This window comes from Myotis yumanensis, unplaced genomic scaffold (genome assembly GCF_028538775.1).
Source record: "Myotis yumanensis isolate MYYU_CA2020_CCGP unplaced genomic scaffold, mMyoYum1.0.hap1 SCAF_2, whole genome shotgun sequence".
NCBI lineage: Eukaryota > Metazoa > Chordata > Mammalia > Chiroptera > Vespertilionidae > Myotis > Myotis yumanensis.
In genome coordinates this window covers 28,381,722-28,635,288 of record NW_027223753.1, presented here as the reverse complement: position 1 = coordinate 28,635,288, position 253,567 = coordinate 28,381,722, and the positions used below count along the sequence as shown (strand labels likewise).

General features: G+C 46.4%; 3 protein-coding genes and 1 pseudogene across 14 annotated transcripts; 2 read left to right on the top strand and 2 right to left on the bottom strand.

The window, feature by feature from the left end:
* Positions 1–36,116: 36,116 nt before the first annotated feature.
* KLF17 (KLF transcription factor 17) lies at positions 36,117–45,833 on the top strand. The gene is made up of 3 exons (XM_070403265.1): positions 36,117–36,155; positions 44,416–45,256; positions 45,589–45,833. Exons 1-3 carry the CDS (start codon positions 36,117–36,119, stop codon positions 45,831–45,833), a joined length of 1,125 nt encoding a protein of 374 aa, XP_070259366.1.
* Positions 45,834–103,330: 57,497 nt separating this feature from the next.
* LOC139002380 (transcription initiation factor TFIID subunit 9-like) lies at positions 103,331–104,211 on the bottom strand (annotated as a pseudogene).
* Positions 104,212–112,163: 7,952 nt separating this feature from the next.
* DMAP1 (DNA methyltransferase 1 associated protein 1) lies at positions 112,164–120,585 on the top strand. 2 transcript variants are annotated; one of them, XM_070403263.1, is made up of 11 exons: positions 112,164–112,230; positions 112,384–112,532; positions 113,008–113,099; positions 113,333–113,528; positions 118,328–118,486; positions 118,615–118,782; positions 119,071–119,256; positions 119,408–119,479; positions 119,737–119,809; positions 119,944–120,239; positions 120,467–120,585. In XM_070403263.1, the coding sequence occupies exons 2-11, from the start codon at positions 112,428–112,430 to the stop codon at positions 120,524–120,526; spliced, it is 1,407 nt and encodes a 468-aa protein (XP_070259364.1). In that variant the 5' UTR covers positions 112,164–112,230; positions 112,384–112,427; the 3' UTR covers positions 120,527–120,585. The 2 variants fall into 2 exon arrangements, with proteins under 2 accessions (XP_070259364.1, XP_070259365.1); XM_070403264.1 differs by having other exon boundaries at positions 112,176–112,230; positions 112,423–112,532.
* A 431-nt stretch (positions 120,586–121,016) lies between these two features.
* On the bottom strand, positions 121,017–253,272 carry ERI3 (ERI1 exoribonuclease family member 3). Of its 11 annotated transcripts, none has more exons than XM_070404909.1 (9): positions 252,884–253,215; positions 250,754–250,829; positions 238,613–238,890; positions 220,403–220,519; positions 213,955–214,014; positions 209,726–209,817; positions 180,203–180,275; positions 145,930–146,029; positions 121,017–121,532 (listed from the first exon to the last, which is right to left on the bottom strand). In XM_070404909.1, the coding sequence occupies exons 1-9, from the start codon at positions 253,016–253,018 to the stop codon at positions 121,450–121,452; spliced, it is 1,014 nt and encodes a 337-aa protein (XP_070261010.1). In that variant the 5' UTR covers positions 253,019–253,215; the 3' UTR covers positions 121,017–121,449. The 11 variants fall into 11 exon arrangements, with proteins under 11 accessions (XP_070261010.1, XP_070261011.1, XP_070261014.1 ...); XM_070404910.1 differs by having other exon boundaries at positions 238,613–238,884; XM_070404913.1 differs by lacking the exon at positions 252,884–253,215 and adding an exon at positions 241,388–241,498.
* Between the last annotated feature and the right edge of the window lie 295 nt (positions 253,273–253,567).

The window sequence follows — 253,567 nt, the reverse complement described above, 5'->3', positions numbered from 1 at the left end:
GTAACAGGTTACACAGATCTCAACCATAGGACAGTGGGTGACAGGAAGTTTAGGACACAGACTGGTAGGCGACATGGGATTTTAGACAACAGGTTCTAAGTGGCATTGCATTGTAGGTGACCCAGGGTTTGAGGGACACTGGGTGTTTGAGCGACATCTGTGTTTGTATTTGACACACAGATTCGGTGACCCTGAGTTGGGCCAACACAGGATCTGGGTGACTTGATAGCAATTCAGAAAGGATTTGGGAGGCAGGAGAGTGGCAGCAGTGGTTTTCAATGGGGGGCAATCCTCCCTCCACGGGGACATTTGGCTGTGCCTGCACACATGTTTGGTTGTCACAACTAGGGGGAAGGTGTGCGACCAGCAAGTACTGGGGAGAGGCCTGGGTCCCGCTCAACATCCCACAAAGCACAAGACAGTCCCTCACAACAGGGAGTTATCGGACTCTCAGCTCTTACGCTCTGAGACCTGGGGAAACCTCATCTCTAACAGGGAGTACCGGAGCAGCACCCTCCCAAGGTGATGGGCGTGACTGAGTTGATACTTGCACAGTGTTGAGAATAGTGCCCTGCAATAATAAATGTGTTGACTCCTTTGGAGAGAAGAACAATAGATCCAGGTTCAGGGAGTCAAACATTCTTTCCCTTTCTACTTACAGTTTCTATTTCAGACAGGCTTCTTCCATTCCAGGAAACCACATGGCCGAAAGTCTTACATCATGCTGGCTTAGTGATGTCAGAAGACAAGGCACATGCTCCCCGCCCCCCCCCCCCCCCCCCACTTCAGTACTGCACTTTGAAATCCGGAGACCAGCTCTGATTGGCTAGCATGGCCCTGTGATTGCCAGTGTTTTGCAGGGCACTCTAATTGAGACCAGAACCACTGATTGGGAGGGAAAGTTGTTTTTCACAGGGAGGGGATGCTGCTACCCAGGAAAGAAGGGCACTTGAGCAGGCCAAGATGACAGATGCCCCTTGTGCAGGGGTTGTGGGTGAACCTGGGTTGATGCAGGATCTGATTCATGAGGGCTATGGGTGGCACAATGCCTTCTGTGAGTGAATCTGTCTTAACTTCTCAGAAACATTCAACTCTGTTGACCACTCTCCTTCTTATAACACTTTTCTTCTCTAGCTTTTTTGATAATATAATTGCTTGATTGTCCTCCTTCCTTTCTGGTGGCAACTTCTTGGCCTCCTTTCTGTTTCCTTCTGCCAATCCTGAAATGGTGGAGGTGCTCAAAGCTCAATCCCAGAGACTCTCCTCTTTCTCAGCCCTTTCGAAGTGGCTCATTGTGCTATCTCAGTGGGGGCTTGAGATAGCCATGGTGGGAGTATTTACACCACAGAATATGAAAAGGCTACAACTCAGAGTTTCTTGTTTTTGTTGGACAGACAATAGTTAAATAGTTATTACTGCCCATTGACATGAAAACTTGCTTTTATCTAGATCTCGTCTTACCCACAACCCCATGTCACTCAAATCCTTTCTCAACTATAACCCAGTTTCACACACAACCCAGTGTTACACTAAAACTATTTTAACCCCATTTAATTAATCCTAAACCCATTTTCATCCAGGGTATGTATCTTCCATGGTCATTTACCGTTCAATATTCTCCAGACACTGTCATCAGCATACGGAATCGCTCTTACTCGGGTGCGCATCATCCAATGTCATCACTAGCTAATGTGACACAGATTTGTGCCACCCAGACATAATTCATCATCACCCAGTCTTGTTGTATTAGAAAACTTATTGATATTCCATTTAGGATGAGCTTACTTGGAAATACAAATAAAGAAAAATGAAACAGATGTCAGCCTGTATCTGAGGAATTTTCCACAAGATTTGGTGAAGGATAATAATAATAATAGCGAACACTTATTGAGTACTTACTAGTATCGGGTCACATACATATATATGAACTCTTCTAACCTTTACCACAATCTGGTGGAGTACATACTCTTACTTTCTTCTTCTTCTTTTTTTTAAAATTTAAATTCTTTATTGTTTAAAGCAGCGGTTCTCAACCTGTGGATAGAGACCCTTTTGGCGGTCGAACGACCCTTTCACAGGGGTCGCCTAAGACCATCCTGCATATCAGATATTTACATTATGATTCATAACAGTAGCAACATTACAGTTATGAAGTAGCAACGAAAATAATTTTATGGGAGAAACCAAGATGGCGGCATAGGTAAACACGGGAAATTGCTGCCTCCCACAACAACTTCAAAATTACGACGAAAAGACAAAACAGACATCATCCAGAACCACAGGAAGGCTGGCTGAGTGGAAATTCTACAACTAGAAGGAAAGAGAAAAGCACACTGAGACTCAGAGGAGCTGTGGAAGTAAAGTACAGAGGTACGGAGGCTCGAGCACGCACACGGAAAGGGGCGGGCACCTGAGGACACGGCTGTCTTTTTGAATAGGGAGGGAGTCACATGCTCCCAACTGCTCTGAACTCCGGTTCCGGGAAGTCTCTAGGGACCCAGGACTCATTCCGGGAGAAACTGGACTGTCTGGCAGCAGGCAGAACTCGGAACTTGAGGGCAGCTTTCCCTCAGAGGTGCTTGCAGCAATTACCAGGACACTGAGACGCAGGGCCCCTTAGGGCAGGGCTGAGTATCAGCCTTAGCTGCTTGCTCCGCCCTGTTGATTCCCTGAGACCCCGCCCCACCCAGGCTGCTGCAGAGGCTTTTGCATATGAATGCCCTGGCCCTTTGCAACCTGAAAATTACGTAACAAATTGCAGCTAAGCCAGACAGACCCAGAACTTCCAAGAGAAGGCCCAAGGCCCCACAGCAGCTTGCATTGCTTCACAGCTGGGCCTCATCTGGGCACCTCCAAACCTCAAAAAAGGAAGGGGAATCTGCAGATCTCTTCGTAGCTCCTGCTGGGTAACCTCAGGAAGAGGCTAAATTAGCACCTCTTTAGAGATCCAAGAGCCAGTGTACACAGTGGTCAGAGTGGGACCATCCAGATTACAACTCCTCAGATCCATAAGGGACACACTCAGGGGGCAGACTCTGAGCACCAAAGCCCCACTGAAGCAAGTCTTGCCCCAAAAGGGTGTCTTCAGCACAGAAGTTCTCCCACTGCAGACACTGCTGATTCTCACTGCCAATTGGCCTGGAGGTCAATTCCTCCCAGTGATACCTACAACAATCAAGGCTTAACTACAACAAGATTGTGCACAAAGCCCACAAAGGGGCGCACCAAGAGTGTCCACCTCAGGTAACTGGGGAGGCTGAGCCACTGGGCCCTATAGGACACCTAGCACACAAAACCACTCTATCAACACAGGGAAGCATAAAAAATGCGGAGACAAAGAAACAGGTCACAAATGACAGAAATGGAGGAAAGCAAACTACTGGATATAGAGTTCAAAACCACGTTTATAAGGTTTTTCAAGAATTTTCTGGAAACCGCAGATAAATTTAGTGAGACCCTGGAGGATATGAAAAAAGACCAACTAGAAATTAAGCATACACTGACTGAAATAAAGAATAATATACAGAGATCCAACAGCAGACTAGAGGATTCCAAGAATCAAGTCAAAGAGTTGAAATACGAAGAAACAAAAAATACCCAATTGGAAAAGCAAAAAGAAAAAAGAATCCAAAAATATCAAGATAGTGTAAGGAGCCTCTGGGACAACTTCAAGCGTACCAACATCCGAATTATAGGGGTACCAGAAGAAGAGAGAGGGCAAGATATTGAAAACCTATTTGAAGAAATAATGACAGAAAACTTCCCCTACCTGGTGAAAGAAATAGACTTCCAAGTCCAGGAAGTGCATAGAACCCCAAACAAAAGGAATCCAAAGAGGACCACACCAAGACACATCATCATTAAAATGCCAAGAGCAAAAGACAAAGAGAGAATCTTAAAAGCAGCAAGAGAAAAAAAGTCAGTTACCTACAAGGGAGTACCCATACGACTGTCAGCTGATTTCTCAACAGAAACCATGCAGGCCAGAAGAGAGTGGCAAGAAATATTCAAAGTGATGAATAGCAAGAACCTACAGCCAAGATTACTTTATCCAGCAAAGCTATCATTCAGAATTGAAGGTCAGATAAAGAGCTTCACAGATAAGGAAAAGCTAAAGGAGTTCATCACCACCAAACCAGCATTATATGAAATGCTGAAAGGTATTCTTTAAGAAAAGGAAGAAGAAAAAGGAACTCTTACCATTTGCCACAGCATGGATGGAACTGGAGAGCATTATGCTAAGTGAAATAAGCCAGTCAGAGAAGGATAAATACCACATGATTTCACTCATTTGTGGAATATAATGAACAACATAAACTGATGAACAAGGACTGATCCAGAGACGGAGAGGCATTAATTGGACTGTCGGGCCTTGGAGGGAAGGTAGGGGAGGGTGGGGGTAAGGGGGAAAGATCAACCAAAGGACTTATATGCAAGCATATAGGCCTAACCAATGGACACGGACAACGGGGGGGGGGGGGGGGGGGGGGGAGGGGGGTAACGTGGGAATAAGGACACATATGTAGTATCTTAATCAATAAAAAAATATTAAAAAAAAGAAAATAATTTTATGATTGGGTCACAACATGAGGAACTGTATTTAAAGGGCCAGAAGTTTGAGAACCACTGGTTTAAAGTATTACATATGTCTCCTCTCCCCCCCCCCCCCCCCATTGATCTCTCCCCAGCTGCTGATATTCTTAACTTTTCTCTTTCTTTCTTTCTTTTTCTTTCTTTCTTTCTTTCTTTCTTTCTTTCTTTCTTTCTTTCTTTCTTTCTTTCTTCAAAAGAAAGTTTATTTAGAGAGTCACAGAGGTAGTAGAGGTGAGCCAGCTGGGCTGCGTAGGCCCAGGAAGCAAGTAACAGAAGCAAAAGAAGGGCCCTTGGAGTCTAGAAGAGAGAAGGGCAAAGGTCACACCCTTGGGTCGGGGTGGAAGAGAGGGCAAGGGGAGGGGGGAAAGAGAACATATGTAATACTTTCAACAATAAACACTTATTTTTTAAAAATGTTATAGCAGAAAAAACTTAAAAAAATAAAAACCAGCGGAGGCAGCCAATGCACAGAGGTTAAGTAACTTGCCCAAGGCGGCATCGCTAGTAAATAGCAAATCCAGGATTTGCTCCAAGGCAGTCTGGCTTTAAAACATACACTCCCAACAGCCACCATCTAGAATATACTTATGTTTAGATATGTTGGTTTTGATTTTTAAATGTTCAATAAGAAGTGATGTACAGTTAGCAAGGTTTGGTCATAGAAATGTTTCCATTATGAAAGTTTGCTCATTCTTGTTTTTCTAAGATAAAGCAGTGTGCTGATAGCAGTAAGCCACCCCTTCCTCCGAGTGGGCTAATGAGAGATTAATCATGACGTCTGATGTAAAACCCTTGGGGATTTCGGGCGGAGGACCCCTTGAGCACTCCCTCCCGGGGCACACCCATGCCTTTGTTTCCCTTTCCCTTTCTGTTTCCCTTTCTCTTTCTCTACACCTTCCCCTTTCCCATCCCCCCCAGGGAGTTTCCATTAGCTTCCTCACTCCCAAGCTCCAAGGGCCCTTCTGCTACTTCTATAACTTGTTTTCTAATCCCATTTCTGCTAGGAATTACTTTTTCTATCTCTTTGATTTATCAAGTAAATATTCTCTCTCTCTCTCTCTCTCTCTCTCTCTCTCTATATATATATATATATATATATCGGGGAGATAAAACTATAAGAGCTGGTCCTGGGGTGAAGGGTGGGAAGAGGAGGGCGAAGGAGAAGAAGGAGGAGGAAAGAGTGGTGACGACCAGGAGAACTAGCCTAGATAGGACCCAGCCTGGCCAGGAGATGGGACTGCCATGGTTGACAAATCCTTTATGTTTGGATGATACCCAAGACCAACTCCACCGTTGACTTTCCCTGGAGCATTGACAAAGATCCAGCACAGTCACATCAACCTCACTAATGACGCACCTGCCATCAGTCACGTCATGAGGGGAAGAATGCCTGGATTGTGAGAGTATCTTGTCCTGGGGCCAGGGCACAAGAATAGGGGCATGGATGGGGTGCTACTTCCTCTTTGCTTCCTGTCACCTATTTCCTTCTTAGGTGCTTAGGGATAATCAGAAAACTGTGGGTGAGTTAGATAGGAAGAGGAAGATGCCCCTGGGAATTCCCAGAAACCATTCTGCAACAACTTAGTCAGAGGCAGGGTTATAGTGCCCTCTAATGGATACTTTAGGAATTTACGCAATATCGGATTTGGGACGTGGCAAAGGAAGGTAGGCTAAAGCCACCAAGGGGAACTGGGGGACATCTGTAATACTGTCAACAATAAAATAAAATAAAGCAAGCAAGCAGGCCCATAGGAGATCATAGCGGGTGTGTGTGTGTGTGTGTGTGTGTGTGTGTGTGGCTTCTCCTAACTTCACCAGCAAAAGTCAGGAAAATGGTTAAAGAGGCAAAATGTGGGAGTAGCTGATGGCAATGACAAAAAAAAAAAAAAAAAAAAAAAAAGTGAGAAAACCAAAGACTGTGGAGGTAGGTACTTTCCCTCTCTTGAAGCAGACGGAGTGAGGTGGTTTTAATAAGAAGGTACAGTCAGGAACTTTCCAAGTGGAATTGGATGCATGCCTGGTGATTGTGGATTCCAGTTAAATTGAGGAATACTCTGATTCTACCGATTCCCTTGACTCACCCGAAGCAGAAGGAGGACTAAGAGATATCATACCCATAGTGAAATGAAGTGGTGTTTGTCAGAATGGGATAAAAGAAGGGCTTGGTCAGGGAAGGAAAGATAAAAGCAAATGAGTTAGAGGTTTCTCCTTCTCCTTCTCCTTCTCCTTCTCCTTCCCTTCTCCTTCTCCTTCTCCTTCTCCTTCTCCTTCTCCTTCTCCTTCTCCTTCTCCTTCTCCTTCTCCTTCTTCTTCTCCTTCTTCTTCTGTGTGTGTTATAAATATTTTTATTTTTATTTATTTATTTATTTATTAAATAAATCTTTATTGTTCAGGTTATTATAGTTGTTCCTCTTTTTTTCTCATCCACAGGTGTTCGATTTTTGTCCAGTCTCTTCCCACACCCCCCACACCTCCTTCCCCCTGAGAATAGTCAGTCCACTCCCTTTCTATGCCCCTGATTCTATTATATTCACCAGTTTATTCTGTTCATGATATTTTTTATTCACTTGATTTTTAGATTCACTTGTTGATAGATATGTATTTGTTGTCACTTTGTTGTTCATAATTTTTTTTAAAATATATTTTATTGATTTTTTACAGAGAAGAAGGAAGAGGGACAGAGAGTTAGAAACATCAATGAAAGAGATCGATCAGCTGCCTCCTGCACGCCCCCTACTGGGGATGTGCCCGCAACCAAGGTACATGCCCTTGACCGGAATCGAACCTGGGACCCTTGAGTCCGCAGGCCGACGCTCTATCCACTGAGCCAAACCGGTTCGGCTGTTGTTCATAATTTTTATCTTTACCTTTTTCTTCTTCTTTTTTATATATACATAATATTTTTATTGCTTAAAATATTACAAAGAGTAGTACATTTGTCTCCTCCCTGCCCCCTCCCCTTGACCTTCTTTGTCTTTTGTCCTTGGCATTTTAATTATGATGTGTCTTGGTGTGGTCCTCTTTGGATTCCTTTGTTTGGGGTTCTCTGCGCTTCCTGGTCTTGGTAAGTCTATTTCTTTCACCAGGTAGGGGAAGTTTTCTATCATTATTTCTTCAAATAGGTTTTCAATATCTTGCTCTCTCTCTTCTTCTGGCATCCCATAATTCAGATGTTGGTATGCTTGAAGTTGTCCCAGAGACTCCTTACACTATATTTTTGGATTCTTTTTTCTTTTCCTGTTGGGTGTTCTTTTTGCTTCTTCATATTTCAAATCTTTGACTTGATTCTTGGGATCCTCTAAGTGTGCTGTTGAATCTCTGTATATTATTCTTTATTTCAGTCAGTGTATGCTTAATTTCTAATTGATCCTTTTTCATATCCTTGAAGGTCTCACTAAATTTCTTAGAGATTTCTAGAAGATTCTTGAGTAACCTTATAACTGTGTTTTTGAACTCTATATCCAGTAGTTTGTTTTCCTCCATTTCTTTCATTTGTGACCTATTTCTTTATCTCCACATTTTGGCTGCTTTCCTGTGTTGATAGAGTGGCTTTGTGTGCTAGGTGTCCTATAGGGCCCAGTGGCTCAGCCTTCCCAGTCACCTGAGGTGGACGCTCTTGGTGCACCCCTTTGTGGGCTGTGTGCACAGTCTTGTAGTTAAGCCTTGATTGTTGTAGGTATCACTGGGAGGATTTGACCTCCAGACCAATTGGCTGTGAGGACCAGTTGTGTCTACAGTAGGAGAACTGCTGTGCTGGAAATACCATTATGGGGCAGGACTTGCTTCAGTGGGGTTTTGGTACTCACTGAGTCTGCCCCCTAAGTGTGTCTCCTATGGATCTGAAGAGTTGTAATCTGGTATGGTCTCACTCTGACCACTGGGTACACTGGCTCTTGGATCTCCAAGGAGGTGCAAAGTCAGCCACTGCCTGAGGCCACCCAGCAGGAGCTACAGAGAGATCTGCAGATTCCTCCTCTTTGTTTGGGGTTTGGAGGTGCCCAGATGAGGCGCAGCTATGAAGCAATGCAGGCTGCTGACGAGCCTTAGGCCTTCTTTTGGAAGCTCTGGGGTTCTTTGACCCAGCTTCAGTTTGTTAGGTTTTAGATTGCAAAAGGCCAGGCCACTCATATGCAAAAGCTTGGGTGGGGTTGTACATTTGGTGGGTCAGGGTCTCAGGGAATCACAGGGCGGTGCACACAGCAACGGTTGCCTGTCGGCCCTGCCCGGGAAAGGTCCCTGGGTCTCTGTGTCCTGTGGCCCCGTGCAGGAACAATGATCGCTGCGAGTACCTCTGAGAGAAAGCTGCCCTCGTGTTCTGGCCCGATGCCAGACAGTCCAGTTTCTCCCTGTATGAGTCTGGGTCCCCAGAGTCTTGCCCGGAACTGGAGTTCAGAGCAGTCAGGAGCTTGTATTTCCCTCCCAATTGAAAAAAACCACAGCGTACCCAGTTGCCAGCCCATTTTGCGGGCCTCTGTATCTCTGCTCTTCCGTATCTCTGCACCTCCTACCAGTCTAAATGCGCTTTTCTTTTTTCCTCTAGTTGTCAGACTTCCACTCAGCCAGCCTTCCCATGGTTCTGGATGATATCTGTTTTGTCTTTTAGTTGTAGTTTTGATGTGGTTGTGCTAGGCAACAAGTTCAGGTGTTTACCTATGCCGCCATCTTGGGTCCTCTGAGGTTTCTTCTTTTTAAAAAGTATTTTTTATCCCCACTGAGGAAATATTTTTATTGATTTTAGAGAGAGAAGGGAGAGAGAGAGGGAGGAAGGGAGAGAGAGCGAGGGAAACATTGATGTGAGAGAGAAACATCCATCAGTTGCCTCCCAGACTTGCCCTGACCGGGGATCAAACCCACAACCTTTTGGTGTACGGGAGGACGCTTCAACCAACGAGCCACCCAGTCAGTGCAGAGTTTTCTTAACGGTAACTATTTTTTAAAAAATATATTTTATTGATTTTTTACAGAGAGGAGGGGAGAGGGATAGAGAGTTAGAAACATTGATGAGAGAGAAACATCAATCAGCTGCCTCTTGCACGCCCCCTACTGGGGATGTGCCCGCAACCAAGGTACATGCCCTTGACAGGAATCGAACCTGGGACCCTTGAGTCCGTAGGTCGGCGCTCTATTCTAGATCATTATGCTTGTCATTTCCAACTTGGGCCTGCCACAAAAATTCTCATCAATGGCTTTTTCAAAAACAAATAAAGTGTATTCTTACCTGTTTTCAACATGCCTGTAAGTAATAACCCAGGTATGGTGAGAAAACATCTAAGCCTTGTTTACATATTGTCAGCATATAAATATTTATCTACAGAAAGGCTCTTCTGTAGATGTTTATTTGTAAAATGTGTTATTTGAAGAGACATATATTTTCTATTTTCTATTCTAATATATGTAAAACTAAATTAAATTATGAGATGTTATGGATTTAACTTATGTCTTACCCTCTAGTTTTTAGATTTTTAAAAAAACCGGTTAGGGTGGTAACTATTTTTGTCTTTAAACTGTTTTCTCCTTCTAAGAAGGTACCATGCTCTTTGTGTTTTGAACCTGAAACTTTCCTATGTAATAAAAGGCTAATATGCAAATTGTTCCCTCAACCCAGAGTTCCACCAGGAGTTTGAGGGGGGGGTGAGGAGGGGGGCAGTTGGCAGGACCCCACCCATGCATGAATTCATGCACTGGGCCTCTAGTTCTGATATGATTGAATTTAAAGCTAATTGGTTACAAATTAGTGTTCGGGAATTTAGAAAACATTCTTTTTGCTTGAACGGCTTCTATTAAGTATGTAAATGAATTGCTTCATTGTGAGCCTATCCGGTAAATTTCTCCTGGTGGCAAATTTCTCCTGGTGAAATTGTCTTTGGCCACGGTATAATTTAATAACACTTTAATCTATGAACACAGTAAGATTCATCTATAAATTAGAAAGGTTGAAAAGTTGACTTATTTTGATAATGATGTTAAGTTTTTTAGCTTTGTGTGTGCAAATAATACATAAACATATTAGTTTAATGAACTTAATTGAAATCATTACACAGAAAAGTTCATAAATCATAAAGTGTAGCTTAATGCATTACAACTTGAACACATCAGTGCAAACATAACTATGTTAGTCTGCTCAGGCTGCTATAACAAAGACTCATAGGTACAGAAAATAAATAGACGGTCACCAGATGGGAGGAGGTTTAAAGGGCTGGGTGAAAAAGGTGAAGGGATTAAGAAGTACAAATTGGTAGTTACAAAACATGAGGATGTAAAGTACAGCATAGGGAATATAGTCAATAATATTGTAATAACTATGTATAATGTCAGATGTGTACTAGATATACCAGGGGTTCATGTTGCAAGTTATGTAAATGTCTAATCACTATCTGTACACCTGAGACAAATGTAATATTGCATGTCAACTGTAACTGAAAAAAAAATGAAGTCTTTAAAAAAGAGAATAATATCAAAATCAATGCCAAAAAGGAACTGTGTCTAACCCTTTAAATAATACAAATCTGAACAAGTGATCAAATGTTATTATAATTCCAATGTTAGAGAATTGTTTGGTGTAACAGCACTTATGACATTAATCAAAATACTCTTTAATAGCTCTTTAATATTACTTCTGTTTATTAAAAGACACCCTGGAAAAAAATAAAAATTCAAGCCACAAATAAGGGGAAGATATTTATAACTCAGGTAATCAACAAGAGATTAATATTTGGTATGTAGAGGGGTAGTGAAGGCCTGGGCTGGGGGCAGGGACAACCTGGGAGAGGTCAATGGGGGGGGGGGGAAGGGGACATATGTAATACTTTCAACAATAAAGAATAATGATAATAATAATAATAATAAAATATTTGGTATTTATAAATAACTCCTCTAAAACAATACGAAAAAGGGAAGCAATTTAGTAAAAAAATTGACAAAGGCATTCTCAGAAAATGAATCACGTATGGTCAATACATTGATGAAAATGATTAACTGTATTAATAATCAGGGAAATGTAAATCAAGACCAGAATGAGATACCATTTTACATGCATCCAATTGGCAAAAACTAAGTATGACAATACCTTCTGAAGAGAACTTTGAGCAATGAGATCTCTTATACATTAATAGTGGGTTTGCAAATTGAACAGCTACAGTGGAAAACAATTTGGCCTTATCTTATGCTATTGCACAGTCACATGCCAAGAAATTCAACTCTTAGATATATACCCAAGGGAAAATTTTGTCTTGCACATCAGAAGGCATGTGATAAGGATGTTGCCAATAGCACTATCCGTGAGATCCAAAAAATGGAACACTTCAAATATCCGTTCACCACAGAATATTCCTGGTAGCATAATTGTGAGTGAAAAAGCACATCTCAAAAGACTACTCTTTTTTTTTTTTTTTAATCCTCACCCGAGCATATTTTTTCCACTGATTTCTAGAGAGAGTGGAAAATTAGGGAAGAGGGGGAGAGAGAGAGAGAAACATTGAGTAGTTGCCTCCTGCATGCACCCCCACCAGGGCCAGGGAACCTGCAATCAAGGTACGTGCCCTTGACTGGGAATCAAATCTGAGACCCTCTGATCCGAGAGCTGATGCTCTAATCACTGAGAAAACTAGCCAGGGCTCAAAAGACTACTGTTTTCATAAGGATGGAAAACAAAGATAACCAAACAATATCTTCCTTACGCATCTACTTATGTAATAAAACCCTCAGATAGTGGTGACCTCTTGGGGACGCATGTGTACTGGATAGGAGAGAAGCACATGGGTAGACCCAAGGTACTGATATTTTAGCTGTTGGAATAAGGGTCAGACTCATGGGGGTTCATTAGGTTATTAAAAAAAAACAAAAACCCAACATCTCATCCTCTGATATTAATAGGGTCTTCATTGCCTTCAAACACAACCAGGTCAGATGACCAACTCACTCCTAGGCCAGACTGCCACTCCTTTGAGGGTTAGTTAGCAACTGTTTCTACTGTGAATCTTTGCTGCAGACCACAGAATCTGCAATACACAGTTTAAACAGAAAGGGATTTATTATAAGGCGTTACACACTGGGTAAAGCCGAATTTTGAGAGACAGGTTGTGGCTGAGAAAGGGTCTTGATGCTGGTTATGGACACAAGGCTGGGGGCCCTAGAACAGAGCCTGCCATGGAGATTCTGGTTTAAGTGCTTTGCCCCAGGAGTTCTCAGGAGAACGTGAGTGAGGGGAGCCGGCGAGGACAGCGGAAGAAAGCTAAGCAAGGATGTGGGTGTGCTTTCACCTAGAGACTGTCCTCAGCCTGGTTCTGCAGGGAGCCTTGGAGCACGAATTGTACCACAGAATTGACTCCTGTGTTAGGCAAGTGGGATAGGACAGCCCTTTGTCCCCAGGGAGGGTGTGTAACGCCCTGGGAGTTGATCCTCAAGTGGCTGCGGCATGATATTCAGAGAAGGAGCCACCAGCTCGGGTTGGCACCTACCAGGGCGGAGCACCAGCAGCGACCCAACACCAGACTGACCTCCCTGGGAAAGAGGGGGAGATCTGGGACCCGATCAGGATTAGGTTTGGGGGGTGGGGAGGGGCTGGGAGAGGGCAGCAGAGGCTGTGCTCATGGCCCTGGGGCTGTCCATGTACCTTGGAAGCATAAGCCTGGGGTCCTGCCGTAGCCGGTTTGGCTCAGTGGATTGAGCGTTGGCCTGTGGACTGAAGGGTCCCGGGTTCGATTCCAGTCAAGGGCATGTACCTTGGTTGCTGGCACATCCCCAGTAGGGGGCGTGCAGGAGACAGCTGGTCGATGTTTCTCTCTCATCGATGTTTCTAACTCTCTATCCCTCTCCCTTCCTCTCTGTAAAAAATCAATAAAATATATTAAAAAAAAATAAGCCTGGGGTCCTTGAGACACACAGCCGTGACCTCTCTTCCCTGTCTGGACACGGGAAGGACAGGCCCCGCCCCCCCTCCCCCTGGCCTTGACCTCAGGCTCTAAGAGTGCTCCATTCAATGTGATATCTGATTCATTGGGTGATGGGCAGTTTTTTCCCAAGCTGCCTGCCTCATTCTGGAGTGGAACATTCTGGCCTTGCAGGAGCGGCGAGGGGGGTGGGGGTGGGGCGGGGGGGGGGGGGGGGGATTGACCCCTGCTCTGCCAGCATGATTCTCCAGGGCCGGAACCCTGGGTTCTGAAATTGTTTTCTCTGGTGGCACCAAAGGGAGCCTTGTGGAGGGCTTTAGACATGCCATACACCTCCTCATTCTCACCCTGCCATCTGAGAAACAGTTCATCTGAGTAAAAACAGTGTGTCCCCTGGGCCACTTCTCTTTTCAACACAATAGCCACCCTCTGCCATTTTACTTAGACTTTCTGGGGTCACCCCTGTGACATCACCAACAGCGGCCTGGCCTGTGCCTTCTGCACACATCGCCCCTTCCCCAGCAGCATGCCCTCCTCCCGGCCAGCGCCCCCTCCAGCACTATCTCAATGAGCTCTCCCGCAGCAAGTCTGAGCCGGCACACCCTAGTGGCCAGGGCTGAGACAGGCCTGGGAGGGAGACATTTCAGGACGTTCCAGTTCCTCCTTCCTTCCAGCTGATGGATAGGACCCCTCAGCAGGGAGTGGGCGCTTCCCAGGAGGGGCCTTGGCCAGAGGAGGCTCAGCAGGCTCTGTCTGGGCTGGTGGTCTCTCCTTCTCCCCTGAGCCCTTGTCTTGGGGGCAAAGGCTGTGTCTGTTTTTTGTTTTTGTTTTTTAAATATATTTTTATTGACTTCAGAGAGGAAGGGAGAGGGGGAGAGATAGAAACATCAATGATGAGAGAGAATCAGGGCGTCAGGCTGTGTCTGTTTTTGCCACTGGCAGCTTGGGTGAGTCACGACACCATGTTCCAAGGCCAAAGGTACCAATTGCCCCCTTTTTCTTTTCCTGGCCTTGCCCAGTCTTTGCTCCTGCCCTGGCTGCAGTCAATGCCCATCCCTTCCTTCATACCCAGTGCCCCATCGTCCCTCACAGCTATGGCCCCTGTGGTCAGGGGGTGCCTCTGCCTCCTTAGCACATCCCTCCTGTGCTCGGGACACTCCACCCTCAACCCTCTTGTTTTGTTGATTAGTCCTTCTCACTTGCATTTTTAGCTTCCACGTCTACGGGTTTCTATCTACAGCCTGCAAAGCGCAAAACCTCCTTCATTAAGAAAATAAATAAATAATGCCCATTGCTCAGTGGTTGAGCGTCAACCTATGAATCAGGAGGTTCTGGTTGGGCACATGCCCAGGTTGCAGGCTCAATCTCCAGTGGGGGGCGTGCAGGAGGCAGCCAATCAATGATTCTCGCATCATTGATGTTTCTCTCTCTCCCTCTCGCTTCCTCCCTAAAATCAATAAAAATATATTAAAAATAAAAGTTCCCAAATCTCCCTCCACCGAGTATCCTGCCCCATGCTCTCCCTCTCTCCCTTCTCCCTTCTCCCGGGCCTCCAGCAGAGCCAGGCCCTGCTGCGTCAGCACATGGGCAAACCAAGCCTATGCACAGAGGAGCCGCTCAACGAATAACACGAGAAAAGCAGGAATCATTTTCAATGAAAAGGGGCAATAAACTACTTTGCATTTAAAATAATGTAGAAAGAGCTTCTTGGAATTTTAGCATACATGTAAGTTTGATGTTATTTTGAAAATAAAAAATGTATCTTGCATCATATATAGCAGCGGTTCTCAACCTGTGGGTCGTGACCCCTTTGGTCACGACCCTTTCACAGGGGTTGCCTAAGACCATCCTGCATATCAGATATTTACATTACGATTCATAACAGTAGCAACATTACAGTTATGAAGTAGCAACCAAAATAATTTTATGGTTGGTTCACAACATGAGGAACTGTATTTAAAGGGCCAGAAGGTTGAGAACCACTGATATATAGGAACCATGAGAACCCAAACCTTTTAAAGGTGTTAATCAGCCCTGTAGCCAGACCTCTTCCTCCCCCCTCACTCTTCAACCTGTGTGGCTTCATTCACCATTGAGTTACTAACTGCTTCTGCCAAAGCCACCAAGGACCTTCCCAGTGATAACCCTGACGGGCATGTCAGAGAAGTCACCTCCAGCCTGAACAGCTCTCCCGTGGGTTCTGTGACCCTGCTCTCCTGGTTTCTCTCTACTTCTTAACCCCTCCCTTTCTGACTCGTTCTGGGTCCTTCTTCCCTCCTGAAATGTACGTATTCTCAGGGTTCTGAGCTAGGCCTTCTCCTCTGTCCCTCTACTTCTCTCCTGGGCTAGCTCTTCCACCTCTATGGTTTCAGGTACCATTTGTACTTAGATTACACCCTGAAATCTCTCCCTAACTCAGCCACAGCTCCTTAGCCATCTGGGACCAGGTCAGGATTGAGGGAGGGTGTATGGAGGACGGCACAGGCTGGGGAGCATACATGGGCTTTTCCGCGCACCTTGGAAGCGCAAGCCTGTGCTCCCCGAGACCCTTAGCTAAAGTCACTGAGTCTGGACTCGATTTCCCATCTCCTCTGCAAAACCTTCCTTCCTAGCATTCCCCGTCCCCGTGAGTAACATCATCATCCAATCAGCCCCCAAGCTCAAAACCTTTCTCTCCCACATCCCATCAACTACCAGATCCTGCTGACTCTATCTCCTAAATATTTTTAATTTGCCTATTTCTTCTCTTTATTTTCATGGTCAGCACCCTCCCTAGTCCAATTCGCCATCATCCATCACTTACTCAACTGCAGTTGCCTCTGAATTGGCCCCCCCTGTCAGTTTTGGAGTTCAGTTTTGGATGTGCTCATGGAAATGCCTGTTAGGAATCCAGTTGGGTGTATGAGTCTTGCTCAATCCACTTTCCATGCTGAAGCCAGTCTTTGCAGGTTTCAATGACTCCTCATTGGCTCAGGATAAACCCAGCTCCTTAAGGTGGCATTTCAGGCTTTCCACACTCTGGCTCCTGACACCTCCTCAGCATTAGTTCTCCCCACTGTTTGCCAACCACTCTCAGCTCCAATCCTGTGTAACTGCCCGGAACTGGTCCTCTGCCCCATCACAGCTTCCTCCCCTCTGCTGCTTGGACTGTCCTTTCCCTCTCCTCCTCCTTCTCTGGGACAATAAGAGCCAGGCCAGAGATACGGTGACTTGGATTTAGGTGATGATGATGGATGTGGTAAGAACTGGAGACATTCTGACCATACTTTTGAAGGCAGATACAACAGGACTTGATAGACTTGGAAGTGGGGAGCCCAAGATTACTCCCACTGTGTGGGTGTTGTTATTTTTTTGTTTGTTTGTTTTTGCCTGAGTAACTAGAAAGAATGAGTTCTGCTAACAGAGTTGGGAAGACAGTGGGTTTGGGTGGGACGGTAAGGAGTTCAGTTTTGGATGTGCTCATGGAAATGCCTGTTAGGAATCCAGTTGGGTGTATGAGTCTGGATTCAGGGGACTGACGTGAGCTGTGAATGATCAGTTTGAAGGTGGAATTTAAAGCCAGAAGACTGGATGAGACCACCAAGGATATAAGGGTAGATAGAAAACAGAAGAGGCCCACGACCTTCCCATATGAAGGAGCAGGAGAGATGAGCCACAGAAGCAAAAGACAGTGATGTAGGAGGAAAAGCAGAATAAATGCAGGAAAATGCAGCATCCTGGAAGCTTCGTGGAAGAGAGATTTGATGGAGGAGGAAGTGGTCAACTGTGTCAAAGGCCAAGTAAACTGAGGTCTGAGAATTGGCCACTGGATTTAATAACAGGAAGGTCATTGGTGATGTTGACCAGAGCAGTTTAGAAAATGGGATGAGCAAAAGCTCATGGGAGTATCCCAAAGAGAACGGACAGAGAGGCGTTGGAGTTAGGTGGCTAGACAATTCTTCTGAGGAATTTTTCTGTAAAAAGGTGCAGTAAAGTAGATGCTAGCTGGAGGAGGAGTTAGAGCCATGAAAGGTTTGTTTGTTTATAAGATGGGAAAAAGAACAGCAGACTATTTCTGTATGTTTATGGGATTAATCCAGTAGAGAGGAAAAGACTGATGAGGCAAGAGAAGAAATATTCGAAGACCAGAATCTTTGAGGGGTTAGGAGAGGAAGGGACCTATTCCCCGAGCAGAGAGGTTGCCTGAGACAGAAGCTCTTCTAAGCGATTCGGGTGACCTCCTCTCTCCCTTCACTCCCTCCTGTGTCTGCTCTTTGGAGAGACCTTTCCTGACCACCCTTCTAGAATGGAGCAACCCATCACTCTCTGCCATTTTCTCCTGTAGCCTTTCTTATGGCAACATTATATAACAGATTTGCTTATTTTCTGCCTTCATCATTAGAATATAAATTCTATGCAAGGAGAGACTTGCTCTTGTTCACCCCTGTGTCTGCTCAGTAAATATTTGGGAATGAAGGAACAAGTGAATCTTTCCCCCTGCCCATTATAACACACTCCATCTCATTCCATTCTTATTTTTATCACATTCTTCTATAGCCCATTCTACTTCCCTTTTCATTCAAGAAAATATTCAGTCTTATCTCCATTGGTATTCTCATGATCCCACACCATCCCCCATATACTATCCTTATCTTATGTGCATCTACCCCATCTTATCTATGTCTTATCTCCTTTGTCCCTCATCTTAACCCCCTGCCCCCCCACATTCTATCTCCTTATCTTGATCCCATCATTATGGCTAGACTCATCCCTTTTTCAAATACTGTCTCTGTTCTACTCTCTCCCATTCCATTCTCTTGCCATCAACATGCAGTGTTTTGCCTGTGGCTCTGGGATTGAATGTTGACCCATGAACCAGGAGGTCATGGTTTGATTCCCCATCCAGGCATATGCCTGAGTTTTGGGTTTAATTCCCAGTAGGGGGCATGCAGGAGGCAGCCAGTCGATGATTCTCATTATTGATGTTTCTATTCTTTCTCTCCCTCTCCCTTCCTCTCTCTCTAAAAGCAATAAAAACACATGTTTTTAAAAAGTGGAGGGCTTAGCCCATTTAAAAAAATGCAGTGTCCCTCTCCATCCACATCACTTCCTCATTCCCTGTTGGGGTCCAACCCCAGCAGGTCCAGGGGTTCCCAAAGGTGTGGATGGAGTCAGCGAAGGAGTGACACTAAGACAGTGTTCAGTTGATCAGCAGCCTAGCCAGGTTCTCTAGCCAGGTTCTCCAGCGAGGTTCTGTCTTTATTGTCCTGTTACATCTGTATTTATACCAGTTGATTTTAATCCTATCCATTCTATTCCAAAGGTTAGAGCGTTTGTTAATCTAGTTCTGTTGAGTTTTTTTAAAAAATATATTTTATTGATTTTTTACAGAGAAGAAGGGAGAGGGATAGAGAGCTAGAAACATCGATGAGAGAGAAACATCGATCAGCTGCCTCCTGCACACTTCCCACTGGGGATGTGCCCGCAACCAAGGTACATGCCCTTGACCAGAATCGAACCTGGGACCCTTGAGTCCGCAGGCCGACGCTCTATCCACCGAGCCAAACCGGTTTGGCAGTTGAGTTTAATCCTGTCTAGGTTAATCTCTGTGTTCCATTATAAGGGCTATTCCAAGGTCACTGCTCTACTGATACTACAAGGAAGTGACTGAAGGAGATTATCCTACCCAGTAAAGGTTATGTCCTCCCAGCCTTGCTGCTTGCCTTCCCTGGGACTGCCCTGTGTCGGTGGGTCTCCAGTGGTATAGGCTTTGGTGCTTTCCCTGGTGGGCAAACCCCTGGGGATGTGGGCCTAACAAGTCCCAAATTTATTGCCAACAGTCTTAGTCCAAGTTCTTCATAAGTAGTACATGGTATTTCTGTAACACTAGGGGGTTTCACTGATTTATTCTCTTCCTTAGTCCTGTTAATCCCTGACTCCAGGGAAAAAAATCCTCACCTGGGGAAACAACCTTTCTCGGGGAGGTGGTCTTTTTTAAAACACATAGTGCTAAGAAGGGGAGCAAACATATTAAGAACAGTATGCCTTATACGCCAGGTCCCTTGAAACATATGCTGTGCAGATGTTTCTTCCCTGCAGCAACTGTGTCAAGCAGCAAGGATGGACCAGCTTCTGGCAATAATGTACGTATACTTCAGGAATTAGCTTTTTAAAAAAATATAATTTTATTGATTTCAGAGAGAAAGGGAGAGGGAGAGACAGAAACATCAATGATGAGAGAGAATCTTTGATCAGCTGCCTCCTGCACGCCCCCTACTGGGGATTAAGCCTGCAACCCAGGCATGTGCCCTTGACCGGAATCGAACCTGGGACCCTTCAGTCCGCAGGCCGATGCTCTGTCCACTGAGTCAGTTAGTAATTCTTTGTGTTAAATTTTCCCAGTTCAAATTACTGGCATGGTTTCTTTTGCCTGACAGCACCCAAGCATGTAATCTACCTGGAAATGATTTTGTAGATGGTATGAGATATACATAGGAGTCCAAGCTCACTTTTCCCATACAGATAGCCAATCGTCTCAGCACCACTTACCCCATTGCTCTCATAACAGCTCTGTCATATATCAACAGTCCACATGGGCTTGAGTTTGTTTCTGGATTAATATTTTATCTCATTTTTCTGTGGCTGCACTAATGCCTTCAGGTCTTAATTATTATATTTTATAATAAACCTTTGTAAAGCATATCCTTCCACCATTTAATTTTTTTCACAGTAATGTTGGATTTTTATCTAATGCCTTTTTTCTTCTTTTAATGAGATTATTTTGTATTTTCTTCTTTAATCTATGATGGATCACACTGATTGCTTTTTAAAGGTTAAACTCTAAATCTTTTTTGTTGTTTCTGCTGAATCCATCTTATGGCAGTCTATTTCCTCATATTTTCTTTTTTTTATTGTTTGTTAATATTTGGCTAAACAATCTGTAAGGTTAAGATTATATAAGATTATATAAACTTGAACCCCAGACTCCTAAGAGGGCAGGTTCATGGTTAAAACTTCTCTGGGGAGCCTATTATTATTATTATTATTATTATTATTATTTTCACTCAGACTCAAAACCAAGACAGATAGGATGTGGATTTTCTTATCACTCTAATTTGTATAGGCCCAAGACTTGCCTCCATTTCCCATAATGTCTATTTAACCCCAAAACTTCAAGTTTCTGGTTTTGGCAATTTCCCCAGGATAGCCGAGCTTCCATGTTGATATATCACTAATTTCACCTCTTTGAATCTGTTTTAGGCTCCTGGAGATGTTCCATAGTGTCTTGAAGTTCCAGCAAAGTGTATGAGTATGTATTTATTGAAATTTATTCAGTGTAAGTATGTTTTAAAAAAATATTTTATTTTCTTTAGAGAGGAAGGAAGAGGGAGAGAGATAGAAACATCAATGATGAGAAAGAATCATTGATTGGCTGCCTCCTGCACGCCCCCTATTGGGGATCAAGCCATAACCCTGCATGTGCCCTCACCGGGAATTGAACAGGTGATCTCTTGGTGTGTGGACGATGCAACCACTGAGGCACACCGGCTAGGCAGTATTAGTATGTTCTTAAGTAGAAGGGCTTTTTAAAATACTCGAGTGAGCCATACTAGAAGTCTTTTTGTTGTAATATCTTCTAGTGTGTTACTATATGTGACATTACCAACTTATTCTAAAATGTTAGGTAATTTTTCTTAATGGACCTGGTGATGCCATATATTGGGAAAGTTAATGTCCAAAGCCTTTCCGTTTCAGTTATTTCTCCGAGATTCTATAATTTTGCTTGGGGGAGAGACTGGAAGTGGTGCAGAACCAGATAATACCCCCATAATTACATACGCCAGACCGATTCCTTGGTGCCAAAAGTAAGCTCATGTACCACAGATGAAATAAGTCCCCATAAATGATCACCAACAGTCTAATTGGGCAATTGAGCAACTGAATAGCGGAAGATTAAGATAGAGTGATGTATTGAATTCAGGGAAATATCGTAAGAATTAATACAACATTCATTATAATTACATTGGCTACTGGCCACAGGAACTAATCCATTTTGAATGAAACATTAAAACCCTTTAATGGTGATAGCTATTTGTGGAAAGAGTATGGGAGCATTGGAAATTACACTGGAGACGGGACGCATTCGGAAGGTTTTATTGGTCCTATTCCAGGAGCTATCAGGAAGAACTTTTTCGTGTCCTCCGGCTCCGAATGCCTTTCTCGAGGGGGACACTGGGACCATGGGTGTCCCATGGGAACCGATTCCACATTGGCGATGCCGTGGTGACTGCCTGGTGGAGCTGATTGCAACATCTGGTCTCTTCGCAGGGGAGAGGGGACCAGCACACTCACTGTGTCTATAAATTTTTGAGATAAGAACTGAGCAAGGACTTCTTTTATGTTCAGTGGGTGGAAAATCGCTAGTTTTTTGTTTTGTCTCTCTTGCAGAAGAGCGGTTAGTGCTGGAATTATTCTTGTTGAAGTTGTAACCTCCTATATTGCTCACACACTGGCTTACTTCCAGTCCCTTTGTTAGGATACGTATCAGTTGGCATCCAGAGAGCGAATAATGAGCCAATATAAACTATCCACCAAGTTGTTCTTAAGGTTAAACGTCCATGAAATAGGTATAAGAAGCTGCCATGCCCATGGCGCAGACGTCTTCTTGAGGTGGGAAGCCTGGGCCAGGACACGTGATGGTAAGACCAGCTGGGACGGTCCCTTCCAGTGAGGCTCCAGGGCTGCTGCTTTCCTCTGATGAATCTTCATGTTTTTCAATCTTCAGTTTGTAGATTTTAGCTCAGTTTTTCCAAGGGGATTGTCTAGGCTTCTTGTTCCCGTGAATAGAAAGTTTTGACACACTTCAGTAATGATTTTTAAAAAATATTTGTTTTTTATTTTTTTAGATGGCATTTAAAAAATATATTTTTATTGATTTCAGAGAGGAAGGGAGAGGGAGAGAGAGATGGAAACATCAATGATGACAGAGTATCATTGATTGGCTGCCTCCTGCCCACCCCCCACTGGGGATTGAGCCCATAACCCAGGCATGTGCCCTTGATTGGAATCGAACCCGGGATCCTTCAGTCCACAGGCTGACGCTCTATCCACTGAGCCAAACCAACTAAGGGAAAAATATTTTTTTAAAAATTGATTTTAGAGAGAGAGGAAGGGAGGGGGGAGCGAGACAGACAGAGAGAGAGAGAGAGAGAGAGAGAGAGAGAAACATCGATGTGAGAAACATCAATTGGCTGCCTCCTGCATGGTCCCCTACTGAGAGTTAAGCCCCAAACCTGGGCATGTGCCCTGACTAGGAATCGAATGAGCAACCTCTCAGTGCATGGGATATGACACTCAAACACTGAGCCACACTGGCCAGGGCACTTCAGTAACGATTTGTAATAATGTAGCAAAATGCCATTTAATAAATAAACTAGAGGCCCGATGCATGAAAATTCATGCACTGGAGTGGGGGTCCCTCAGCCTGGCCTGCCCTCTTTCACAGTCCGGGAGCCCTCAGGGGCAGGAGGTGACCTGGCAATCGGGGAAAGGTGACGCCCCTATCACACCTCTGCTGCTGCCACTGCCAGCAGCACAAGCCTTGGCCGGCCCTGGTTACCTGAGCCTCGGGCGGCCCTGGGCAGCTGGGGGACTGAGAGGACTGGGGGACTCCGGAGGCAGGTGCATGGAGCAGCTGGGCCTGGCTTTGCTGTGTGCCTGCCGTTCCAGCAGGGCTGAGGGGACTGGGCACCGACATCTTGTGGCTGTGGGTGCTGCCATTTCGAGGGCGTGGCAGTCAATTAGCATATTCCATCTTTATTGTCTGTGGGCTCCGCCATCTTTGCAAGCTGCTGTTCAGTCGTTTGGTCGTCCCTCACTAACACCCCTGCCGGCCTGGTTGTCCCAAGCAGCCTGTTCGATTGTCTGTTCGGTTGTGATGGTCGCTTAGGCTTTTATATAGATAGACTAGAGGCCCGGTGCACGAAATGCATGCGTGGATGGGGTGCCTAGGCCTGGCCGGCGATCAGGGCCTATTGGGGCCTTCTTGCCCAGGCCTGATAGGGAAGGACAGGGGAGGGACGGCGGGAGGTTGGCTGGCCAGGGGAGGGACTAGGGAAGGTTGGCTGGCCATGGGAGCACACGGACCACCAGGGGGCAGCTCCTGTGTTGAGTGTCTGCCCCCTGGAGGTCAGTGCATGTCATAGCGATTGGTCAACCGGTTTTTCTGGTTGTTTGGTTGTAACAGTCGCTTCGACTTTTATATATATACTAGAGGCCTGTTGCATGAAGAGATTCGTGCAATAGGCCTTCCTTTTCCCTGGCTGCTGGCACTGGTTTTCCTCTGGCACCCGGGACCCAGGCCTTTGCTCTGGCTGGGCTCTGGCCGGAGCCGTCCCTGGGCCGTGAGGCTTTCACTGCTCCATTGGCCCTGGGGCCTTTGCTGCTCCAGTTCCTGGGCCATCAGGCTTTGCTCCACTGCTTGGAGCCTATGTATGCAAATTAACCACCATCTTTGTTGGCGGTTAATTTGCATATTGCTCTGATTAGCCAATGGTGGGCATAGCGAAGGTATGGTCAATTTACATCTTTGTCTATTATTAGGTAAGATAGATGTTTTCCAAGTTGATGGCCGCTGGAAGTATAGCAGAAAGTTCCATGAGTCTGCCAGTATTTCTTTTGGCTATATATCTCATGCTCTTGAGAATTATGAGCAAGATGCCTGGCCATTTTGGTCTCCACATTTGGCCAATTTAGTCTTTGAAATATCATTTTGGCTCTACTGAGCTAATTGTGGGTGATGTGAGAGTGAAAGCATTAGTGTTAGTAAGGCTTTACACTCTTTCTTTACAATTTTACCTGAAAACTGAGGGCCCTGATCATTGCAGAAGAATAAAGTTGCCTAAACCTGGCAGTGAAGTTCTTTAGAAGTCTTCAATTAATCGTGATTGTGTAAACCTTTGCTAAGTTTGTCTGTTCTAAAAACATACATGAATTACCAAGTCTAATAAAATGAATGACACTTCTTTGTGTGGCAGAAGTAACCAAAAATATTTACAAATTTCCTTGTGGTAGAAGATGAACTACTTGTATTTTTGGGCAAGTTGGTATTACTATTCACTTATTCTGTAAATATTTACTGAGCACCTGCTAGATACCAGGCACTGTTTCAGATGCTGGAGATAAAGCAGTGACTAAAGAAGCAAACATTCCTTTCCACATGAAGCTCACATCTTCTGGTGAAGACAGACAACAAACAAGGTACAGAAATTATATACATAAAATGTAAGGTAGTACTTATAGCTAATGAGAAAAATAAAACCATGGAAAGGGATAGAAAGTGTGTATGTGGTAGAAGGATTACAATTTTAGATACTGTGGCCAAGGCAAGGTTTCACTGGGAAGGAGACCTTTGAATAAAGCCATGTGGATATGTGTGGGAAGATTATTATTAAGTTCTATACAGCTAAGTTCCATGAAAAAAGAGAGCAATGGTCTTGTGTGTTCCTGTTATTAAATGTATGGGAGTGTGGCCCTGGCCGGGTGGCTCAGCTGGTTAGAACATTGTCCTGATACACCAAGGTTGTGGGTTGGAATCAACTAAAATAAGTGGAACAACAAATCTACATTTTTGTCTCTCTTCTTCTCCCTTGCTAAAATCAAAGAACAAAATAAAACAAAAAAGAAGTATGAGAGATAAGAAGAAACCAGTAAAACCTTTGGTTCTGAGGTGGAAAGATAACCAGGAAATCAAGTGAAGAAAATGTGTTCAAGGAGAAGAGGGTGACCAACTGTGTCTAGTGCTGCTGCTGAGTAAATTGAGCAAGATGAGGGCAGAGAGCGGCCAGCTCTGGGTGGGGGGAGGGTGAAAACCTGGTTGAAGTGGCTTCCAGGAAGAAAGAAGAGAGAGAAACTGGAGATGGTGAGCAACAACTTTTATTGTGATGGATTTTGCTTTAAAACAGAGAAATAGCATGCCCCAGCCAGTTTGGCTTAGTGGATAGAGCATTGGCCTGTGAACCAAATGTCCCAGGTTTGATTCCAGTCAATGGCTCGTACCTCGGTTGCAGGCTCTGGTCTGAGCCCTCTCTTTTCCACTCTCCCTAAAAATCAATGGGAAAATATCCTCAGGTAAAGATTAACAACAACAACAACAACAACAAAATCTATACTAATAATAGACAAATATGTAAATTTACTGTCCCTCCATGACACCCACAGCCAATCAGGAGTGAGTATGCAAATTAACCCAACAAAGATGGTGGGCCTGTGGGCAGCACACACGCACACAGGTGCCGAGCAGCCAGGGGTGGGATGGGAGAACTGGTGGCTTGGCAGAGCAGGAGAGTGGACAGGGAGCGAGTGGCTTGGGGGGCTTGGCAGAGCGGAAGAGCGGGCGGCTTGGGGGGTGGAAGCCCAGTGTGTGGGGAGCGCCAGGAATTCTGGGAATTGTAGTTCTGGTGGCAACCCCTGGACAGGAGCAGAAGCCCAGAGTGCGGGGAGCACCAGGAATGCTGTGAATCATAGTTCTGGTGGCAGACGCATTGTGGGATCTCCTAGACCAGTGATGGCGAACTTATGACACTCATTTTTTTGGTTGATTTTTCTTTGTTAAATGGCATTTAAATATATAAAATAAATATCAAAAATATAAGTCTTTGTTTTACTATGGTTGCAAATATCAAAAAATTTCTATATGTGACACCAGAGTTAAGTTAGGGTTTTTCAAAATGCTGACATGCTGAGCTCAAAAGGTTCGCCATCACTGTCCTAGACACTAGAGCAAAGTGAGCCTGGAGCAAGTTACTATTGCAGGTGGGGGATGGAGGGAAAGCAAAGGTGAGAGACATAAGTAAAGTCAGAGTGTCAACGAAAAATTAAAAGGAAGATATCCTGCAACTTCTAGGAAATCTCCACCAATGGAGCAAAGAAAAAAAAATGCCTCTATTATTCTGTGAGCACCAAACCAAACTGGGTTGGGGTCTCAGACAATTCGCTCATATGATTGCAAAAACAGACAGAAACTCCCGGTTTGGAGAGGGGTCCCCTGAGGGCTCCCAGATTGGAGAGGGTGCAGGTTGGGCTGAGGGACCCACTCCCCCTCCCCCCGTGCACAGATTTCATTCACTGGGCCCCTAGTCTATATAATAAAAGACTAATATGCAAATTGTCCCCATGGGAGGGAGTTTGATCGACCAGGAGTTAGACATGCACTGACCACCAGGGGGCAGTGCAAAACATAACGGGCATTGGCAATGTGGTGCTGCCAGTGGGTGGCAGTGGAGGTGCTGCCAGCCCTGATGGGCCCTGACAAGAGCAGGACCAATGAGAGCAGGGCCGCAGCGGGATGGTGGAGCAGGTGAGCAGGCAGTGTCAGGCCAAGGTGGATGTGAGCAGAGGCCCCGATCGCCCTGCTGGTCACCCCACAGACAGTGACCAGTGGCAGTTGCGGGGGGCGGGGCCAGTGAACAGGCAGCACCAGGCCAAGGTGGGTGCGAGCAGGAGCCCCACAGATCGGCCCTGATCACCAGCCAGGCCTCTAGTAATAAATAAAGCAGCTAGAAGGGGAAATAGGGTAAAGGGAACTCTTTGCCTTATTGTTTTCTATTTTTTTTCTTGGGTGGGAGCGGTGTTCAGAGATAATACAGCATTTCTTAATGCTGGTGGCAACTATCCATTAGAGAGTTAGAGAAATTGCTGGAGCGAAATGAGGGCACAGACAGCCCAGGAGAGAAGGCAGAGGGCTGGTGGGTAAATGCTGGTAGATTGGTGGAATTGATAGCGGGAGCTATGGGAACTCTCTCCTTGTGGCATCTATTAGAGGAATAAGAAGCAAGGTCAGCAGCAGGGAGTTAGGATGGAACCTGTATGAAAAGGGAGGAGATGTGAAGCAATTAACTAAGCGAGTTAATGGACTAGAAGAATGCAGAATAATTGCTAGGAAGCTAAGTGCCCACTGGAGATAAGTGGTCATGCATTTAAAGTAGTCCAGCCAACATGGTCACTTTTCTTCAGCCATATTTGCCAGCACTGATGCAGGCATGGAGTAGCTGGGAGAATTGGATTTCAACAAGGTTTGGGTTTTGCCAAGCAAGTAATACAAGTTGAGATCTGGCCAAGGGAGTTGAAAGTGTTTGCAATGGTTGGTTATGATAGAACTGGGTAAGAAAATGTATTAGTCAGCTTGGATTGCCAGAAAAAAATACCACAGTTTGGGTGACTTGAACAACATATATTTATTTTCTCAGAGTTCTGGAGGCTGGAAGTCCAAGATCAAAGTGCCAGCAGGGTTGATTTCTGGTCAAGCTTCTTTTCCTGGCTTGCCCACGATTGCCTTCTTTCTGTGTCCTCACATGGCCTCGCCTACGTGCATGGACAGAGAAAGAGGAAGAGGGAAAGGGAGAGAGAAAGATCTGGTATCTCTTCCTGTTGTTGTTGTTTTTTTTTTAAATGTATTTTTATTGATTTCAGAGAGAGGAAGGGAGAGGGAGAGAGAGATAGAAACATCAATGATGAGAGAGAATCATTGATCGGCTGCCTCCTGCACGCCCCCCACTGGGGATGGAGCCCATAACCTAGGCATGTTCCCTGACCCAGAATCAAACCATGACCTCCTGGTTCATGGGTCGATGGTATATCACTGAGCCACACCAGCCAGGTGTTTTTTTTCTTTGTTTGTTTTTTAGGAATAAGTGACATATAACATTATAATTAGTTTCAGGTATACAACATAGTGATTCCATGTTTGCATATATTGCAAAATGATCACCACAATAAGCCTTAGTTAACATCCTTCACCATACATAGTTACCAAGTTTTTTTTTCTTATGATGAGAACTGACAAATGCTTGAGGAAGGAAAATTATAGGCCAATCTCACCCCTAAACGTAGATACAGAAATCTTAAACATATTAATATGCCATGTCATTGTTTTCAATTGTTTGTTGCCCCATCCTATGAGAGGACTATACTTCTACTCTCCCTGGCCATCAGGCTTGATCAAAAGACTTGCTGCAGCCAATAAAATGTGAGTAAAAGTGACCGAAGCTTTAGGAGTCGTTCTGTGGTTCTGCCTCCTCGACATGAGTAGGATGTCCTAGATACGGGCTGCTTTACCTGCCTAGGCTCCAGAATGAAGAAAGTGTGGGCCCTGGCCGGGTAGCTCAGTTGGTTAGAGCATCATTCTGATACACCAAAGTTACAGGTTCGTCCCCGGTCAGGTGTTTGGGGTTTTTGTTTGTTTTTTAGTTTCCTTTGTGGCGTCATCAGTATTTTTTTTATTTTTATTTTTTTTTCATTTTTTTTTTTCATCAGTATTTTTTTTAAAAGGCACTAACCCATTTTTAAATAATGACAGCTGCACTCACAGCGTAATAGCACTTAGCGGTATCACACAAAAAATCCTTTAGTGTAGGAGTTTCACTACTAAAGGTGAGGATTTGAGCTCTGAGCTGAGTGCACACTTGACCAATGGGTTCACTGCTTGGGGTGCTCTATTCCAGAACAGATCCATGGTTATCACAAAGCACTTTTATTTCCTACAGCAAGGAAAGGAGACAGGGGACGCATATCCAAAGCTCTGTCTCCCAGAAGGGAGGCTTAGCCAGTGCTTATAACACTATTTGGTCAATTACACATTGATTTCTTCTTTGCAGTTGGCTGCATTTATCAGGTTGAGTCATTGTCAAACTCATCCTGTTTACAACTGCTCTGTAAAAGACTGGGCTACAAGTTAACATTTAGCAAGAATAGCGTTTAGTAAGGATGGCCTAGACCAGCAGTTCTTAACCTGTGGGTCATGACCCCTTTGGGGGTCGGACAACCCTTTCACAGGGGTCGCCTAAGACCATTAGAAAACACATATATAATTACATATTGTTTTTGTGATTAATCACCATGCTTTAATTATGTTCAATTTGTAACAATGAAAATACATCTTGCATATCAGATATTTACATTATGATTCATAACAGTAGCAAAATTACAGTTATGAAGTAGCAACGAAAATAATTTTATGGTTGAGGGGTCACCACAACATGAGGAACTGTATTAAAGGGTCGCGGCATTAGGAAGGTTGAGAACCACTGGCCTAGACCTTGAGACCCTTGTCCTATCTAACGGACCGACACTGCCAGGAAGCAGTATTTATTACAAACCCATTGTAATTAAGACAATGCGGTATAGTGTAGGGACTGGCCAATGGAAGAGTGTGGGTTTAGATAAAGGAAGTCCATACCTACCCACTGTCCAAGAGGTCCAGCCGGCTCTGGGCACCTTCTCACCTTAGACCTCTACTTTCCTTTATTCTCGAAATTCTGGAGCCAGTCTCCTTCAAGAAGTGTAGCAAGAACTGGAAGGAGTGCCCTTAATGAGTTGGGAAACTGCCTAAGGCTACAAGCATTTGGGAACATTCTCCTAGAAGATTTTATAATTCAGTTTATACAAGGAACACACTCCAACAGAGTCAATAAAGACACCCCCCCCCCCCCCACCACCACCACCACTCATGATGTTCCTCGGAGAGCATACCTTGTTCTGACTCTCAGTTCATACTGAGAAAAACTACTCACATCTATACCTGGAGGAGAGAGCAATTCAATGGCAATGTTTATAAAAGGATGTTGAAAGGGACTTTTCTCTTATTCCAGAGTGCCCAGTAGGACCAAAGTTGAGAACAAAGCATCAAGTACTCCAGATTCTAAAAAGCCCCTGCAATAATTAAAAGCTAGTCACCCCTTTAAGGGTTTGAGTTAACCCACTAGCTCTGCTGTCCCTAACCATCATCCCAAACTCCCCATCTCCACATAATCAGAAGAAAAGAAAGGAGAGAAGGAAACATGCTTCTGTAGCAGGTAAGTCAGACGCATGTGAGTCTTCCACACGTCTTTGAGGAAGGGAGGAGAACCCTGGCTCTTCTTTCACCTTCCCGTGATGGAGGAGGAGGAGATTTCATAGTCCTGCCCGAGAGCAGGTGTAAGAGAATCACTTGTAGTGATGTTGTAGGTAATCATAAGGAGACTGGCATGTCATCCACGCTCCTTTTTTTTTTTAAAAAGACACTAACCAATTTTTAAATAATGACAGCTGCACTCACAGCATAATAGCACTTAGCGGTATCACACAAAAAATGTAGTGGGTTTGGTCTGCTTTCTGTGACTGGTTGAGCAGGAAGAGAGGATATTGGAGAGATGGAGGGTAACAAGAGGCTGCAATGGAGCAGCCCATACTCGATGATTTGGAGTTGCCTGTAGGCCAGTGGCCACCAGGAATAATAGTTGAGCTTAAGTTACTTTGCCAGTGCCCTATTGTGATGTTATGATTTATAATAAGAAATATATATATATATATATATATATATATATATATATGCCTAAGTGACCAACTGGTAGACTGGTCGTTATGATGGGCACTGACGACCAGGGGGCCTGGTGGTCAGTGTGCTCCCACAGCTTAGCTGACCGACTGTAGTGGCCCACCAGCTGGGCAGCAGCCACTCACTCCCTCAGTAGGCCTGCAGGTCCAATCTCTGGAGAATGGGCCAGGCACCAATGGACCGGTGCAGCCGGCAAGATCCCAACAGCACCACGGGCCTCCTGGAAGTCGGCCTGCTTCCCCTCCCTATACGCTCCACAAGGAAGAAACGATATAAAAGCGGCCATCAGGCGGCTTCCGACAACCGACAACCAGTGTGAATGTTAGCAGAATGGATCCAGATCCTGGGCCGACAAGGGCGTTCTACCACCCGCCCAGAGGGCCGACACTCCCCTCAGGACAGGCTGCGGAGCCTCTCCCGATCAGGACTGACTGGGCGCAAGCTCACTGCAGGCTCAGCGGGCCAGGATGAGTGGGAGCAGCAGGCAGGAGTGGCAGGCAGCATTGGACTGCCAGTTTCAGCCCAATCCCCACAGGCCACACCAAGGGACCCCACTCATGCACGAATTTGTGCACTGGGCCTCTAGTTTATATATAAAATCTTTGTCCAGGTTTCTGGCACAGAGCTCTGAAAACACTTGGAATTTCCTAAGTGATGGAAATAGAAAGTGTCTATTGTGTTAATGAGGTGATTTGTGATTCCTGGGTCTGTGCTCAGAGAACTGACCATGTGATTAGGGTTGAAACTTTCAGTCCCATACCCCTGACATCCAGACAGAGGAGAGGGGCAGGAGGTTGAATCAATCTCCGATGGCCAATGATTTAGTCAATCATACCTGTGTGATGAAGCTCCATAAAAACTGAAAAGGACAGGGTTCAGAGAGCTCCCAGGTTGGTGGACATGTGGAGATTCAGGGCGAGTGGTGCACTTGGAGAGTGTAGAAGCTCCGCCCCCTTACCCATACCTTAACCTGTGAATGTTTTACATCCTGCTGTTTCTAAGTTGTACCCATTTATAATAAACCAGTGATCTAGTAAGTAAAATGTTTCCCTGAGTTCTGTGAGCCACTCTAGTAAATAACCAGACCCAAGGAAGGGGTTGTTGGAACCTCCCACTATAGCAGGTAGGACAGAAGCACTGGTGACAACTGGGCTTGCAACTGGAGTCTGAAGTGGGGGGCAGTCTTGTAAGGTGGAGTCCTCCACCTGCAGAATCTGATGCTGTGTAGACCAGGGGTGGGCAAACTTTTTGACTCGAGGGCCACAATGGGTTCTTAAACTGGACCGGAGGGCCGGAACAAAAGCATGGATGGAGTGTTTGTGTGAACTCATATAAATTCAAAGTAAACATCATTACATAAAAGGGTACGGTCCTTTTTTTTTTTTTTTTTTAGTTTTATTCATTTCAAACGGGCCGGATCCGGCCTGCGGGCCGTAGTTTGCCCACGGCTGTTGTAGACAGTGTCAGAATTGAGCTAAATTGTAGGACACCCAGCTAGCATTGGAGATTGCTTGGTGGGAAAGTGAAGTGTTCTGTGTGAAAGTAAAGGAGACACAGGGAATAAAGACATACTAGGGAAGAACTGGGGTTTGCCCTTTCAGGAGGTGGAAAATCCTCCTTTACAAGAGGGTGTGAGACCAGGTGGCCAGCCTAGACTGACTGCTAAGAGGGCAGTCTGTGTATACAGGGTCTAATTTATGCAGGTCAATGCGTTTTCTCCCTGGGAAGCAGCAATGGTCAGGAGCTGGTGTTATGGTTTGATCATTGCTGATCTCTGCTGGGTGGAGGGTGAGGTCTTTCTGTAGGGTGAGAGGTGACAGATAATCTGGTTTGTTAGTTCTTTTTGTTCCTCTGATCATTGATTTAAGAGATCGAATCACTAAAATATTTTGTGCCCGGTGGAAAGGAGAAGAGCCCCTTGAGATCTGTACTGGTTCTGTGTCCAGAGTGTTTGTGGTTCTGCGTCTACTCTGAGTAGTGACTGAAGTTGTAAAGCTGAAGCTGTGAATTCTGGGCATCTGTAAGCCTATAAATGAGTAAAGCCTTAAATTTCACTGTGCAAATGTGGAATCTACCTCCTAAGGGTACTGACAAATTAGATTATGGCTGTAGCTGGTTTGGTTCAGTGGATAGAACTTCAGCCTGCGGACACAAAGGGTCCCAGGTTGGATTTGGTCAAGGGCACGTACCTGGTCAAGGGCACGTACCTCCATTGCAGGCTCCTCCTTCCCGGTGGCCCTGGCCCGGCTCAGGCTGGAGGCAACCAATTGATGTGTTTCTCTCATATCGATATTTCTCTCTGTGTTTCCCTCTTTCTAAAAATCAATGGAAAAATATCCTCAGGGGAGGATTAAAAACAAACAAAAAACCCCTCAAATTAGATTATGAAAACTCAAATGAAAGTAGATTTGTTCTGATTGGTTTATAGATACTAACTAGAGCTTACATAAATCCAGTATTGTCCAAACTCCCAGCAAACAAAGCAGCAGAACTTCTAACATTTTAAATGGTTAAGCAAAACAAAACAAAACAAAACAAAACCCCTTTCTCATAGACACTACTAGCACAAAAGCAATTTTACACAAAATCCAAGTCCATGTAATCAAACCAGGTTTAATCCTTAGACTGACCTGAAAAGTTGCCTTCATAATGAACATGTCTCTTTTCCTGATTTCACTGTGTGCGTATAATACAACCATACATTTTAGTTTGATTTTTAAGATTGGCTTTTGTTTTCTCATGAAGAGAATAGTTGATGTGAACGTTCCGATACACAATGTACTCCTCTACCACAATTGCTCCTGGTCCAGCCTCAGTCACCTCATTAAAATTTTTACCGAAGTAACTAGTTTCCCCTTCAGAGAGAGAATGGGGAGGTAAGACATTAAGAACCATCTATCATGAGCAAACATTTTATCGAACTCTTTTAGGTTCTTGGACCCAATTCCAATGTGTCTGAATGTGTATGTTGGGGAGGGGGAAGTCTTCCCCACACCAACAAGCACTTCATGGACACAAGCATGGTGTCCTACAATGTAACTCAATTCAGACACTGTCTACCTGGAAACAGCATCGGAGTCCACAGGTTAAGAGATCAGTCTACAAGACGCCCCTGCTCCCACTTCAGAGGCCAGTAGCAAGCCCAGGTTGTTACCTGTGCTTCTGACTGGCTACAGATTGGAGTTTCTCGAGACCCCCCTCCTTCCTTGGGAGCAGTAGGTGGATGGGCAGCTCACTGACCCAGGACTAGAGTCCAGAATGACCGAGGTTCTGGGAGGGTGACAGGGAGAACAAGGGGACATGTCCGTCCCCGAGTCATTGAGTCATTCCCAGGCCCCAGAATGCTTCTGTAGGAGGGTCAGCAGATAATGGGGAATAGTTTTAGGTTGGGGCAGGAGACAGGAGCCCTGGGGTTCCAGATGTCCACCATAAAAATAGGCTCTAGATAAAAAAGCTGAAGGTGCCCTAGCTGCTTTGGTGCAGTATGTAGAGTGCCGGCCTGTGAACTGAAAGGTTGTGGGCTCAATCCCCAACAGGGGGCATGCAGGAGGCACCGATCAATGATTCTCTCTCATTGATGTTTCCATCTCTCTCCCCCTCTCCCTTCCTTCCTGAAATCAATAAAATTATATTAAAAAAAAAAAAAAAGCTGAAGGGTGAGGCTGGCTATATCTGGTCCTGCCTGGGGTGAGGGGGTTTAATGGAATACATGGATTATCTATGTATAGAATTAATAGATAATAAATCACAAGGCTAATACTTGGCCACACAGGCCCAGGCATATTTTTGATAAAAATGGCAAAAAAAAAAAAAAAAAAAAAAATTTACAACAAAAGAATAAGAACAATACAAAAAAAAATAATAGTAGATAGGAGAAATGGAAGAGCAGCAGTCTGTCCCAGATGCAGGCTGAAAGGGAGTGCATATCTGTTGAGAGCTTAAAAATAATACCCAACTAAAAGTTGATCTGCTTTTTACTATTCCTGTGGGCCGGAAGTGTTAAATAATGCCTGTGGTAGCTCCTCCTCTCTAAAATAATCTTGTTAGTGTCAATTCTAAACAATTGCTCTGCTTCCCGTTTTTCCATATCATCAAGTGGTGCAGTCACCACTCAATTGCTCAAGCCAAAAACCTATGAATCCTCTTTGATTCCTCTTTCCTCCCAGCCCTTTCCCACTCGAATCCATTACGTCTGTCCCATTTAATCCTGAGACATTCTCTGATCGCCATCATCCGCACCCACTAAGCAACGCCATCTTTTTCTTGGAGAGCTACTTTATTTTTATTTATTTATTTTTTTAAAATATATTTTATTGATTTTTTACAGAGAGGAAAGGAGAGTGATAGAGAGTTAGAAACATCGATGAGAGAGAAACATCGATCAGCTGCCTCCTGCACACCTCCCACCGGGGATGTGCCCGCAACCCAGGTACATGCCCTTGACCGGAATCGAACCTGGGACCTTTCAGTCCGCAGGCCGACGCTCTATCCACTGAGCCAAACCGGCTTCGGCTTGGAGAGCTACTTTAGCTCGTTCTCAGCTCACATTGCTCTACTATCTTTTCTCCGTAGCACTCGCCACCATCGAACAATTATATTATTGACTTTGTTATATTCATTTCTTGTTTGCACATTGAGGATGAAACTTCCTTGAGAGCAAGAACTTTCCTTCCGTCTTGTTGGCCCCTGTGTCCCTAGTTCCCAAACACAGTGCCGGACACGTGGTAGGTACTGCATGCCTCTGGCAGACCAAAGGCATTCCCTGCAGCCTGGAGTTCCCAGCTTTGGTTTGTGCGCAGCGGGGACAGCAGTGCCTGGCGGAGAAGAGCCAGGAGCTTATGTCAAGAGCCCTAACCTGGGTGGGTGGTGGGGGCTCTCCTGTCTGCAGAAGCCCCACAGCCCCACCTGCCACTGTCTCCAGCCTCCTGCCCGTCCCGAGGCCAAGAAGGCCGGGCCGGGGTCTGAAACCTCAGTGCCCTCGACCCCACTTGGGCCAAGCAGAGAGGCTCAGACTGAAGGGTGGGTGGGGAATGTGTGGGGCAGGGTGTGGTGGCCGCAGCCGCCCGCGCGGGCGGCCCGGAGGGGTGGGGCGGGCCCGCAGGTGGGTGGGTGGGTGGGTGCGGCCCCGGCCCCGCCCCGCGCGGCGGGGAGTAGAAATGGAGCGCGGCGATTGTGGCGTGAAGGTGCGCGACACGCGACCTGCGACGCCGAGCAGCGCGGCTCAGCTCGGCCCCGACGTGGCCCGGACTCGCACACAGCCCCCGGCGCGCGGATCCCAGGCGGAGATGGAGCGAGCGAACCCGTGGCCGGCGGCCCCGCACCAGGTGGCAGGGGTGAGGCAGGCGTCGGCCCCGGGGCTGGGCGGGCGAAGCTGGGGCTTTGGGAGTTGGAGGGAGGGGGTTGGGTGGGATGCTAGATCCTGTGTCGCGATATCGGATGTAAACTGTAGTTGAAAAACAGTGCAGAGTTCCTGCAACATGGAAATTGCCGTCTACAGCTACCAAAAAAGTAAAAATAAAAATCACGTTTATTCAGTGAAGAGTCACTGAGCCTTCGCGCCTATCCTTTAACCAGTAGCTTAGGTTCCAGGTAGCTTCCAGGAGAGGGACTTGCCTACCGAGGAAAGAAGACCACGTTAGGAAGTCGGTGGGATGTATTCAGGGAGCAAAAAGCATTTATTGGAGGCCTACTAGGTGTCAGGCCTTTGCCAGAGCATGGGAATACATGGGGAGTTTTCCGTAAGACGGTATACCATTTTATTGAAAAATCCCCGAATGACTCGAAGTGCACAGATTGTGCCGGAGAAGTGGGGGGGCCGCGGGAGCGATAGCAGAGGTGTGTGGTCTGGTGTAGGACGGGAGAGATAGCTGTGGATTTGGTCTGGGTCTGGAGACCTGAGGCCAGACTGCATGCCTCCACCCTGGCGGAAGGGAAAATGGACTGTGACTGAGACCACAGAGAGTGACAGGAGCGTGGCCCAAGGGAAGGGGAGGCAGGGATCCCCGAACCACCCAGGTCATGCAGGCCTTGAGTTGGTTATTGCAAAACCAGTAGGAAGCCATTGATGAGTTGAAGCACCGTAAGACTTGCGTTCTTTAAAAGAGTGCCCTGGCAATTGTAGGTAGAATTCAAGGTAATAAGTGAGGAAGCGATTGTGATAATCCAGGTGCAAGTGCAAATGGCGGCCTCGCTGGAGAAGAGACCGTGGAGACGGAGGTCCCCGCGAGGTTTTGCAAGTGAACATTGGTAATTACTCGGATCTAGGTGGTGAGGGGGGCATCCAGGACAGCTTCACAGATTTCTGGCTTGCACAGGTAGGTGCGGATATTGGTGACATTCTCTTAAGGGAGGAAAGGATGAGAAGAAAACAGGATTAAGTTTTTTGTTGTTTTGTTTTTTCTCCCTGGGGGTGGCTTGGGGGTGGGTGAGGTTAATCAGGAGTTTTGCACACAGTCCAAAGGGCCTGTGAGTCATCCGAACGGCCAGAGCAGTAGGCAGCTGGAGGATTCAGGGGAGATCTGCCCTGGAGCTACTGTTAAAGAATAATTGGAATAGAACCCGAAATGGATCATTAGCATGAGAAAGATTGCCCAGAGAGTAGCACTGGGGAAGCCTGCAAAGGAGACTGGAGGAGGAGGGCCAGGCAGAAGGGAAGGAGGAAGCCAGGCACGTGTGTCCAGGTCTTCCTGCCTGCTGTTCCGAGGCCCAGGGAAGGAAACACGCCTGGGAGTGTGGGCCCAGTAACCTCTGCAACTCCTGAGAGGTCAAGCGAGGAGGAGCCCCACGCGGTTTTGGACTCGGTGACATGCAGGTCATCAGTGACCTTTTTGCAAGTTGGTTCTGTGGAGCGATGTAGTAAATTTGGGGGAATAGTAAGTGAGGCAGTGGTAAAGGTGAGTTTAGACACTTCCCAAGAAGTTTGCCTGAGCAGGATAACGAAAATAAAAGAGGGCCACTCCTGAGAGTGGGGGAAAAGGGGGTGAGCATCCCCCCAAAAAACCATCCAATAGACATTTATCTGGGGCCTATTATGTATGTGTTTACTTATGCTAGTTGCTGAGCATAGAGTGGAGAGTAAAACAGGATCTCCCTAACACTCGAGGGGTTTAAAAATCCCCACCCTCCATAGTCAAAACACGATTAAATCTATAAAAATGAATGACAATCTCTTAATAACATCTTAGTGCAAGTCTTATTCAGATTCCCCTAGTTGTCTCTAAAATGCCCTTAAGCTGACTTGTCCCAACCAGGAACCAGTTTAAGACCACACACTGTGCCTGGTTATTCTGTCCTTTGGCTATCTTTGAAATTAGAATAGTTTTCTTTTTTTCTAATTAACTTTCCTTTTTTTCATGATCCTGATTTTTGTCTTATAGACTGTTCCTTTTTTTGGATTTTCCAGGTTGCTCTCTCATGATATCGTCTAGCTTGTATTCTATCTCTTGTATTACCTCTAAATTAGAGTTAGGTCTTAAAGCTTAACTGGATTCTTGATTTTTGGTAAGAATGTCTCATGGGTACAGTAAGCTTCATCTTGCATTGCCTCTGGCTCTCCACACTCGGTGACACGAGGCTTGGCCTTGAACGGAGGTAGGGAAAAGCCTGATCTCTATTCAAGCTTATCTTCAGCCTTGCAGTCAGAAAGGAATCTGTGTATGTTACCTTTGATGCATCCACATGTCCCACTTCCCCACCAAGTATTTATTTACCTAGTGGCTTCAACCAAATACTAATTTTTCCTCAACCAAAGGTTGCATTAGGGGTTGTAAAATAATGATTTTGCAGTTCCACCATTCCTTCTACATTTATTAGTTTGTGTTCTTCTGCAAAGTAGGATTTTTCTTAAACAACTGGAATCATTTGGTGATTTCAAAATAACAGTTTCCTACCAGAAAGACAGAATAAATACTTCATTGCTTCACTTCAATTCACAAGTCTGAAGCCAGGATAGGAGCTGATCCTTAGTCACTTTTGGCTCATGAATTTTCACAGAGTTCTTTTTTCCTGACTAACTCCTTTTTTCATGATACTGACTTTTGTCTTATAGAATGTTCCTTTTTCTAGATTTATCAGATTGCTTTCTCATGGTATCATTTAGCTTGATACCATTTTAATTTCTATTAAAATTAACAATTTTTATTTTTGATTCTCCAATTTTCACAAATTTGGCCAGTGTCTTTTTTAAAAAACATTTTTTGGAATTGTGGTAAAATCTACATAATACAAAAATATCATCATAGTCATGGTTTTTTTTAAAAAAAAAATATATTTTATTGATTTTCTATAGAGAGGAAGGGAGAGAGATAGAGAGTTAGAAACATCGATGAGAGAGGAACATCGATCAGCTGCCTCCTGCACATCTCCTACTGGGGGTGTGCCCGAAACCCAGGTACATGCCCTTGACCGGAATCGAACCTGGGACCTTTCAGTCTGCAGGCCGATGCTCTATCCACTGAGCCAAACCGGTTTCGGCCATCATAGTCATGTTTAAGTGTATACAGTTCAGTAGCATTAAGCACATTTAACATTTTATTGGGCAAGCATCACCACCATCTATCTCTAGAACTTTTTTCATCTTCCCAAACTGAAAATCACTAACCATTGAACAGTGACTTCCCAATCCCCCTCACCCCCCAGTCTCTGGCAACCACCATTCTACTTTCTGCCTCTTTGGATTTGACTTAAGTACTTCATGTAAATGGAATCATACATTATTTGTCCTTTTGTGACTGGTGTATTCTATTTAGCATAATATCTTCACAGTTCATTCAAGTTGAAGCTTGTGTTAATTTCCTTCCATTTTAAGGCTGAATAATACTCTATTGTATGGATATACTACATTTGTTTATCCATTTGATGGACACTTGGGTTGCTTCCACATTTTAGCTATTGTGAAAAATGCTGCTCTGAACATGGGAGTATGAATTTCTGTTCCAGTTGCTGCTTTCAATTCTTATAGGTATATTAGAGACCCAATGCACGAAATTTGTGCAAGAGTAGGCCCACCCCCCGACTGCTGCCAGCACCAGCTTCCCTCTAGCTGGGCTTCCCTGGGACCGGGCTTCCCTCACTGCTCCGGCTTCATCCAGAAGTTTATCTGGAAGGACGTCTGGTCTAATTAGCATATTACACTTTTATTACTATAGATACCCAGAAGAGAATTACTGGAGCGCATGATAATTCTGTTTTTTAATTTGTTGAGGAACCAGCATACTGTTTTCCATAGTGTTTGCATATTTTTACATTTTCAACAGCAATGCACAAGGATTCCAGTTTCTTCACATCTTGCTCACACTTTTGTTTTCTTGATAATCATTTTAAATGGTTGTGAAGCAGTATCTCTTTGTGGTTTTCATTTGCATTTTCCTAATGATTACTGATGTTGAACATCTTTTCATGTTTACTGGCCATTTGTATGTTTTTGGAGAAATGTCTAGTCAAGTCCTTTGCCCATTTTTGAATTGGGTTGTTTGTATTTTATCTTTTGTTGCTTATGCCTTTGGTGTCCTATTTGAGAAGTCATTGCCAAATCCTGTATTATGAAGCTCCCCCTCCTGTTTTCTTCTAATAGTTTTATAGCTTTAGCTCTTGTGTTTAGGTCTGGATCCATTTTGAATTATATATGGTGTTAAGTAAGGTTCCAACTTTATTATTTTCCACGTGGATATCCACTTATACCAGCATTATTTATCAAAAAGACTGTCGTTTCCCCCATTGAATGGTCTTAAAAACCTTGCTAAAAATCATTTGACCATAAATATGAAGCTTAATTTTGGGACTCTGTTTCTTTCTGTTTGTCTATAGGTCTACCCTATTGCCAATACCATACTGTTTTGATTATTTACTTTGTAGTGAGTTTTGAATCAGGAAGTGTAAATTGTCTAATTTTTGTTCTTTTTAAAGGTGTTTTTTTTGTTTGTTTGTTTGTGTGTGTGTGTGTGTGGCTATTTTGGGGTCCCTTGTGATTTCACATGAATTTTAGGGTGGATTTTTCTATTTTTGCCAAAAATGGATTTTGATAGGCATTGTATTGAGTCTATAGATTGCTTTGGGTAACATTGACATCATAACTTTTAAGTCCTCCATGGACATGTCTTTTCATTAATTTAAGTTTTATTTAATTTCTTTAAGCAATGTTTTATAGTTTTTCAGGGATTACGCTAACCTCTTTGGTTAATTATAAGTATTTAATTCTTTTTGATGCTATCATGAATTGAATAGTTTTCCTCGTTTCCTTTTCAGATTGTTCATTGACAGGGTATAGCAGCAACTGATTTTTGTGTGTTGAATTTGTATCCTGCTACTTTGTTGAATTTTATTATTTCTAACAGGTTATGTTAGTGTGTATGTAGTTTTTTCTGGTTTTCTACATATAAGATTGTATTATCTGAGAACACAGATAGTTTTACTTTTTTCCGTTTGGATGCCTTTTATTTCTTTTCTTGTTTAATTGCTCTGGCTAGAACTGCCAATACAGTGTTGACTAGAAGTGGTGAAAGTGGGCATCCTGGCCTAGCTGGTTTAGCTCAGTGGTAGAGCATTGACCTGCGGACTAAAGGGTCCCAAGTTCGATTCCCGTGAAGGGCACATGCTCAGGTTGCGGGCTTGATCCCCAGTGGGGAGCATGTAGGGGGCAGACAATCAATGATTCTCTCTCATCATTGATGATTCTATCTCTCTCTCCCTCTTTCTTCATCTCTGAAATTAATAAAAATATATTTTAAAAAAAGGAAGAAAGTGGCCCTAACCGGTTTGGCTCAGTGGATAGAGCGTCAGCCTGCGGACTCAAGGATCCTGGGTTCGATTCCGGTCAAGGGCATGTACCTTGGTTGCGGGCGCATACCCAGTGGGGAGTGTGCAGGAGGCAGCTGGTCAATGCTTCTCTCTCATTGATGTTTCTAATTTTTTTTTTCTTTTTTTTTTTTTTTTTAATATATTTTTACAGAGAGAAAGGGAGAGGGATAGAGAGTTAGAAACATCGATCAGCTGCCTCCTACACACCTCCCACTGGAGACGTGCTGGCAACCAAGGTACATGCCCTTGGCCGGAATCGAACCTGGGACCCTTCAGTCCGCAGGCCGACGCTCTATCCACTGAGCCAAACCGGCCAGGGCGATGTTTCTAACTCTTTATCCCTCTCCCTTCCTCTCTGTAAAGAATCAATAAAATATATTAAAAAAAAAAAAAGGAAGAAAGTGAGCATCCTGACCTTAGAAGAAAGACTGTTAGTCTTTCACTTGAGTATGATGTTAGCAGTGGGTTTTTCATGAATGCCTTTTATTGTGTTGGAAATTTCCATTTCTAGTTTTTGAGTGTCTTTTAATCATGAAAAGGGTTGAATTATTTCAAATGCTTTTTTTGGTATTAATTGAGATAATCTCTCTCCCCCCCCCCCCCCCCCCCCGCCCTTATTTTACATACGTAGTACACTCCATTGATTGATTTTTCATATGTTGAATCACCCTTGCATTTCTGGGATCAATTTCACTTGGTCATGTTTTATAATCCTCTAATGGATTTGGTTTGCTAGTTTTATTGTTGAAGATTTTGCATCTATATTCTTAAAATATTTGATCTATTATTTTCTTTGTGTGGGGGGTTGCATTATATGTGTGGCTTAATTTATTTTTTATTATATACTAGAGCAGCGGTTCTCAACCTGTGGGTCGTGACCCCTTTGTGGGTCGAACAACCCTTTCACAGGGGTCGCCTAAGACCATCGGAAAACACATACATAATTACATGTTGTTTTTGTGATTAATCACTATGCTTTAATTATGTTCAATCTGTAACAATGAAATTGGGGGTCACCACAACATGAGTAACTGTATTAAAGGGTTGCGGCATAAGGAAGGTTGAGAACCACTGTACTAGAGGCCTGGTACACAAAAATTTGTCCACTCGGGGGGCCTCAGCCCGGCCTGTGCCCTCTCCCAGTCTGGAACCCCTCAGGGGATGTCCACCTACTGGCTTAGGTCTGCTCCCTGGGGGATTGGGCTTAAGCTGGCAGTTGGACATCCCTCTGGCAGCCCAGGAGTCCTCAGGGGATGTCCACTTGCCAGCAGGGAGCAGGCCTAAGCTGCAGTCGGACATCCTTAGCGCTGCTGAGGAGGTGGGAGAGGCTCCCACCACCACCGCTGTGCTGGCAGCCATCAGCCTGCCTTGTGGCTGAGCAGAGCTCCCTGTGAGGGAGCGCACTGACCACCAGGGGGCAGCTCCTGCCTTGAGTGTCTGCCCCCTGGTGGTCAGTGTGTGTCATAGTGACCAGTCATTCCCAGTCTTTCTGCTGTTAGGGTCAGTTTGCATATTACCCTTTTACTATATAGGATAGAGGCCTTATGCACAGGTAGGGGCCAGCTGGTTTGCTCTGAAGGTTCTCCTGGATCAGGGTGGGGGTCCTGCTGGGGTGTCTGGCCAGCCTGGGTGAGGGGCTGATGGCTGTTTGCAGGCTGGCGGTCCCTACTGAGGTGACTGACCAGCCTGGGTGACGGGCTGAAAGCCATTTTCAGGCTGGCCACGCCCGCGGGCTGGAAGCAGGTATCTGGGATTTATTTATCTTCTATAATTTAAACTTTGTAGCCTTGAGCAGAGCTCAGGTCTGGCCAGGGCAGGCGGGAAGCTTGACTTCCTCCATCGCCTGGGCAACCCAAGCCTCCTGTTCGCTCCAGCTCCGTGGCCGCTGCCATCTTTGTGACAGAGTGATGGTTAATTTGCATATTACTATTTCATTAGATAGGCTATGTTTAAAATATATTTTTATTGATTTCAGAGAGGAAGGGAGAGGGAGAGAGAGCTAGAAACATCAATGATGAGAAAGAATCACTGACCGGCTGCCTCTTGCATGCCCCCTACTAGGAATTGAGCCTGCATGTGCCTTTGCCCGGAATTGAATTCAGGACCCTTCAGTCCGCAGGCTGAATCTCTATCCACTGAGTCAAACTGGCTAGGGCTGAAGCCTCTATTCTTACCTTTGTGGCTTTCTGCACCCATCCTGCTGGTTTGGTATGTTCTTTCATCCTCACACTTACACGTAATCTGGAGCTTGAGGGTTTTCTCGGAGTTCTGTTGAAGGTGTAGTTTGTGGAATATTTTATTTGCTGTCTTTGTTATTTTTTACGAAATAATAAACAAAAGCATGCCAAGGAGGAGAAGTGGCATAAGTCACACCTAAGCTTCCACCATCCTATCAACCAGACCTGAATCTTAGAAAAGCCCAAGCTGGAGCCCTGGCCAGGTGTCTGTTAGTTAGCGTGTCCGCCTGTGCACCAAAAGGTTGAGGATTTGATCCCCGTTCCGGCAACCCATCAATGTTTCTTTCTCACATCGATGTTCTGTCTGTCTGTCTCTCTCTCTCCCTTCCTCTCTCTCTGAAGTCAATAAAAAAACAAAACAAATAACATAACATAGGAGAGGATTAGAAAAAATAAAAGAAAAGCCCAGACTGGAGAATGGCCTGGAGGTAGGATAATCCTGACTAGAGATGATGGGAGCCTGGATCTGGGTGTGGTCTAGAGATGGGAGGGACGTGTGGAACTGGAATGGAAGCTAGGATTCCCCTCATCTGACTCTCCTTCTCTCTCCAAGGATACTGAGAAGTCGAAGTGCGTCTCAAATATGTCTCCATCACCCGAAAGCAGTGGAGTGCACACCTCTTGGAACCATGACTCATCAGGCATTCAACACGTCCTTCAGAGTCCACAGCTGGAGACGATGCCCTTGGCTTCTGCTCAGGAGCCCAGGCAGAATGCAGATGAAATGGGGCCACAGTTCAGTGTGTTGCTGCCTGAGAGTAGTGCGAACTATTGCCCCCAAGTGACTCTCCCTCCTTCCCAAATGATTTACTGTCAGAGAATGTCTCCCTATCAACCAGGAATGATGATTTTCAACAGGTCCCAGATGATGTCCTTTGGAGAGCCCAATATTCCAGGGATGGCCATGAACTTCAGTGGGAATCTGAGCATGCCCCCCAATGGGCCACCAGTCACAATGTCCCACATTAGGACACCAGCAATGCATTATTCTGACCACCCTACAGTACCTTCTAATAGAGACTCTTTAACACCTAAAATGTTATTGCCTGCCACTGTGCCTTCTGCTGGGGGCCAGGCTGGGTTCCCCTCTTTGGCTCAGATGTTACCCCCTAGAGATCCCCACAACTGTGGAATGCCCCCAGATGGCTCCCCATCATTGCTGTCTTTAGAATCCCAGGATTCTTTTGTTAGCCAGCCAGCCTCCCAGGAAGACCCCTTCCTACCCGAGCAGCCTATACCTGCGCCACAAAGAGCAGAGCAGAATTGTGAGGCCTCAGAAAGGGCTTACAGGAGCAGATCCCAGATTGCAAGGCCTTACTGCTGCCAGTATGAGAACTGTGGGAAAGCTTACACCAAGCGCTCCCACCTCCTGAGTCACCAACGCAAACACACAGGTGAGTGAGGTCAGACAGGTGGGGTGGGAGGGAGGAGTCTCTGGGCTTTGCTGGACCACTGGTTTGTAATGGTTGGTGATTAGCCTGTCATCCTTCACTTTTGGGACCAAGCTATACTGTCCTCACCAACTTGCTTTCCCACAGTCCAGTATGACTGTATCAAGATGATGGGACTGCTGACTGTGTTGCCTCTTCACTGTTTTCCTGTTTTTTCCTATTGATTCCTCAACCATGACTGCTCTGCCTCATAGAGTCAGACCCCTTCCTTCCCACCCGCTGGCCTAAATTCCTCTACTTAATTCCTTCTCTCCCTTGTCACTTTCCCTTCCCAGGTGAGAGGCCCTATAAATGTCAGTGGGAAGGTTGTGCGTGGTCTTTCTTCCGTTCCGATGAGCTTGGACGACATACGCGGATACACACCAGATACCGGCCACATAGATGTGATCAGTGCGGCCGAGAGTTCATGAGATCTGACCATCTCAGGCAACACCAAAGGACTCATCTGCGGGTGCCAGAATCCCCCAATCCACAGGCCAACGATGAAGAGAGAGCTGGTCCTCCTGCTTCTGATCTTTAGGTCAACCTCCTCTTCCCTTCGTTTTGGCTTCTCCACTCAGATCCTGCTTGCCTCTGACCAGCTAGCCTCCTTAGTAGGTACAGGCTTATTTGCAGACTGAGAAAGATTGTGAGGCAGTGTTGAGTGAAGCCCATATGAGCTGGACCCCGTGAGGGACTCTTCAAAAACTGTCTTGGATGCCCTTACCTCTTTGGGGCCACCTACTGTTGCTGAGTTTAGCTACATGGGAAGATGGAGCAAAGTAGAGATTGGGAGCTTTATTAAAAAGCTCTTTATGTCACTCCCCAACTTGAAACTCTTCAGTGACTCTCCTTTGCCTGCTATAAAAAAAAAAAACCCCAAGGCTCTTATCTTGGTCTTCCACAGTTTCCAGAGCCAGGCTATGTTCAAATCTTGAATATGCTGCTTACTAGCCATGAGACCTTGGCCAAGGTCTTCTGGTAAGTGAAAAAAATACTAGTGGACCGTTTGGGACACATCTTATGTCTTGACTCAGATTCTGTGCAGAACTCACCAGCCACATGCCCAGAGTTTGCCTTCTCCCACTACTTCCAGACTTGGATGGAATGCTCCACCACAGGGCATGGGATCTGGCATCTCAAGTGGCCACTAGTAACACAGAAGCCTGGGGGAGTTCATCCTCCTCTTGGGTAACATTTGACTAATGGGAGTTGGGAGAGACCAAGGCAGAGAAATTCCCTCTTCTTTCCTCCCTTCCCCGAATTGCTGCAAGACACTGTTTCTCCGGACAGTACAGCCAGTGGGGAGATGTCCCAAGCAGCCAGCGAGCACACCCGCTGTGCTTCAAGGCTTGTCGTGAAGCAGGACCCACCTGCTAGCGCCTTGCCTTGCCTCCCTTCTCCCCCGCCTTGCTTTTCTCCCTCTCAGTGCCTTGGGTTTACACCATCCAAATAAAGTATTAGTACTTCATTCTTGTTTTAGGCTCTTTTCTAGGTGACTTGGAGGGTAGAGGACATTAGATTGGTGCAGAGAAGAACAAACCCACTGTAACTTCGCCTCCTCCTTACAGAGCTCAGGTGCCAGATACCTTTTATTAAAAGGCCTGTCCTGCTCCTCCCCCTGGGGTTGAGTGTATAATGGCTATCCTGACAACCAGGTAATTCGAACCTCATTTCTGGACTTCTCAGCCAGCCATTTTTCTGACCAGCAAACTAATTGAGAGGAATTTACTCAAGGTCTCAAGTGAGCTCTCAAGTGACAGAGCTGGGATCCCAACCAGGATCTGTCTACTCCAGAGGTACTCCTCTTAACCATGATGCCTTCTACAGATGTTGCCTGTGCTTAGTCGGATGCCAAGCCCTGCTAGGTGATGCCACGGTGAGATGGATCAGGACTGGTTCCTTTGGTCCTGGAACCATTTGGTCTAGGGGCTGAGAGGTCCACCTAGGTGCAGTGACCATGGAGAGGAGGAGCACCTAAAGGGAAGGTCAGAAAGGCATATGTGCCCTGACAAGGCATTGGTGAACCCACAGGACCATGCTCGGCCAACTGAGCCACACTGGCCAGGCTCAGCAAATATTTTTAAGTCTGCAATTCAGAGCTGTGGGGATTCATGGTGGATGGCATGGAAACAACTGTGTCAGGGAAGAAGACTTCTCGAGGAGGTGCCGGAGCCAGACCTGAAGAGCTCCTGGGGCTTAGCCAGACTTGCCATATCCTGGATGTCCACCCTGGTCATGCTTAGTGCCGGACACTAAGAACTCAGAACATGATGGTGCCCGCTGTAGGGCAGAAAGATAACGGACAGCAATTCTGAAATGCTGCCAAGGCAAAGAGCTGAATCTCTGTAGGCTCGAACTTATTCTGGGCAGCTGGGGAAGTCTTGAGCCTTAGCTATGCCTGCCCTCTCTCCCCACCTTAACTATTCTGCATGGCCACCTTGGTCTGTTCTAATGGCCCCAGTGTACCTGGGCCTGGCCTCCAGGTGTCCTCCACCCAAATTCCAAGTGGATATGATATTTTTTTAAAAGTAGGGACAAGAGGGTGCTCATTTGTGACCCAATTACTGGCCACAAGGACTTGGGTTTCCAGTAACTTTTATTCCCACCTGGGCACTAGGTCCTTTCCATGGTGAGGGGGTGATTGGAAGAGGAGAAATCAATCTATCCTTTAACCAGTGATTACCCTATCTATGCCAGGTTGGGCTAAGCCTTTCCCAGTATTCTCTTGTTCAACATAAGGGTGAGAAAGGTGCATAGACTTTGAATCCTGCCATTTCCTGGCTGTGCGGTCTGGGGCAATTATCTGTTGTTGCTGATAGCAAGTGGGCAAGATTGGAGTCAAACGAAAACGATGATCACATTTAAAAAATGGTTTCTTTGACTGCCTTAAGGGAAAGGAAGGGTTTCAGTGTTCCAGGTGGCAGTTGAAGGAGGCCTGGATGAGGGTGTGGAAGTGGAAGATTAGAAAGATTTAGGAGTGATTATGGGATTTGGTTGAGGGCATGGTCAAGGATGACTCCTGGGTTTTTGGCTTGTGTTATAGGTAGCACAGAAGAATGGACAAACTTTATTAATTCATTCCTATTTTTTTGATGTTATATATGCAAAAAGTATTTTGTAAATATGCAATTTAAAGAATAATATTAAAACTTATCTACCCTTTTATGTCACTTGAGAAAAAGTAGATACTAAATACGTTTGAAGCCTTTGAGCATCCCCTCTCTAATCACATCCCCCCCATCCTCCATAGAGATAACCTCTATCCTGAATTTTGGTTAATTTTGCCTTTGCTTTTTTTTTTTTTTTAAATCTTTTTTATTGAAAGTATTACATATGTTTGGTTTTGCTTTTACCATATATGTATCGAACCTTAAACAATATAGTGATTAGTTTAATGTGGTTTGAACTCTGTTTATTCTGTTTGGGATTCATTGATCTTCAATCCAAAGGCTTAGCGTCTTAATAAAATTTGTAAAACGTTTGGCTTTTGTTTTATCAGTTGTTGTTTTTTTGTCCCTCCCTTTCTCCTGATACATAGTCTGTTCATACAATAGACTGCTTGATATTGTTCCACAGGTTACTGATGCTCTGTCCAGCTTTTCAGTCTTTTTTTGTTTCATTCTAGCTATCTGTAAGCTAACTGGTCTTTTCTTCTGCAGTGTCTCATCAGTTCCAAAACTTGTGTTTTTCATTTCAGATACTGTATTTTTTATCTCTAGCAAAAGGTCTGGACCTTTTTATATTTTCCACTTCTATCATTATCACAGTCATACTTTCCTCTATATTCTTGAACATATGAAACATAACGTTACAATAGCTATTTTAATGCCCCCAAATGCTAAGGCATGTTTGTTATTTCTGGGTCTGTATCAGTTGATTGATTTTTATCCTGGTAATTGTCCTTATTTTCCTGCTTCTTTGAATGGTAGATACATTTTTGCTGGATGCCAGACAATTGTGAATTTGCATGGTTGGTTTTTTTGTTTTGTTTGTTTTAAAATATATTTTTATTGATTTCAGAGAGGAAGGAAGAGGGGGAGATAGAAACACCCATGATGAGAGAAAATCATGGATCGGCTGCCTCCTGCAAGTCCCCCACTGTGCCCTTGACCAGAATTGAACCTGGGACACTTCAGTTTCCAGGCCGACGCTCTATCCACTGAGCCAAACTGGCTAGGGCAAGGGTTTTGTTTTATTCCTTTAAATAGTGTTAGCTTTTACTTCTGGCATGCCTTTTCTTAAGAGTTTGTTGGATCACTTTGAAGCTTACTTTTTTTCCCTTAGGACATTTTTATTTATATGCGCCTTTTAATCGTTTTTTATTTATTTGTTTATTTATTTTTAGGACAGGATCCAAACCTCCTTTTTTTTCTAGGGCTAATTTAACCCACTACTAAGGTAAAACTCTGAGGATTTCTGCCTGATCTGTATATTTACATTCTGGCTAGTGGAAACGAACTTTTCCCACCCTATGTGAACTCCAGAAATTGAACTGCCTACTTCTTTTCAGAGATCTTTCTCTTAGTCTTGGGTAATTCTCAGGCTTTGTCAGGACTCAAAGACTCACAGGGAGACCTCTCAAGATCTTGAGCGTACTCTCTTTGCAAAACTCTATCCCTTCAAGTGTTCTGCCTCATAAATTCTAGCCACCTTAGTCTTCTCAACTTCTGTCTCTGTCTCCTGAACTCAGATTTTCATGCTCTGTTTCTGGAAATGGAGCATTACAGGAACTCCAATCCTGCTCTGCATCCAGTAGCTGCTGGGCTGCTAGTTTCGCTGTGACTGCAGACTGGTGGTTTCCAAAGCTACTATGGAGCTAGAGTAGATGGGAATAGGACAAGATGAAATATAAAACTCATTGTTCTTGATATTCAAACATTTTTCTTGAATAAATGCAGAGAGTGCCTGAGAAGGCACATGGGTATTTCTTTATTGTCAGCTGAATCCAGTAGCATTGGCGAAGCCATGTCCTGGAAACACGCTTTGCCAAAAGGCAGGAGTGTTGTCAGCTTGACCTTCAGCCCAGGTGCCAGGGGGTGGGTTTTATTATTCAAATCCATCCAAGCACCAGGAATGAATATGACTCAGGCCCACCCAAGAATGCACATAATCTCCTTTGTCTTGACTTTTAGTAAAACGTCCTGTTTTTTGCTGTATAAAATAAACACGCTGTATTGGCTCTGGGTCCCTGTCCCTGTCTCTCCATCAGAGGACAGTGGTCCCACCCGGCCTCAGCTTTTTCCTTCCAACTCTGTCTGTCTCTTTCATTTTCACAATCCCCAGCAGCCCCTACTCAGGAACCAGATCGCACTCTAGCCATGCTGGATGCGGAAAAGAGAGAAATATTCACAAATAAATGCTCCCTCGATTGCTGTGAGCCTTTGATTAATTTCCTGAGTTCTAAAAAAGATGATTCTAACAATTTTGCCAGTATTCTCATTGCTCATATGGAGGAGAAAAAATTTGGAGGTCCCTACTCCACCACTTTCACTTTCATTGTAGGTTTAATTTACACTTTTCAAAATATGAATGATAATTAGATTTCTTTTCATATATTTATGGACTATTAAGTTATTTTTTATGATTGTCCATTTTTTAAAAAATTAAATCTTTATTGTTCAGATTATTAGTTGTTCCCCCCCCCACCCTCCCCCCTCCCCACACTGTCCTCATCCATAGGTGCACGATTTTTGTCCAGTCTCTCCCATCCCCCACACCCCTTTCCCCCCCAAGAATAGTCAGTCCACTCCCTTTCTATGCCCCGATTCTATTATAATCACTGGTTTATTTTGTTCATCAGATTATTTATTCACTTGATTTTTAGATTCACTTGTTGATAAATGTGTATCTTTACCTTTTTCTTCTTCTTCCTCTTCTTAAAGGATTCCTTTTAGCATTTCATATAATACTGGTTTGGTGGTGATGAACTCCTTTAGCTTTTCCTTATCTGTGAAGCTCTTTATCTGACCTTCAATTCTGAATGGTAGCTTTGCTAGGTAAAGTAATCTTGGTTGTAGGTTCTTGCTATTCATCACTTTGAATATTTCTTGCCACTCCCTTCTGGTCTGCAAAGTTTCTGTTGAGAAATCAGCTGTAGGGAACTGACTGTTTTTTCTTTTGCTGCTTTTAATATTCTCTTTGTCTTTTGCTCTTGGCATTTTAATTATGATGTATCTTGGTGTGGTCCTATTTGGATTCCTTTTGTTTGGGGTTCTCTGTGCTTCCTGGACTTGGAAGTCTATTTCTTTCACCAGGTGGGGGAAGTTTTCTGTCATTATATCTTCAAATAGGTTTTCAATATCTTGCTCTCTCTCTTCTTCTGCACCCCTATAATTCGGATGTTGGTACGCTTGAAGTTATCCCAGAGGCTCCTTACACTATCTTCATATTTTTGGAATCTTTTTTCTTTTTGTTTTTCCGGTTAGGTGTTTTTTGCTTCTTCATACTTCAAATCTTTGACTTGATTCTTGCAATCCTCTAGACTGCTGTTGGAACTCTGCATAGTATTCTTTATTTCAGTCAGTGTATGCTTAATTTCTAGTTGGTCCTTTTTCATAACCTCAAGGGTCTCACTAGATTTCTTGAGGGTCTCACTACATTTATCGGTGGTCTCACCAGACTTTTTGAGGGTCTTACTAAATTTATGGGAGATTTCTAGAAAGTTCTTGAAAAACCTTATAAGTGTGGTTTTCAACTCTATATCCAGTAGTTTGCTTTCCTCCATTTCTGTCATTTGTGATCTGTTTCTTTGTCTCCGCATTTTTTATGCTTCCCTGTGTTAGTAGAGTGGCTTTGTGTGCTAGGTGTCCTATAGGGCCCAGTGGCTCAGCCTCCCCAATTACCTGAGGTGGACACTCTCGGTGCATCCTTTGTGGGCTTTGTGCACAGTCTTGTTGTAGTTAAGCCTTGATTGTTGTAGGTATCACTGGGAGGAATTGACCTCCAGGCCAATTGGTTGTGAGAATCAGCTGTGCCTATGGTGGGAGAACTTCTGTGCTGAAGACACCCTTCTGGGGCAAGACTTGCTTCAGTGGGGCTTTGGTGCTCACTGAGTCTGCCCCCTGAGTGTGTCCCTTATGGATCTGAGGAGTTGTAATCTGGATGGTCCCACTCTGACCACTGGGTACACTGGCTCTTGGATCTAAGGTGGTGCTGATTTAGCCCCCGCCTGAGGCTACCCAGCAGGAGCTACGAAGAGATCTGCAGATTCCCCTTCCTTGTTTGGGGTTTGGAGGTGCCCTAATGAGGCCCAGCTGTGAAGCAATGCAAGCTGCTGTGGGGCCTTGGGCCTTCTTTTGGAAGTTCTGGGTCTGTCTGGCCCAGCTGCAGTTTGTTAGGTAATTTTCAGATTGCAAAGGGCCAGAGCATTCCTATGCAAAAGCCTCTGCTGCAGCCTGGGTGGGGCGGGGTCTCAGGGAATCAACAGGGCAGAGCAAGCAGCTATGGCTGATCCTCAGCCCTGCCCTAAGGGGCTCCGAGTCTCAGTGTTCCGGTAATCGCTGCAAGCACCTTTGAGAGAAAGCCGCCCTTGAGTTCTGAGTTCTGCCTGTTGCCAGACAATCCAGTTTCTCCCTGTATGAGTCTAGGTCCCCAGAGACTCACCCGAAACTGGAGTTCAGAGCAGTCGGGGGCTTGTGACTCCCTCCTGATTCAAAAAGACAGCCGCGTCCTCAGTTGCCAGGCCTTGCTGCATGCGCCTCTGTACTTCTGCACTTCCGCACCTCCTCTGAGTCTCAGTGTGCTTTTCTCTTTCCTTCTAGTTGTAGAATTCCCACTCAGTCAGCCTTCCTGTAGTTCTGGATGATGTCCGTTTTGTCTTTTAGTTGTATATTTGAAGTTGTTGTGAGAGGCAGCAATTTCCAGTGTTTACCTATGCCGCCATCTTGGTTTCCCCAGATTGTCCGTTTTTTTCCATCTGGGTTTTGATGTATTTTTCTCTCAGTTTTTAAGAATTTGCCAGTTGTCTTGATGTTATCTACCATCTATATTTTAAATCCTCACCTGAGGATATGTTTTTATTGATTCTTAGAGAGAGAGAAAGGGAGAAACATTGATCCTTTGTTTCCTACATGTGCCTGGACTGGGGATCAAACCTACAATCTAGGTGTGTGCCCTGACCTGGAATCAAACCCTCCACCTTTCTGGTGTATAGGATGGCACTCCAACCAGTCGAGCCACCCAGCCAGGGCTAGCTAGCTATATTTTTTCCCATGTGACAGATGTATATTTATATTTATAATTTTACCAGTCCTCTTTTATCGCACCTGGATGTGGTGGGCTGTTTCTGTTTCCCGCGACCCGCACGGGAAAACGACAGGTTCTTGAGCGGAGGAGCTGGGGACTAAGAAATTAAAGAAAGACCAAGGTGCAGAAATAGATTTTAAGCTGGGGCCAGGTGGGCACCATCCTCTCTGATGGAGAGGTGGCAAAGCGGCTGAGCCACACAGCAGGTTTATTTTAAAGGCCTAGATTTACATATCTAGTTCCGCCCCTGCCTGATTAACATGTCCAGCCTTATTGGGGAAGCATGTTCCTAGGGTGTGGCTCTACCTAAGCTCTGAGTTCAGCTGACAATAATTATAAGAAAATGCCTAGGTGCCTCCCAGGTGGCCCTCTACATCTCCCCTGTTTTTGTTTTTTAAGCTACTATAATAAAAGTAAAATTTTAAACATTAATAGTAGGGCTCTAGAATTAAAACAATTGCAAACAATGCAAATGCAAAAACTAAACTACATACATGTTATCATTTTCACAATTTGAATGTCAAGAACAAAACTGGCAATTAAATAATAACAAAACAATGCCAAGGCAAAACAACAACATGAGAAATCAGAACTATGGACCTATTAACATTTTTGCTACTAAATGAAAAAAAGTGTCTCTTTTGCTGCTGGTGTATATTTACTCAGAGTCCTTGGACTTGGCTGCGCAAGACTTTGCAGAAGACTGGCAGCTAACAGAAGCTAGCATGAGTCTTTTCCACAATCTGTTGCGCTTCAGTCATTAATTTCTTCAGATGACTCCATATTGGCACAACAGTCCCTTGCGTCTTTCAGTTTTCTTCTTCTTCCCCTTTGCTGTCATTAGGGCAGTACTTAGTCCTTTTGAGTGAATGGACACAGGAGCTTGTCTGAGTCCATTGTGGTGACGGATGTAACGCTCTGGCACCCGAATTGGCTGCATTGCTCCTTCTTCCTTGCTCTTGGTCCTGGGGAACCAGCTGCAATGCACAGGTGCTGACTGCTATCATGACAAGGCGTCTTCACCATCTCCATCTTTGAACTGTCTCTCCTGTCTTTGTGGCTGGAGCAATCTGGTCAGTTGGGATCTGTTGTTGCAGGAATCCACATGGTCTTGAAGCTGTTCTCTGAAAGTATACAAACATATTCTTGACCAAAGGTTAAAGGGAAAACCTTACTTGGGGTTTTTTCTTTGAAATGATCTTCTCCTGGCTTTCCCTGACATCATGTGTTTTTTCTGGGTGTCTCACTGTTAGCATTAAATAAAAAATTTTATCTAAACGTAATATAGTTATAGGATATTTTTCTTTACATGGTATTTTTCCACTATCCCCCCTTTTTGATTTAATTATTAGGAGGCCTTTTGGAAAGCTTACAATGCAGTCTAGATGACTTTAAATTCCAACCTTTTGCACAAAAATATGACTGCTTTAGGTTCATAGCATGTTAAGCAATTTTATCATGAAATGAAAATTTTGGTTAATACCTTTTGAATAATTACTTATTTCAAATTAGCCAAATTTAATTTGAAAACTTGACAACTATTTTACTGTCAAATTTAATATTTTAACAATAATCTTAATTTGCACTGTGAATATTAATTGAAAGGATCACTTTACGTCCTTGAGGAGGCTTAAGAATTCCTGTTGTTAGGTAGATTTAAATTTAGGTTCTGTTAGCTAAGCCTTCATTTTTCTGGGTACCATTTTCAGCTGGACCAAGTCTCTTCTGTTATTTGGTTCCTGATCTGGGCTGGGCATGGGAAGCAAGAAGTAGCCATGGGGACAGGAGACCTTCCTCAGAAGGGGCGAGTGTTCAAGTCCCTGCACCATTGGGGGAGGTGAGGATCTGTGCCCCACCTCTGTTGAACCCCAAGTTTTCTCCTACTGGCGCCCGGCTGTGCCTGTCTCAGGTCGCCCCACCCTGTGGGGTCTTACCCATCATTGACTACCAGCCATACTCTCTGGGTCAAGTAGGGTGATGTGAGATTCAGTTCTGTCTCCTTGGTAGTCTATGTCCCGCTGGCCTCCATGCCCAGCAATTGCCTTTGGATCCCCCCGCCCCCCCCCCCGCACCCCACCTGCTGGCGGGCTCGGCATGGATCATAGGGAATCCAGGAGAGGGCCCAGCTTACGCCATTGGGCAAGAGACAGATCCATGGTACCAGCTTTTCATGATCTCAGTTTGAACGGAGAGCTCAGATAACAGCTGTAGACAATTGGAATCCTCTTGGCAAAAAAGATCAAGAGAGGTCAATACAGAATGCTTAAGTGCCTTCCCAGGGGGGAATAAATCCTTTTATGTCCTTAAACATTAAATTGTTGCCAAACATTTAAAGAATTAATTTGTAAGTTTGTTTGGGATAAATGCACAATGTACTGTTTTAAAGTGTCAAAATTATTAATGAAACTTGTAGAATAATACCATGTAAGAATATTCTTTGCTCTAGGTCATGACAACTTAATTTTAAACTCAAGGTTTGGAATGAGGAACCTAGTTTGAAAAAAAAGGTAATTTACAGCCAAATTACAGTTTTGGGTAAACACATTATCTAGAGTCCTTGGGTAACTTAGGTTAAACTTAGGCATGTTATCTAAATTACAGTTTTGGGTCTAGAACCCTTGGGTGACCTGGGTTAAACTTAGGCACTTTATCTAAATTACAGTTTTGGGTATCCAGAACACTGAGTTGACACATTAACTGGAGCTCTCTAACCTTGGGATAGCTGTGCTGTCCTTCCCAGGTAAAGAAAAAATGTGCCTTTTACTAGGATTCAATTGCTTACAAGGACAGTAATTTAAGTAAGTATTTTTTTTTTTTTTAAAAAAAGGCAAAGCAAGTAAATCTAGTATTTAGTATACTTCTGATTCACAAGGGGCAAATGCTGCCCCACCTCCAGCCTAATTTTAAAATGTAGTAGCAAGGAGCTTTTGTTATTTCAAATTATATCTTAAAATTCCACTGCTGTATTTTAAGAAATATTAAACAAAATAACTTGTTTTGCCCTTTCTAGAGGCAAAAACTTAAAATATACACTTATTAATTTTTATTTGATAAAGCTTTCCATGTGATTTCAAGTATATTAAATTTGGTTAAATTAAAAAAATCCTTTAAAAAGAGAGAATAAACGTCTATTTTTTATTTTATTTTTTTAAAATATATTTTATTGATTTTTTACAGAGAGGAAGGGAGAGAGATAGAGAGTCAGAAACATTGATGAGAAACATTGATCAGCTGCCTCCTGCACATCTCCTACTGGGGATGTGCCTGCAACCCAAGTACATGCCCTTGACCAGAATCGAACCTGGGACCCCTCAGTCCGCAGGCCGACGCTCTATCCACTGAGCCAAACTGGTTTCGGCGAGAATAAACTTTTAAAAACATTTCAGGGCCCGTGAAATTTCTCAAAGTCATTTCTTGGTTATAGTTTTGAAATCCAACTTGAAAGACCATCAAATATATATATATAATTTAGAAATTATATACTTCTTATAATTATCAAGAGATATCAATTAAATTTAAACTGGGTTTTAAAATTTCAGTTGGGATCACAAAAATTGGATTACTGCTATCAGTTCCTTTTAAATACTTTGACATAAGCTATTTAACTTTTGTTTAGGGAGGGAACATATAACCTTTAATTGTCCTTAGTTTAAGGAAAGTAGGGTTTTCTAGATTTAAGAGTTTAGAAAAATGACTTAGCCTTTTAAAGGAATACAAGCTCTATTGTCGGCCCTTATAAAGCCAACTGCTCAAAACATTGGTCTATCATATCACTTAAATTATATTAAGACTGTGATTGCTAACTTTATTAAGCATTAAAAATATCTTCTTAAAAATAGTATTAAATAAATCCTTGAAGCAAGCACACTTTCTGCCCCCATTCACATTTCCATAATAAAACTCCGCCTTAAAGCTCCACCCCTGAAATTCCATCCTGCCTCAGTGAGAAGACATTCCTTTTTGGCTAAATCAGAGGGAGGGGCCTTTGCTGTTTCTAGATGGCGGCCCCCAGGGGAGCGGCAGGCCATGTGGCTGACATGGCGGTTGCCAAGTCACGGAGCCCAAAATTGTGGCTGTCTACACTGTTCTTTGACAGAGCAAACCAAAATCCCTAAAAGATAGATGACCAACATTATATTGTAGACAAACAGAAATCTCATTAGCTGTTTATACCCTTTATAATTATCTTAAAGAATATCAATCAAATTTAAACTGGTTTTTGAATTAAAAAATTTTCAGTTGAGATCATAAAATTAATCCTACCTTTTAAATCAGTCCAAGAAGTAACATATTTTGAATTTCTAATTATTTAAGAGAAAACACATTTTATTTTTTCAAAAACAAGTTATACTTTAGATATTTAATTAATTTCTCCCGATTCAATTTGCACTTTAAACTTTTAGAGCTTACAAGTCAAATATTAGCAGTTCTTTGATTAACTACATTTTTATATTTTTAAGAATAAATTTTAAAATCTAATAGTTAACTTTAAACCATGTTTTTACTGCCCTGGGAAACTGAGAAGCACACTTGTAGGTATTAAAAAATGACTACTGGCGGAAAGCTGATTTCAAAGGGGCCACCTTTTGGCCGCTTGACCTTTTCTGGGAAGGTCGGCCAGCAAAAGGTGTAGCCATTGAAATGCAAATTTAGCATTCCTAAAGATGGCTGCTGGCGGGAATTGGATTACCTGAATCGCCTTGGGAAACCAGCCTGTATTTCTTTCTCAGGTTCATCTCCGCCATTTTTAAGGCCAAAACAGTCTCGGGTTTTTATTCTGTACACAGCAAAAGGTCAAGTTCAGCTCAAAACTATGCACACTCGTTTTTAAACTGGCCTTTTCCCTTTACATGTGCACAGAAATCCCGGATACATTTATGAATTTGTAAAAGCTTTAAGTCATTAGCTGGAAAAAAGGATAAAGATGGCGAAGATGAAGCGAAGAAGTGGCTTTCTTGGGGAGTGGCGTCCATATTGGATGGCCATGTGAGCTTCCCCCACCTCCTTGTTTCTTAGGGGGAAGATTCAGTAATGGTCTGGCATTTACTCCTTTTATTTTATTTATTTTTCAATTTTTATTTATTTATATTTTTTTTAAGGAAAGAAAAGATTTTTTTAGGTAAAGAATCATTGGCAGTTGCTGAGAAATTCCTTTATTCCTTTTCTACTTGGTTACAAGTAGTTTACACGTGGAGGCAGAGGAAGTGTGGATGGTATTCTTAGAGACTCGCACCCTTCCACTCCAGGCTGTAAGGCCATGGCTGCACCCCACTTAGACATTTTTAAGCTCTCCTGTGCTGAATCAAGGCCATCGCCAATTAAAATAGGAATTTTCTCTGGACTTTTTGCTGATTATTGGTCACACAACTGCTTTCTAACCTTTCCCCAGGTTTCATCAACAAAGCTTAAGAAAGAAATCAAGAATTTGACTACAATTAACAGAACATCCTCGTGCTTTAAGCATACTTTTAAGTATTTGAGAGTAGAGATCTCTTTCCCGAGACCCTGAATTACCCATATTTTACACCCGGTTGATTCAATTCACACAATACACTCCTTACCTTCAATCTGTCGTGTGCACACTTCCAGGAGCGACCCCCTCGCTTTCTTCTCTTGCCTCCTTACTCAATCCCTGTTCTGCGCGCCAAATGTGGTGGGCTGTTTCTGTTTCCCGCGACCCGCACGGAAAACGACAGGTTCTTGAGCGGAGGGGCTGGGGATTAAGAAATTAAAGAAAGACCAAGATGCAGAAATAGATCTTAAGCTGGGGCCAGGTGGGCACCATCCTCTCTGATGGAGAGGCGGCAAAGCAGCTGAGCCACACAGCAGGTTTATTTTAAAGGCCTAGATTTACATATCTAGTTCCGCCCCTGCCTGATTAACATGTCCAGCCTTATTGGGGAAGCATGTTCCTAGGGTGTGGCTCTGCCTAAGCTCTGAGTTCAGCTGACAATAATTATAAGAAAATGCCTAGGTGCCTCCCAGGTGGCCCTCTACACCTGGATTCTTTTTCCTTCCTCTCAACAAATTGATGAAGTGAGCAGGGTGGCCAATTGAGCACAAAGCTGTTCTGGAAGAATAAAAAGCCTGAGGTCCCAAGGACACTCTCAGTCATGCCAGTGGGCCTTTGTGAGTGCGGGTGAGTTGCAGACATTTTTTATTCCAAGGGGAACCATTGGTCCTCTTTATCCTCAGATTCCTGTCTGGGTTCACCCAGTGGGTCAAGTTAGAAATCCAACATAGGGACTCAAGGAAAACTACAGAAGCAGTTCTCTGGCTGCTGTTCATGGTCCTACAGCAGTGGGACCAGAAACTGTCAGAAGCCTCACATGCTGAATTGCATCTAATAACTACTGGCTCTAAGCAGGTCCCTGGGACCCAGGGCATCCTGCGACGCTGCGTGGTGGTATGACTCATGCCTTCAGTGAGAGTGTAGTCTCTTGGAATCATTAAGAGATCTTTAGTGACTTGGATAGTTTGCTTCCATAATGAAAAATATCATTTTGTTAAACTCAGTGATGGAGAGCAGTGCCTTATGGAGTACATTACTACAGAAACCTGCTTTCGAAGGAGCCCTGGCAGTGGCCACTTTGCCCCAGGAGGAAGAGGAAGAGGTGGATGAGAGAGTGTGAATATCTAAAACCTTCTTTCTCAGTAGGTACTATTTGACTCTGAAGGTTTGGCTCATCCGTGACAAGTTTCTTGTTTGGACCACACTTGCAGAGGCTCTAGCATTCCTGCAAACCATCCTTGTGGTCCCTTCGGTCCACAGCAGTGGTTCTCAACCTGTGGGTCACAACCCCTTTGGGGGTCAAGCGAACCTTTCACAGGGGTAGCCTAAGACCATCCTGCATATCAGATATTTACATTACGATTCATAACAATAGCAACATTACAGTTATGAAGTAGCAAAAATAATTTTATGGGGAGAAACCAAGATGGCGGCATAGGTAAACACCGGAAATTGCTGCCTCACACAACAAATTCAAAAATACAAAACGGACATCACCCAGAACCACAGGAAGGCTGGATGAGTGGAAATTCTACAACTAGAAGGAAAGAGAAAAGCACACTGAGACTCAGAGGAGGTGCAGAAGTAAAGTGAAGAGGTACAAAGGTGATGGTGGAAAGGGCTGGCAACTGAGGACATGGTTGTCTTTTTCAATCGGGAGGGAGACACAACCTCCTGACTGCTCTGAACTCCAGTTCCGGGCGAGTCTCTGGGGATCCAGACTCATATGGGGAGAAACTGGACTGTCTGGCATCGGTCGGAACTCCAGGGCAGCTTCCTCTTTTTGATTGATTTATTTATTTTTATATTGCTTAAAGTATTACAAAGAGTATTACATATGTCTCCTTTTTCCCCCCACCCTTGACAATCCCCTGGCCTCCCCTACCCCCCAGTGTCTTTTGTCCATTGGTTATGCTTATATGCATGCATATAAGTCCTTCAGTTGATTTCTTATCCCCCTCCCCTTCTGCCCCCCTACCCTTCCTGGCCTTCCCACTGCAGTTTGACAATCTGTTTGAGGAAGCTCTGCCTCTGTACCTATTTTTGTTCATAAGTTTATAATGGTCTTTATTATCCATGAATGAGTGAGATCATGTGGTATTTTTCCTTCATTGACTGGCTTGTTTCACTTAGCATAATGCTCTCCAGTTCCATCCATGCTGTTGCAAATGGTAAGAGTTCCTTCTTTTTTACAGCAGCATAGTATTCCATCGTGTAGATGTACCACAGCTTTCTAATCCATTCATCTACTGATGGGCACTTAGGCTGTTTCCAGATCTTAGCTATGGTGAATTGTGCTGCTATGAACATAGGGGTGCATAGATCCTTTCTGATTGGTGTTTCTGGTTTCTTGGGATATATTCCTAGAAGTGGGATCACAGGATCAAATGGGAGTTCCATTTTTAGTTTTTTGAGGAAACTCCATACTGTCTTCTAGAGTGGCTGCACCAGTCTGCATTCCCACCAGCAGTGCACGAGTGTTCCTTTTTCTCCACATCCTCTCCAGCACTTGTCATTTGTTGATTTGTTGATGATAGCCATTCTGACAGGTGTGAGATGGTACCTCGTTGTTTTGATTTGCATCTCTCGGATGATTAGTGACTTGAGCATGTCTTCATATGTCTCTTGGCTTTCTGAATGTCCTCTTTTAAAAGGTGTCTATTTAGGTCCTTTGCCCATTTTTTTTATTGGATTGTTTATCTTCCTTTTATCGAGTTGTATGAGTTCCCTATAAATTTTGGAGATTAGGCCCTTATCAGATATGACATTGGCAAATATGTTCTCCCTTGTAGTGGGCTTTCTTGTTGTTTTGTTGATGGTTTCTTTTGCTGTGCAGAAGCTTTTTATTTTGATGTAGTCCCATTTGTTCATTTTCTCTTTAGTTTCTAGTGCCCTAGGAGCTGTATCAGTGAAGAAATTGCTTCGGCATGTGTCTGAGATTTTGTTGCCTTTGGATTCTTCTAGAATTTTTATGGTTTCCCGTCCTATATTTAAGTCCTTTATCCATTTTGAGTTTATTTTTGTGTATGGTGTAAGTTGGTGGTCTAGTTTCATTTTCTTGCATGTATCTGTCCAACTTTCCCAACACCATTTATTGAAGAGACTATCTTGACTCCATTGTATGTTCTTGCCTCCTTTATCAAATATTAATTGAGCATATTGGTTCGGGCTGATTTCTGGGTTCTCTATTCTATTCCATTGATCTATATATCTGTTCTTGTGCCAGTACCAGGCAGTTTTGAGAACAGTGGCTTTGTAATACAGCTTGATATCTGGTATTGAGATCCCACCTACTTTGTTCTTTCTCAGGATCACTGCAGCTATTCGGGGTCATTTTTTATTTCAGATGAATTTTTGGAGCGTTCGTTCTAGATCTGTAAAATATGCCATTGGTATTTTAATGGGAAGTGCATTGAATTTATAGATTGCTTTGGGTAGTATGGACATTTTAATGATGTTGATTCTACTAATCCATGAACACGGTATGTTCTTCCATCTGTTTATGTCTTCCTCTATCTCTTTTTTCAACGTCCTGTAGTTTTCTGAGTAGAGGTCTTTTACCTCTTTAGTTAAGTTTATTCTTAGGTAGCTTAATTTTTTTGGTGCGATGGTAAATGGGATTGTTTTTTTTAGTCTCTCTTTCTGCAAGTTCACTATTGGTGTATAGAAATGCCTTAGATTTCTTGGGGTTAATTTTGTATTCTGCTACATTGCCAAATTCATGTATTAAGTCTAGTAGTTTTTTGATGGAGTCCTTAGGGTTTTGTATGTATAATATCATGTCATCTGCAAATAAGGACAGTTTTACTTCCTCTTTTCCAATTTGGATGACTTTTATTTCTTCTTCTTGTCTAATTGCAATGGCTAATACTTCCAGTACTATGTTGAACAGAAGTAGTGAGAGTGGGCATCCCTGTCTTGTTCCTGTCCTTAGAGGAAATGGTGTTAGTTTTTGTCCATTGAGTATGATATTGGTTGTAGGCTTGTCATATATGGCTTTTATTATGTTGTGGTATGATCCTTCTATTCCCACCTTGCTGAGAGTTTTTACCAAAAATGGGTGTTGGATTTTGTCAAACGCTTTTCTGCATCAATTGATATGAGCATGTGGTTTTTTTTCTTTCAGTTTGTTTATGTGATGTATCACGTTTATTGATTTGCGGATATTGTACCATCCTTGCATCCCTGGAATAAATCCTACTTGGGCATGGTGTATGATCTTTCTGATGTACTGCTGGATCCGATTTGCTAAGATTTTGTTGAGGATTTTGGCATCTATGTTCATGAGGGATATTGGCCTGTGATTCTCTTTCATTGTGTTGTCTTTACCTGGTTTTGGTATTAGGGTGATGCTGGCTTCATAGAATGAGCTTGGAAGTGTTCCTTCCTCTTGGATTTTTTGTAGTAGTCTGAGGAGGATAGGTTTTAGTTCTTCCTTGAATGTTTGGTAAAACTCCCCTGTGAAGCCATCTGGCCCTGGGCTTTTGTTTGCTGGAAGCTTTTTGATGACTGCTTCAATTTCTTCCATAGTTATTGGCCTATTGAGATTTTTAGATTCTTCCTGATTGAGTTTTGGAATGTTGTATTTTTCTAGGAATTCTTCCATTTCCTGCAGGTTGTCTAGTTTGTTGGAGTAGCGCTGTCCATAGTATTGTTTAACAATCATTTGTATTTCTGTGGGGTCTGTTGTTAGTTCGCCTCTATCATTTCTGATTTTGTTTATTTGGGTCCTCTCTCTTTGCTTCTTGGTGAGCCTGGCTAGAGGTTTGTCAATCTTGTTTATCCTTTCAAAGAACCAGCTCTTGGTTTCATTGATTTTCTGTATTGTCTTTTTGGTCTCTATGTCATTTATTTCTGCTCTAATCTTTATTATCTCCTTCCTTCTGCTCACTCTGGGGTTTTCTTGTTGCTTTCTTTCTAATTCTTTGAGATGTAGAGTTAGATGATTTACTACCATTTTTTCTTGTTTTTTTTTTGAGATAGGCCTGTAGAGCTATAAATTTCCCTCTCAGGACTGCTTTCATTGTGTCCCATAGGTTTTGGATTGTTGTGTTTTCATTGTCATTAGTTTCCAGGATGTTTTTAATTTCTTCTTTGATCTCATTGGTAACCTAATCAATATTTAATAACTTGCTATTCAGCTTCCAAGTGTTTGAGTATTTTGGGTTGTTTTTATTGTAGTTTATTTCTAATATTATGCCATCATGGTCTGAGAAGATGCTTGGTATGATTTCAATCCTCTTGAATTTGGGGAGACTTTGTTTGTGACCCAGTATGTGGTCGATTTTTGAATATGTCCCATGAGCACCTGAGAGAAATGTATATTCCATGGCTTTGGAGTGGAGTGTTCTGAAGATGTCAATTAAGTCCATCTGATCTAGTGAGTCATTTAGGATTGCTGTTTCTTTGCTGATTGTCTAGAGCAGCCGTGGGCAAACTACAGCCCAGGGGCCGGATCCGGCCGTGTGAAATGAATAAAACTAAAAAAAAAAAAGACCGTACCCTTTTATGTAATGGTGTTTACTTTGAATTTATATTAGTTCACACAAACACTCCATCCATGCTTTTGTTCTGGCCCTCCGGTCCAGTTTAAGAACCCATTGTGGCCCTCGAGTCAAAAAGTTTGCCCACCCCTGGTCTAGAGGATTTATCCAGTGATGTCAGTGGTGTATTAAAGTCCCCTACTATGATTGTATTGTTGTAGATCTCTCCTTTGATATCTTCCAGAAGTTTTTTTTTTTATGTATTTGGGTGCTCCTGCGTTGGGTGCATATATATTTATCAGGGTTATATCTTCTTGTTGTATTGATCCCTTTAGTATTATGAAGTGGCCTTCCTTATCTCTTGTTATGGCCTTCACTTTGAGGTCTATTTTGTCTGATATAAGTATTGCTACCCCAGCTTTCTTTTCCTTTCCATTTGCCTGAAAGATATTTTTGCATTCCTTCACTTTCAGTCTGTGTGAGTCCCTTCTTCTGAGGTGGGTCTCTTGTAGACAGCAAATGTATGGGTCATGTTTTTATCCATTCAGCCACTCGATGTCTTTTGGTTGGACCATTTAGTCCGTTTACGTTTAAAGTTATTATTGAAAGGTACTTGTTTGTAGCCATTTCTTTTTTTGTGTGGCTGTTTTCTTTCTGAGCTTTTTATTTTATTTTATTTTTTTATTTTATTTTTTTTATTAAATTTTGATTGTTCAGATTACATTTGTTCCTCTTCCCCCCCCCCCCCCCATAACTCCCCTCCTTCCAGTTCCCGCCCCACCCTCCGCCCTCACTCCCCACCCACTGTCCTCATCCATAGGTGCATGATTTTTGTCCAGTCTCTTCCCGAATCTCCCATTCCCCTTACCCCCCCAAAAATAGTCAGTCCATTCCCTTTCTATGTCCCTGATTCATTATAATCACCAGTTCATTCTGTACATCAGATTATTTATTCACTTGATTCTTAGATTCACTTGTTGATAGATGCATGTTTGTTGTTCACAATTTGTATCTTTACCTTTTTCTTCTTCCTCTTCTTAAAGGATACCTTTCAGTATTTCGTATAATACTGGTTTAGTGGTGATGAACTCCTTTAGCTTTTCCTTATCTGTGAAGCTCTTTATCTGACCTTCAATTCTGAATGATAGCTTTGCTGGATAAAGTAATCTTGGTTGTAGGTTCTTGGTATTCAGCACTTTGAATATTTCTTGCCATTCCCTTCTGGCCTGCAAAGTTTCTGTTGAGAAATCAGCTGACAGTCGTATGGGTATTCCCTTGTAGGTAATTGAGTCTCTTTCTCTTGCTGCTTTTAAGATTCTCTCTTTGTCTTTTGCTCTTGGCATTTTAATGATGATGTGTCTTGGTGTGGTCCTCTTTGGATTCCTTTTGTTTGGGGTTCTCTGCGCTTCTTGGACCTGTAAGTCCATTTCTTTCACCAGGTGGGGGAAGTTTTATGCCTTTATTTCTTGAAATAGGTTTTCAATATCTTGCTGTCTTTCATCTTCTGGCACCCCTATTATTCTGATGTTGGTACACTTGAAACTGTCCCAGAGGCTCCTTACACTATCTTCACACTTTCGGATTCTTTTTTCATTTTGCTTTTTCAGTTGGGTGTTTTTTGTCAAATCTTTGGTTTGATTCTTGTGCTCCTCTGGTCTGCTATTGGGTATAATATTCTTTATTTCAGTCCGTGTATGCTTACTTTCTAATTTCTTTATCGTAGCATCGAGGGTCTCATTATTTTTCGTGAGGCTCTGCACAAATTTATGGCAAGCCCTCAAAATTGCGATTCTTAGCTCCATATCCTCCATTTCTGTCATGTTTTTTTGTCTCCGCATCTTTTATGCTTTCTTGGTGCACCCCCTTGTGGTCTTTGTGCGCAGTCTTGTTCTAGCCAAGCCTTAATTGTTGTAGTTAACACTAGAGGGATTTGACCACCAGGCCGACTGGCTGCAGGAAACAGCTGTGTGGAAAACGTCTGCCTTCTGGGGAGGCGCTAATCCAGCCTTTGCCTGAGGCGATCGGCAAATGGCTGTGCGCAGGGTTTGGGCGGGGCGGGATCAACAGGGCGGGCGGAGGGAGCAGTTATGGCCACTCTCAGTCCCGTTCCCAGAGGCTCTGCTTCTCAGAACCCCGGCAGCCGCTGCAAACCTCGGAGAGAAAGCTGCCCTCAGGTTCCAACTGATGCCGGATAATCCCGCTTCTCCCGTTTGAGTCTGAGTCCCTAGAGACTCGCCCGGATCTGGAGCCCAGAGTCTGAGACTCACTCCGACCGAAAACGACAACCACGCCCTCAGCCACCAGCCCGCTTTGCGCGCGCACCTCGGTACCTTTGTATTTTCCACACTGCGCCGCCTCTGAGCCTCGGTTTGCTGTTCTCTTTCCTTCTAGTTGTAGAGTCTCTCTTCAGCCAGCTTTCCTGTGGTTCTGGGTGATGTCCGTTCCGTCTTTTAGTTGTATTTTTGAACTGGTTGTTAGTGGCAGTGGTCTCCGGTGTTTACCTACGCCGCCATCTTGGTCTCCTCTCCTGAGCTTTTTATTTCTTCTTTTTACACCAGTCCCTTTAGCATTTCTTGCATTGCTGGTTTGGTGGTGATAAACTCCCTTAGCCTTTTTTTGTCTGTGAAGCTTCTTATTTCCCCTTCAATTTTGAATGATAGCCTTGCTGGATAGAGTATTCTTGCATTCAGTCCTTTGCTTTGCATCACTTTGTAAATTTCTGTCCATTCTTTTCTGGCCTGATGTGTTTCTGTTGGGAAATCATTTGATAATCTAATGGGAGATCTATTGTATGTAACTTTCCATCTCTCTCTTGCAGCCTGTAAGATCCTCTCTTTGTCCTGAACATTTGCCAGGCAGCTTCCTCTTAGAGGTGCTTGAGGTGATTACCAGGACACAGACCCGGGGCCCCTTGGGGCAGGGCTAAGGATCAGCCATAGCTGTTTGCTCCGCCCTGTTGATTCCCTGAGACCCTGCCCCACCCAAGCTGCTTGCAGAGGCTTTTGCATATGAATGGCCTGGCCCTTTGCAATATAAAATTACCTAACAAAATGCAGCTGGGTCAGACAGACCCAGAACTTCCAAAAGAAGGCCCAAGGCCCCACAGCAGCTTGCATTGCTTCACAGCTGGGCCTCACCTTGGCAACTCGAAACCCCAAACAAAGAAGAGGAATCTGCAGATCTCTTCATAGCTCCTGCTGGGTAGCCTCAGGAAGAGGCTAAATTAGCACCTCCTTAGAGATCCAAGAGCCAGTGTACCCAGTGGTGAGAGTGGGACCATCCAGATTACAACTCCTCAGATCCATAAGGGACACACTCAGGGGGCAGACTCAGTAAGCACCAAAGCCCCACTGAAGCAAGTCTTGCCCCAGAAGGGTGTCTTCAGCACAGAAGTTCTCCCACCATAGACACAGCTGATTCTCACAGCCAATTGGCCTGGAGGTCATTTCCTCCCAGTGATACCTACAACAATCAAGGCTTAACTACAACAAGACTGTGCACAAAGCCCACAAAGGGGTGCACCAAGAGTGTCCACCTCAGGTAACTGGGGAGGCTGAGCCACTGGGCCCTATAGGACACCTAGCACAGAAAGCTACTCTATCACACAGGGAAGCAGCCAAAATGCGGAGACAAAGAAACAGATCACAAATGACTGAAATGGAGGAGAGCAAACTACAGGATGTAGAGTTCAAAACCACAGTTATAAGGTTACTCAAGAATCTTCTAGAAACCACCGATAAATTTAGTGAGACCCTCAATAAATGTAGTGAGACCCTCTAGGATATGAAAAAAGACAAACTAGAAATTAAGCATACACTGACTGAAATAAAGAATATTATACAGAGTTCCGACAGCAGACTAGAGGATCGCACGAATCAAGTCAAAGATTTGAAATACGAAGAAGCAAAAAACACCCAGCTGGAAAAACAAAAAGAAAAAAGATTCCAAAAATCTGAAGATAGTGTAAGGAGCCTCTGGGACAACTTCAAGTGTACCAACATCCGAATTATAGGGGTGCCAGAAGAAGAGAGAGAGCAAGATATTGAAAACCTATTTGAAGATATAATGACAGAAAACTTCCCCCACCTGGTGAAAGAAATAGACTTCCAAGTCCAGGAAGCACAGAGAACCCCAAACAAAAGGAATCCAAAGAGGACCACACCAAGACACACCATAATTAAAATGCCAAGAGCAAAAGACAGAGAGAATCTTAAAAGCAGCAAGAGAAAAACAATCAATTACTTAAAAGGGAGTACCCATACGACTGTCAGCTGATTTCTCAACAGAAACTTTCCAGGCTAGAAGGGAGTGGCAAGAAATATTCAAAGTGATGAATAGCAAGAACCTACAACCAAGATTACTTTACCCAGCAAAGCTATCATTCAGAATTGAAGGTCAGATAAAGAGCTTCACAGATAAGAAAAAGCTAAAGGAGTTCATTACCACCAAACCAGTATTATATGAAATGCTGAAAGGTACCCTTTAAGAAGAGGAAGAAGAAGAAAAAGGTAATGATACAAATTATGAACAACAAATACACATCTATCAACAAGTGAATCTAAAAATCAAGTGAATAAATAATCTGATAAACAGAATAAACTGGTGAATATAATAGATTCAGGAGCATAGAAAGGGAGTGGACTGACTATTCTTGGGGGGTAAAGGGGTGTGGGGGTGCAGGAAGAGACTGGACAAAAATCATACACCTATGGATGAGGACAATGGGGTGGGGGGGTTAAGGGAAGGGGGTGGGGTAGTAACCAATTGGAGGGACGCTATGGGGGAAAAAAGAGAACAACTGTAATAATCTGAACAATAAAGGTTTAATAAAAATTTTTAAATATTTTATTGATTTTTTACAGAGAGGAAGGGAAAGGGATAGAGAGTTAGAAACATCGATGAGAGAGAAACATTGATCTGCTGCCTCCTGCACACTCCCTACTGGGGATGTGCCCGCAACCAAGGTACATGCCCTTGACCGGAATCGAACCCGGGACCTTCCGGTCCCCAGGCTGATGCTCTTATCCACTGAGCCAAACCAGCCAGGGCAAAATTTTTTTTTTTAAATTAATTTTATCATTGAGTAACAACATGAGGAACTGTATTTAAAGGGCCAGAAGGTTGAGAACCACTGGTCTACAGTGTGGGACTAAGAACAGCAGATGTAAGACTGCTAGCCAGACTCAAATTTCCAAATTTGTTCCTGCTGGTGCTGGTCAACGGGGCCCTTTAAACCTCTTCTCGAGGTCAGATAAATTGGTTCAAAACACAGCCCAGGCCTTAACTGACAAATGCCCGGAGATGAAAACAATGGCAACTGGCAAAATAGCCAAGACTGACCAGGAGAAAGAGCAGCTAAGAGTAATAACTTAGTGCCCTCTCCTGGACAACCTGGGCAAAGGCCTTCCCCAAAGATCTGAATTTGATTACTGGCAGACAGTCTCAAAGGAGGAGATTAATAGACCGAGGGATTCAGGGCCAAGTACCAGGCCATGGGACACTTGATGGAGCTCTGTGTGGCCCGGGAGATGAATCAGAGAGTACTGCCAATCTTGCCTGGACCTCTCGGCATTCGAACATAGATAAGATTAGGGGTTAGGCCAAGGTCCCTCTGTCCCCATGGGGAACTGGAGACCCTATGCCAAGGTCAAGGGTCAATGAGGGTATGAGGGACAAACACACTTCCTGGGCTTTGGCTGCTTGTGCACAGGCGACTGTGATTCCTGAAACCCTGGCTCCAGGATGCGGGGGAAGCAGAGAAAGCTCTTTGGTCCTGGGGTTGAGGCCGACACCACTGGTACCCTCCTTGCTCAGGTCCAGTGGGTCATTTCCAGACTTTACACACCTATTTGCTGTGTATGGCTCCCTCATTGAATGTATTATTGGTATATATGTATTAGCTATGTGTACTGCTACTTGCCTTTGCCCCAAATCTCTGATAAGAACTGCTGCATTTTAGTGGGCCACATGGATGACCCATGAACCTACCCAATTACTTACCAATGGCTAATGCTATTATCTACCCAAAACTATACTGGCTGCGTGGGGGAGAAAAAGAAATAACTGCCCACCCTGCTGGTTTAAAATGCTGTCTGGGTCCTTCAAAGACTCAGGGATCTAGCTTCTAGGGCCTTTGTAAGGTGCGTGGGTAGGTCAGGAAGAACCCGGAATGGTGCAGGGGAAATTGAAGCCTTAGGTATATGTGGTTCATTTCTCTTTTAGGGCTCTGAGTGAAAGAGTTTTCAAAGTGTCCCCCTTGGAAATAAGAAGTAGGATAAATGACATCCATGACTTTAGAGCTGTTTTTTGTTGTTGTTGTTGTTTATTTGCCAGCGGGGATACTATACAAGCTGGGGGTTGCATGGGGGTCAAAGCCAGACCTAAGAGGCCAGGCCTGCAAGAGATGGAAGAAGGACTTAGTCAGAGGGAAGATGGCTGAACCGCTCCGAAGCAGTTGACAAGCCATGTCCATGCAAAGAAAACCAGGCTGCAGGTCATCCCCGCTGCAGTCATGTCAGCAGAAGCAATGAAGAAAAGGGCCCAGGCCCAATGGAAAAGATAGCTCCTTCCCCTCTTAGCCAGCACTCGACCATCCTCCTCCAATGTCTCCCTCCCCACCCCAGTATTCTGACAGTATATTGAGCAGATGGAGGGGAATAGGAGACACTTTGTTTGTGAGAAGAAATAGCTATGACACGAGGTTCAACTTTTTTTTTTTTTAAATCTTTATTGTTCAGATTATTACATTTGTTGCTCTTTTTTCCCCCCATAATTCCCCTCCTTCCAGCTCCCACCCCACCCTCCACCCTCACTCCCCACCCACTGTGTTCATCCATAGGTGCATGATTTTAGTCCAGTCACTTCCCGCATCTCCCACACCCCTTTTCTCCCCAAGAATAGTCAGTCTATTCCCTTTCTATGTCCCTGATTCTATTATAATCACCAGTTCATTCTGTATATCAGGTTATTTATTCACTTGATTCTTAGATTCATTTATTGATAGATGCATGTTTGTTGTTCATAATTTGTATCTTTACCTTTTTCTTCTTCTTCCTCTTCTTAAAGGATACCTTTCAGCATTTCATATAATACTGGTTTGGCGGTGATGAACTCCTTTAGCTTTTCCTTATCTGTGAAGCTCTTTATCTGACCTTCAATTCTGAATGATAGCTTTGCTGGATAAAGTAATCTTGGTTGTAGGTTCTTGGTATTCAGCACTTTGAATATTTCTTGCCATTCCCTTCTGGCCTGCAAAGTTTCTGTTGAGAAATCAGCTGACAGTCGTATGGGTATTCCCTTGTAGGTAATTGAGTCTCTTTCTCTTGCTGCTTTTAAGATTCTCTCTTTGTCTTTTGCTCTTGGCATTTTAATGATGATGTGTCTTGGTGTGGTCCTCTTTGGATTCCTTTTGTTTGGGGTTCTCTGCGCTTCTTGGACCTGTAAGTCCATTTCTTTCACCAGGTGGGGGAAGTTTTATGCCATTATTTCTTGAAATAGGTTTTCAATATCTTGCTGTCTCTCATCTTCTGGCACTCCAATAATTCTGATATTAGTCCGCTTAAAGCTGTCCCAGAGGCTCCTTACACTATCTTCACACTTTCGGATTCTTTTTTCATTTTGCTTTTCCAATTGGGTGTTTTTTGTCGAATCTTTGGTTTGATTCTTGTGCTCCTCTGGTCTGCTATTGGGTATAATATTCTTTATTTCAGTCCGTGTATGCTTACTTTCTAATTTCTTTATCGTAGCATCGAGGGTCTCATTATTTTTCGTGAGGCTCTGCACAAATTTATGGCAAGCCCTCAAAATTGCGATTCTTAGCTCCATATCCTCCATTTCTGTCATGTTTTTTTGTCTCCGCATCTTTTATGCTTTCTTGGTGCACCCCCTTGTGGTCTCTGTGCGCAGTCTTGTTCTAGCCAAGCCTTAATTGTTGTAGTTAACACTAGAGGGATTTGACCACCAGGCCGACTGGCTGTAGGAATCAGCTGTTTGGAAAGCGTCTGTCTTCTGGGGAGGCGCTAGTCCAGCCCTTGCCTGAGGCGATCGGCAAATGGCTGTGCGCAGAGCTTGGGCGGGGCGGGATCCACAGGGCGGGGGGAGGGAGCAGTTATGGCCGCTCTCAGTCCGTCCCCAGGGGCTCTGCCTCTCTGTCCCGGCAACCCGGCAACCGCTGCAAACCTCGGAGGGGCCGTAGCCAGACAGTCCCGCTTCTCCCGTTTGAGTCTGGGTCCCTAGAGACTCGCCCGGATCTGTAGCCCAGAGTCTGAGATTCACTCCTGATTGAAAACGACAACCGCGCCCTCAGCCACCAGCTCGCTTTGCGCGCGCACCACCTCACCACCACACCACCGTACCTTTAAATTTTCCACACTGCGCCTCCTCTGTGCGTCGGAATGCTGGAATGCTGTTGTTTTTGCTTCTAGTTGAAGAGTCTCTCCTCAGCCAGCCTTCCTGTGGTTCTGGTTGATGTCCGTTCCGACTTTTAGTTGTATTTTTGAAGTGGTTGTTTACGGCGGCAGTCTCCGGTGTTTACCTATGCCGCCATCTTCGATTCCTCCCCAAGGTTCAACTTTTAAAAAAATGTTTTTATTGATTTTAGAGGGAGAGAGATAAACATTGATCGGTTGCCTTCCATACACACCTAGACTGGGACTGAACCCATAACCTGGGCATGTGCCCTTAATGGGAATCGAACCAGCAACCTTTTGGTGCACAGGACGACACTCAACCGAGCAACAACAGCCAGGACAGGAGGCTCAACTTTTGAATAAATTAAATGCTTCTGTTTCTATTGAAATGCATACATGTATTTCTTCTATGCTTTAAAATTTCTAATTGATCTTTGAAGAGAGAGGAAGGGAGAGGGATAGCGACATCTTTAAAAAAATTTTTTTAAATATATTTTTATTGATTTCAGCAAGAAAGGGAGAGGCAGAGAGAGATAGAAACATCAATGATAAGAGAGGATCATTGATTGGCTGCCTCCTGAACACACCCCACTGGGATCCAGCCCTGAACCCAGGCATGTGCCCTGACCAGGAATCAAGCTAGTGACCTCTTGGTTCATGGATCGACAATCAACCACTGAGCCACACCAGCTGGGCTATTTCTTCTATGTTTTAGAAAATAAAATATAAAAACCTTAAAAGTTTACAAGTAATATGAAGCACCTACAATGTGGTGGCACAATGCTAGGTGCTAAGCAAACAAAGGCTTAGTAGGGAGAACCTTGTTTCTTCATGGGCTGATGGATTCAGGTTCATAGTCACTGGTGGACTTTCTGGTGCTGCTTCAAGTGATCAGATCGTGCAAAACGCCTGTCGCACAGAGTACACAGGTAGGGTCGCTCCCCACTGTGCTTTTTGTTGTGTCTCTTGAGCTCATCTGAACGGGCGAATTCCCATGTGCATCCCTTCACATTGCATTTGTAGGGCCTCTCTCCTGGAACCAGAGAGGAAGAGACTTGTTATGCTTCAGGTAGCATGGTACAAGGAAGTTGAAAGTGAATGGAGAAGAGAAAGGTTTTGAGTATGCTAGTGTGCAAGAGGGAGAGCCACAGAGGAGACTGCACAGGGTGAGTGAAACACACACACACATGGCCTGCCTGGGGTGGCTCAGTGGTTGAGCAGCAACCTATGAACCAGGAGGTTACGGTTCAATTCCTGATCAGGACACATGCCTGGGTTGGAAGCTCGATCCCCAGTGTGATGCCTTTAAGAGGCAGCTAATCAGTAATTCTCTCTCATCATTGATGTTTCTATCTCTCCCTCTCCCTTCCTCTTTGAAATCAAAATATTATTTAAAACAACAACAAGAAAGGGACATAGCTTGAGAAAATGGTGATCGGCAGGAAGGTAGGGAAGGAGAGAGTGTGAGAGCGCAAGGAAGTGATAGAGGAGTATGTGGACGTGTGTGGTGTGTGTGTGTATGAGCTAGGGACAGTTAGATTCTGCAGGTCTTCTAAGGGGCTGCTAAACCCGGCAGTCTTAGGCGGCGGAGTCCCGCTCCCTGCTAGGACACTCCTGGGCGGCCAGCACAGGCACAGTGGCCACATCATCTTGGGAAACAGAGCTGCTTGAGACTAGGATCCTGGCCTCAGCACCACCCAGTCTGATCTCAGACACATACCAGGACCCTGCAGCCACTGGGGACAGAGACCTGTGACCACAGCATTAGACCTGCAGACACCAAAAGTTCAGAAATCCCCGTGGCAGATCCGTGAGTAACAGAGCCCATCCCCCCTTCCTGCAGGCTCAAGGGCAGCACCATAGTAACTGATAGACCCCCCCTTGCCGGGGCCTCAGCACTGCCACAGGAACATTAGCCTGGAAGTGCTTGAGCACCTTGGAACTGATCCCACTTAGGGCCCGGTTCAGGAGTCCTGGGCTGGGAGCGATCACGAGAACACTGGGAACTGATCCTATGAGCACTGCTGGCTTCGGAGCCCTGGGCTGGGAGCAATTGTGCGAACACCGGGAATTTGGCCCATGGAGCACAGGCCCAGGGACCCTGATTCTCTGGGCTGGAGGCGGCTCCAAGCACCAGGGGCTTGACTGTGTTTCTTATCACCTGCGCCTGAGATCCTGATTCCCTGCATTCACACTAAGAGCCAGTGACTCCAATTCCTGGTGCGGGGGCACACAGGGACCCTGATTCTCAAGGCGAGGTCGCGAGAAGCAACTGAGACTCTGATACTAGATTCCTGGGGAACTCTGACTCCTGGCGCACGCTAGGGGGCGGAGATTTGCAACACGCTCCAGGGGGTCTCTGTTTCAGCACTGTGCAGGCAGGGTCCCTGATTCTAAGGGCATGAACGAGGCCACATTGAGCGCTGGCAACACTGACTCTGAGTGAGCCTGGTTCAAACCAACCCACAACAACCACACATCTTAGAGTCAGAGCTCTTCAGTGACTCTAGGGTGGTGGGAGGCTCCCACTGCACACGGCCCAGGCCCACACAACTCGACGTTTGAATCATCGGGAGATAATCAGAATGAACACTTGGAGTGCGGGAAACGAGTTAAGTCGGCTCGCGTGAATTGCGCGTACTTCGCGGGAGCCGTCTTTAACTCGGTTCATATAGATTTGCGGTGGAGTGCGGGAAACGTGTAAACTTGGGCCGATTGTAACTGCGTATTACCAAATATTTGTTTGTAATCCACCCTTTTGGTGGATGGAACAAAACCAAAAGACAGAGCCATCTTATATTTTGGCGGGAAATTCACCCGCACTCCAAGTGTGAAGAGACAACAAAACACCCAGAGGAAAGACAATGAGGAGTCCCCAAGAAAGGAAATTAATGAAGTTAAAGCATGCAACATGACAGAAAAAGAATTCAGAATAATGGTTATACAATTCATTTACTGGATGGATGAGAAAATCAACAACCTATGCAAGAGTCAGGAAGAAATGAAAAGTGATATAGCTACAATCAAAAACACCATGGAAAGTTTCAACAGCAGACTAAAAGAAGCAGAGTTAGAAGATAAGGCAGAGAAACAAGCTCAATCTGAACAGCAACTGGAGAAAAAAATTAAAAAGCAGGAGAGCCTAAGGGAGCTTTGGGACAACATGAAACGAAGTAACATACGCATAATAGGGCTGCAAGAAGGACAAGAGCAGCAAGGATTAGAAAATCTATTTGAAGAAATAATGACAGAAAACTTCCCAGATATGGGGAAGAAAAAAGTTACACAACTACAGAGAGTCCCAAGCAAGATGAACCCCAAAAGACCCACACCAAGACACGTCATAATAACGGTGGCAAATGTACAAGACAAAGAGAGAATCTTAAAGGCTGCAAGAGAGAAACAGAGAGTTACCAACAAAGGATCCCCCATCAGATTATCAAATAATTTCTCAACAGAAACAAATCAGGCCAGAAAAGAATGGACAGAAATTTACAAAGTGATGCAAAGCAACGGATTGAATCCAAGAATAGTCTATCCAGCAAGGCTATCATTCAAAATTGAAGGGGAAATAAGAAGCTTCACAGACAAAAAAAGGCTAAGGGAGTTTATCACCACCAAACCAGCAATGCAAGAAATGCTAAAGGGACTGGTGTAAAAAGAAGAAATAAAAAGCTTAGACAGAAAACAGCCAAGCCACACACACAAAAAAGAAATGGCTACAAACAAGTACCTTCCAATAATAACTTTAAATGTAAATGGACTAAATCCTCCAACCAAAAGACATCGAGTGGCTGAATGGATAAAAACATGACCCATACATTTGCTGTCTACAAGAGACCCACCTCAGAAGAAGGGACTCACACAGACTGAAAATGAAGGGATGGAAATATGTCTTTCAGGCAAATGGAAAGGAAAAGAAAGCTGGGGTAGCAATACTTATATTGGACAAAATAGACCTCAAAGTGAAGGCCATAACAAGAGGTAAGGAAGGCCACCTCATACTACTAAAGGGATCATTACAACAAGAATATATAACGCTGGTAAACATATATGCACCCAATGCAGGAGCACCCACATACATAAAAAAACTCCTGGAAGATATCAAAGGAGAGATCGACAACAATACAATCATAGTAGGGGACTTTAATACACCACTGACATCACTGGATAAATCCTCTAGACAAACAATCAGCAAAGAAACAGCAATCCTAAATGACTCACTCGATCAGATGGACTTAATTGACATCTTCAGAACGCTTCACCCCAAAGCCACGGAATATCCATTCTACTCAAGTTCTCATAGGACACATTCAAAAATCGACCACATACTGGGTCACAAACAAAGTCTCCCAAAATTCAAGAGGATTGAAATCATACCAAGCATCTTCTCAGACCATGATGGCATAATATTAGAAATAAACTACAATAAAAACAACCCAAAATACTCAAACACTTGGAAACTGAATAGCATGTTATTCAATATTGATTGGGTTACCAATGAGATCAAAGAAGAAATTAAAAACATCCTGGAAACTAATGACAATGAAAACACAACAATCCAAAACCTATGGGACACAATGAAAGCAGTCCTGAGAGGGAAGTTTATAGTTCTACAGGCCTATCTCAAAAAACAAGAAAAAATGATAGTAAATCATCTAACTCTACATCTCAAAGAATTAGAAAGAGAGCAACAAGAAAACCCCAGAGTGCGCAGAAGGATGGAGATCATAAAGATTAGAGCAGAAATAAATGACATAGAGACCAAAAAAACAATACAGAAAATCAATGAAACCAAGAGCTGGTTCTTTGAAAGGATAAACAAGATTGACAAACCTCTAGCCAGGCTCACCAAGAAGCAAAGAGAGAGGACCCAAATAAACAAAATCAGAAATGATAGAGGCAAACTAACAACAGACCCACAGAAATACAAATGATTGTTAAACAATACTATGGACAGCGCTACTCCAACAAACTAGACAACCTGCAGGAAATGGAAGAATTCCTAGAAAAATACAACATTCCAAAACTCAATCAGGAAGAATCTAAAAATCTCAATAGGCCAATAACTATGGAAGAAATTGAAGCAGTCATCAAAAAGCTTCCAGCAAACAAAAGCCCAGGGCCAGATGGCTTCACAGGGGAGTTTTACCAAACATTCAAGGAAGAACTAAAACTTATCCTCCTCAGACTACTACAAAAAATCCAAGAGGAAGGAACACTTCCAAGCTCATTCTATGAAGCCAGCATCACCCTAATATCAAAACCAGGTAAAGACAACACAATGAAAGAGAATCACAGGCCAATATCCCTCATGAACATAGATGCCAAAATCCTCAACAAAATCTTAGCAAATCGGATCCAGCAGTACATCAGAAAGATCATACACCATGCCCAAGTAGGATTTATCCCAGGGATGCAAGGATGGTACAATATCTGCAAATCAATAAACGTGATACATCACATAAACAAATTGAAAGAAAAAAACCACATGCTCATATCAATTGATGCAGAAAAAGCGTTTGACAAAATCCAACACCCATTTTTGGTAAAAACTCTCAGCAAGGTGGGAATAGAAGGATCATACCACAACATAATAAAAGCCATATATGACAAACCCACAGCCAACATCATCCTCAATGGACAAAAACTAACACCATTTCCCCTAAGGACAGGAACAAGACAGGGATGCCCACTCTCACCACTCCTGTTCGACATAGTACTAGAAGTATTAGCCATTGCAATTAGACAAGAAGAAGAAATAAAAGTCATCCAAATTGGAAAAGAGGAAGTAAAACTGTCCTTATTTGCAGATGACATGATATTATACATACAAAACCCTAAAGACTCCATCAAAAAACTATTAGACTTAATAAAAGAATTCGGCAATGTAGCAGGATACAAAATTAATGCCAAGAAATCTATGGCATTTCTATACACCAATAGTGAACTTGCAGAAAGAGAGATTATAAAAACAATCCCATTTACCATCGCACCAAAAAAATTAAGCTACCTAAGAATAAACTTAACTAAAGAGGTAAAAGACCTCTACTCAGAAAACTACAGGACATTGAAAAAAGAGATAGAGGAAGACATAAACAGATGGAAGAACATTTTATGTTCTTGGATTGGCAGAATCAACATCATTAAAATGTCCATACTACCCAAAGCAATCTATAAACTCAACGCACTTCCCATTAAAATACCAATGGCATATTTTACAGACCTAGAACGAACTCTCCAAAAATTAATCTGGAATAAAAAAAAGACCCCGAATAGCTGCAGCGATCCTGAGAAAGAACAAAGTAGGTGGGATCTCAATACCAGATATCAAGCCGTATTACAAAGCCACTGTTCTCAAAACTGCCTGGTACTGGCACAAGAACAGATATATAGATCAATGGAATAGAATAGAGAACCCAGAAATCAACCGGAATCAATATGCTCAATTAATATTTGACAAAGGAGGCAAGAACATACATTGGAGTCAAGATAGTCTCTTCAATAAATGGTGTTGGGAAAATTGGACAGATACATGCAAGAAAATGAAACTAGAGCACCAACTTACACCATACACAAAAATAAACTCAAAATGGATAAAGGACTTAAATATAGGACGGGAAACCATAAAAATACTAGAAGAATCCAAAGGCAACAAAATCTCAGACATATGCCGAAGCAACTTCTCCACCGATACAGATCCTAGGGCATTGGAAACTAAAGAGAAAATAAACAAACGGGACTACATTAAAATAAAAAGCTTCTGCACAGCAAAAGAAACCATCAACAAAACAACAAGAAAGCCCACTACAAGGGAGAACATATTTTCCAATGTTATTACTGATAAGGGTTTAATCTCCAACATTTATAGGGAACTCATACAACTCGATAAAAGGAAGATAAACAATCCAATCAAAAAATGGGCAAAGGACCTAAATAGACACCTTTTAAAAGAGGACATTCAGAAAGCCAAGAGACATATGAAAACATCCTCAAAGTCAGTAATCATCCGAGAGACGCAAATCAAAACAACAATGAGGTACCATCTCACACCTGTCAGAATGGCTATCATCAACAAATCAACAAATGACAAGTGTTGGAGAGGATGTGGAGAAAAAGGAACACTCTTGCACTGCTGGTGGGAATGCAGACTGGTGCAGCCACTCTGGAAGACAGTATGGAGTTTCCTCAAAAAACTAAAAATGGAACTCCCATTTGACCCTGTGATCCCACTTCTAGGAATATATCCCAAGAAACCAGAAACACCAATCAGAAAGGATCTATGCACCCCTATGTTCATAGCAGCACAATTCACCATAGCTAAGATCTGGAAACAGCCTAAGTGCCCATCAGTAGATGAATGGATTAGAAAGCTGTGGTACATCTACACGATGGAATACTATGCTGCTGTAAAAAAGAAGGAACTCTTACCATTTGCAACAGCATGGATGGAACTGGAGAGCATTGTGCTAAGTGAAACAAGCAAGTCAATGAAGGAAAAATACCACATGACACTGGGGGGTAGGGGAGGCCGGGGGATTGTCAAGGGCAGGGGGAAAAAAAAGGAGACATATGCAATACTCTTTGTAATACTTTAAGCAATAAAAAAAAAAAGAAAGAAAGAAAAAAAAGAAAAGTAAAACAACAACAAAACACACACACACACAAACGGAGGGTGAGTGAACGAGGAAGAGAAGGAGGGCAGCATGAGCTGGAAGGACGGAAGAAAGGTGTGAAAGAAAGAGAAAAGGGAAAATAGGAGAAGTAGGGTCAGGAGGGTAAGGAGAAATGGGGAAGTTGACGGAGGGGGTCTGTTGGATTTAAGAAGAGGCCCGTGAAGTGACAGTCCCAGTAGAGGCAGTGTTAAAACCATTCCTAAGTGGTCAAACAAATCCCTCCACTTGTTCTCATCATCCCAGCACAGGCAACAACACGAAAGGCTGCAGCCAGGTTGGCTCTATTCAGGACTAGAGGTTATCCCTTAGACTGCTTTATCCACCCTTTCAAATTTGCCAACCTTTCCTATGATCTACTAGGGCCCCAGTCTTTCTTAATTAAAAAGTTTTTAATTGATTTTAGAGAGATGGAGGGACAAAGAGCTAGAATCAATAATGAGAGAGAAACATGGATCTGCTGCCTCCTGCACACCCCTACTGGGGATGGAGCCCGTAACCCTGGCATGTGCCCTGACCAGGAATCAAACTGGTACATGGGTCAACACTCAACTAACTGAGCCACACTGGCTAGGCTAGGGTTCCAGTCTTAAAGGGACAACAATTTCAAATGACCCCAAAGCTTTGTAAAGGTACAAATCTTTAGATTTACCTGTCACCTTTAACCCTTAACCCTTACTCACCTGTGTGTTTGCGATCATGGATTTGGAGACAGGACTTCTTTGAATATGATTTCTGACAGTCCTGGTGTGTGCAAATGTAGGGCTTTAAAATATCAAGATTCTTCTTGAACTGACATCTCTGGGTTATGACTGTTGACTGCTGCTCTTCTAGAGATTGTCCTTGGGTCAAATGGGAACTTGAACAGCACAGGAATCCTGGGTACGGCAATGATGGCGATTGACATGGCATCATATGGCTTCCATAGAGAGTGTGGTCATCAGTGGAGGCTCTCATCTGGTCTCCCTTAAGGGTCCCCATCTGACCCCCATAGAGAGTCTTGTCACTGCTGCATGTTGTCACCTGGTCCCCAGTGAAGGTATGGTTCCCAATGAAGGTCACTGGATAGCCCCCTTTAAGAGCTGTCATCTGGTCTTTATAACGGGTCTGGTCCCCACTGAAGGTCATCTGGCCTCCATAACGGGTCTGGTCCCCACTGAAGGTCATCTGGCCTCCATAACGGGTCTGGTCCCCACCAAAAGTCATCTGGCCTCCATAACGGTTCTGATCCCCACCAAAAGTCATCTGGCCTCCATAACGGGTCTGGTCCCCACCAAAAGTCATCTGGCCTCCATAACGGGCCTGGTCCCCACCAAAAGTCATCTGGCCTCCATAACGGGTCTGGTCCCCACCAAAAGTCATCTGGCCTCCATAACGGGCCTGGTCCCCACCGAAGGTCATCTGGCCTCCATAACGGGCCTGGTCCCCACCAAAAGTCATCTGGCCTCCATAACGGGTCTGTTCATCACTGAGGGTCTTCATCTGGCCTCCATAACGGGTCTGGTCCCCACTGAAGGTCATCTGGCCTCCATAACGGGTCTGTTCATCACTGAGGGTCTTCATCTGGCCTCCATAACGGGTCTGGTCCCCACTGAAGGTCATCTGGCCTCCATAACGGGTATGGTCCCCACCAAAAGTCATCTGGTCTCCATAACGGGTCTGGTCCTCACCAAAAGTCATCTGGTCTCCATAACGGGTCTGGTCTCCACCAAAAGTCATCTGGCCTCCATAACGGGCCTGGTCCCCACCAAAAGTCATCTGGCCTCCATAACGGGTCTGTTCATCACTGAGGGTCTTCATCTGGCTACCTTCTCTGGAGATTGTCATGTTGTTTGCAGTGATGGTTGTCTTTTGGCAATCAGTTGTCTTTGGGCTGTCAGTAACACCTGTCATCCAGGAGGTTGCTGTGGGTTTTCTCTGGTCAAAGGAGGTCACCTTCTGGTCCATAGAGACAGTCTCATTTAGTTCTCCAGGGGGCTTATCCAAGGCATTAACAGGGAGAGTTATTGAGTTCTGGTCAAGGACTGTCCCAGGGATATTAGAACATCCTGAAACCATCATTGTGGGCCTCAAAGGAGCGATCACCTGGTTCTGACTACTCTCGTCACCATGGGCAGTCAGAGGCATATAGATCTGTGGCTCTGGTGCAGCTGGAGTTCTTGACTCATGTGTCTCAGAGAATTCCAGGACGAACTCCTCAATTTCCTGAGGTAAAGGGTGAGTCTCTTGGCAGTTGCCAGATAACTGAACTAGATCTTCAGCTGTGGGATCCTGCAAAAAAGTTAGAAGTTCAGGGATCCTACTTAACTCAAATCCCAATCCCACATAACCCTTCCTTTCCATCCCTGCTGACCCTATGCTAGTCTAGCCACCATCATCTTTTGCCTAAAAGCCTGCACTTGCCTGTTAATCAGCCCCCACTCTCAACCCCCTCCACAGTCAGAATAACATTTCCGAAATGTAAACACCTATTGTGCTTCTCCTGTTTATCAGTGGCGATGGGAATCAAGATGAACGCACGAATACCCCATCACCCCCTGCAAGAGATTTTGCCCCAGAGACTTTTCCAAAGATGCCCTGCCTCCCAGGAATGGTACTGGAAATTTGGTTAAGTTGGTGAACTTTCAAACGTGTAATCTCACTTCATTCCCACCATGACCCTAGAAGATAGGAGCCACGATGAATCCCATTTCCAAGAAGAGAAAACAGAGACCCAGGGAAGGGAAGTTACTTGACCCTCGTGGAAGACTCTTAACTAGAATTGGACCTGCCTGGCTCAGGCCCTCACAGACTTGCATCCACTGTGGACATTTCCCTGAGAGTCCTCCCTGAGTATTCCCAGGGATTCTAGGAAGGATGTAGAAAGGGAGCCCTTGTCCACTGTTGGAAATGTAAGTGGGTACACATAGGATGGGAGTTCCTAGAGAATAAATAATAGAACTACCATATGATCCAGTCATTCCACCTCTGGGTATTTATCCAAAGAAAATGAAGTCAGTAGACTGTAGAGATAGCTAAACACCCATGTTCACTGCAGCATTATTTACAGTAGCTAAGATATGAAAACAGCCTGTCTGTCAATGATGAATGGATGTTAAAAATGTGGTATACATACAACGGAATGTTATTCAGCCATAAACAGAAAGGAAACCCTGTCATTTGAAAAACAACGTGGATGAACCTGGGGGGCATTATAATATGTGAAATAAGTCAGACAGAGAGAGTCAAATACTGCAGCGCATATGTGGAATATAGAAAAAAAGTTGAGGAGGAAATAAAGGGAACATCTGTAATACTTTCAACAATAAAGGTAAATTTTAAAGAAGTTGAACTCAGAATCAAAGAGTAGAATGGGGGGAGGGGGGAGAAATGGGAAATGTTGGTAAAACATCAAAGGGTATAAACTTCAGTTATGAGATGAATACGTTCTGAGCATCAATATACAGCATGGTGATTATAGTTAATAATTCTGTATTATATACTTGAAATTTGCTAAGAGTAGATCTTAAGCATTCTCACCAAAACAAAAAAGGTACATGCAGGGTGTCCTCAAAAATGTATACACACTTTGAATAATTATTAATTCCAGTGGGTTACATCAGAAAAGAAACATCAATTGAGCTATTAGCTATTAGTATGTATACATTATTGGAGCAACCCTGTATAGCTACACTTTAAATATATGTGAGTTTGTCAATTATACCTCAGTAAAGCTGGGGAAAATAAAAAGAAAAGGATTTTTTTGCGGAGGGAGGAGAGGAGGAAAGGAAAAGAGGATGAGTCCCACCTTCCTGATCTGTATTTAGATATTTTTTAAAAATATGTTTTTATTGATTTCAGAGAGGAAGGGAGAGAGAAACATCAATGAGAGAGAATCATTGATTGGCTGCCTCCTGCACACCCCCTACTGGGGATGGAGCCCACAACCCAGCATGTGCCCTGACCAGGAATCTAACGATGATCTCCAGGTTCATAGGTCTACACTCAACCACTGAGCCTCACCGGCTGGGCCTGATCTTTTTATTTTTTTTAAATCTTTATTGTTGAAAGTATTACATAAGTTCCCCATTCTCCCCGCTACTGACCCTTTCTAGCCTGTCCCCACCCCCATTCCAGGCCTTCACCACACTATTGTCTATGTCCATGGGTTATGCGTATATGCATACAAATTCTTTGGTTGCTCTCTACCCACCCACCCACTCTCCCCTGCCTTCCCTCTGAAATTCCAGTCTATTCTATGCTTCCATGTCTCTGGATCTATTTTGTTCATCAGTTTATTTTGTTCATTAGATTCCATATGAGTGAGTTCATGTTATACTCCCCTTTATCTGACTGGCTTATTTGTCTTAGCATAACACTCCCCAGGTCCCTCCACGCTGTCTCCAAGGGTAAGAGTTCCTTCCTTTTGAAGGCTGTATAGTATTCCATGGTGTAAAGGCACCACAGCCTTTTCATCCACTTGGGCTGTTTCCAGATCTATTGCTATTGCAAATTAGCTTTCTAAGTGGTGTTTCTAGTTTCTTAGGCTATATTCCCAAAGCGGGGTCACTGGGTCAAATGGCAGTTTTACATTTAAATATATATATAGTCGATTTCAGAGAGGAAGGGAGCGGGAGAGAGAGAAACATCAGTGACGAGAACGAATCATTGATTGGTTGCCTCCTGCACGCCCCACCCCTGGCATGTGCCCTGACTAGTATCAAAGCGTGACCTTGTGCCCTAACCGGTTTGGCTCAGTGGATAGAGTGTCGGCCTGCGGACTGAAGGGTCCCAGGTTCGATTCCGGTCAAAGGCATGTACCTTGGTTGCGGGCACAACCCCAGGAGGGGGTGTGCAGGAGGCAGCTGATCGATGTTTCAAACTCTCTATCCTTCTCCCTTCCTCTCTGTAAAAAATCAATAAAAATATATATATATATTAAAAAAAAAGCGTGACCTCGTGGTTCACATGTCCACGCTCAACCACCGAACCACGCCAGCCAGGCCACCTATGCGTTTCTGACCTCCCACCCCAAGACCCGGACTTTTGACCCGTTTGGAAGGCAGACTCACCATCTTTTCGTCGAGCGCGGTCAGGAGCCACCGTGTCTGGAGGTGAGGTCGGCTGGCATATAGCCGCTGGATGCAGGGCCTGGCACTTATGGAGCCGCAGCCAGATGCGCTGCGTGCCTATTGGCGCCGTCGCTTGCCACGCCCTCCAGGCGGAGCCCAGGGCATCGCTGTAATCCGCTCTCGGAACACGGATGCAGGCATGGCCTGAGGTCGCATTTGCAGGCCTTCCCTGTGTTCCCGCCGTCGCGGGAAGCATTTGACAGGGATCAGCCCACCTCCTCCTCCGCTCCGGTCTACCTGGCGGACTCTGTGTCACCAGACGATGCAGAAACAGGCCCAGGGAGGGCCATCGGCCCGAGTTAAACACACGCGAGACCTCAACAGCCAATCAACCGGCCATGCTACAGCTGCGAGTTTAACGAATCATTCCATGCCGAAGTCTTATCAGGTCGCCTAGAAATGGTAATCCCATTTTTTTTAATCCTCACCCGAGGCTATGTTTAGAGAGAGGGAGGGAAAGAGAGACACATCAATGGGTTGCCTTCCGTAGGCGCTTCTGCCGGGAACTGAACCCAAAACCCAGGCATTTACCCTGAATAGGAGGCAAACCAACCCCTGGGTGCACAGGGTGACGCTCGACCCACGGAGCGGTGATGCCCATCTCCCCACGCCGCACCCCAGCAGGTGGCACACGCCTGGGCCGCGTGAGTGACCTTTGACCCCCTTCCCCTCCCTCTGGTCTGGGGTGGGTCCCATCACCTCTGGCCTGTCCATCACCAACAAGCCTGGGGCGTTAGCGGTTCGGAGGAAGACCCGCCCTCTTTAGGGCCCCCTGCCCGCCTCTGTTCTCTGCATTTTGTTTGTTTTGTGTTTTTTGTTTTGTTTTGTTTTGTTAGCCGAGGACCGTGCGGACAGAGTTTGAATTTATGGGAGCACAGGAGCCTTTGGGGGTGAGAGTGGCGTCATTGGAGCCGCGTTCACACACTTCGGGCGCAGAAAAGCGGGAGAGCCCGGCGCTGGTGTAATTGCCCGCGGCAGGACTGCTGAGCGAGGCGGAGGCTGAGACTCCGAATACTCCACGACTAAAGGAATCCCGTGTTTATTTCTACCTGAAACATTTCCCTTCTGGTCACTGAAGCCATTTTCATAATGAACACCTGTACCTGGCCATTCCCATATTTTAGTTTTGAATCGATCTGTGTTGTTGTTAACAGCAAGAGTAGAATAAACATATACTGGTGGCAGTGTTCAAGTAAGTTTCTACAATTTGTGTGTTTGTGTTTATTTTCCTTTTCTTTGGTGTGTGTGTTTATTTTAATGCCCACGCGCCTTTGCCTTGGGCCGGGGATGGTTGTTAGGTGAGGCCAGCGGGCGCCCAGACCCTGGCTGCTGCTGGGAGGCCTGTCCTTGTCCGCGTCTCCAGTAGCCTTGTTCTCCGCGCACTCAGAGACAGCTGTTAACCTGAGATAAATGTATCATCCAGACTGTTTTCTCACCACCTCTTCTCCCTCCATCCCCGGGCAACCACTGATCTACAGTCTTTCACTATTCCATGTATAGACATGACAAAGCATAGTGTTTTATAGGATTTTGAATTTGTGTAAATGGCATCATTCGGCACTTACTCTGAAACTTGCCTTTTTTCATTGGATGACTGCCTGGAGAATTCTCCAGGTGGAGAGAGAAGTGTGCTCCTTGTAGTTATTGCTTTCGCCTTGTGTGAGTGTAGGGAATGATGTGGGGCCATCAAGAGAACTTCGGGTCCCAGAAGAGACTGGCTTTTTAGGTTCTGAAACAAGGCAAGGAAGCCTTGGTGTGAGCAACCACCGGGGCAAAGGAAATGGTTCCTTTCCAGCTTACCTTCGGGTAAACTGGGAAATTACCTTTCAATAAGGCAGGCTGGTTGATCTTAGCAGCGTTGAAAATAAAGGGCATAAGCCTCTCAAATCCAGTGTCTCTGACTGAATTTGCCTTGATGGGTGAAAGAAATGTAGTAAATTGATTGAAGAAATTAGTCATTAGTGGTCTGAATCTTGTAGTGGTTTTCTATTTGAAAAACAAACACATGCTTGCCAAGTGAAAAAAATTGGATTGGAATGAATGGTAAAACTTTGGTTACAAGGTAAATATTACAATGTATTAAAATTTAGAACTTTATCTAAATAACTATGTAAACAGCCAAGTTACTGGGAAATGTTAAATAGTATTCCTCTAAACAGAATTCTTTTGCCTAAAGCATTTGTTACATAACAAAGAGAAGCGCTACCTTTGGCTCTAGTATCCTTGCTGAGTTGAAGATAAAGAATGAAGACATGCCTTGGTGGCTCCAGTGCACCAAAAGGTTGCTGGTTCGATTCCCAGTCAGGGCACGTACCCAGGTCGTGGGTTCGATACCCCAATTGGGGCTCATACATTGATGTTTCTCTCTCTTTCCCTCTCCCTTCCTCTCTCTCTAAAATCAATGAAAAGAACATATTTTTAAAAAAGAATGAAGACATGAAAGTTGACATCAAGTCAACAATTGATAGTCCTAAAAAAAAGGCTTTAAGAAATCCTTTTGCATTAAGCCTTTTAACTGAGACTTAGAAAGTAAGCTAATCACCAGAGAAATGCAAATTAAAACCACAATGGGATAAGGACACATATGTAAGAACTTCATCAATAAAGAAATTTAAAAAATACATAAAAATATTTTTTAAAAAACCACAGTGAGATATCACCTCACACCTGCCAGAATGGCTATCATCAAAAAAAATCAACAAACAACAAGTGCTGGCGAGGTTGTGGAGAAAAGGGAACCCTAGTCACTGCTGGGGGGAATGCAGATTGGCGCAGCCACTATGGAAAACAGTATAAGTTTCCTCAAAAAATTAAAAATGAAACGTTCATTTGACCCAGCAATCCCACTTCTGGGAATATATCCTAAAACCTCCCAAAAAACAATCAGAAAGAATATATGCACCCCTATGTTCATAGCAGCGTTATTTACAACAGCTGAGATTTGGAAACAGCTGAAGAGCCGATCAATAGATGACTGGATAAAAAAGCTGTGGGTCATTTACACTATGGAATACTGAGCAGCTTTTGTAAAAAAAAAAAAAAAAAGAGGGATCTCTAACCTTTTGGGACAGCATGGATGGACCTGGAAAATATTGTGCTAAGTGAAATAAGCCAAACTAGGAAAGACAAATATCATATGATCTCACTTACTTGTGGAATCTAAAGAACAAAATGAATTGACCAACAAAATAAGACCTGAAGCAGGGAGGCATGGAACAGACTGACATACCTCGATGTGGGATTCGGGGGACGAGAAGAGATAAACCAAAGAATTTATCTACTTGTATGCATAGCCCAAGGACATGGCAATAGGGTAGTGAAGACCTGGGTGGGGGTTAAGGGCTGTGAGGAGGAAGAGAAAGGGGGGCGGGGATGGGAGATATCTGTAATATTACCAACAAGAAAAAATATATCTTTTTCAAAATGTAAGCTAAATCAAGGAAATTAAAATTTCATCAAAATTAATTTAATACACTTAAGGTAAACCCTTTGATAAATCAAATTGTTGGGGGAGTCAGGGCTTTAAAAGACGGCTATAAGACTTCTTGATTTTACCACAGTGAGAAATAAACATGCAAATATGTCACTTTAATTTATGTAAGACTCTGGATTTGATTTAAATAAAAAGGCTAAATTAAAAGGATCACCTAAATTCTTTAAAATTGCCTTGAGTCATATAGTTTATTATTTACACTAACATTTAAGAATTCTAAATGTAAACATGGGTGTACAATTAAGTTGAGTTATAATTCAAATAACTAGTATCTTTATAAATTTTGTCCTTGTAAATCTCAGACAAAAATAAAAATTATGTGAGCCTATGGTGTTACGCTAACTATACTAACTGGGTGAAGGTTTAAAGGATCATATTTCTCTGTCAGATTTTTTAAAAAAAATACGTTTTTATTGACTTTAGTGAGAAAGGAAGGTGAAAAGAGAAACATCCATGTGAGAGAGAAACACACATCAGCTGCCTCCCATACACGTCCCAACTGGGGATCAAACCCACAATTGGTTATGTGCCCTGACCAGGAATCAAACCAGCAACCCCTTGGTGCACGGGACAATGCTCGACCAACTGAGCCTTCTCAGCCAGGGCACTGTCAGATTCTTATTAGCAGTGACTATATTATTCTTTAATGATTAATTATGTCATCTAAAACTGCTGACTGATTTTAGGATTTTGGACTAATGCAATATTGAGACAATTAGTAGTCATTGTTTACCTGGGAGCATCCAAATAAATTAAAATTCAGAGAAGGGGAGAAAATAAAATTCTTTTAAAAAACATTTATTTATTGGAGAGAGATGGATTTGTTGTTCCACTCATTTATGCATTTGTTGGTTGATTCTTGTACGTGCTCTGACCTAGGATCAAACCTGCAACCTTGGCATATCGGGACCATGCTCTAACCAACTGAGCTACCCAGTCAGGGCCGAAAATAAAATTCTTAATTGCCATTCAATCTTCAAATGAATTGTTTTTTCAAGTGAATTTTCAACCAATGTATTCTTGACTACACGTTCCTTCTTCATAATGTGCATGTTAAGATGTAAGGTCAGAAAAAAAAAAAGAAAAAAAAAAAAGATGTAAGATCAGCTCTAGCTGATTTGGCTCAGTGGATAGAGCGTCGGCCTGTGGACAGAAGGGTCTTGGGTTCAATTCCGGTCAAGGGCACATGCTCCGGTTGCAGGCTTGATCCCTGGTCTGGGCAACTAATCAATGTGTTGATATTTCTGTCTCTCCAACTCCTTTCCACTCTCTCTAAAAATCAATGGAAAAATATCTTTGGGTGAGGATTAACAACAACAAAAAAGATGTAAGGTCAATCCTTGTCTTAAAATCATTGTCCCAAGATAGTGCATTTTTGCATTAGTTTAGTTCATAAGAATCACCTGGAGAACTTATTAAAATACAGACTTCTAGCCCAGCTGGCATGACTCAGTGGTTGGCGTCAACCTATGAACCAGGAGGTCACGGTTTGATTCCAGGTCGGGCCCATGCCAGGGTTGCGGGCTCCATCCCCAGTGTGGGGCGTATAGGTGGCAGCCGATCAAGAATACTTTCTCATCATTGATGTTTCTATCTCTCTCTCTCTCCCTTCCTCTCTGCAATCAATAAAAATGTATTTTAAAAAATAGGGACTGGTAGGTCCTACCTCTGGGGACTCTGATTCTGTAGGGCTGGAAAAAGCGAGCTTAGAGCTGAGAAAGGGGAAACTGAGAGCCTGTGGGTGGGGCCCTGCAGTGATCACTTCCTGCAGGTAAATCTCTTTGAGATGAATCCTGTCATCTCAAATTCATATACTGAATTCCTAATCCTCAAAACGTGACTGTATTTGGAGACAGGGTCTTAAAGAGGCAATTAGATTAAAAGGAGGTCAGTAGAAAAGTCAATCTGTCTGGTGTTTTATAGGAAGAGAACATTTAGACACGGACAGGTCCCGAAGGAAGACCTGATGAAGACACAGAAGAACCTAACCCTGCCAGCACCTTGATCTTGAACATCTAGCCCCCAGAACTATGAGAAAATAAATTTCTGTTGTTTAAGCCATCCAGTCTGTGATATTTAATTATGGCAGTTGGAGCAAATGAACAGTATCCTTTGCATCTGGAAGCAGGTCTCCTTGTAATTATATCACTTGTATAAAACAAACTACTTTTTAAACAAAAGCTTTCTGTACCTGGATACCTTGTAGGGAGGCCACAAAGTTAGTAAAAAAATATCTTTTTTTTTTTTAAAAAAAAAAGATTTTTATTGATTTCAGAGAGGAAGAGAGAGGGAGAGAGAAACATCAATGATGAGAGTCATTGATCGGCTGCCTCCTGCACACCCCCTACCGGGGGTCAAGCTGGCAACCCAGGCATGTGACCTGACCTGGACCTCCACCTGGTTTGCTCAATAGATTTATTGAGCAATAAATGGTCAATGCTCAACCACTGAGCCACACCGGCCTGGCTACCTAGTCTCTTGATTGTATCGTTTTCTCTTGTGCTTGATTTAATCTCATGTTTTTGTTTTGTCTTTAATCTCATGTTGTTTTATGCAGTAACATGCTCTACAGGTTTGTAGCCTAGCAGCACCAGGGATGGCGAACCTATGACACGCGTGTCAGAGGTGACACGTGAACTCATTTTTTTGGTTGATTTTTCTTTGTTAAATGGCATTTAAATATATAAAATAAACATAAAAAATGTAAGTCTTTGTTTTACTATGGTTGCAAATATCAAAAAATTTCTATATGTGACACGGCACCAGAGTTAAGTTAGGGTTTTTCAAAATGCTGACACGCCGAGCTCAAAAGTTTCTCCATCACTGCAATAGGCTATACCAGTGGTCGGCAAACTGCGGCCCCTTGAGTGTGGCTCTTCCACAAAATACCACGTGCGCGCACGCACACGTACAGTGCGATTGAAACTTCGTGCCCACACTCAAGGGGCCAAAGAGCCGCATGTGGCTCGCGAGCCACAGTTTGCCGACCACTGGGCTATACCATCTGGCCGCGGTGTGTAGTGAGTGGGCTATGTCACCTAGGTTTATGTAAGTGCACCCTGTGGTGTTCACACAATGACAAAACCACCTAATGATGCATTTCTCAGAAGGTAGCCCCTCTGTCAAGTGGGGCCTGGCTGTATTTTACTAAATTATTTAAAAGAGCTGACATAATATTGTTTTCTGGTTGTGTCGTCTTATTCAACATAGTGATGATCTATTGCTGTTCTTTCCTTCAGTAGGTGCCTGAAAATAAAACATCTTTCCTGGATAGCCTAGAAGAGCCACATGCTTTTTGGGGGGGGGGGGGGGGAGGGGGGAAAAATATAGTTGGTGACCTGAGTTCACTACCTAGAACATAATCTCTACAGGAGAATAGCATCTCCCAACAATCAAGAAAAATATATTTTCAACTTCATGCTATAATTTCACAGATGTACTCTTTATTGGGCATGATTGGAAATTTTCTCTTTTCCTTTCATGCATAAGAATAAATCTATGACTAATGGGATTCCATATTCAAAAAATGAGTGTGGGTGTCTTTTTGCATTTAAATGAACACTATTCATGAGTGTGAGAGCCCATAACTGTGCATGAGGCACCTAACCAGCCTTGGGCGGAGGTGCTGCCAGGGATGCCGAGCAGGGGGAGTAACTCCAAGTCAGAAGCAGTGCCTCTCCTATCGGGGGCCAAGTCACCACCACGTTATGACGTGCTCATGTTGCCTCCTGGTGTCTGGCTATCCCCAAGGGCAAGGGCTAAGGATTAGTTACTGTTTATTACAAGTTGGGCATCAATAATGGCAATAAGTATGTCAACCTTGTAAGGGGAGGTCCATCTTATTTATAAGTCCATTGACCCAACCAGGATGACTAGAGAATGAGCCTAACACCCAGAACAGGTCATCGTGTCTATCAGATTATGAGAGTGTCCTGCATTTTGAGGATCCATAAGGTGAATAAATATTCTCATAGTCTGGACCCATTTCAAGAAGGTCTTGCCCTGGCCTGTGTTGCTAATTGGTTAGAGCATCGGCCCACCAAAGAGTCAAGGGCATGTACCTGAGTTGCAGGTTCATTCCTGGCCCCAATTGGGGCTCATGTGGGAAGCAACCAATTGATGTCTCTCTGTCTCTCTCTCTCTGTTTCTCTTCCTTTCTCTAAAATCAATGAAAAGATAACCTCGGCTGAGGATTAAAAAACAAACAAACAAAAAAATACAAAAAGGAAAGGAAAGATGGAGAGTTAGAGAGCCCTTTGGGAAATTTTTCTATATTGCGCCTGGATCCCATAAAACTGCCATATAACTATTTATCCTTCTCATGGGAAGCATATGGGATTAACAGACTGTGACAATGGTCTTTTATTTTTCCATAATATTTTAACTTCTATCTGTTAAAAGGCTTTTGAGACCAAAGAAAGCAACTTAAAGAAAGTAATTTATATTATACAATTTTTATTTGATCTAATACTTGATCTTTCTCTTTTGAGTTCAATGGCTTCACATGAGGAGACACGGGTGAGGGTATTCATACCTTTTTATTATGAAAAATTTCAAACCTGCAGACAGTAGAGAGTACTACAATGAGTCTCCATGCACCTATCACCCAGCTTCAACAATTACTACCATTCTGTTGCTCTTATTTATACTCTATCTTCCCCACCACCTTTTGTTCCTTCTTCCTTTATATATTTTTATTGATATCAGAGAGGAAGGGAGAAGGAGAGATGGAAACATCAATGATGAGAGAGAATCTTTGATTGGCTGTCTCTTGCACGCCCCGGGGGATGGAGCCCACAACCACAACCAGGGCATGTGCCTTGACTGGGAATCAAACCATGACCTCCTGGTTCACAGGTTGATGTTCAGCCACTGAGCCATACCAGCGGGCTCCTTTTTTTCTTTTGCTGGAATATTTTAAAACATTCCAAGACATATTTTTTACTTGTAAATTCTTCAGTAAAAATCTCCATCACATGTAGACTAATATTATAATCATAATATAACCACAATTTCGTGATCATATCCAGAAAAAATGATAATAATTCCTTAATATTATCTAATAATCAGTTCATGTTCAGTTTTTCCCAATTGTCTCAAAGTATCTTTCTACAGTTGGTCTATTTAAATCAGGATCTAAACAAGATCTACATGTTGCGTTTGGTTGGTAGGTTTCTTTTTTATTTTTTTGGATTTAGGTTTTTTTTATTGTTGAAAGTCTTACAGATATCCCCTTTGTTTGTTTTTTCTTCCCACGGACCCCTTCCACCCGCACCCGCCCTTGGGGGCCTTCACCACCCTATGGTCTGCCTGGTTGGTAGGTTCCTTACGTCTCTATCTCTCTCCCTTCAAAGTTAAATATAGTTTTTTCTTTGGAGATAATTTATATTTTTTCTAGCTCCTAAAATAGGCACCATGTTTCTAAACAGAAGGAAAAAGCCTAGCCAAAGAACTACATATTAGATATTCAGACATTTATTCAATGTACTGGTCTAAAGAAAGCCAATAGATTGAATAAATTAACAGTGCACATTTGGAACAGAATTGCAGCTTTTAGTCAGAAACATGGACCAAAGGCAAAAATCTGCCAAGATTAAGCTTTGTTCTTTTTAAAATTTATACAGCAAAATCTATTTTCTTCTCCAACTTCACTTAGTGCTCATCCCAACATTAAAATGCATTGCAAAGCTAGAACACAGCTTCCTAAATTAAAAAAAGAAGATGGCGTGAAAAGTTCCTTTTGTTTCCTTAAACCTGTTATTAGTATTTTGTGTTTGCCTTCATTCTGGTAAGAGATTCTGCAACAATCATATGACTTGAAGGCAAAAGCTTGGGCACAGAGCACCACTACTGTCCAGTGACGGCCCTTGCAAGGAATTACTTTCTGCCTCTGTTGGAGTCACCTTGAGTGTCGGCCTTTTCCAAGTGTTTAGAAACTGGGGAATTCCCTGGGGAATTCAAAACTGCCCACTTCCACTCCCACCTCGTGAGGGCAAGGGGAAACTGACGAGAGGCGGGGCACTCCAGGTTGGTAGGCGGCAGTTTAAGGGGTGAGAGAACTGACACAGGAGCTTGCCTTGGGCAGCTGAAGGCAGCTAGATCTCTACCACACGCTAGGATCTTAGGGATTCGTATAGAGGCCTTCATAGGGTGCCGTCAGGAATCCAGTCCATATTGCTTTTCTCACCTTCGTTGTGGAAATAATTGAAGAGTATATGCATTTAAACATTTTTCCAAGTGGAAAGGCTTTATAATGACCAATTTCCAGCAGTGTAGTCAGAGAGCACTGTTTGTGTTGTTTGTATTTGATTGCAGTTTTTCTTTAGGGCCTCAGATATCCATTTTTATGAACATTCCATGTGTACTGCCAAAGGAGTTCTATTCTGTAATATTGTGCTTCAGAATTTGATACATATTTGTAAGTTACCATTGATTATGTTGTCTGGGTCACTGCTACTCAAAGTGGCCAGTTTGCTAAGGACACTATTTAGTTCAGCTGATTTTTTGTTTTGTTTTGTTTTTTTGGTAGCAAATCTTTCTCAATGAAGGGGGTGGTACATTGATTTACATTCAGAGTGAGCTTCTTCTCGAATTGCATCTAGTAACCACAGTGCATGCACTGGCATCAGCCTGTAAACACATTTCAGCAGCACTGGATTAGGTTTCCTATCCTTAGTCATTTTTGTCCACTTGCTTTGCCTTGGAATTGCTGGAAGCCGGTCCATCCTTGCTGCTTGACACAGTCGCTGCAGGGAAGAAACATCTGCAAAGCTTATGTTTCAAGGGACCTGGTATATATGGCATATGTTTGCTCCCCCTCTTAACACGATGTGTTGTAAACAGGACCACCTCCCAGATAAAGGTTATTTCCCCAGGTGAGGATTTCCCCCTGGAGTTAGGGAGGGTAAAAAACCCCTTAACTAAGTGCCAGGCGGGTAGTTAATCACTTTAACTACGAACAATCACGCTTACGCTGCATAAACTTTACTCCCTGGAATGGAGATAAGAAACGCCTAACCTTTGGAATAGAAATTGACAGGATTACAATCAACTGGTATAGCTGAAACCGGTTTGGCTCAGTGGATAGAGCATCGGCCTGTGGACTGAAAGGTCCCAGGTTCGATTCCAATCAAGGGCATGTACCTGGGTTGCAGGTACATCCCCAGTAGGAGATGTGCAGGAGGCAGCTGATCAATGTTTCTAACTCTCTATCTCTCTCCCTTCCTCTCTGTAAAAAATCAATAAAATATATTTAAAATAAATAAATAAATAAATAAAAAAAATAAAAATATATTTTATTGAATTTTTACAGAGAGGAAGGGAGAGAGATAGAGAGTTAGAAACATCGATGAGAGAGAAACATCGATCAGCTGCCTCCTGCACATCTCCTACTGGGGATGTGCCTGCAACCCAGGTACATGCCCTTGACCGGAATCGAACCTGGGACCCCTCAGTCTGCAGGCCGACGCTCTATCCACTGAGCCAAACCGGTTTTGGCAATAAAATAAAATATATTTTTAAAAAAATCAACTGGTATAAATACAGATGTAACAAGAGAATAAAACACAGAACTTGGCTGGAGATCCTGGCTAGGCTGCTGATCAACTGAACGCTGTCTCCGTGTCATTCCTTCTTCGCCGACTCCGTCCACACCTTTGGGGACCCCTGGACCTGCTGGGGCTGGACCCCAACATTGGAATGAGAGTAGTGTGTGAAACTTCTCTCTTGTTAATATGTTTGGTTTCTTTTACTTACATCTGCATTTCGTTTTTACCTTATGAAAGTTGGTTGCTGTATTATTGACAGATACATATTTCCATTGCTATTTTAACCATTAGCATTATAAAAAGTCCTCCTTTCTCTTTTTAGTGCTCCTTAAAAAAATTTTTTTTTATTGATTTCAGAGAGGAAGGAAGATGGAGAGAGAGATAGAAACATCAGTGAGAGAGAATCATTGATCAGTTGCCTCCTGAATACCCCCTACTGGGAATTGAGCCCCCACCCGGGCATGTGCACAGGCCAAACCAGCTAGTGCTCTTTTTAACCGTTTGAGTCCCAAGCAGCGCGATTGCGCTGCTGAGATTTTATGTCGAGAAAACATACGATTTGTTTGAGTCCCAGGGGGTATTGAAAAAACACTGTCGAAGAATCCCACACAGCGCAACCGCGCTTTCTCTAAATGAGTACGAAAAGACCCAAATAGCGTGATCGCGCTTGTTTTATTTTATGTCGAGAAATACCAAGCAGCGCGATCGGACTCAAACGGTTAAATGCTTCTTGATGAAAATTCTCCCTTGACAGATATTAACGTCATGACCCTTGAGATCTTCGTTTTACATTTTACCTTGTATTTATTTTACATTTTGCCTTGTATTTATTTGTCCATCCTTTTGTTTTGTAGCATTTTTTTAGGTGTGTCTTATATGTACCATATGGTTAAACTTTGCTTTGCTCGACGCTTTGAAAGTACTTTAAAAACATGTTTTTGTTTATTTTAGAGAAAAACATCAATCAGCTGTCTCCTGCACGCCCCCTACTGGGGATTGAGCCTACAACTCAGGCATGTGCGATGCTCAACCTCCGAGCCACACCAGCTAGGCTTGAAAATACTTTTGTTTAATATGTGAGCTAGCCTCATTTATATTATTGATAAACACCAACTTTTTTCAATTATAAAATGATTTAACAGAGGATATGTGTTTTTTTTAAATTAAATCTTTATTGTTCAGATTATTACAGTTGTTCCTCTTTTTTTCCCCCCATAGCTCCCCTCCACCCGTTTCCCACCCCACCCTCCGCCCTCACTCCCCACCCACTGTCCTCATCCATAGGTGCACGATTTTTGTCCAGTCTCTTCCTGCATCTCCCACACCCCTTTCCCCCCGCAAGAATAGTCAGTCCATTCCCTTTCTATGTCCCTGATTCTATTATAATCACCAGTTCATTCTGTTCATCAGATTATTTATTCACTTGATTCTTAGATTCACTTGTTGATAGATGCATATTTGTTGTTCATAATTTTTATCTTTACCTTTTTCTTCTTCCTCCTCTTCTTAAAGGATACCTTTCAGCATTTCATATAATACTGGTTTGATGGTAATGAACTCCTTTAGCTTTTTCTTATCTGTAAAGCTCTGTATCTGACCTTCAATTCTGAATGATAGCTTTGCTAGATAAAGTAATCTTGGTTGTAGGTTCTTGGTATTCATCACTTTGAATATTTCTTGCCACTCCCTTCTGGCCTGCAAAGTTTCTGTTGAGAAATCAGCTGACAGTCGTATGGGTATTCCCTTGTAGGTAATTGAGTCTCTTTCTCTTGCTGCTTTTAAGATTCTCTCTTTGTCTTTTGCTCTTGGCATTTTAATTATGATGTGTCTTGGTGTGGTCCTCTTTGGGTTCCTTTTGTTTGGGGTTCTATGCGCTTCCTGGACTTGGAAGTCTATTTCTTTCACAGGTAGGGGAAGTTTTCTGTCATTATGTCTTCAAATAGGTTTTCAATATCTTGCTCTCTCTCTTCTTCTGGTACCCCTATAATTCTGATGTTGGTACGCTTGAAGCTGTCCCAGAGGCTCCTTACACTATCTTCATATTTTTGGATTCTTTTTTCTTTTTGTTTTTCCGGTTGGATGATTTTGCTTCTTCGTATTTCAAATCTTTGACTTGATTCTTGCAATCCTCTAGTCTGCTGTTGGGAGTCTGCATAATATCCTTTATTTCAGTCAGTGTATGCTTAATTTCTAGTTGGTCCTTTATCACAACCTCGAGGGTCTCATTAGATTTCTTGAGGGTCTCATTAAGTTTATTGGCGGTTTCTAGAAAATTCTTTTTTTAATACACTTTATTGATTTTTCACAGAGAAGAGGAAGAGGGATAGAGAGTCAGAAACATGGATGAGAGAGATCGATCAGCTGCCTCCTGCACGCCCCCTACTGGGATGTGCCCGCAACCAAGGTACATGCCCTTGACCGGAATCGAACCTGGGACCCTTCAGTCCACAGGCGGACACTCTATCCACTGAGCCAAACCGGTTCGGCTAGAAAATTCTTGAAAAACCTTAAAAGTGTGGTTTTGAACTCTATATCCAGTAGTTTGCTTTCCTCCATTTCTGTCATTTGTGTCCTGTTTCTTTGTCTCCGCATTTTTTTTATGCTTCGCTGTGTAGATAGAGTGGCTTTCTGTGCTAGGTGTGCTATAGGGCCCAGTGGCTCAGCCTCCCCAATTACCTGAGGTGTACACTCTTGGTGCGCCCCCTTGTGGGCTTTGTGCACAGTCTTGTTGTAGTTAAGCCTTGGTTGTTGTAGGTAACACTGGGAGGGATTGACCTCTAGGCCAATTGTCTGTGAGAATCAGCTGTGTCTACGGTGGGAGAACTTCTGTGCTGGAGACACCCCTCCGGGGCAAGACTTGCTTCAATGGGGCTTTGGTGGTCACTGAGTCTGCACCCTGAGTGTGTCCTTTATGGATCCGAGGAGCTGCAAACTGGATGGTCCCACTCTGACCAACAGGCACAGTGGCTCCTGGATCTCTAAGGAGGTGCTAATCTAGCCTCCGCCTGAGGCTACCCAGCAGGAGCCAGCTGTGATGCAATGCAAGTTGCCACCTTGGGCAGCTGCAGTTTGTTAGGTAATTATCAGGTTGCAGAAGGCCAGGTCTTTCATATGCAAAAGCCTTGGGTGGGGAGGGGTCCCAGGGGATCAACAGGGCGGAGCGAGCAGTTATGGCTGCCCTCAGCCCTGCCCTCAGAGGCCCTGCTTCTCAGTGTCCCGGCAATCGCTGCGAGCGCCTCCGAGAGAATGCTGCCCTCGAGTTCCAACCGATGCCAGACAGTCCAGTTTCTCCCGTATGAGTCTGGGTCCCCAGAGACTCGCCGGGAACTGGAGCTCAGAGCTTGAGACTCCCTCCCGATTGAAAAAGACAACCGTGTCTTCAGCCGCCAGCCCTCTCCGCATGCGCCTCTGTACCTCTGTATTTTATTCCTGCACCGCACCTCCTCTGAGTCTTGGTATGCTTTTCTCTTTCCTTCTAGTTGTAGAATTTCCACTCAGCCAGCCTTCCTGTGGTTCTGGATGATGTCTGTTCCATCTTTTAGTTGTATTTTTGAAGTTGTTGTGGGAGGCAGCAATTTCCAGTGTTTACCTATGCTGCCATCTTGGTTTTCCCTCAGGATATGTGTTTTATTGATTTTAGAGAGAGAGGAAGAGAGAGAGAGAGAGAGAGAGAGAGAGAGAGAGACATTGATTGGTTGCCTCCCGCATCCACCCTGATCAGGGATCAACCTGCAACCTGGGTATGTGCCCTGACTGGGAATGAAACCCACAGCCTTTTGATGTACACAGACAACTTTCCAACTAACTGAGCCACACTGGCCAGGTCTTCTTCTCTCTCTCTTACTCTCTGGATCTTTTAAAAAAAATATTCCTCTTGGAATTTATGGAGTTTTATATTTTGTTTTGTTGCCTTTATAATAATACTAGAGGCCCAGTGCACAAATTTGTGCATAGGTGGGGTCCCTTGGTCTGGCCCGTGATTGGGGCCGATGGGAGCTGATGGGGGCCTGCTGGCCAGGGAGGAACCTCGGGAGGGCTCCAGGGCATGTCTGGCCCTCTCACCCAGTCTCAATTGGCCAGGCCCCAGCAGCAAGCTAACCTACCAGTCAGAGCGTCTGCCCCCTGGTGGTCAGTGTGCGTCATAGTTACTGGTTGAGCAGTTGACCACATGGTCGGACACATAGCATTTACACTTTTATTATATAGGATATTTGCAAATTACTACGTTCTATCTATTTAGCTACCTCTTTTTAAAAAAGATAATATTCCAACTTTTCCTTCTGACTGATAGAATAATGTTAATGATAGAAAAGCCCAAACCTGCTTTCCCCTTTCCTTCTACAGGTGTTGGTACCAAAAGTACTCCTTAAACAGAGATCAGAGTGTCTGTGTTTCACAGCATGCTTTTCAAGATCTTTAACTGGCCTTGGCCGGGTGGCTCAGTTGGCTGGAGCATCATCCTGTACACCAAAATGTTGTGGGTTCCATCCCAGATTTGGGCATGTATGGGAGACAACTGATTGATGTTTCTCTCACATCAATGCCTCTCTGTCTCTCTCTCTCTCCCTCCCCCTTCCGCTGTCTCTGGAATCAATTTTTTTTAAAGCATATCCTTGGGTGAGGATTAAAAAAAAATTGCCCTAGCCTGTGTTGCACAACAGTTATAGTATTGGCCTGCTCATGGGAGGTCTTAGGTTCAGTGCCTGGTCAAGGGTGAGTACCTGGATTGTAGGTTCGATCCCCATCCTCAGTTAGGGCGTGTGTGGGAGGCAACCCATCAATGGGTCTCTCGCTCTCTCTCCCTCCTCCCCCTTCCACTCTCCCCCCAAAAAATAAAATAAAATAAAAATCATCCTCACTCCTCAAGTGAGGATTAAAAAAAAATCTTTCCTTCAAGCAGAGGACAGAACAGTATGAATAGTGTTTGGCCATGGCTTTGATACAGAAAAAGGAAATTAAGACGCTTTTGATAAGCCTCTGTATGTGGGTGAGATTTCAATTTCCATGCTATTGTGTAATATGAAATCAAAGTAGTCTTGTTTATAAAGGTGGTCATTCCCCTCTATATTTTGGCAGGCTCTGGAATGGAGTCTGCTATATGTTGTTACTCCCATTTTCAAATCCTCTATTTCATTTTTACACAAAACAATTTTGAGGGAAAGCAATACTCCCTGCCTTGTTCCTGACTTTAATGGCAGTGCATTTAATATTTAGACATTTATTATGATGTTTGCTCTTAGTTTCTCAGGAAAAGAAAACAAACCAATTCTTTATCATACTCAGGAAATGTCCTTTGTCTCTTGTTTTACTTAAAGTTTTTACCAAAAATGGTTCTTGAATTTTCTCAGCTGTTATATAATTTATAGTTTTTAATTTGACTTGATCAATGTGATTAATTAGGTTGATGGATTTCCTAATTTTGAACTATCCTTATGGGCCCAAAATAAATTCTGTTTTTAGGTTTATTCTTAGGTGGTTAATAGATTTTGTTGCTATTGTGAATGGAGTCTTATTTTCTATTACCTTTTCTAATTGGTTATTGCTGGTATATAGGAAAGCTATTGATTTTTGTATGTTGACCTTATATGTGGCCATTCTGCTGAATTCTCTTATTAGTTCTAATGGTTTGTCAATTGATTTTCTTATGTTTTCCTATGTTAACAATAGTGTCATCTGCAAATAATCACAATTTGCCTCTTATTTTCTAAAGCTTATACCTCTTATTGCTTTCCTTCTCATCTTGAATTAGAACATCTGATACCATTTGGAATAGTAGTAATGATAAAAGTCATTTTTGTCTTGTTTCTGACTTCGATTGGACTGTGTCTATTGTTTCACCATTAAGTATGACTTTGCAGGAGGTTTTTATCATTGTTTTAATAAAAACAAACAATATGGCCTGGCTGGTGTGGCTCAGTGGTTGAGCATCGACCTAGGAACCAGGAGATCACTGTTCGATTCCCAGTCAGGGCACACACTCAGGTTGCGGGCTTGCTCCCCAGTAGGGGGCATGCAGGAGGCAGCTGATCAATGATTCTCATCATTGATGTTTCCATCTCTCTCCCTCACCCTTCCTCTCTGAAATAAATAAAAATATATTTTAAAAAACAATATGTAAAATTAAGGCTGTTCTTTTCCTACTTTGGTAGGGGAGTTTTTTCTTTTATATCATTAATAAGTATTGAATTTAAGGTAATATTTTTATTTTTAATATGTTAATATAATAAGTTAAATTTATAACTATTCTAACGCTAAACCATCTTAGCAATGCTGGAATAAATCCTCTTTGACTTGATGAAGTATTCTTTTAATAAACTGTTGAATTTAATTTGTTAACATTTTATTTAGGATTTGTGCTTTGTTTTTCAGACATGAAATTATGTATATATTTTTTCTCTTACTGCTCTTGTCTGTCTGTGGTTTCAGGACTTGCTGGTCAGGAAAATGTGTTGGGTGATTAATTTTTTTATACTTATAGGCTAATGAAAAATTATTAAAGAAAATCCAACACCTGAATTGAAAAGTATGATAACTATATTTACTCGTTAAATACTATTAAACTTTCTAAAACAAGTTGAAACTTCCACCAAGCATGTTCAATTTCAGAACAATGGACTCAAGAACAAGCATACATGTTATATGCATCAAGTCTAGATTACAAATGATCTTAGTCATCATCACATCATCACTGTCATCTTTATGTTTCATTTGAATGCATTTCATGATTCATTGGAGGTATTTTGTGATGATACTATGTTAATGATAATAAGAATGTTTTGGGGTCTTACTCATGATGGATTAATTAGAACATTCTGAACTGCGGATGTTGCAGGAAGTGATGCTTTTACGGCTGGGGACTGAAGTGGGCATCCGTATTGAGAACTTTTGCCCTATGGGGACATTGGAGTCCTTAGTTGAATCAGATGTGGCTTGTGGTGTCAGTGGGCCTAGAGTGGCCTTGGTCTGCTAGTAACTAAACCAACACTTAACCATGGAACTGCTATTCTTCCCTCAGAAGTAGAAAGAAAAAAATCAATTGACAAACTATTAGAACGAATACGATTTTGTAAAGACTTCAGTCTATAGTTTGGAGCAGTCGAGCAATATCTATCAAATGGCAATCTAGGCCTTGAATAGGGCTTTATCAATGGCAAAGAGGTTTGATTCTTTTGCCTTGCTAAATCAAATTTAAAAATGTTTTTTGGGGGAGGAGAGGTTAAAAGCTGGTCAGTGCAACACTGGGTTGCCAGTAGAACATCACCTGCATCAACAGTAGCTTTCTTAGCGTGGCTTGAATAAGTTTTTGCATCATTTAGAATTGGAAGGCGAACTCCGATATCTGATTTATAGCTCGTAGTCTGCAATCCTCATATCCTCTAGGATTTGTGTTGTCATCTGTGCATCTTTCACATGCTCTTGGGAGAATCCATCTTGCCAGACTCCATGGTTTCCGGTGATCAGGCTCCTGGAGCTAAATCACCCACGTGAATGTATTTCAGTTCTGGTCTTCATGCAAATTCTTTGCCCAGCACAGCTTTTCCATCCCCTGGTGTACCTTTCCTATCTCACCCTTCAGCCCCACCCTGTTATGCACCCTGATCTGTGAGCTGGATGCTCCAGCCTTTTCTTATTTTCTCAAGACCTTTTATAAGGTGAGAAGTGTGCATTATGGAGGGCAGAGGGGACTTGCAAACTGCAATGAAGAGGAGAATCTCTCTGAACAGAATCAAAAAGGAAAAAAGAATTTCAAGCTCAAAACCCTAAAATTTTGGCTCAAGGTAAGTCCCAAATCATTGACTTTTTATGTCTATGCTAAAAATAATCAATCTTTTGCAGCCATGGGGCTGATTATAACTGAAAATCAAATCCACAGTGTGAAACTGAGATACTGCAGTACAATATTGGTTACGTTCACAGCCTTGCCAGATCTCATGTGCATGTTGGAGCGGTGACCAGAAAGGAAAGCATTTGGATGACTCAGGACTCGGAGGGTACAAAATCCTACCCCTTGACCCTCCCTTGCCTACAGAAGTGGCCCTTCTTCCTCTGCTGAGACTAATGAGTGACTTCTGACAACCCTTGTCAGCAGGAGGAAATAGCGACAGAGAGCTGGGAAAGCCTCCGTTGACACCTGTTGGTAAATCAAGAATGTGCCAAGATCAAAGCATCTTAGGTTCAATGAAATAAGGTAAACCCATGAAATGCACCTCGGTGATGTTTCTGGAGATCTGGTGTCCAAGGGAGTGTTACAGTGTCCCCTCCCAAGTACAAGTTGCTCCACCTTCCACCTTCCTATCATATGAAAGAGACAGAATACCACATTTCATTGTTTCACTTAAAAATAATTAATTGAGCCCAGCCAGTGTGGCTCAGTGACTGAGCATCGACCTATGAACCAGGAGGTCATGGTTAATTCCTAGTCAGGGCACAAGCCCGTGTTGTAGGCTGGATCCCCAGTGTGGGGCATGCAGGAGGCAGTCAATTGGTGATTCTCTCTCAGCATTGACATTTCTATCTCTCTCTACCTCTCCATTCCTCGCTCTGAAATAAGTAAAAACATATTACAAAATAATAATTTATTGAGGCAAAATTCACACAAAAAAATTAACCATTATAAAGTGAACAATTTGGTGGCATTTAGTACATTCATAACGTTGCCCCCAAGACACACACACATTTTAACATCTCTGAAATGGGAAGCCATCTAATAATCAATGGTATATTGTGGTATAATTGATAGAGTTTTAAAACATTCTTCATAGTGGAATATACATGAAGATATACCTTTCAGTTGATTAGATTAGTTAAAATATGGCGGTCTTCTTGAATTGTCTATTTCATCCATATCCTTGTCACCATACAGATCACGACTATTTTAAAGTTTCCCCTGGTATCTAATGATAGTTTTCAATTTTTCATTTCTTTGAATTATCTGTTTTGTTTATATGCTCAATGTTTCTATTCCTCCACTAAATATAAGTCCCACCAGGAGATATTTGTTTGTCATTCACCCACAGCATCCTCAGAGCCTTGAACTAGGCCTGACAATCCATACATTTATGTACCATGATCACTGTCTTCACAAAAATGAGTCTAGTAGGGAAATATATATTAAACAGATAATTACACAATGATTTAACTATAAGTAGAGTCAACTGTTTGAGGCAGAGGTGCAGGACCCTCTACCCTGCTCTGTCCGCTTCTGGCTCCAAGGACCATTCCCTCACCCTGTGGGCAATTTCTGCTGTAAGACCTGGTTTCCCCCTGGAAACTGTTTAGAGTTCAGAAGATGCACCCAGAAATCAGGCTCAGGAACAAGGCAAGGTTTGTGCCTCAGGCTCAGTTCTCCAAAGTTTGGGGGTCTGGCTAGGCTTGTGGATGCAGCTGCTGTGTCCTGTATCCTCCAAGCCAGAACAGGCTACACTGACAGCCAACCTGAGTGGGCTGTCTGCTCCTCAGCCCCTGCTTGGGTCTTTAGCAAAAGCCTCGGCTGGGGCCTGTCTCCTGAATGCCCTTACAAGCCCCTCTTCATCCCCAGTTCTCAATGCCCACCGTATATCCTTGTTTGCAGGCTGACTTGCAGAAGCTGAAGTTGGGAGCTGCTTCTGTCATCCCTTCTACTCTTCTTCCGGACATCCTGTTCCAGAAGTTTCTCTCCAGGGCGATCAGTAAGTTTCTTCCCTTGAGAGAGATTTCTTTCAGCTGCTCCCTGTGAAAGGGCCGGCGGGGCACGTGGCCCCGCAGGCATCCGGCAGGGAGGATGACGGGCAGCCATGGCAGAGGCAGCGCCTGACCAGATAGGCGCAGGCCCGCGGACGCCCAGAAGGACCTGGGCCGCCCTCCTCGGCCTCCGAGTCACTTTCGGGCTGAGCAGCGGGCGACCCAAGGGCCAGGTGGGGTGGTGGGCGGCCCGCCTCCCGGTGACGCCCACGGCGGCAGGCCTTGCATGGGAGCCGAGTGGCTGGCTTCCCATCCATTAAGGGACCTCCATTTTGTATGGAACCATGTGCTCAGCGAAGGCTCCTTCCCCCTCGGAAGGAGCCTCTGCTAGCCACACCCACCATTTCTCTGGACTAACCAATGGTAATCAAGGGAAGTGCACGCCATCGCTATGACCACATCCTGTGTAATGGGTCACCAGCTCGCACCTGGCCAATCGGCGGGGGGCACAGCCCCCTCTCCCGCCCCTACTCCAACCCTCTATGAAACCCCTGGTTCGAGCAGACTGCTTTCTCTTTGCCACCTGCTGCTGCGTCAGTAAGGAAGGTCGAGGAGCTAAGCCCGGGCTTAAAATAAAAGACTCTTTGCTTTTGCATCGGATTGGATGGCTCCCTGGTGGCTTCTTGGGAATCTTGAAATCTGGGCATAACATTTGGGGGCTCGTCCGGGATTCCCAAGACCATGCAGGGATCCTCAATCCGTAGAGTCTGCTTGGCCGCGGTAAGTGTCTGTATGTTGTGTATTCTGTTCTGTGTGAGCTCACTTCTGGAATTGGTGCCTGAGGGGGTCTAGGGCGGACGCGCCCGTGAACGACCACAGGCGGGGGAGAGTTAGAAGACGTTCTGCTCCCCACGAGGGATGTGTATCCCCCTCATGAGAGATGTGTATTCCTCTCGCGGATTTGAGACGAGGCGGTTAGCTCCCGCCGGGTTTGGCGTAATGCCATCGTCTAGTTACTTCCATGGAGTTGAAAGGCTGTTCTTTGGGGCCCTGTTTGTCTGTCTGTGTTTTTGTTTTCTGTAGACTTACTGGACGGATGTTGTGGGACGGAATCAGATTGCTCCTTTGGATATTGTGATTGATCAGTTCAAGGAGATTGCGGGAGGCTTTAGAGCTCCCTCAGGAATTGGGAAGTTGTTAGGAATTGAATGGATTGTTTAAACTCTGAATGAATGTCTGGTGAAAATATGTGAGTGTAAAGACAGGGGAGGGCTCCCCGCCCGCGCGCCTCCCAGGCAGGGAAGGTGAGCTGGGAATCACTGTGCCTGGGGCCGCAGGAGCCGCTTGCTCTGCAGTCGGGGGCAGGCGTGCAGGAGCGCCGCTGGCCCGGGTGGCTCGGCTGCGGCGGCGGCCCTGGGGGCTCGGCCTCCGGCCTGGTCGGCGGCGGGCGCTGGGCCGGAGCCGGAGCCCGAGCGGCAGTGCCTGGAAGAGGCCGGAGGCCGGGAGAGGCGGCGGCAGCCCGGGCAGCCCGAGCCCCGCAGCTTGGGCCTGCGCTCGGCTCCATGAGCGGCGGCGAACCTTCGGGGGGCGGCCCTGGGGGCTCGGGCCGGGCGCGGACTCGTTCGCGGAGCCTGGCGGCGGCCGGCCGGCGTTGGCCCCGGGCTTGTGGCGAGTGAGTGGAGCCAGGTGGAGCTCGGGGGGGCGGGGCCGGCGCGTCGCTCACGGGAGGCGGGAGCAGCGAGGCCCCCGTCGGCGTCGGGTCCGGGGGGGAAGGTCCCCTGCGGAGCCTGAGGGCCGGACACCCGGGAGGCCGGGGGCGGCGGCGGCTCTGGATGCGAGCCGGCCTCTTCCCATGGAGATCGCCCCAGCTAGAAATGTAAAAGTTTTACATGTGGATAGCTATGGGGTTTGCCCCAGCAGAAAAATTGTGACCATTTTGAAATTTAGCAGCTATGCCAGGCTTATTGGCTGGAAACTTAACACTTTTATTTTTAAGCTAATCTCTTAAATCTAGAAAACCCTGCTTTCCTTAAACTAAGGACAATCAAAGGTTATGTCAAAGTCTTTAAGAGGGACTGATAGCAGTAATCTAATTTCTAAAGTCTTAAACATGTATCCTTGTTGTTAAATTTGAATGTACTGTAAATTGATCTGTCCTTATTGTTGTTAATCTGAGGAATGTTAATTATTTACATGTCACCTAAAAATTAAGGCTAAAAGTTTTAACTGGAAAGCATGGCTTTGGTATGATGGGAGGAAAGAAATGTTAAATGGATGATAGGCCAGTAAGCTGGAACTGGTCACTGGTGGTGGATTGTGAGAAGGGCTGGACACTGCCTAACTTCTCCTTCCTTGGTACCCCTAAAACATCAGAGGGTACTTCTGGCCTCGATTTTCTTGGTTTTGGATTTGTTTGTTTGTTTGTGATAAAAACCGTTTCTATCTAAATAAGACATAGGTCAAGAATCCTGTCCTGGGATGTGGGAAAGGCCCCCACATCTGTTCCTGTCAGGCCCCCATCAGGGGACTTGGATGATGTTCCTGTTATCTGCTCAAGAGCCCAAGGCTGTAAAAATACTTGTTCACTGAAAAGGTGTAAGTACTGGGAACTTTGATTTTCTATGTGATATTCGGTGCTGGGTTGGGATTTTGGAATTCTGGGGTAATTTAAAAGGTATTTTGTGGCTTTTCTAGTAACATTTAAGGATGGGGCTCACAGTTCCTCAAGGCAAAGACTTAATGGGCCCTTCCCCCTGCCTGTGAAGGAAGACAATGGGCCTTGAAATCTGTAAAGATAGGCGAGAATGAAGCTGGTCAGGCCCCACCCCCTATCACTCCTGACTTTCTTGCAGCAAGAATTGTCTCTTTTTCTTGAGAGGGCTCCAGAGGGCGCACGAGGACATTTGGCTGCGCCTCGGCGCCATCCAGGAGACTGGCCCAACCCCAACTCCTCATCAGCACAGACCAGGAGATTGGGTCTACCTCAAAAGGCATCACCTGGAGCCGTGATGGAAAGGTCCCTACACCCAACTCCGTGGTGCTGACGACCCCCACCGCTCTCAAGATAGACGGCGTCTCGACCTGGGTCCATCACATCCACGTCTGGTCAGCAGCAAGCTATGGCGTGATCGACCTGCCTGATGCTGGTAACATTGAATAGACTTAGATAATGTCTGCATCTTCATGGACATGGCTCCAAAGAGACAAGGACAATTTATAGGATCACATGTTTAGTAGCAGAAGATGTGGCTGCCTAAAGCGGCCATGATGCCTATATTATGTTTCATTGTGTTGATATGTCACATTAACCTTTAATTCTCTTGCAGGTTTGAATGTATGTTGGCTGTCCTGGAAGGGTACTATGTGGGGTGAACCCCAAAAAGTAAAGGGTGCCTAGCTGCCAAGAGGGCAGGTGCCCACCTGGGCAGGGAACAGTGCCCATCAGGTTTTGGCCTCTGTTGAGAGACAGCTAACAGTTGGCAGCCTGTGTACTGCTTGCAGGCCTTTGTGACCATGCCCATGTCAGGGGTAGTCTGAAAAAAGCCTGTTTAGAGTAGAAGGTCTGAGGCATGGTTATGCATAGAAAGAAAGTTTAATGCCAACAATTAAAAGGAATTGGCAAGGAAAGTCAGAAAATCTTAGAGTAGATCAGTATGTCTTTCTTCTTATGTAATTCCTCCGAAATTTGGCAATGCTAACATGGCAATACATTTCTTTGCATAGATTCAATAAGACCGGTTCCTAATAGTGGTTTTATTAACGGAAAACTTTGACTGGAGTATCATGTTTTAAAGAGCCCTGTCTGAGCTCTAAAGACTTGAAGCCAGTAAGAATGCCACGAAGAAAGCCTGGTATCCTGCTTGGAAGCCCTGAAGATGGCTGGCGCTGGAGTGTCAGGCCGATGCCCTACCATCACTGGCGGTTGGTAAGAGTAGAAGGGGAGCAGTAGGGATGCCTCTACGTTCCTGCGGGACCCCCACACACTCTGGACCGCAATGGGTAGGAGGGCTACTGAGATGGGCCTTAAAGCCTGGAGCGTGGGCTCAGGTGGAGTTGCTACAGGTGAGGGGTTCACCTAACTCAGCAGATACTGCAGGCGGGCCTGATGGCAGCTGGGTGGCGTGGCTTCCTGGCCCTACGGGGCACATTAAGATTCAACCATGAGATTCCAGCAAAGGTAGTCAGTCACCATTCTTGTTGTGTTTATGCAAACATCAGGATTAATCTTGATTTGGCTTTTTGATAGCCATGGAGGAATTTTAAGAAGAAAAATCCTATTTCAATAGAATTTGTTAAATCTGAAATGGTTTCTTTCCCTTCCACTGAACCATTTGTTAAGCTTATAGGGATAGTTCAGTTGATAGTTCTGGTAGAATAGAAATGCAGTCCGTCTCATGATTGAGCCGGAAGTTCCAAGACAAGGGGGGAATGAAAGGGCCGGCGGGGCACGTGGCCCCACAGGCATCCGGCAGGGAGGATGACGGGCAGCCATGGCAGAGGCAGCGCCTGACCAGATAGGCGCAGGCCCGCGGACGCCCAGAAGGACCTGGGCCGCCCTCCTCGGCCTCCGAGTCACTTTCGGGCCGAGCAGCGGGCGACCCAAGGGCCAGGTGGGGTGGTGGGCGGCCCGCCTCCCGGTGACGCCCACGGCGGCAGGCCTTGCATGGGAGCCGAGTGGCTGGCTTCCCATCCATTAAGGGACCTCCATTTTGTATGGAACCATGTGCTCAGCGAAGGCTCCTTCCCCCTCGGAAGGAGCCTCTGCTAGCCACACCCACCATTTCTCTGGACTAACCAATGGTAATCAAGGGAAGTGCACGCCATCGCTATGACCACATCCTGTGTAATGGGTCACCAGCTCGCACCTGGCCAATCGGCGGGGGGCACAGCCCCCTCTCCCGCCCCTACTCCAACCCTCTATGAAACCCCTGGTTCGAGCAGACTGCTTTCTCTTTGCCACCTGCTGCTGCGTCAGTAAGGAAGGTCGAGGAGCTAAGCCCGGGCTTAAAATAAAAGACTCTTTGCTTTTGCATCGGATTGGATGGCTCCCTGGTGGCTTCTTGGGAATCTTGAAATCTGGGCATAACACCTGCTAGGGGCCGTGTTCTTGGTCCTCTTTGTAGTTCACACGAATACAGTTAGTTCCTGGACTGGTGAAGTTTCAGGAAGCTGGGCTCCAGGAGAGCCCCAGGAGGCCCCCACCCACAGACACCTCCATCAAATGGGTGCAGGTGAGGGGCCAGACCTCACTCCATCTTGGCAGCCCGCCTTGTCTGGTTTCTCTCTTCCTCTCCAATGGCTTAGCAAAGTGCCTGGTACATACTCAGCGCTTAATGAACAGGGGACATAACACCAGTAACTCAAGTAATAATAATAAAAATAATTAAATGTGCTAGGCGCGGTGTTAATGTTTTGCATGGATTAGCTGTACTTCATTTAAGCAGGTACCATTACAATTTCCACTTTACAAATGAAGAAATGGGTTCAGAAAAATTAAGCGATTTCCAAGGTCACAAAGTTCTGGGAACTCTTTTCATTGCCTCAAATGCAGCGGAAATGCAACGTAGAGAGAGAATGCCAGAACGCAAGTAGTGCAGGACCGCCGGCGGGCCGGGAAGCCAAGGACCGGGCACGCTCCCGGCGATCAGTAGCTTTCCTACGGCGCTGCCTAAGGGCTCCATTACGCCGAAGCACAGACCGGAAGTGTTCCTGCCGGGCGCGTATCTGCTGCGCACGACCGGAAGTTTCTGTCCGCGGCTTTGCAGAGATCGGGGAGTGGTGGCGGCGGCTGCTGGGCATTACAGGTGCGGAGGCGCTGGGGCTTAGGAGGCAGATGGGGCCGTTAGGGAGACCCCAGCGGCGGGACACAGGCGGAATCCCGACCTGACCCGGGCCACCCCGCCCCGACCTGGGCAGAAGTGGCTCTGCCCCCGGATCTGAGCCTGCTCCCTCCTCAGGCGCTGACCCTTGACCTCGGGGCGCTCCCCCCATTGCAGGCGCGATGGCTACTGGCGCGGATGTGCGGGACATTCTAGAACTCGGGGGTCCGGAGGGGGATGCAGCCTCCGGGACCATCAGCAAGAAGGACATTATCAACCCAGACAAGGTAGCAGGGGCTCCCGAGAGCGTTGGGTAGCGGCAGTGAAGTGGGGAGGGGTGGCAGCGGAAGAGATGGGCGAGGGGATGGGGTGCTACACTTTAGTGAGATGGGAGGTAAATGTGTGCCTTAACGGGGCAGGGAATATGTGCTGCCTCGATGAGATGGGGCGGAGGGGGCGGGGCACCTGTAGGAAATGGGGACTTAGGGGGTGTGACACTTGGAAGAGATGAGAGGACCAAGCGAGTGTGCCATTCTGAGGGGTGGTGGGGAGGTATCTTTACTCCGACAGGTTGGACTCTACCCAGTGAGGTGAGGCCGGGAGGGGGTGCCCTTGTCAGTGGGTGTCTGTGCCTCCATTCTCTGTCATACTATGATGGGTGTCATTGTAGCTGCGGGTTTGTGCAGGGATTGAGCTGGGGTCAAGAATTCTCAGGAAAGGGAGTCTAGGCTGTGGTTCCTCTCCTGTGGGTTCCCTTCTCAGAAAAAGTCCAAGAAGTCCTCCGAGACGCTGACTTTCAAGAGGCCGGAGGGCATGCACCGGGAGGTCTATGCACTGCTGTACTCCGACAAGAAGCAAGTATCAGAGCCCCAAGCCCCAGGCCCTGATCTTCGACCCACTGCATGTCCCTGACGTTTAGTTCTCTGCCAATTCTCCTGGGTCTCTGCCCCGGCCAGGGCTGCTGCTCACTTAGAGACGGCGGGAGGAGCTCAGATCTCTCTCTCCCAGACCTGACTTCCCAGGTAGACCAAAGGCTTTCTCCACACCTCAGACGCTAACCTCTCACCTCCCTACACCTTGCTGTCAGGGATGCACCCCCACTGCTACCCAGTGACACTGGTCAAGGCTACCGCACAGTGAAGGCCAAGCTGGGCTCCAAGAAGGTACGGCCCTGGAAGTGGATGCCATTCACTAACCCAGCCCGCAAGGATGGAGCGATGTTCTTCCACTGGCGACGAGCAGCTGAGGAGGGCAAAGACTACCCCTTCGCCAGGTTCAATAAGGTGAGCCACCACCATTTGGACGTAGGCCACAGTTGTCCACACACTGTGAGCCACTTGTGTGGGCTCTAGAGCCTTTGTTTCAACAGTGGTTACCCACTCAGTCCTGAGGCAAATACCTGCGGGGTGGGCCTCTCTGGGTCTTGTCTGCCATGGGACCTTGTCCTTCCCTGGACCTGCGATGATTTTTGGTGGCTTCACTTGACCCTTCAAATGTGCTCTTCCTTAGAGCTGTGTCCTAGGTATTCTACTCTTCCCACTCTATACTTTTCCCTATTTGTGTCTCATTTGCCCTGTGGTTCGGTTACCCTCTGTATGCCACTGACCCCAACTGAACGTCTCCAGTCCAAATCATCAGTACCTACATATCCCATCTTTTACTTAACATCTCTCCCTGAAGGTCCCACAGGGCTTCAGTTCAAGTAAGTGCTCTCTCTTACCTACCCCCAAACCTGTTCCCCATATCAGTAAATGGTACCACTACCCATGCAATTGCCCAAACCAGAAACTTGGGAATCATTCTTGACTTAGTTTCTCCCTTAGCTCTCACATTATTTTAATCAACAACAGGACAGAGAAGGTAAGGGAAGACAGATCAGAAACATATAAGCAAAGAAATGGGATTCTTTCAGATAAGAGTCATCAACAATATGAAATAGGCTATTAATGGGATATGAAATGAGATAGGGTGAACTTGTAAGTGTAAGGATGACCTCATTAGATAGGGTGGCCAGAGCAGGCCTCTCTGAGAAGGTGGCATTTGAGCTAGAACTGAGTGATATTCATTGAGTCCTACTGATTCTGTTTCCATAATACATCACGTCTTCCTGTTTTTAATCCCCTATGTCAGCACCCTAGTCCAACCTGAATTACCTCTGGTTTAGATTATTAAGGCTCAGATGGAGCAGGGCCTTAGCCAGACTCAGCCAGCCAGAGAGAGGCAGGGCTGGACGAGGGTTTTCCAGGCCTCTGCTTAAGCCACTATACAATATGACCTTGCATTCCCTGCAGCCTGGAGCAGCCGAGGCTTTGAGCCTGAAAGCATTAGGGGCTTAAACCCAGGCCTCCCAAGTCCTGACTTCTTTCCCCTCAGCCTGATATATCCCACTGCTCTGGATACTTCCCCATGATGGCTTCTCAGGCACAGCACATCCAGGTGTGACCCACCATTCTCCCCTGTGCTCCAAACCTGGTTTCTTCTATCTTACCGCCATCTTGCCCCCTCCCAGGTCCAGTGGAGGGAGAGGCTGAAGATGTCAGATTGAGAAGGGACAATCAGAAGTGAGGCATTGAGGCAATGGAGGAAAGGTTGGATGAGACAATTCGAAGTGAAGACAGAAGAATGTCCATGTTGCATTTAATAAATACCACTCCATGCCAAGCCAGGCCCTAGGCACTGGGGACACAAAAATGAATCAGACACAATGTCTACCCTCCAGAAACTGTCTGTGTTGTTAGGGAGGGGTTGGGAGAGGAATAGGCGATTATGATTTGGTAGGATGCATGCTATAGTCGGATGCATGCTATAGTCGGAAGCTTCATGGAAGCTTCCTGAAGTTAGAGCTTGAGTTGAGTCTTGAAAGATGTCACCAGATGATAATAGGAAAGTAGTGCAGTGATTTTTTTCAGGCAGAGGGGATAGCATGAGGAAAAGGCACAAATTTAAAAGCAGTCATGCCCTAGCCAGTTTGGCTCAGTGGATAGAGCATCGGCCTGTGGACCAAAGGTCCCAGGTTGCAGACTCCTCCCCAACCCTGGCCCTGGTTGGGGCTTATGCAGGAGGCAACCAATAAACGTGTTTCTCTCACATCGATGTTTCTGTCCTTCCCTCTCTCTTCCACTCTCCCTAAAAAATCAATGGAAAAATATCCTTGGGTGAGGATTAACAAACAACAACAAAAAGCAGTCACAGGTATGGCGTGCTCTGGGCATTTCCCTGTAGATGAAGCCTAAAGCCCAAGGTAGAACATGGTGGGAGATGAAGGGCCAGGTCAGGCAGCCAGGCCCAGGAGTTTGGGCTTTGCCCTGATGTCTTTGGATAGCCAGACAGATTTTAAATTTCAGTTTTAGAAAGATCATGATGACCACAGGTGGCGAATGAAGTCAGAGGTAAGTGAACAAATGATCTTCCCTCCAATACTGCTGATTCCTGGAGTCCTGCTTATTAGTCCATGGCTCCTTGCTGCCCTCTTGCTCAAGCCAGAAACACAGGAGTCACCAGCGACAGCACTTCCCTCCCCCCTGCACGTCCAGTTGCCAAGTCCTCTGGTTTTTAAAGCCTCAAGCCTGTGCCCTTTTCTCTACCTTCCACTTGTGCTGATTTAGTTCAGGCCTCACTTCTTACCTGCATTCTTTCTAAAACCTGCCAGCTAGTCTCCTAGGCGCTCATTTCACCTCATCTGTCCTCACTGCTGCCAGGGTGCTCTTTGCAAAAGAGAATCATGACCATTTCACTCTTTTCTTTAAAACTAACCTGTTGGCTCCAGTCACCCTCAGGGCACACAAGGCCTGCAGCAGCTGGTCTCTGCTGACTCTTTTCATGCCTTTCCCTGTGTCGCCCTTTACTTGTGTCCCTAACTGCCAAGCTCGCACACATGAGGCTGTTTCTCGCTCATCACTGTATTTATGTTGCTCCCTCTGCCTCGGATTTTCTCCGCCATCTTCCCTCACCAGTTCACTTCTGCTTGACCTTAAGACTGAACCAGGCCTCATTTACCTCCACCCTGACCAACCCTGTTCCCAGGCTGGATCGGGTGTCACTCATTACACCCCAGGCATACCTTTGTCATTAGATGACTGTGTTGTTTCTTCAGCTGGACTGTCATCCCTGTCCCCAGCAGAGGTCTAGCAGGCCCATGATGAATGTTTGTTGAATGAATGGATGGCTCCCTCACTTGACTGTGAGCTCCTTGAGAGCAGGACTGGCTACACAGTTCCTGAGTACTTTATTAAAATACATGGCATTGAAATGCACAGGAGGGATACTTAACCAAACCTGGGAAACCAGACTTCCCAGAGGCGATAAGAAGTTATCTAGGAAGAAGGAATGGGGAAATGTGAAGACAGTTCAGGCAAGAACAACGAAAGCGGAGGGAGACATCACTGCTAGTCATTTGGTTGGAACTTAAGGTCCAGGAGGGACAATGGCAGCAGAGAGGGGTCTTTCACCCCTGGGTTCACTGATTGATTCAGTAAATATTCATTGAAACCTGCAGAGTGCTTGGCCCTGGGCTGGACCCGGGAGGTGGGAAATGAACGAGACGACCCTTACTCTCGAGTTTAGGGTACTTTTGGACTAGTGGGAGCCTTTGAGGGGCTTAAAAATGGATGGCTGGGTGGCCTGCTCAGATATATATTCTAGAATGCTTCTCAAGGTATCCATGGTAAAGGATATTTAAAAAAAGATTAGACAAAATACAAGTCCGCGTTTCTGTCAGGTTCAGCAGTGTGTGATTACTGTAAAATTGTTACAAAGGTTTCTAAGTGCCTACTCTGCTTTCTTACCATACACCAGGGATAACAGTGCAGACAGCACTGGCCTGTAGGCTGTGCTTTGAGTAGCACTGCGCAGAGATCCATGTTGGCTGCAGATGGAGAATTGCCTGGGGGAGGACTGAATGGAGGCAGAGAGAGCGTGGGAGGGCTGTTTCTCTGATCCAGGAAGATGGTAGTGGTGATCTCAACTGGGATGTCGCAGTGGATAGTTTCCAGAGGATAGAGAACGCAGAGGCAGGCTGCCCGGGCCTCTGATCAAGCAGTTTCTTCCCTCACTCTGTGTGTGCGGAGGGTGTGGGGTGAGGGGGAGTCAAGGGTAAAGGTAGGAATTAAGATGCCTCCCCGGTTTCTGGCTTGGGCACCTGGGTTGAGTGATGGGACTGTGACTGACATCTGGACTGGAGGAGATTGATGTGCTCAGTACTGAACGTATTAAGTTTTTATTTTTTTAAATTGAGGTGTAATTGACATAACGGTTAGTTTAAGGCGTACAACGTAATGATTCAATATTTGTATGTACTGCAAAATGATCACCACAATGAGTCTTGTTAATATCCGTCACTTGAACATCTTAAGTTGTATGTGGAACCTCACAGATGTTCAAGAGGCAGCTGGAATTAAGGGTCTTGAGAGCAGGTTCTGAGCCCTGTGGTTTTTGATAGAGAAACTTCCCTGGTCCAACCTGGCATTGACTCTTTCATGGGGTCTCTGACTGGCAGACTCAGCTGGTGGTGGTGCTGCTTGTCCCTGAGGGAGGTCTAGGGGACCGGCATGGGCTGGGGTGCATATGTTGGAAGTAGGATTCAGGTGCCTTTTCTATAGAGCTGTGACCTTAGCCAGCTCTGGGGGAGCTGCAAGTCTCACTGCCACCACTGGATGGCAGGCGTGCTTCAGACAAGTGTCCATGGACTAGAGGAGTCGGCCTTTTTCCAGTATTTAGCCACCTGCCCCCCCCTCCATATTTGACCTTTGGACTCCACAGAAGTGCTTACCTGTGGGCCTGTCACCTTAACCATGGGGGCAGGAGCATGTGTGCGGTTACTGGGGCTGTGGAGCCGAAGGCAGGGTGAAGTGGCTCCTGGAGTGAACGCAGAGGCAGGCTGCCCGGGCCTCTGATCAAGCAGTTCCTTCCCTCCCTCTGGGAATACCATCTCCAGGCTGCCCGTGCAAGGCCCAGGCAGAGGATTTGCTTTTGTCTAGCCCAGGGATTGGCAATAAACAAGAGGGGCTGTGGTCGAAGCAGACTGGAGTCCACTGGACGTGACACCACGTGGGCATGTCCCAACTCTGCCCCTCTGTGCCTGTAGACGGTGCAGGTGCCGGTGTACTCAGAGCAGGAGTACCAGCTCTATCTTCATGACGACGCTTGGACGAAAGCAGAAACTGACCACCTCTTCGATCTCAGCCGCCGCTTTGATCTTCGTTTTGTGGTTATCCATGACCGGTATGACCACCAGCAGTTCAAGGTGAGCTGGTGTTCATTTGCATGTGTGCCTAACCCCAGGCCTAGCAGGCCCACTGCTCTCAGGCCACCCCTTGCACATGCCTCTGAGTGTCCCCCCCCCCAGCCCATCCCCCATGTCTTTATCCTCAGAAGCGTTCTGTGGAGGACTTGAAGGAACGGTACTACCACATCTGTGCTAAGCTTGCCAATGTGCGGGCTGTGCCAGGCACAGACCTTAAGATACCAGTATTTGATGCTGGGCATGAGCGACGGCGGAAGGAACAGCTGGAGCGCCTCTATAACCGGACCCCAGAGCAGGTTAGCCCTGAGCCCCCAAACTCTCCTCCATGCCCCCAAATCCATTGCTTCCATCCTCAAAACCCTCAATTCTCTTCCCCAAGTCCCCCTACCTCCCACTGGTTGGTACCTGTGTGCACCCCCATCCCAGTCCTACCCCTCACTAGCCACCCTCCCTGCTCTGATAGTCCTTCACCTCCCTCATGACCTCTTCTCAGATTCCCCCAGACAGCCCAGCACCCCTTCATCTCCATCTACCCTCCCTCCCCCATGGACCTGCATGTGTCTTAGCATCTCTCACTTTCCCAGGTGGCAGAGGAGGAGTACTTGCTACAGGAGCTGCGCAAGATCGAGGCCCGGAAGAAGGAGCGGGAGAAGCGCAGTCAGGACCTGCAGAAGCTGATAACGGCGGCCGACACCACTGCAGAGCAACGGCGCACTGAACGCAAGGCCCCCAAGAAGAAGCTACCCCAGAAAAAGGAGGCCGAGAAGCCGGTGTGGAGACTAAATCAGCCCAGCTCAGGGTGGAGGGGTCGCCTGGCACAGGGGACCTAGTGGGAAGCTATGAGAGCACCCAGAGCCGGCAGGTGCTGGGACTAACACTAGGTCTACTCCCTGTGACACTTCCTAACTCCTCTTCCCCCAGGCTGTTCCTGAGACTGCAGGCATCAAGTTTCCAGACTTCAAGTCTGCAGGTGTCACGCTGAGGAGCCAGCGGGTATGTGTGTCACTTCCTTCAATGTGTTTGGACCCTGGGCTGGAGCAGGAGGAGAGGGTGTGCCATGTGCTGCAGGTAGAGGGGGCCTCGGGGATGTGGCCAGGCTGAGGTCATAGCTTCCACTGGCTGGCTATTTCCTTTTCTGACCCAGAGCTGCCTCCAGGGGTTAACTTCTCTTCCACTCCCCCCACTGCCGTTAGTCCCCTTCATTCTAAGGTGCTTGTGGGGGAGAGGGCTGAGCTGCTGGGTCATTGCAGATGAAGCTGCCAAGCTCTGTGGGGCAGAAGAAGATCAAGGCCTTGGAACAGATGCTGTTGGAGCTGGGTGTGGGTGAGTGTGGAGGCTGGGACCCCCAGGACGGACCCTCCCGAGGCCGTGGATAAAGGCAGGGGGAGGGCGGTCCCTGTTGCCAGCCTTCCCGCACACCCTGGCTCTGCCCTGAGCCTTCCACCCACCACCTGCAGAACTGAGCCCCACACCCACGGAGGAGTTGGTGCACATGTTCAATGAGCTGCGGAGTGACCTGGTGCTGCTCTACGAGCTCAAGCAGGCCTGTGCCAACTGCGAGTATGAGCTGCAGATGCTGCGGCACCGTCACGAGGCACTGGCCCGGGCTGGCGTGCTGGGGGCCCCTGCCACACCAGCATCAGGCCCGGCCCCGGCCTCTGCTGAGTCAGCGGTACCTGAATCTGGTCTCACCCCTGACCTCACCAAGGACACCATCATTGATGTGGTGGGTGCACCTCTCACGCCCAATTCGGTAAGAGCCTGGACAAGCTGGAAGAGTATGAACTGGCCCTGCATGTGAGCATGCTCACATGTGCGCACAGGCTTGCTCCCTCTAGTGCCTGCAATGGGAATTGTCACTCTGAGGGGTGGAGACTCAGGGCGGGAGTGGGTGGGTGGCCAGTGTGAGACACAGGCACCAAGCCTGAATCGGGCCTCAGGGGCTGGCCATAGATCTCATTATCTTCTATGTATCCTCAGAGGAAGCGACGGGAATCGGCCTCCAGCTCCTCTTCTGTGAAGAAAGCCAAGAAGCCATGAGGGACCACACTGGGTGTGGATGCTGCTGCTGTGTAAATAGAGCTGCTGAGTGGACTGGGCTACTTCCGTTTCTTTCCCACCATTTCTGCCGCCCCTGGCTGGGAGGGTGAGCAGGAGGGAGTCATCACACCTACTTTATGGGTGGCATTGGGGCCTACTGGCATGGAGGCCCTTAGTAGCCCTCTACCCATTAAGCACTGCCCATGTTGCCCAAACACCTGTGCCTAGGAACACCTGTGGTTCTACATTCAAGGTGGCTCTCATGCAGCCATGGCCTCAGATACCAGCAGCTTCAAGCAGCCTCATGCTCTCAGTGGCTGTGGCCCTGTGCATATTCATTGGGGGAGGGGGGGGGGGGCGGCTCGGAGGTACGTCAGTGACAACTAGCTGCACTGGTGGCCTTGAGCACAGAGTAGCCTGGAACACACTAGCTCCTCCCCTTCCTGACAGCATCAGGCACAGCATTGCCGGTGCACACATTACCCAGGGCCTCATTTCCCCGACTTTATTCAGTGGCACGTTCACAGCGGGGATGGGGTGGACATAAGATCTGTCCTGGAGCCCTGGGGGCACCACACACCATGCACTACAGATGGGAGGGGGCACAGGGGGCTTGGTGGCCCCAGCAGAAGCCTGTGTACCAGGGAGAGGCAGTAAGTGCCTGGGTCCCCCTAGCCCAGGCCCATAATGGGAGGGGCTAATACTGGGCTGAGGTTGTGGGATGGGGATGGGAGGCCACAAAGTATCTGCTCCAGAGGGACCAAGTGGCCAAGCTCTTACCCAGGGCACAAGCCCGCAGGGCAGGCTGGGGACACTCGACGTAGAGCTGTGCCACTCTCCCTTTTCCCCGCTGGTGAGGGAGAGGAGGATTCTGGGTTGGGCCAAGCAGCTACCCTGTATTGCCCCATCCCATTCTCGGCCAATCAGAACGGCTTCGAGGTCTGCTTGAAGATGAAGCCTCGATATGCAAGTGTCTTCATGATGTTGGCAATGTTCTTGCAGTCATCTGAAACGAGAAAGAGAAGACATTTAGATGGGCCCCAGATCCTTCCCTTCCATGTCCATAGGTGCTCTTACATGGGTGGGGGTGGGAAGCAGGGTCAGATTCAGGAGCCAGACTTTAAACTAGGGGGTCCCACTCCCTTGTGGCAGCAACTCCAGCGTTAGGTCGGGCTGGATGATGCTGGCCGGGCAGGAAGCCTGGTCTCAATGTTTCTCAGTCCCATAATTCATGCTGGAAATTGGCCGGCGTGTCCCGCCCCGGCCCCAGTGGTGATGTATGGGCGCCGTCGCAGTAAGAAAAAGGCAGAGTAAATGTGTAATTTCTCCCTTGACGGCCCCCGGCCGCTGGGCGATCCTTCTTGTTGCCGCCGCGTGGGGACGGCCTGTCCGCCACACTCCGTCTTCCCGCCACCCGCCTTGATGTCTCCATTTCATTACTGTGCGGCCATTCATCACGCCCACGGCCAGGGTGACTTTGCCGCCACTTTCGTGTGTGGAAGATGTGGCCCAGGCCATAATCACTGGTGACAAGGCACAAGCCTCGGCACTTCCGGGCCAGGGCCCTGGGAGACACCTGCCCTGGGCCCCAGGCTCAGGTGCTCAAACAGCAACCTGCCTGGAGCCTGCTCCTGTGCAGTCCCAGACCAGTGGAGGGGGTCCAGGTTTGTGGTTCCCTAACATCCTGGCCATTAACCTTCTATTGGACACACCTGAGCCCAAGCCCTGCCTCTCCTACCACCGTAGGCTCAAAGCTGGTGCTGGGAGGGCTTTAGCCCTGTCTGGCGGTGGCTCAGGTTAAATGTGTCTGTGTCTGCCAGACCCTGTGAGGCAATTTCACCAGTATTGTTCCCCACACTCAAAGCTGTCCCAGAACCCTGGTGGTCACAGGAACAGGTATTCCGGGGCTTTAGTATCATGGACATGGGTCAGGATGTGTTCTGTCATCACCAGCAGGAGGTACAACGTCCCAGAGCTTGTCCACTATAGTAAGCCCAGGACAGAAATGGCCCAAGGGCCTGGGTTTTTCTTTTCCACTGCCCAGAGCAGCCACCAACTCCTGATCCCTTCGCCAGCTTCTCCTCCCACCCCTCTCCCACCTCCCATAGATGCTCCCAGCCCATAATCAGGGCTCAGCTGCCACCAGCCCTGATGGGATCGATGGTTGTGATGGCAGAAGTACTGCACATTGATGTCATAATCAGGTATGGGAGGTGGTAAGGTCAAGGTGGGGTCAGGAGGCTCCACAGCTGCCAAGGACCAACCCCTTCCACTGAGTCCCTCAACCTGCCCTTGCCAGGACCTTAGCCTAGGAAAGGGGACCCACCAGAGCTAAAATGGTTGTGAGAAGTCTCTGGTCAGGCCAGAGCCAGTATCATTAGCCAGTCACCAGCTCTGCAGCCCCTGCTTAGACCAGACTGGGCCCTGTCTTGCAGAGCTCACCATAAAGTATTGGTGGTACATGTGAGCATGGAGAGGTGTGACCGAGGGCTTAGTCACTGGGACACCTTGTTCCTCCAGAGACTCAAGAAGCTACAAGGGCTGGTCTGAAGCAGAAGAGGGAAGACGGATGGGTAGGTAGTGGCGGCCATGGCAACTCCAGATGTGACCCATCCCCGTGGTTTATGGGCCGGACACACACCCTGCTCATCGGAGGCCCTGTCATTTGTCTCCTTTAGTGTGTATGCCTGGGCAGTGGGGGTGGAGAGTGGAGGGAGGGGGTTGTGACAGGAGGAGGTAGGCAGTTGAAAGGCAGGGGAATGGGGCAGGAAGGGCGGTGCAGGCGGGGCGGGTGTGGGATTGGGGCAGGAGGGACCCTGGGAGGGGGGAGGGTTTATGATAGGGCTAGGGCTGTGATCACGCCATCAGAGGAACTCTGATTCGGTGATTTCCTTCCTAAAGAAGTCTGGTCTTGTCCGGGCACCTCCAATCCTTCCTGTCTCCTGTACTCTGGGGACCATAGCCGCTCTGCATATTAAGAATAAGTCCTCTCGTTATCTGCAATTACCCAGCGGCCACACACCTCATTTCTTCCAGCAGAAAAGAAAATTAGTTTTCTATTGACTTCATTTGGCTCCGCCCTCAGTGCTGGACAAATCGCTCAATCTGCCTCCCCTGGCCCAAGTGGAAGTGCCCGGCCCCTGCCCCCAGGCCACCGGCCATCCAGAGGGCAAGCACTGACCTCCCACCTGTGCCTGGCCCTGAGCTGGGAGAAGACCCATGTGCCCCAGCCTCTGTCCTTGACCTCTTCTGACTACACACGAGACGGCTTCATTCACATGAGGAACGTCAGCTCCCCCGAGGATCATGTCTGCAGCCTGGACCTCCCTCCTGAGCTCAGACCACAGACCCAAGTGCTCTGGAACATCTCCTTCTAGATCTCCATACAAACTCAAAACGTCCAGTAATAAACTGGTTTTCCTCCCCCCGTGTTCTCCATGCCAGTGAAAGGCACCCCCAAACACCCAAACAAGAAATCTGAGTCAGGCCTGACACCTGGCCTTCTCCCTCACTCCCCAAATCTAATCAAGTGTGAACTGTAGACTCTTATTTTCTGTCTAATCACCTACTTCCTGTCAATCTGGCAGTCACTGCCTTGGCCAGCACACCATTCCTTGCTTTTACAGCAGTAACTTGTCCTCGTTCCCCGTCTAATTCATTCTCTTGTTGCCAAAGGGATCTTTCTTACACAAACCTGGTCACCTCCTTTCCTCTTTGAAGTCCTAACCTCTATCTTCCCATGTCAAGGAACCACTTACTGTTTTCTGAAAATGACAAAGTAGGTTCTGGAGTTAGACAGACTTGAGTCTGAACTCTGCCCACTGGCGACAGCCCTGCTTGGTTTCTCTGAGCCCCAGGTGACAGTGGATACGCCTTCAGGGTTGTGAGGAGTAACAGGTGATGCACCGGGTCTCTGCACGTGCATTCTGTTTGGGATGCCTCTTCTTGAGGGAAGACAGGGATGCTAGCTGTCTGGATGACCCAGTGGTGAGAAAGTGTATAATGGACAATCCATGGCATGGATGATGCGGGCTGGCACACCTGATGAAACCATCACTCACTCCACCCACTTGGACTGACTACCGGTCCTGTTTACTGGGGATTGTGGAGTCTCGTTGTTGCGACTGGTCTATGACATGAAGAAAGAGGAGCCCGGATGGGGAGGCACTTGCTTCAGTTCCCCCAGAGTCAGTGGCACAGCACTTACGGGCTTCCAACACAGGCTCTCTCTCCGCCCTGGAAGCCTTCATAAAAGTCCACACAACCTACTTACTGACCAGTGTAAACAGTCACTGGCACGGCTAGAAAACGAGGGAAATGGGTGGAAGCACAGACACAGATCTGGGTCTTTTAACAGATCAGAGAGACAGCAGCAGGGAGTCCTTTGTTTGAGGCCCCGGGGCCACCTGGGGCAGCAGCCGCACCTTCTGGCACCTCTCACTGAGCTAATGAGGTGAGCCTGGAGCTGTTATGGGGTGGGGGCCACGAAGAGCTGGGTCACAGCCTTGTGCTCACACGGAAGGCCTCCAAGAACAGGTCTTCCTCACCTCCAATTTCTAGAAGACTAACCTGTTCGATGTTCTTGCAGGGTCATCAACTTGTGAAAAAAATGACCCTCTTCTCTTCTTTTTATGGGCATTCATATTCTTAATGTTGAAAATATTTTTATATTGCCAAGACCACAATGGGAGGGGTACGGCAGCATAAATCCCCCAGACAGGTGAGTAGAGCTAGAACCTCACAAAGGATAACTTGTTGGCTGGCCCAAGGATAGTCCTGTCTCTGCTGGGCAAAGGAGCTGCTAGTGGAGGGAAGCTCCGGCCATCAGGACACCCAGTGAGGGCTCACCGGGCACAACCACCTGAGGCTGACATGGTTAGCTGCACTTGTTTGGGAATGGAACAGTAGAGGACAGGAAGCAGGACCTGGGCCAGGCTACCCCTAGGAGGGAAGGGGGCTAAGGAATGTCCTGGAGGTCATTCATTTGTGTGCTCATTAATTCGGCACACACACTGACACCTGTGTGCTGGGCGCACACGGGCCGTGGTGGCCGAGGGCTGTGCAGAGTGTAGCTCCCCGTCCTCGAAGAGCTCAGAGACAGACCTGTAGGTGGTGCAGTCTGAACAGTGCTATGAGAAAAGGAGGCACAGAGAAGGGACCTCATTCAGTCTGAGGATCAGAAAAGGGTTCCAGGGAGGACCAAGTTAAGCAGAGGTCTGAGGGGCATATGGGAGGGGCTCGCCAGCATGTTGGGGTTGAAGCTGGGGAGGTGTCCTTGCATAGTGAACAGCATAGGCACATTCTGGAGGGGAAATGTGAAGTTTAGCAAGTGGTGGTGGTGGGGTGATGAAGAATAAGAGGCAGGGAGTGGCAAGAGATGAAGCTGGTGAGGCCAGCAGGGACTGGCTAGAGAAAACTGATGACAGTCCCAAATGAGAAGCTAAGAAACTAAAGGTTTTATTATTCTGGGAATGACAGGGAGACACTAACATGTCTAAGGAGAAGCATGAAAGGACCAAATCTATGTTTCAGAATGATCATTTGAGGATGGAGGGACTAACCCTCAAGGCAGAGACACCAATCAGCAGATGGTACTGTGGTCCAGGCCAGAAGTGGAGGCCAGAACTAGGCCAGTGGCGGCAGAGGGAGAGGTCTACTGGTGATCTGGAGAAGTGGACGGAGGAAAGAGATTTTCAGGAAATTGGATGAGCAGTCCCCTGAGGGGATTGGCAGGCTGGAGGGAGGAGTCCAGGATCTTAGTGCCACTCACGGAGATAAGGCAAACCAAGAGAGGGTGCAGGTTGGGGTCAGTGATGAGCTTAGCTCCGGATGTGTTAAGTCGTGAGGTTCCTATGGGACATCTACACTTATCAGACATTTCCTTTATGTCTCCTAGGCTTTATATCTTGCTTAAAAAGGCCTTCCTTATCCCGGTATTATTAGAAAACCATGATATATTTTCTTCTAATACTTTTTTTTTATGTTTAACTTTTTAAACTGCCTGGAGTTTATTTTGTACATGGTGAGAAACAGAAGCGCTAACTTCATTTTCTCACTAGTGGACAGCCACTTGTCCTATCACCATGGACTGACTACTGCACTTTCCTCGCCCTTTTGATATGATACCTGCCAGACCAGTACACACAATTCCCATACGTGGGTCTATTGGAGCCAGGAAAGAGAATGAACGTGAAATGATCAAAGAGGCCAAGGGGACATCAGGGCAGCAGAGAGACAAGCTGATGACCTTTGAAAACATGAGGCAGTGAGGCCTAAACACGACTCAGACACAACCCGAGGCCTCCTGGCTGCAAGCTCAGCCTGGGAGCACACCTGATCAGTGACCCCCAGGAGCTGGTTGGGAGTGGGGCCAGAGCCCGTGGAGCAGGGACCAGCAAGGAGGGGGTGGGAAGAACAGTGCAGGGAGCAGGAACCACGGGAAGAATAAGCGAGCAAGAGACCTTAGTGTGCAGACTTTCTAGCCCAGGGGTGGGCAAACTTTTTGACTCGAGGGCCACAATGGGTTCTTAAACTGGACCGGAGGGCCGGAACAAAAGCATGGATGGAGTGTTTGTGTGAACTAATATAAATTCAAAGTAAACATCATTACATAAAAGGGTACGGTCTTTTTTTTTTAGTTTTATTCATTTCAAATGGGCGGATCAGGCCCGCGGGCTGTAGTTTGCCCACGGCTGGGCTAGAAGCTCGTTTTACCGCCACATCTGTCCGCTTGTCTGGACAACTGGGCAGCACGCTGGAGAGCAAAGGGCCGGTGGGCCGACCTTCGCCTGCCTGACATAGGCTTGCCAGATTAAATATGTCCCCACCCGATACATATATATATATATATATATACTAAAAAAAATTATTGGTTTTTCTCTGAAATTCTGATTTAACCGGTGTCCTATATTTTATTTGCTAAATCGGCAACTCTCTGCTGGGGGCCAGCACCCTAAGCTACAGCTGGGTCAGTTCAGGATACAACAGCAAACTGCAGCTCACAGGGAAGGCAATGAATTTAGGATTGAACCAGCAGAGGGACCCTGTATGTCCTTATATTCTGGGTTCAAATCCAAATGCCACCACTTAACAACTGTGTGAACCTCTCTAGTTTCGATTTCTTCTTCTCTAAAATGGGAATAAAAATGATAATTACAGCAATTACTCCCCTCAAAGGGTTTTTAAAAAAATGAAATGAATTTTTGTCAAGTGCTTAAAACAGTGACTGGGTTAGTTATTATTGTTGTTGTTTAATAATAACCAATAATAATACTGTTATTCCAACAGTAACACTCTGATATTTCCTAACCCCTGGTTTCTTGTCCCAGACATGCCCTCAGTCCTCTGGGCCCCAGACAGTGCCACCTTGTCCCACGTAACACTCCCCTCCAGATAAAGACTCCACCTCTCCACAGACACGGCTCCCACAGCTCCATTCCCTCCCCCCAGACAGGGCCCTTAGAGCCTCAACTCCAAAGTGACCCCTTCTTCAGTGCCCCCCTCACCCCCCTACATCCCACCGAGGTGCCTGGAGGTGCCACAGGGCTGATGGTGAAGGATGACGGTGGTTCCACAATAAGGGGAAAAGGCAATTTCATCTTGATTAGCAGGCGATTTCTCTCTCCATAATAAGCGCGCTCCAAATAATTAGCGTGCTTTACGTAATAATGAAATTACAGAAATGCAGTCCACTTATTCAAACAACTCACCATTACCATATTTTTAAATATTAGACTTAATTAGAGTTTATCACTTCAGAGAAGTATGCGGACCGAAGATGTTTTTAAAAAAATCCTCATAAAGTGTTTATTAAGCGCTGGTAAAGCTGGGATAATGATGTGTTTGGAAATTAAGGCAATCAAACACTTACCGCTGCTCCTGGAGGCCGGGCATGGAAATGAGGCCATTACACGCCCATTACCCGCCAGCTCACAGCCACTTGGGGGGTGGGGAGAGGATGCGCCTGGCCGAGAGGGCAGAGTGCCCGGAAATGCACGTGCCAACATATCCCACAACAGCCTGACCAGTGAGCACAGCATCACACCCCTTATGTCACTTACATCACATCTGGTCACCAGGGGCCCAACTCAGACTTGGCCAGGGAAATGACTAGACTGGTCCCCAGAGCCAAAGAGGATGCCCAAGACCAACCCAACTGGAACTCCCAGGCCTGGCAGGGTATGTCAACTCCATTCAAATCCCAGTGCAGAGTGAGGACAGAACCCAGGTTCGTCAGTGAGAGGAGCTGGAGGCTGAGGAAGCTACAGACCCCGAGCAGGTGACCACGCCCCACTCTGGGCCACACAACAGCTAGAGTTGTGGGAAGGGGCTAGGAGGAAGCCGGGGAACTGAGTCGGGCAACAAAGATGCTGAGGAGCCAGGGGCCAGGCTCGGAACACACCTGGGGATACAGACCTGGCTCAGGGAAAGGAGGCAAGAAGGGTGGCAGGAGGGGGCTGGTGGCTCCAGGCCCATTTATCCCGGTGAATAACTAATTCCAGAATTTATAGTGCTGGGTTTTTGTTCTGTGGCCATTTATATCTGCAAGGGGAGGAAATGAAGAGGCAGCGCGGACGCCACATCTTTCTGTGTTATTGCTTGTCTGCCATTTGCAAATCATTATTAATTGTGGGCCCTGGTGGCGGGCCGGGCGGGGGCCAGGCTGGGTACATCCACATAGCTCTTCATCAAGGACCCCAGCCGCTGCCCCAGAGAGCCAATTACCCCGCCCTGATTGGGATCAGATAAAGAGGGAATTTTTACAAATTAGGGAATAAATAGAATTTCCACACAGGGCGCGGGCAGGACCTGAGAGGCTGTAATGAAAAACCATCCGTCACCATCAGCGGCCTGGGCACGCAGCCCCGGCACTCCCTCCCCTTGTGGGCCCGCCCTTGTGCGAAGGGGCCTGGGTACACAGGTCTAAGGATACCCCCAACCCCTCCATGGCCCAGAAACAGGGAGAGTTCCCCAGTGAGGTGCCTGTACCCTCTGGGCTGGGAGGTCTCGGGCCCAGCTCTGAGACTGTCCCTTGTGCTGCCTCTCCCTCAGAGTCCTGATCAGGAGGAGACTGAGGCAGTCCTGAGAAAGGCCAGAGTTGGGACTACAGGGCAAAGACCACATCCATGCCCCTATGGCAGCCCTAGGGCAGAGCCCCAGCCCTGTGGACCACTCACTCTGGGCTCCCATTAGCGCTCCTCCCCTTGGATCATTAAATATGTATATCTTATTACACGCCTTGTTAGAGTATCGAGCTCTATTGACTGATGATAAATCCTGAGCCTCGTCCTGGCCATAAATTTATCTGGAGATGATGAAGACTCAATAATCTAGTCAGGCAGATAATATCATCGGGCCTTAAAAAAGATCATTACATTATATGTCAGAATTAAAAGTGAAATACGCCGTAGTAACAGGGAGGCTGCTCGGCCATTATAATGGTGCCCGCCTCCCCCCACTTGTTTCTAGCCAAGGCCCCATCCAGGTGGAGGGACCAAGAAGCCTCACCTTCCTCCTCGCTCTGGGATGCCATAGCTAGAAGTGCCAGAGGATAGCCAGGTAAGCTAAGTGAAGAGGATCTGGCCAGGGATGGAGGTGGCTACTGAGACCAGCTGAGCACATCCGCCATACCTGGCAGCCACCTCTGCCCCAACCAAGCTTCCACCGTAACCTGTCCCCCAGGAGTCTCCTGTAGGACTGTCTTCTGGGGGTCCTCACCCGCTTCCTTAATGGTCTGATTAACTAGGGCAGATGCTTTCCAAAATGGGGACCCCGGGAGATAGAGAGGTTAGGCCAGCTGTGGGCAAACTACGGCCCGCGGGCCGGATCCGGCCCATTTGAAATGAATAAAACTAAAAAAAAAAAAAAAGACCGTACCCTTTTATGTAATGATGTTTACTTTGAATTTGTATTAGTTCACACAAACACTCCATCCATGCTTTTGTTCCGGCCCTCCGGTCCAGTTTAAGAACCCATTGTGGCCCTCGTGTCAAAAAGTTTGCCCACCCCTGGGCTAGGCTGTGTGCCAGCAGCCTACCTGGAGGATTCCTTGTGAGCATGTGCAGACCCGGCCACCCCCTTCCTGAGACTGCCTGTGATAGCCTCTACGTCCTGTCCTTTGAGAAACTTGCTGCCAGCCTCTTGGTTCTCTGACTTCAGCACGAATGCCTTGTCTGTTGTACCTTATTCCCACCACTCCCACAATCACACCTGCAACCTTTTCAACATCCTCTACTGCTCTTCCTTTGAAATATTAAATGCAAATATTCCTAGTTTCTGATGATAAAACACGTTTTCTTCCATGTCACTTGAACCTTGAACCCATTTACAACTCTGCTTCTCCATAGACTTCACCCCTCCTGCTTACACAAGAGCCCTGCCCCTTCTGCAGAGCCCACTCCTCACGCATGTGACCAGGGCGAATGCTCCTCGGCCTGAGCCATTTGTGGTGACCCTATTTCCCTGGCCAGTCTCTACTCTAGGGGTGACCAAGGGTTCTGGCTACTCGCTGAAGACCTTCATGGAAACTTTCTTCATTCTTAAAGAGAGAAGCCCAAGGGGGAACAGCCCTTTATATTCTGTGGGCGTTTTCACGTGTGCATGTTTGCACCTGCCTGAGACTGCAGGAGCCATCTCCCAACCTTCCAGCCTGGAGGGGAGTCAGCCTGCCAAGAACACACTGAAGATAAAAGAAGGAAAAAAGAAAAGAAAACCCTGGGTCCTTGCTGACACTACTGAGATGCTGGGTCAACCAACCCGAGGATCCCCTCACCCCCAGACTCTTGTGAGGTAATAGATCCCCTGCCTATTTAAGGTATTTTAAATTGGGTTCCTTCTTCTGGTAGCCGAAAGCATACTAACTGATACAGAATGTACAGGCAGAAAAGAGAACGGTATAACAAATGGACCCTACAATGTCAACTTGGCTGAGTAGAGGAGGGAGGGCAAAGGTCAATGAGGACACTGATATTTCAGGCATAGCTCTTATCATGCTCTCTCTATACATAGATTAAGTTGTTTCCTGCTGTATTCAGGATACAGGCCATGTTACTAAAAAGGCAAAAAGAGTGCAGTTTAGTGGGAGCCCATGTGAAAACAGAGAGGAAAGAAAATACAACTTCACTAAGAAAGGTTTCCAGCCTGTGGCTTTACAATCTCAGTGGACTAAAGCCCCACAGCTCCACAAAGTCATCAGAGCCGTGGGCTTCTTCCTGCCCTGCCCCTCTCAGCATGTTGTTTCTAATTTCCAAGCTGTCTCATGGTCCAAAATGGTTGCTGGAGCTCCAACCATCACATCCACATTTTAGGAAAGAAGAAGAAGGAAAAAGTAAGAATAATGTATTAACCAGCGAGTCTCTTCCTTTTTAGTATTGTTCCTGGCGGTCCCGCACAATAATTCCTTTTATCACAGAGACATAACTATATCTAACTGTATGAGAAACTAAAAAAGCTAACTTTTTAACTAGGTACACACTGCTGCCCCTAATTAAACGGGGGCTCTATTTAGTGAGGAAGAAGAACAATGGAATTGGATATGTATCAATCAATTTCTGTCCTAGCGACATAACTGATCCACCTCATTTTGGAACTTGGATTCCATTTCTGGTGCTCATAACTGTACTGTGATTATATAGGATGTTAACACTAGGGAGCCACCACCTCCATGGTCCGTCATTTCAATCCTTTCTTGCCAATAATCTCAACTCTCTTGTCCCCTTTTCCTTCCATCACCCTTGCCTGGGAAAACCCAAACTCTGCCTTCTCTATGCCTGCATTTGGGTTGAGTTGTAATTAGAAAAAGATCACAAGCATATAGATTCACTCCACCCCTAAAATCACAGCTATCAACCCCAACTGGCTGTATAAATGGCCCAGCCAATCTGGTCAGTGTGCACACTCTCTCTCCTTTCTTCCTAGAGACAATTTCAAATTTTCTTTCCCTGCTACAATCTCAAATGCCCTACTCCCAACATCAGCCCCGACCCCCTCCCCCACACACTCGTCTCCTTCATAGGAAGTACAGAAGCCACTCCTGCATCTGTGCAGTTCTCTCCTCTCATCCTGTTACGAGAGAGCACCCATCCTGATGTCACCTCTAAAGTCCCTCCCTCCGCCTCACCTGGTATCCAACCCACTGCCTTTTCAGGGGCCGGACATTGTGAGTAACCCCAATTGTTTCTTCTGCACTGGTTCCTTCACATTAGCATGTTAATATATTAAATCTTCTACATCTTTAAAAACAACTCCCCTTTAATCTCCTTTCCCATGTGGCTAGTACCCCATCTCCCCTCCCTTTCATAGCCAAACTTCAGAGTTGTTAACACTCATGGTCTCATTCACTCCTCTTCCACCCTGCAACTTCCCTCACCACTGCTTTACCAAACTGCTTTCTCTAATGATCCCTATGACTTCACAGGAAGCTTCTCAGGTTTAGATGGATCCGACCCAATGGACTTACACATCAAAATGTTCTTCTCTTGGTCTCAGGGACACCACCCCTCTCTCGCCAACCTTCCCCCAGCTCCTTTGTACATGCCTTTGCTTCTGAGCACCCCTAAGATGTGGGTGTTGCTCAGAGCTGTCCATGGCCCTCTTCCCTTTTCACTCTCTACCCTCTTCCTGGGCAACATTATCTACTCCTGAGGTTTTAATTACCATGAAATTCCAATAATTTCTAAACCTATATTCCCACTACTACTCTTCCAGTCCAGGGCACCACCATCTGTCACCTAGGTGGCAGCAGCGCCCCTGCCAATCTCCTCCATGGTGTCCCTCCAAACCACAAATCTGGTAATTTCCCTCCCTGACTTAAACCCTTCAATGATCCATGAAGGACATTAGTGGAAGTACTGGTGAAATTCAATAAGGCCTTTAGTTTAGTTAAGAGTATAGCATTAATATTAATTTTCTGGTGCTCATAACTGTACTGTGATTATATAGGATGTTAACACTAGGGAAAGCTGGGTAACATATATAGAAACTTTTCTGCTAATGTAAAATTAGTTCAAAGTAAAAAGTGTAAGAGTTAATAATTAAAAAAAACCACCACCTCCAACTGTGCCTCACTGCTCTCAGGACAGTATCCAAACTCATTTACAAAGCCCAGGGATCTGTCTGGGTTGCCCTCTGGGTCCCCATCTGCCTCACTCTCAGCTTTTCCTTCGACCTGGAACTTCCCCACTTCTCTGCTGGCGCTCTCCCTGTCCCTCAGAACCTGGGCTTGCTACTGTTTCCTGGGGGTGGAGGGACTTATCTGGGCCCTCACATTTGTTAGGAACCCCTTCTATGGGTTTCCCCATTGTGATTGCCTCGGTCACCCCCAGCTAGACCACAACCCCCATGAGGGCACTAGTGTTAGAGGCCCCAGTCTATATGTATTAAATGGAAGGATGGAGGAAAAGAAAGAGGGAAGGGCGGGGTGACAAGATCACAGGTGAACCTACTCCAGCCCTGACATTTGCCACCTGAAACCTAGACATGTCTGGGCCCTGAAAATCAATCATCCTGTCCCCAGCTTCTACAGTGCCCGGGCTCCAGGCCCTTCCCTACCTCTACTCCTTCCTAGTATCTTGATTTCTCTAAAACCTGCCATGCCAGGAGGATGGCTGGGACCCGAGCTCTCAGCAGCCTGACCAGCCTGTCCTGCAAACCAAGGCACTGGGGGCAGCAGTAATGGAGCTGAGGCTCCTGGTCCTAGTCAGTGATGCCCTGGAGACGGGGCTGGCTATGCCTGGGGACTCAGAGTGGGGCTGCCCTCCCTAAGCCCAGCCTCACCTGGTAAATATTTCATCCTCAAGCTGCTCAGCTAATCCCTATTAATTTCAATACCGCCGCCTTGCCTGGCTCAGCTCCCAATGCATTATTTATCCCCTTTGTTTGTTTGTCGCTAACAGGTGGGCCCCAGCGGAGCTGCTGACTGGGGACAAGCCTACTCCATCACAGTGTGGCTGTGAATTAATCATGAGGACTAATGGGAACCACCTCAGCTCCAGGCACTTCTCAATCCGCCTCCCCTTGCCCTGGCACACAGGGGTGGGCCAGGGCCATCTCAACTCAATTTAACTCAATTCAAAACAATACATTTTACTTACTATCTGCCTACATGAGTCAGATGCCATGTTATGCTTTGGGGAGACAAGCTGAACAAAACAGATGAAAGTTCCTGCCCTCAGGGAACTTACAATCTACGGGGGGGAGAGGCATTAAACAACTCATTTCTTAATTATGACTGTGACAGAGTGTGTAAAAGGAGTGCAGGGTGCTAGGGAGTACGCTGGGAGACAGGAAGACTGCCTGGGGAAGCAAAATCTGAGATGTGCTCGAAGGATGGGTGGGTATTAATTAGGCCAAGGGATGGGAATGGGGCGCCCAAAGGGAAAAATGAATGTGGGAAACCTTACGTGAGTGACGGCGTGGCAGGTTCCAGGAAATGAGGGCGGGCATTGTGCTGGGGTACAGAGACATGAGCGCAGCTTGAAAAGGGGCAGGGCACTGCCCTAGACCAACAAGGCCCAGTGGGGAGACACTCTTCTCCCTGAACAACCAGCATTTGTCCTGGTGGATCACCCTAAACACCTGATACAAACACACTCACACTGCCTCTGCTGAGGTGAGCAACATCTGATTTCTTGACTTTGTGCTCCCAAGAGATGGTCAAGACCATTAACCCCCAAATGCAGATAGGAAACTCTGGGGAGCACTTGGCCTGGGGGCTTGTGAGGGGCCTGCGTGGGCCTTGCAGCACTCAGAGTCTTAGGTGCGCTATGGCAGGACAGCACAGGACACGCCATGGCCCCCAAGGGGAGACCAGGCACAGGGTGGGGAACACTGACCCACCGCAGCCACACATGCTCAGACCACCTCTCAGGAAGCGACTCCCCTCGCCTCTGAAAACCCAGTCCTGGACTGGGCACCCAGAAGACCTCAGTAAACATACATCTTCTGAATGAATGACTGAACAAAAGCAAATGCCCAGCAGAGAGCTTTTCCCCAGACACGCCCCTCAAAACTCTCCCAGAGATTTAAGTAGACAACTGAGCTAACTTGTACTCAGGGTTTTACAGCGCATCCAATTCCTCAGAGGAAGCCTGGAGAGGCAGGAGCCATCATGAACCCCAATTTAAAGAGAAGAACCAGAGGCCCAAGAAGGTGAATGATGCCCGGAGGACCCCCACCTGGAAGTGATGAGTCTTAACTAGCAAGAGGCCAGCCTGGCTCCAGAATATCTACAGATCCACCCGCTCTGTGGGCATTTCCCTAGGAATCTCTCTCGGTGACTCCAGGGACCTTAGCTCCCAAGAATAATCCTAAAAAGCATCTGGCTTAAGAATCAAGGGCAGCTCTGCCAGGGCAGGCGCCTCATTGTGCACATGGTCAGGATTTGTAATTCGATTCAAAGTGGCCGCTTTGAAAATCCATATGTCTTCAGGCTCCCCGTACATCATGGTGTCAGGTCCTGGAGCGGAGGCATCCATCGGAGGCTCCCAACACCACGGTCTGTGTGCCCGCACGCCTGATCCCACCCATGCCTGTCCCTGGCTCCCAGCGGCTCTGGCAGCACTCCCACCCTGTGCCAAGGCTCCCGCTAGCTGCCTGCTTGGCCCATTTTACCCTTGCCTCCACACTAGTCTGCCTGCTGGGCCCCAGGCCTGCCCCATTTGCCTCCTCTGCCCTATCCAGACTCTGCTTGCTCTCTTGGAACTAGGAAGCCAGCACAGAGGCAGCCTCGATAACTCGCTAACGTGCTGCCCATGCTGTTCTTAAAAATTTATGACTGTGCAACATGAAAAATCCGGCTGAGGAGCCGTCATTAGCGGCGCTACCTTCCTCCCCCACCAGCGCCACCCTCGTAAATTGAGATTTATGGCTGCGGCAGGCGGGTGGGGTGTGTGCAGGCAGTGAGGATGCTGTGGGGGAGACAGGGAGAGACCGATGAGGCGGCGGTGGGGCCAGGGGCTCCCCCCTGCGGCAGCTCCCGTTTATCACAGTCGGCTGTGATACCTCCTGAGAGAAGGCCTGGCCTCTCGGTGTCTGCACAGATTCCACTAGCACTGCGAGTGGATGGGGAGGGGCATATCCGGTGCCAATCACTGGCTTCTTTAGGTATAGGACCAGATCCCGAGGACCAGGTGCTAAGCAAAGGCCTCTTAGCAGGGTGATTTGGGAGGGGGAAGGTTGGACCTGGGGAGAAAGTATCCTTTTTGTTGGGGTCACAGGCCTGGGCCCCCAGAGTCAGCTTCTCTAACCAGAAGCATCTAGGCTGGGCTGTGATTGTGGTATCTCAACCACAGAACTGAGGGGAGGCAGGGAGGGTGGAATAAGGAGGCCAGGAACCTTCCCTTCCTTCTCCTTTCTCTGGCAAGAAGGGCCACTGGAGAGGCTAGTAAAGGCGAGTGCAAGTGCTGGACCGAGTCTCAGCCTTCTCCCCACGGGGCCAGGCTGGGGCTGAGAAGAGGAGGTGATCCCACCAGCCCGCCCTCCCCCTCAGCAAGCCCTCCCGGTTACCTCCCCTCCTCTCTTCCCCTGCTCACTTAGCCCTGTCAGCCAGGCCATTATGAAATTGGGGTTTCATTTACAGACTAATTAAACATTACAGCTTGTTCACAATTACAACGCGGGGATGAGGGAGTAACTAATTACGGAAGAAATGAGCTAACATTTATCTCTGCTCCCACCCTCCCTCTCCCCGCTGCCCCCCCAATCTGGCTTCCTCCCACTCTCTGGTCAGTACCAGCTCAAAAGGCTTATTTCCTAGGATGGGGACTGGAAGGACCCCCCACCCACCCGGGACACAAGATCTTATTGCAGTTCCCAGCCACTCTGGGGGAGGGGCTTAGCTCCCAGGGCCCTGCCTAGGGACAGTCACGGCTCTTGCACAAGTCGGTGTGTGACTAGAGTAGGACCCTGTTTCAGTATGTGGTTATAACAGCTGGGCTGGGGGGCGGGGGGTCACGCCTGCCCTTTGGTGTACGAGTGTGACAGTACTGTGGGGCTCAATGGATCTTTACTGTGTGGGACGAGGTTTTGGTGTGGCTGCTATAGACAACAGCGTGTGTGATGGGGTGTGAGCGTGAATGAACCATGCCCTCACCCCCCAACCCCAAAACAGAACAGAACAGAACAGAGAAGAACTAGGTGGCTGCAGGAGGTGATGCTCCAAGCAGGCCTGAGATGTGGCCCTGGCAGCCCCAGGCCCCAATCTCCCCTGGGAGGCCCCATTCACTAGTGTCTCTGAAGCAAGAGCTGGCAGAAGGGTACCCTGCCCCGCGTCTCACCTTGTCCCTGCCCTCAGGCTGGCCTTGGCTGCTGGCCAGATGCCCCCTGGGGTCCAAGGAACCTTGGGGTTCTGGGGGCCCCCTATGGGCAGGAGTCCTGGGCCTGGCTGGCCTGCCACAGCGTTTAATAATAGTAACAGGGAGAGTAAGCGTTTCCATCCTTCCTGCCTTTGGGCAGAAGAAGAAAGGAAAGAGGAGGGAGCGGAGGGAGTGGAGGGAGCGGGCTGAGGGAGGCTTTGAGGCCTCAGAACTCACATCAAACAGCCGGATCTGGGCCTAATTGTCTGACCCCTGCCCCTGCCTTCAATCAGCTCTGAGGCTCCCCGCCCGCCCCTTGCCTAACTAGCAGCCATGTTCTCCTCATTAGAACAAGCTCCCCTTGCACACGTGTCCCCGGACATGTTCCCAACACTCCCCGCTCCCACCCTGCCTGGTGGGTGGGTACAGCTGGAACCCAGTTTTGGAGGGGCCTCTGGGACAGCTACACCTCAGCCACCACAGCTGTTGGCCTGAGCTGCTCGGCCCCTCCCAGAACTGCAGGAGCCTGGATGCCGCGTGCTGTGACATCCCTGGGCAGGTTCAGCTGCGGGAACATTCTGTCCTCTGTGTGTCCTTCTTGCTACAGCCCAATTGTCTCAGACACACAGCTCCTGAGGGCCGGGGGTGTTTGAATTCTGTTCCCTTCTGTCTGGTTCAGCCTGGCAGGGGATCTGGTCTGGGTCAGGGTTTGTGTTCAGAGGCTACAGGCTGAAGGAACTTGTCTGCCTACTGTACATGGAAGGTTCTTTTAAATGGATCCAGGCGTGGCGATGCGTGTGTGCTTGGGGTTGGCGGCATGACAGTGAGGAAGTACAGCTTGCCGATTAAGAGCTCTGACCCTAGAGAGGTGTGTGTTTAAATTCTGGCTCTCCCCATCCTTGCTCTGTAGCCTTGGGTGAATGACAACCTCCTGAGCCTCAGTTTCCTACCTGGTGGTATCTCCTGTCTCACAGGGTTTGGGAATTCAATGAGACAACAGACATAAAGTCCTCTTGACTACATCTGACACCTGGCAAATGTCGTAGAGGCTACTGGTACAGATGGGGATTCAGGCCAAACCAAAGACATTCCCCTCTCCGTCGGCCCTGGGCCCCACCCTTCCCAGCTGGGCTCTGGACCCTGGTCAGTAGCGTTAAGGACTGGAAGACTGTGAGGAAGGGTCCAGAGTCCCCCAGAAGATGAAGAACAGCTCCCAGGGGCACAGCTAAAACCAGGGCAGAAGAACCTAAGCTGGAGCCTAAACTCAGAGGCAAGGATGTCACACAGCAGCAACAGGTAGGAGGGGCAGTGCCCAGCTTAAGGATTGTCAGCGGGTATTGGGTTGGATGAGGTAGGTCAGCAGGACTGGTCCAGGAGGTATGGATCACCCCATGCATACTGTGGGCAAGGGAGGAGGGCTGCTATGAACACCACTGGAGCACAGCTGTCTGGGCTGCTCTAGGAATCCATTCCCAGGGAACCAGGCCTGTACAAGATTGGGGGAGGGGCCCTGACATTGTCTCTCACCTTAAACCAGTGGTAATGACTTGCAAATATTGATGAAAACGCAAACTAGCGAGATTGTGTTTTTCGGGGAGTGAAGGTGGGGAGAGGGGATAAGGAGGAAAATAAACTGAAATGAAGTCCGGTTATCTCCCATCTGTGGCTGCTCCTAATCCCCCAGCCCAAAGGAATCCAATGCAGCCCCTTATCTGCCCTGTCAATCACTCCATCACTACCCAGTGCTTGGTGGGCACCGCACGCCCTCACATACACTCAAGCACATGCTCACACATGCACACACACGTACACACTCACTCCACCGACTCTTGCGCCAATACTCCCGCCCACCCCCAGCCCATTACTCCTCTGAGTAGGAGCAGCAAGCTCGCGGGTCCTGCCAGATGGATGCAATTTGCATAATATCAGCAGCGGAGGCAGCAAGATCACCAGGGGTCAGGGCGCTGACATCCCCGCACAGTCTATCTGCAAGTGCTAATTTGGCCGGCATTGATCTGTCTTTCTGATTTCTTTGTCATTTACGTCTGCGATGGTTTGACAGGAGATACAGAGAGAGACAAGGGGAGGCCTGGCTGGGGCCCAGGGCTAGGAAGGTAGGGAAACAAAGATTGTACTTCCCAGTGCAGCACACACACAGAACACATACATACATATACCAGAACTTTCCTCCATCCATCCGTCAGTCCACTCACCCATACGTCTATCCATTTTCCATCTGTGGTTGCTACTGAAGACCAGAGCATGATGTCTGGCAAAGACTAAGTCTTTGATGTCCCTGGGGCTCCAAGGGTGCCAGCCTGGGGAGGGAGGTGCACACCCCTCTCCCTGAGCACCATCCAAGCAGGCCAGTGGAGGCTCTGTGCCTGGAGAGTCCTCTCCTCTCATGGCCATCCATCATCCTCACTTTCTTTGGGAGACACCACAAAGAACAGACAGGAGTGGGGGTAGTGCTGGGGAAGCATGCACTCCAGTGTCACTGGGCCCTCCCCACGAGGCAGCTGTCTGAAGCAGGGGGAGGTCCCCTCTAGGACAGCCAGGGAGGGGCTATCAGGTCTGCCGGGGCCTCACATCAATACTTCACCACCATCAGGTCATCTGAAAACCAGACACTGGGCTCTTGCTAATTCTGAAATCCTAGCTGAGCCAGAAAGTCCTGTATTAGATCATATTTAAAAGCCACATTCTGTTGAACCCTGGGCCAGAGTCCCCAAATTCTTCCTTGTGTTGGGAGGAAGGTTTATCATAGGGATGGAGACCCTGCCAGGATGGGAGATGTCACAGGGAAAAGGGAGGGGCAGAGATCACAAACCGGGGAAGAAAGAGCCCACTGCAGAGAAGTGGACATGGTTAAGGGAGGCAGAGGGCTTGAGCCATCCACAAGTGAAAGCCGCCTCCTGCTGGCCACAGAGGCTGTCTGGGCCCCACCTCCTTTCCCTTGGCTATGCTGGCAGAGGCAGGGTGATCAGAAGGAACTCCCTGCTGGGCAAGAGGGGGGCTGGTGTTTGCTGTGTGCTAATCCTAGGCCTGAGGTCTTCAGAGGGACCCGGAGAACTTCAAGGAGGGGAAGGCAAAGCTGTACTGTAGGCGAGCTCATTAGCCAGCACCCCCATACCTCCACTAGGAGGAGGGCGGGCGGCCCAGGGAGCTGGTGGCAGAAGCAGCAGAGAAAAGGCTGTCACTGTCCTTTCTTCCTTTTGGTACAAGAGTCTCCCCGAGCCGGCGATTCTCCTGCAGTGACACCTCTCACGGGCACTAATGAGATCCATGTCACAGAGCTAATGCGCTCTGACTAGGCTCTTGATAGACACCCCACTCCTTCAGGGGAGACCACAGGCCAGTACTGCCCTCCTGGGGCCAGACCCCCATCCTGCCACTTGCCAGCCCAGCTCTCTTGCCAAACTGTGCTGGGCAACAAACTCTTGAGAGAATCCACTTGTTGTCTGGCCATCCTGCCTTACCAGGAGCCTCAGAGGGACCCTCCTCAGACCCTGAGCAGAGGGGTTAAGCAACCAGGGCAGGACCACCCAGCTGGACATCAGGGACGGTTCCAGTTATTCTCCCAGACAGCTGAAACCAGCAGTCTATGGGCCTCCACGTCCCAACAACTGGTGAGATTTACTAACACTTCCTTTGCAGACTTCCCAAAAGAAAGAAGCAAAGGAGGCCTGGGTCCTGCCCTTAGAGAGGTCAAGTGTGTGGGGACTGATCATTAGCAAACAAATTATGATCAGGGACTAAAGGTGTATTCTGTACACCCACACTGGGAGGGCCAGGCAGGATTCCCAGAGGAGGTGGCCCCTGGAAGATGGACAGGTTTTCCTGAGCCAAGAGGTAGAGGGCAAACCGAACTCACAGAGTAAGGACTGTCGGGGTCAGAAAGAGGTCAGAAGCCAGTGGTTGTGGGGCCTTGGCTCTGAGCGAGACTACAGCAGGAGTGAAGGGGTGGCAGTGCTTCCTTTCCGTTCTTCCTCAGTTGTTGCTACTGAAGCTTTGTCACGGCCTGTAAGTGTCACTGACACTGAAGGGAATGAGGGAAGTGAGCTTATTTTCTTCCTTCTTGTCTCTGTTGGTAGCACAAAGCCTGACACGAAAAGGTACTCCCAGTTCGGCACAGTGATAAGAACAAAGGCTTCGCATTTATATGGTCCTGGGTTTGAATCCTGGCTCCTCAAGTCAATTGGCTGAGCGGCCTCAGACAAGTAACTTAACTAGTTAAGCCTCAGTTTCCTGCCTTATACAATGGGAATGATGATGTCTGCCTTCATAATACTGGTGTGAAAATTAAATTCGTTAACACAAATGCCCCCAAATAATGTGCGTGTCTTGCTGACCCTGGGCTGGAAGGAAAGCAGCACAGCACTGAGCAGTCCCTGTGGAGGCTGCCTGCCGAGGATCTTTGGTCCAAGCCAAGGAAGCTGACAGAGCCCACGAAACAGCCAGTTCCACACACATGCAGTCCCTCCTCACCCACAAGCCGCTCCAGCAGCTCTCTGCTCACCAGGCTCACCAGGCCAATCCCCTCCCCCAAGAGGCGTCCTCCCGACTGCGAGGCCATTCTGACAGCCCATAGCCCGTCCTTCCAGAGCTTCACTGCTTCCATCGCTGGGCCCCGTCTCCCTCAGTTCCCAGGGCCAAGCCGTTACCCACTCCTGGACGGTGCCTGTGGGCTCTGTGAGAGCTGGGCACTGTGTCTGTCATCTTTACCAACACATTTCTAGCACTTATCACATAGTAGGAGTGAAGTAAATGTTCACTGACTTGGTGCTGACTCCATTCCCACAGCCACTGCTGGCTCTGAATTAACCATCACCCCCATGCACCTTACTGCACCTCCCCTTCTGCAGTTTCTCCTCACTAGTCTTCCCTGCACACACTCTCAGGCTGCTCTGACCAGGTCACTCCTCTACCCAGACATTCCCACACGCCCCCTCAAACAACTCAGCTACCCATATCCATCCTAACAGCCATCTCCCCTTCTGTAGCTGCCCCTCCCATCAGTCCACCCCTCCCGTATGCCTGCTCCCTTGCTCTCTCAGCATCCCCACCACCCAATGCTTGGCAGGAGTCCCCGCAATGTAGACCCCACAGGCTCCTCCTGCCACACATACCTAAGAAAGAGGCTCAGGATCATCAGTGGGCTTAGAGTCATTGGTAATTTGGGAGAACCAAGCAGATCCTGGAGATGGCTAAGCTATGGGATCTGCAGAACCCTTGCCCAGCATAACCAATGCTGCCTCACCCCCACCCCCAATATACATACCACTCCCCACTCCAGGCTGGCAGCTCCTCACAGAGTTAATTAGCACCATGTCACTGAGGACCAGCCTGAGTGGCCAGTGACAGGAGCTGACCCCTGACCCCAGGGCTGGGAAATAGTCCACATCAAACTCTTACAGCACGACCCTTTTAGCACGCACAGTAACTCGGGGCACCGCCAGCTGAAGCTCATTAAAGCTGTCTCTTTGGCGCGAGGGCCATTAACCTCACTGCTCAAAACCCATGCCTCCCCTCCCCGCCTCTCCCAGCCCAATTAATGCCCTGCATCTTCCCTCCCTTCCAAGAACCCTCACCCACACCTCAGAGCCAACCAGGAGCTGGCAGGGCAGCCCCCTTCATTCAAAATACAAACACCAAATGCCAGGAATCCCCAGTGTCCTTGAGTACCCACTGTGTGCCAGGCACTGCACAAGCCCTTCACACAGCTGACTTCACTGAACCTTCCCAACAGCCATGAGAGGCAGTAGCACCATCCCTTGTCCAAGGTCACAGGGCTCTGGAAGGTAAAACTAGAACAACTGGCTCCAAAGCCCTACTCTGTTGTCACTCACAGCCTTGGGCTGTCCCCTGGGGCCCACCCAGATGGAAAAACCTTCTCTTATAAAGAAGAAAGGAACACTTCAGTGGACCTAGCCCAGAATTGACATGAGTGAAGAGAGAAGAAGGGCACTACTGAGTCCCAGGAGGCAGCAAACAGTGGAAACAAGGAAGCCCTTCCTCTTAAAAATATACCCTGGATAGATACATGGAAGCAGGGCACCCAGCTCCCTGTGCAGGGTGAGTTAACCCAGTCCGGCTGGTCCCTGCTACTGGCCAAACTCAATTACAGGCAGTTCCTCCTCCCCTGGGCCAATGCAAGTCTTCTCACTGGTCCTCGTTCTCTGGTCTCTCCCTTTCCCATCACTCTTTCATTGACTCATCTACTCGTTCATTCACCAGCTGATTGGATTTATTGAGCACCATTAAGAACTAGTTTGTGCAGCACAGAGTGCCTCAGTGTGTCTGAATCAGAGCTCTGATCACGCTGTTTTCTCACAAACCTCCTGTCTCATCAAAACCTCATGAGAAATCCACTCCCTTTAACCTGCCATCCCAGGCCCCCTACGTCCTCACTGATTTTCTAGCCATTCCCTAACCCAAAGGTCCCACTGCAGTCACTGGAAACTATTTTAGATGTCTCACCTGCCATCTCAGTATGCCAGGCTTCCTCGTGCCCCCAGGCTTTGTACACACACTTCCCTCTAAGAAGAAAATCCTTTCCCCATTTTTCTGCCTAACAAATTCCTATTCATCCTTCAAGGATCTGCTGACTCAAGTGTCCTCTTCTCTAGGAAACTTTCTGCTTACCTCCCAGGCATATCACCTTGCTAGGTTTGGGGTCTCCACTAGATTGCATAGAACAGCAGTTGGGAGCAATTGCTGTGGGGTACCCCCCAAATCCTAAGGCCCACTGACCACCCCCCACCCCCAACAAGAATGATACAGGGCGTCCCAGAAGTCAGTGAGATGTAAGTGAAGGAGAGAAGCCATTTGGCAACTGAGAAAACCTTGTTTGGGGCAGCCCAGGTGTTTCTAACACAGCCCTCAGTGGCCTGGGTAGCAAACGCCCAGTTCAATCTCTGTCTCCTCCAGGATGTGAGCTCCCTGAGGGCAGGAACTTCTACTCAGAATGCCCAGCACCCCCCAGGCACCAATGATGTCTGTGGAAAGGATGAGGGGCTCATCTGTAGCAAGTGACTGGTTCCTTTGGTGTATCTTGCCAGTCCCCTCCTTCAGCCCCTGATACCTTCCCAAAGGTACACAGGTTATGATAATGTCATAGTGCCACCCAAGAATACCCCTGTTCCTCCCCACTTGGAACAAAGCCTTGCCTGCTAAAAACCATTTGCATGCACATGTATGCACATGCACACAAAATAAGACACACAGAAATGAACAGACATACTTCCTGACAAGCTGATGATTGCTCCCATATACAGACACATGCCCTCAGGAAAATATAGAGATATACTGCTACACACATGCATCCCTCAAATATAGACATACACGGATACACATATACTCTTAGACACACGGAGACATGCAGCTGAAGTTGCCAAATGTACATGTGCGCGCATGTGCGCACACACACACACACACACACAGTCACTCACAGACAGACACGTATCCATACTGAGAGATCAGAGGCTAGCAGAGCCTCCAATGCCTAGAACCACGGCCATTTCAGCTCCTTCCAAGCAGTAATCCCCCTGAGGGTGCACCCCCACCTGGTACCCCAAGTGGCCCCTCCCAACCCAGGCACCGTTCAATGGAGGCTGCTGCTCCTGCGGGGGAGTCAATACCCTGTGGACGGAGCCATCGGTCAGAAGGACCCCGACTAATTAAAAGCTGGTGAGGTTTAAATAATTCATCTCCTTAACTCCCATTGATCGCCCAGTTTAGTGGCCACAGACTTGAAACAATATTAAACAGCCTCCTCCAGCTCCATGGGGGGTGGGTGAGCTGACATGTGCCCACCTCTCTGAGGACATCTCCCACCAGAGATTCAGCCAGAGGCAGGGGTAGCTTGGTTTGAATCCAAGGCCACCTGTGACCCACCCAAAGCCCAGACCCCAGTCTCCTCCTAAATATTGTTTTGAGAGACCCTTTCCAATGGTCTGGTTTCATTCTCCCTTCATACCCCCCTTTCCCCAGGTATGGAGAGCACCTTGTTAGAGCTCAAAAAAGCCACAGAACCCCTCTGTGAGCCAGGGGACTGGGGCATGTGGATAGGAGACTGACCAGGCTGCCAGGGGGACATGTGGAAGGACTGACCAATGCCGCTGTGGGGCCGGCCTATGTGCTGCAGGCTGAGGCCCTTGTTCATGTCTAGAAGTCCGTTCTTGGGCCAGCAGCCCATGGCGAAGCTGTAAGCCTGGAAGACAGGAGGCAAGAATGGTTAACAGAGGCCCTGACCCTGAACCAAGCCATCATTCCCCCCATCAAATCTTTCCCCCAAGGACTTATTCTCATCATACCACTTCACGATCGTCCCCTCACGGGGTCCCCTTGCCACCAAAAACCCCTTCCGCCTCTAGAGCTCCCTTTCTCCTGGGCATCTCCCTTTGGCCCTCACTGGGTGCCCCCTCACAACTCCTCTAGAGAGCTCCTATTTACTAAGACCCTCCTTGTCAGGACCCCCCCTCTCATCACGGGACCCCCTTCACCTTAAATTCCCTCCTCTCCAGAGTCCTCAGCACTCTGCTGGGCCCCCTCCCATAGCATTACTGGTCGCAGACTGTGGTCCGGAAGACTTGGAGACTAACGTATTCACACTTCACAGATAGGAAAACCAAAGTGAGGGGGGCCCCACCTGCCTGTGGTCGTTGCTTTTGACCCAGAGACAGGCGAGGCTGTAGAAGGCTGAGTGCCATGTGAGTGTTCAACTGGGGAGGGGTAAAGTCACCTGGTGACTCAAGCAGCAGTGAGGGGAGCACATGAAGGGTGTGTGTGTGTGTGTGTGTGTGTGTGTGTGTGTGTGTGTGTGTGTGTTAGGGGAAGCAGATCTCTGCTGAAGGTCAAGTGCTCACTTATGCATATTCAAAGCGGCCACCCATCGATCTGTACTTAATTGTTTTCCTGGGGTTGGGGAAGGAAGTGCTGGGGGCATCGATCTGCTCAGACCCCCAGCACTTCATTGCTCCCCTCCATCCCCTACTCCTGTCACCTGACAGCGGCCAAACTCCATGGGGAAGGAGGAGTAAGGTACATGGCAGGACAGGGATGGCACCTGCTCTTACAGCCCTTACAGGCATGATGACCTGATGTCACAGGTGAGGAAACTGAGACCCAGAAAGAAGAGACATACAAGGGTTAGAACACCATTAAGTGGCCCATTGGGAATTTAATTCCTGCTCAGCCTGCTGGCAAAGTCCTGGGCCCCTACCAGTGGGCTTGCATAGCTAGCTGACACTTCAAACATTATCCTTCCACTCACTTTAGAAGTCCCCAAACATCAGGCTGCCTTCTCCCAGTGGCAGGAAGCATGTGGGACAGTGGTCAATGGGGATGAAGCTTAGGTGAGTCCCCAGAAGTTAGATGGTGAGTCCACTGATGATACTAAAGTGACTGTAGCCATGGTCAGACAGGCACTGAAGTGCCCCTGCCCATCACTATGCCCAAGAGGTCCCAGCCCACCACAGACTCCTTCATAAGGGAGAGCACCCAGCATAGCTTCAGAAACAAAGGCAGGAAGCTGGACACAAAGTCCGTGCCAGGGCTGAGGAGCTGGGCAGAGGGCTAGTATCCTTCGTTCCCAGCTGCAGGAACCAAGCCTCGGCCCTCCGGGGAACTGAAAGGCTAGGAGTCAGTGTACTTCACCCTTAGCACCCTCCAAAGCCATTATCCTTGACCACAGAGGTACTAGCCACAGCCCAACTTCCCAGCCAACCCTCCTACCCTTTCCCAAGTCACAGCTGCAACCACAAATTGGGGGCTGAGTGTGAGACTCAAGGACAGGGGAGAGGTCGCTGGCTTTGAGCCAGGGAAGCTGGGAACGCAGGCGGGGAGGGAAAGCAGCCAGTGGGTGGTGCAGAGCTGAAGAAGCTGCTATGCATGGTCAGGGCCAGGGCTGGAGTGCAGTGGGCCAGAGAGCAGTGGCGGGCTGGCTTTCAAGTACTTTAAAATCACTTACAAAGGCCGGATTAAACGATCAGAAATTCCATTTAATAGGACAAATAAAGAAATAACAATCTACTCTATCAGCCCGGAGAAGGCAAGCTGGATAGTTTTTTTTCTCCTTCTAAAAAGGAAAAAGGGAAGGAAGGGAAAAAAAGAAGGATAATGTGTGTTTACTCAAGCAAAGAAAAAAATATTTAAGTGATGTCGGGGAGAAGATTGCAGTAACTAGTGAAGAATAACATCGTCTACTTTGCTGTCAAATCACACCCGAATTTCAGTAATAGATTCTCGGCTGACACTCAATTCAATTCGAAGGTGATCCTGCTTTATCCCAGCCCATCAAATATTAAACACTTGCATTAGCAGGTGCTGCCGCTTCCCGGCTTAAAGCGGCGGGCGGGCGGCAGGGCTGCTGAGGCCCCTCTGCTCTGCTCTCGGCTCAGGGACAGGGCAGCTCAACGTTATCTGCACGTCATCCTGAGTCTTATCGCAGCTAAGCGAGAAGACCACTTCAGATAACATTAGACGCTTGCCCCAATGCGTGTCAGTATGATTAGATTATTATTATAATAATGACTCCCCAAGAACTTCCCCTGACTGGGACATGTGGAAGGGGGGTGGAGAGCAGCGAGTCCAGGAGGACCAGGCTGGACCAGGGCAAGCCAGAACCCACGGCAGGAAGCAGGGGCACCAAGCAAGGCGGCTGCGCCGGTCCCGCCTGACGGATGCCTTTCAGGAAGGGCAGTCTAGCTTGTCAGAGCCAGGGCGAGATGAATTGGCGTCTCCACCGTGGCCGCGGGTGTCATGCCGCACAGTTTCATATTCCCAGATAAGTGTGATAACCAATTGCTGCTGTGACATGGCCTCATCCAGCACTTCCTCAGGGGGGCCCAGGCGGGGGAGGGGCAGTGCGTGCACATGGGTCTGGCAAGCTCCTAATAAGAGGGATTTAATTTTTACAAATGCTGCTTCCAGCGGGGCCTTCACATACCAGCCAAAGTCCAAAATGATATTAAAAATGGTTAATTAAAACTGCTCTTCTTCAGCCTGGGCTCTCCCTCTGCTGCCCTGCTGAGAATCCTGGCATGTCTCCTCCAGGCACTGCCACATACTCCTGCAGAACTGAAACTTCACGCATGACCACCAGTCTCATGGAACCCTCCAGGCACAGTAAGATGGACAGTACCTCAAGCTACCCCTGCCACCTCAGGCACCTTTCAGGAACAGCCAGTGGACACAGAGAACCACGCAGCGAATACAGGATCCTATAGCAACCTGTGCGCCCACCAATATGAGGTCTGAATACTTATACCTGCTGCCCTATGCACTTGTACCCACATGCCCACCACCCTCAGCACACATTTCTAAAGTCCCTGTCCTCCCCCCAGATATATGCACTACAGAGCGTGCATACCCATGCAAGTGTGCCCCTCCTTCCATTCCCACCCCCTCCTGACATTCTCCCTAAGAGATTACATCCACCCAGGATTCTTTTTTTAAAAAATATATTTTTATTGATTTCAGAGAGGAAGGAAGAGGGAGAGATAGAAACATCAATGATGAGAGAGAATCATCGATAGGCTGCCTCCTGCACACCCCTAACTGGGGATAGAGCCCGCAACCCAGGCAAGTGCCCTTGACTGGAATCGAACCCAGGACCCTTCAGTCCACAGGCCGACACTCTATCCACTGAGCCAAACCGGCCAGGGCTCCACCCAGGATTCTTAACAGAGACTTCCTGGGAGTCCATTTCAGAACAGGGTGGTGTGGGCTCTGTCTCAGATTCTGGCTGGGAAGTCAAGTCTGGGACCCAGGGAACCATCAGAGCTGGATGATTCAGGAGGCTGTCCACAGGGACAATGGAGACAAATAGACCCATGTGGGATTGGAGGCGGCTAGGAAAGCTTCCGGGAGGGCACCAGGTAGAAGACATAGCAAGGGCAAAGGAGAATGGCAGGAGCAAGCTTGGCGAGTGCATAGGCAAGCGCTTGGGTGTTGCTGGGGCAGCCAACACAGACAGAAGGAGTCATATCTTCAGATGCTGCCTCCCAGCTCTCTGCAAACTGGCATCAATCGAGGGGCCCCAATTATAGTCTACCGCCTTTCCCCCACTGCTTCCTATTTCCACTCTTTCTCTTCTGCCAGCCTGTGTGGTGTCGGGGTAAGGGACCCAGTAGCTTTCTGACCTTGATCAGTGCGGGGCAGGAATCTGTTTTAAGAGCTCTTGCCAAGATCTGTGCCTGAGCCCCTTTTTCATGCTGGTTCCAAATTCTCTGGGTACCACTTTTCCAGCTGCACTTCTGCCAGCCGTCAGGCCCACTTGATGGGTTCCTGACCAGAGGGTGGGGCAGGTGGAAGGATATCTGAGGAGCCCAAGTCCTGTCCAGGGTAGGTGGAGTTGTGGTGAGAGATGCTGGTCCATCAAACTGCGCCCTCCAAGCCCTGTGCCAGGCAGGCATGCACACTTCCCTTCCCCTGGGCTGCTGTAATTTCCATGCGCAGGGAAGCAGGTGCCGAGCTGCTCCCGGCTGGCTCTCCCCTCTCGTGCTCTGCCCGCCTTGGCTGCTGCCCCATTAGCTTAGTGGCCAGCCATCTGCGACGGGCCTGCCACGCAGCCCTGCTGTAGGCGCGGCGGGTGGCCCCCTGTGTAACAGGGAGCTTTGCCATTAGCGCCTTTAATATTCTGACACCTCAGCACAGCCTGCTATTACATGCAAACGCTGATCGCCCTGTGAAATTACATTGCTGGGCCCGCGAAATGGAATCGTGTATAATCAGCCTCCTCCATGCACTGTCAGTCCCATCACAAACACGGCGCCCGGCGGCTTACGGGGGCTTAGCAGCTGCGACAAGTGTATTGGGTTTAATAGATGAAGTAGCCCTCATCGGCAGCAGCATCAGATCCTTCAAAGAGGAAAGAAGAGGCATCGACAGCTGCTGGGGTGTCTTTGCCCACCCACTCACTACCTACCAGGGCCCTTAGAGTAGGGTGGACACAGAGGGAGCAAGAACCAGCTCAAACTGCAGACAGAAGCACAGACTACCCTGCAACTTCCACAAAACCCAGAGCTCCCAAGCCAACACCAGCACACCGACATACCCAATCTCTCCACAAGTTGGGGAGGAGCAGGCCTTTAAGCAGATCTCTGGGTGACTGTCACCCTCTGGACCTAAGGCTGATGGGCCATTTGCCAAGATGAGGAACCAAATCAAACCAAATGCCATTCCCATGAACACTCAACTGACAAAGCTGTAAACATGATACTCTGGAGGATAGGGGAGATAAAGTATGACAGTTGTAACTACTACCTAATAACCTTTTTATCTAACTGGCCAACAGTTCTTTAGTTGGTGAACCAAGTACCAAGGTCACAGGTAAACATGAGGATGGTATGCTCAGGAGCCCAGTCTTACAGAAGGGCAATGTCTGGGCTCAGCAGTTAGACAAACCAGAATTTGGTTCCCAGTTCTGCCAGTTATTGGCACTGTAATTTTGGATGAGTTATTAAACTTCTCTGAGCCTCAGTACTACAAAATGGAATGGTAGTTCTTTCTTCCAGATATACCTAAGGTCACTCAGGAATGCCTGTCCCATTGCCACCTCCAAATATCCTTGGTGCTATCACCACCCAAAATGCACATTGCCTTTGATAATGCTGTTCCCTCTCCCTTTTCTGGGTTCAGTCTAACACACCAATTGTGGCAGATTGTATTTTCCAGTCTCCCATCTCCCATGTTTTTCTTTCTTTTTTTTTTTAAAGGGAGGTTCCTCTTTTTTTTTTTTTTTTTTTTAAGATATTTTATTGATTTTTTACAGAGAGGAAGGGAGAGAGATAGAGAGTTAGAAACATCGATGAGAGAGAAACTTCGATCAGCTGCCTCCTGCACATCTCCCACTGGGGATGTGCCCACAACCCAGGTACATGCCCTTGGCCGGAATCGAACCTGGGACCTTTCAGTCTGCAGGCCACCGGTTTCGGCGGCCATGTTTTTCTTATAATGTGACTCAAGAGGGGGAGTCTTGAAATAGGATTTTTTTTTTAACTTTACTATTTCAACCAACATAGTAATGTAGAAGTAATACTCTGCAACCTCAAGAAATGCTATATAATATCAGAAATGCTAAACAGATAAAGACATTACAAAGAAAGAGAATTGCAGGCCAATATCCCTGATGAACACAGATGCTAAAATCCTCAACAACATATTAGCAAATTGCCTCCAGCAATATATTAAAAAGATCATATACCATGATCAAGTGGGATTTATTCCAGGGATGCAAGGCTGGTACAATATTCGCAAATCAACAAACGTGACAGATCACATAAACAAATTGAAAGACAAAAATCATATGATCATATCAATAGACGCAGAAAAAGCATTCGACAAAATCCAATAGAGGGAGCATATCCCAATATGATAAAGTCCATATATGACAAGCCTACAGCCAACATCATACTCAATGGGCAAAAACTAAAACCATTTTCCCTAAGAACAGGAACAAGACAGGGATGCCCACTTTCAGCATTCCTGTTCAACACAGTACTGGTAGTGCTAGCTATAGCGATTAGACAAGAAGAAGAAATAAAAGGTATCCATATTGGAAAAGAAGAAGTAAAACTGCCATTATTCACAGATGACATGATATTGTACATAGAAGACCCCAAAGACCCCATAAAAAACTACTAGACTTAATAAATGAATTTGGCAATGTAATAGGATACAAAATTAAAACCCAGAAATCTATGGTTTGTTTATATATCAATAATGAACTCACAGAAAGAGAAACTAAAAAAAATCCCATTTACCACTGCATCAAAAAAAAAATAAGATACCTAGGAATAAACTTAACTAAGGAGGTAAAAGACCTATACTTGGAAAACTACAGGATGTTGAAAAAAGAGATAGAGGCCCTAGCTGGTTTGGCTCAGTGGATAGTGTTGACCTGTGAACTGAAGGGTCCCAGATTTGATTCCAGTCAAGGTCACATGCCTGGGTTGTGGGCTCAATCTCCAGGAGGGGCGTGAAGGAGGGAATCAATCAATGATTCTCTCTCATCATTGATGTTTCTATCTCTCTCTCCCTTTCCCTTCCACTCTGCAATCAATAAAAATATTTTTAAAAAGAAAAAAAAAGAGATAGAGGAAGACATAAACAAATGGAAGAACATACCATGTTCATGGATTAGTAGAATCAACATCATTAAAATGTCCATACTACCCAAAGCAATTTATAGATTCAATGAAATCCCCATTAAGATACCAATGGAATATTTCACAGACCTAGAACAAACTCTCCAAAAATTCATATGGAATAAAAAAAGACCCCAAATAGCTGCAGCAATCCTAAAAAAAAAAAAAGGAAAGAAATGCTAAGGCTGATTACTCATTGGCTGGAACACTTGCCCTGGAGCCATCAGCTGCCCTGAAGTAGTTAGACTGCTCTGAGGCAGCCATGTTGTGAGGAAGCCCAAACAAGCTCATGCAGAGACCACAGAGAGAAGCCACAAGACTAGGCAAAGAGAGATGCCCAGCCTGCCCCCAGCTGCTCCAACCACATACTGTGCCAGTTCCAGTCACTGACTACAAGTGTGTGAGAGAACATGAGCCAGACTACCTAACTGAGCCCTTAATGAATTTCTGACTTACAGAAATCATCAGCTAATAAAATAGCTGTTTTAAATCACTAAGTTTTGGGGTGATTGGTTATGCAGCAATACTAATTGGAAAACCAATATAATGTTCTTTGAAAGTTATGTATTAGAGATTATAATCTTTATTTTATTTATTTATCCTCACTCGAGGTTATTTTTCCATTGAGTTTTTAGAGAGTGGAAGGAAGAGGGAGAGACAGAGAGAAACATCAATGTGAGAGAGACACATCGATCGGCTGCCTCCTGCACATAACCTGACCAGGGCGAGGGAACTGCAACCAAGGTACATGCCCTTGACCAGAATCAAACCCAGGACTCTTCAGTCCGTGGGCCAACCCTCTATCCACTGAGCCAAACCAGCTAGGGCTAGATTATAATTTTTAAAGTCCTCCATTGACTCCATATCCCCATCCGGAGCTGCTGCCTGTTCTATTAATAACCAAACTTCTCAAGGTTTTCTCTGCTCACCCATTTACCTCCCTCATCACTCTTTAATTCCTGCAGACTAATTTTTAGCCTTATTATGCCACTTAGCTCCTGCTAAGGTCAAATCTTCACCATACTGTCCACATCTATAGGCAATTTCTGGTTCTTGCTGCCTTCACCACTCAGCAGCCTGCTTCATCTTCTTTTTTTTTAAACATATTTTTATTGATTTCAGAGAGAGGAAGGGTAAAGGAGTGAGAGATAGAAACATCAGTGATGAGAGATAATCATCAATTGGCTGCCCCACATTGGGGATTGAGCCCGCAACTCAGACATGTGCTCTGACTGGTAATCGAACCATAACCTCTTGGTTCATAGGTCGACACTCAACCACTGAGCCATGCCAGATGGGCAAAAAAACCCTTCTCCTTTGGTTTTCTCAACATCCTATTCTTTGAGTTTTCTTATCTTTTCCCGTCAATCTCCTATATAGTCTCTTTTGCATCTGGTCATCTGATGTGTATACTCATGCGCTCTCTCTTCTTTTTATCTACACTCTACCACTTTTCCTGGGTGATTTCTTCAACTTCCTCATCTTCAACCTCTCCAACTTCTAAATCAATATTTCTTGCCTCTACTTGAGTGTCAAACATATATATTCTGTTGCCTATCTGGTATTTCCACTTGGATTTTACTCAGACACTTCATTCTCAATATGTTTAAAAATCAATTTCAACAATCTCCCCTACAAATAGCCCCTTCTCCTGGGTTTCCAAGTCCCAGTGAAAGTTGTTACCACCTGCCTGGTCTACCAGAAAAGTGGGGGTCAATCTTGCTTCCTTCTTCTTCCTTACCATCCACTAAGTCCTGGGATTGCTGTTCATGCCTCTAATACTTGACGGAAGAAATCCCTTCAGCCTACCGAGAATGCTCTCTGACTTCTCCCATTTTTTGTCCTAATGAACATATATTTCTCTTTCAACATTCAACTCAAAAGTACCTTCCTTTACTAAGTCTTTCCTAACTCAACTCTTCTTTTTTATCCTTACCTGAGGATTTGGTTTTTATTGATTTTGGTGGTGGTGGCGGGGGGGGGGGGGAGGGGGGGTGTGAGGGAGACAGAGAGAGAGGGAAAGAGAGCTAAACATCAATGTGAGAGAAGAACATTGATCAGTTGTCTCTCGTATGTGCCCCAACTGGGGATGGAACTCACAACCTAGGTTTGTGACCTGATAGGGAATCAAACCTGTAACTTTTTGGTGCACGGGATGATACTCCAACCAACTGAGCCATCCAGCCAGGGTCTGACTCATCCCTTCTGTGTGCTCAGTGTTCCCTGACTACCAGCATACTTCAGGGGCCCAGAGCTGCTGCTGCTTCTGCCCATCAACAGAACCTGAGTGGGATAATTACCGTCTCTGTGTACTGAACCTTCCTGCTCACTGCCTACAACAGGACAGCTGCCTCTAGTGCACGGGACCACCACCACAGCAAAGGCAGGGGCTGCACCACAGGTGCAGGGTCCACAACATTTGGAGAACAGTGGCCAGCTCAGTTTGATCGCATGAGGGCCCTGAGCCTATTTTCAGTTATTACCACAGTGTCATCACCAAGTCAGAGGGGACCTGGGGACACTGAGGTTTCTGGGTGAGAACCAGAGAAGGAACTCCTCAGCCACGCTGCCTCAGCCCTACAGAAGAGGCTGGCCTGTCTGGGGATCCATGTACTGTCACAGAGTCCAAGGCAGTAGGTCAGTCTGAGCCAAGTGCCCAGGGTGAGAGTTACATTGTGAGTTTTCTTTGTTTTCATTACAATTTCCTCTCCCATTGCTTCTTTTAAGCCAGCCCTTTCCTCCCCGGGGTGCTGGGGATTGAATGAAACACCACCCCTGGCTCCAATAAGTGTATTTCAATTACATCTGTCACTGCATAACGATATAATGATATATCATGTGATATTAAATCCATGGTAATCATATCAGGGATTTTTTTTAATCGTGAACTAATTGCATTATTACATCTCTATAATTAACAACAGGAGGTATGGAAATTCAGTTAAGACAGAGAGCTCAATGTACTCTCCCCACACCACCCTTGCCCTAACTCCCCAAGATTAGGCCCAATTAGGAGATGGGGACTGCAGGGCACTAGCAAGATGGGCCAAAGCCCCCACCTCTCAGTGCCTCAACCATGGGCAAAGCTTTCAGCATCCAGGGCTGGCAGAAATAGGCCAGACGACTGAGACCAGGGTCTGTCCTGTGGCTGCTCAGGAAAGAGTCTGAGAAAGGCCCAACGACAAGGCTCAGCTGAGCTTTCCAGACCTCGTGCCACTGTAGCACCAAGTCTTCTCCTTGGGAAGGGTGTTACCTTTCCTTCAAACCAGCAAAGCCCTCAAAGATTCCTATAAGGCACAAAGCAAGTTCCAGCCTCATGGCTGCCTGGACAAGAATTCTTCCTGCTACTGCTACACATACTACCTTCCCTTTGACCTAGCAGCTCTCAACATCACCAGGTCCAGCAGCTGTGATGTCTCTGTCTCTTGGTCCTATCATCCATGAACTACACAAACCCAATTCTTCTTGGGGCCATGCCTCGCCAATTCTCACTCTGAAGTCTGGTTCTTCGTATTGCATGACAAGTGGGTTTTGATAACCATTGGGGTCATTCCCCTACTCCCCAGAATGGTTCAGGTTCTTATGTCCTCCCACCTAGGCCTATATGGAGAGGGGACAGGCTCAGGACTGCAGCTTGAACTATGTCAAATGACCCTGTCTCTCCCACCCCCTTCCTGATACTGAGCTGTTGGGCTAATCCCCTGAGGGATGTCAGAACCAGTCTGCAAAGCAAAATTCTGTGTTTCAAGTCCAAAGCTTTGAACTTGGCATGTAACTAGTCCTCAGTGAGGGGCAGGCATTTTGCTAAGTTTGACTCTCAGAAGTTGGACAGGCCTGAAGATAAAAGAGAAAAATCATGTCCTTTTTCCTAATAAAAAGGAGACACTAATAGCAGTCAGCACTTAGGCAAAGCACTTTAAGTTTCTAAAGTGCTTTCCAAATTAAAATATAATCCTTTATGGAGCACGTGACACCACCACCATCAACCACCCCTCAAACACGAAGGCATGTGCATGCTTGTGTACAACACATGTACCTCCACTTCCTTGCTCCTTGGAAAAGGGTGTCCAAAATCTCCATCCCAGACCCCCCTCCCTCTTCACTGGCTTGCTCAAATAACACACACTTATTGAGTAACTACCATGTGTCAAACTCTGGGCTAGGTGCCAGAGACACCCAGATCAAGTATAAACTAAGCCATTGTCTTCAAGGGGCTTCCAAGCTAGAAGGAGAGACATGTAAACACATATGTAAACTCATCACACAGTGAGGGACTGAGGCCCTGCAAGAGCAGAAACCCTAACCAGGCGTGGAGGAAAATTATTGAGAAGGACCAAGACGGCCTTCAGTGGGACATCCAAGGTGGGCTGCCTAGAGAAGGTGGACATGTAGACTAGGAGGAGCTCAGTTCAAAACAGTCCTAAGAAAGTGTATAAGTGGCCCGGCCGGTGTGGGTCAGTGGTTGAGCATTGACCTATCAACCAGGAGGTCACGGTTCAATTCCTGGTCAGGGCACATGCCCGGGTTGTAGCCTCAATCCCCACTGGGGGGTACGTAGGAGGCAGCCAATCAATGATTCTCTCTCATCATTTATGTTTCTATCTCTTTCTTCCTTCCTCTCTGAAATCAATTAAAAAAATCTCTCTATATAAAACTCTAATATGCAAATAGATCAAACACGGAACAACCCAACAACCGGTTGCTTTGGTGTGTGCTGACCACCAGGGGCTGTGCGTGGAACATAGTGGGAATTGGCTGCAGTGGAATGGTGGAGCAGGTGAGCGGGGGTGCCAGACCAAGGCTGGGTGCCGGTTGCTGTCATTGGGGCGAGCCTTTGGTGGTTACTGAAAATTCTTTGCTCCCGCATGCTGCAGTCCCACCCGGCACTTGCACCTGCTGCAGTGCTGGCCCCACTCGTACCCACTGTCGGCGCCAGAGCCACCACTTGCACCCACTGCTGGTGCCTGGTGCCGGCCTTGATGGCTCAGAGCTGTCAACGGGTGCAAGTGGTGGCTGCTGGCCCCGATTGCCCCTCAGGGCTTCTCCACCTCCCCCTGCTCCTGAGGGGCGATCGGGGCAGCAGCTGTGGCTTGCACCTGCTGAGGGCATCAGCCCTGCTGGCACCTGCTGCTGACGCCAGCCCCAATTGCTCCGTGCTGTCAGGGGGTGCAAGTTGAGCCGGTGCCGTCAGCACACGGGGGCGGCAGTGGTGGCAGGAGCGAGGCTGCTGGCAGACAGGAGACCAGGGGCTGTGGCGGGAGGGGCCGGGCAGGAGCAAGGAGGATGGGCCGAAACCCACCCCTGTGGCTACCTCAGCCTCACGGACCACAGTTCCTTTCAAGTTGCACGAATTCGTGCACTGGGCCCTTAGTAAATTAAAAAAAGAAAGAAAGTGTATGGGTGGTGCATGACACTGTGGGAGTAGATAAGATCAGCCAGGAAGAAAATAAACGCCTTCAGCGTCAGATAAGGCCCTTCTCTTCTCTGATGTTTAGAGGGAAAAAAGGAAGGCTGAGAGGCAACAGCCTCCTCTCCAGGCACACTCAACATCCTGGCCCTTGTACCTCCCTTTGTCAACTCTACCTTCACTCTACTCAGGTGTGTTATGATGGAAGAGTATAGACTTAGGAATCACACTGATTCATTCACAGCAAACATTTACTGAGAACCTGTTATATGCCAGGCTACATGAATTCACCGAAGGCTTTCCAGACCCTGGCAACTCAAATGTAGATCCTGTCCTCAAAGAACCCACTGTCCTTTGAGGAGAAGCAGACATGGCCACCAATAAGTGCCCAGTCACTGCAATAGACAACGATCAGAGAGAACTGCAGAGGGATATAAAGGAGGAAAGTGCTCAGGCTCAGAGGCATCTGGAGTCCAGAATGAGGTGGGCTGCCTCCTACTCCTCTCCTCACCACACAAGCAGCACTCAGCTGGCTGGGACAGAACTCTCCCTGCAAACTGCAGATTGGTCTGGGGGCAGGGGTGAGGAGAGCCCTGAACCAAGGCTGGGAAAGGGCTGGCGACTAAGAAGCAGTGAACCTAAGCCAGGATCTCCTGATTGCAAAGATGAAGGTTATAAAGCTACAGAAGAAAGGCTCACTGTATCGTCCCAGGATGAGGGAAGGGGCGCCTTTAGCACAAGCAACAGGACTTGAATAGAAAATAGCAACTCGAGTTCCCAGGCCTGTTTCCCCATTGGAAAGTGGGGACTTAATTGCTTGAATTCTTAAGTCCCTTCTTGATCTGAAATTCACCAGATCCGAGGCTCTTTCATCTCCCACAAGAATTAGGCTTATTTCTGTCCTCACACCTTTGCTTATGCTATTTTCCCACCTAGAACAGCAGCCTTCCTCTACTCTTTCTAAATCCTACCTGTCTGCCAAGATACCACCTTCAGGAAGCCCTTCCTGATTTCTCTTCCTCCCTCTTCCATGTCCAATCCCTCCATAGTTCATATCACAGTTCTCCCAGAAGCACTTGGCTTAACTGCATATTACATATGGTCTGGTATGATTGGTCTATGGACTGCCTTATTACTCCCTGACCCCTGACATCCATGTCAGGGTAAGAGGGAAGCTCTACTCTCACAAGCCCTAGAAGCAGGCAGAAGTCTAGGTCCCTGCCCCCTCTGCCCAGACCCCTTTGAGAACTCGATAGGCCTCCACTTGAAAAGGGTGCTGAAAGCAATGATGTCTCCAAGTGCGATGGGAGATATTTGTGTCTGCTTTACCCTTGGCTTTTTGCTCTGGTTCAGGTAGGAGCGGGGTGGGCTGGCTGGCAGATCTGAGAGCGCGGCACGCCCCAGCGGGCAGGGCACACAGCGCGGAGGAAGGCGCGAGTCAGTCTGGAGTGCTCCCCATTTATCAAGCTCACGCAGGCCGCCAGCCGAGCGAGTCTTTCTATCATTACACCTCTCAAAATCCGATTCATACCACTAATCCTGCCTTCATTCTCCCAGATTAATAACATCTCTTTCAACCTTCACAGTGTGATAAATAGACAAAGAGAGAACAAAAGGAGAGACAGAAGAGAGAGAAAGAGCTGGAGCAAGTCCCCATAATAGAGAGCCGAGAAAGAGGAGAGGGAAAAAAGGAGAGAGCGCGAGAGCAGGCAGCGGCCAGAGACTACAGCTCCCTTAGAGAGCCACTGAGGAGAGCAGGCGCTGCGCCCGGCTATGCGCTCTGCTCTGTCCCCAAGAGAAAGAAAGGCTCATTAACAGCTCCTTCCTGCCTGCACTTTTGTTCAAATTCTTTTCTTCCCTTCCAATCCTGCTTTAGGTCAAATTCCAGTGAAAATGAGTCTTCTGGCTACCCGGTCTCTTCCTCGCCTCCCTGCCAGGCCCTGGCAACAGAGCTGTATCTCGGCACAAGGCAGGGCTGGGAATGGGTTTAGCACGGGTGGAGCAAGCTGGCCTAACGCTTCACCAGAGCCATTTCCATAGCCTGAACCTCTGCTCCCTTCCCTGTTCTTGAGGCAGAATGAGAGAAGGAACAGAGTTGAGGGAGGGCTTGGGGTCCATTCCCTCAACTCTGTCCAGCACATCTTTCCAACCTAAGGCTCCAGCTGGTTCTATCTAAGGCCGGTAGCCCCCAGCAGACCAGGGAGATGGTGAAAGTAGGTACCCCTCAGGCTTGCTAAAACAGAGAGGGCCCATACCTCTAAACAATGATGAAGAAGTGTGCCAGAGAAAAACCCACTGGCCACAGCCTTAGTCCTAACACAACTGATCAGTGACATTTCTTGTTTTCTCTGCCCAGATGCTTGTCCACACTTGTCTCCATAGTGCACTGCCCACCCTCCTCACAGACTCAATTCATGGTCCCCCTGCCCCTCCCCCTTCCTGGATGCTCATCAGCTCTTCTAGGAGAATTTAGGCACTCCCTCTCCTGCGCTCTGGAAGGCAACAACTCTTACACTACCTGTAGTGACTATCTGTCTCCCTCACTCCACTAGAAGCCTGTCTTCTGAGTTCTCTATTCCCAAGGCCAAGCTGCCCATGATATTTCCATTCTTTCTTGACTTTGCCCAAACCAGCCCTAGCAGAAGACTAAGCCAAACATGGCTCAATCCTCCCTCTGGACTGCAAAGCATTCCTAGGCAGCTGGCAGCCCAGCTCAGAGGCAGAGACAGAAGCACCCCACACTGGGAAGCTGAGTTGGTCCTATGCATCCACTTCCTTCACAATCCATCATAGAGGGGGAAGGGGGGCTGCACCAAGCCCCCACCGACTACTCTATTCCCCAGCATACCCTCAGAGGGGAATGGAGGGGAGGGGGTGATGGCACATGTGCGGAAGGAAGGCCCATCTTGCCCAGTCCTGCCTAGTAAGAGGAGCTACCTGAGGAAGTCAAGGCTTCTCCGAGGACAGAGTCTGGTAATGGATAGAGAAGACCTGAAGCAGACCCTCAGTAGAAAGGTGGTGACCTGGTGGTCTGTTTAGAGGCAGTTCCCATCTAGGGAATATCTTGCAGACACGTGCAAGATTCTTTCCTCTAAAAAGCCTTCCTCTACCCCCTGCCACAAAACACAGTCCTCTCTTGGATCAAAATGGCTGCTGTCTCCTCTCATTATTCACTCCTGGAATACCATCACTTCCAGCCCCGACTCTCAGGTTAGCCTAGTTACACCTCTACTTGGGGGAAATAATGCAAAAGTTCAGAGAAAAGGAAGCTTCACAGGGCCAAACAAAAGGGCAAAGTGGGCAGAAGGTAGTCCCTGGAATCACATCCCTTTCACAAAAGATCCAAAAATTCCATTAGCTTCCCCTCAGCCCCATTTCAGAAGGACTCTCCACACTTTCACCTGCTCCAACGGGCCTCCACGATCGGACACCTGCAGATAAGGAGAGTGGAAGAAAGACAGAGACTGATGTTTGTCCATGGGTCCAAACAGCCCAAGGAGGCTGGGGGCTGAAGAGGGAAGGCAAGAAGGAGAGATAATGACATAGCCTCAGTGAAGGAGGAAGATCTTCTCTACAACCAACCTACTCCACTGGTGCCCTGGCCTCCAGGGCAGGCAGGTCCAGCTGGCCACACAGGCCCACACTGCCTCTGAGTCCAAGGCCATAGCACAGTTCCAAAAGCATGGATCCCAGGCCCTTTCTTCCGTAAGAGCCTGCACTGCTGGCAGATAAGATAACCTCAGCCAGTCAATCCTGCAGTCCTTTAGACACAGGCAGCCAGCAGGCCCAGACACCCCTAAACTTAGTCTAACTAGCTTCCACACTCTAAACTCCCAGGCAACTTCCTGGACAACTTCCCCAGGGACTCAGAAAGATGCTCTAGCCCTTGTATCCCTGCCCTCAAAAGGAGAACAATCTCAGGCTCTGAAAGGAGAGGTCATGCCCCCCCACCTCCGGCCTATTTGCTGCCACTATTGCCAATCCTTATCTAATACAAATATCAGTGCCTCCTCCCAAGACGAGCCTCCCATGGCCATCCAACTCTGAGGGATGCACCCCATCCCCTCAGGAGGCTTGGCCCCTTCAGTTGCGCAAGACAACCTACACTCCAGTAAGGGAGATGTCTGGGGATCAGATAGAAGGAAGTCAGCCAGACACAACAGGGTCTCGGACAGATCAAGACCCGAGTGATGCCTTTCCCCCTAATCAGACTTTGAAAGCTCACTCCCTGAGTATCTGGTTCTGGAGCCCACTCCTCCAGGCAGCCAGTGGCACAGAACAGGGAAGAAGTTGGGTCCTAATGTGTAAAAAGCTCCAGCAAAGCAAAATCATTTACTCTTCGGTGCAACTGCTCAGCAGAGCTAATAAATCTTGCATGAGCAGGGCCGATTCTAATTTCCTAATATGAAAAGGCATTTGGATTGAGAGAGAGGGGGAGATAAAAGTGATTGAATCTCCAATAGTCCAGGTTACTGACAAGAAACATCCTGCTCAGCCCTGAGAGAAGGATGGCAGCGCCCACCCGCCCACACACACCCATCTGTTCTGCCCCCCTCTTGGCGCGATACATCTCAGTCTTTTCTATTGACAGGACGTGGCTTTAAACACAGTTACACAAGTTATCATTTCTGCCTTCTGATCAATCTGAATTTTCAGGACAATTACCCTCTTAATCAATGATTGCTATCAGCAGCCCTGCGCCTGGACGGATTTCTCAGCAAGGTAATCATGCCGCCAGGCTGGACGGCGCGTGCATAGGCAATGAAGCTCCGGGTGGGGTCTCCTCCCTCCCTCTCCAGTCCCCCATATCCCAGAGCTGCTGCCAGTATCGAGGACAAGGACGGCAAAGTGTGAAGGCCACTTCAAGGAGTGATGGGAATAGAAGGGAGGGGAGGGGGCCCAGCCTTCCAGACCACCTGATTATGGAACAAACCTATTAAAACCCTAGATTTACTGCCCAACACCCTATGCATCTCCGCATGTCCTCCTACCATCATTCCCACCTCCTAATTAGTCTAATAAAGCCCAATTCTAATTATGGGCTCAAACTATTAGGGTGAGTTAGTACAAAGAAAAGAGAAATATTAGTCTTACTAACCTCTCAGAGCTATTGGTTCTAGGAATTCCTCTACTTCTACAGTTCATAGAGGCTACTGACTGGGGTGGCAGGGGTAGCATCTTCTCCTCCCCCAGAGCCAGCCTGTGAAAGCCCAATACTCCCTCCACGTTCTCCATCAGGCTCAGCCCTCCGTGTATAAAACAATCCAGGCCCCTCAGCAAAAGAGGGAAGAAAAGGGGAAGGTAGAATCGGTTTCTGCTTCAGTGCTGAGTTAGAGGCTGTCTCTGATCATGGGGGCAACTCAGAAAAATTTCTCAGATCAGCTATTGCTGGGCAAGGACTTACACTAGAGAGGTCAACAGTGGAATGAAAGGGGCATGATCCAGGATATTGACAAATGAACTTGTGCTTCAGTTGGGTGGTGGATATATGTATGCAGTTATATCCAGGGAAAACTGAGTTATGGGATGAAAATAGGTCCCCACAATTTGCTATTACATCTTGAGGAGTAAAAAGAATTAGAAAGCATGCATGTATTCATCCACTGACACTTACTGAGTGCTAACCATGGACTAAGTGGTGGGGACGCAGCAGTGAACAATAAAGAAGTACCCCCTACTCTCAGGGTCAGGAGCTCACACTCTACTAGGAAAGACAGACAAGTGTTTTTTTAAAAAGCAAAAACAATAAAGTGAACTTGTGCATATATGGTCACAGCAGCATTCGTCATAAGAGGCAAAAAGTGGAAACAATCCAAATGTCTACCAGTTGATGAGTAAATAAAATGTGACATATCCATACAATGGAATATTATTCAGCAATAAAAAGAAATAAAGTACTGACCTATGGTACAGCATTGATGAATCTCAAAAATTATGCTAAGTAAAAGAAGCCAGTTACAAAGGGCCACATATAAGAAATTCTCAGAATTGCAAGGGTAGGTAAATTTACAGAGACAGGAATTAGGTTAGTGGTTGCTTAGGGCTAGGGTATTTGAGGGGAAATTGGAAAGTGACTGCTAATGGAGTTTCTTTCAGGGGGTACAAAAATACTGTTAACTTAGATGGTGATGATGGTTGTACAACCCTGTGAATAAAGAAACACTGAATTGTACACTTTAAATGGGTGAATTGTGTGGTATGTGAATTATATTTCAATAAAACTTTTTAAGTACAATCCTATATAATAAAAGGCTAATATGCAAATTGTCCCCTCAGGAGTTCGACTGCCTGGGAGTTCGACCGCCTGGGAGTTCGACCGCCCACTATGATGTGCGCTGACCACCAGGGGGCAGTGTGGAACGAAGGAAGGCCCCAGCCAGCAGCCGGGGGAAGGAAGGCCCCAATCGGCCCTGATCGCCAAGCAGGCCTAGAGACCCTACCCATGCATGAATTTTGTGTACTGGGCCTCTAATATAATAGAAGGTGGCTCACCAGCAGTGAACAAAGCCAGGGAAAGCTCTGGCACAGTGCTTAGGCACTCAATATAGATGTCTGAAGGGGAGGAAGTTCCCAATGGGAAAGTGGATGTCTTCACAGAGGACATAAAGGAGTCAGGTCTTGAAGGATAAGTGGGAGTTCAGTAGGCAGGGATGCAGCAAAGGGTATTATAGGCAAATGAAACAAATGTGAATAAGGCTGGAAGTGGACCAAACAGACTATCTTGGGATAATTGGAAAGGTACTTTGGGGGTCTCAAAGGATGGGATAGAGAGTTTGTACTTCATTCAGTAGACATTAAGATTTTTCAAGTAGGGAAGTTAGACAGTCAGTATGGGATAGCTTGGGGTTTGATGGTTCTGGCATGGTAAACAACATGTCATGATTGAAAAGGCATGGTTTTTGAAGTTAGATATCCAGGGTTTAAATCTTTTAATCCTTCTCCCAATAAACTCAAATGAGCATTGAGGGCTAGAATTTTGTCTATTTTGTTCACTATTTTATCTCAGTGTTTGGCAGAGTGCCTGACCCAGTAGGTGCTCAATAGCCATTTATTGCATGAGAATGAATGACTATGTTGAATTCAGTCCCATTTGACAAACATTTATTCAACACCTACTGTGAAACTGGAACTCTGGTTACACAGTATGAGCTCTTCAAGGGTAGGACCCCTGTGATCTCTGATCTCTGCCTCAGTGCCATATACAGGTTCTGTCTGGCACAAGGCAGGTGCTCAAATCATTAATTCTCTTCCCTCTCCTGGTCTAGGAAGATTCCTTAAGACCCAGTCAATTCTTGAATAGGCTTGGCCTGAATACATCACTGTAGCTGGCAAGAAAAGGGAAGCTGAAGCTGTAGGAATAGAAGGCTTCAAGGAGCAGGAGGTGATACCCACAATATTTGTCTCAAAGCAAAGCTATGGAGCTCTAGGAGGCAGGAGGCCATCTGAATAATCAAAGCCAGTAAAGAACTGAGTGGCAATATAGACCATTCCTACAGATCATTCTCAGAACCCTCTGCAGATCGCCCTGCACCCAAGGCAGTAGATGTATGTGTAGGGCGGAGGCTAGCATGGGTAGAGTGGAAATAAGCTGCAGGACTTGCAGCTGGATGAGGAAGGGAAGATCTGGGCCTTATTTCCTGAGCACCATCCTGAGCCTGGCGACCCGCCATTTCTACTTCTCCTCTCAGTTCAGGAGAGCCCTTCAGCTCATGGCTGACCACAGTATGAAGGGGGCTTCTTCAATTCCTGTAGGGCCTCCTCTCCCCTCCTTTTTCTTCCCTCCCTTTCCTTCCTACAGAGCTTCCCTCGAGCCATAAAGATAAAATAAAACACAAACACCCACAGTCCAGGAGGAGGGCATCAGACAGATAATGGGCATTTTATATCTTTTTATGACACTCCCCATAGGCAGCTCAGCAATCACAGCGCAATAAAGGCAGGCATGCAGCTTGCATAGTTAAACAACTGCCGGGTAATTAGGCACAGCAAACACACCACTGGGGAGGCCTCATGGCTGCCCTGGGATCTGCCTACAGCCTTCACTCCTGCTTGCAGCCAAGTAGGTGCCAAGCTCAGGCCTAGCACTATAAGATCTGGTTGTGATGCTGAGGACAGACTACTGGCTACTGCCATACACACACTTGAGCTCATACCTGTGCACACTCAAAAGCACACCTGCCCACACACACACACAAGCACTTCCTGAGTAACTAGCCTGGACCTCATCTCCCCAGGAGGGCCATTCCTCTTTTCCAAGTATGGCAGCCTATGCTCCCTCAAGGGCCCTGCCTTAAGGCCCTTGACGAAGTCACAGGGCTGGCTGCAGCAGGAGCTAGCTCATTCAGGTAGATCTGAGCTTATCAAGTTGCACAGGCAGGGGAGCACAAAGACATGCTTATGTAGACTCTGTCTCTTGTAAATTCCAACTCAATATGGAACTGAATTTTAAATCAATTATTTTAAAAAACACACTAACTCACACCATTCACATATCCTATCACCGCACTTACTACTACTACTGTGCCCCCCCCCCCCCCCCCCCCCCGCCCCACCGCCCCGCCACCAATCTGCCTTGCCCCACCCATCTTCCCTGCTAGACCAGGATCTCTGTACAGGTGGAAAACAGACCTGATTCGCCAGAGTCTAAATTCTCTAACAAAAGGCTTCAGTGAGTGACTGGTGACTTGGTGTTAATTTAAATGTCCTGGCCCTGGCAAAGCATAGGTCACTTGCTACCTGAGTTGAGGTTTAGGTCCAGACTGATTTAAGCCCAACCAGCAGAGAGAAGTCCTCACCAGCACTGAAGGAACTGCACTGCAAGTCCACACAACGCTCATTCCTTCTCTAGCGGCCCAGCTAGTCAAATCTGGAAATTTCAGGGAATTGATAGCTAATTAATGGGACAGAATAGACAAAACCCTGCTATAATACCACTTGAAGACTGAAACAGACAAAGGTCCCATCTCCAGGAACCACTCAGATCAGCCCTGAGGAATCAGCCCGAGAAAATAAAGGCACCCAACTCTAAACCCTCTTCCCCCAAGAGAGCCGAGAGCAGACCAGCTGAGCTCACAGCAGACCCCGTGTTGAGCCGGAAGTCCCACATGAATGTGAACACACGTCCAGCTACCTCTCCTGGTCTGCCTGGCCATCACTCTGCATCTGCCCAGACAATCAATAAAGGGGACCAAAGGCCAGAGGAAGGGCCTGGGCTGTGGCCTGTCTTAGGGAGACAACAAGCTTCTCCTCACTCCATATTCTCATGGAGAGGCCTAAAGCCTAATGGCATGCAGCTCCAGTCCAGGCCCAGTGCGACAGGCACCAGTTGTCCAAATGCTCCCCTAACACCTGAGCGCGAGCTCTCCTAACTGATGCCAGGCAATGCCCTGCTTTTCCTGGACCCTCAACTTTCCCCAGTGGAATAGCAGAGTAGTCTCAATGCTAAAGATCAAAGGTCAGGGTAAAAGAGGAACTTCTCTCACTCTCCTTGCATCTGTCTCATTTTTTACTGGGAGCAAAAAGAGGAGACCGAAGATACCATGAATGATCTAAGAATGGCAAAGGTAGAAGAGATCACTTCATCCAGCTCCCTTATTTGTTAGATGAGGAAACTGAGGCCTCAGAAAGGGCAAATGACTGAACACCAGAGCCCTTGTCTTGATCTTCTAGCTTCAAGTTCAGCCCAGGGTTCTTTGTATTGCACATTGTCCTCTAGAGACAAGGGCCTCATCTGCCCACTTCCAGGTGCCTGAGTTAAACCACAGATCCCATACCTACATCCTCACCATATTCTTACATGGGGGCATGTGCACACACCTAAGTATACACAAACATCCCCACAGAGAGATACACTTCTTTAAACGTGTATAGACATGCATGTGCTCAGGGGCATATCCTCTTACATACACAGATCCCCATAGAACAGGTGGTACTCCCAAGAGACCTGGGAAGCCAATTCCTATTCCTCTCTAATCACTGACTTTGACTGATCATACCACTAGTAAAGGCTGGTATGTGTTTGCCCAGGCCTCCAGCTTAAACCAGGCCAGGCCAGAGGAACTGCCCTTAGGTGGTATCTGCAATGCAACAAGTGAAAGAAGAAAGCCATGGAAAGAGAGAAAATGGATTTATATCCTGGTCATGTGGCCTTGAGCAAGCTTCTTAATCTCTCCAAGTCTCTATTCCAGCACTGGTAAAATAGGGACCACAGCCCCCTCCTTGATGAGTAGCTGAGGATTAAATGCAATAATGTGTGTAAAGCATCTAGCAGAGAGGCTAGCACCAACTGGGGCTCAATATGTTGGTGCTCTTTTATTAATACCCATTGACCTGGTCAAACTGCCTTTCCAGAGTGGTCTGCAGGGCAGTGTGGGAGATGGGAGGCAGGGCTGTACCTCCTGCCTTCAACGAAGTCTCCTTGTCCTTCACCCTTCTTTTATGTTACTCCTCCCAGTTTCCAGGGTCCAGAGTAACAGTAGCAGCAACAACAAAAACAAAAAGGAAAAAAAGCAAAACAAAAATTCCTGGGAGATTTTTAAGGGTGTTCCCTTAGCTTTCTCAGACTTAATCCTGAACACTGATGAGTCCACTTCCCCCTGCTGCCTCCCCCTTCCTCGCCTCTCTCCCAAAGTGCCCTCAGCTCTTCCTCAGCATCTATGCCTCTACTAGCCTCCTGAGGTCCCCTCTGCTTGCCTAGCTCTGTGGATTCAGAGAAGAAGCAGATCTAGTCCCTTTCTTTGAGTGGCTTGTGGTCCTGCACAGACAGATTAGGCCACACACAATAAGCAAGAGGCACGGACGGGGCTCTTGTAGGCCCTAGCACCTGGCCCGAGGGTTAGAGTATGGGCGCTATGGACAGGATGCCTAGGTTTAAATCCAGGCCTTAAACAGACCGAGGAGAGCTCTCCTCTCTCCCCTGTTCCAGAGTGAGCTCAAAAGTCACTTCCTCAAGGACACAAGAGAAAGACAGAGGAGGCTCACAATGGAACCAGGACGAAGAAGTTGCATCACTCAACAGGGCAGACTCTGAGCAGCAGCCAGTGAGAGGCAGACAGACTATGAGGTGGGCCTTGTTGTTAAGACCTGCCATTGAGGGCACTGCAAGCAACTTCAGGGTAAAGGTGGATTTGCAGCAGCTGCAGGGAACCTCACGAAGGTAGAAAGAATCACACCTGTCTTGAGCTGACTCCCTCCCCTGCTCCTTCCCCCTTTCCGCCACACTTACCTGGGATGCAGAACAAGGCAGGCCAGCTCAGCTCCCTGGCTGAGGCTGTGCCAGGCTGCCTACCCACACACCAAGCACTAGCACTTGAAAACCTTTACAAACATTCCTAACTGATTTCTCACACTGTAATTTGCACATTTTGCCAGAAGCACACTGAGGTCTTCTGGCATAGCAGTCTCAGACTGCCCACAGCCAATAGTGCCATAAGGGATGGTAGCTTTCTGGAGCTGCCTCATTCTTAGAAGGCAGTTTAGGCTCACTCCACTGTAGAACTGGGCAATGGTTCCTCACTGCGCTTGCTCTGCTTTTCCTCTGGTAAGAGGCATACACACAGCTGGTGCACATCACTAGCCTAAAGAGACCCGAAAACTACTGTTTGTAGTTTCCCAATCCAGCAAGTTGTCTCACCCTTCCAGGCCTTTGTTCATTGCTCCCCCTGCCTGAAATGCGCCCTTTCCACCCTGTCTCCTGAAAACTTATTTTCTTTTAAGGCTCAACTCAAGTGTTTCCTTATGAACCTTTGTTGACTTTCTCTCCTGCATGCCAAGTGAAAATGGCTCCTTCTCCTTTGCACTTGAGACAACACAGCAAGTAAGTTCAGAGCACGGTCTCTGCAGTCTACTGCCCAGTTGCACCAGCCTACTCCATCACTCACTGCTGAGCCTTATGAAAGGTATTTCACTTCTTGTACCTCAGTTTCCTCATCTGTAAGATGGCTAATAATTGTACTTAAAGAGTTGTCTGAGGATTGAATTTATATAGAGCATTTAGAGCAGCACCTGTTTATTATTATTATCTCTACTTTACAAATGAGGAAACCAAGGTTATGAGAAGGAAACTAACTTGTCCAAGGTCATTACACAGGTGGGTGACAGCCAGCAACTGTCCGAAGGTGAATGTGACTGTACTTCATTGGACAATAGACATGCTGATGGCAGCTGAAATTCAAGGACAATGAGATGGTCGACTCTGTTCCTCTGTGAGCTGAGGGTCAGTTAGTCCAAGGATGGGATCAGGCTCCCCCTCCCCAGTGCTCCCTTGGGTTCCACTGGGGCCTCTTTTTCTTAGCTCCTGCCCACAAAGGCTGGTATCTCTGCCTTGAGCTCCTGTCTCCTTCACGCCTGCAGCCTCGGTGAGACGACTAGGCTACAGGGGTGAAGAAGACAGTGCAAGGAGCAGGGAGAGCACAGGCACAGGGCTATCATTTCAGTTCCAGGACAACTCCAAGGTGGGTACTGTTTTTCCTGTGTTACAGAGGAAAATACTGAGGCTGAAAGAAGTGAAGTGACTTTCCTAAAACCCCACAGCTAGTAAGTCCAAGTTAAAATTCTAAATCAAGTCTACTGAACTCCAGAGACTAAGTTCCGTATGTAAGAAATTAGTCATCATTTAAAAAAAAAATGTTTTTTTAAAAACATCATTTAAAAATATGTTTTTTAAATCCTCACCTGAGGATATTTTTCCCATTGCTTTTCAGAGAGAATGGAAGGGAAGGAGAGGGAGGGAAGGAGACAGAGAAAATGAGAGAGAGAGAGAGAGAGAGAGAGAGAGAGAGAGAAATATCGATGTGAGAGAGACACAGGACTGGTTGCCTCCTGCACATGCCCTGACGAAGGGCAGGGAGTGAACCCACAACCCAGGTAAGTGCCCTTGACTGGGAACAGTGAACCTTTGGTGCGCAGGCCTATGGGCTAACCACTCTAACCACTGAACCACACCGACCAGGGCATTAGTCATCTGTTATATTTTCAGGGAGGTTAGGGAACTGATCCCCATCACACAGCTAGTTGGCAGCGGTATTAGAAGTATGAACAAGGCTCATCTGGCTCCTAAGCTTTTTCTCTTGTACCAATGCTTTCCAGCCTGTGAGCCACATCCCCAGGGGCCGTGTATACACTAAGCATCACCTGAAGACTAAGTTAAGGGTAAGTCTCATATATAGCCTTACTATCTGTCCGGGCTTATGGACAAATAGATAGCATTGTAATTAACAAAATATAAATCCATTTAAAAGCCAACCAAATTCACTGTAACTTTTTTCATTATATATTTTCTTTATCACATACACCTAAATATAAGTTCCACCAAGTGCTTAAGGGGAGGGGAATGTCTGTGAAATTTTCAGACTTTACTAAGAGCTCCATGTACTCTGCCTGTCTACCTCCCTAAGAGCTCTCCAAAATCACAGTTAGGTACCTTCCTCAAGGTAGGTACAAAGTCATAACAGAGAAGTGTCTTGTGTGAAATAACTGTCCAAAGGTTATTAGTAGCAACAGGAGGCACAACCCCTTCCAGGACTTGAGTCCCATGAATGTTAAGAACCAGTGCAGTCTCCAGCAGAGGACTCAAGACCTGAGCTATGCAAGGAAGAAGTCAGGGAAGTGTGTTTTTGTCTTTCCTATCCTGGCCTCCAGCTCCATGCCTGGGTTGGATACACCTACCTGGGTTCAAATCCTACCTTTACCTCTTCCTGGGTATGTGCCCTTATGCAAGCTACTTAACTTCTCTAAGTCTATTTGTCTGGGAAATCTGGCAGGGGAATAGGCATCTGGACTCTGGAGCTTATAGTAAAGCCCTGTACTCAGTGTGGGTCCAACTAATCTTGTTGATCCCTAGCGTGTGCCAGGTCCGGTGCTGAGCAATGGAAATACAGAAATAGATGGTATGCAGACCTCAAGTTACTCAGTCTCGTAGGAACCATAAACATGGAAGCAGACGATCACAAAAGCATGTGAGACACTCATTAAAAAGTACTGAAGTCATACAAAGAAAGAGGTGATTAACTATGTCTACCAGAGGTGTGGGAACATCAGTGAAGGCTTCACAGAAGAGGGTTTTGAAGGATGAAGAGGAATTTTTCCAACACACTAAAAGGAGAAAGGCAATGTAAGCAAAGGGAACAGAATAAGCAAAGGGAAGTGAAACAACCGGGTCTATTTGAAGAGCAGCAAGAAGTCTGATATGGCTGGAATGTTAGAGGAACAGGAGATATGAAGATAGGGATGCTACCATGAGCCAGATCATCCAGGGCCTTGGGTATCTTGCTAAAGAGAAAGGATGGGCCAAAGCCTTCTACACCTATCCTCTTGACTCTGGTGTTCTTCCTGTCAAAATAAGCACACTGCAATCGTACCCTTTCCCAGGCCTTTGATTTAAGAGTTCCTTTCCTGGCCCTGACAGTAAGGCATTTCTGTCCCACAGATTATAACTCACTCTGGGCTATTATTCAGCTCCCCAGCCCTGGCCCTGCTGCAGTTAGTCCAAACATAATATCCTTCATGCATATATTATCTGTCTCCCTATTATCTGGAATCATTTCGGAATTAAATTTCAGTCCTGCAATATTGGCTTCAGGAGCGGCGCGCTTTATGGGCTAGTCAAAGGTTAGAATACCAATCAAAATAACAGTGCCGATGCAGCGAGACATTTTAATATTCCAAAACCCGGTAATTGTAAAAGGACATAATATTTTTTCCCTGATTACCCCAAAGGCAACACATGTTAACAAGGCGAGGGAAGGAGTGAAAGAAATTTCAGAGTTCAGACAGCTGTAAGACATATTTAAAGGAAAAGCCCAGGCAGGGCACTCCGCCATCGGGCAGGAAGATGAGAGGAAAGGAGACATTCTCTCTAGCTTTACTGTCCCTGACCCCAAACACAGCACTGTTCCCTCTGGACTGCATCCCAAGAGCTCATCCCCAAGGGTAGATGTTGTAGAGGATGGGATGAAAAGAGAAAAAGCTCAGGATGTGGAGTCTTGAGGCCTGGCTTCTAGTTTCAGCTCTATAATTCAGTAGCCTCCAGCCCCCAAACTGGCCTCTCCCAGGACTACAGCATCAAATCCAGCAGCAAGCTCTGGGCTGCTCTCCGACTTGTCCTCTCCTTGTCACTGCCTGCGTCCCACCTCTCCCTCATTTATACCTGGTGCCTGTGTCTTGTCCTCTGTACAAGTATTTCTTCCCAAAGATAGCTAGAGGCCCTTATCTTCCTGGCCTCTGAACTGGCTCCCACCAGGAGAGCAGCCTATAATTGCCTGCTGCCCCACAGACAACGCTGTACTTCAGATGATGCCAAAGACCTGGACCAGTCTGGTTCCTACCACTGAGTGGTCCTCCTCACTCCAAAATAAAACAAAATAAACACATCACAGGGCCCCTAGATCTTCATGCCTCTCTTGGTTTCTCTTTTTGTTTCATTACTGTTTTCTCCAAATCAGCTTCTGAAAAGCCCCAATCTGCAGCCAGCACCATGCAGCTAGCATTCTATAGAGTCCCAGCCTCTGTCAGGCTGCCTACACTCATGCAGCTTTATCCCCACAACACCAAAAAGTGACCTGACCAACGGAGTTTCAGATCCTTCCACTTCTGATGGCTGCCCAGCTAGCTCAGCTCACTTGCTGGAGCCTCCAATCTGCTTCATCCCCGACCTGCTGACCTGCCTATGGCCCCCAGCAAAGAACTTCATTAAGGCTGAGAATTTATTCCTCCATAAGCCCTTAATTTATTACTGCGCTGATTGGGACTCTGAATGCTCCAAGGTCAGAAAAAGTCGTACTCAATCGTAGACAACAACCTTCCCTTTAGCAGTTTCTTCTGCTGTCCACTCCCAGGGGAGGGGAGGCAGAAATACTTCTGGAGGAACCCAAGAAGGTCTCTTCTTCCTTACTCTGTCCCAGCTGGCCCCAGCCCCACCCCTTCAGAGCACCCAGAAATTGCAGCAGGGCATATAGCACAGATGGTAGAAGAATGGTTGAAGAAAAGTGGAGCAGCAGTCTTCATGCCCTGGTACAGCTGGGTCTGTTAAATTCTAGGTGACCCCCGCCCCTACAACTTCTGAGCATGACTGGCTGAGGCCCGTCTGCCAGGACTGACTCAGAATCCTCCTAAGGATGCATGCCTGCTTCTCCAAAGCCCATCTAAACAGGCTCAGACATCAGAGGGAATTCCAGGCCATTTGTGAGTGTATGTGCACGAACTTGCATGGCTTAGTCTGATGGACGTGACTTGTGTGTATATATATATGTGCAGGCATGCATTTGTACATATACTTATACCTATGTGTCCACGCATATGCAGTGAGTGTATGTATGTGTGTGTGTGTGTGTGTGTGTATATATATATATTTTATGTGTGCATGTATATATCTATCTATTCACATCCTTATGGAGGTCTCATCTGCCCCCTCCATTTCTTGACCTATTATTTACAACTAGAGACCTGGTGCACGGATTCATGCACCAGTGGGGTCCCTCGGCCTGGCCTGCGGGGATTGGCCGAAACCGGCTCTCTGACATCCCCCGAGGGGTCCTGGATTGCATGAGGGTGCAGGCTAGGCCGAAGGACCCCATCGGTGCACAATTGAGGTCAAGGAGGGACCGAGGGAGGTCCCCAGGGCATGTCCAGCCCATCTCACCCAGTCCTATCTGCTGGACCCCAGCAGCAAGCTAACCTACTGGTCAGAGTGTCTACCCCCTGGAGGTCAGTGCATGTCATAGCAACTGGTCGAACAGATGAACAAATGGTCAGACACTTAGTATATTAGGCTTTTATTATATAGGATAATATTCTCCTCCACCCAACCTTAGCTACCCACTCCCATGGGCACATCTTGGAACTTGCTAATACCTATAACTGCCCCATCTCTGAAATCACTAATTCAGAGATCCTACTGTCTAACCATAATCTATTACCCTCCCATCTGGCACGTTCAGCTATACCTGATATAACTGCTCCTCATCTTACTAGGACCTATCTACTTTTTCCATCAGGCCCCTTGCTGTCTTCACTTCCCTCAATATCCACTTTAGATCTCATAGTCCATTTTGGCAACCACTGTCTTGACAATATCTTCAACTCCTTTGTTCCTTTCATCACACTTCATGGGAAAATATCCACCCTAGATGACTCTAAATGTCTGTCTTCTTTTTTAAAATACATTTTTATTGATTTTTAGAGAGAGAGGAAGGGAGAGGGATAGAAAGACAGAAACATTGATGAGAGAGAAACATCATTAATCGGCTGCCTCCTGCATGCTCCCCCCGCCCCCCCAGCCCTCAGCCCCCGCCCCCCCCCCCCCCCCCCCCCAGGATCAAGCCTGCAACCTGAGCATGTGCCTTGATCCGGCAACCTCTTGGTTCCTCGACGCTCAACCACTGAGCAACACCAACCAGGCTAAATGTCTGTCTTCTGCATGCCCATAGCCAGGCAGCTGAGCTCTGCTAAATAAGTCATGCCACTGAACACAGTAGTTCCACTACAAATTAATATCATCAGCCCCAACTGGGCCCTGAGCACTGCCTAAAATCTTACTATACTTCTCAAGTCAGCTCACACTTCTATTTACTAAAATATAGCAATTTTTTCCACTTTCTCCAAACCTTCCCATCTCTCCCCTATTAGTTACCAGCAAATGACTCATCTACTTCATAGAGAAAAAGCTATTAGATGGGAACTACTTCAACTTGCCATCATCAAACCCACAAGCCTGCCTGCAGCTATCTTCTTCTTTCCCCATCACAATGGAAGAGGGACCTTCCTCTTGAAGACAGCCAATTTCAAGAAACTGGGCTTCCCATCCTATCTCCTTTCACCTTCTCAGAGACCTCTCCTACTCCTATATTTTCAACCTTTCCTCCTCTAATAGTGCCTACAAACAAGCACATATGTCTTCCATCTTAAACCACAAAACCTGCCTCAACCCCACACTTGCCCTACCACAGCTCCTGCCCTTTCTCGCTCCTTTGAAGACTCTTCTATGCTTAGTACCCTGTACTAGCTTCCCCTTACCCCAAGGACAAAGATCAAAGTCTAAAGTGTGGCCTATAAGCTCCCCCTCCAGTTTCACCTCATGCCACCCTCCTCACTTCCCCACATTGACTATGCTTCAGGCAGTCATTCATTCAACAAATAATGATTAGTGATGGGGCCAGAATAGTGAACAAAAGAGGCAAAAATTCTCTACTTTCATGGAACTTACATTCTAGCTCCATGAAGCTGCCAGGCTTCTCACCTCAGGGCCTTGCCACAACGTTAGCCAATTCCTGCTCATCCTTCAGATCCCAGCTTAGCCACCCCTCAGGGAACCATTCTCCAACCCCATAGGTCGAGTCCCCATGACTCTGAAATTGTTAACAATTGTATTGTTATAATACAATTAAAATTATTTAACATCCATCTTTTCTGTTATATCTCCTGGGCCTAGTTCAGTACCTGGAACACAGAAGGCACTCAAGGATATGTTTATTGATGAAGATGTGTATGTTTCTTTTTATTCATGTGTCTTTACTCCCTATGATTATGTTTCCATAAACACATTTATGTCTGTATATTTCCACAGGTGACTATATGAATATGTATTATGCCTGTATGTGTACCTATTAGCAATTTTGGGTATGCCCACTTGTGTGTATGCGTTCACATGACTATACATGGGCATGCGTGTGTGTGTGTGTGTGTGTGTGTGTGTATTCTTCTGGCCCCTCAGTGAAGCTCTGACCTCCTGGAGGGAGCTGAGAGCAGGGCCCCAAGTCCTCTCTAAGCTGACAGTTCAATAAGAGTATAAGATCATTCAATGACACTCCAAATGTCAGCAAACATTGGCTTGCTCCACTGTGCTACAGGGGAAGTAGGTGGAGGCGGGAGATGTGGAAATCTGGTCATTAAAAGCTGCTTTTCCCTGATGCAACCCGCACCATTTCTGGACAGGAGAGGGCGGCTGAAAAACAACATTTTGCCTTTCCTCAGATTAGAGGTCTTAGGAAATGGGAATGGTGAATTCACTCCCAGTTGCTTACTTAGTAGGCAGATCTAGGTGGCCAAGCAGACCAGAACCCTCCCCACTTTTTTAATGGGGAAAAGCTCTGTAGGGGAGTCGAGAAGAGAAGGAAAGGAAGGAGGGACCAAGTAAGATCAAGGACAGGAGTGGATCCTGTAGATCAGTGATGGCGAACCTATGACACGCGTGTCAGAGGTGACACGCGAACTCATTTTTTTGGTTGATTTTCCTTTGTTAAATGGCATTTAAATATATAAAATAAATATAAAAAAATGTAAGTCTTTGTTTTACTATGGTTGCAAATATCAAAAAATTTCTATGTGACACGGCACCAGAGTTAAGTTAGGGTTTTTCAAAATGCTGACACGCCGAGCTCAAAAGGTTCGCCATCACTGCTATAGATAGTCAGAGTGTGGGTCACATATGGGGAAAGAAGGCATGGAGTAAGCCTTTGCATGATACTCCCACAACCTTGGCAATGACCTCTCTGGTTTTGCTTTTATTGTTACTCTTTTTAAGGGAGCAGGTATCTTTGTGTAGCCTACACTAAGTCATGCAGTATAAACAACAGAAAGATCACCATGCCCCTGGACCTCCAGGGCCCTGTAGCCTCCCTAATTTGAATGGCTGCTGGCAAGGACTGAACCAAAGTCTGGAATTAGACATCTCTCCTGCTGGACCTTCAAGCAAAGCTGCAACATGAGGTGGCTAGAGGGTAGGAAGGAAGGGGTTAGACCTCTTGTTTTTTCTTAGACTGGCTAAGTTTACCTCCCAAGGGGCCATCACAAGGCCAACTGGGATTAGGGTCCTCAGTTTCCCCTTGTGCCCATTTCCCCTCTATGGTTCAGCACAGTCTGGCAAAGAACCAAGCTGAACAGGCTACGGCAGCCCACTTCCACCTGCAGCAGCATCAAGGTAGCCCTGAGTGGCAATGTTACCACACGGGTCGGCTGCTTTCCTGCCTTTCTGCTAAGGAACCTAGAGGCAGGGAGCGATCCATATACCAAAAAGTCTAGTGAACTTCACAGAGCAATTGTTCATGGTCAGCGCCTGCTTCACCTGGCAGGGCCTTCACATTGCATTTGCCAAGGCCAGCAAGCAGCCTCAGATGCACTCTGACAGCTGGCATGCTGTCTTCTAGGAGCGCAGGCCTAACCACACCCACACATGCAACTCTGTGAAATCCTGAGTAAGAGGGCCTCTATGGAGCCAGCTCTCAAAGACCAGCCAGGCAGCCAGCAATCATTCAGAGCACATACTCTGTACCTAGCCCTGATCTGGCCACTGGGGACACAGAAAGGAACCAGATTCAGTCTCTGTGCTCCAAATAGACATGGCCGTAAGGAAACACACACACCGACTCAGTTTCACCACTCTAAAATCCAAAGTGTTACAGAGCCTCAAGGCAAGAGACTGACCGCAGAGGTGATACCTGAGCTGAATCTTTAAGGAGAGGGAAAATACCCGATGAAGATGACTAGGGGGCATTTCACAGAGAAGTAAGGTCGCAGGCCAAGAGCCGAAGGTAGCACAGAGCCTGACTTCCACAGCCAAAGATGGCAGGTAGTAAGCAGCTGTTGTTTGGGTGCATGAGGCGGTGGGGGGCTATGTGTGTCAGGAAAGATGGGTAGGGATCAAAGTACAAACAATGCAGAGTGCAGAGGCCTCTGTACCATGGAAAAGCAAAAGAGTTCACAAATGTTGCCACAAATAATGGCTGCCCTGAGACCTATGGAACAAAGTCCAAGGTCATTCTCTCTCACTGCTCCTTCCCATGCTCACTTAGCTCTAGCCCCACCCCCACACACCAAAAGCACACTACTTTCTCTGCCTAGAAAGCCTCTCCTCCTCAGATTCATATTGCATCTCCCTTGAATATGCCCAGTTCAAGACCCAAATCCTTAGGATCCCAGCCTGACCTCTCTTCTCTGAACCCCCTGGCAGCCACTACTCTGACCCCTGGTGTGTTTTCCCTTCTCCAAGCTTCCTGGGAGTCATTGCTGACTGGTGGCATGGGGTTCCTGAGGCTGCCCAGGGCTGTTGATCTTACTTTAGAAGGATTTATGGGGATGAGCCTCCCTAGTGCACTGAGCCTCCTGGAGCAAGGATCCACTAGAGCAGGGATCTAGGGAGTCTATTCCTACGCCTCCTTTCTTCCGTTTACCTAGGAGGTACAGCACACACTAGGAAAGAAGAGTTTTATGAGGATCCATTATCTGCCACGGCCCACCTCTCAGCCCACAGCCTCAGCCCTCTCCCCAGGTGCTTGGTGCTCCTCGGGAACTGGGCTGTAGTTTCCATGGCCCTTCTCATGTGAGCAAGGCTCTGCTGTGGCTAGGCAGGACCAAAGCCAGCCTGAACCAACGCTACCTGCCAACCAGAGGAAGATATCAGGGCCAGTCAGAAGGGTCAGAGGCCACACTCATGATCACATTAAAGAGGAGACTTCCCCAGAGATTCAGTTAGTACCGCATCTCTCCTGGCAATAATACAGCTCAGCCCAGAGATTCAGCTCTGAGCAAGAACCTGAAACCCCCTTACTGGAACTTCTCTGCACATCTGGGTGATACCAAATAGGGAAGTGTCATACTCCACTCAGCAGCCTGGTCCCCACATGCAGCTCCCCACTTTCAGAAATAACCACAACCTTCCAAGGCTCATTAGCTAGAAAAGAGGAAACAGGGATGTTGAGAAAAGAGAAGAACAGAAAGAAAAGGAAAGATGAGAACAACAAAAAGAAAAAAACAGAAATGAGAAAAGAAAGCAAGGGAGGGGAGATCTGAGGCACAGGAGAACCTGACGAAGCACCCAAGTGGGGCTCAGACACAGTACCTTTTTCAGATTAATCCACTGCTTGAAGTAATCTGCCACTGGCAAGCCCAAGTACTGGCACTGGCCCGGGAGCCTACAAAAAGGGAAGAGAAAACAAGTTGGGCACACACGTCCCAGGTATGGAGTCTTAAGCTAGGAAATCCAACATAGAGTCCATAGGCAAATAGACCTCAAAAAGCCCACCCATTAGCCATGGGTCCCATCCCACCCAAGAAAGGGCCCCCACCTCCAGCACCCTGGACACTGGGCTTCATATCCAGCCCTCAGATCCAAATGTGAAAACCTGAAGACTATCTATATATATAAAAAGCCAGCAACTGGAATGCCGGAACAACTGGAACAACCAGTTGCTATAACACCCACTGCAGCCAGCGAACCGGCCCGATGGGGGAGGAGGGGGGGTCGTCCATCCAACCTCCCTCGGCCCCTCCCCCCAGCCGGCCCCGCCCCTGACTGGACTCTCCCACCCTGATCGAGGGTGGGGCGGCCGTCCAACCTCCCCTCGGTCCTTCCCCCAGGCTGGCCCCACCTCCAATCAGCCTGCCACACCCTGATTGGCCTGCAGCCCCTCCACCCCAGCCGGCCCCGCCCCATTAGCACCCCCACCCCAAAAGGGGGCGGGGCTGGCTGGCCAACCTCCTGAAGATCCTCCCCCCAGCAGGCCCCGCCCCTGATCGCCCCCCCACCCCAATAGGGGGTGGGGCCAGCCAGCCAACCTCCTGCAGTCCCTCTCCCCCAGACCGCTGGTCCCTAATTGGCCCCCCCACCCCTATCAGGGTGGGCCAGCCGGCCAACCTCCTGCGGTCTCCTCCTCTCAACAGGTCCAGCCCCGATCCGCCCCAATTTGGGCCAGGCCGGCCGGACCCCACCCGTGCATGAATTCATGCACTGGGCCTCTAGTTCAAAATAATATCAGCAGCTACTATTTTCTGATGGCCTACAATATGTTAAATATCTTATTAAAAGTTTCACATTATTCTTCAGAATGATGCTGTGAGGTAGGTACTGTGGCCTACATTTTATAGATGTGAAAATGAGATTCAGAGGGGTTACCTAAGATCCTACAGCTTAAAAAATGATAGTGCCAAGAAATGAACCCAGGTCTGTCTCATTCCAAAGCCTACGTTCTCTCCAGTGCACTAGCCCCTTGTTTTGTTAGAGCAGAGAGGGGAGAAACCGGATTTAGAGATAGCTGGCCAGGGACTTCCATAGGCTTTCTGCAAATCGTGACCATGCAGACAGATGAGAAGAAGTCAAAATTTAAGCCAAGAGTCTGTTCTTGTTTTTTCTTTAAATTAGAATTTATAAACTGTCTCCCCTTTGAGCCGAGGATGCCATTTTACTCACATAAATCCATTCACCCAAACATTTGCTGATATTTAGTAAGAGTCAGGCACTAAGGACTCAAAAAATAATACTTGATTCCAAGATGGCGGCCAGGAGGATGGCAATGAGGGAGAGAGTGTGAGTGAGGGAGTGAAAGGGGTGTGTGTGGACATGTGGTGCGTGTGTATGTCTGAGTGAGGAAGAGCTAGATCTCAAGGACCCTCAGGGGCTGGCTGACGGGCTCGCCTAGCTGGGCAGCCTCTGCCACTGCTGTAATCTCTCCCGGAGTGCCGGCTCTGCCACAGAGGCTGCACCATCTTGAAGGGGGAGAGCTGCTGTGACTGGGAGCCCAGCCTCACCTCCACCCAGCATGCTCTCAGACACCATCCGGGATCCTACAGCCACTCTGGCCAAGGGCCTGCTGCCTCAGCTGCCGACCCATGGACACCAGGACTCCAGCCTCCCCAGCTGAGGGCTCCTGTGAGTTCCAGAGGGCAATCCCCTCCCATCAGCCAGACGCTTTAGCCCTGGGCATCGCGAATGCATGAACGAACAGTCGAGCCTTACACAGCAGCACCGGGCTCTGTGACCACTCCAGCAGCAGGGCGAGCAGCCACCGCCCGCGACTGCCTGTGGAGCAGCTGCCGCCCACAACCGCGCGAGGAGCAGCCACCCCGCGACTCCTCAAGGAGCAGCCACCACCCACGACCACGCGAGGAGCAGCTGATGCCTGTGACTGCGTGAGGAGCGGCTGCCCCGTGAACACGTAAGAAGTGGCACCCCACAACCGTCTAAGGAGCTGCTGCTGCCCACAACCACGTGACCCGCCACCAAGCCCACTGCTGCAGCGACAGGCTCCACGCGATTTGACACCTAGATCCTTTGATGAAAGCTAAATAGGGAGACAGAAGAACAAACCCCAAAGGAAAGAAAAGGAGAGATCACCAGAAAAGGAACTAAATGAAACCGAGGCATACAATATGTCAAAAAAAGAATCCTATATAATAAAAGCCTAATATGCTAAGTGTCAGGTCGTGTGGTCGTCAGTTCAACCAAAGCGTAATATGCTAATGATATGCTAAAGCCGCTCAACCTTTCGCTATGACATGCACTGACCACCAGGGGGCAGACGCTCCGACTGGTAGGTTAGCTTGCTGCTGGGGTCCGGCCAATCAGGATTGAGCAAGACTGGACGAACACGCCCTGGAGCCCTCTTGCAGCCCCTCCCTGGCTGGCCAACCTCCCACATCCCTCCCCGGCCCTGATTGTGCACCGGTGGAGTCCCTCAGCCTGGCCTGCACCCTCTCGCAATCCAGGACCCCTTGGGGGATGTCGGAGAGCCAGTTTTACCCCAATCCCCTCAACGTAGGAGCTGCCCCTTGGTGGTCAGTGCACTCCCACAGGGGGAGCGCCGCTCAGCCAGAAACCAGGCTCACGGCTGGCGAGCACAGCGGCAGTGGCAAAAGCCTCTCCTGCCTCTGCAGCAGCGCTAAGGATGTCCAACTGATGGCTTAGGCCTGCTCCCCATGGCTCCTGGACTGCAAGAGGGCGTGGGCCGGGCTGAGGGACCGCCCCCTGAGTGCACAAATTTCATGCACCGGGTCTCTACTTCAGAATAAGGGTCATACAGTTCATAAACCGAATGGATGAGAAAATCAACAACCTATGTAAGAATCAGGAGGAAATAAAGAGTGATATAGCTACAATAAAAAACAATATAGAAGCTTTCAACAGTAGACTAGGAGAAGCAGAGTTGACCAAATTAGCGAATTAGAAAATAGGGCAGCAAAACACACCCAATCTGAACTGCAATTGAAGAAAAAAAAACAAAAGACAGGAGGAGAGCCTGAGGGAGCTTTGGGACAATGTGAAATGAAGCAACATATGTATAATAGGGGTGCAAGAATGACAAGAAGAGAAGCAAGGGTTAGAAAAACCTATTTGAAGAAATGTCTGAAAACTTCCCTGATTTGGGGAAGAAAAAGTCACACAACCACAGAGTCCTAAACAAGATGTACCCAAAAAGACCCACACCAAGACACATCGTAATTACAATGGCAAATGTTAATAACAAAGAGAGAATCTTAAAGGCTGCAAGAGAGAGACAGAAGTTACCTACAAGGGATCTCCCATTAGATAATCAAATGATTTCTCAACAGTAAAACATCAGGCCAGAAAGGAATGGAAGGAAGTATACTAGTATAAAGTGATGCTAAGCAAGGGATTGAATACAAGAATACTCTATCCAGCAAGACTATCATTCAAAATTGAAGGGGAAATCAGGAGCTTCACAGACAACAACAACAACAACAACAAAAAGGCTAAGGGAGTTTATCACTACCAACCCAGCAATGCAAGAAATACTAAAGGGACTGTTGTAAAAAGAAGAAAAAAACAAAGGGAAGAAGGAACACAGGCACAAAAAATAAAAATAGCTACAAAGAAGTACCTATCAATACTAACTTTAAACGTAAATGGCCTAAGTGCTCCAATCAAAAGACATCGAGTGGCTGAATGGATAAGAAAACATGACCCATATATATGTCGTCTACAAGAGACCCACCTCAGAACAAGAGACTCACACAGACTGAAAGTGAAGAGATGGAAAAATATCTTTCAGGCAAATGGAAATGAAAAAAAAGCTGGGGCAGCAATACTTATATCTGACAAAATAGACCTCAGAGTGAAGGCCATAATAAGAGATAAGGAAGGCCACTTCATAATACTAAAGGGATCGATACAACAAGAGGATAGAACTCTGGTAAACATATATGCACCCAATGCAGGAGCACTCAAAAAACTTCTGGAAGATATCAAGGGAGAGATTGACAGCAATACGATCATAGTAGGGGACTTGAATACCCCACTGACATCACTGGATAAATGCTCTAGACAAAAAATCAGCAAAGAAACAGCAATCCTAAATGACTCACCAGATCAGATGGACTTAATTGACATCTTCAGAACATTTCACCCCAAAGCTACAAAATATACATTCTTCTCAATGCACATGGCACATTTTCCAATATAGACCACATATTGGGTCACAGGCAAAGTCTCTCCAAATTCAAGAAGACTGAATTCAGATCAAGCATCTTCTCAGACCACAAAGGCATAATATTAGAAATCAATTACAATAAAAATAATCAAAAAAATTCAAGCACTTGGAGGCTGAACAGCATGCTATTAAACAATGACTGGGTTACCAAAGAGATTAAAGAAGAAAATAAAAACATCCTGGAAATGAATGACAATGAAAACACAACAATCCAAAACCTATGGGACACAGTGAAAGCAGTCCTGAGAGGGAAGTTCATAGCATTACAAGCTTACCTCAAAAAACAAGAAAAACTGGTAATAAATTATCTAACTCTACAACGTAAAGAATTAGAAAGAGAGCAACAAGAAAATCCCAGAATGAGCAGAAGGAAGGAGATAATAAAGATCAGAGCAGAAATAAATGAAATAGAGACAAAAAAAAAAATCAATGAAGAAACAAAGAGCTGGTTCTTTGAAAGGATAAACAAGATTGATGAACCTCTAGCCAGGCTCACAAAGAAGCAAAGGGAGAGGACCCAAATAAACAAAATCATAAATGAAAGAGACGAAATAACAACAGATGCCACAGAAATACAAAAGATTGTAAAAAAAAAAATACTATCTATGAACAACTCTACGCCAATAAAGTAAACAACCTAGAGGAAATGGACATATTCCTAGAAAAATACAACCTTCCAAAACTCAATCAAGAAGAATAAAAAAAAATCTCAATAGGCCAATAACTAAGGAGGAAATTGAAGCAGTCATCAAAAAGCTTCCAGCAAACAAAAACCTGGGGCCAGATGGCTTCACAGGAGAGTTTTACCAAACATTCAAAGAATAACTAAAATCTATTCTTCTCAGACTATTCAAAAAAATTCCGGAGGAAGCCACACTTCCAAGCTCTTTCTATGAAGCCAGCATTACCCTAATCCCAAAACCAGATAAAGACACTACAAAGAAAGAGAATTACAGGCCAATATCCCTGATGAACATAGATGCTAAAATCCTCAACAAAATTCTAGCAAATCAGATTTAGCATTACCTTAGAAAGATCATACACCATGACCAAGTGGGATTTATTTCAGGGATGCAAGGCTGGTATAATATCCGCAAATCAATAAACGTGATACATCACATAAACAAATTGAGAGACAAAAATCACATAATCATATCAATTGATGCAGAAAAGGCATTTGACAAAAATCCAACATCCATTTTTGATAAAAATTTTCAGCAAAGTCGGAATAGAGAGACCATACCTCAACATAATAAAAGCCTTATATGACAAATCTATAGCCAACATCATACTCAATGGGCAAAAACTAAAACCATTTCCCTTAAGAACAGGAACAACTTTCAGCACTCCTGTTCGACATAGTACTGGAAGTGCCAGCCACAGTGATCAGACAAGAACAAGAAATAAAAGGCATCCATATTGGAAAAGAAGTAAAATTGTCATTATTCACAGATGACATGATATTGTACATAGAACACCCTAAAGACTCTATCAAAAAACTACTAAACTAATAAATGAATTCAGCAATTTAGCAGGATACAAATTTAACACCCAGAAATGTATGGCTTTTTTATACACCAATAATGAACTCACAGAAAGATAAACTAAAAGAACAATCCCATTTACCATTGCAACAAAAAAATTAAGATACCTAGGAATAAATTTAACCAAGGAGGTAAAGGACCTGTACTCATAAAATTACGGGACACTGAAAAAAGAGATAGAGGAAGACATAAACAAATGGAAGAATATACCGTGTTCATGGATTGGTAGAATCAACATTATTAAAATGTCCATACTACCCAAAGCAATCTATAGATTCAATGCAATCCCCATTAAAATACCAATGGCATACTTCAAAGACCTAGAACAAACTCTCTAAAAATTCATCTGGAATAAAAAAAGATCCCGAACAGCTGCAGCAATCTTGAGAAAGAAGAATAAAGTTGGAGGGATCACAATACCAGATATCAAAGTATACTACAAAGTCACTGTTCTCAAAACTGCCTGGTACTGGCACAAGAACAGACATATAGACTAATGGGACAGAACAGAGAACCCAGAGATTGACCCAAGCCATTATGCTCAATTAATATTTGACAAAGGAGGCAAGAGCATACAATGGAGTCAAGACAGTCTCTTCAATAAATGGTGTTGGAAAAATTGAACAGATACATGCAGAAAAAAAAGAAACTAGACCACCAACTTACACCACACACAAAAATAAGCTCAAAATGGATAAAGGACTTAAACATAAGACGGGACACCATAAAAATCCTATAAGAAGCCATAGGCAGCAATCCTGCTCCTAGGGCGATGGAAACTAAGGAGAAAATAAACAAATGGGACTACATCAAAATAAAAAGCTTCTGCACAGCAAAAGAAACCATCAACAAAACAACAAGAAAACCCACTTCATGGGAGAACATATTTGCCAATGTTATCTCTGATAAAGGTTTAATCTCCAAATTTTATAGGGAACTTATACAACTTAACAAAAGGAAGATAAACAATCCGATCAAAAAATGGGCAAAGGACCTAAATAGACACTTTTTGAAAGAAGACATACAGAAGGCCAAGAGACATATGAAAACATGCTCAAAGTCACTAATCATCCAAGAGATGCAACTCAAAACAACAATGAGGTATCACCTCACACTTGTCAGAATGGCTATCATCAATAAATCAACAACGATAAGTACTGGAGAGGATGCAGAGAAAAAGGAACCCTCCTTCACTGCTGTTGGGAATGCAGACTGGTGCAGCCACTGGAAAATAGTATGGCGTTTCCTCAAAAAATTAAAAATGGAACTTCCACTTGACCCAGTAATCCCACTTCTAGGAATATATCCCAAGAAAACAGAAACACCAATCAGAAAGGACATATGCACCCCTATGTTCATAGCAGCACAATTTACAATAGCTAAGATCTGGAAACAGCCTAAGTGCCCATCAGCAGATGAGTGGATTAGAAAACTGGTACATCTACACAATAGAATACTACGCTGCTGTAAAAAAGAAGCAATTCTTACCATTTGCAACAGCATGTATGGACCTGGAGAGCATTATGCTAAGCAAAATAAGCCAGTCAAAGAAAGATAAATATCACATGATCTCACTCATTTGTGGAATATAATGAACAACATAAACTGATGAACCAAAGTAGAATCAGAGTCACAGAAGCATCGAATAGACTGTCCAACCTATGAGGGAAGGCGGGGGGTAAGGGGGTAAGAGATCAACCAAAGGACTTGTATGTATGCATATGAGCATAACCAACGGACACAGATGGGGGGCGGGGTGGTGAGGGCATGTGCTGGGGGGTGAGGGCGACCATGGAGAGGTCAATGGGGGAAAAAGGAGACTTATGTAATACTTTAAACAATAAAAAATTTATATTAAAAAAAAAGAGTAATACTTAACGCCTGCCCATAGGGGCTCACAATTTGCTCAGTGGACTGGACAATAAAAGAAGTAGACAGAACAGCTTTAAGTTGGAGCACTGGAGTACATGGAAGGATGGAGGAATACACGAAATATCAGCTGAGAAAGATCATAGTTTTCTTGCTAAGGGAAGAGCTTAGCTACAGGCAATAGAGAGCCTTTAAAGCAGTGGTTCTCAACCTTCTGGCCCTTTAAATACAGTTCCTCATGTTGTGACCCAAACATAAAATTATTTTCATTGCTACTTCATAACTGTAATGTTGCTACTATTATGAATCGTAATGTAAATATCTGATATGCAGGATGGTCTTAGGTGACCCCTGTGAATGGGTAGTTTGACCGCCAAAGGGGTCTCAACCCACAGGTTGAGAACCGCTGCTTTAAAGAGTTGTGGTTTACAGTGATTGTTCCGGTTCCGGTTCTGAAGCATCAAGAACAATACACTAAATAAAGCTGGGTAGTAGCCAGGAGACGAGACAGTAGTCATAGAGATATCGAGCAAGCAACAGATATTGGAGATGTAAAGGAGGACTGAAGGGGATGTGGGGCAGTGAGAGAAAGTAGTAGAACCCAATTCAAAGTTTGTGCCTTGGCTAGCTTCATACTACTCACTAAGACAGATATAAAGGAGACAGGGGCAGAGAGAGCATATCTGACACCAGAGCAGACCAACATTTAGTCAATTTTATTATTGTTGTATCCTTTTTACACCCAAACCAGGGTGGACTGCTCCCACTGCCTCACCCCTAGTACACCACTGGAAGGAGGCACGAGTTTGGGAATGCAATTTTAGGTAGATGCCTGGCACATGGTAAGCTCTCAATATCTATTGAGCATGAGATTCTTAGGAGACACTCAGCAGTGGGATGATATCTAAGAGGCAGCTAGACATCCAGTTTTAAAGAGAGGTTTGGACTGGATATACAAAATGCTCAATATTAATGTAACTGAAGTAAAATTAAAGACATAAGAATAGACTAAGGTCACCTGGGAAGAATATGGAATGAGAGGAGCAGAGGGACCATGTCTCATAAGTTTTATTGAGTTAAAATGAAACCAGGCCACTTCTACCCAACCATTACCACACACAAGAGACATATAGCCTCAGCTCTAATTTTGGACTTCTTAAATTCTTAGACCATCCTTTCTTAGTACTACACTAAAATCTGTCTCCTTGTAACTTCCGTCCTGAGGTATGTCTTTAGAAACTATAGAGAATGAGACTTCCATCTCTTCCTTGCAGAGCCCTCCCAAGATCTGGGAGCCCAGGAAGCTTCCCCCAGAGTTCCCTTCTCCAGGTCACACACCCTCAGCTCGTTCAAGAATTCCACAGGAGACTGCTCTGTCAATGGAGGAGCCCATTCTCTGTCTCACTGCTTCAATAATAAACTCACTTTCACTTTAAACCAAAAAAAAAAAGGAAAAAAAAGAATAATTCCACAGGAGATAATGTACCAGGAGTCAGGACTCACCCAACCCAACCCTGTTCCTGGAGGGCAGGACTCCTGGACCTTTTCACATCACCAGTGGTCAACCTAAACTACTGTGAAAGCAAGCCTCCCCTATCTGGGCTCCTATACAGGGTGGAGCAAAAATAGTTTACAGTCATTTCTATGGAAAAATAATATGATAATTAACAAATAATAATACAAGAATAAACTCCGTGCTTCGTGTACTCACAACTATAAACCTACTTTTGCTCCACACTGTGTAGAACTGATTTTTGAGCTTAAAATGCAGGTCATTAGTGTCAAATGCCATTGAGTGGTCAAGCAAGATGAGAGCTGAGAAACACCCAATGAATGTGGCATCAGTGGGCTGGTGGGAGCAGAAGGTAGCCTGCACCGTGCTTAAGAGTGAGTAAGAGGCAAGAAAATGGAGACTACAAGTGCAAACTCCTTTTTTAGGAAGCTTGGCAATGGGAATCCAGTTGAGATGACTGATTCCACCCCAGAATGTTTTGGGGCAGTTCAGTCTTCCCTCCATTCCTCTTCAGTTATTTGACAGACACTAAGAGGAAGTCGATTCTCAGGTGTCAAGCAGTATAGTAAGGATTTACTTTTCTAAGACCTATGATATCTTACCTGAAGGGAAGGTTCTTCTCAAACATCCAGGTGGCACAGTGACATTAACCACAACCAGTTAATTTCCTGGAAGGGGAATTCTTCTGAGGTCAAGATGATGAAAGGGTATCTAGGTAGGATGTACCCATGTGGGAACCAAGGGCAAAGAATACAAGAAAACTGGGCAGGGTTTTGAAGGACAAGAAGTGGTCTTAGGAGCTAGAATGTGATTAGCCTAAGACCGTGGTCGGCAAACTGTGGCTCGCGAGCCACACGCGGCTCTTTGGTCCCTTGAGTGTGGCTCTCCCTAAGCCTTAGGAGTACCCTAATTAAGTTAATAACAATGTACCTACCTATCTAGTTTAAGTTTTAAAAATTTGGCTCTCAAAAGAAATTTCAATTATTGTACTGTTGATATTTGGCTCTGTTGACTAATGAATTTGCCGACCACTGGCCTAAGAAGCAGAACTGTAATGTTTGGATAATTTTCTTATTTCCTTCAATTTTTTTTTCATGTTCCTTATCATTACTATTTGTGAAAATGCTTGCTGAGCTCAGCTACTTTTGAAAAATCACTTTAAGGACTGTGAGTGAAGGAGGAGAAGGTCACTAGAAGCAGCAGAATCCACAAAGGAACAGTCAGGGGGACTGGCCAGCAAAAGGTAGAGGTCCTGGAGCACCTATCATACCCTCCCTTAGCCAACCCTGGTCTTTTCTTTGACACAGGCCAGGAATCTTATTGTCTGTGGCGAGCCCTCAGGGAGGGGGAGGCTCCCTCTTGGGAGAGATTTCCAAAGCAGGCATTAGCTATAGACATTCCTACCCAGATAGTAAGGGTCTAGCTTAGTACAATCCTGTCTGCTCATATTGGAGATTGAACAAAGGGGGCACACTGAGGACAAACTAGACAGACAGATTGTCAGAGTGGATACTTAGCCTCAAGTATGGTTCAGCAGCAATCCTGAGTGCTGTCTGTACCCATGGCTGACAGAGACAGAGGAAAACGGGACTCTCACTCAGGTACACATGCAGTTTGTAGACTCACAAGCATTCTGGTTGAGTCCTCTAGCCTGTAATTGGTCCGAGCCCTATGACTTCAAGACACAAGCGTACAGAAGTAGCAGGGCCCAGGCCCATCTTCACAAGAGACACAGAACCAAAACTCACGAGAAGATAGCTACACATTTCTATGACAGAATCTTATCCCAGCTTAGAGAGCACCAAGCGAGTAACCTGTGAAGAAGGTGGGTTTGAGAAGTCATTATCCCCTACATAGATGAAACTGAGACTTGCTTGGACATAAAACAAGCCAAGGGCAGAACTAGAAATGGAATCTAAGTCTTCTGACTACAAAAGGCATCAGTTATGTACATTCACTCAGAGCTCTTCACGGTCCCTAGGAAGGCAAGATCTAGGGCCTTAGAGAAGAGGTAGTTCAGGATCACACCTGGATCCAAGGTTCTTAGGATCCTACGGCTAGGGTCAGTAGGTACCAGTGGGTACATGGTTCTACCAATTTGGAAAGGAAAAGAGCAAAAGTTCCCCTGGCACAAAGGGTCTGAATGCTGTTAGTTCCTACCAGATACTGATCCCAAGAAAAGAGCCACTGGCAGTGGGCCCTGGACTAGCCTGCAGGCATGAACGTGCAGGCAGGTTTATGGTGCCCAGGTCTCCATGCAGCTGGAATCATGGGCACAAAGCTCCTCAACTGCCCAAACATCATCTGGCCATACTTATTACTGTTGCCCAATGAAATTTTATGCATCGAGTCCACAGGTGTGATTTCCCCTTCTTTATGAGGGTCGGAATGACATCACTGATGGCCAATAGAAAAGAGCCAATTATGTCCAGGCCGTAAAAAGGAATGGGATTTTTTCAACCAAATCAAAACTTCCTTCAGTTTCATGAATGCAAGGGGCTCCCTTTAAGGAAGGGCCCCCCAGTCCTGCCTGTGGACTCTAAAGTGAGGGATATGATCACTTTCCAAATACTGTGGGGTTTAGGGCCAGACCTCCGCCTTTGGAATTAAACATGTGGCCCTGCTCTTAACACACTGGAACCCGAAGTCATCAAAACAGACACCTGACTGGCTCCTCGCTATTCCGTCCAGGGGGAAGTTGGAAAAGACGGAATACTCCTCAAGTTTCCTTATTATCCTTTTAAGTAACAAAAAAAAAAAGCCCTCTCTGTTCAGTATGGAAGGAACAGGGGTATGAAAAACTGCCCCTCCCCCACCCCCCGCAACAAGTGTACAATACAAAGCAAAAGGAGTCCAGCCTTCCCCACCCACCCCTCATCCAGCCCCACCACCTGCAGCCCAGCACTCAGGCGTGGTCCAGACAGCCCTGATGGCAAACAGGTGTGACTAGCTGGACGCCAGCCAAGGCAGGGGACTAGCTCATTAAGGGAACGCCACCCGTGCTAATGGGTATGGGCAGGATGAAGCCATTGTGAGCAGAAGCTCAGCTTTGAAGATTAGGTCAAGCAGAGCTGGTGGCTCTGCTAGAACTGCTAGTCTTGAGTCAAGGAGGCCAACAGCATCCATGGAGGTCTGACAGACCGACTGGCAGACACCAGCAGCTAGGACCAGCAGGAGAGCAGGCACCAGTGCTAGAAAAGGTCATGGCACTATTCCCACTGTGCCTTTCTCTCTGCAAGTCTTAAGGGCAACCCCAAGTCAGGGAGATGCATGTCTAACTTTTAGCAGACTCAAGCCTTTAAAGAGGAGGCCAGTCAAATTTGGAGCCATATTTGACCCCTTTCTGCCTCTCTGAAAAGGCCGTGACCCAGACCTTAGAGTGATATAGGCTGTCAGTTCTGGTGTCCAAAAGCTCTAGGACATGCATGTACTACTCACTTGCCATGGCAAACTAATTTATCTGGTCTGATATACAGAAAAAGGGGGGTTTGAGGAGCAAAGGAGAAGAGCAGGGGAAAAGGCACTGTCTTCTTCAAAGTCATAGCAGGACCATGGAAGCACAGAAGGCCTAGCTTGGTGAAGGAGTTGACCAGTAGATCCAGCCAACCAGCCAGATGGAAATGCCCGCCAAGGGACATGTATGAGGGGTGGGTGGGGCTTGTTTCCATGCAAGGTCTCTCCACTTGCTCATTCCAATACAAACATTCCCACAGAATGTTGTTGCTGGCTGTCCTGCATCTCAGAACAGCAAGACTTCCTAGGCTTCTCCCAAAGTCAAGAAGCTGAGTCTCAGGCCAGGTTCCATTCCCACTGGGTCCCTGTCTGAGAGTCCTACCCAGTCAGAGCCTCCAGTCAGCAGGTTGTGAGTCTGCATCCAGCACAAGCAGGCTACCCCATCTGAGGCCACACTGAGCTGTGGACACAGCTCTTTGTCCCTCCTGTTTCTATTTCCCCACCCAGAGGAGATAAACAGACCCGGGTGATAAACGGCCCGCCTTTCACGATCACTTTTCCTCAAGTTGAGGAGAGTAGCTGGTGATGGATGGGCTGGAATTTGGTTATCAGGAAGGGCTGTCAGCCAGAGGTGCCTATCTCCTCCCCCACTACGCAGGGCATCATTACACTGTGGCATCGAGGTAAAATATGAGCAAGGGGAGGGAAGGGAGAAAGAGGGAAGGCTGGGCTTCCACATGAAGCAAATTGAGCAACAATGAGAGCAGGCACGAGGCTGGGACGTTAGTTATCTGCCCGTGACACCTTTTATCTCTGCACAAATTGGTCCTTCCTCCCCCACTGCAGACTCTTATACAAACAGAGGCAAGCACAATGTGTCACCACTGCAATAGCGTAGCAATTTAACCCGAATTAGTGAGGGGGTCAAGCCAGGAAATAGGGTTTCTCATTTCAACAGGTTCTTTAGTCTCTGCTCTCAACCAGCACATTGGAGGGAGGAAGGTAGAGAGAAAGCAGACTAATAATTGAATTCACTCACTTGGCCACTGCTGATGTATAAAAAATTAATGCTTGAGCCTCCTACTTATCAAAGCCAGTTAGTTTCCATCTCACCTGCGAGATGGCACCATGGCAGAAGACCGTCGGCAGGCTGAGCACCCAGTGCTTTCAGCCAATGCAGGATCAGCAAGGACAGCAAGGGAGAGAAAGGCACTGCCCATAGACAGCAGCCTTGTGCCAGCAACCCCTTCTAGAAGCTATAGGATACAGTGCAGGGTGGGGGATAAGATGGGGGCAAAGTGGGTTTATAGAAAGTGATCGTATTAAAGACAACCTTGGACAGTTCAATGTACTTGAATCTACAGGCAGAAAAGCATTCTAGTTCCACCTTCCACCAGATGTCCAGGGTGCTTTTCATTAGAAACCCCTCTCAGCCCACACACACACACACACACACACACACACACACTGTCCCTCTGTTCTTCTCTGCCTGTGCACAGCCCTGGGAGAATGCACTGCCGACTTCTCAGCCCACTTTGTCCCACACTTGCCCCCATCCTCTGGGACAGCTGCAGGTTACAATTCCAACCACAGGCTTCAGAAAGATGATACACTTGCTGGAGCCTGCAAAGGGTCAGGAGAGAGTACTGTTTGAAATACCAGTGTGACAGCTGGCTCCTTGTCTGTCTCTTCCTCCCCCATGCCCCTCCCCAAACTTGTCATGGTACAAGAAGTCTATAAGCATCCCATCAGCTTTAAATATCAGTGTGCGTGAAGCAGGAGCATGAGAGTGAGGGAGCGAGATGCAGACAGCGAGCGCCTCTGTCGCCACTGCCTGTCAGGGAACACTAATGAATTTCACCACCAGCAAGCCATGTTTCATATGGGGCGGGGGGGAGGGGGGGGAGGTAGGGGAGGAGTGAGGGTAGTTTTCTAGGGAGAACTCTCACAGTATTAAAACATCTATTCCCAAAGCTCTGTTAATAAATGTCACTGCAGAGGGTCTGCCACTAGGACTTCAAGGCAAAGGAGAGGTTGGGACAAGCCCTGAAAACCCTCTCAAACAGGAAGGGCAGTGCAAGTGTGAGTCTGGAGGGAGCCAGCTGAGGCCCACAATTAGGAGGGTGACCACCATCACCCGTACTCATTCATAACGGCCTATGATGCTTGGTTGAGAGGACTAGGACCAGAGGGAAAGGCCTCAGGCAGGGAGAGATCACCAGCTGTGCCTTCCTGGCCAGAGTACTACCTACCCCACTTCCCATCAATTTCAGTCAACTCATTTCACAGACGGCAGGGGACTCCGGGCCATCCTTCCAGACTGAGGGGAGGTGGGGTGACAAAACTCTGGTACCAGTCCCAACAGGAAGCTACTTCCCCTGCAGATGTCAGGAGCTAGAGCTTATTATAATCTCCACTTTTTAGATGAGGAAATGGAGGTTCGGAGAAGTAATGTGACTTTCCCAGGATTCCACAACTAATAAGTAACAGAGCCAGAACTTGAACCCAGCTCTCTTAATTTTAAAAAAAATATATATATTTTATTGATTTTTTACAGAGAGGAAGGGAGAGGGATAGATAGTTAGAAACATCGATGAGAGAGAAACATCGACCAGCTGTCTCCTGCACACCCCCCACTGGAGATGTGCCCGCAACCAAGGTACATGCCCTTGACCGGAATCGAACCTGGGACCTTTCAGTCTTCAGGCTGATGCTCTATCCACTGAGCCAAACCGGTTAGGGCCAGGTCTCTTAATTTTTAATAAAGGCCCTGCTCTTTTCCACAATACTTTGCAGCTCCTCTGAAGAGGGGCTGATCACCTCACTGTCTCCCGTGTGTACTCTACTGCCCTTCCCCTCCAATCGCTCCCACTGGTACACATACCCCTCTGGCCTGGCATGGGCCACAGCTGTCATGTAGCACAGAGCTGGGCTCCAGGCCAGGGTGAACCCAGACTGGCAGAGAAAGGCCTGGGAGTGAGCCAGGCCATCACCTGGGAGTCTCCACAGCTCAGAGGGCATGGTTGCAGGCACAAGCTTTCCCTTGGGTGCCCTCTGCACAGCAGTGTCTGATCTGCACAGCTCTGATCAGCAGTGTCTGATCTGGCAGCGACCTGCTATGCAGGGGGCAAATGACATTTAATTTCCTCTTGGTTTCCCTATGGTACAGACGAAAGGCCGTCACCTGCGTCTGGGTCTGGCAGCGCAGCTGGAAGTGTTCCCAGACATGCTGCTCTGGAGAGTTCCCAAACAGAAACCAGAACACAGGCGGGTGCAGAGGGACGCCCACAGGCCAGGTTGCCAGTGCTCCCAGAGAAAACCAACCTCAAATCCCCATTGCCAGGCAGTTGCTCAAAGCCTCCAAAAGGCACTGTATATGTATATAGTGCCTCTCTGCTCCACTGCTTTTTGGCCCACTTGCCAGCCAACTGTCTCTACTCACATTTCTCCTACACAAATGGAGCCCACACAAATGACCACATGAAGCACACACAGTGCCACAAACATCCTACGGAACAATACAACATGCACCTTCCCAGTGCCACAAGTACTCCCCTGAAATCAAATAACTTGTCTCTCTCCAGTCCCTCTCCAGTGAAACAAGACAAGTGTCTTTCCAGGATTCCTCCCAGGGCAATTCTTCCACCTGTTGTGGCCGAGGGAAGTGTTGGAGGTGCCCCCAGAACCTGGCCAGATGGTAAGGCAGAGGCCTCAGCAGGCAGCAGGGAGTGAGGTGGAGGGACTTGGGGGGAGCAGGTGACAGGAGGTTTCCAGGGCACTTTGGTCAGTGTCTCAGCTAGTGAACTATTTATTCTGTTTTAACCAGGAAAATTAGGAGCTCCTTAGCAGTTTGAGCTGTCTCCAAGATACCTCATTCATCCTCGACTAGTCTCTACCTGGCCTGTGGCCATCTTGACCCTTTGCCTGGGCTGCCTTTGTAGGTCCTACATTGCCCTCTGGAGGCTCTGCAGAGAGGCATCCTGCAAGCACTCAGGATCTGGGATAGTCTGACCTCTGCTCCAATATACTCAAAGACACACCTGTTTCCTCTAAACCCCTGGCTGATCTACTCTGCCCTGATCCCAGCTCCCCTGAATCCTTCAAGATGTGTGAGTCACACTTCTGGGTGGGCATTAGAATGTGTCGGTGGTTTTTAAACTGTTCTCCATGGAGCTCTAGGGTTCCAGGAGGGATGTCAGGCTACTTTGTGGACTGGGGCAGAAGGAGGAAGAAGCTGTCCCAGCTTCAACTAGGACAACTTGACTTTTGTATATTTTGTAATACTGGGCTTTCTTTAAAGTCTTGTTTTTTTAAGTTTACTGCTTAAGAAAATACCACCCATTCGGTGTCTCCACTATGATCCTCTGGATTCTTTCTCATAGTATTTGTTTTGTATCTTCTCTGCAGCATACTCATATTCTACCTCACATAGCCTGTGGGTGCTTATGCACAGGCTGCTCTTCCTGCCCTGGTCACCTGGCAGTCCCTACAGTTCCCAGCACAGTTTTACTGGGCCCAGAGCAGATCTCAACAGGGCCTAACTTGAGGCTACTGCTGAAAGGCCAGTATTTCCAGGATATGCAGTGTTTAGCACCTTCGAAGGCAGTTTCCAACAGTGCTCCTTAGAAGAAAAGAGCTGCAGTGGAGGGTAACTGACATTTACAAGAAGGTCCAGGTGAAGACATGTGGCACATGTCCTCTTAAATGAACAAATGGGGTATACCTGCTACCATCGTCAATCACCTAAACCAACCTCCAGGGGACCAAAGAGACTTGCATGTGGCCAATCTTTGGGCAAAATACAGCATATTCACCCGGCCAGTGTGGCTCAGTGGCTGAGCGTCAACCTATGAACCAGGAGGTCACAATTTGATTCCCGATCAGGGCACATGCCAGGGTTGCAGGCTCAATCCCCAGTGCAGGAGGCAACTGATCAATGATTCTCTGTTATCATTGATGTTTCCATCTTTCTTTCCCTTTCTGTTCCTCTCTGAAATCAATAAAAATAAGAAGTTTCTAAACCCTGAATGTGGGACCATGGGAACATAGGATGATGAACATAGTACTCAACTGAGTACTCAAGGGTCTGTCCCCCTACAGAGGAGTCACTAGGGTTAGAAATGGGTGAAGCCTCTTGGCCCCATTAACCAAGCCCATGGCTTGGACCTCCTCTGGACAGCACTGGGGAGGAAGTGAGGGGGAGGCAGGGTTCTGTGCTCCTCCTAGCTAAAGCCACTTGTTAATAGGCCCTAGATTCCCTTATCCCTGGGGAAAGGAAGGTAGCAATGAGCCCTTCACCCCACCCCCATACACACATGCCTCCCAGCAGGGCCAGGGAGGACAGCCATTAGTGTGTGCCTCAGCAGACAATGGGGAGGAGAAGTCTCCAGAGCAAAGGACAACTGCAGCAATTAGAATGCAGGGAGGTTCAGAAGCTATTTAACTGGGTGACCCCTGAGGTCGCTGCATCTGACTCCCATCCCTGGATAAATATTGTATGAGAGGGGAGGGGGGCGAGCTAGGGAGCCATTGGAGTGCTGCTTCTCCTTCCACTCCTTTCCCCACCCCACACAGCTGCCTCCAGTCACACACGCCAGGAACATTATTTACAGCCCTGACAGTCAGAGCAATCACTCTGCTAACCAAGAGGGAATGGACAAAGTCGACTTACCAAAAATTGACTATGGCAAGTAAAGAGGAAACCAGGGCTGGTGGAGGAAGGTAGCTGAACCAACACTGAGATGCAAGGCGCCTCCCATATTCTGAATCCAGCTGCAGAAAATACGATGTCACCCCCAAAACTACTGGCAGATGAAGCTGGTCCCACATGGAGAGAGTAAATCAGAAATGGAGTATGCTTCCATCTTTTGGAGGCTCCACAGTGGAAAAATCCCTGGATCTTATCACTACCCAGGAGTTCCTTAGTAAAGACAGGAGTCTTAGCTACCTTCCCAGAGGAAGTGGGACTAGCCACATGCCACTTATCCAGCTGGTCCCTTTGCTGACCCAGTAGGAAAAAGCAGGCAAGTCAGTCACAGCAGAAAGGGGTCAGGGAGGGGGAAGAGGAGGAGACTGTCGGAGTGCGGGCTGCGCCTCAGCCCCCACATTGCCGCTCCTCCAGTCCTGCTCTAATGCACCCTGACATGCCTCTGAAGACAGAGAGCTGTTTGCAGTCAGCACCGTGATTTGTTAGTAATTATTTCCATGGTGTCACATTGCTGTCACTCTGTTAACAAAGAGACAGGCTGCCTCAGGCTGCCTGCAAGAAAGAATCGCAGAGAAAAAGGCCTGTCAGGCTCCCGGGAGTCTCTGGGCTGGCTAGCTTTCTTCCCCAAACCAACATCCTTGCAGGCTTTGGAAGAAACAGTTTTACAGAACTAACAAGTTTGAGTCGTGTCACCCTTTAGCCTGGGACACTGAGAATTGATCCCAGCCACTCACAGCCACCGTTCCAAAAGCCCTACAGAGCTGAGCCCGAGTCCACAGATCATTGAACCCTGGGCCACTACGCCAGCCACAGCCTTGGAGTTCCCTGGCCTTCATCTTCCAAGACCCTTGCTCCCTGGCTCTTCTTCCTTTCTGGGGTGTTCACAGACTCTTGCGTGCTCTTAGGAGCCTGACAAAAGAAATCTATTTCAGACCACACCGACGCAGTTGCCCCTCTGGCACAGACGGTGGTCAGAAAGAATATGAGAGCAGATTCCTTGAATCTGTCAACCACAGTTCAGTACCAAGGCTGCTCAGGTGTCAATGCCCAGGTGCCTCCAGGTGTCTGAGCACCTGTGAGGAGATCCCCACAGAGCTTCCCTGTTGTTCCCAGTGCCTGGACTGGTGCGGCATCTGCGCTCAAAGAACTGGTGCTTTGCTTTAGCACAAAGTAATGTCTCCATCACTGTGGCTGGGAATTAGAGGACAGATTGGCAAGCGCTGACAAAACAGAGGTCACTCACCTTACAGGCATGGAGAGTTGGAGATTAATTCTCTCCCCCTTACAGAGGGAATCAGACTCCAGGCCAGTGGAAGGGAAGCACCAATATTCAGAAACCCTTTCAATGCCAAGCAGTAGCAGCAGCACAAAAGGGAGACCAAAGCCCATAAGCCCTAGAGAGGCCTTGGCAAGGTGGCAAGGGCCAAGGCCACGTGGCTCCTGCAGAATCCCATAGGACAGAGCAGCCGGGACAAGACTAAGATTCTCTGGCATCTGGGTCCAAGAGGCAGAGGACAGTGCTAGCTGCATGCACTGCAATGTGAACTCCATGAAGGGAGTATACTTTGGAAGTTTGAGCTATTTGATCACTGCCGCATTCCCCTACCTAGAACAGTGCAAGGCATATAATGCACATTCAATAAACATCTGCTGACAGAATAAATAAATGGGTCAGTATGGCTCAAAGGCCCTTCCACAGGCCTGGGGTCAGCCCAGCCTCTCCCTATTCACAGGAGTTCAGAGAAGAGGGAGGCCAGTGTGGATTTCAGAAGAGACAAGAAAGAACATATGCCCAAGGGACTGGAGTTAGGTTTTAAAAGATGAGGGGGAGTGGGACAAGGTGACAGGCCTAGGAAGATTCTCATATCAGATTGAACATTCACATACTCATTCAACAAATATGTATTCAAGGACTAAAGAAGGTAAGCAGTCCAACAAAAGGAAAATAGATAAACTTTAGTACAGTAACACAATGGAATATTACACAGGTTGAACTGATACATAAAATAACATGGATGAATCTCTTGTACGTTATATTGAGCAAAGAAAACCAGACGCAAAAGAATACATGTTGTATGATTCCATTTATATGAATGTCAAGAACAAGAAAAATAAGCAAAAGTAATAGATGTCAGAACAGTGGTCACCTTGCAGGGGGAAGGCATTACTGAGAGGGGCACAAGGAAACTTTCCGGGATGATGGAAAAGCTTCATCTTAATCTGGGTGGTGGTTACACAGGTGTGTATGTGTATAAAGATATAACGAGCTGTACACTTCACATTTTTATACTTCATGCACTCCACTATAATTATTTCATATCTTAATTTCTAGAAAGTTTTTTTTTTAAAAATTGGGTCTCAAGAGTCATACAGAGTTTTTAAAAAAACACAAAAATATCTCACCTGAAGGAAAAAAATTTCTGAGAGCAATAGTGGCACCTTCTTGAGTTCAGAGCATAAGCCCTTCAGCCTCACTCTCTGTCTGCCAGAGGACACAGGGCCCAAGCCAGTGGCAGGGCCTCGAGAGATACAAAAATGTTCAAATCACAAGAGTGCAGCCCAAATCCTAGTGTCATGCCTGGTGGGAGGCCCACACAACCTCTATTCTGTACCTGGCGAGCTCTAGGGATGCAGAGTCGGATTGGTGAAGCCATGGCCCCAGCTGTTTTTGAGGCTCTCTGAGCAGCCTGTCTGTCAAATTCTGCCACAGAGCATAGAACCAGACTTCCAAAGACTGCTCTGAAGAGTCACAGACACAAGACCAATCTGTCTTCTTGACAACCCGGGCAGAGACTGGCTGAGTTTCCCCAACTCTGGGCTACAACAAAGGTCTCAGCGACGACAGCCCCTGCTGCCAGCAAAGAGGAGGCGATTAGATCCTCACAGATGGTCAAGGGGAGCTCCAGATGCAAATCCAAGGACCAGAACCTAGGCAGCAGCACTTGCCTCAGGATCAGTTAAGCAGTAAAGAGCCACCCTGTCAGCAGCTCTCCAGCAGACTGAAGCATGAGGCTCCCACTGCCAAAACATCTCAAAGCCTGATTATTTACTATACAAATATCTTTAAATTTTTAAAAAGTATGTTTTTATTGATTTCAGAGAGAGGAAGGGAGAATGAGAGAGAGATAGAAACATCAGTCATGAGGGAAAATCATTGATCGGCTGCCTCTGGCACCACCCCCTACTGGGGATCGCACCTGCAACCTGGGCATGTGCCCTGACCGGAAATCAAACTGTGACCTCCTGTTTTATGGATCGATGCTCAACCACTGAGCTACACCGTTTAGGCACAAATATCTTTATCTTTTATTGGGATTTTAACTGAGACAAACTTCCATTCCAGGGGTTCCTATAATCACTGACGTTCTTTTGACCCTCTAACACTTTCCCAGGAGGTGAGATGAGGCTGCCACTGGAGTTTCACCCTTCAGCCTACAAGTGCCCAGAAGGTGGACCATCAGAGGCTCTGTCTGCCAGGGAGACAACAAGCATCTCCCCCAGTGTCCCTGTAGATCCAAAGTCCTCCCAGAGCAGATCAACTTCCACAAACTCAGGCTCTGAGGGAAGGAAGCAAGATGAGTTGCCTGTTGACCTGTAGTGCCAGGGACATGGAGAAGAGTGGAAGGGAACACAGGTAGGAAACCAGGAACCTGCTCAGCCTCCACAGAAACCTGCTCTTGCCCTAGGGCCTGTCCATGAGAAACAGATAGTCCTTGGCCAAGCCCATAACCAGGAGCCCCTTTATACCAGCTCCAGGCCCCAAGACTTGTGCAGGTGGGGGGAGGGGGGGGCTCATGCCTTTGTGAGGATGCTGGCCCCCAGGCATGTGAGCACTCAGGTGGAGGCGGGGCACACCTCGTTCCTCCAAGCTCACGAACTCTCGGCCCAAGGAGCTGTCAGGCTAACGAGGCTACCCCACCACCACTCCATCTGAGCGTGTGGCAGGCTGTACCGCACGACTGGCTTCAGGTGGCTTTTCTTTAATTAATGGCATCCCAGGCTCTGCAGGGAGCTTCACCCTACAATGAATGGCCCTCTCTCATTAGAGGCAAGCCTGCCATGATGTATTCAGGGTGAGGGCCAGGATTCATTTCCCTGTCTGTGGGTTGGGGATGGGAGGGAGAGGAGAGGCAGCAGGGACAGATTTATATCGAGTGACTTGGATTAGCTGCAGCTGAAACATGACCCCATCAACTCAAGCTGCCTTCTTGGGGCTAACCCGATGCACCTTTGCTGACGAGAGGGCTCTAGGGAAGCTGAAGGGAGGGCAGAAGGTCTGGTTCTTGTTCTCTCTGGGCTTTGGCTGCAGCTCAAAGGCCCAGAATTCCTATACAACCTCCAGAAATCCCCCCAACCCCCCCACTCCACAACACGCACACACTCTGTGTGCACTGGGAGCCTGGCCTGACTGAGCTTCTTCATGGCCAGGAAGCTGACCCATTGGCCTCAGAGCTATAGGACTGAGGCTTTGACCATGGCTGTCAGCTGGCTCTCCCGCCTTCTGTAGAAAATACCCTCGCTCCCTACCTCAGAGGAGTCCCCAGTGTGGTAATGCCCCACATCTGCTGTCCGGACAGGACCCAAGTATGTGTTTTTTTTAAAAATATATTTTATTGATTTTTTACAGAGAGGAAGGGAGAGAGATAGATAGAGAGTTAGAAACATCGATGAGAGAGAAACATCGATCAGCTGCCCCCCGCACATCTCCCACTGGGGATGTGCCCGCAACCCAGGCACATGCCCTTGACCAGAATCGAACCTGGGACCCTTCAGTCCGCAGGCCGACGCTCTATCCACTGAGCCAAATCGGTTTCGGCCCAAGTATGTTCTGACACAGTGCCTCTCAGACCTCAAGCCACCCAGCACCAGGGAAAATCAGTCTGACACAAAAACATATTGTCAACCATCATCTCACTATGGTGATCCATTTGGCTGAACCCCACCTTCAGGGTGGGGAGATTCTGGGCAATACCACTCTCCTCCTCTTAATCTCCACCTGGTACCATCTCACAGGATCATGAGACTGAGCAGGGGAACTGGGGTCTTGTAGGCAAAAAGGAAAACTTGGGCCTACAGTTGTTCATGTCTTTACTGTACTTCTCACAGCCTTAGAAAGAAGGCCACCTGCACTCTGCTAGCCAAACAGGTGGCTTTAGGCCTAGGTAGGTTCAGGCTGGGAGCAAACAGCACATAGCCCTATAAACTCCCCCTGCAAATCCCTCTAAACCTGACATTCAGTTTTGCTTGTGCTTGGGAGAAAAATCATACCTCAGCGCCTTCCCTCTATCCATCCTCAGCCCTCTCAGAATGCCCAATTCACTAAGAGAGCTGGTTCTTGTTCTCTCACCTGCCCTGCCAGCCAATCAGAAGGTTGCTTTGCAGGCCTGCTGTGTCCCTAGGAGGGCCAGGCATAATGCCTATCATCTGTACACACACCCACTCCATGTCATCCGCGCTTCTCCCAGGCCCTCATGGGGAAGCATTCATATACCCTTCCTTCCCTACTCAGAAAGAGATGTAGCTCAGTTCCGCTTTGCTAAGCCCTATTTGGCAATGTGTCTAAACACATGCAAACTTAATTAGTTCAGGAGGAGAGCCCAAGCGCTTGCAGTGACAGATAAAAGTATCAGGAAATGAGACAAGTCAGGACTGCCAGGGAGTTCTTACTCAAGCCCCTTCCCCCAGCAGGTTGCTAATCATAGTTCAGTGCTGGGACCCTCTGGCACACCCATGAGCAAGGGGCAAGGCTCTCATGGGCTTAGTGACATGATAAGATGCCCCGCATGCTCAGAGGCTCCACCTCCGCATGCTTTCAAACATACCGAGTGCCCAAAGCAATACTTTTTAAGATTTTCTTATTTATTTTTAGAGAGAGAGGAAGGGAGAGCAAAAGGGGTGGGAAGAGAGAGAGAGAGAGGGAGAGAGATATCTGAGAGTGGAATTATCAACCGGTTGCCTCCTGCAAGCCCCTACTGGGGATCGAGCCCACAACCCTAACATATGCCCTGACCGGGAATCAAATGGGCAACCTTCCGGTGCACAGGAAGATGCCGAACCAACTGAGCTGCGCCAGCCAGGGCCTGGCAGTGGTTTTCTTAAGACAGATCTGAGGAGTCATTCATTTGTAGCTCTGGAAGGAGGCTCTCAGTCCAAATTGCCCCCACCACACCTCCTGGCCAACCATGCCCCCACATCAAAATGAACGTTAACAGTTCAGACCTCCACCGACCCCAGACCAGGTACCAGCAGCCAAAAAAAAAAATCAGAGAATATTCCAAGGCTCTGCCACTCAGTGCAAACAAAGAAGAGGGTGTTAAGCAGGGGTGTGACACAATCTGCTGGAAAAGAAGCAAGACTGGAATGAAAAAAGACTAATTAGAAGACATTTAATAAGCCACAAAGAATATTGTGACCTTAACTAGGGCAGTGGAAATGGGGATGGAAAGAAGGTAACGACTCTGAGAAAGCTCTGGGAGGAAGACTCAATAGGATTTGGCAATTAATTGGTTATGGCCAGAGAAAGGAATCAAGGATGATTCTCAGGTTTCTGACAGAGCTACTGAGTCGCCATCTGAGGGAATATTGGAGGTCTAGTGTTGAGAGAAAGATAAGCCTTGAGCTTTTAGGGGCCTGTGGACATGTAGGTGGGGACAGAAAATAGGGGCTGGATATGAAGGTTTGGAGTTCAGATGGCAGATGGAACAGTGTCTTTTCTCCAATGGGATCTCTGCTGCCATGTCAGTTTCCATTTCTCAGTTGCAGAAAAGATGGTAAGACATCAGCATACAGAGGATACTTGAAGCTATGGCAAAAGGTGAGCTTACTCTGGTAAGTGTGAGTGTGCAGAATAAAAAGAAAAGACAGCCAGGACAGAGATCAAAGAAATACCAATATTTAAGAAACAAAATTTAGGAAAAAAGGAAAAAGCGTCCATAAGACACTGGGAAGGAAAAGCCAGAGGAAAGGGAGACACAGAAAAGAAAAGATAAAGAGCATTTCAAGAAGGATGAAGTGGTCAACTCAGCTGAATGATGCCAAGAAGTCCCAACCTTTTGTCTATATCCTACACTTCCCCCCAACACACACACAGGACGTCACTGTCCCACAGTTCTCTCCCAGGTGTGTGGTTCCATCACTATGGGACTTCACTCTAGGTGACTGTAGCTCTTCAATAGTGTTGGCCACTTGACTGCAGCCCTGAGGGCACCCTCAATAGTCCCCTGAGTGCATGTCCCCCAAATAAAGTTGAGCAATCTGAACAAGTATCTTTGATCTCCACTTCCTGAAACCTGAAGTGTTCCAGGTCCACAACTGCACAGGCACCATCAGAAAGGTGTAGTATGCACCCTCATGAGGAAGGCAGCCCAGCATTGACACTTTCAATTCCAGAATTGAGGCTGAGCTAGATGAGGGTCCTTGCAGCAGGCTCTGAGCAGCCCTAGACTCTGCTCCACCAGAGCAGAGCCTGATTACCTGGATCCTCTTCAAAGGTCCTCTTCCCAGACTACACTGAGGGCCAGGCCTTCCTTCGTGTCAGCTCTTCCCTACCCCCTCCATTCTCACCCTCAACCCTACCCTTCTCTCTTCCTGACCTGCCCCCCTTCTCAGACTCACAGGCCACTGGGAAAGACTCTGGTCTAGCTTCTCGGCCACTCTGTGCTATTCAGGCTAAAATCTGAGTTCCTCAACGGTGGCACCTCCCCACTCTGCACGGGCCCTACCCTTCCACCACATCAAAGATGGAACCCCTTTATAGAGACATTCCTGCCTAGGTAAGACGACAGAAAACTGGTGAAAGAACGTTAAACCCCATTAGGAGCTTCAGGTAGTGAAAGCAAGCTACTATGGACCAATGCCAGAACAAGTGTTGTATCTTAAACGTGTTTAGAAAGAAAATTAAATCAGCACTTACTAAATTAACACCTGCCTAAGCAGGATCTGTGACTACAGCATCAAAGCCCACATAAACCTGAAGTATCAACTCATCCAGTTTTGACAAAAGATGGACACAAAATGATTTTGTCAGGATGGGAGATTTCTTTTCTCCGGTGGGATTTCTGCTGCCACTTCAGTTCCCATTTCTCAGTGCTTCACTAATCAGGCCCTTTCCAACAAAAGTGACGTGAAGCTGGTTGGGGGAAGCGGGGGCTGGGAGAGAGGGAGGACAGCAATGAGGAGCCATGTCTCTGGGAAACCAGAGTGGGAAATGGAAATGTTTGCTGAATTCCTTAGAGTTAGTTAAATCTGAAAATGGATGTCAAAATAAGAAGTAAGCCACATACTAACAAGTTGTGGGTGTCAGTCTAACACCACCCTTGTCAGGCTCATCATCAGCCTTTACCAGGCGCATGAAAAGGTGAGGGCTCTGACGAGCCATCTGACGAGAGGTTCCAGGAACGCCGATAAGCTGTGCGCTGTCACGCAGCACTACTTAGGTTTCCTCTCTGGCTGTTTTTATTTTGTTACACATTTAATTAAGAGCCTTCCCAGCAGTTATGCGGAGTCCTGCTTGTAAAAGGCAGCACAGTGCTCTCCTCCCCCCAACCTCTGCCACCTGACATCTGCTTCCTCCTGCACACTCTTTCAGAGCTTCACTGGCTTTCCCAATCCAAACCCAAACCCGCATCCCAAGTCTGCCCAACCCCTTTTTTCTTTTTGGACGTTATATGGTCTCAGAATTCAATTCTGCCTAGCTGTGAGTCTTTACCAATTTGAGCCTCAGTTTTTAATTTTGTTTTGTGTGTTCGTTTCAGCTTTAAAGGGATACTACCTCCTAACCAGGGAAGATAGGAGGACCGAATGACATATGGTTATGTACTCATGAAAATGTGGTTCCCTTTCATATATGCTTAGATTGAACAACCCAATCCCCAAACTTGATCACACCTTGTTGATTACATGATTTCTTGTGAAGATATAGAGCAGCCTCCGGAGTCACCTAAATCTGCCAGGGCCCACCATGCCAAGGGCTGAGCTGCTACTGCAGGCCAAAGTGGGCCAGACTCCAAGCCTAGGGGGCCCAGCCATATAGTCCCCAACTTCATGTCCAGGAACATTTTCATATGCACATACAGGATGGGGCAAAAGTAGCTGTTCATATTGTGAGAACATGAAACACAGAGTTTATTCTTGTATTGTTATTTATTAATTACTGTATTATTTCCACACGAACAGCTGTAAACCTACTTTTGCCCCACCCTGTGTATGTACATGCCACAAAAGATTCTGAAATGTGGGTTGTGTGACATGAACATGCTAAAGACCACTAGAAAACCACTAGAGGAGTGGGAGCCCCAGGAGGCTACCTGGAGGAACCAGGCCTCTGGACTGGACCACAGGAGCCTCAGAAGTCTGGTATTAGCCTGCACTCTGCCCGACCCCCAACAGCTTCTCCTGTGCTATGGAGCTCCACTAAGTCCTTCTCTGCTTCAAGTGCTCAAAGCTGCCAGGACACCTTAAACAAGAACAACAGCCTTCCTCTTCCTTTCTCCATGGAGCCCGCCTCTGATTCATACCAGCCCAGCCTGTATAATTTCCCTGACTGATGAATGTCATCGGGGAGCACAAGATCCCCTGGCGCTTGGGAGCTGTGTGTGCAAACCTGGAGGTGTGCAGCCAGTGTGTGGGAGATGAGGTGTGTGGGTGTTTATGTGACCTGGGCTTCTTTTTCTTCCTCCTGTCTCACCTAGAGAGTTGGTATCCAATTGCAGGCCTGACACCCACCAAGCTGGGTGCATAACTTTGCCTCAATGACCAGTATCCAAAAGGCATAAAAAAGACCTTGGTGAGAAAATAATGCCTAATTTGGTAGGAAATATCATTCCAGAACCGCTACTCCCAACTCCCCACCAATACCCCATGCTATGCTCAAAAGCATAGGTGCATACGTGTATATGCTCGTATATAAACACACACACACACACACACACACACACACACACACACAATGCTTGCCGCCACCATCAGTCACAAAGAACACAGAGTTATCGATTCTATCAATCCTCAGCAAACAATGCCCCTCCCACCTCCACCACACTTTAGTTCCCTGGGGGCTGTCTGAAGCCAGGTATCCATGAGGACAGACAAGACACAGAAGTGTCTGCCCAGCAAAGGAACCAGTTTTGTCTTCCAGGATCAGGAGACAAAGGAGAAAAAGCAATGGGACAAAGGAGAACAGAGGAGACTGGTGATTTGGGCAGCTTCGTAGAAGCAGCCCTCTCTCATTCTACACTTGGCTCTCAGTTGAATCACCAGGGCCTAGTATCCCAGATAAGGCAAAAAAAAAAAAAAAAAAAAAAAGAGGATAATACAGTATAATGGTTAAGAGAAAGGGCCCTGGAGATAGGTTGCCTGGGTTTGAATCCTGGCCCTGTGTGTCTTGGGCAAGTTACTTAACCTCTTTGTTCTCTAATCTTCTCATCTATAAAAATAGAAATAGGAGTACCTATAGTTATAAAATGAGTTACTATTTCTAATGCACTTAGACTAATAATCACTATGCATCTGGTTAAAAAAGAAAAACCCTCTTTGCCCTGGCCTTTGTGTTCAGTGGTTAGAGCACTGGCCTGCAAACCAAAGGGTTCTGGGTTCAATTCCTGGTCAAGGGCATGCACGTACTTGGGTTGCAGGTTCAATCTCTGGCCCTGGTTGGGGTGCATGTGGGAGGCAACCAATCAATATATCTCTCTCACATCTATGTTTCTCTCTCATTCTCTCCCTTCCACTTTTCAAAAATCAATGGAAAAAAATATCCTCAGGCGAGGATTAACAAAAATAAATACATATATACATACATACATACATACCCTCTTTTAACTTCTTCCTTCCAGGGCAATGACATGTAGCCCTGCAACTGAAGGGCTGTCCTAAGTAGTGACACCTGGCAAAAACAGCTGTCCCAGAAGCAGGCAGGGCTCCCAGCCCTCTTCTTATCCTGGAAGCCCCCAAAATCCAGGAACTCTCTGGCCTAGATGGGCACTTATTTCTGTGAAAGGCAAGAACTGGTCCCACAGATCCCAAGCCCTGCCAGCAAAGTTGTTCCTCTCATACTCACATGATTTTTAAGTCCCAGTCTCCACAGGTGACAAAAATTGACTTGACGTTTGGATCTAAGAGGCCTTCCTTCGCCATCCACTCATCGACCCTCTGAAAAGTACACAACAAGAATAGATGAGATTTTTCTTTTTTCCCGCCCTCCTGAGTACATGAAGAGCCACAACAGTGAAACGCAGATAAGCTGCTTGTAATCAGAGCAGGAGAAAATTGTAATCTTATCCAACCATGGCTCTGCTCTGGGCTCTCAGTCTTGGCTGGGAACTATAGAGGCACTTGCAGGACAATCCCTATGGGAAGATCCCACAAGATGAAGTGTTGTGGGGAGGGGGCAATGGGGGTTTCTCCACACCCGTTACTTACCCTAGACAGGATAAGGACAGATCCCAGTAGGTCAATCCAAATACCTTTGGTCCTCAAAGGCAGAGTCTAGCATAGACATGGGCTGTCCTGGGCCATGAGAACAGGCTGGATCCCCAAGCAGGGACTCCAATCCACAGGTTCATTCATTCACTTATTCATTTGACCCTCCCACCAAATGTTTATTAACCAAACTTATGAATTTGGTCATTCCCCAAGTAAAGTGAAGTTAATTTCCACCATGACTCTAGCAGAAGACCCTTCGCTGGGTGGAAGCAAGCTCATTATCGGCCCCAAACTTGCTATCTCTCCTCTCCTCATTGATGATTAAAATTCAGTAGATTCTTTTGAAGGCTGAGCACAATTCCTAGGTAGGGAAAGAAATTGCTCCTAAACACACTTTCGAGTCTAGTTCTCCCTTCATCCCTTTCATGGGTTTTATTACTTGCACTCACACTGGAAGTACAAATACTAGAACCTGTATATAATGACAGAATTATTATGAAGAATTCATGAAGCATCACCCATTTTTCAGACGACCCCAAGCATGGGGCAGCAGATCACACCACTGCTCCACTCACACAGGAGGATCATTTTTAAAGGCTTTATGGCACAGTAGTTAGAAATGCAGGATTGAAAGTCAGACACATATGGGTTCTAACCTTGGATCTTCAATATCCTGGCTGTGTCATTGATGGGAAGTCGTTTAAAAGTCATTTAACCCCTCTGAACTTCAGTTTCCTTCGTCTGTAAAATGAGGTAGGATGACTCCCCTTACAGATTGCTTTGAGAATTAAATGTAATAATGTATTTAAGTGCTTACTACAAAATAGACAGTAGGCTAAGAAGGGGAGAGAGGCAGATCATCATAATACAATGTAATAGATGCAGTAATAAAGAAGTGACCAGAACGCTACCGGACCAAAAGAAGGAAGTGGCTAACTCTACCATTTACAGAGAAAGGAGTCAGAAAGGTTTCAGAAAGAAGATAATTGAGCCTGGCCAGTGTGGCTCGGTGGTTAAGCATTGATCCATGTACCAAGAGGTCACCGGTTCGATTCCCAGTCAGGGCACATGCCCGGGTTGTAGGCTCAATCCCCAGTAGGAGGCATGCAGGAGGCAGCCAATAGATGATGTTTCTCTCTCATCGATGTTTCTATCTCTCTATCCCTCTCCCTTCCTCTCTCTCTAAAAAAATCAATAAAAACATATTAAAAAAAGAGAAGATACTTGAATTAGGGGTTTGGTGGTTGGGTTTGCTTGACAGGGTGGAACAGAGAAAAGGATACTAAAGGCAGAGGCACATGCCCTATCATTGAGTATTTGAGAAGCAATTATCTGTTTAATGTCAGCCTTCCTCACCAGACTATAAGCACCATGAAGGCAGGGACTCTTATCTGTCTTATTCACTATGGTAATCTCTAACCCAGATATTTTCGAATTGAAATATGAGTAGGGAGTAATGTGACCACAGTCCACAGTGTATAGAAAGGAGGAACAGGAATTGAGGCTGACACTAGGTTAGGACAGACCTCCTCCAGCTACCCAAGGTCTAAAGGAACCCAGCCTGAGCCTACTTAGAACATCTACGTCAGATGGATAGATGAATGGGTTGATGGGTGGATTATGGATGGTAAATAGATGAGTGGATGGGTGGGGCATGAATGTGTGGATGGCTATGTGGATGGATGGATGGGTTTACAGGAGCCTAGAAAGTCCATCCATTGACCCTGTCTTGGGATGAGGGAATGACCACCACTCACTCCTGTATCCTCTCTCTCCCTGCTGGCTCTAATGGCTCCAGGCTGGACAGGGGAGGTGGGAAGAGATGGCCAGGCCAAATGAGCTAAGTGAAGGAAAAAAATAAAAAGAACAAATGAGGCAGGCAAACACCTAGCTAACTACCTGCTCAGGGCCTGGTTAAGACAAAAAATTAGCTCCTTAGCTCTATAACCAGCAGAGCTCGGTCTGGTCTCCTTATCTTCACAGAGACTCCCTATTCAGGCTGATGCCAGAAATCTTCCCTCTTCCCCACAAAGTATGCTGAAGTAGCAGAAAGAGCTTTCTGGGGGAGACTCAGAATCCTCTGAGCATTCCTCTCCAGGGCTGGCCTCCTGAAGATACATCTCCCCCTCAACTGGCACCACTGACAGAAAAAAATCTCTTAACCCCACCAACCCTGGTTTGGTGATGGCCCAGAACAAGCATCTTCCTCCCAAGACCCCAACCAAACAGAGACATTCCAGGGACAAGCTGCCTGTGTTATATCCTCCCTCAGGAGCCAGGCCCTATCTGGGGATGCAGGCTGTGCCAGAGGGAAGGATAGGTCCCTTCTTTCTCCTTGACTCTGGGAGGCTCCTCAGTCATAAGAGTGAATCTTCTGTCAAAAAAAGAGGAACAAACCCTTGCTGGTTTGGCTCAGCGGATAGAGCATCAGCCTGAGGACTGAAGGACCCCGGGTTCGATTCCAGTCAAGGGCACATTCCTGGGTTGGAGCTCAAACTCCAGTAGGGGACGTGCAGAACGCAGCCAATCAATGATTCTCTCTCATCATTGATATTTCTATCTCTCTCTCCCTCTCCCTTCCTCTCTGAAATCAATAAAAATATTAAAAAAAAAAAAAAAAAAAAAAAAAAAAAGGGACAATAGGGTTGGGAGACACCTCAGAGCTCATCTTCTCCTAGCCTTCTGCAGGTACCCTAATCCTCTCCTTGCCCAGAACCTGACTGGTCACAGAGCCTGGGCTTGCACACTGTCAGGGACAAGAAGCACTCTGCCACTGGCTGAGCCAAAACCTGGCTCTCTGGCTCTGGTTCCATCCTGGGGAGCCCCAGGAAATTCAGTCTGCACTTCTCTCCCCTGTGGGACAGGCCCTCTCAGCTAAATAAATAGCTCTCTCTCCCTCTCCTGTCACCACCCTCTTACCTCTATGCTAACTACCTCCAATGCAGATGTGCCCTGCTCTTCCCCAGATAGTCTGCTTTCTCCTGTGCTTTGACAGGGGCTCAGCTTTGGGTGCTTTGGTCTTAAAGAGAAATAAAGCACCCAAGGAAATCTTCTCCCTGCTCCCTAGAGAGAAGGGCGTGGGTGTGGGACCTGAGAGAGGGACCGTCTCCCTCTCTGAAAACCCCCAGGCAGAGGGGGCTGGGAAACAAGCTGAGGCAGAGCACTGCCCTTCCTCCTTCCCTTAGGCTGGAGCACAAGAAGCTGCATCCTAACCTTTACCAGCTCCCCGAGGAGAACATCCTAGAAGTGTGGTCTCTGCCAAGGGTTCTAAAGCCTTTAATTTGATTTTCCTCACACAGGCAATTGTTGTAATTATTCTGATTAGGAATCATTACCCAGTACAGCCTCTACACCCGACAGGCACCATGCGTCCAGCAGCAAGCTGCAGTGGGGCAGGCGGGCCCAGCCGCACCTCCTGGAGGAGCCGACAGCAAACAAAAGCCATCGATGGGGAGTTCTGGGGGAGTTAATGAAGTGCTCACATGCCACGAGAAGCCAACACTAAAGCTAAACAAAAACACCTCCAGTCCCCGGGGCCAGTCCCGTAGCGCCACAGCTCAGCTCCCCTCCCCAACCTGCCCAGCGCAGGCTGCCCAGCACTGGCCAGCACTGGAAGGGGTGGGGGCTCTCTGCCAGCCTCCTGGCAGCACTCGGACATCTTGTCAGTAACCCTGACGGGAACAGCTGGAGATGACAGATCAATGGTTCAATACCCTCAACAGCATGTCACTGATGTGACAGCAAATGTTATTCTAATCAAGCCATAATCATAGTCAAATTACACAGCTACATTCTCAGGAGGGGAGGGAGAGAAAGGCAGCAGGAAGGGATCAGAGGTCAGGAATTAAAGGTCATTCAACCTACCTCCAGCACTTGCTGCAGGCTGGGCTGACCATCCACCATGGCTTGAATAATCCCGGTGAGCTGAAAGGAAAGATAAAGAGCCAATGAATGGAAAACTCGAAGCTGGAGTTTCTCTTTTTCCTTTCCTTTCTGTTTTTATCCTTCTACTGTAAAGAACTCTGACCTGCACTGCTTTAGGCTGGGAACCTGACAGAAGCCTTGGGAATCAAGTCCTAGGACACACTGTAAACTTCCCAACAACATCCTGCCCTGAAATAGATACACATCTACCCTCTGATCACAGGGTATGTCTCATACCTGTTTCAGCTTTCATTTGTAAGAGAGAAAAAAAAGACTTTACGTGTCTTTTGTGTTCCATAGGCTCAATAACTCCCCCAAATTTCAGTCTAAAGTAAATCACCTCCAAGCTTCACAGAAGCTCCGGTCGGACTTAGGGAATAAACACATAGGACAGGCACACTTGGTTTCAAGTCCACCCCTTCTCTGGGCCTCGATGTCCAGCATTTCCCCATCTAACACCAGTGAAGGGCCAGAGAGTCCCACAAGCTCCACCCTTCACCCTGTATGCCTGGAGCCTCAATACCAACTAGCCAAGCAGGAAACAGGCACCTTTAACTGATGGGGAAACTCAGGCAAAAAGGCCTAAGGTACAAACCTGGTCTAGAGAATTTCTGACTCACAGGCCTATGCTCCACCCAGGGCAGGCTTAGGTTAAACAAGCTTGTTGCTTTGTTTTGTTGTGTTTTGTTTTGTAGTGAAAAAATCCCTCAAGCACAGACTAGAACATATCGCCTCAAGGATCTGAGGCAGGAGGTCCCCATCCACAGAACAGGACTCAGCTGGAGATCACCATGCCCACTGTGCCCCTGGCTACTTCCAGAGACAGTAGCATCGAAGGTTTGCTTGGAAACTTCTTATTTTTTTAAGTGTTGGGGGTGCAGATTAAACTCCAATTAAACTATAATTACATTTAATGAATACCAAATACCCAACTCACAGGAACCGCTGGCACTAAGAGGGAAGGTTATTTTCTCATAGTGACTTACATGGAATGGTAATACACACCTTTCAGGGAAGAAATTTTCATTTTAAGAACGCTGAGTTCCTCTAGGTGGGTTTCTGTAGTTCATCAAGTCATTATTAGGTGGTATTTTAAGGAAGTGTAAGGACACAGCCACTCTATTTTATATTCCAGAAACTGTTTTTATATTAATCTGTATTTTAATTGGGTAACAGCTGCTGCCTACAGACTTCCCATGGTCTAAAAGGAAAATAAATTAGAAAGATTAACTACACTGTTGTTTCAAAAGGCTTTAACCCACAGCATGCCCACCCGGCTGGCACCTCCACACCCTTTCCTTGCTTGGGAGACCAGAGAATTGCCCAGCAGAGGGAGGGCTGAGCCAAGGAGAAGAACAGATGGTCTACTGAGGGCTGGGGGCAGGGAGGAGACGAGCCAGGGTCAGCAGCTTTAATCCTGGAGTGCTAAGGCTCCTCTGATTTAGTCAACAACTATTCATGGAGAGCCTACACCATGCTGGGCCCCATTCTAGGAACTAGGGAGTCGGCAGTAAAGAAAAACATGAAAACCTTCATTGGATCTGTGTTCTTTTTGGCAGCTCTTTCCTATGCCCAGCCCCGCTACCACCCAGAGCAAGTACACCTTCCAGAGCCACACACTGAGCAGGCAATTGCCATGTCGTGCCTCAGCATGCACGGGCCAGAGTCCAGAGTAGACTTGTTACCAACTCCAGCTCCATATCCAGATGACTGACTACCACCCATGTACCCACACTGCCCTTTCTGGCCCAGCTTCTCTTCTGCTTAGTTCTCCCAGGGCCGAGCTATATCTCCAAGCTTGGAGCTCTGGGTCAGGACTATCCTGGAAGAGGGCCCACATCCATTCTTATTTCTTGGAAAGCTCCAGGGTCTGTGGGCCAGTCTCATATCTGGTCTGAGTTTCTGGGACAAGGGAGGGCTACTCCTTCTCTTGGCTGCCATCAAGGGTCACTCAGATGAGCTCAATGCCAAAGGCTTCCAGACACACAGGAAACCAATGGCACCCTTGCCAAGAACCCTCCCTCCTTGGAGATGGAACTTAGGTCAGCATCTCTATACCCCAGAAGCACCTGCTCTGGGCCCTAGGGAAATCCCTGGCTTGGGAGAGAAAAATTACTCTACCACAAAGGAAAACCAGGGGTGCTGCTCTGTGGGAGCTTCACTACAGACAAGGCCTCCTCTTTCCACCGTGGAGGTGGGGGTGGGGCGCTAGGGTCCTGGGGCTTTCTCAGACTCCTCTGCAGTGGTCAGTAATCCTAGAATTACCAGCTTGGGAGGAACCCAGTGAGCTCAGCTCCCTCTCTCTCCATGCTACCCATGCCACACTGGTGGTCCAGCAAGACACAGCTTACAGCTGACTTCCTAAAGGGCTTGACTCAATCCCCAGAGACACAGAGGCTTGAGCTCTTGGTTCAACTAGAGGCAGTCTTTCAGGGGGAGGCCTCATTCCCCTGTATTATCAATTCCTCCAAGGATGGACTGCTATCTTTTCAGCTCTGCCAAGGCACTGGCTGAAGAGGGAGTGAAATTAAGAAAGTTAGTCCCTCTACCTGACACTGACAACCAGTAAGACACCTGTAAGACTTATACCACAAGCTATGACAGAGAGAGACAAGAGACAATTTAATAAAATAACTACTGGGAATTTCTACCTTAGGCATAACTTAAATCTTTCATGCTACAGTTTAAGCTCATTTCCACTTGGGTTAATATATATTTGTAAAAAGCTTTCGCATCCTCACAATGAAAGGTACTAGAGCAAAGCCAAGTATTATTAGGCTGAGAACCAGAGCTCACAGGCTAAACAGAGCTCAGAGACCTTAACCACTTAAAGCAGGAGAGGTGAGAGGAAGAATTAATGTGTGTTCTGTGGCTCCTTTCACTGAGGGATTACAGATTAACTCCCGCTTCTCCAGACTCGGAAACCACAAGGCGAGGGGCTTTTGACCCTGACTGATAACATGGCTGGTTACTGAGATCCCCTACCCACACAAGGGCTTTGTCCAGGAATGAGCTGGCTTCATCACAAACAGTAGCAACTACAGGAAGCAGCCCAAGACACTTGGTGCCAATAGTATGTCAGCATCTAGCACTTTCTCCTTTCACAGTTTATCTCCAACACAATCGTATTCTGACACCAAGACAGTTTGTTGATTACATAAGCACTTGTCTCTGGTGTGCAATCTGATAATCAGACCCACTCTTTCTCCTCAGACAAAAAGACCAATAAATCTCACCCTTTATAAGTACAGGTGAAAGACAAAGCCCTTTACTGGCATTTAGCAAAATGGGTATTTTTCTAGTTGTTTTTTTTTTCCACAACAATGACAATGACAAAAAAGACTGCCCATGTCAGGGACTGTGTGGCAGTCCAGCTGCTGGAGACAGAGATCTGATGAGCTGGAGCAGATTCTAGAGGTGGTAGGGATAGGGCTTGGGAAGGAATGAAACACATCCCTTCCTATCCCTGTCAGAACCATATCTCCAGGCTATCAACTGAAGGTAAGAAAGGACCTCAAAAAGGCCAGTAACATGTTCATTACACAGAGCAGTAAGTGTCTGTATGTGGGCTACAGACTCACCCAAAGCAGAATCCCTCTGCCTCCTGCTAGCACTGAGCCTATCTCCTTCCCCCCAGCACAAGCATGTGCTCATGTGTGTACTCATGTGTCATTTGTGTGTACACACACACACACACGCCAGAGTTCTTAAGAACTTGTGCAAGAGAGAAAATTCTACCAGAGGAGCTGCTTAGGCACAACCAGGAGCTCTGGGATTGTTCCTCACACTTACTAATGAAAGGGTCCCTCTAACTCAGTGGTTCTCAACCTTCTGGCCCTTTAAATACAGTTCCTCATGTTGTGACCCAACCATAAAATTATTTTCGTTGCTACTTCATAACTGTAATGTTGCTACTGTTATGAATCGTAATGTTAAATATCTGATATGCAGGATGGTCTTAGGCGACCCCTGTGAAAGGGTCGTTCGACCGCCAAAGGGGTCGCGACCCACAGGTTGAGAACTGCTGCTAGTTGGAAAGGCAATTACTGCCAGGTTGGATGAGGTCTGAGAACAATGGCCCCCATCCTGTGTCCATGCCTCTCTCTGCATAGCAGTTCCATATGGTATGGAGACAGAGCAATATTTAGATCATCCAAGGTTTTCCAAAGACTTTACTTCTCAAAAGAGCAAGTCAGCAGTACAGTTACTCTAGGAGAGGCAAGGTGTGGTCGAATAACTCCTTGACAATATTAATCCATTTAAGGAACATGTATTAAGTGTTTGCTTGGTACTGGGCCCTAATGATGGGACAAAGATGGATCAGATCTAGTTTCTGCTCACTGAGTTTAGTGGGGAGACAAGATAAATAATTACACTATAATGGAAATGATCAGTGTTATGTTGGGGTGAACACAACCCAGCCTTCCCAGCCTTCCCAGAGAAGGTGACCCTGAGCAGAGTCTTAGGGGACAAGCAGGGTTGGGGGAGGAGAGAGGGAGCATCACCCAGGCAAAGGACCATCATGTGCAGAGGTAGATTGTGAGAAGGTGACATTTGGATGAGGGAAGTGAAGGGAAGATGAAGCAGGGAGATATGAGGCTGGACAGAGGCAGCGACCCGGTCAGGGAGAGTTTTGAGCTCTGGAAGCCTGCCACACTTTCATACTCACAACAAGGATCTCCCAACACCACCATGCCTACTACCATCCAAATTATGTATGTATGTCCTTGAGTGAAACTTTCTAGAAATTTTCATCATAGTCCAACAATCCCTCCCCACTCAAAAAAAAAAAAAAAAAAAAAAAAAAAAAAAAAAAAAGCAGCAGCCCTACTCTAAAAAAAAAACCCTTTTCCCAATACTATAAAGCATCTACTCTTGCCCAGGCCGAGCTCCAGCAGTGCTCTGCTCCATCCCTAAACAGGCAGCAACTTTGACAAATCTGGGCCTCCTTGTCTATGCCAAGCAGCCTAGCCGGAGCTGAATCCCCCAAGAGGAAGCTACACAGAGAGGAGGAAGAGAAGGACAGAGGATACTACACTTTCAGGCCCATGGAGGGCTCAGTAACTACTAGTTTAAGGAAAGTTTTCCCTTCTCCTCCTGTAAGGAAGGGGATTTTCATCACCATCATTAAAATGTTGATTTTTCAAAAGGGGCAAAAAAGACAATTGGTACCCCCTGGTGGCATAGGTTATTCCCAGGGAAAGGGGTGGGGAACAGTAGACCCCAAAAAGGAGAAAGAACCTCAATATCATTAGCTAGAACAACAAAAGACTTGAGAGACTAGACACCTTAGCAGGCGGATGCCTGTAACAAAAGGCCCACCTGAGTCAGGCAGCAAACACTGGCATCAAGCCCAGGAATGACCCTCTGAACCCCCGTATCTGGGCCCTCCCACCATGGCAGGCAGGTCCTTCCCCAGCTTCCTCCAACCAATATTGTTTTGGGTTTCTCAAGACCTTCTTTCCTCCTGTTTCATTCATATGTAAAAGTAGGCCTCCAACTGAAGTCACAGCCTTAATGTATCCCAGCCCCAAATTCTGAAAGGATTCTGGAAACACTCATGTTCCCCCATCACCTCTGTTACTACATATTCTTGACTATTCTTGTGATTTCACCACAGCCTGTGGCCACCACAGAGTATAACATAACACATCACAGGGGAAAGCAGGCACAGAAGGCTCTCCGTACAGTCATGAGTCAGAACTCTTCAGGAAGCCTCTCTGCCAATAGCTCATTTGAGCCTCCAGCAAGCATATTTAAGATCTGTTTCCCAGACTGGAAAACAGGGCTAATGCTGACCTGCTGACAAGGTGGCTGAGTTCAGGACCAGCCTAGGACAAGGATAGGGACAGTTCAGCCTTGGCCAGGCTGTGCTCATTCCCCCACTGGATTGCCCTTCTTTTTCCTCAGTGATAGAGTGTGCTTCCTACCTACAAACTCAACTGATGTTTCATATAGGGCTATTTTCCTCAGGACAGAGAAACATCGTCAGAAAGCTAAGAAACCCTGAACCTCTCCTTCTAAGAAGCTGAAATCTTCATCTCTTGTCAAGGGATCCTAAGGGAAATGAAACTGAAAATAAATCTGAGCCCCAGAAGCACCATCCTGGTCCTTGACTCCAACTGCCCCATCACCAGGAAGGGTAGGGATTACAAGAAAGGGAAAATGTTGGGGAAACTGGGACAGATTGTGCCACTGTTCTCCCTGGGTCTCCAATGACCAGAGTGGCCCAAATGGAGTGGCAGACTTTGTAAAGAGCCAACTGCTGGGTCCAATGTGCACCGGCCTACGCTGCTGATAAGACCTAACTTTCCCTAATGAGCCTATATACCAATGATCCAAAAGCTCCTGCCCCAGTGGCCGTTGCTGCCACCTGCAGGGCCCTTACCTCTGTGCAGAAGGGAGTAAGCTGTGGATGGATTACGGGCTGGACATACATGTGAAAAGTAGACTCAATCTCCATGGTCCGGCCATTTAGCTTCAGGATGGGGAACTCGATGATTTCCTGGAATGGCAAATACACAGAAGAAGAAGTGTTTGTTTGTTTTTTAAATCAACCATTTCAAATAATAACGCAGAGTTAAGAATGAGAGAGTGTTTTGAACTCAGTACCTCCTGCTAGGCCAAACCCAAGACTGAGTGAGATGATGCTAACTCAGTCAAGTCCTAACCCTCCCACTGTGAACATGCTCAGGTTCCAGGGACTGGACACATGCCCCATCCCCGTTGTCTCTGGAAAGGAGAAGGTAGACACTAGTACAATCTGCCCCAGTTTCCCCAAGTGGTTCTCTAGCAAGTGGTTCACTGGAGCCCCGAAAAGGGGGCCCTTATTTCCCCTGACCCAGGTCCCTGCCCTGGAAGGGGCCTGACTGTCCAGCTATAAAGAAAATCAGCCATCAGACCAATGCACAGTCTCCTGTATATGAAGTTTAAACAGAGCTGAGGAGTTTCATTAGTTTTTATAAAAAACAATAACAACAAAACATAATAAATAAAGCCAAAGGGGATAGTAAAGAGGCGAAAACTGAGTAAGAGTAATAAGAGCTAGTGCCTCCCACCTTTCTTTCAGGCAGCAAGCCCTCCCCCTAGGCAGCTCCCCCACCCCAAATCGCTTAACCAGCCCTTCCCAGTCCACTGGAACGTAATGGAAGAGAAGGAGGAGTGACAATTTGTTTGGTGTCTCTAAGATTAATTTGTCTCCGTTATTTAATAGAGATGCACAGCACCAAGGTCCTGGTGTGCAAACAGGCTTGCAGAACGCTGGCTGTGCAGCAAGCCTCATACATCGCTCCTGGGAAGGGAGGAACGCACCAGAGGGGGGAGAGGGCAGGAGAGAGCACACACGCACCAGAGAGAAGAGGGAAAGCAAGCAGAGAGAATAAAAAAAATTATTGCTTTTTAATATTCAAAAACAGTTTGCAAAATTTAATCAAAGCAGAGGAAAAGCTAACATTTTTACCACTTTGACATTTTTATTAGCGCTTTCATAAATTTTTAAAACATGAATGGAATTAGTTTACAACACAAAAAAACTGCCCTGAAAACATCTGGAAGAGACAAATAGGAAATAATAAAAAAATAAATAAAAGCAAAATCCTCCGAGTAAAATTAGCATGTGGAAAAGGCCTCCACTGCAGAGAGAGAGAGAGAGAGAAAGAGAGAGAGAGAGCGCTCTGCCCACCCAGTGGTCCCAGCAGTCAGTTCCAGGAGCATCCCTATCCCAAGTCCCCATTCTGGAGAGAACCTTTCCAGTATCACTAAAATCAAGGCAAATTGGTTCTGTCCAGGGAGAGCCTGGAGAAGCAACAGTGAACAGTTAATACCTGACTACACTCAGGAAACAAGCACATGGAAAGACAGGAGAAAGGGCCGATCGCCTTGATATCCCAGGGTAGCCAGATATCCTTCCTCCAGCCCTCTAAACATACTCACTATTATCTGGCTGATTTTTAAAGCACCCATTTTTATCCAACACATTACAGCAAGACTGAAGACCAAATCAAGCCAGTCAGATTTCACGTTGGAGAAACTAAAAAGTTCTGGTTGACTGGTCTCCCTGGGGTGATCCCCAAAGATGGGAAAATTGACAGGAGCCCCTCAAAATAGGAAGGAAGAGGCTGCAAGGCTGAAGCCAAGTGGGGGCGGGGGGGCGGGCAGAGAGGAGGCCAGGCTGCTGCTTAGACTGGGTGATGCTTCTCCTCTCAACATGTTCTCCATTTCCCTGGGCCTCTCATTCTCCACAATGCACTACAAAGCTGGCCAGGTGGAAGAGTGTAGTGCTTAAAAAACAAAGTTGAGGCACACACACACAACATACATATTGGTCCCTCTGAAAAATCAGATATCCCAAACCTCCAAGAGCTAACTCTAAGGTGGGGCGCATCTGAGTCAGGCTCATCCGACTCCTCCATTTCTAATGTATCTTTCATCTCCCAGTAAGCAGAAAAATACTTCCCCAAGAGAAAGAGCTCCATAGCCTGGTGAGTTTGGCTGCCCTGGTGTCTCAGGAAACAAATACAGCCAGCTCCTTACTAACAATGTTAGCTGGACCCACAATGAAATTTAACCTGTGACACAACTGTACTTTTCATTTAAACTTTCATTTTGAGAGAAGCAGTATTTGGAGACCTGCAGTTTGTCCCGTTAATAAAGACAAGTGTTGGGACCTTTAAAGATGTCATTCATCTCTGGCTTTTATTAAATTCAATTTTCTTAAGCCCGTGATACATTATGAAATTAGGGGTTGACATTCCTCTGGAAACAAAAATATATATCAAACACAAATAGGAAAAAACCCTCTATTACCAAGAATTTATGGCTTAAAGTTTATCTCTTTTCGTTTTTTTACAAGCACGTGGTTTGTTTTAGATATCTGAAATGTTATTATGGATCTAAATTTCATTAGTATTTTTTATAAAACAGTAAGCTCTTGCTCTGACCAGCACCGAGTCAATATTCCTAGTAGATTCTCTGAAAACTTGGCTTGCGGATTTCCCCACTGTGGGTCTGTCCTCAAACTTTCCTGCTGCTGGCTTCTTGGGGAAATAGAGCCAACTGAAGTGCTCCCACTTATTATCACCCTCCTAGAGAGGAAAAAGTAGCCTCAGCTCCATGAAAAAAGAGGGGTAACTCACAGAGGTTACCTCAAAGTTTTAGGTTGATCACATTAATTTCAAGAGCTTATGAAGAAGTGCATAAGTCCCAGCTTCTAGGGGCAGTAGTTTTGAAGTTATTTGAAACTTATTCCTGCCCCTTCTCCTTTCCTCTCACTCAATTTCATCATTCCCTTATAATGATGAAAATGATGAAAGGGGTTTTTTGGGGGTTTTTTTTTTTGGTGTTTTTTTAAGGAGTAGTTGAGTGTCTGCTTGTATAAAGGTAGTGCCAGGAAGGAAAGAACCAGTTTGCACTTACCAGTCCTCTTTCCTTCCCCTATTAATAGTTTCACAATTCCTTACATTTGTATGTCATTTGCATTAAACTAAACTGCCTGAACATCTACTGGGTGCAAGACACTGTACAGGCGTTGGAGCAGGATTTAGAATTAAGATGTAGCCCTAGCTGGTTTGGCTCAGTGGATAAAGCGCTGGCCTGTGGACTGAAGGGTCCTAGGTTCAATTCCAGTCAAGGGCACATGCCTGGATTACGGGCTTGATCCCCAGAGGGGGGCATGCAGGAGGCAGCCAATCAATGATTCTCTCTCATCATTGATGTTTCTATCTCTCTCTCCCTCTCCTTTCCTCTCTGAAATCAATAAAAAATATATTAAAAAAAAAAAAGATGTAGTCTCCGCTTTGGAGAAGTCCACAGACTAATGAGCAGAAAAGATACATGAACAAATAATGAACAATGCGCTAAGATAAGTATCTTAGAGGAGGAACATACCGAGTGTTAGACTTTTCAGTTGACAGTGTGCTTTCAAATATATTTTCTTATTTTACCCTTATTAATTCTGGAAGATAGGTCATATCATCATCATCATGAGGTCATACACCAATACTATTAAACACCTACTATTTACCAGGCAGGGGCTAGGTGTGGACACAGATAAATACAGTGAGATGTGGCTCCTCTCTATGAGGTGCTCAGAGTCTGGGCATCCTTGGAGATGTGCGGAAAATGAAATCATTTCATTCCTTCCATCTATTGTTTACTATGTGGCAGACACTCTGCTAAATGTTAACAGGAATGATCTCACTGAATCCCCCTAACAACTCATGAGGTGGGAATCATTATTATCCCTATTTTACAAATAAACTAAGGCCCAAAAAGAAGCTGTCACTTGCTCAAGTTATACTGCTAGTTAGGGACAGAGCTGGGACTCCAAATGGGGAAAATGAGACTTAAAGAGAGTAGGAATAATAGCTTTCAAAATTTAAAGGGCCAAGAAAGATCTGATTCTTTTAGTCTGAAAGGTTGTCTTTAGGGAGCTCAGTCTACTTTCTCCAAGGGATCAAGGAGCCTCCTGGCCACAGTGAAGAGGGGAAGTTGAGAGTGAGAAGTGAGGGCTGCACTGGCTCTCAAGTTACCTGAGCAATAAATGTGGGCTATCCAGGCAGAAAGTCCTAGCGGACTGCTACCAAAGAGCCTCCACTATGGCTGCAGTGACACAGATGATAAGCCTTCAGTTTGCATCTCTAGCGCCCAGCTCCATTCTAGCATGCAGACTTCACTCTCAACTTTTTTGTTTGTTTGTTTTTCTTGTGTTTTTTTGTTGTTTGTTTGTTTTAATCCTCACCTGACGATATTTTTCCACTGATTTTTAGGGAGAGTAGAAGACAGAGGGAAAGACAGAGACAAATAATGATGTGAAACACATTGATTGGTTGGCTCTTGCACACGCCCTGACCAAGGACCGGGCTGGGGAGGAGCTTGCAACTGAAGTACTTTCCCTTGACTGGAATCAAATCAAACCCAGGACCCTTCAGACTGCAGGCCGACACTCTATCCACTGAGCCAAACCGGCTCGGGCCACTCTCTCAACATTTGATGAGTAAACATATGAAGGAGGTGACAAATGGCAAGACAGAAGCCAAGCACATGGCTCTAACAGAAAACACACTGCTTTGACTAAGTTCTCCGTAGGACCAGAGAGGTGATCTACCTAAGGTGACAAAGATGGAAGCCAGAAGTCAAACCCCAACATGGAATGAATGCTCCAAAGCACTTTCTACCTGATCCCCTGCCTCTCATCTTTAAGCGGTTTCTTATCCTCCCTCAACTGCTAAAGACTGCCAATGTCCCAGCTTTCTATTTGTCCAGACCAAGGGTTTCCTGGAACACAGGACTTTCAGGGCTAAAATTGGGACAGTTGGTCACTCTACACCATCTAGAAGTTGCCTGCACCACTAGGTTATCAGAAAGTAGAGCACCATAAACCCAAAAAGCTGATGGTGGATGGGAACTGGCCACAATTGACAATTAAGGACAAAAGCCTTAGGACGTGAGATTTTCAAAGTATCCATGGTTCTAAACCAATTATATCCGCTGTCTCCCTCAATAAAATGACAGCTGCAAATCTATTTCTTAAGGGGAGGGAAGACAGAGAGATAAAAACAAAGCACCAAGTAAATATTCTCTCACCTTCTTAAGTGAGCAGAGGTTTAAGCTGGAGCAAAGGTTCTATGTAGCTGCTTTCTAACTGCTCAACTAAGAACCTCAGATAAACTTGATAAGCTGAGGACAAAACTGCAACAGCATTTCAAATGAAATTTCACACCCACATCTGTAGGCTACAAGAAATAAATGTGTAGGTTGCTCACAGGGTATTCAAACTCCCTTTAAAGTGTCTACAGTGATAAGATTATAGTTGAATTTAGACTAACAACAAAAGGATTTTAAGCAGGAGGGACTTAAGTTAGACTGTTGGAATCTCTCGACAATGGGACCGAGGGTTTAATAGTACAGTGTTCTTACAGACTTTAATCCAAAATACAGATTCTCTTTTGCCTGAGCTGATGGTTCTATGGTCCTGTCTGAAATAAGGGAATGAGCAGATAATTTTTCATGGTTTCCCCCTCTCAACCTAGGAACTGCATTCCCTCACTTTACAGACAGTAACAATTAATCTATCGCTTCCCTCCATCTTCTGAAGAAAATTCCAAAAAATGTATGCCCCCTCCACAGAAAGGTTTGATAAAATCCAAAAGTAGCATCACACCACAAGGTAGAAAAAGTAGTACTTGCCAAAAACATGGGTTGTATCCAAATACTTGGTTTTGGGATCAAAGTCCCATGCAAAGGCAGGTCCTTTCTCCAAGGGATCAAGGAGCCTCCTGGCCACAGTGAAGAGGGGAAGTTGAGAGTGAGAAGTGAGGGCTGCACTGGGCAATGAATGGGGCATGGTTTGCTTAACAGTGTCTTCTTCGGGGGGAAAAAAAGACATTTTATGCACAAGGAGCTTATTTCTTAAACAAACACTCGTGGTTTTGATTTACACCACAGCCTGCTCCTAAATAATTTATGGCGGGTTAAATTTATTGCCGAGCCCTGGCTGGCTGCAAATTCGAATTGCCAAATAATTAGATTTTAGGGCAAAGCTTATAAATTACCCGTCGATTTGTCCGGACTTGTTTGTCAGTTGCTTTGTGCTTCGGGTCATCTTTGGCATTTGGCTGTTTGGGTTTTAATTGCTGATTTACACTTTGACAGATGAGAGCTGATGCTCGAAGTTTCAGGACAAGGAAGGGTAAAGAAATCGGAGCTTTAAAAGGCTGATTTTTCACCTACATGTCCCTCTTTACCCATCCCCATAGACTCCAAAGCATTTAAATGTAGAAAAGAGGCTGAAAATGAATACCGCTATTTTTTGTTGGGAGTGGAACACAGTGAATGATAATTTACTTTCCTGAAATCTGAATTAAAAAACATATATATAATTCCAATAAGTGAAGGAAACCAAAAGTCCAAGGGTATGCATGCCTGTGTCTACCTCTACGTGCACATGACTCTGGATCAGCCTCAGTTTAGACATTTTTAGATATTCAATTGTAATAACTTCAAATATTAGTGGCTTCTATGAAGCCAACCCTTCAGGGCAGCAAACAACCTGTATACCCCCAGTTTGTCATGGAATTAATTTAAAAAAATTTCACGTTTTGTGCAGGAGAGGTCCCCGGAGGCAGCACTAAGGGAGGGCATGGAAGTGGAAGGATGCCAAATCCAACTTACCATCCCATTGGAGAAAAAAACAAACAAAAACCTTCCTGGTAGTGTCTGACTCTGTCCACTATGTTGACAGAGGGCCTGCAGGCTCTTCTCTGTTCCCCAGAGAAGCAGGGCCTGCCTCCCAGCCACCTGCTGTACTCCAATAGCTTACTATGAGGCCATGAATCAGAATAATACTAGTAGCAATTCTAATAATAAGAGCTGACACATATAGCTGTTACATGCCAGGCACAGATTGGTACTATTGTTAACCCCATTTTGCAAATAAGGCAAGTGAGGCATGAAGAGTAAAAATGACTTGCCCAAGGCAAGCCATATTACTAGTAGGTGGTGGAGACTAGGCTCAAATTCAGAGAGTCCAATTCTGGAGTCCATGCTCTGAACCACTATGCTATATAGCTTCTCATTTGAACAGAGTCTACCCAGCTCCCCTCACTTTGGAGGTCCAGATTCCACATTCTGGGACCTGGGCATATGCAGCCAAATCCTGTTCTGTTAATCACCTGACAAGGTGGGGAAAAGTCATGCAACATGCTTGAGACCACAAGATGAATCGGAGGCTTAGTTAGACAAAGACCATTTTTCCAATCAATGCAAATACAGTAAGATCCACTAGCTGGGGGTGAAGGGGTGGGGGAGAGTAACAGGCGATCAAGACAGGACCAGGTCCATTCAAGCAGACAGAGGGTTCTGATCGTGCAACTTGGATAAGAACCCAGAGAGGTTAGCTGGGCTTCAGGAGGCCCTGCTCAGGAACCCCATCCATAGCTCCAGGGGCAGCTGGTCTTGTCGCAGAAGACTGCATTCCCATGAGGTGCTTCATAGATTCCCTCTTCTTGGTCCACACCTGACAGCCAGATGCCAGGACAGGGAAATGGCCGAGCTAGCATGACAGATTTTTAAAATCACTGACTAGTAAGCAAGCAATACACAGACTGACATCCTGTCCACAATGTATTGAACACTTTTCTCACACACTGGCTCTGTAAGGCAGGCAGGAATGACTACCCTATTCTATAGAGGAGAAAGCTAAGGCAGTCAGTGGTTCTCAACACATGCTCCCTCACAGGCAGCATCCCATCAACTGAGAACTTAATAAAAATGCAAGTTCCTGACCTCTACCCCAGACTTTCTGAATCAGGAGCCCTGAGGGTGGGGCCAGCAATCTGTGTTTTAATAAACCCTGGAGGTGATTCTGATGCTAGCCAAAGTTTGTGCAATATCCTGAAGCACCAAGCTGGGCACTCCTCACCAACATCCACAACCATCACATTCCACACCATCATCATGAACTTCCTTTAAGGCTTGCCCCAGCATTGTTTCTCTAGTCATGTGAAAGTAGACCTTATCAAAATGGCATATTTCATCCCATTCATCAGTCTCTGACTCCCCCATCCTCAACTAACTACTAGTCCCTTTCAGTTCATCAATTAGCTTTTCATTCAAATGCTGCTTGCTAGTGGTGGGGGAAAAAAACCTGTGAAAATGCAGATAGTCCCTGGATTCCATTTCCTACACCATGATCTCAAGCCATGATTCTCAGTTTGCATCACACTTTTGGAGAGCAAGATTCCAAGTTTTCTAGCCAGTTATCATCCTATTATGTAATCACTAGAGGCCCGGTGCATGAAATTCGTTCGGGGGGAGGGGGGGGTCCCTCAGCCCAATCTTCACTCTCTCCAATCTGGGAGCCCTCAGGGGAGCCCTCTCCAATCTGGGAGCCCTGACGGCTTAGGCCCACTCCCCATGGTTCTCTACTCTCTGCAGGGCCTGACCGCTCCACACTCGCTGCCCAGAGGCTCTCCGCAGCCCAAAGGCCCTCCATGGCCGGGGCAGGACACTTGCCTCGTCACCGCGGCGACGAAGCAACATTCCGCCAGGCCTCTCATGCTGCCTACTCTCAGCGGCTGCCCCCCTAGGACTGCAGGACTCTGGCGGAGCTGAGGGGACTGGGCACCACCCTCTTTGTGATGGGCTGATGGTTAATTTGCATATTATCCTTTTATTAGATAGGATCACTACCTTCCTCCCACAGGTCAATGGCCAATCAGTTCATCAAACAGATCATAGAGGAGTAACCACCTACATCACCACTAAGGAACTCACCTATATCAGGTCTCCTGGATTTGGATCTTCAGCTCAGAGCACCCCATTTACAACAACCCTATGCCCCACACTCCACTCCTTACCAAATCTCTTAGCACCACTGACTTCCAGGAGCCCACTAGGATCCACAGGAGCTATGCGCTATTAAGAGCATGGTTCTCAAACTCATTTCTTTCCCAACACATAACTTCTCTCCATCACCACCTTAGTTCAACCCACTAACATTTCTTTCAAATAATGCCTCCTAATCAGTTTCCCTAAGTCCATTTTTAACTCCTTGGAACACCTTCCCCTCTATTCCCATGAACTCTGGCTTATAACAGTATTTCAGTTTCTTCCCTCCCACTCAACAATACATTCACACTTCCTATTCTGGCTCACCAACTTTGGCCCCAACCTCCATGTGAACTCTGCAACTTCGGCTTTCCAACTAAGAGCCTCTGCCAGCATTTAGTCTCAGACCAGGCCTTGGCTAGAAGAGCCTCCCCAGGACTAGACACTGACCACAGCCCTGGAGCAGAAGTGGAGCACTCATGTAGCAGATCTATTTTGCTGCCCACAGACCAAGACCCTCCACTGGCCAGCGGCTAAAACAGCAGCTCATCCCAAGGTACCTCTCCTTCAGATTGAAAGATTCCCTGTTGTCTGTCTCTCCCTCCAGAGTCTACTTGCCTCCTTTTTGATTCTCCCACCACCTAACAGGGTTTTGCCTGCGGAATCACTCAGTACACACAAACCCATCCCTGCCTGCCCCATCCTGCTCGCCCTTCTGCTGCAGACCTGCCAACCTGGGGGGCTTGTGTCAATCTGGGAACACTCTTATTTCAGGCTTTTAGGCTATGACTCAATTTTCACAGCTAGGGCTCAAAACATCACATAAACATATGGCTGTGGCGGCTTTTAAAGTATTGTGAACACCCAGGATAAAAGAATAAAAAATAATCATCCCAATGGCATCTTAATCAAAATGATGTAGGATCCTTTTCCCCAACAAGACACAGAGATGGAGAAAGCATCTCCTAACATCAGTTTCCTCGTGTCAAACAACTGAAATCAGTCTACAAAGTAAGAAATGTAATCAATACTGGGGAGAAAAAAAACAAGCAAGACAGAATGGGGGGACAGGGAAAAATGAAGCCTGTGGGCTTAACTACTCCTTTGGATTTCACCTCCCCATCACCCCTTCCTGACCTACTGGCTTTCTCTCTATGGTTGGGTACCTGTTGCGGCTACTCAGAGGGAGAGCACAACCCCCACCCCCACACCTCCCAGTCATCTCTGCTGTAGCAAATCTTCCCTAGTTACCCAGGCCTCCTGCCTCTTCATTAATCCTTCCTTCCCAACCGTTTATCTGTGTGAAGGGTATAAACCTCCCTGATCTATGGAAGGTGGGTCTTCCCAAGGGATGCCTAACAGATCCAGATACAAAATGCCAGTACTTTTGGAGGTGGGGGTGGGGTGTCAGGTCATTATCCAGTCCTTGCCTCTCTCTAGACCCAGCAGCCCAACTCAGTGCTGCCTTCAAGGGCAGCTCAGGTATCAGATGAAACTGCCATGAGGATGTCTCAGGGCCTCAGTGCCTCAGGTCACATATTTCTACAGAGCTTCACCCTTTTTGCCCACATTTTATTGGCTAAATTCTCTTAAACTTCTTCTAGCCTTTGAACTCTCACTCATAGCATCCCAATAAAACCTTCTAGCTTGAATGTGAGAAATACCATGTAACTAATACAGATAAACCTACTAACCAAATGGTGAAATATTTGCCAGGTTCAAAGCCTTCATCCTTGCTCTTCCTCATTTTCAATATTCCAATCCAAGTCAGTGTTTTCAGACGTAGGTCAGTCCCTCCTGGCTGATCCTGTGAGCGCCTTTTACAACAATTCTGAGAAGCTCAGACCTACCCCACCCTCTCCAGCCGCCTAAGTTTCTCTTAGCAGGAAGCCTAGGTGACCCTTCCCTACACTGTAAGCAGGGTCGATCAATCGCCTCCCTTGTGCCCCACTATACCCAGGACTTACTTATGATCACAGTTATACCGCTAAACGGTGTCTACTCTCCTCAAATATGAGCTCCTTGAGGGTAGGGAGCATTTTTAACTTATCTTTATATCCCCAGCATCTAACACAGAGCTTGAAGTTGCTATCCTGAGTAAAAAGAGGCCTTTTCATTGTTTCTTAGGTGATTACAATAAAGTCCTCCCCATTCCTTTGCCCACTTCATTGGTTTTGTCATGGCCAACAAAAACCTTAAAAGGCAGTTCAGTGTCACCGTTAGTTTACAGTCCCCGATTTCATTCACCATTTATCAATGGCCCTATTCTTTAGAGTTCTTCCCCACCACCAACCTTATTCCAGTGTCTAACAAAATCTGCATTCCAAGAGCTGTCTCACCCTTGGGGAGGCCACCAGGATAATAAGAGGCTGGGAGTGCGGAGGGAATGCTTCTTGATTTGCACTAAATTATGTGGTGATTTTGTTACCAGTGACCCAGTGCTCCCCAAGGAAAGTTCCTGGTCCCACTGTGAGAATAAACAAGTAATCTTTTCTGCCAAAGAAGGGAGTTTAGGCAATCCCCATTTTGGCCCCGGTGACTTGCAGCTCCCCTGTGGGCCGCCAATTTGAAACGGCAAAGGTCAACTCCATCCTTTAAATTAACCAATCACGAAAGACTGTGAGCCTAAGCTCTGTGACCAATCAAGAGTAAGGGAGAGATCATGTGCATCAGGAATAAAAAGCCAAGCAGACCGCTCCGCTCAGTGTGCCTGTGCTCCCAGACCATGTGCGTGCGCACCCTCCTGCAGGAGTAAAGATATTTGCCTTGCTGCCTGGCTCCCGAGTATGCTTTGCTTTCTACCAGGACCCCTGAATTTGGGAGCTCGCCTTATTTCTAACACCACCATTAGGCAACTCCATAGCCTAAATACACACCATGGCAGCTTAAAGGTAGAAGGTAGAGAAGCTTTCTGAATAACGCAAATAAATGTACCACCACCATGCATCAGTTCTCCACTCCCTGAGATGTATATTTTGCTTCTACATTGCTATGTCTGCTCCAAATAAAGAAGGGCCCTTCGGCTTTCACATGAAGTTAAAACAGGGCCAAGATGCAGACACAGCCAATGCTTGCTCCCATTCAGGGAGCAGTAGCGAGGAACCACAGTGGTAATCAGGGGGAGGCCCAATTCGATGAGGGACCACCAGGAAACAGCAGGTGGAGGAAGGGGCTTTAATAGGGGCAGGAGAAAGCACCACATTTAAGGAGGCAACAACAAAAAGGACAAAAGGGGCTAGTGAGCTGTCCCCTTCCCACCACCATCACAGGCCACCAGTAGGGAATTCATTTATAGTGACCCTGGAAAAAGAGATGTGTTAAAGTAAAGATATAACTAAAAAGAAAGGCAATAATTGGTCTGATGGGCAGGGGAAAAATTATTCCAGGAGTCGGGAGCCTGTGCAAGAACACTTACGGCTCACATAGTCGTCATAATTCAGCGCCCTCAAGCATTTTGTGCTCTGCTTATGGTGTTAACTTTAATGTCTTAACATATAACACCATCCACACTAACACAAAATACTACACACGCCAGATGAGGCTGAGTTATAGTTGCTGTGGGAAGCATAACTTTGAATTTCCTGATTTTGGTGCATTTAATCTCAACCATAATGTTACATTAACGTCGGTTTTGCATTTCATTTCCCAGTTTAGAAGAATAGCGTCAGCGCCTTCGCCTGTCTGTACAGAAAAAAGTGCAGGCTGCCTGGGGCCACAGGCAGACAGACCACAACCCAACAACTGGGCTTTCCTGCTAAAAAGCCTGGCCCTACCCCTCCCACTTGGAGGAGCTGCAGCCAGGACAAGTGAGTGGGGAGGGAAGGAGTGTTCTTTTGGGGGGGACATGCCTTTCCGTCTATTTGGTGTGTTGAAGGAGCAAGAGCAATATGTGTGTATTGGGGTGGGGGTTAGAGGGCGGGGGATCCTGCCTTTCAGCCTTGAATGGAGGAGAAGGGAATCAATATAGTTTAATTTGTAGGAATCTCAATCAATTTTCTATAAAGTTTTCCAAAATGTCTCTCGCACAAAAGACTAATAATGATATGCCAGCTCTAAATCATACTGAAATTCCCCAAATGCCTCTCTTCTATATTATTCATTCTTGTGTCACCATCAACCCTCCCCCACCCTGCCCTCCCAAAATAACCCAGCACCTGGACAATTTTCTATAAAAAAGAAACTCCTTTGCTCATAGTTCTAACTCAAAATGCAGATGGAATCTCGTTAAGGTTTCCTAAAAAAAAAAAAAAAAAAAAAAAAAAAAAAAAAAAAAAAAAAAAAAAGCCCCTGTGGACAAAGACCAAACACTAGAAAAACCCTAACCCCAAAGGTCATCTTTCTCCAAAGTTACAGGCACTTGAATACAGATGAGAAGGACAACAGTCAGCAAGGCTGCTAAAGAGCAGTGAGAAAAAACTACACCCAGGAGGCTGTTGGATGGCCAGACGGAACTCAGGGAAGGAGGGTAGACAGCAGCCAGAACGTCTGATCCCCAGAGCAGGAGAGCTGGGCTGCCCCATCCCTGGCCATCAGGACAGCTCAGGTTACTTCCTCCTCTCCTCTTGCGGTGGACTATACCTTATTTTCCTCACTTACATTTGCTTTGTCTTTTCTGAACACCAAGGTGGTGAGAGAAGTGGCCTCAAGTTAAAGATGCACAATTTAAAATCCCACCAAAGCTTTCAGGCTGCTCCCTGGGCCTGGGAGTCACAACCACCACCATTCCATGCACATCCACACCAAAATGAGCAACATGAACCTCTGCAAGCAGAACAAAGGGACCACGATTCTCCCAAACCTACTTCATATCAAGAAACAATTCTTAAAGCAAGAAACTAATAGTGTTCCTCAAATTTAGAGTCTATGTAGCATTTTAAACCATCTAAATTAAAAATAAAGTGAAAAAATGTCTTCAAATAGAAAAAGTCTCATATTCAACCAATACCTATTATGTTAATCTGAATGAAAGCATGTAAAACAAAATGAGTGGAAAAAAAAACAGAAAGTGAAAGCCTACTACTGGCAAACTGACCACTCCAGTTTCACCAAACTGAACAAAGTACAAAAATAAACAACAAAAATGATGACAAATGGAAAAACATGCTTTACTATGTTTATAAATAATATTGTTACTCACCCAAGTACAACAGAGTTTACAACTGTTAATTTTTCATAGTGGCATTCCTTTAGGATAGTCCCAATAAGCTGATTCAGAGACTTCTGAAAACCAGAGACAGATGAGAGAATGAACCCAATGCCAAGCCTCCAGATAGGCTCTGGCCCAAAATTTGTTTATGACACACACTCCCATAAGAATCAGAAGTGTACTATGCAGAGGCCTTAAGCATTGAAAGCTCATGGGAGCCAGGAAGGAGGGGAGCTGGGTGGGTTCTGATTCAGTCCCAAGCCCATTCCAGGAGGCATGCAGACCTGCCCATAAAGTCTCTCTGTCAAGTGGACAGCCATCAAGCCATTCTGAGAGAGCACTAGGGAAGGCTGTTCTAACTGGCACACCATTTCCTAGTGCTTTTACTGTCTCTACTAGAAGTGCATTCTCATCCCAAGTCTCAATCTTTCTGCTTCCATTTATTTTTTTTAAAATATATTTTATCAATTTTTTACAGAGAGGAAGGGAGAGAGATAGTTAGAGATAGTTCTCTCTCATCGATGAGAGAAAAACATTGATCAGCTGCCTCCAGCACACCTCCTACTGGGGATGTGCCCGCAACCAAGGTACACGCCCTTGACCAGAATCGAACCTGGGACCTTCCAATTCGCAGGCCTATGCTCTATCCACTGAGCCAAACCAGTCAGGGCTCTGCTTCCATTTAAATCATTTCTCTTTTTTTGTCCTTATTAAAATGAGGAGCAAGTTATTATCATCCTCCTTGGAACAATTAATTCCCATATGATGAATTTATTTAGTCTGAACAAGAAATCAGTCACTAAAACCGTATTCAATTTCTTTTCTTCCTAAGTCTTATCTTCGTGCCTGTGATGATTTTTGTTCCTCTTATCCTGAGCTTTACCAATTTCTCCACTGCCCTTCTTGACCAGTAGACCAAAATACCACAGAGGCTCTAATGAGAACCTGACCTACGATGACCTCAGTGGAAGGATGCTGTCATATCAGGGCCTGACAGCTTCTCCAGTCCATCTTCTAAACTTCTCTGAATCCTTTCAGAATCTTGTTTCCTGCAAACTTTGGGGAAGATTTTTTTTGTTTTTAGAGTAAGATGGGGGCTGTAAGTTGCCATCCTATATAATAAAAGGGTAATATGCAAATCGACCAAACAGCAGAACGACTCGTCGGTATGACGCGCACTGACCACCAGGGGGCAGACGGTCAACGCAGGAGCTGCCCCCTGGTGGTCAGTGTGCTCCCACAGGGGGAGCGCCACTCAGCCACAAGCTGGGCTGATGGCTGGCGAGCGCAGCGGCGGGGGCAGGAGCCTTTCCCGCCTTCTCCATGGCAGTGCTAAGGATGTCTGACTGCGGCTTAGGCCCGCTCCCTGTGGGCTCCCAGACTGTGAAAGGGCGCAGGCTGGGCTGAGGGACAACCCCCCGGCACCACACCACCAGTGCACAAATGTAGTGCACCGGGCCTCTAGTTAACAATAAGTCTCAAGTCTTTCCTGAGCTGCCCATCCCTTTCCTGAGACTGGTTCAATGGGTAGTCCAGCAGAACTGCCTGGCCCCAAACTCACTTTCCTACCTGTTGATCACAGCATTGTAAAGCTTAATGAAGTAGAGATGCATTACATTTATCACTTGCCCTAGATCCACTCAAATCCATCACTATGTCACGGCAAGAAGTTAGATTGATCTGACAGGATTTGCTCTTTTTCACAAACCCATGTAAGTTATTACTCAGTACCCTCTGCTCTTCTAGCTGTTTGTTGATTGATTATCTGACGATCAGGTCAAGTATCTTCTCTGGAATCACAGTAAACTAACGGGTCTATAATTTCCAAGATCATTCGTATTCCCCTTTTAAAGATAAGCAAGACAGCAAATGCTTCTTCCTGAGTTCTCTAAAGCAACAGCTAATGCTTTGCTAATAATGAAGCAGGGCAGCCAATTCCTTAAGTGCCCTTGGAATCACATCATCAGGGTTCATTGATTCTGTAGATAATCTTTAATCAGGCCCAGATCCTGGTAAACAGCATAAAGCCCTAGCTCAGCCTAGATATGAAAGGCCTTGGTACCTAAGTCTAGGAAGGAAGCTGGTGATACAGGTGATTTAAATGTGTACTGCATTATGTCTTCAGCATTGCAATAAATGAATAAAAAGAACTAAAAATAAAAAGAACAGTGCCCTTGAAAGAGAGATGAAAGGTGATACTGACAGACCAAACTGAGACATGAATCAGGTTTCACCTTCATCAACATTGGTAGGACCCTCTGTAGAACAAGGGAACAGAGCTACATAATTATCCGAGCTTATAATCTAACTGAAAAGTTCAGAAACAAACATTCATTGGCATGTGCCAGGAGGTAGAAAGCAGTAAAGGCCATAAGGGAGGTACCAAGCAATCATGAGGGATAAACTCACATGCAATAGGGATGTGTTGGGTTTCAGACTCTATACCAGTAAGGGACATAATATGGTATATTAGAATATGGATCCCTGATTCTAGCCTAAGAGAATCTACATAACCAAAATCCCCACACACCATCCAGGCACACCAACCCCAGAATCACCAGTAGTTCTGGGAGGCAGAGGAGAAGACCCTAGAGCATGGACTGGGAAAGTGAATGCGGCTCAGGTAGCTTCCCAGCTATATTTCCTTTTGTACAAAGTTCCTTCCCTTAGCACATGCTCCTCAATCTGCTCCTGTCTTCCCAAGCTTAAATAGGTCTGAGTCCAATGCCCCAAAGGCAGACACTACTTTAAGGGAGAATAGGAAAAAGAAAAGGAGAAATGGGAAGGAAAAAGGGTTCTGATATCTGCTTTATGGAAAGCAATATATTATTCTAAAGAAAGAACACCTTCCTGGGGGGAGGGAGGTATTAATCATGAGAAATGAACCCAGTTTATCTTTGAATGGACCCCATTCCTCCCTGTCTCCCAAGTGCCTGATGCCAGTCCTCCTTTCCCCCTTCTTACTATTCCCAGGATCAACATGTCTATGCATCCCAGAACTATACACCTGATAACCCAGGCTCAGAGGGAGGAATTACAGTCCTAGAGCCAGGCATACCCAAGGTCTCCACAATACAATGAACTTCCTATCAGCACCCAATCATTCCTCCAAAGCAAACACCAAGCACTCCAAGATCACATAGCATAGGTGCCCCTCTGCTGCTAATCCAAGCTTCCTAGTAGCACTACCTTAAAAGGTCTCTTGATACAGTCAGTGGTTAAGGAAAAAAAAAAAACAAGCAAAAAAATGTTCCTTTCCAACAGACCAACAATGGTACTTGTTCAGGTTATCTAATGCTGCATAACAAATCATCCCAAAGTTTAGTGACTTAAAACATCAATAATCATTTATTATCTCTCACAATTCCGTAAGCCAGGAATTCAGGAGTGGCTCAGTTGGCCAGTCTGGCTCACGGTCTTTCCTGAGGTTGAAGTAAGATGTCCACTGGGGCTGGAGTTATCTAAAGGCTTGATTGGGGCTGTCGGATTCACTTCCAAGATAGCACCAAGAAACATGACTGGCAAGTTCGTACTGGCTTTTAGCTAAGAGCCTTAGTTCCTATATACACGTGCCTACCCAAAGGGCTGCTTTAATGTCCTCATATCATGGTGGCTGGCTTCCGAGAACAAGTGATCCAAAAGAGCAAGTGGACTGCAATGCTTTTTATGAGTTAGCCACAGAATGTGGCTTCCACTATATTGTATTGGTTATACAGGGCTAGCGGATTCAGTGTGGGCGGGGAACAACCAAGGATATGAATATTAAGAGGCAAGAATTGCTGGGGACCATCTTGGAGGCTGACTACCACAGTATTCCTCCAAGAACATGCAGTAGTAATGGAAGAGGAAAGGAGAGGAGGGAAAGGAGAGAGGAAGGGTGGGACAAAGGAAATATTTTGATTCCCAAAGGGTGAGGCCGAGAGAAATAATGTACCCGGTTTTCTCCAGAGACTGCCTTACCCTAGCATGCCTGAACCAAGTCCTGCTTCCTAGGCAGGAACTCCAGATTAGTAGGTAAAAGCCAGAAGACATGAGAAAGTTCCTCTGGGTCCCAGGAAGCAAGACTATCCTCCCCGCCCCCTCCTTTCCACCCCACCTTTTCTGAAGCAATGATGCAACAGTTACCTGAGGTTGAATCTGTGGCTTGTCACACGTGGCCTCAAAGTCCAGCACTAAAAAGTAGTGATACCTCTGGGGAGGGAAGGACACCATTGCTGCCATGGATGCGCCAAAGCCGTGGGCCGCCAGCTTTCTGGTGGATATGGAGCAGAACTCCGGAACACCACAGGGAGAAAATAAGTGGGAGCCCAGCACTTTTCTTGCTCTTGAAAGTAAATATGAAGAAAATCGAGCTGCTCCAGTCTGCAAAGGTGCTAGCATTGAACATCCAGAAGCATCTAAAACTTAGGGGAGGAAAAATTAAAAAACAAAAAACAAAAACAAAAACAAAAAAAAAACAGAGAGCCTGGGTTACTCCCCTCCCACTATGGCCCTGTTCCATCTAGTCTTCAGGGATAGTCACACAATATGAACCACTCCCATTTGCTTCTGAGCCCCTTTTCTTAATCACTGTATTCATTACTGAAGTTCAAGACCCTAATACTGGTCCCTGCCGAATTATGACAGCTTGGAGTTTCCCAGATCATTCTCAAAACAACATTGGCCTTCATCTTTACATGGAGCTCTCACGTTCAAAAGAGAGGAGAGAAAAATTCTGTGCTCACTTCTCAGGTGGTGACAGCTAACATTAAAGCTAAGGTTCCCAAAGTAACATGAAGGGACCCAGTTGCACAATCAGTCCTGGGAGCTAAGTAGACTCAGAGGGACAGCTGAGAACACCCAATATTCTCTCCTCAGTTCCATTCCGAGCCATTTGCCCCTAGCTTTCCTGTTTGTATCTTGACATCTCTACATACCTTCCTCCCTTCTCCAACGTGAAAGCAAACAGAGCCAATCACAGGGGAGTTTGCTCATGATATTCTGCTGATTCCCCAGCCCCCACACCAGTAAGTGGCACCCTGGGAGAATGAAAACGCCTGCAGAGCACAGCTGGCAACAGCCTCAGGCCTTCCCATTTGCTGCCTTTAGAATCACTCTTTCTACTAGAGGCCTTGAATGACTGCAGGACTTTTTTTAAATAGGGAAGAAAAAGAGAAAACCCAGATGTGGCAGTAATGGGAGCATTGCTAAAAATCTAGTAAAGTTTCTGAGTGAACATGTGCAAGAAAAAAAAAATCCAAATGACTTTTCAAGTTTTCCCTTTAAATTTGTAGAATGTCTGCTCCTTAGAGGGCTAACGAAATATAAAAATCAAAGCCTAAGTTTTAAATAACTCAAGCTTCCTTAAAAAAAAAAAAAAAGGAACAAAGCAGAAATTTGGTGTTTTCCCCTCTTTTATACCAAATACTCAAATTCCCTCAAAGTCAGACAAGAAATTTCACTGCCTATACAGAAATGGCCATAGTTTATGCCTTTTGGAACCCCATGATTGCAGAGCCAAAAGCTTGTCTCTGAAAGACCGCAAATGGGCGCTTGCTCCCTCACATAGAGTGGAGGGGGACAGCAGTCAGTGAAGTCCAGAGCATATTCAGAGGCAACAAGGTCATGACTACCTGAGTGGACATGGGACAATACCAAGTATCACTTCTCATCCTGGCTCTCCCAACTCACTGAATGAGCTACAATTATTTGCTTGCACATTTATTAGGATACTAGTGGCCCAATGTACGAGATTCATGCAAGGGTCTCAGCCCCTGCCAACTCCGTGGCTGCCTCTGCCTCAATCCCCCCGTCCGGAAGGTCATCGGTCTAATTAGCATATTACGCTTTTATTATTATAGATATGCTAGTGTGCATTCTCAATTTTCCTATCCCTATAGTGAGATTCCATGTAGATTCAATAGAACTAAGACCGAAAATTATTTTAAATTCTTCATGGTTCCTGCATATGCACAGTGCTTGTTTTCACCATAGCTTCCCAGCCTCTCCAAAAATGCAGCCAAAACTCAGCCGGAGTAGACAAAAGCTGGCTTGAGTTTCATTAGGGAATCTCTTGGAAAGGCAAATGGGCCAATAACCCTTTGAAAGCCGGAATCCAAAATAACTCTTCATATCACCCACTCCTGAACAGTACTGAAGCCTTGATGAGATAGGAGATACCAGTCTGCTCACATTATGCTTTCTAGTTTGGTCTAAAGTTCTTCAGGGCCTTAGAATACTTCTCCAACCGCTCAAGGTCAGGCCATGCATAAGGATTTTTGAAAGTCTTAATATTCTCCAGTATGTAAATACAGTATATAAAGTGTATGTACAATCAACCAGACCTCATCTGCCAGATGCTACAGGCAATTAAATGTCATGATTAAGGAGGGCTTCAGGTTTGCATCCTGGCTTTACCAGTTATTTACTATGGCACAATGGGCAAACTCTGTTCTTCGATTCCTCACCTGTAAAATGACAATAACAGCTCCTACTCCTTAAGTGAGAGTGAAGTGAGAGGACACACGTAAAGCACTAAGAGCAGTGTCTGGCACATAAGGGCTCAATAAATATTACCTTACTACTGGGATAATCCAAGATGGCTGCAGAATAGATGGAAGCTACACTCACCTCCTCCCAGCACCAAACTGGATTACAACTAAATTATAGATCAATATTAGCTTACTGTTATTACTACTACCTTATTGGGCTATGCCCACCTGGTCAAACCTACATCCCCATACTTTGGGCCTATAAACCCACTGAATGCATAACGCACCCTCAGAGAGTAACATTAATGTCTCCTACATCCTAGGATCTCTAGATCTCTCAGGTACCATACTATATATATGCCCATCCCCTTCCATGGACAACATATTAATGGCCAGAGTTCCTCTTTCCGGCAGGTCTTGCTTTTCTCACCTGATTTCACCCACATCAAATAGTTTCTCTTGTAGGAAGTCTTGAGAGCAGACATTAGTAGACCAGGCCTCCACATGTCAGCAGTCACTGGGTTCTATACTTCCCTTACTTCTACAAACCAAGTTCAACTCAAGTCAAGAAACAGAGGGCACCTCTTCCTCTTTCCTTACTGAAAAATTCAATCTAATGGCTTTAGGCAGGTGACAACAACAATTGGAATGGGGGAAGCAGAAGGGTCTGGAGGTTAGAATGAGAGTCCACGTAGGTGAGGAGGGCATCCACACAGATGCAGGGAGGTGTGATGTAGCATGTCAAAGCTCATGTGGAGTGTGGAGGGCATCCACAGGGGAGTGGTGGAGGAGTCCAATATGGTGAGTCATGGGCAGGGTAAAAAAGGCATCCAAGAGGGGGAAAGAGCAGTGGCAATGATGGGAGATTACTTATATAAAGAGGAATTAATTAAAGAAGGGCATATATTAAGGGTAATGGAAACCCCATTTCTCACTATTAGAGTATAGAATTAAAATATGGAAAAAGGAAAAGATAGCCGAAACCGGTTTGGCTCAGTGGATAGAGCGTCGGCCTGCGGACTGCAGGGTCCCAGGTTCGATTCCGGTCAAGGGCATGTACTTGGGTTGCGGGCACATCCCCAGTAGGAGGTGTGCAGGAGGCAGCTGATCGATGTTTCTCTCTCATCGATGTTTCTGACTCTCTATCTCTCTCCCTTCCTCTCTGTAAAAAATCAATAAAATATATTTAAAAAAGAAAAAAGAAAAAAGAAAAAGGAAAAGATAAATTTCTGATACATAATAAAAATAAAGCTAGATACAAATGTGAGTATGAATATACACACACAGGTACATATACAAATATATAAATACATGCATATATATTTCCTAGCTCTGTTTGCTGAAGGGCCAAGGAGCAGCAACACTCCAGTAACAATGAGTACACATAGCACCCAGTTGCCTTCTAAATAATACTCTACAGAGCTCTTTGAGAAATGGCTGATTCCAGGGCTATGGTAGAGAAAAGGACAAGATGAACCTGGAATATCTTATGCCAAAAAGCAAGGAAATTCTCAATGATAGTAACATATCAAAAAGATGCAGAAGTCAGCTTCAAGGGGATCTGGCAAAATAAATAATGATATTAATAGATTATAATGAGCTAAATAAAAAGGAAACTATGACTTCATAAAGATATAAGTAAATAAATAAAATTCAAGTCTGATAAGGGATATTCACATAGTTTGAAAGTACCTCCCCACAGAATGTTTATTATAACAGGAAGTAAGCTTACAATGGGGAAGCCTGGCAGACATCACCTTAATCCACTGAACAAAATGAACATTATTAATAATGGGATAAATCAAAATCATGTACCACAAGATATAAGATGCAATGAGAAGAACAAAACATCATTTCTGTGATATTCAAAGATGTATAACCTAAATATAATCATCAGAAAATATCAGACAAACCCTAATTGAAGGACAGCCTATAATGTCCAAAAGTATCAAGGTCATGGCCCAGTTGGCGTGGCTCAGTGGTTGAGCATCGACCTACGAACCAGAAGGTCACGGTTCGATTCCCGGTCAGGGCACATGTCCAGGTTGCAGGCCCGATCACAGTGTGGGTGTGTAGGAGGCAGCCAATCGATGATTCTCTCTCATCACTGATGTTTCTATCTCTCTCCCCCTCTCTTTTCCTCTCTGAAATCAATAAAAAATACATATTTTTTTAAAAAAATCAAGGTCATAAAGGTCAAGGTATAGTTACTTACGTAAGTCTAAAGGAGATTAAAGAGACTCGATGACTAAAGGCAATGCACAATTCTGAACTGGATCATTTTGCTTCAAAGAACATTATTGAGACAACAGGCAAAACTTGAATGGGGTTTGAGGATTAGATGGAGGTAATGTTATCAATGTCAATTTCCTGGTTTTCATGATTGCATTTTGTTTAGGTGGGAAAACGTCCTTGCATTAGGAAATACATGCAAAGTATTCAGGGTGATGGGGCGTTAGATCAACAACATAACTCTCAAATGGTTCAAAAAATTTCTTTGTATTAAATTTCCAACTTTTATGTAAATTTGGTCTATTTCAAACTTTTTAAAATTTATCTTTTAATCCATATGCAATGTTGTTTTAAAAAAGAAACCAAGAACAGACAGTAAGGGAGCAATCTCCCCATACTGTCCATAGAAGGTAGGTTGCATGCTCTCCTCTAGCAGGGGAGCTGGTGAGTCTCCATCAGAGCCCCCAGTTGGTGCCCCTCACTGGGCACTCCTGCCACCATTAGAGCCCTAAGTGCAGTGGAGCTTCACCTGCCCTCGTTTTCTCTGGCTTCTAGGGTTTCTCTTTTCTATTGATGTCTTTATACTTTAGTCATAAGTTTGCAGAATATAAGTCTAGAGCTTATATTATCAACTGGGACTTTTGAGTATCTAGTTGAGGGGCAAAACGCAAAAGAAACAGTTTATGATTCTGTGTTTTTCTGCACACAATCTTTCATCAGAGACCAAGATTTATACCATTTATTCTCAGATACCCTTTTATTTCTCCTAGTAAATTAACAGTAGTAAGTAGCTTATGGCAAGGAGGAAAACGAATGATACCCTTCTCAAAATGAAGGGACCAGCCCCCTAGGGGCAGGGGAGGGGTAAACAGGACTGCCACAGGGATAGTCAGATTTGGAGAAACAGGCCTGAGCCACAGCCCCTGGAGAATGGTCTCTGTGCAGAGTATTTACACAACAGACACCAATGGCTCCTCTGCAGCCATTACTGTCGGTCAGGTAAATAACGCATGTGCCAAAACACACATTTAATGAGGGAAATAATATGCCTTTATAAAAAGCCTCAATCTGTATTTACCTGAGAGACCAGAGGAGCACCAAATCACCAGATTAGTGGAACCACAGAGGAGTCATTCTGGTGTCTTGGGTAAATAGACATTTTATAGCCTTCCATTACTAGAGGGGGGAAGGGAGGGCAAAGGGAGGGGGGCCATCCTTTAACATCCACATGCACAGGCCAGGGGAGCCTGGGGGATAGAAAAGAAGAAAAGCCCATCATGAAACACGGGATCTACTCCCACCCTATCTCCCCAACCATATATACTTGAAATGGGGGGGTGGGGGATGGAGGGAGGCAGGAAGGTTTGTACACCCCTGGATTCAATCCATTCCATTAAAAGCCAGACTGGTGGCAGAAGATTCCAGAGAAACTCCAAGGCACCAGAGGCAGGTTCTGAGTCCAGCTGACTGGAAGCAACTGGGTCAGCTGCAGTTTCCCCAGTTCCCAGACCTGGGGCAAGCCTCTGTCCCAATCTGATCAGTAGTACCACAACTGCTCAGGCATCTGAGTCACAAAAGCATCAACAGACAATACAGTAATACCTGTCTGGAACTTACTCAGTCACAGGCTCTATCTTAGGCAGCTAAAAATAGCCTGGGGAAAATATAAATAAACTGTATGCCTTAAAAAGTAATAATCTTCAATCTAATGAATGCATCCTTACTGTCAGACACTTTGATGAAAATTAGACTATCAAAGGGGAAAGAAAACTTAAGAGGTGACACAGTCCAGCCAGCCAGTGAAAACGAGCTCCAGAAAAAGAAACGATTGCACAAGGTTCACAAAGCAAGAAAGAGGAATAGAACCCAGAGCTCCCAACTCCCAGTTCAGGGACTTGGGCCACTGCCCCAACACAAGGCCTCATCACCTGTCCCCCAAGTGGAGGCCAAGGGCCTGAGAGCTAGGTCTAATATGCTGAAAGGTAGAAGCTGAGACAACAAAGCTTGACATGCACTGGATCCTCTACACAACTTCCTGATGGCCCCAAAATGGAATGAAGAAGGAACTCTAAAGCTGGGTTCTCAATTCAACAAAACTTTCTCCTCTCTAGAACCTGTCACTTCTTGGCCTGTAGCTACAGCTGCTTTGGCTCCAACACAAGGCTAGGGAAAGCTCACCCAACGTCAGAAGCAGTTGCTAATCCCAACTTTCAGCAGAACGAAAGTCACTGAAGACCTCCAGGAACTTCAAATTCTGGTGGCAGCATCACAGGCCATTGGAGGCTCACTCTCCCCATGCCTGTCTCCGCAGGGCAGGGCAGCACAAAAAAGAAGTGACTGTGCTCAGCCGGAGTGGCTCAGTGGTTGAGCGTCGACCTACAAACCAGGAGGTCACGGTTCCATTCCTGGTCAGGGAACATGGCCAGGTTGCAGGCTCAATCCCCAGTGTGGGCTGTGCAGGAGGCAGTCTATCAATGATTCTCTCTCATCGTTGATGTTTCTATCTCTCTCTCCCTCTCTCTTCCTCCCTAAAATAAATAAAAATGTATTAAAAAATAAAATAAAATAAACAAAAATAAAACTAAAAAGAAGTGACTGTGATTTGCCTGCTGTCTGCCAATCCATCAGCCACATCCAGTACTTTGGCAAATTCCATAGAGGGGCCAAAGCTGAGAAACATCTCTTTGCAAAACCCTACAAGTCAATTCTGATCCCACTGCATACAAGAAGGGGCAAAGGCTTATTTCCTAACAAATCATAAATAAGATAGAAATGGATGAAGGGCAGGGTATGGTACTCTCACCCTGTTAAGCACCTTCTACACTCGTAGACAGCATCTGGTCCCAAAACCTTCTACTTACGACACGGAGAACTGATAGAGAAACAAGGAGTCATATAGCTAGTTGTCAAAAGGCTGGTATTAGCCAAGTTTAGGTTTTAATCCTAACTCTAATACATATTCTTTGTAATGACAGCTATAGAAATATTTATCTCTTAGGGGTTTGATGTAGACACACAACATATATAAAGTGCTTTGCACAACAGTAAGTGCTCAATAAAAGGGAGCTATTGCTGTTAACATGATAAAGAGGAAAGGAAAACAACATTTTCTGAAAATCTACTATAAGACAGGCTCGTTATTAGGAATTTACATATTTCATCCCATTTAATCCTTTCAACTATCCAGCAAAATGGGTAACAGTATTACCACTTTACACATGAGAAAACAAAGGCTCGGAGGCACTTTGGGTCCTGTTCTCCTCTCCCATGCTTGATGGCTCATGTTTCCCCACTGGACTGATTCCCCCATCAGCCAGCCATAAGGCTAATAACAATGTATATCCACTTCAGTGTGTTGTTGCTGTTGTTTTTTTTTGGGGGGGGGGGGGGGGGCGGGGGGGAGGAGGGTGTGACTTTAACTCAAACTAACTCAACCACAAGCAATAATTAAGTTTGTCCAATTCATCCAAATTTGTTTTCATAACCATTTTAAAATATATTCTAACAAGAAAAACACATTGCAGTCCTGGGTACAAAAAGCAGACACAGGAAGGGGTACCCTGGATTAAAACAACTGCAGCACAAGGAACACAAAGCCTCTTCTACAACAATTCCAGGGGAGCAAATCCTCCCATCTCACAGAGCAGAGAAACTGGCAGGAGGCAAGGTGACAATCAGCTCTTGCTTAGTTCCCCAAATTAGATGTTTTTTTTACAAATCTGTGCCTTGGCAAATGCTCCTTCCTCTGTTTTAAAACGTACTTCTATTTTCACCAGGCAAATTATTGCTCCTTCCTCAAAATCCAACTCAAATCTCCCCTTTTGGGGAGCTTTCTCTGACACCATCAAAAGTTAATTGATCCAACAGCACAGTTTATCCTCATTCGATAACTTTTATCTCACTAGATTGTAAGATTTTAGTTATCTGTTTCTCCTCCTACCAGCCATTTTCAGGAGAAGGTGAGGTTGGAAGATAGTAGGTATAGTCGTGTGTGTGTTTAAAAATAATATCTGACATGATAATTTCTTTGACTTGTCTTTGGTCAGACCCTTTGCTGCATTTTAAAATTTCAAGTAGCATTAAAGAAAAGCATAAAGTTAGTTTTCTCCATCTAAATATTGCATGAGTTTAAAAAGTATGAGAAACACTGAGCTAGACATAGATCCTTAAAGGCAAGGACCACATCTTATTCATTTCTGTATTCCCAGTCCAGAGCCAGGCACAAGCAAGTGTGAGTCAATGTTTGCTGAATGAATGTATATGCCCAAAGTCATAATGTCAACTGGGCTGGAAACAGAACATGTTAGAGCAGAGCAGGGTCTAAGTACCAATCAAAGCTTCTTTTCCTCTCTCTCTCTCTCTCTCTCTCTCTCTCTCTCTCTCTCTCTCCCTTCCTCCCTTCTTCCTCCTAAGCCATCCCATTCTGTCCTCTCAGTTAAAGAGAAAGGGGAGAAACATTGCCTTGGTGCCAGAATACTATTAAAAGGATTAATTTAGGGACCAGTGTTTGGACTGTCACATCCAATCACTACCACAGATCTACAGCTTCCCAAATCAAGCTCATGCAAAGAGGAATCAATTGCAAGGACACAGAGGGTCTGAACAGGCATACTAATGGCCTCCTGAGGTGCCAGCGGCCAGCTCTGACACTCCCATAAATTATCCGCCTTTTGATTTTACCTGTAGCTGTGGGGCACAAGGCACAATTTTGAACATATCAAAGCAATCTCTTGTAACCCAAGGCTCCCCCAAGAATGTCCCCAAAGGAGGACGGGCTAAAAACAATGACCCAAAGGGAATCTGCTTCTCAACAGGCCTGTTCCTAGCAGCCATCAATTAAAACCCAACAGGACCAAGAGGATAAAATGGGCCCCAAATGAAGCCCAGCATATCTGGATAAGGCATGCATCAGAACACATTTCTGCAGTGGCTACACATCTCTGACTCAGGGGAAGAGAAATCGCAGCAATAAACTAACAATTTCATCTGGAGGCAAATCTGCACTAGCTCTCACGATACCTTACAGCATGACCTTGGGCAACACACTTAACCTTACTGGGCCTCAGTTTCCTCAGTGGGTAGCAGGGATAACAATGCTGACCACCTGACCCACTTCCTAGAGTTGTGAAAAGTAATAAAAAGACATCCGAGAGGCGCTACAAAGATGTGAGGCCACAAGGGTGGCAATACTAATAAATGACCCAGACGGACGGGGAGAGATGACTGGTCACACTTCGGTGCATTTCTTTTGGGTAGCTGCTCTCTCAATTCGCTTCACTGATGGTATGGGGACTAAGGTCCACACTGAACAAAGTTCTGGGATTCTAAATGGGATCCCTGCTCTCTGAAAATGTTCCATTATGAAGAGCAGTGCCTTGCTTTAGTTGTAACTTCCTCCTGTCTGCTGACTGCCTCGCCTCTGCCAGGGTCTATGTTTCTAACATATGGCCACAAATACAATTGTGAGGATCCAAAACATACTAAGCCACAGGCCAACTCACCCAATTACTGGCTGCTTTGTAAGAAATTATTGTGTACAATACTATTAGTAACAAAAGTTAAATACACTGGGCTAAGAGCTTTACATATAGTATCTCATTAAATCCTTTAACCAACCCTACCAAGTTCCATTATCCATTTTACAGGTAGGAAAGCTAAATTCAGCAAGGTAAGTCACTTAACCATGGTCACATAACACCGTATCAGAAACCTATAGGCTTCCCTTCAGCAATGCAAGTACACTGGCGCTTGTAGGAGGAGGAAACAATTCATCAGACACTCAACTTCATTTGGTCCCTGTGCCTAAGCAACATTCCCAAAACCAGGAAAAAAGGCATCATTTTGCCACAAGCAAGGAGAGACTGAGTAGGACAATAAGGAGGGCAATTCCTGGAAAGTTTAGGAAAATGGGTGGTTCTCTGTGTGTACAGTTCAAAGCAATTGTCATTGAGCTATAAGCCCTAAGACCAAGATCTCTACCCCGGCTCCATGTATTTCCTACTTCTTTAAATAGGAACGAGTTCCCAAAGTCTTTTCAATCATTTGACACAAACTTTCCCTTCCTACATCTTTTCTAGTCTGTGAAATAGGAGCTGGTATCACCAACAAATCCTTTGGTAGACATCTTTTAAGCTCGAGTAGATAGCCTGGAAATCAGTAAAGAGAACAAGTATATACATATATGCAAAGATTCAGTTATACTCAATCTTTAAGTGTCAAAATACTTCCTCAAAGAGTTAAATATAAAATGCTACCCATGTAACTGCCACAGTCTCCTTACTGGTCTCTCTGCTCCAGTATTGCCTCCTTCAACCCATTCTTAACACTGAAATCAGAGAAACTTTCCAAAACATATATTATCAGTCCACTGCTTAATACCTTTTCATGAATTCTTACTGCTCTTATGAGAGTCTGCTCCAGGGGCTGGCAAACTGGCCCACAGGCCAAATCCAGCTGCCATTGTTTTTATAAATTTTACTGGAACACAGCCATGTCATTCATTTTCGTACTATGTCTGCTTTCATGTTGTTACAGTAGAGTTGAGTAGAGTCGAATAATTGTGACAGAGACCCACAAAGCCTTAATATGTACTGGTCTTTTACAGAAAAAGTTTGCTGACCTAGTCTAATTTTTCCCCTGCCCACCATCTGCTTCTAAGATCCTTAAGGTCCTGACCTCTGTTTACCTTTCCTGTTTCATTTCTCACCATTTTCCTACCCTTTGCCCATAGAGTACTCTTTCAATCACACTAAACTTCAGTTTCTCAAATTCAATAAAGCTCTGACCTTCACGCTTGGTCCCTCATGTTTTCATCTAATTCCAGATGAAGAGGTTACTTCCTGAGTAGCCTTCCCTAAGTCCATTGGTCTGGGTGAGGGACCCTTCTGAGTACTCCCAAAGCACCTATACTTACCTTATTATAGTACTCACAGAGTGTATTATAATTGCTACTTTACTATCTGTCTTCCCCATGAATTTCTAAGCTCTTTGGTCAGGGGAAGTAGCTATCTTATTTAGCACCACAATCCCAGGGCCTAGCAAAGTGTCTGGCCCTTAGTTATGAAAGAAACAGCCTCTGAAATCCTGGATATCAATCATCGGAGTCTACCTTTTTAGCTAGCCCCAATCTGTGTAAAATAGAGACAGGCTGGGATTAACCATCCACCCAAAGGTGACTCACAACCCAAATTAAACCACGATCCCAAAGGCCTTGGTCAAATGTATTAACAAAAGTCAAATGAATGTGTTCCTTCCTACTGTCTAAAGATGTTTATTTCTCAGAATAAAGAACTATTCCAGCTTATTAAACCTTTCTGAACCTAAAGGTGTTTATGAAATGCCCACAAAGAAATCATGACAGAACTTGAGAGTCTGGATACCCTACCTCCAACTCTCACACATATAGACTCTGGGTAAGTTTCAGTGGTCTTTGAGCATATGGTGTCTTATTAGAAAAAGCTACACACAAATACAATCTGCACCCGCCCCGACCCCTCACCCTCCAAGCTCAAACACTCATAAGGAAGAAGTCAAGCCAAACTTGACCATGTAGCAGAATTCTCACCTCTCCTTACTTCGAAGATGCCAAGGCTGGTAGCTGGGGATGCTGAAGGTTCTGTGAAAGCTGGAAAGCCCCAATGCTGTGGATAAATACACATCTCTGCAACAAGTCTATTTCAATAGAAAGGATCAAATCCTCATGGGGCTACTATATGAAAAAATTTAAAGACCACCAGTATACTTCAAACTCCTAAACTCAAACTACTTTGGGATAACAGCCATCTATGTGGAAGGACAGTGCCTGTATAGAGGTTTCGGAAGCTACTGGTAGTATATATTTTTGGAATGAGGAATTTTATGTTCTCTAGTAGCATATTTTTCTTCCTAAGAGACTTACCTCCTAGGAACACTAAACATTTACAATATCTAAGCTTGGACTGAGAAAGAGGCCATAAAGTTGTATGCTCTCTGGATAATCCCAGAATCCTGGTCTAGTCAAGGAGAGGACACTAGTAAGGACGGCAATATTCAGAACTCAGGTCTTTTACAGGAAAAGTTTGCTGACCTAGTCTAATTTTTCCCCTGAGGGCCAGGATTAGAGGAGGGGTTGCCACAAACACACAAGCCATATTGCAAATGTCCACATAACACTTGCAGGATACTTCCAGGTCTGCCTCAAGTTCTTAGAAAATCAAGGTAACCAAATTCCAAATCAAATCATCGATGGACACCTATCATTATTTATCACCTAATTCAGATCTTCCGAAGGACTGGAAGTTGCAGAGGCACCCTTATAAGCTAGCAAAATGCCCTTTGCACAGAGAAACACCTAGGTTTGGAATCAATCTATTCCTGTCTACCACTCTATACACATTTAAGACTTTATTCTACTCAGATTCTCTGAGAAAATGTCACTCATCAACTTAGCCCACCACAAACAAAACACTTTTCAAGATGAAAAGGAATAAAAGCACTTTTATTTGGAATTAGAAGTTGGGAGGAGAGCTCTCAGCCAAGCTCTATGACCTAGCTAGCCGATTATTTACAGGATCTTTGGGCGGGAATTGTTAATGAGCTTTTAATTTGGAGTGCTTAAGTTGCCAAAGTGCTCTGAGCTCCAGTGAAGCACCACAGAATCCATAAAGGAAACCTTATCAATCACTTCCCGGCAGCTCCCTTCCCCCACCCCCCACCTCTCTGAGGAAAGGCAGCCAAGTGAGTTTCTAACCAAGATCACAGACACACACATTAGTGGAGTCACACTCCAAGTCCCTGTTTATAAATGGGCTTTTAAATGGTAGGGGATTCAGGTATAATATACTTAAGCTCCAGGCACGACCCACTAAAACAAGGCCTGTGTGTATGATAAAGTCAGAATAAAGCAGAATTTGATGAAGCCAATTTCTGGTGCAAACTCTACAATCAAAAATCATTCAGCCAATCACAACCTACTATAGTTCAAATAGTGCATAGTCTTTGGCCAATGGGATTCGTGTTTTCTTGCCCTTCGGCTGGGAGACTGGTAAAATGTCTGACAAGAGCTAATGCCAGACAACTATAGTAGAGGCAATGATAGACACCATCAATTTGCAAAATCCAGCCCGAAGGACAGAATCCAACCCTCCCTCCCCCAATGAGGGGCCACATTCAGCATCTTCCAAGTCAACAGGAGCAGTTATATTTTGCAGGAACTCCAAGTCAAGCCCCAATCCTAGTTCACGCTTTTTTTGTTTTAAGACAGCACCTGTTGCTGTAACATTTGCAGGAAAAACAAACAGAAAGCTAGCCCAGTTAGGCCCCTTATTCACTCACTCCTTCCACCATCACTACTACCACCGCTACAGATTTACAAAGAGGTAAACTAACCTTATGTGTCTGTGTGGATGTTGGGGAGGGGGGAAGGGGATGTTCTACCTGCTATCCCCTAGCTGGATTTCTATCCTCTCTGATCAAACCTCTCTTCCTCCTCCCTGGTAATCCCATGTAAGAAGTCAGTACCCTTAGTCACCCCACCCGTCTGTCTTGCAGAGCCCTGCCCCACGCCCTCTCCGCCTGACCATTACTCAGTAGATCACGCATCCAGGGTGAGCACATGGGCCAGCACCCAAGCTGCACAAACTGTGCGCGCCGCGACCCTCTCACCCCGCATGCATCAACCAGGGCCCACTCTGGGGAGCCTCTCCGCATCACCCACCCCAGGGTGTTGCCCCCAACTCGGGCCCATCCAAGTCCAGGGGAGAGAAAGGGGAGGGGCAGGGGGCCAGGAGACCAGTCCTCCTTCCCAGGGCCGCCCCCGCCCCCCGTCAGCAGCAGGAGAGGCTGTCGCCATGGCAACGCCCGCTCCTTGGGGCCAGCGCGGCAGGCTCCCTCCAGGTGCAGGCCCCGACGTCTCCCTCGGCCCCAGCAGGCGCTCAGGGCAGTTTACGGCAGCGGGCGCGGCCCGCGCCGACTGCGGCGCCGGCCGGACAGAGGCAGGGCCAGCTCCGCTCGCTCCCCACCGCCCGATCCCGGCCGCCTCAAAAGCAGCAGCCAGCACCACGAGTCCACAACACACCGACTCACCTCCGCGCACTCTGACCCCGGCCGACGTGGTGGACGGGCGGGCGCAGTGGCCAATCGCTGAGCCCGCCACCGGCTCCTTCGACCAATGGGATGCAGGTGGGCGGGGCTTCTTCTCCCCAAATGTTAACTCTCCCGCCGACATGCGCGCTAAGGGATGTCAAGATGGAGATTCCCGGAGGCCGGCTTTATGGGACTTGTAGTTTTGAGGTGGCAAGTACTCATAAGACAGTGAAGGGGGGGCTCGTTTTTGACTGTGAAAGAAATTTAAAAACACACACAAAAAAACACAAAAACTTTCTAAGGCCTAGAGCGACCC

Excerpts from the sequence above, each read along its gene's own strand:
- KLF17 (XM_070403265.1), top strand. The coding sequence starts at position 36,117 with ATGGAGCGAGCGAACCCGTGGCCGGCGGCCCCGCACCAG. Across the intron at positions 36,156-44,415 it reads GGCCGGCGGCCCCGCACCAG|GATACTGAGAAGTCGAAGTG; the intron begins GTGGCAGGGGTG and ends TCTCTCTCCAAG. Across the intron at positions 45,257-45,588 it reads TCACCAACGCAAACACACAG|GTGAGAGGCCCTATAAATGT; the intron begins GTGAGTGAGGTC and ends TTCCCTTCCCAG.
- DMAP1 (XM_070403263.1), top strand. The coding sequence starts at position 112,428 with ATGGCTACTGGCGCGGATGTGCGGGACATTCTAGAACTCGGGGGTCCG. Across the intron at positions 113,100-113,332 it reads CTGCTGTACTCCGACAAGAA|GGATGCACCCCCACTGCTAC; the intron begins GCAAGTATCAGA and ends CCTTGCTGTCAG. Across the intron at positions 120,240-120,466 it reads CACCTCTCACGCCCAATTCG|AGGAAGCGACGGGAATCGGC; the intron begins GTAAGAGCCTGG and ends ATGTATCCTCAG.
- ERI3 (XM_070404909.1), bottom strand. The coding sequence starts at position 253,018 with ATGGCGACAGCCTCTCCTGCTGCTGACGGGGGGCGGGGGCGGCCCTGG. Across the intron at positions 238,891-250,753 it reads CATCTTCGAAGTAAGGAGAG|TTTTAGATGCTTCTGGATGT; the intron begins GTGAGAATTCTG and ends TCCTCCCCTAAG. Across the intron at positions 209,818-213,954 it reads GCCTGCAGCAAGTGCTGGAG|AGGGTCGATGAGTGGATGGC; the intron begins GTAGGTTGAATG and ends TGTACTTTTCAG.